Raw genomic sequence first — 283,808 nt, forward strand, 5'->3', positions numbered from 1 at the left:
GACTTTTGTTTTTGGGGAGGGTTTTGACTACTGATTCAGTTTCATTACTTGATAATCAGTGTGTTCAGATTTTCTATTTTTTCCTGATTTAGTTTTGCAAAATTATATGTTTCAAGAAATTTATCCATTTCTTCTAGGTTGTGTAGTTTTTCACATACTAGTTTTTGTAGTAGTTGCTTGTAATCCTTTGTAGTTCTGTGGTGTCACTTGTTGCTTCTATTTCATTTTTGATTTTATTTGAGTCCTCCTTTTTTTTCTTGATGAGTCCGGCTAAGTGTTCATCAATTTTGCTTATCTTTTCAAAGATCCAGCTATTGGTTTCATGGATTTTTTTTTTCAATCTCTAGTTTATTTATTTCCACCTTGATCTTACTATTTCCTTCCTTTTACTAACTCTGGGCTTTATTTGGTTTTGAATGGTAAGTTTTTTGATTGCAGAGTTTAATTCTTATTGCTCTCCATATTCCCTTTGCTATGGATATCCCAGGGCCTTACACAGACAGTATTTGAAATCTGTACTAATCAGTAACTTTTTTTTTTTTTAATAATTTTATTTTAAATTGAGTAGTAATGATAGGCACGCAGTGTGAGAGAGAGAGAGGCAGAGACACAGGCAGAGGGAGAAGCAGGCTCCATGCACCGGGAGCCCGACGTGGGATTCGATCCCGGGTCTCCAGGATCGCGCCCTGGTCCAAAGGCAGGCGCCAAACCGCTGCGCCACCCAGGGATCCCCTAATCAGTAACTTTTATTTATCAGGAGAAATTGGTATTTTTCTCAGGACACATAAGTAGACTGCCCTTACTTTCTTGTATATTTTATACAGCACTTAGTCAGAGGGACCAGAGACTGTGAAGCTTGGTTGACCTGTAATTCATGTAACTACTGATTTAAGTAAACAGAAATAATCACTATTTAAAAAGAGTCAACAGGACTCAAATGGAATCATCTGTGCGGAGCCCGCACTACCAAACTGAAACTTAATACTTAACCTAATTGCAGTTTCATTCTCCCCCAGGAGTGTAATCTTAACCAGTCAGTCTGAAATTTCCTGATGAGCACCAGTGAGGTAATCCGCCTAATAGACCCTTCCTCTAAAGGAAGGTGACCTTGCCTGAAATAATCCTCCCCCCTCCCATGTATGTCTTCTTTATCTCCTCTGCCTTTAAAAATCTTTCCTTCCTATAACTCTTGGAGTTCCTTTCTATTTGCTAGACAGGATGTTGCCTGATTCATGAATCACTGAATGAAGGCAATTACATCTTGAAATTTACTCAATTGAATTTTGTTTTTTAACAACACTAACATGTTTTATTACTCATTTTTCTCATAGAATAAAAAAATCTATAAACTGTTAATGAAACCTACTTCTTTTCTTTCTTTTTTTTTTAAGTTTTTATTTACTTATTCATGAGAGAGAGACCCAGGCAGAGGGAGAAGCAGCAGGCTCCCTGCGGGGAGCCCCATGTGGGACTCGATCCCAGATCCCAGGGTCACATCCTGGGCTGAACGCAGGTGCTCCACTGCTGAGCCACCCGGGCGTCCCCTACTTATTTTCATTTTACCAGAAATCTGTTTCGCTACATGATCTTTGTCATGACCTACTTATTAACCAGAGCTGTATTCGATGCAGGAGAAGTACTTAGGAGACTATGTTTTCAGGGAGTTCATCCCTTAGCTGGGTGGGGTGGAAGTGAAAGACACAGGAAGAATTAACAAGTCCCTCTGTCAAATAATTTAGAATTTACTAAGAATGGGAAAACAAGTAAAAAAAAAAATAGCATACTTCAAGGCAGAATGCTAAGCACCATATTGGTGACAAATATTTGAGATTCTGGTTTTAAGGCTTTGTAAGCCTCGGTGGGGGAGATGGAAAGTAGGAAGTGCCCTAGATCTCTTCTGCTTACTCTAAACACCTTACAGTTCTAAAGTTGAACGCTTCTCCTGAGTGCTTGTATAGGATGGAAGGCGGCTGAGTACCTGCCTTTGGCTCAGAGCCAGATCCCAGGTTCAGGAGGGAGACCTGCATGGGGTCCCCGCGGGGAGCCTGCTTCCCCCTCTGCCTGTGTCCCTGCCTCTCTCTCTGTGTCTCTCATGAATAAATAAATAAATAAATAAATAAATAAATAAATAAATAAATAAATAAAATCTTTTTTAAAAAGAGAAACAGAACAAAACTGAACTTTTGTTTTTAATTCAAGAAGTAATTCTCTAGGGGTGCCAGGGTGGCTCAATCAGTTAAGCATCTGCCTTTGGCTCAGGTCATGATCCAGGATTCTGGGATTGAGCCCCATGCTGGGCTTCCTGCTCAGCAGGGAGCCTGCTTTTTCCTCTCTCTGACCCTCCCCTCTGCTCATGGCCTCTCTCTCTCTTTCTCAAATAAATAAATAAATCTCTTCTTTTTAATGAGATTATACTAGTCAATTGTCATTGCCTCTCTTCCTCTGTATCATCCCATTGTCCAGGGATGTCCTACTGGAGAGTGAAGAGGTGGTCTCTGATGAATCCAGACAAAGCACTTAATTTAATCTTCACAGAGCTCTCTGATTTACCCAACAGTACTTTATAATTCTTTTTTTTTTTTAAGATTTTGTTTATTTATTCATGAGACACACACACACACACACACACACACACACACACACAGGCAGAGAGAGAAGCAGGCTCCTTGCAGGGTGCCCGACGTGGGAGTCCATCCCAGGACCCCGGGATCACGCCCTCAGCCCAAGGCAGACGCTCAACCACTGAGCCACCCAGGCATCCCTTTATGATTTTTTACAGTAATTTTCCAAATGTTTGCAATCTATCTTACTTTTTTTTTTTTTTAAGATTATTTATTTGAGAGAGAGTAGAGAGCGAGAGCTCAAATGCCCACAAGCCAGGGGAGGGGCAGAGGGAGACAGAGAAGCAGACTCCTTGCTGAGCGGGGAGCCCAACTGAGCCCTGGCTCAATCCCAGGCCTCCAGGACCCTGAACTGAGCCCGAGGCCGACGCCTAACTAGTAGAGCCATCCATGCGCCCCGCAGTCTTTCACAGGCAATTTTATTCTGTCTGAAAAACAACATGACAAAGATATTGCACATCATTTTCAAGACCCTTCCTCTTTACTGCATTCTGTTTCTCCCACACTGAGTCTGTCCCCCAAGCTGATTCTGCAAATTACTGCCATGGTAATCATCTGAAAGTATTCACTTTTTTTGTATAACTCCCACACTAAAATCCTATAATAGTTCTCTATTGCAGCCCTGCATTTTCATTGTTTCATTCACAGCTCGTCGGTGACTTGCCTCGCCTTACCTATCAATATTGTCCCCTCCACAAAACCCTGCCTAGGCAAACCTGCCATCCTTGGGCTGCAACAGGCTACATTGCCATTCTCTTTCCCCACAGTCCAACTATTCTTTAAAACCCAACTCAAGTCCCAGTTAATGCTTCTAAAGAATATAGATGATTCATTCAACTGCTTATTCAATCAACCAATACTCCATGTGTTTTTTTTAAGTGTTTTCTAGGGGATCCCTGGGTGGCTCAGTTAGTGCTTGGCTTTGGCCCAGGGTGTGATCCTGGAGGCCCAGGATCGAGCCCCGCATCGGGCTCCCTGCATGGAGCCTGCTTCTCCCTCTCTCTCTCTCTCTCCCCCTCTCAACTCTCTGTGTCTCATGAATAAATAAATAAATAAAATTTTTAAGAAAATGTTTTCTATATTCAAGGTATTGGCCTAAGCACTACAAAACTAGATAAAACATAGTTCCAGTCCGCAAGTGTTGTACCTCTTCTCACTCTCATTTCATAGTTATTATTTACCCTATCATGATATTATTTACCCTATCACGAGGTAACACTGTTTTGTTCTATAATCCTTTTATTTACAGACCTGTTTTGTACTTGATGTATGTGTGTGAAACACAAAATTTAATAGGTTGATAGTTTGACTCACTACCTGACATGGCATTTCGTTATACCTATTTGTGTTTTCATTCCAAAAGACTCTGGCAATGGGTAAAATCATACTAGGGAAATTTGGAATATAGACTTCAGTAAATAGATTATTGATGACCTGACTTCTAGAGTACAGATTCTACAAAAAAGACTTTATACACTGCTAGTAAAATTATTGGTCCCTTTGGTTGGATACATACCTTCTTAAGCTTCCAGTATTTTCCCCCCTCATTATTTTAAAGCTTTCGATATGGAAATAAGCTGACTTCCTTTTTCTAATAATATGTGATTTTTGTAAAAATTTTAAATACAGAGAAAGTGGAAGTTTCTAGGTGTCCTTTAAATCTTTTTAAAAATATTTTATTATTTGAGGGCAGCCTGGGTGGCTCAGCGGTTTAGTGCCGCCTTCAGCCCAGTGCCTGATCCTGGAGACCCGGGATCGAGTCCCACGTGGGGCTTCCTGCATGGAGCCTGCTTCTCCCTCTGCCTGTGTCTCTGCCTCTCTCTCTCTGCGTCTCTCGTGAATAAATAAATAAAATCTTTTAAAAAAATTATTATTTGAGAAAGAGAGAGAGAGCCCACATGAGCGGGTAGAGGGACAAAGGGAGAAGCAGACTCCCCACTGAAGAGAAGCTCCCAGGACCCAGGATCATGACCTGAGCCAAAGGCAGATGCCTAACCACCCCAGCCACCCAGATGCCCCTCATCTCTTTTTCTTGAAAATCAAAACCCCAAGCTTAAAATTTAAAAAATAATCACAATATGTTTATCCATAAAGCTTGAAAAAGTTAGAGATTAAGGAAATTATGACATCTACTTAGTGGTTTTGAAATTGACTAGTATTTTACTTATTAATATTACTGGCCACTTTCAGATTAAAAAAATAAAAATAATAGATAATTTTTGTTGAGCAGTTACCTTGTGCCAAGCACTTTTCTAAGTGTTTTACACAAATTAGTTCATTTGGTGATTTTTATTATCCCCATTTTAAAGATGAGGAAACTAAGCCACAGAGAGCTTAGGTAATTTGCCTAAAGTGACACAAGTTTTCTTGTTTTGTTTTGTTTTTTAGATTTTGTTTATTTATTCATGAAAGATATGGAGAGAGAGAGGCAGAGACACAGGCAGAGGGAGAAGCAGGCTCCATTCAGGAAGCCCCACGTGGGACTCGATCCTGGGTCTCCAGGATCACGCCCTGGGCTGAAAGTAGCCACTTAACCACTGAGCCACCCAGGGGTCCCATTGATGGAGCTAAGATTCTTTTTTATTTTTTTAAGATTGTATTTATTTATTTATTTATTTGAGCGGGAGAGAGAGAGAGAAAGGGCACACAGTGGGAGAGTCAGGGGGAGAAACAGACTCCCTGCTGAGCAGAGAGCCCTATGTGGGGCTCGACCCCAGGGCCCTTAGATCATGACATGAGCCTAAGGCAGATGCTCAACCAGCAGCCACCCAGGCGCCCTCATGGAGCTAAGATTCTGATGCTAGAAAGTGTGATTCTAGAGCATGTGCATATAACCATTGTACAGTTATTAATAGTTTGCCGAGATGGAAGATCTGATCCATTTATTCAACACGTTTATGAATTACATGCTACGTAATAAACACTGTGCCAAGTATTACGTCAGGTCGTAAACACAGGAGTAAACAAATAGTTGTGGTCCCTGACCGTCAGAATAGTCAAGTATTAAATGAATAATTAAGTAGAGTAAATTATATTAAGTGCTACTAAAGATAAGTATGGGATGCTACAGTACCTATATAATATACACCCTTGGGGATCCCTGGGTGGCGCAGCAGTTTGGCGCCTGCCTTGGCCCAGGGCGCGATCCTGGAGACCCAGGATCGAATCCCACGTCGGGCTCCCGGTGCATGGAGCCTGCTTCTCCCTCTGCCTGTGTCTCTGCCTCTCTCTCTCTCTCTCACTGTGTGCCTATCATAAATAAATAAAAATTTAAAAAATAATATACACCCTTAAGCCCCTTCAAGTATATTGTGAAAATAAATGACTTAATTTTTAAGAATTCAGGAAAGAAAGCTTTCTGTTTCTTATTTCTTCAGTTTCTTTTCCCTCTTTCCTACTAAATGTTTCTCCATCTTTTCCTTTGTCTTCTTTGCTCCTCTTCCAATTTTCATCCCATCAATGACCTAAATCTGGTGTCTTCTAGGTTAAGCCTTCTTTAACACACTTGCCATCTGTTCTCCTTCTGGCTCTGAAGCACAAGATTTTATCCTCTGGTAATTTTTCATTAGGCTAATCTTTATACAGCTTACAGAGTGCTTTCAGTTGATAAGGCTTACATTTCATCATTAGTATTTATTTTACTATTATGGTAGAAATTGCCCTTTTTTTTTTTTTTTTTTTTATTTATTTACGATAGTCACACAGAGAGAGAGAGAGAGAGAGAGGCAGAGACACAGGCAGAGGGAGGAGCAGGCTCCATGCACCAAGAGCCCGATGTGGGATTCGATCCCGGGTCTCCAGGATCGCGCCCTGGGCCAAAGACAGGCGCTAAACCGCTGCGCCACCCAGGGATCCCAGAAATTGCCCTTTTAAGCACACATCTAAATGTTATGAAAATACTATGTGAACTGGCCCAGATTGTTTCAAATATGAAATTATGTTTTTTTTTTTTGAAATTATGTTTTTACGTAGTAATTATCTTTCATATGACTGACCACTATAAAGTTTATCCAGGGATTTTTTTTTTTAAGATGTTATTTATTTATTCATGAGAGACACAGAGAGAGGTAGAGACACAGGCAGAGGGAGAAGCAGGCTCCATGTAGGGAGCCGGATGTGGTACTTGATCCCAGGACCCCGGGGTCACACCCTGGGCTGAAGGCAGGTGCTAAACCACTGAGCCACTCAAGCGTCCTTAAGGATTTTTTTAAAAAACACAATTTGAGAGACCTCTCTTCACGTCTGAGGAACATTTCCGATAGAATGATTTTTATCTTTTATTACCACCTATTCTACAACTCCACTCCCAGAATACTGCCTTTTTGTCATTTCAATTTATATCCAGATACTGAAAATTCAGAGCATACTCCCCTGCTCACTTCATTGCTAAAGAACCCTGACTACTGTTCCCTTCTTTTTTTTTTTTTTTAAGATTTTTAAAAAAGTTTATTTATTTATTTGACACAGAGAGCACGTGCAAAAGTAGGGGAAGCAGTCTTCTTGCTGAGCAGGGCGCCTAATGTGGGGGCTCAGTCCTAGGACCCTGGGATTGTGACCTGAGCAGAAGGCAGACACTTAGCCAACTGAGCTACACAGGCACCCCACTACTGTTCCCTTTTAAGTAGTGGTGAAAATAGAATAGGAGGAGTTTAAAAATGGTAGATTTGGGGACTGAAAAGAAATGCTGAATTGGAGATAATATCACAAAGAAAGGTAGCATGCATTTGAATTGGCCAATTTTGAGCAATGGAGGACAGATCATTTAAATTCCTTTCCTTTCCCCCCCCCCCCCCAAAAAAAAATAAAATAAAATAAATTCCTTTCCTTTTTAAAAAGAATTTTATTTATTTTAATTCTAGTGTAGCTAACATACAGTGTTATATTAGTTTCAGATGTGCAACTAGTGATTCAACTGTTCCACATCTTAGTGCTCATCAAGATAAATATACACTTAATCCCCATCACCTATTTCATCCATCCCCTCATCCATCTCCCCTCTGGTAACCATCCATTTGTTCTCTATAGTTAAGAGTCTGTTTTTTTGGTTTGTCTTTTTTCCCCCCTTTGTTTGCTGTTTTGTTTCTTAAATCCCACATATGAGAGAAATCATATGGTATTTGTCTTTCTAAAATACTTTTTTAGCTAGAGAGAGACCCAGAGACACAGGCTCCATGCAGGGAGCCTGACGTAGAACTCGATCCTGGGTCTCCAGGATCACACCCTGGGCTGAAGGCGGCGCTAAGCCGCTAAGCCACCAGGGCTGCCCCGTCTTTCTAAAATAAGAATAAACTTAACCAAAGAGGTGAAATAACCTGTACTCTGAAAGCTATAAAACACTGACGAAAGAAAGCAGGAAGAAGGCAATCAAGACATGGAATAAGGAAAAAAAAAAAAAGACATGGAATAAGGGGGCAGCCCGGGTGGCTCAACGGTTTAGTGCCGCCTTCAGCCCAGGGCATGATCTTGGAGACTGGGATCGAGTCCCACCTGGGGCTCCCTGCATGGAACCTGCTTCTCCCTCTGCCTGTGTCTCTGTCTCTCTTTCTCTCTCTGTCTCTCTCTCTCTCATGAATAAATAAATAAAATATTTTTTAAAAAAAGGACATGGAATAAGGGAATCTGAGAGAGAAGCATGTGTCAAAATCCAAGGCCTGAAAAATCATTTTATAATTAAAGAAAAATAACACTGTGAAAAAAAAAAAAACACAAGCAAAGGAAACAAGCAACAACTCTAAAAGGCAACTGACAGAATGGGAGAAAATATTTGCAAATGACATATCCAGTACAGGGTTAGTATCCAAAATGTAGAAACAACACATACAACTCCACACCAAAAAAACCAATCTTATTTATTTATTTATTTATTTATTTATTTATTTATTTAAATTTATTTATTTATGAGCAACATAGAAAGAGAGAGAGGCAGAGGGAGAAGCAGGCTCCATGTAGGGTGCCTGATGTGAGACCTGATGCTCTTGGCCAATGACACTCAACTGCTGAGCCATCTAGGCCTCCAAGTTTCCAAATTTAAATTTAAAGTTCATTTGTTTGTTAAAGTAATCTCTATAACTAATGTGGGGCTTGAACTCAAGATCCCAAGATCAAGAGTCGCACGCTCTTCTGACTGAGTCAGCTAGACACCCCTCAAATTTAGATTTAAAGTAAATGAACCTAAAACGGATTTATGGTGATGTCTGCATTAGCTAGTGAAGTTACTTAAAAAGAAAAAATTATTTTACACCTGAAATGGCCATGTGTAAAATATACTCAATAAAATTGTTTTTTGAAACTGGAAGGAAAAAAAGGAAATAACATTAAAAATTTAGTCACATTATGGGCAGCCTGCCTCTCTCTGTGTGTGTGTTTCTCATGAATAAATAAATACAATCTTAAAAAAAAATTTTAGTCACATTATCTGCATTTCAGGTACCATAAACACCCGTGGCTAGTGAGTACCATTTTGAACAGCATAGGTCTAGTTCATAAATTTTTTCCATGCTGTTATAAAATAATTTCTTAAATCTGTTTCAAAATACTTACAACAGATATATATATATAACATATATTATATATGTTATATATATATAATATATAATATATATATATATATTAGCCAAAGTAGAAAGCACGCAAAAATTTAGTATCTTAACATATCATAGACTCTTAAAAGAAATATATAATGGAGGAATAGGAGAAATAGGCTTCCAGTTATTTATTTTTTTAATTTTTATTTACTTATGATAGTCACAGAGAGAGAGAGAGAGAGAGGCAGAGACACAGGCAGAGGGAGAAGCAGGCTCCATGCACCGGGAGCCCGACGTGGGATTCGATCCCGGGTCTCCAGGATCGCGCCCTGGGCCAAAGGCAGGCGCTAAACCACTGCGCCACCCAGGGATCCCTGGCTTCCAGTTATGGAATGAATAAGTCACAGGAATAGAAGGTACAGCGTAGGGAATGTAGTCAATGGTAGTGTAATGACCTTGCATGATGACAGATGAGAGCTATAATTGTGAACATAGCATAAGGTATAGAGATGTTAAATCACTATTGTACACATGAAACTAATGTAATATTGTATGTCTCTAGACGCAAAAATATGTTTGAAAAGGAAATATATACAGTGATAATATTTTTTAAAGTTCAAGTTAAAGGGCAGAGAAATGCAGACTAAAAACAGTGAATTCATATTTTCACTTATGAAGCAGATTTTTTTTAAAAAAGATGTTTCTAATATTAAGAGAAGAAATGGGGCAGCCCAGGTGGCTCAGCGGTTTAGTGCCGCCTTCAGCCCAGGGCCTGATCCTGGAGACCCGGAATCAAGTCCCACTTCGGGCTCCCTGCCTGGAGCCTGCTCCTCCCTCTGCCTGTGTCTCTGCCTCTCTCTGTGTCTCTCATGAATAAATAAATAAAATCTTTAAAAAAAAAAAAGAGAGAGAGAAGAAATGGATCCTACTGATAAGCATGTAAACTGGTATGATCTTCCTGAAAGTTGCTGGACAATTTGAAAATAAGTACCAAATACATTAAAAGGGACGCCTGGGTGGCTCAGTGGTTGAGCACCTGCCTTTGGCTCAGGGCGTGATCCTGGGGTCCTGGGATCAAGTCCCACATCGTGCTCCCTGTGGGGAGCCTACTTTTCCCTCTGCCTCTCTCTCTGTGTCTCTGATGAATAAATAAATAAAATCTTTTTTTTAAGACCTTAAAAATAGGCATTCTCTTTAACTTAATTCTAATTTTATCAGTTCATCATAGAAAAATAACTATGGATTATGCAAGGTTTTATCTGTGGGAATTTTTAATGCAATATGGTTATAATGACAAAAAATAAAAATGATTAAATAAGTTATGTATTTATAGAAATATTAAGCAGCCTTTTACAATTATGTAGTAGAATACTTAATACTTATAAAGGTCTATTACTCTTTACATATTGGTATGGAGAAATAATGACTTTTTAAAAATAAAAGATGATAAATTATCTAGAATAGTCAAACCTAAAGAAACAAAGTAGAGGCGTGGTTGCCAAGGACTGGGGGGAGAGGGAAATGGGGAATTGTTTAATGGGTAATGAGGTTCAGTTTTGCAAGATGGAAAAGTTCTGGAGATTGGGTTACAACAGTGTAAATATACTGTTAAAGCAGGCCCATAATGGAGCCACTTATGATTAGCACCATGTCACTAAACTTGAGATTTGACTTAATTACAGTTTTGGCTTTCCCAGAAATGGAATCTTTTTTTTTTTTTTTTAATCCATGAGAGCCACACAAATAGAAGCAGAGACACAGGCAGAGGGAGAAGCAGGTTCTATGCAGGGAGCCCAATGCAGGACTCGATCCCAGGATCCTGGGGTCACACCCTGAGCCAAAGGCAGACACTCAACCACGAAGCCACCCAGGTGCTCCTCAGAAATGGAATCGTAAACCAATCAGGAATCCTCTAATTAGCACTAGTTAGTTAATTGGCCTAGTAGATCCCTGCCGTCCCTGGTAGGAAAGTGACCTTAAAATAACCAACCACCTTTTTTTGTCTAGAATAACTTCCTCATTCCTGCTTTCTCCTGCCTATAATAAGTCTTTCGTTTTGTACAGTTTCTTGGAACTCCTTTCTGTCCTTGAGATGGGATGCAGCTTTGGGTGCCTGGGTGGTTCAGTCAGTTACGTGTCTGACTCCTGATCCCAGCTCAGGTCTTGAACTCAGGGTCATGAATTCAAGCCCCACGTTGGGCTCTATGCTGGGCATGGATGCCACTTAAAACAACAACAACAACAACAAAAACAAGCAAAAAGATTGGATGTGGCCTGATTAGTGACTTGTTGAAAAAAGCCAATCAGGTCTTGATAAGTTACTCAGTTGAGTTTTGTGGTTTTTTTTTGTTTTTTTTTTTTTGAGTTTTGTGTTTTAACAATACTTAATGTTACTGAACTGTATACCTAAAAATGGTTAAGATAATAAATTTTATGTTATGTGTATTTTACTACAATTAGAACTTTTAATATTAAAAAGTGAAATACATGATCCTATTTTTATTTTAAATTTTATTTTATTTTTTTATTTTTATTTTTTTCTTTATTTATGATAGTCACACAGAGAGAGAGAGAGAGAGAGGCAGAGACATAGGCAGAGGGAGAAGCAGGCTCCATGCACCGGGAGCCCGATGTGGGATTCGATCCTGGGTCTCCAGGATCGCGCCCTGGGCCAAAGGCAGGCGCCAAACCGCTGCGCCACCCAGGGATCCCTATTTTAAATTTTATATATACTTCTATGCATACACAAACCAAAATGATAGCATTACAGCTATCTCTGTGTGATAGGATTACTAGTATATTTCATCTTATTTTTCTGTTCATGTCTACCATGAACATGTATTATTCTTGTAATCAGAAAAATGCTATTATATTTCCCAATTCCTTTGTGATCACTGAGATTCCTTTAACATGGAACAAGGCCTTACATTCCACATTTAAAAGTACGTTAAGCCAGGGTGCTTGGGTGGCTCAGCCATTAAGCATCTAACTTTGGCTCAGGTCATGATCTCAGGGTCCTGGGATGGAGCCCAGGGTCAGGCTCCCCACTCAGCAGGGAGTCTGCTTGTCTCTCTGCCCCTCCTCTCTCACCCCCCTCCCAAATAAATAAAATCCTAAAAGAAAAAAAAAAGTACATTAAGCCTAGTGAAAAGAATATTAAATGGTTTAAATTCAACCTAAGATGTAATGAGGATATCAAGGGGCAGGAAGAAATGTTTAAAAAATTAACAAAAATCAGAGATACAGAAAAGAGAGAGCAAGATCACCAAACACAAACTTGATCTACTTCAAAATTTTGCCCAGCACTATCTCCGGTTAGATCCATCCAAAAAAGGAGAGAAGACCTAAGATTTCTTGTGAAATAGCTTGAGCAAGAAGTGATCTTAGGTGCAGAAAAGGCCTCTGTCACTTAAACCTGGGAAAACATTGTGTTGATTTTCTTATACTGGAAAATTTATGTGTTCTAGGTCATTTCTATACTTCCTATTTGTCTCCCTCATTTTAATTTAATTTAATTTTATTAATTATTTCATAGGATATAGGGGAAGTCACATGAAGCCTATTAAACATGTGGTCACCCTCTTGGGAATCCCTGCACTTCATGACAGTAATCAGAATGGAATTTCCCAATGCACACCCTGAGTATGCATTAAAGGGACAATTTCATATGACAGTTGAGACCATCTGCCACTTTATAGATGGCATGAATGCAGTGAACACCCATGCAGAATTTTTAAGAACATCTAATTTTCAAATATCAAGTTCTGCTGTTGCATAATTATAGCCCAGTATTTGGTTTGGAAACTGTGGTCACAGTGAATTGGGAGATATACATTCTTTTACTTTCTGGCATGTGGATTGCCTCCTCAATTCTACCAGTGAAACAGGGTCTGTGTCTTCAAAGAGATCTTATGGCTCAAATCTCCCACTGTTGCCCCTCAAGAAGAGATTTAAGGATCATTCTCCCAATATCAACAAATTTCTATTAATCTCAAATCAAATAAATGTTTTCAGCTTTGATTTTAGTTGAGAAACTGGTATATTAAGGAATCTTTTGCTGCACTTTCTTCAACTGCAACATGCATGGAAGAAAAGCACAGCCTTCAGGGTCTGATCTACAAAGAGTTAATATCTTAAGAGCTAAACAGAACTGTATTAATTCCTCTTTTAACGAGCCAGGAGGACAAGAGGATTCTACAGGACCAGAGGACACCAGAACAGTCAGGAAAGAATTAGAGTGAGCTCTCTGGAGGAAACAAGAACTGTAAGTTTATATGTGACACACATAGTCCCCCACTTCTTTCCCTGTTTTGAGAAGAGTGAAATAAGTTTATTAATTTTGTATTGTGTTGCCTGTCTCCCTGGCATCCAGGCAACACATCCCTAGGTCATCTTTGATACTGTCACTCTCTTGACTCCATTCCATTTTTAACTAGTTGCCAAGGCTTTTCATTCTTCTTCCCCAGTGTCTTTGTGATCCATTCAGCTCTTCCATTTTTCATCCTTCCTCATTCAAGGCCACTTGCCTGAACCACAGCAATATCCTTACATTCCTCCTGTCAGTCTCTCTCACTCACTAACGTCAGATAAATCTTCCTGAAGCTCTTCCTTAGCTCTAACTCTAAAGCTCTTGTGCTCAAAATATGTCATCGCTGCCAATTATCTGCAGAATGAATAAGACTCTTCTGACTTACATGCAAGGTCTTTAAAAATATGCCTCCTTTCACTTAAATTCCTACAACTCTCTTTCTCAAACTCAGCATGCCTGCCTGCTACTGTCCAGGACCACCCTGCCCTTCGCACACCCCTGACTACATCCAACCGGGCCTCTCTGTGGAATACTCTGTCTCCACCTGCCAATATCCCTGCCAGGCTTCAACAGTTGCCCCTCCATTAAGCTTTATCTGGTCTTTCAAGTGAATGTGAATCTCAGTCTTCCTTTACACTCTTATTTTGCTTTGTTTTTCTCTGACTTTTTTTACCTTACAGTTAAGAATGTGTTTTTCTCGTTTCCTTTCTTAATTATTCACCTCCTAAGAGCAATTTTTTTTCATCCTGTAGCAACTGCACAAAATGGGCACACAGTAATACTTGTTAAATTAGGTTCAATCCAAATTCCAGGATTCCTGTCAGCTTTTCTAAACGTTCATACAACTCATGCTACAATTACGGAGCCTGCACTCTTCTCCACAGCCTCTCTTTCTCTCTATTCCAAGTTTCTCAATACTATGTCTCTCATTTGCTTCTATCCTCTTACATAAGGTCAGCTCCTCCTGGTTCTCTTGCTTACTATAAGAATATTTTTTTTTAAATTTTTATTTATTTATGATAGTTACAGAGAGAGAGAGAGGCAGAGACACAGGCAGAGGGAGAAGCAGGCTCCATGCACCGGGAGCCCGATGTGGGATTCGATCCCATGTCTCCAGGATCGCGCCCTGGGCCAAAGGCAGGCGCCAAACCGCTGCGCCACCCAGGGATCCCCTATAAGAATATTTTTTTAAAGGTCTGTTCATAATTTGTCCCTTCCTGCCCCCAGGCCTTCAACTCAAAGTAGCCCACTGTAGCTCCCCTCTCAGGGACTTGACTCTTTTGGGGGCCTTCAAAAAATTTCTTGTACAGTGGGAAGACTTAAATTCCCAATCCATATTCATTTTGAAATAGCTAAAACCCTATTTCTATATTTTGTCATGCAGGCCCACTTAATCCATTAATTTTTAATTGAGGGAAATATTTTTGCAGCATCATTTCCTGTGCACTACTGATATGCTACTGGCATTCCTTTGAACAGATTTTTCACCTGATTTTTGGATTTTTTTAATTCCTCCTCTCTCCTACTCAAATCAGTGACACCCCTATGGCTTTTGTGTTCTTGGATATAGAGGAAAACTAAAAAAAACTTTGTAAAATCATTAAAAGCAATTCCAAAAAATGAAAATACTTTCTGCTACAATCCAACGTCATAATAATGCATCGGCTAAAAATTATTATACATTTGCAGGTACCAGGCACTGTGTTAAGCAGTCTATATACAAAGATATCCTCAAAAGAGCTTATGGACCAAAAAAAAAAAAAAAAAAAAAGAGCTTATGGAGGACTAGTGAGGAGACACGTGATATGTGAGTATTATAGAGAACTGACTCATATATTTTTTCAAAGATTTATTTATTTGTTCATTAGAGACACACACACACACACAGAGGCAGAGACACAGGCAGAGGGAGAAGCAGGCTCCTTGTTGGAGCCTAACGCGGGACTTGATCCCCGATCCAGGGATCTCAACCTGAGCCGAAGGCAGCTGCCCAACCACTGAGCCACCCAGGCATCCCGAGAACTGACTCATATTAACCCAACACACAAGAAAATCATGTATGGCATAATTTAAATCAATAACTTATACAGATAAATACAGTGTAAACTTATCAACCAGCCAGAGACTAGTTCAGTGGACACAACAAAAACAACTTGCATTTACCTAACTTGGAACCTGTACTAAATATCAACCATTATGTTGAACTTTTTATAGGCATTATCTTAATTGATCCTCATCATAACCATATGAGGTTAGTATTTCATCCCTGTTTCATAGATAAAAAAGCTAAGAAAGTGGTTAAGTAACTTGTCTGTGGTCACACATGACAGAAAGATGGGAATCCATGTCTTTCTTATTCTTAGGTTCTTGATTATAGTCACAATTTACAGTTCATTCTCTCTAAATCAGAGGGGAGTATAAAATCAGAGATAGAGGAGCTGGCTGTATAATTATTATTACTGGGGTCATCAAGCTGGCTTTATGCATCCATCACTCTTAAAGGGTTATTCTTTGTTCTCCCTCACTCTACGTTTGCCCCAGTGCCCTAAATTCCAAAGATTACTTCAAGGGAATTCTTTTAGTTTTTCATTCCATTGAGTTAAAAATAATTGATAAACCCTCCTTACTTACATCTACTCTCCAATCCTTTTTCCCTGGGAGATTAAATCTGGCCACTTCTTTGGATTTAGATGTTCCTTTAATCATGCTTTCACTGACTTTCTTTCTTTTTTCTTTTTCTTTTTTTTTTTTTTTAAGATTTTATTTACTTATTCATGAGAGGCACACAGAGACACAGGCAGAGGGAGAAGCAGGCTCCATGCAGGGAGCCTGATGTGGGACTTGATCCTGGGACTCCAGGATCACGCCCTGAACCAAAGGCAGGTGCTAAACCACTGAGCCACCCAGGATCCCCTTTCACTGACTTTCTTTCTGGGGTTTTCTTTTCTGGAATTCTGAGAACCTCCATGTCTTTACTGGAGCTCCTTTGACTTCAGTTTTAGTACTTTTCGGTCACTCCATGATGCTATACAGCTTTAGTGGTGTATTTTGGAATGGTCAAAAATGAGGACAATCTTCTGTGGCCTTAGATAGTAAAAGAACTACAGCATCTCTTCTGCTATAGTTCTGTTTTTGCAAATGGCTTGAGGTCCAGAGGACCGGCCTGTAACACTGTCATCTCTCCTTTTCCTTCATGTTACTTCTCCACAATAGGAGGCTGGGAAGATGGGATAATTTAGCAAACTTGCAAAAGCTACCTTAAATGTGAGATTTACTTTAAAACAAAATGGTCAGGGCACCTGGGTGGCTCAGTCAGTTAAGTGTATGTGTTGTGATCTCAGGGTCCTAGGATGAGCCCCATGTCAGGCTTTCTGCTCCAGGGGGGACCTGCTTCTTCCTCTCTTCCCCACTCATGTTCTCTCTATCTCTGTTGTCATCTTTGTATCTCACAAATAAATAAATAAAATCTTTAAAAAAAATGATTTCCATGATTGCTTCCATTCTGTTCTAATCTTAGGACTATTATCTAACATGAAAAGACATCCACTTCGGGGTGACTGTTTAGTTTCTTTAAAATAGGCATGTGATAGGGATGCCTGGTTGGCTCAGCAGTTGAGTGTCTGCCTTCGGCTCATCCTGGATTCTCAGGATCTAGTCCCACATCAGGCTCCCTGTGGGGAGCCGGCTTCTCCCTCTGCCTGTGTCTCTGCCTCTCTGTGTCTCTCATGAATAAATAAATAAAATCTTTAAAAAAATAGACATGCTATAAATTCTGTATAGATCCACTTAAAATTATATCATTAGAAAGATGTCCTCCACTTATTATGGTTTTAAAAAATGAAACATTACAGAAGGAAATATGAAGGATCTAATTCAAGTTAAATTATCTGGAAAGTAGATCAACAGATATTAATATCCTCTCCCAGTGATAGAATGTCTATTATATTTCTCTATTTGTTCAAAGTAAGCTTGTAAACAAGCCTCTTCAGGAGCTAGCTCCTGCAGAAATGGGATATTTGTTATACAGGACATAGGATTCTCCTATAGAACCCAAGAGCAGGAACAGAGACAGTCCTTGGAAAAGACTAGAATCAAGAACAGAAAGCTTCCAGGACTTTTTAACTCATCTCAGTCATTCAATGTCATTTCTCTCTCTTGATTTGTTTACTTGTTCATCTATTTATTTATTCAACGTATGTTTAGTAGAACCTTCTATGTTCTAAGATCTGGGAAATAGAGGTAAACAAAATTAACCAATTTTCTGCCTTCAAAGTCCTTTTATTTTAGTGAGAGAAGATAATAAACAAATATAATACAAAGTTTTGAGTATGTTAGTAGTGTTACAAGGGAAATAAACAGGGCAACATACAGAGTAAACTGAGGAAGTGCTCACTTTAGTTATGAAGGTCAGAGAAAGTCCTCTTGGCAAGTGAAAAGATGCTGAGAGACTGAAGGATGAGATGGAAACTGCCATGTAAAGAGCAGGGGAAAGAGTATTCCCATAAAGTACCAGGCCTTAGGGCAAGGAACTTGATGGTTGGGGGAGCAAAGAGGAGGCCAGTGTCCAGGAGTGTTGTTTGCTGGGGGAGAGGTGTTCAAGGTATGGATCTGAGAAATACGAAGAAGGTCAGATCATGGAGGGCTTTGTCAGCCATGGTAAGGCGTTTAGATTTGATTTGATTTAACTGATTGATTGATTGATTGATTGATTGATTTAGGGAACACATGAGCAGGGGGGTGGGGCAGAGGGTGAGTGGGAGAGAGAATCTTAGGCAGGCTTCATGCTGGGCATGGAGCCTAACACAGGCCTCTATCTCACGACCCTGAGATCATAATCTGAGCCAAAATAAAGAGTCAGATGTTTTACTGCCTGAGACACCCAGGGTCCCCAGATTTTATTTTATTTTTATTTTTATCTTTATTTTTTAAAAGATTTTATTTATTTATTCATGAGAGACAGAGAGAGAGGCAGAGACGCAGGCAGAGGGAGAAGCAGGCTCCATGCAGGGAGCCCGATGTAGGACTCGATCCCAGGACCCCGGGGTCACGCCCTGAGCTGAAGGCAGAGGCTCATCAGCTGAGTCACCCAGGTGCCCCGTCATTAGAAACTTTGGATACTAATCCTTCATCAGGTATATCATTTACAAATATCTTCTCCCATTCTATAGGCTGACTTTTAGTTTTGTTGATTATTTCCTTTGCTGCACAGAAGCTGTCTATCTTGAAGTCCCAGTAGTTCATTTTTGCTTTTGTTTCCCTTGCCCCGGGCAACTTGTCTAACAAGAAGTTGTTACGGCCAAGGTCAAAGAGGTTGCTGCCTGTGTTCTCTAGGATTTTGATGGTTTCCCGTCTCACGTTAAGGTCTTTCATCCACTTTGAGCTTATTTTTGTGTGTGGTGTAAGAAAGCAGTCCAGTTCCAGTCTTCTGCATGTTGCTGTTCAGTTTTCCCAACACATTTGTTGAGGAGACTGTCTTTTCCTATTGCATATTCTTTCCTGTTTTGTCAAAGATTAGTTGGCCATGAAGCAACAGTATTTCAAGCCAAAGACTGGATACTAAAATCCAGGAAAAGAGTGTTAAGCAAGGTGTGAGGCAACTCTACAGATAGAATATCAGTCTACAGAGCAGATCATGGCCATACCAGAACTTCCAAGTTTATAGAATAGTTCTAGCTCTCCAAAGAGGTTAATTTAACTCTCTCAGTCTCATTTCCAACCATCTGAAAAAGAGAATGTGATTGGCCCAGCTTGGGTCAGTTGTCTATTCCTGGTCTTTTTTTTTTTTTTTTTTTTTTTTAAGATTTTACCCATTTATTCTTGAGAGACACAGAGAGAGAAGCAGACAGGCAGAGAGAGAAGGAGGCTCCCTGCAGGGAGCCCGATGTGGGACTCAATCCTGAAACTCTGGGACCACGCCCTGAGCCAAAGGCAGTGGCTCAAACACTGAGCCACCCAGGCGTCTCCGTCTATTCCTGGTCCAATGAATAATGACTGTGGGTCCTGGATCACAAACTATAAATTGGTTACTGGAGGGTCAGTCTCTGTAAATGGAGTGGGGAGGTAGGGGTCAAAAGCTTCTTTCTTAGAGAAAGGGATGGTCACTGGCTTCCAGGATGAGCAGACACTTAAAAAATGACCCCAAATGATATGCATAAATTCTATAATCAGAAAAATTGATTTTTTAAAATTTTTATTTATTTATGATAGTCACACAGAGAGAGAGAGAGAGAGGCAGAGACACAGGCAGAGGGAGAAGCAGGTTCCATGCACCGGGAACCCGACGTGGGATTCAATCCTGGGTCTCCAGGATTGCGGCCTGGACCAAAGGCAGGCGCCAAACCGCTGCGCCACCCAGGGATCCCAGAAAAATTAATTTCATTTAAAATAAGTAAGGTCCTTATTCCTGAATGCCTAGTCTTTTTTTTTTTTTTTTTTTTTTTTTTAAGTAAGCTCCACAACCAGCATGGGGCTTGAACTCAGAACCCTGAGATCAACAGTCACATGCTCTATGAGCTGAGCCAGCCAAGCACCCCAAAGTATTTCATTTTTCATTTTAAGTAATCCATTCCTCAGTGTGGGGCTTGTACTCACAACTCTGAGATCAAGGGCCACATGCTCTACTGACTGAGCAAGCCAGGCACAATTTAGTCTTTTTTTTTTTTTTTTTTGGCACCTCTTAGTCTTAAAAGAGTGGTCAATACCACCACAAAAAAATGCTGGTGTGTCATGTCCCATCAAGAAAGTGTTGATAAATTCCCCCTACAACTAAGTGCGGCCTGCAGAAGATATCCTAAAGTTGGATATAATTGACTGGATTTTTCCTTTATTTCAGTGCCCTCTGGGATCTCCTATAGCTTGGGAACTGATATGACATCACATCTCCTGCGTACAGCGCATCAAAGGACCTATTAGAGACATAGACTGATACCTGTGATGGTACCAGTGTCGAAAGGTAAATTGTGTCTGGAGGTGGATGTCTTTTAAAATCAAAACAATATTCAGTCTGTCATTGTGGGGCATCTTGCCGGCCTCCACAGTGACTGCTTTGCTCTCAGCTCTCTTCCTCAATCTCCTCAACATTTTATTCCTAAATTCTTATAACACAAGTTTTACTATGTGAATTTAGGAGGTAAAGCTAAACACCACCACGACAAAAGTGGAGAACAAGTGAGTGGTCTCGTTCCTCTATCCATGTGATTAGCCCCTCACTCTCACTAAGTAGGGTGGGCAATCTAAGATGAAAGAGCACAACCCCACAAGACCTTCTTCCACACTTACCTTAAGATATTTTTGTAACTTTGTTCCTAGTCTCCCACCACTCAATCTTAACCATAGCTATTATTGAATCTATGTTCACTTGATTTCACCTTAAATTTTTTCAAGGGTAGGATGCTTTATGCACTGTCCATGGGTGCATAAATGGTGAGATCACTTGGGGAAAAAACTTGGCATTATCTAGTAAAGTTGAACATGCTACTTTACTGCTGGGTAAAAAATTTGCAGAAATTTTTGCGGTGTGTACCAGGAGACATATGCCAGAATGGTCATAGCAGTGTTATTCATAAGACAAAAAATGGAAACAACCATAAATGTGCACAGTTCAGAAAATGAATGCACGTTGATATATATTCATACAGTGAAATTACACATGTATTTTCTTTATAATAAAATAGATCTAATAGTATTTATAAAATTATGAAGAAATATGAGGTAGTTAGTAATAATAGAACATTCAAGATGGTAGTCACCTCTGGGAGAAGAAAGAAATAGTATGGGTAGAAACTTACAGAGGGTTCTTTGTGTACTAGTGATGTTCTGTCTCTTTTTTTTTAGTTTATTTTTGATGTTCTGTTTCTTTTTTTAATTTATGATAGCCACAGAGAGAGAGGGAGAGAGGCAGAGACATAGGCAGAGGGAGAAGCAGGCTCCATGTCGGGAGCCCGATGTGGGATTCGATCCCGGGTCTCCAGGATCGCGCCCTGGGCCAAAGGCAGGCGCTAAACCGCTGCGCCACCCAGGGATCCCCTGATGGTCTGTTTCTTAAGCTAGTATGTGTGTTGGTGTGTACTTTATTCTTCTTCAAACTGTCCATTTATATTTTATTTCCTCATTCATATGTGGGAGATGTATACACTAACATTTTTATAATAATATATATATGTTGTAATAACAGTTTTATTGGGATAGTTTACATGCCATAAAATTTGCTCATTTAAAGTGTACAATTCAGCAATTTTATTTATTTTTATTTTATTTTATTTATTTATTTTTAAGATTTTATTTATTCATTCATGATAGACATAGAGAGAGAGAGAGAGGCAGAGACACAGGCAGAGGGAGAAGCAGGCTCCATGCAGGGAGCGCAACACAGGACTCGATCCTGGGACCCCAGGATCATGCCCTGGGCCAAAGGCAGGAACCAAACCGCTGAGCCACCCAGGGATCCCCCAATTCAGCTATTTTAACTATATTCAGCGTTTTTTGCAAATTCACCCCCACTAATTTCAGAAAATTTATTCATTTATCTATTTATTTTTAAAAGATTATTTATTCATTCATTCATTCATTCATCCATTCATTCATGAGAGACACAGAGAGAAAGGCAGAGACACAGGCAGAGGGAGAAGCAGGCTCCCTGCGGGGAACCCAATGTGGGACTCGATCCCAGGACCCCGGCATCACAACCTGAGCCAAAGGCAGATGCTCAACCACTGAATCACCCAGGTGCCCCAATTTCAGAGTATTTACCCCAAAAACAAACCCTGTAGCAGACATTTCCCGTGTCCCTACATAGGACCCCTAATAATCTCTTATCTGCTTTTAGGCTCTATCACTTTGTCTATTTTGGACATTCTTTGAAATGAAGTCATATAACATGTTTTTTTGTGAGTCTGGCTTCTCTGACTTGGCATAGTGTTTTCAAAGTTCATCCATGTTGTAGCATTTATCAATACTTTCATTCCTTTTATTGCTGAATAATATCTCATTGTATGATCATACCACATTTTGTTCATCTTCATCATTTGGGTTGTTTTCACTTCGGGGCTATGATGAATAATGCTGCTGTGAACATTTATGTATACGTTTTATGTGTGGACATGTTTTCATTTCTCTTAGGTATATACCTAAAAGTGGAAAAGCTAGGTCATATGGTAGCTGTATGTTTGACATTCTGAGGAAATGCCAAACTATTTTTAAAGCAGTTGTGCCCTTTTATGTACCTACCAACAATGTATGAGAGTTCCAATTTTTTCATATCCTCCCTTGTTATTGAAGTGATATCTCATATGGTTTTTAAAAATTTCTTTCTTTCTTTTTTTTTTTTAATTTTGTTTTTTATTCAATCATGAGAGATACAGAGACAGAGAGGCAGCGACACAGGCAGAGGGAGACGCAGGCTCCATGCAGGGACCCCACGTGGAACTCAGTCCCGGGACTCCAGGATCTCGCCCTGGGCCAAAGGCAGCGCTAAACCGCTGAGCCACCCGGGCTACCCTAAAAATTTCTTTCTTTTGTGGTTTTGATTTGCACTTCCCTAATGAATTATCACACTGAACATCTTTCATGTCTTTATCAGCCACTTGTATAGCTTCTTTGCAGAAAAGTCCCTTTAGATCTTTTCTCCATTTTTATTTTTATTTTTTAAAGATTTTATTTATTTATTCATGAGAAACACAGAGAGAGAGAGAGGCAGAGACACAGGCAGAGGGAGAAGCAGGCTCCATGCAGGGAGCCCGATGCAGGACTCGATCCCTGGTCTCCAGGATCACGCCCTGGGCTGAAGGCGGCGCTAAACCGCTCCTTAATAGTGTTCTCTGAATCACAAAAGTTAATTTTGATGAAGTCCAATTTATCTATTTTTTCTTTTGTCACTTGTGCTTTTAGTTTCATGTCTAACTTCATAGTGTCATGTTTAACACTGCCTAATCCAAGATCACAAAGGTTTCCTTCTGTGTTTTCCTCTAATTACATTTTTTTCATTTAAATTCAATTTGCCAACATATAGTATAACACCCAGTGCTCATCCCCAAGTGCCCCACTCAGTGCCTGTCACCCAGTTACCCCAACCCCTTACCCGCCTCTCCTTCCACAACCCTTTGTTCGTTTCCCAGAGTTAGGAGGCTCTCATGGTCTGTCTCTCTCTCTGATTTTTCCCGCTCATTTCCCCTCCTTTCCCTTATAATCCCTTTCACTATTTCTTATATCCCATGTAAGAGTGAAAAATATGATAATTGTCCTTCTCCAACTGATTTATTTCACTCAGCATGTTACCCTCCAGTTCCGTCCACATTGCCTTCTGTGTTTTTTTCTAAGAATTTTTTAGTTTTAGCTTTTACGTTTAGGTCTGTGATCCATTTTGAGTTAATTTTTTTTTTTTATGGCGTGAGATAAGGATCCAACTTCATTCTTTTGCATGTGTCTATCTAGTCACCCAGTGACCATTTGTTGAAAAAACTATTCTTTCCCCTTTGAATTTTCTTGGCATGTTTGTTGTAAAGCATTTAACTGTAAATGTAAGGGTCTACTTCTGGACTCTCAGTTTTATTCCATTTATGGAATATGGATATGTTTCCTGTATCAGTACTCTGCTGTCTTGATTATTATTAGTTTTGAAATCAAGATGTACAAATCCTCCTACTTTGTTATTTTTCAAGGTTATTTTAGCTATTCTGGGTTCCTTGCATTTCCAAATAAACTTTAGGATCAGCTTGTCAATGTGTGGGGAAAAAAAAGCCAACTGGAATTTTGATAGGGACTGTGTTGAATCGTACATGAATCGTGGAAATCTTGGCATCTTATCAATATTAAATCTTGAAATCCATAAACATGGGATGTCTTCCTTTTTTTTTTTTTTTTTTTAAGATTTTACTTAAGGGCACCTGGGTGGCTCCACTGGTTAAGTGTTTGCCTTCGGCTCAGGTCATGATCTCAGGGTTCTGTGATGGAGCCCCCTGCATGGGACATCAATCAAACCTGCTCAGTGAGATATCTGCTTCTCCCTCTCCCTCCGCCCCTTCCCCTGCTTGTGCACATGCACAGGCTCTCTCTCTTCGTCTCTCAAATAAATAAGTAAAGTTTTACTTCTTAATGTGTTAATAAATAAGTAAAAGTAATGTGTTAATAATGTGTTAAAATTTTACTTATTAATGTGTTAACAAATAAGTAAAGTGTTACTTATTTTTTTGACAGAAAGAGAGTGAGTGAGGTGGTGGGGAGGAGCAGAGGGAGAGGGACAAGCCGATTCTGTTGAGCACAGAACCCAATGCAGGGCTTGATCTCATAACCCTGAGATCATAACCTGAGCTAAAATCAAAAGTCAAACACTTAACCATCTAAGCCACTCAGGCACCCCACATTGATTGATTTTCATATGTTAAAACCAGCCTGTATTCCTGGGATAAGTTCCCTTTGGTCATGGTGAAAAGCCTTTTTATGTGCTGTTTGTTTCAGTTTGCTATTATTTTAATGTTAATTTTTTTCAATTTTTTATTTAAATTCTAGTTAACATACAGCGCAATGTTGGTTTCAGGAGTAGAATTGAGGGATCCCTGGGTGGCGCAGCGGTTTGGCGCCTGCCTTTGGCCCAGGGCGCGATCCTGGAGACCCGGGATCGAATCCCACGTCAGGCTCCTGGTGCATGGAGCCTGCTTCTCCCTCTGCCTGTGTCTCTGCCTCTCTCTCTCTCTCTCTCTGTATGTGACTATCATAAATAAATAAAAATTAAAAAAAAAAGGAGTAGAATTGAGTGATTCATCACTTACATACAACACTCAGTGTTCATCATATCAAGTGCCCTCCCTCCTTAATACCCATCACCCATCTAGCCCATCCCCACCAACCTCCCTCCATCAACCTTCAGTGTATTCTCTATCTACAAGAGTCCTTATGCTTTGTTTTCCTCTCTCTCTTTTTTTCTTTTCTTTTTTTCATAGCACATCTTCTTTATCCATTCACCTACCTTGGGTTGCTTCCATATCTAGACTATTCTAAATAGTGCCAAAGTAAACTAGGGGTGCATATATCTTGTCAAATTCATGTTTTGGGGTTTTTCGGGTAAGTACCCTGTAGTTGAATTAATGGATCATATGTTAACTCATTTTTTTTTAATTTTTTTTTTATTTATTTATGATAGTCACAGAGAGAGAGAGAGGCGCAGAGACACAGGCAGAGGGAGAAGCAGGCTCCATGCACCGGGAGCCCGATGTGGGATTCGATCCCGGGTCTCCAGGATCGCGCCCTGGGCCAAAGGCAGGCGCCAAACCGCTGTGCCACCCAGGGATCCCTGTTAACTCATTTTTAATTTTTTAAGGAACCTCCATACCTCCACGTTTTCCACAGTGGCTACACCAATTTATGTTCCTACCAACAGTGCACGAGCGTTCCTTTTTCTCCACATCTGTGCCAACACTTGATATTTTTTGTCTTTTTGATACTAACCATTCTGACAGATGTGAGGTGATATCTCTTTGTGGTTTTGATTTGCATTTTCCTGATTATTAGTGATGTTGAATATCTCTTCAGATCTTAGTTGTTGTTGTTTTTATTTTATTTTATTTTTTTAAAGATTTTATTTATTTATTCATGAGAGATACAGAGAGAGAGAGAGGCAGAGACACAGGCAGAGGGAGAAGCAGGCTCCATGCAGGGAGCCCGACACAGGACTCAATCCCAGGTCTCCGGGATCATGCCCTGGGCTGAAGGCAGCACTAAACCTCTGAGCCACCCGGGCTGCCCCTGTTATTGTTTTTAATTAAGCTCTATACCACATGTGGAACTTGAACTCAAGACCTCGAAATCAAGAGTGGCATGCTCTGCCGACTGAGCCTGCTAGGGGACCCTATAGTTTCTTGGCTTTGTTTCTTTCTTTAAGTAGGCTCCATGTCCAACATTGGGCTTGAACTCATGACCCTGAGATCAACAGCTGTGTGTTTTACCAACTAAGCCCACCAGGCGCCCCACTCATATCTTTGTCTTTTTTTTTTTTTTCCTTTTTTCACATCTTAGTTTTAAATATAATTCTCCACTAGAAGGAACCAGGGGTTTGGGCAAAAAACGTACAAGGTGAGTCTAGAAACATCTTATTATATCCAAAAATGTGGAAATTCTCAAAAACTCATAGAGATATTTCTAAAGGATACCAGAACCAGCTGAAAAGGCTCACACTGGCTGAATCTGGAACAATTTGAGTGTCAACATGAATAATGATATTGTTGGATTATTCACCCATTGAATAAAATAGGAATCCATGAGATTGCATACATATAAATAAATATATTAATAAATAAATGTAGTAAAGAGAAATTTTTACCTTATAGTAGAATTCCAAATAATAAATGTAGAAGGAATAATAGAATTAGAATTATACTGTGGTTATGTCCTTATTTTCAGGAGATATACAATAAAGTGTTTAGAGTAATGGAATATCATGTGTACAATTTACTTCCAAGTGATTCCAAGAAATAATAGAGAATATATGTAATATTACATATTGTGAGATATATATATTTGTAAAACAGTTGGACAGATTTTTTTTTAAAGATTCTATTTATTTATTCATGAGACACACACACACACACAGAGGGAGAGAGAGAAAGGCAGAGGGAGAAGCAGGCTCCATGTGGGGAGCCCGACGTGGGACTTGATCTTGGGTCACCAGGACCAGGCCCTGGGCTGAAGGCAGTGCTAAACCACCAAGCCACCCGGGCTGCCCAGACTTTTAAAAAGTTAAACATACACCTATCTTATGACCCAGCTATTCCACTCCTATGTATTTACCCAAGAAAAATTAAAACATGTCCACACAAAGACTTAAAGATTTTCATAGCTGCTGTATTTGTAACAGCCAAAACCTAGAAGCAATTCAAATATCCATCAACAGTAAATGGATAATAAATTATGGTATATCTGTACAGTGAAATGCTACCAGCAATCAAAAGAAACTACTGATATAAGAAACACCGTGGATGAATCTCAAAAGAATTATACTGAGTGAAAGAAATCAAACCACCCCTCTAAACTAAAAAATAAAACGAGTACATAATGGATGTTTTGATCTATATAAAATTCTAGAAAATCAGAACTATAGCAATAGAAAGCCATCATCAGTGGTTGCCTGGGGACTAAAGTGGAATTGGTGTTAGGGTAGGGTGGAAAGCAATGGATCACAAAGGGGCACAAGGAAATTTGGCAACGATGGATATAGTCATTATCTTATGTGATGGTTTCACAGTTATATACAGATGTCAAAATTAACCAAATTTTTACACTTTAAGTATATTCAGTGTATTACATGCCAATTACACTTCAATAAAGCTGTTTTTTTTTAAAATATATGATTTCCAAAGTCTAAACCAGAGAGGTGGTAGTGGTGGCTGCAGTGGTTCTGAGACTGAAGTTCTGAACTCTTTCCTCCAGGAAAGGAGCTATATTTTGAGCGTTGGAATCTTAAGATCTTTCTCATGAGATCAGACCTGACTGTGGGTCAGTGAACACTCGCACACTGAAAAATGTACTCTACTTTCCTCTGCTTAGACCACGCAAATGCTCTATGTCAAGGAGGCAAATTTGGGGACAGTTTCTCCAAACCACGAAAACAAATGAGATGACTTGGTAATCAAGAAAGGTTTCTATCCTTTTCCTTAGTAAGGGTTTGAAGATAGTTGTGGGCACAACTTTGTCTAGGTCCAAATTATCTAGTAAGGAGAAAAAAACAGAAGAGTAAATTAAAAAGAAAAATTAAGTAGATTAATAGCTTTGTTTGATATTTTTATTTTCTATTTTTTTGTTTGATATTTTTAAAAAGAGAATGTACTTTCTAGACAGGATGTTGAGTCATACCTTATGCTGGAGCAGTATGGAATGATATTCCACATCCAGGAATGATCTGAAATGATAAAGAGATCCATTAGCATGCATTTCATATCCTTCCTGAATTTCCTCTCAAACACTCAAATCAAGATAGACTGTAAAATAATCTCTCTGTACCCTTTCCTGGGACTTTAGGTAAGAATATGAAAGCTCAACCACCCTTGAGCAGAATGAGCCGGGAAGAATTGGAGGACAGCTTGTTTCGTCTTCGTGAAGAGCACATGTTGGTGAAGGAGCTTTCTTGGAAGCAACAGGATGAGATCAAAAGGTACCTTGTGTTCTCCTTAAGTCTTTTTTTTTTTTTTTTAACATTTTATTTAATTATTCACAAGAGATAGAGAGACAGGCAGAGACATAGGCAGAGGGAGAAGCAGGCTCTATGGATCCTGGACTCTGATCACACCCTGAGCCAAAGGCAAACAAAGCTCAACCACTGAGCCACCCAGGCATCCCCTCCTTAATTCTTTAAAAGCTGGAGAACAAAAGGGCAAGTAAGAGAAGGAGGTTTTTTTTTTTCTTTTCTTTTTTTTTTTTTTTTTTTTTTAATTTATGATAGTCATACAGAGAGAGAGAGAGAGGCAGAGACACAGGCAGAGAGAGAAGCAGGCTCCATGCACCGGGAGCCTGACGTGGGATTCGATCCCGGGTCTCCAGGATCACGCCCTGGGCCAAAGGCAGGCGCCAAACCGCTGCGCCACCCAGGGATCCCGAGAAGGAGGTTTTTATTTGCAAAATAAAACCAAAAATCATATTGGTCATTTACTGTATGTAAGGCATGTTGTAAGTTCTTTATATATGTTAACTAACTTACTGTTATAAATGCAATTAACTTAGTTAATACTAGGAGGGGGGATCCCTGGGTGGCTCAGCGGTTTGGCGCCTGCCTTTGGCCCAGGGCATGGTTCTGGAGTCCCAGGATCGAGTCCCACGTCGGGTTCCCTACATGGAGCCTGCTTCTCTCTCTGCCTCTCTCTCTCTGTCTCTCTGTCTCTCATTAATAAATAAATAAAATCTTTAAAAAAAAATACTAGGAGGGAGGTGTTAGTAAGAGGAAAAGGAAACATAAAGAAGTTAAGTAACTTCTCTAAAGTCAAAGCTAATGGGCAAGTGGCAGTGCTGAAAGCTCTTAACTCTGAAATTATACCATGTACAGTGACCTTACAGTATTGGCTTTCAAAAGTGGATCTCTCAGGTGAGAACCCGGAGAGGAATCTGAGATGGAGTGTGTCTAGATAAACAAATGGGAAGAATGGGAGTTCTGAAAGTTCAGACTTTATCTCTAGGACATATTTTGAAGATATTGGTGTCAATGTCTTTTGGCCAAAGACTAGCAGGAACATACCTGTAGTTGAATAAGTTTGGTTTATTACTCGTTGCAGCTAGAGAAATGCACTCCATGGGGAACTATGGTCATCTCAGTAAGAATGTGTTGGAAAAAATCTATTATAGGATTTGAATTTCAGGGGCAGCCCCGGTGGCGCAGCGGTTTGGCGCCGCCTGCAGCCCGGGGCATGATCCTGGAGACCCGGGGTCGAATCCCACATCGGGCTCCCTGCATGGAGCCTGCTTCTCCCTCTGCCTGTGTCTCTGCCTCTCTCTCTGTGTTGCTCATGAATAAATAAATAAAATATTTTTTTAAAAAAAGGATTTGAATTTCATTTGGGTGATTTGTGGGAGGGTCCAAGGAAACGGGAGTTTGCTCCAGATTTGATACCCTTAGAAAGCTGGGACAATCCTGTATTTGGATATCTCAGTAAATTTTTTTAAAGGTTTCGTTTGCTTATTTTTTTATTCACTTTAATTTTTTTAGAGATTTTATTTATTTATTCATGAGAAACACAGAGAGAGAGGCAGAGACATAGGCAGAGGGAGAAGTAAGCTCACCTCGGGGAGCCCAATGTGGAACCTGATTGATCACCAGGACCCCGGGATCACGGCTTGAGCCAAAGGCAGACACTCAACCGCTGAGCCACCCAGGCTCCCAGATTTTGTTTATTTATTTGAGATTGCACGTGCATGCACACAAGGGTTGGGGGAGGGACAGGGGGAGAGGGAGAAGCAGATTCCCTGCTGAGCACAGAGCCAGACACATGGGGGCTTGATCCCAGGACCCCAAGATCATGATCTAAGCTGAAGTCAGACACTTAACCGACTGAGCTGCCCAGGTGCCCTGATACCTCAGTAAATCTTATCCATGGGGAAGGTAGACTAGAATGAGGCTAAGTTAATTGGTTAGAATAGCAGTTACTCATTAACTAGGAAAAGAAACTGTATTTTGTGTGTAGCACAGTGACCTTGTTTTTGTCTGTGTTTAGACAAAGTGATGCGTTGGCCTTGTTCAGTATCACTCCATCATGATTTCAGTGGCCTTGTCTGATGTCGGTGTTCTGTGGGATTATGTTCAACAGGATAATAACATGGTCTAGCTGTGAGCCCCCAGCCCACTTCAAACAACACTGGGAACTAGTCATGTCAGACCAATTCCCCAACATCAAGAGCAACTTTTTGCTTTCTCACTGGTAATCCCCAAGAGTGGTTCAGAGCTTCATTTTGAATCTACGAGATACAGGGGCACCTGGATGGCTCAGTTAGTTAAGCGTCCGACTTTTGACCTTGGCTTGGGTGTTGGTCTCCAGGTTGTGAGTTCAGGCCCTGTATTGGGCTCCACATAGCCTGGAGCCCACTTAAAAAAGAAAAATCTGTAGGATACGGGCTTCCATTGTATGTCAGCACTCTTCAGAGTAGAGATTCTTTTATAATGAGGAGAACTCTAAAATCTGGTTAAAGCAGGAGGTTGCATTGGCCAAAAAATCTTGCTTCTTGGTTGATAACTAAAAAGTACTTGAGAAAAAATAAATAAATAAATAAAAATAAAAATAAAAAGTACTTGAGAGAAAAAAAAGAAGTACTTGAGATTATAGATGTTAAGTAGCTAAATTAGATTCCATGCCCCTGACCTCCCCTTGCTTTGGGCAAATTACCTGGCTATGTTTTATGATTTGTTTTCTCTATCTGGATATAATGATATGTAATAATAGCTAACTCGTACAGTCCTCACAATGCACAGCATTGTTTTAAACACTTAACATATGTTAATTGATTTAATCCTCATAACAATCTACTGAAGTAAATGTTATTTATTTATTTATTTATTTTTAAGATTTATTTATTTATTCATTAGAGACACACACTGAGAGAGAGAGGCAGAGACACAGGCAGAGGGAGAAACAGGCTCTTTGCAGGGAGCCTGATGTGGGACTCGATCCTGGATCCTGGGCTCATGACCTGAGCCAAAGGCAGGTGCTCGATTGCTGAGCCACCCAGGCGTCCCAGTAAGTGTTATTTTTATCTTTATTCATAGATCAGGAAACTGAGCACAAAAGGTTAATGATATGCCCAAACCCACATAAACAGTATGTCAGAACTGACAGGTGTGGAGGACCACAGACTCTGATGGTGAAGGTTGAAAGCATGATTTTAGGTCAAGATGACAAATAGTGAGGGGGGTGCCCAACTGGCTCAGTCTATAGAGCATGCAACTCTTGATCTTGGGGTTGTGAGTTCAAGCCCCACCTTGAGTGTAGAGGTTACTTTAAAAAGATGACGGGAAAAAAAAATAAAAAATAAAAAAAAATAAATAAAAAGATGACAGGGACGCCTGGGTGGCTCAGTGGTTTAGCGCCTGCCTTGGCTCAGGGCGTGATTCCAGGGTCCCTGGATCAAGTCCCACATTGGGCCCCCCTGCAGGGAACCTGCTTCTCCCTCTGCCTGTGTCTCTGCCTCTCTCTCTCTGTGTCTCTCATGAATAAATAAATAAAATATTTAATTCATTCATTCATTCATTCATTCATTCATTCATTTAAAAATAAATAAAAAGATGACAGCGATTGACTATCCTCTATAAGTAAGGCTCGGAGTCTAGTGGGGGCTGTAGAGGAGTACATGTACTTAAAGTTGGGCACATGTACGGGGTGTGCGGACAAATGGGATGGGAGAAGTAAATATTAAACTTTGTGCTTGTATTTAATTATCTCCCCTTTAAAAATTAGTCTTTTTGTTTATGTTGTAACATGACCACAATTTATTGGGACAGAAGTAAATGCATATAATCTAAAAATAAACGTGCAGGTAAACATCTTGAAGAGTGTCCCCCAACAGTCTTTACTAAGACGATTGTGCCATCACTGTGACAGAACGGACACTGCAGTGTCCCTGCCCTCAGAGAGTTAATGGGGGATAGAAAGTCAACTTTTTAAAGTGTGAAGACTAGACCACAGTAGGTAACTGCGTGTCACAGGTCGGTCCACGGCTATGTGCCGCCAAAGCAACTGTAGAATCTGATTCATGAAAGGGGAAGAACTTGCCACCGTCTGTCCCTTTGCTCACAGGGCGAGGACTGCGCTGCTCCGGCTGACGGCTGCGCGCCGGGACCCCAGGGCCCCCGGGGACCCCAGGGACCCCAGCACCCCGGGGGCAGAGGCAGAGAGGCCTGCGAGGCGGCGGCAGGTGCAGCGCCCCGCGGGCCCCCCTGCTCCGCCCGGCCGCCTGCCCCGGGCCCGCGGGGTGCACCGTGGGCTGCACTCTGTACGGGGGCCCGACCGAGGCCGGAGGGGTGAGTTCCCACCCCCAGCAGCACCGCCCTGGGGGAGCATCTGCGGCCGGTCCCTTCCGCCTCTACCCCTCCAGTCCCTGGCCCCCCATGCCTCCTGCCTCCTTGACGTCTTTGTCCCGGGTGCTGGTCCAGGGTCCACGTCCCCAGTTCAGTGTCAAGGGCTGCCCAGGAGAGAATCAGACCAAAGAGGAATGTTCCTGGTCACGGTCTGTAGCGTCCCCAGAAAGAGACTAGAATGCACGGTGTTCCCTCCCGGGGAGCACAGTCCTCAGAACAGGGCCCTCTGCAGACACAGGGGGACCCCGCACCCCGTGGCCCCACCTCTAGGGCCCACTGTCTTTGCTGCTCCGCCAAGGGCACTCCTTTGGAAGCACAGTCAAGGCGAGGCCTCCTCTCAAGAAAAATGCGCGTACACAGAGTGGAAAGTGTGCATGCTGTGCATCCGGGGAGCTGGCGGGTGCCCCAAGCCCACTCCTGAGGTCTAGGCCCAGAGGCCAGGCCGTGCGGACAAGTTGAGCCTCTCTTCCTCAGTATTCCCACTGGCTAGAGTCTCTGGCGGCTGGAAACCCAGCACTGGATTCAATAAAATAAATACGTTTCAGTTCAGTTTGGCTCAGCGTTAGGGAGCACCAGTTACATACCGGCCACCAGATAAAGATGCACTGGAGTCAGAGCCGGGTCCCTTTCTTGTATTCTTCTTCCCGCTTATACCCCCTCACTTGACAGTCCGTAGCCTGCGGCTATAAGCCTGCAGGTGCGCATCTACGCGGGAGGAAAGACTGAGAACCTCTGCTCTGCAATCAGAGACCCTTAGGAGGATTCACACACACCCCCACCCCCCCACCCCCCGCCCCGCGGGTCTCCAGGCTCCCTATTTCTAGCACTTGGTGGTCTGGAGAAATCTGTTGCAGAGTCTACGTCTTCTGCTAAACTTTCAGAGCCCAGGGACCGGCCAAGCTACACAGCCCCTCCTACATTCAGGGACCAGGCAACAAGTGAGAAGACCGGAGGTGAAATACCCAGTGAGCCGTGAGTTATTTTCATTTACCTGTACCATTTGTTACTCTTTCTTTTCTTTTTTAAAGATTTTATTTATTTATTCATGAGAGACCCAGAGAGAGAGGCAGAGACCCAGGCAGAGGGAGAAGCAGGCCCCAAGCAGTGAGCCTGACGTCGGGCTCGATCCAGGACCCCGGGGTCATACCCTGGGCTGAAGGCGGAGCCAAACCGCTGAGCCCCCGAGGCTGCCCAATGATGTATTTCCAATTAAAAGTTGAAAGAGTAACAAACGAGGCAGCCCCGGGGGCTCAACGGTTTGGCGCCACCTTCAGCCCAGGGCCTGATCCTGGAGACCAGGGATCGAGTCCCGCATGGGGCTCCCTGCATGGAGCCTGCTTCTCCCTCTGCCTGGGTCTCTGCCTCTCTCTCTCTCTCTCTCTCTCTCTGTGTGTGTGTGTCTATCATGGATAAATAAATAAAATCTTAAAAAAAAGAAAAAAGGAAATACATCATTTAGGGAACAAGTGAATGGTGCACTTTCAGGTCTTCCCAGCATAATCAGAGAAGATGAAAGCCAGCTTTAGGTCATATTCCAACTTCATTGCTTAAAAATGGGAAATAAACATCTCTCTGTCTTTGAAGGAAAGGCAAAGGCCTTCTCCTTAATTGAGGGTATTACCTCTCTTTCCGTTTCTATTTCCCCCCTTTAGGTTGTAATTCATTTATATTTCTTTCTTTTTCTCATTTATATTTCTGTTTGGCACTTGAAAACTGTATTTGGTAAGATTATCCATCGCACATACCAAAAATTACCTCCTCTAATTTTCCTTCATATATGCGGGCACTCATTTCTAAGCCCCTATAACAGCAGTTTCCATTTTTTCTTTTTGTATAATGTTCCTACTTCTAACAGTGCAATTTCTTTCAGCAAAGTCATAATTATGCCTAAAATCATTGGTCTATGTATGCCTAATGCTGTTCATGTTATGACCAGCAATACTCTGCTAGTGGAAGAGCCACCCAAATCTCTGGAGAAAATGTGGTCGAAAGGTGAAGAGTTTGAGCAGAGAAGCTCTTTGGAGTGTGCGCAGAAGGCCGCAGAGCTGCGGTAAGAGCGCGTGGCGGTCCCCCCCAGACTGTGCGAGCTGAAGAGGTCAGAGCTTCTTATTTGCTTCTTTCCTGTGTCAGAGGAAAGGCGGATGCTCGGGGTTAAAGTCAGCCTGCGAAATAGCCCTGGCTTCCCACCCGGGTTAGGAAATGGATTCAACCTAAGAGAGGGTTTACGTATCTTAGAAGATTTGCCATTTCACGTCACAGAAGGAACACTTTTTCATCCTCATCACCAGATAGGCGTTCTCAGTTGGACAACTTTTTTTTTAAGTAGACTCTTCTTTTTTAGAGAAGTTTTAGATTCATAGTAAAGTTGAGCAGGAAGTACCGAGACTTCCCATATACCACTCACCCCCACCCCAGCCTCCCACTCTAACAACAGCCCATCCCACAGGCATTTTTGTGACAGTGGATGAACCTGCACTGAACATCATTATCAGCCAAAGTCCATAGTTTACCTTAGGGCTCACTGTTGGTGCTGCGCATTCGTGGGCTTGGACAAATGTTGAATGTCGTGTATCTCCCACTGTGTATCACACAGAGCGGGTTCAGCCTCCTAAACATCCTCTGTGCTCTGCCCGTTTATCCCTCCCTACCTCCTTACATCTGGCACCACTGATGTTTTTACTGCCTTTATGGTTTTGCCTTGGCCAGAACGTCATATGGTTGGAGCCATACACGATACAGCCTGTTCAGACTGGCTTCTTGCGCTTGGCTCTATGCACTTCCGTTTCCTCCATGTGTTTCCATGGCTTGATAGCTCATTTCCTTTAGCACGGAGTAGTGTTCCATTGTCTGGATGGACCACAGTTTATTTATCAATTCACCTACAAAAGACGTCTTGGTTGCTTCCAGATTTGGGCAATTTTGAATGAAATGGCTGTAAACATCCATGTTCAAACATAGTTTTAAATCTGGAGACTTATTAAAACCACAGAAGCCTGGGGGGAGGTGTGGGGAGGTAGATTAAATGGGTGATGAGTATTAAGGGGGGCACTTGTGATGAGCACTTGGTGTTGTATGTAAGTGATGAATCACTAAATTCTACACGTGAAACCAGTTTTGCTCTGCATGATAACTAACTGAAATTGAAATTAAAATTTGGAGGAAAAAAGTGTTCTATTTCAAAAAAGACAATATTGATTAAGAAACTAAGAAATGACATATGAGGTAATACAATATGGAACATATCCATACATATGGAACACAAAAATCGATAAATAAGTTAATTAAATAAAATCAAAAGCTTGTACATCTTATATAATTTATTTCATATAAACAGATCCTGAAAATTAAAAACAAACAAATGTAGAGAACCTGGGCCCCACCCCACAGATCCCCTGTCAGTTATTTGGGGGTGGAATTCAGGCAGTATAATTATAAAGATTTCTTCTTCTCTAGATGATTCTAATAAGCAGCTAAGACTGGGAACCACTGAGATAGAGCTAATGAACCCAAATTCACCTCAATACCTTTCAAATAATAAAGAAAATACAATATCCTAGGTTGAGAAATCATCTTCCCTTGGATTTCCCTCCATATCCATACCTTTCTGGTTTCTTTAAGGAAACAGGACTCAGACTCAGCTGGACTTTGCAAAGTTTATGGGAAATTGTGAGCACCATAATTTAAAAAATAGCGATTATGTTTTCTCAGAACACAGAGTTTAAGGTGGGAGGTGTCTCTATCGAATGTCAGGCAATGTGAGGAAAAATGGGAGAATGATTATTTATTGGCGTGTGGATTCGCTTCCTACTTCTGGTGTGTTGTGGCTGAGACAGAGATGCAAGAGGCAAGAGGAAGATATTCTTATTGGGTGCGGTGTTGGGGGGAAAGTTGTTTAATTCTGTCCATTCACAGAATGTTTTAGCAGAGTCTTCTTTTTCCAGAGCTTCCATTAAGGAGAATATAGAGCTGATTCGGCTTAAGAAGCTCTTACGTGAAAGGAATACTTCATTAGTAGCAACAAAAGCACAGTTAACAGAAGTTCAAGAGGTGAGGCACCAGGGCAGGGCAGTGTGGGATGGTCTGGGACACCCTCAAATCACAGATCCCTGGGGTCCTTGGCTGTTTGAGAAGCCCCGGGCCCAATCAGGCCTCTAGTTCCAACGAGAACTCTTTGTCGCCAATTTGGGGTGGGGGAGAGAGCCAGTTAGTAGTATTTCTCCATTATATACACAGAAGACCACAACGGAGGGAAATTAAATTATTTGTTACACAACTTAAAGGGGATATTCAAATCCATGCCTTGCAATTTGGAGTCTGTTCTTTTTCCAGTACTTCACATTATGTATTATGAAGGCTCAAGCCCTGCCCTTCTAAAGTGGAATTAAGTGTGGTTAACCTGGGCCAGAGTTAAGGTCCCAGCCAAGGGTTACAACCAAAATGTAATTAAGTTGGGAAGCCAAGAGCAGTCATAGGAGAAGGGAAGGAGACTATCTTCACTGAGCACTTTGTATGTGCTGCACTCTGGCCCAGTTGCTTACACTCATTATCTCATTTAAGGCTGACGCAACCCTCCATGTAAGTACGTTTAACAGGTGAGGTCACTGACCCTCAAAGAAGCTAAGTAACTTGCTCAAGTCATAAAAAGAGTAAGGGGAAGAGCAGGCTTTGAGTCCACGTTTAACCGGCACCAAGGCCTATGCTCTTTTCTCATTACCACACAAGGGAAACTCCTGTGTGAATGGCGAGAGTAGGGCAACAAGGGTCTAAGTGATTCTTTTACTGAATATTTATTGAATACCAGGAACCGTGTAAAGCACCAGGACTCAAAGATTACAAAGTAAAACAGCTCCTGCCTTCAAATAACTTACCAGAGCAAGAGAACCAGATGTGAACAATCCAGCCATCCACACAGAGGGTATTGACAGGCACACACGAGAGCATAGCTCTCCCAGAGAATGGGATGTGGGGTCCAAAAAGAATTCCTTTTTTTTTTTAAGATTTTATTTTTTTAAAAAAATATTTTATTTATTCATGAGAGACACAGAGAGAGAGGTGAAGAGACACAGGCAGAGGGAGAAGCAGGCTCCATGCAGGGAGCGCGATGTGGGACTTGATCCCAGGTCCCCAGGATCATGCCCTGGGCCGAAGGTGGCACTAAACTGCTGAGCCACCTGGGCTACCCTAAAGATTTTATTTATCTATTCATTAGTCTCTCTCTCTCTCTCTCTCTCTCTCTCTCTCTCTCACACACACACACACACACACACACACACACACAGGCAGAGACACAGGCAGAGGGAGAAGCAAGCTCCAGGCAGGGAGCCCAACTCGGAACTCTACCCTGGGACTCGATCCCAGGACACCAGGGCCGAAGGCGGCACTAAACCGCTGAGCCACCCAGGATGTCCCCAAAAAGGATTCTTTTTTTTTTTTTTAAGATTTTTATTTATTTATTCATGAGAGATAGAGAGAGAGAGAGAGAGAGAGAGAGAGAGAGAGAGAAACCAAAAAAGGATTCTTTTTTTCCCAAAAAGGATTCTTTTTTTTAAACATTTTTAAAAATTTATTTATGATAGTCATATAGAGGGAGAGAGAGAGGCAGAGACATAGGCAGAGGGAGAAGCAGGCTCCATGCACCTGGAGCCCGACGTGGGATTCGATCCCGGGTCTCCAGGATCACGCCCTGGGCCAAAGGCAGGCGCCAAACCGCTGCGCCGCCCAGGGATCCCCCAAAAAGGATTCTTAAAGGAGTATATTCATGAACCAAATATTGGGATTCTGAATGATTAGCAGGTGTTAATGAGTGTGCAGGAGAGGGGAAGGTTTTCCAGAGGAGGAGAGATTGTAGGTCAGGACATGGAGGTGAGAAACATCAGGGAAGCCTACCAGGATTTTAGACTTTATCCCATAGACAATGGAGAGCTGCAGAAAGGTTTTAAGTAAGTTGATAACGTGATCAGTTTTTTCCCCAAAGAGATCGCTTTGTGTTTTTTAATGTTTGAATTTTCTTGAAAGTACATTTTAATAAGGAAATATGCCTTTATTTTTTTTTTAATTTTTATTTATTTATGATAGTCACAGAGAGAGAGAGAGGCGCAGAGACACAGGCAGAGGGAGAAGCAGGCTCCATGCACCGGGAGCCCGACGTGGGACTCGATCCCGGGTCTCCAGGATCACGCCCTGGGCCAAAGGCAGGCGCCAAACCGCTGCGCCACCCAGGGATCCGGAAATATGCCTTTAAAAACTATTACAAAACAATAGTAATGATTAACTCTGGGTAGTAGAATTATAGATGATTGATATTGTAGTCTTTATATTTTTCTGAAATTTTTCAACTTAATAAAAAATCACAAAACTACAAGGAAGGATCATCTGGCAGTGGAGTGAATGGTATAGGTTGGCTGGCAAAATAAAGTGGTCGGTGAAAAATGATTGTAGTTGTCCCCAGGAGACAGGATGAGGGTCCCAACCAAGGCAGTGAGAGAGGCCCTCGAAGAAAGGACTGTATTGGGAACTTCCAGGAAGTAGAAGAATGGACTTCATCGCCAAAAGGGAATGAGTGGAAGAAAGGGGGAAGTGAAAGGCAGGTCCTGAGTGGTTAGCATGGGCGAGCAGATGGTGGTGGTGGTGTCATTCATCCGGATTGGGGATTGGCTATGGTTACCTCTGCCCCGGTACTTCTGTTCTGATGGAGACGAAAGGCATCTTTATCTTTACGAGGTCAACCCCCAGACCTGTGTTTTGGAGAGAACTATGCACATGCTTGTATTTTTTGACTTGGTTAATTTGGGTAGCACTTACTGAATGTGGAAATAGGAGAAGGAAGGTAATTTTAAATTGTACAGGTAAACAACAATATTTATAGGATTACATTTTTTAAAAACCCTATCTATTCCTCCATTGCATTAGAGGAAGAAAAGTAAGCAAGCCGTTCTAAATCCTTAGCCATGGTAGCAACAGTGTAGAGATGACCTGAGATGGTGAGTAATCACCAATAATTGTTTAAAATGTAGGTTTTACCATTTGTTTTCTCCAGCAGTTTGCCTTTCTAGTCATTCTTTCTTACACACGTACTTCAAAAAGTTTGCCTTCTCCTACTCCCTTAGCAGTAAACTCTGTTCATCAGTAGCACCGACTCTGGGGTCAGGAGGGTGAGGTAAGGCCTGTGACTCTGAGCAAGTGACTTAGCTCTCTGAGCTTTGGGTCCCTCGTTTTTTAAGGTTTTGGTAATAATAACTCCCTCTTGGATATACTGTGAGGGTTAAATGAGATGATGTCTGTAAAATAATTACAACAACTATAGTGCAACAGGTAATGAAACACACAGTTCTGTTCAACCAATAACAGCTGTTGTAGTTAGTTTGCTTAGCGTTGCTTTTTCTGTTTCTAAACCGGAAAGAAAACTTTTCCGAAGCATGCTGAGTAAGATCACCTACTCTGAAAATAAATAATTTTCTTGGATATTCCACCAAACGCGATACAAATGTGAATAAGTGACCCTCCTTGCTTTTTAAAGAAATTGTGTTATCTGTTATGTTCACAGACTTCCTGGTAAGCTAGGGGAGGGAAAAGCAATTAGTAAACAAGGAGTCAAATGGACTTGATTTCTCAGAATTTTTAAATCTTCCTTAAACTAACCATTTAAACATTTGTGTTATAGAGATAAATATCAAAATAAATATCAAGTTAATAAATCAGTAGAATAATATGTATTTCTTTCTTTCAGGCATATGAAACTCTGCTCCAGAAGGTACTTGATAAAGATTCTCTTTTTTTAAAATGCATTTATGATAGTCACACACACACACACAGAGGCAGAGACATAGGCAGAGGGAGAAGCAGGCTCCATGCACCAGGAGCCCGACGTGGGATTTGACCCTGGGTCTCCAGGATTGCACCCTGGGCCAAAGGCAGGCGCTAAACCACTGCGCCACCCAGGGATCCTGATAAAGATACTTTGAATCTCCTTTTCTTAGTAGTAAGAATAATAAAACCCAAAGAAATTTGTATTAATCTTCAAGTCACATAACGCCAGAATTTAGCCAAGTAAATTGAAGTTATTATGACCTCGAATTCCTATTAAGACAAACGTCCTATTACTATGATTAGAAGATATTTATTGTGCTTTTTTCATAAAACCAAAATATGAGGTCTGAAATACATGGGATAGTATTTTTCAACCTGTTGCTGGAGAGAATTATATAGCATTTGTTCAGAAATTCCTGAGTATTCCTCTAGTGTGTATAAAGTGACAAAATATAACAAAGTTGTTGCATAGCTTCTGTGATGTTCTGAAATGTTCGGTGCCATTCAGTCCTGCCAGTGGAGTGCAGGTGGAACTGGGTGAATGGCCACGATTAAGACAGTCACTAAGACAGAGTTCCCAGCCTGAAGAGCTGTTCCTCACCAGACATGTCCACGAGAAAGAATGCACACTTCTAAAGTTAACATGTCACTTTGCTAGGTCAAAGGGAAGAGTTATCACCCTAAGAAGCATTCAAATAGCTTAGAAACTAAAGGCAACTGTGACAGGTGTCACTTCACTTAGAGCCAGGGTTTAATTTGAGCCTCGGGAGAAGGAACGCTCCAATTATGGATTACAGTTTCCTGGAGTGGAAAATCCTCACTAATAGGGAAATGATACTTCCTGAGAAAATCTAGGGTGATAAGCAAGGCCAGTTTATAGTACAAAGGTACCTACCATGTTATCAATCAAAGCCATTCTTCTTGGGATCCCTGGGTGGCGCAGCGGTTTGGCGCCTGCCTTTGGCCCAGGGCGCAATCCTGGAGACCCGGGATCGAATCCCACGTCGGGCTCCCAGTGCATGGAGCCTGCTTCTCCCTCTGCCTGTGTCTCTGCCTCTCTCTCTCTCTGTGACTATCATAAATAAAAAAAAAAAAAAAAAAAAGCCATTCTTCTTGACATCCACTGGGGAACGCTAGGGCTGCTGGTATCTTGAGACCAGGTCTGCTGGGTGATACGACAGTTTCCAGAGTAACTTCCCTTTTGCCCCAGAATCAGGGAATCCTGAGTGCTGCCCATGATGCCCTCGTTGGGCAAGTCAGTGAGCTCAGGGCAGAACTGAAGGAAGAGAGCAAGAAGGCTGTGAGCTTGAAGAGCCAACTGGAAGATGTGTCCATCCTGCAGATAACACTGAAGGAGGTAAATAATAATAACCGGAAGGTGGCATCAGTCGTAAGTTACATTTCAACTTCAGAGGTGTTAAAAAGCGTGCCTTAGCAACAATACGGCTATTTTGTTTTTTCAAATGAGAAAAATGAGACTCCAAAGTGATTAAGTAATTTGCTCAAGTTTACACCATTAGGGGGAAAACTGGGATTTACATTTGCGACTGTTCTCCAAAGTTTTTGCTGTATTATAATGTTCTGCTGCTTCCTTAATGGTAGAAACTCAGGCACCATGAAAATTTGCTTCAGTGAATCCTCATTATTTCCAATAAAAGTTTCTATCACACCTTCAGTTGGTTCAAGTCTTTCTAGTTGAGTGGCTCCTTGTAGACATGAGACGTGAACATAGAAAGCCTCCTGCCCAAGCCCCACTCTGCCACAGAAGAGGGGAGACGTGCAAGGCAATAGGTATTATGATACTATCTCAGGCATTCTACTGTCATTCTTAGTTTCAGGAGAGAGTTGAAGATTTGGAAAAAGAACGAAAATTGCTGAATGACAATTATGACAAACTCTTAGAAAAGTGAGTACCAAGTTTGGGTCCTGTTATAAAAGACAATTATGGAAAAGTGCCCTTACATTATAAAACAATGCCTAGTGTGGGTAAGGAGTAGGGAAGCTGTTACTGGACACTGTTAGTGACAATATTAGTCGGCACAGTCTTTTTGGAAGGGGATTTGATGCTGTCTATCAAAATGCTAAATGTGCATATGCATGTATTTGCAAAGATAATGTATAATAAGAATATTAACTACTACATTGTTGCTAATAGAAAAAAAAAGTGGAAACACCCAAATTTCCTTTGATAGGGCTTGATTAAATAAGTAAATCATGTTGCGTCCCCACAATAAAATCCTATGAAGCTATTAAAAATGAGGTAGACTTGGGATGCCTGGTGGCTCAGTGGTTGAGCACCTGCCTTGGGCCCAGGGCATGATCCTGGGGTCCTGGGATCGAGTCCCGCATCGGGCGCCCTGCATGGAGCCTGCCTCTCCCTCTGCCTGTGTCTCTGCCTCTCTGTGTGTGTGTCTATGAATGAATAAATAAAAATTAAAAAAAACTCTCTCCTCCCTCTGTCCTCCCTCCTCATGCTCTCTCTCTCTCTCTCTCTCAAATAGATCTTTAAAAATAAAATACCTAGAAGTTTAAAAAATTTAAATATACCTTCTGACTCAGTTAAAGGGAGCAGGGGATAGTTTGGGGAGGTGGTATTAGGAGCATCCTGGGAATATCTGATGCTCTTCAACTCAGTGAAACAAAGTAGTGTGGGGATTATCACTTTGAAGACTCTGGGTAGCAGACGTTGCTATTAGCCTCTTCCCTCATTACTCAGAATGTTATCTGCTTGGATTATCATGTAACATGCAGCTAGGAAGTACCAGGAACTTTTTTCTTAAAGTAGGCTCCATGCCCAGTGTGCGACCCATTGCCGGGCTTGAATTTACAACATTGAAATCAAGAGCCAGATGCTTAACCAATTGAGCCACGCAGGTGCTCCAATAACTCTTTTTTTAAAAGATTTTATTATTTTTTAAATTTATCTGAGAGAGAGTAAGCACGTGAGAGAGAACACGAGTAGGGAGGGGCAGAGGGAGAAGGAGAAGTGGACTTGCTGCTTCCAGAGCAGGGAACCTGACAGGGGGCTAGATCCTGGGACCCCAGAATCATAATCTGAGCTGAAGGCAGATGCATCCCCAACCGAGCCACCGAGGCGCCACCCCCACCCCTCGCAAGAACTCTTAGTACTAGCTTAAGCAAGTTGTTTTTATTTTTTTATTAAATTTATTTATTTATGTATTTATGTATTTATGTATTTATGTATTTATTTATTTGAGAGAGAGTGAGAGCGGAGAGGAGAGGGAGAAGCAGACTTCCCACCAAACAGGGAGCCCGCAATGGGGCTTGACCCCAGGACTCTGGGACCATGACCTGAGCTGAAGGCAGACACCTAACCGATTGAGCCACGCAGGCGTCCCTAGCATGTTGTTTTTAGACCACATTTATTCAAATGATAAATAGGAAAAAGACATCTACGGAAGTAATAGCTTGATTATTATCAATGTCACTTCACTTAGGTAAATAATCAAAGACAGATTGTATGTGTTTTACACTCAAAATGGGTCTGGCCTGACAGCCAGTTACAATGGTGTGCAGGGTATTGTTATTGAAAAGGTTAGTCCCGGGGATCCCTGGGTGGCTCAGTGGTTTAGTGCCTGCCTTCAGCTCAGGGCGTCATCCTGGAGACCCAGGATCAAGTCCCACATCAGGCTCCCTGCATGGAGCCTGCTTCTCCCTCTGCCTGTGTCTCTGCCTCTCTCTTTCTCTCTGTATCTCTCATGAATAAATAAATAAAATCTTAAAAAAAAAAAAAAGAGAAAAGGTTAGTCCCTGCCCTTCTGTGTAGTAATTTATTAATCTGGCTCGAAGGCGGGATCCCTGGGTGGCGCAGCGGTTTAGCGCTTGTCTTTGGCCCAGGGCGCGATCCTGGAAACCCGGGATCGAATCCCACGTCGGGCTCCCGGTGCATGGAGCCTGCTTCTCCCTCTGCCTGTGTCTCTGCCTCTCTCTCTGTGACTATCATAAATAAATAAATAAATAAATCTGGCTCAAAGGCAAATATTGTCTAAACCAGCCATTGGTGAAGGTAGATAGAGGAAAGGAGTTCCAAAAGAGGAATATTTTGTTCCTCATTTATTTGAAAGTCTGTTTCTATAAGTAACCTCTGCACCCTACATGGGGCTCGAACTTACACCCCCACAATCAAGATTCATGTGCTCTTCCAACTGAGCCAGCCAGCTAGGTGCTCCTGTTCCTCATTTTTATTTTTTTATTTTTTATTTATTTATTTATTTATTTTATTTATTTATGATAGTCACAGAGAGAGAGAGAGAGGCAGAGACACAGGCAGAGGGAGAAGCAGGCTCCATGCACCGGGAGCCCGATGTGGGATTCGATCCCGGGTCTCCAGGATCGTGCCCTGGGCCGAAGGCAGGCGCCAAACCGCTACGCCACCCAGGGATCCCCTGTTCCTCATTTTTAATTCAGCAGGCCTGAGAATGTTCTGGTACACAGTATCATGCCTACAGAAAGCCATCATGCTGGAGAAATTCCTTGGGAACTAGATGTGATTTGGGTGGTTTGCTCAGTGGGGTAGCTGAGACCTGAACAGAAGTGACACTAAGGAACTCCGCCACCGGGCCCAGAAGTTCCGAGGCAGTTGGTAAATGACAGTTACACAGAAAGCAGGGACAGTAAAACCATGTAGGGGAACGAATGATGCACTAGGCCCAAGAGATGCTGAAACTGTGCAATAAAGACGTCACATCACACACCTCTGAGTATTTATCTGACAACTCTCGCCTCACTTCTTACCTGCTCCCCATTCCCAGCATGCTGGCCAGCAGTAATCAGCCTCACTGGAGCAGTGAGCTCGTGGGGGAACAGCTACGGCAGAAAGTCTCCCAGTTGCAGGACCAGCTGGACGCTGAGCTGGAGGAGAAGACAAACATCTTACTTCAACTGTCCAGAGAGAAAGGTAGGTCAGACTGAAGACCTTTCTCAAATGAGGCATCTTCTACATCTTGTGTGGGACAAGGGAACTCAGGCCAGCAGTTCTCCAATCCCCTCACCTGATCCTGTTTTTGTGTAGATCACAGATAACTGCAATAAAACCAGTGGCAATCAGGTCAGATTCACCATCAAGAGAGGTGACACCTACCTCACATGCATACATTTTTACATGTAATGAGTTTTCATTTGAGAGGATGAGAACTCTTAAGTTTATTGGTTTAATTTTATTTATTTATTTGGCGCAGGGCAAAGGGAGAGGGAGAGAGAGAATCTTAAGCAGGCTCCATGCCCAGCGTGGAGCTCCATGTGGGGCTCGATCTCATGACCCCGAGACTATGACCCGTGCCGATATCAAGAGTCAGGCACCCCTTAAATTTATTACTTTTAAACATTCACTTTATTAAAAGTATTGAAAATGAATTTATCTGCCTTTTATTCTTACCAATCATTTTAGAGGTGATCGGGAGTCTTGTTTTTTGCTTTGTTTTGTTTTAGCACCTGCTACCTCAAATTGAGAAGCAGATGCCTGGGCAGCCCTGGTGGCTCAGCGGTTTAGCACCACCTTCGGCCCAGGGCCTGATCCTGGAGACTTGGGATCGAGTCCCACGTCAGGCTCCCTGAGTGGAGCCTGCTTCTCCCTCTGCCTGGGTCTCTGCCTCTCTCTTTGCGTGTCTCTCATGAATAAATAAATAAAACTTAAAAAAAAAGAGAGAGAGAAGCAAATGACTGCTCTTGGTCACCAGTGCCATTTCCCCCTGACTTAACTCTGAGATCACAGGAGATAGTTATTCTCCAGATCTTCAAATACTATCAAAGAGACCTTTGTTCTCACTTTTTCCAGGCTGGACCTTGATATTTAGTCATCACAAAGTTAGATTTCATTAGATTCCAGTATATTTGCATAGGAGAGTGAAGGAAAAGAGGTATGACATCAAGAAAAATATGGACCCAGAACCATAAAAGAATAAAGCTGAGGACCGTGTAGTATGTATGAAGTACAGGACAAGTATTGTGAGGACCTTGGGATAATCTAAACTCCCCCCACTATCCGGGAAGGTTGGTGCAGCTCCTGCTTCTCCAGGTGGGGCTCTCCTGTCCTGGGGACACTCGCCCCAGTCTTAGTCCGGTTCCTCGGGGGCCCCTCCCCCTTGGATGCCTTTTGTTTATTCCTTTTTCCCCCCCATCTTCCTACCTTGATAGAAGCGTGAACTCTTCTCACTGTAGCATTCCAACTGTTCTCTCTTTAAATCTCAGGCCGAATTCGTAGATTTTCAGGATGTTTTGAAGGTTATCTAGGTAATTTGGTGGGGACAGGTGACTTGGGGACCCTACTCTTCCCCCACCTTGCCCCACCTCTAAACTCCCCCCACTAAACACTGATCACCTTCCTTCCCTGAAACGCCCACCCGAACACATGGACACAGAAGTGCCCAAATGCCCAATCTCTCTCCTTTCAGGTCAGGTGGGAGTGGGAGGTGCCACAGGGAGCCAATAGCATAGAAATCAGGATGGAGTGGGGGAGGAGCTGGAGAGATACTGGTTTGGCTGGTGCTATGACAAAGTTTGCACTGTAGGGACACCTGGGTGGCTCAGTCGATTAAACGTCTGTCTTTGGCTCAGGTCATGATCTCTGAGGTCTGGGATTGAGTCCTGTTTCAGGCTCCACACCCAGCAGGGAGTCTGCTTCTCCCTCTCCCTCTGCCCTTTACCCCCAAACTTGTGCTTTCTCTCTCTCAAAAAAAAATAAATACATAAAATCTTTTTCAAAAAAATTATGCAGTAAAGGTACCTGGTTGTCTCGGTTAGTAGAGCACATGCCTCTTGGGATGCCTGGGTGGCTCGGCGGTTGAGCGTCTGCTTTTGACTCAAGTTGTGATGCCTGGGTCCTGGGATCGAGTCCTGCATCGGGCTCCCTTTTGGGAGCCTACTTCTCCCTCCGCCTGTGTCTCTCTACCTTTCTCTGTGTGTCTCATGAATAAATAAATAAAATCTTTTTTTTAATAAATAAAATCTTAAAATAAAAATAGTAGAGCATACAACTCTTAATCTCATGATTGTAAGTTCAAGCCCCACATTGGGTGTGGTGGCTTCTTAAATTAAAAAAATAAAATTTACAGTACCCCAGTCTGTCAAACGGCTTTGTTTGCTGCTGCTGGTGGTGTTTTCTACAGTTCTACGGGTGTTTTTTGTTTTGTTTTTGTTTTTTAAAGATTTTATTTATTCATGAGATACACAGAGAGAGGCAGAGACAGAAGCAGAGGGAGAAGCAGGCTCCATGCAGGGAGGCCGTATGTAGGACTCGAACCCTGGGACGGCGGGATCATGCCCTGAGCCAAAGGCAGACGCTCAACCGCTGAGCCACCCAGGAGGCCCTTTATTTTGTTTTTGGAGTCTAAGTGTCAGCTCAGTTTTAGTGGGTCAATATTTCTCTCTCTCTCTTTTTTTCTAAAGATTTATTTATTTATTTCTTCATGAGAGACACAGACTGAGAGAGAGAGACAGAGACACAGGTAGCAGAGAAGGAGGCTCCTTTCAGGGAGCCTGATGTAGGACTCGATCCTGGATCCTGGGATCTCCCCGTGGGCAGAAGGCAGCGCCCAACCGCTGAGCCATCCAGGGGTCTCAACAATATTTCTCTTTGTACAAATAAGAGGAAATTGCTTCTCTAAAGGCAAATTTATTTATTTATTTATTTATTTATTTATTTATTTATTTATTTATTTATTTATTTATTTATTTTTGAAGACTTTATTTATTCATGAGAGACACAGAGAGAGAGACAGAGACCCAGGCAGAGGGAGAGGCAGGACCCCTGCAGGGAGCCCGAGGCGGGACTCGATCCCGGGACCCGGGGTCACACCCAGAGCCGAAGGCGGCAGCTCAGTGCTGAGCCCCCCAGGGGTCCCCAAAGGCAAATTTATAAAGTGAACTAAGCATTGGTGGGAAAATGTAATTCGCACTGGGTGCAGCTTTAAGCCTGGCTGCCACCAAGCCGGAGCGTGCACTCCCGGGTGACTTGTCCCCAGCCCAGAGCCAGGGCCTGCGGCTCGAGGTTGCCAGCCTGCGCGGGGAGCAGGCGCGGGAAGCAGAGCTCGCGCCCTCGGGGGACAGGCTGTGCCGCGGTCCCCACAGGCCGGCGGGGGTCCAGGACGCGGGCCTGGCCGAGGTAAGAGCTCGTCTACGTGGGCGGGCGGGGCCCCGCATAGAGGCCGCTGCGAGGGGCGGGGGCAGCGGGTCGCAGGGTTCCCCCCCTCCCCCCCCCCCCCCCCCCGGGCACCCCCCTGACCTCGGCCTTCCCGCCGCAGCCCCGGGATCCAGGGGACCAGGGGGACAAGACGCTGGCGCAGGTGGTAAGTGAGCTGCAGGCGTCGCAGGCCGAGACAGCGCTGGAGCTGGAGAAGGCCAGGGACATGCTGGCCCTGCAGCGAGCCATCAACGTGTGTTACCAGGTGTGGGGGGGCGGGGGGCACAGAGGGCACCTGGGCCTGGGAGCCGGAGGGGCCCTGATGACAGCCACCGGGGAATGTCATCCTAAGGCTCGATCAGCACAAGTGCTCCAGGAGGAGCCTGTGATGAGCCCAAGACCTTTCCTAGCTCAACCTGCCTTGTTTTGTTTTTAAAGATTTTGTTTGTTTGTTTGAGAGACGGAGAGTGAGCGAGCGAGAGGAACAGAGAGAGCAAGCGCAAGCGGGGTGAGGGGTGGAGGGGGAAGCAGGCCCCCCACGGAGCAGGGAGCCTGTTGGCTGGGCTGATCCAAGGGCCCGTGGTCGTGACCTGAGCTGAAGGCAGGTGCCCACCCCACCGAGCCCCCCAGGCCAAGTGTCCCTTACGCCCCTAGGGCCCCCTTTCCGTGTGGCTCCTGGGTGCTTGCTCCTGAGGCACAGCTCGGATGTGGTTTTGTCTCAGGAGGAACTGGAAGCAGTGATGACGAAAGCAGACAATGACAGTAAGGATCACACAGAGACACTGCAGAGGCTGACTCGCCTCCTGGACCTCAAGAGCCACCGCATCCGTCAGCTGGAAGGTATTTTGAGAAGCCGCGGCCTGCCACTACCCGGCAAGTGTTAGTCCCTGCTCTCACCTGGACCCGTCACATAGCTGAGGCCCGTGCACCTGGCGGGAGGCGGCCTTTTGTGTCTCGGCATGTGACACGTCCCTCCTGCTCTTTGTCCTGTCGTCCGTGGTGTTGTCATACGTGGTCAGCCGCCGCTTTCCCCCCGCGTGTCCGTGTCCTCCTCCAGTTTCTCGGAAGAATGGCAGAGGCCCCACAAGGCCTGAGGCGGTTTTGAGAATTGAGGGCGGACGGCCGTTGGCCCCCAGAGTGGGGTGACCCCCGCCCCCTCTCGAGCCCAGGCCCATAGAGACGCTTTATCACTTGGCTCTCACCCTCCTTTTCTGTGATCCCCGAATTCTTTGCTGCAGTTCGAGGATGTCGAGGCGACAGGGCAGCTGGCCGGACACTTGTGCAGGGTGCGGCGGGCCATGCTGGCGGTACTTAGCGCGGTGCCTGCTGACCAGGAGTGGGTCTCGGCCTGGCCTGCCCGAACAGGGGCTTTGGTATTAGACCCAGTTGTCAGAGACCTGACCTACACTAGACCAATTCACCAAAGATCTTTTTTTTTTTTTTATTTTTTTTTCAAAGATCATTATTTAAATCAGAATATTCAATAATAAAAAAAGAATATTCATTACATATTTTTTGGTAGTGACCGTTTCGTCGCTGCCATGAGACCTTCTGAAACTGCTGTTCGGGGCAGCGCTCCCCCTGGAAGGCAGAACCAGTGAGCGGGTTACAAAGGAAATCCTCCCTTGGGTTGAAAATTCTCATCAGATTCAGGGTCTTTCTCCTGGGACAGTGCAGGATAAATACTCTTAACTACTTCTGAAGATTCATTCGCTTTAACTTTTTTTTTTTTTAAAGATTTTATTTATTTATTCATGAGACACAGAGAGAGAGAGAGAGAGAGAGAGAGGCAGAGACACAGGCAGAGGGAGAAGCAGGCTCCACGCAGGGAGCCCCATGTGGGACTCGATCCCGGGTCCCCAGGATCACGCCCTGGGCCGAAGGCAGGCGCTAAACCGCTGAGCCACCCAGGGATCCCAATTTTTTTTTTCATTTGCTTTAACTTATAGTTCTTTCATTACTGGTAAGATCAAAGAGTTTTTCATGTGTTTAGCAGTTATTTTTATTGTGTCTTTTGAGAATTACCTATTTCTGTCCTTTACCTGTTTCTTGATAGCATTTTATTCATTTGTAGAATTCCTTTATATGCTGAGATTATTGGCCTTGTGTCACATAATGCAAAACTTTGAATCTGTTTTAGTTATGTTAACCTTATCAATTAAGAAACCATTAGTCTAATCTTTGTATTCCATTTATTTTGGGCAGGAAGACATTCTGATGTGTTCAAAATATTTTTATTTTTTTTTTATTTATTTATTTTTTTAATATTTTTATTCTACAACATTAACTCTTAATATAGGACTTTCACCATTGACACATTGTGACCATTCAAATACTCCCCAATTTGAAGCAAACTATATATCAAAGTTTCTGATTGGTTGGACATGGCAGGTAATGCACAGATTTGGTACATGTCTACATGTCTACATCCCATGTCTACCTCCCTACATGTCTTTTCATCCCATTGCCAATATTTTCAACCTATTTCCAGTAAGTTTCCTCTCCAACTTTTTATTCCATTACTCTTTGGCTTACAGTGGATTGATTGATTGATTAACTGATTGATTTTTGCCTTCTTATGTTAAAACCAAATTCGTAACGGAATGAAGATCCTTGTGACTGATCTGGCTGGGAGGGAAATCACTTCTTGGTGGAGTCTAATGTAATAGGCACTGTGACTATAACTTGGCATTCTCTTGATGGCCCGTATCCCAAATTTTTGGAAATACTCGTATTTTGTGTACCTAGTGCTTCTCTTGGAATTAACAATTAATTCATAGGACCTTGCTATAAAACAATGACATCTGTAGATGAAACTGGGTCTCCAGTGTTTTCCTGAACTTAGGATTTACTTTCCAATCAGTCATTTTGTACCTTATCTCTAAAGCAGGCCTTGGGTTATTTGGCCCTCAGAATTCATGCTCTTGCTTTTTCCTTTTGAGTTACATAGTGTCTCGAAATAATCAACAATTTGGACTTTCATCATGATTTTTATTCTCCTTCTGTCCAACTTATTTTACCCTAAGGAAGAGCTCTCTATGCTTTAATGGATAGGCAGTTTTCTTTTCCCTCTAGAACAGCTCAAAGATGTGGTTTATGGCACTCGACAGTTGTCATTATGTCTGGAAACACAGCCAGCTCATGGAGATGAGGATAACGTGGACATTTCTCTACTGCATAAGAGTGAGAATCTTTTTGAACTGCACATCCACCAGGCCTTCCTGACATCTGCTGCCCTGGCTCAGGCTGCAGACACTCAACCTACCACTTTCTGCACCTATTACTTCTATGACTTTGAAACCCACTGTACCCCACTGGCTGTGGGGCCACAGCCTCTCTATGATTTCACCTCCCAGTATGTAGTGGAAACGGATTCCCTTTTTTTGAACTACCTTCACGGGGCTTCAGCTCGGCTTGATCTACATCAGGCTGTAGCCAGTGAGCACCACACCCTTGCAGCTGGCTGGATTTGCTTTGAGAGGGTGCTGGAGACTGTGGAGAGGGTCCATGGCTCTACCACACTTACTGGTAAGTGCTGTCGGCTTCCCACAGCTCCCGGGATTAATGTGGAGTTTCCCAGAGTCTAGAGTTGCTCTTCTGGTGGTTTCCCATCTTTTTCCTCTGCCTTTATTCTTAATCTTCGCCACACCATCTGTATCCTCCTTGCCTTTCCTACTCTGCTATCCAGGAGCTGGTGGAGAAGATTTCGGGGTGTTAGAATACTGGATGAGGCTGCGCTTCCCCGTAGGATCCAGCCTACAAGCATCCAATAAGCGAAAGAAAGCTCAGGCCTATCTGTCAGCCAATGTGCCTGGAGCTTGGGAGGCCCAGGAGGATAAGGTGAGAAAAAGGATGTGCCCATGCACCTCAAAGGAGCCTCAGCCACGAGCTCATGAGAACAGCACAGTCTTCCATTCTCAATACCTGTTCGTTGAATGTGAATGAAGGAGAAAGCCTGTCATTCCACAACTAATCCAGATTCTTCCCTTGGTCAAGCTTGAGTTTGAAATGAAAGCATACCCTTGCAGCCAGCTGCCCACCCCACTACGAACAACATAGCTTCTCCGTTCCCTTCTCTAACATAAGGCTTGAGGGCCAGCACCTGTCTGGGTGACTATGCCGGAGCCAGTCTGCAGGCAGGGGAAGGTCCTTCCTCTGTGCTCTGTCAGAATTCAGCACTTCCTGGGGTCAGAGCTCGTCCTCCTCGAGGTGCTGGGCTTCACGTGCGGCAGTTCTCTCAGGCTGCCCTTTTCCTTCATCCAAGACCAACATCTTTCCAGTCCAGATTGGAGACTTGGAAGCATCAGAATGAGCTGCGGGTGGAAATCATCAGATGCCACGGCCTCCGGAGTCGACGGCTGGGAACTCAGCCCAGTCCATACGTCATGTACCGCTTCTTCACCTTTTCTGACCACGACACTGCCATCATTCCAGCCAGTAACAATCCCTACTTTGGAGACCAGGCTCGATTCCCAGTGCTTGTGACCTCTGACCTGGATAAATATCTGAGGCGGGAGGCCCTGTCTGTGTATGTTTTTGATGACGAAGACTCAGAGCCTGGCTCGTACCTTGGCCGAGTCCAAGTGCCCTTGCTTCCTCTTGCACAAAATAAATCCATTAAAGGTGGGAGTTCAACGTTATTACATCTTCATGCTCTCCACCCAGTGTTGCCTTCCCGTCCTACTTTTCTTTGATTACTTGCTTGGAACAGTCTCTCTTAAAAAACCTGCTAAGAGGATTTTAGAATATGGTCAAGAGCAATGGAGCAGAAGACTTGGTGCCTCACTAATCCTATGGAAACATTGGCTTCTTCTGCTTTTTTTTTTTTTTAACAAAAAAGCAAGATTCTTAAGTCCATACATCCATCTCTGAACAAAAAAATTTTTTGTGCTTCCCAGTATTTGTATCTACTTAAGGCCTATTGTTTCCTAGCACCTGACTAGATATCAGATTATAAGCTGTGTCCTTAATACTCTCCCATAATTCTCTTGCTTCTTTGAAGCACAAGTTAAATTTCATGCTGCATCATGACAAGGCAAATTTCTTGGATCCTTTTTCCTCTTTTCCTCCGCTATGGAGCTGAGGTGAAGTTAGGAAGGGTCAACTCTCTGGTTCCAGTATTGGGAGTGTGAGGCAGGGGTGTCTGTGCTCTCATTAGTAAGTATGGATGGGTAGAGCCGGTACCAACCATGTTTAACAAGCTTCTGGATGTGTGAGGCCTCTTTCCTTCCAATACCACAAGAGCTAAAAAAAAAAAAAAAAAAAAAAAAAGCCAACACTTTTGCTCACAACTCATTCTTTGCCAAAAAGAAGAGGCAATATGGGCCATCTGTTAAATTAATCAGTGTTACAAATCAGAAATCTGGCATTTAGAAAAAGCCATTTTGCTGAAGTTTTCTTGGCTTTTGTTATTTTAGAAATAGGGACCACTTCAGTATATATATATATCTTTTTTTGTTTTGTTTTGGTTTTGGTACACCTAAGGCCTAGCAAGCATTAGGTAACAGCAATAATCATGTAATCATATTTATTGGCCAGGTGACTGATAACAAGCAAGTTATACCTTTCCATACATCTTTATCTTTTGACTGTCTCTTCTGGAAACCTGGAGATACCCATCTTCCCCTACAAATATTCTAAGTGAATATTAATATTTACTGCTATTTTATGTTATTTCTGAATATATTATCATCATGCTTATGTAATAGATGTTAATGACAAACAAAATATGGGAAAATTCAAAGTGGGGGAATAGATAAGGTGCTGATAAATACTTACCTACTTCATGTGATCAGATCTTATTAATGTCTGTGTGTCTATCAGGTGATTTTAACCTCACTGACCCTGCGGGGAACCCCAATGGATTTGTTGAGGCACAACTGGACTGGAAGTCTTTCTACCAGCCCCCAGAGAGCTTCCTGAAACCAGAAGCTCAGCCTGAGGAGAACAGCACCAAGGATAGTTTAGAGAGCTCATCTAAAGAGGTAAAGGCTTCCTTTTCTCCCCAGGTAGCAGATCTCCACCGATCCTGTGGAGCATATTTGAGGAAAACAGTATTAAAATTGTAGTATAAGAAATGCCTTCTGTGAATGCCATGTGTTCTGCAAACTTATTCTGCATCCCTCGTAATGCCATGAGCCTCCTGAAGAAGCAAAATCCTGGGGTTTTTTTGTGGGGAGAAGAGAGAGATGGCATCTCTCAGCTCTGTGGCAGGAGAGGCACAAAGTCTCATGCTAGCTCATAAATCCCTTCCTTGAGTATCAAGGCTGTTAAACTCTCATCTGGTAAGGTTGTCTCTGATCCTTCTATTTAGGACCAGATGGCATTTGCTGAGATTCCCACCGAAGCTGGCCAGTATCAAGCTAAGCAAAAACCTCCACAGGTGGGAGAAAGAAAGGAAAGGGAACATCAGGTTGCAAGCTACTCAAGAAGAAAACATGGCAAAAGAACAGGCATCCAAGGAAAGAGCAGAATGGAATATCTTAGTCGTAACATCATAACTGGAAATACATTACAAGTAAGGCCTTAGAAACCCTGCAAATTAAAATATGGGTTGTAGTGTCCCCAGATATATTATTCTCACGTAGAAGTAGACATCTAAGATAAGCAGTAATCATGGTTCTTTTGTGGCCAACATGTGTTTCAAACATATGTAGTTTAGGGACGCCTGGGTGGCTCAGTGGCTTAGTGCCTGCCTTCAACCCAGAATGTGATCCTGGAGACCTGGGATCAAGTCCCACGTCGGGCTCCCTGTGTGGAGCCTGCTTCTCTCTCTGCCTGTCTCCCTGCCTCTCTCTTTCTCTCTCTGTGTCTCTCATGAATAAATCATAAAAAAAAATGTAGTTTAATAAAATTCTGAACTGTTCATTTTATTTATTTATTTATTTATTTATTTATATTTATTTTTGTTCACTTCATTTTAGTGTAATTTAGTTCAATAGTTTATGGACTCTGCAATTTATGCTGAGAATTTTACCAGTCCACCTCAACTGTAGTCAAAATAAGTTAAAAACCAAGTATTTATTGAAAACTTATGTGTTTAATACTCTCTTTTCTTCATAGGAAACATAAAGTTACTATGTAGCACCTAAAAATATATATATGAGATTATAAATATATGTAATAATATTATTTAATCATATAATCTTTTATATGGTATTGATTGTATAATAATATTAGCATATAATTATTAATTTTATGAAATTATAATTATACTATATATAGAGTTGACCTTTGAATAACATGGATTTCAGCTACATAGGATCAACTTATACATGAGGGTTTTTAATAATACAGTATTATAAATGTATTTTCTCTTCCTTATGATTTTTTTCAAATTTTTATTTAAATTCCAGTTAGTTAACATATGGTGTAATATTAGTTTTCAGGAGTAGAACTTAGTGATGCATCACTTACATATAACACCTAGTGCTCGTCACTACAAGTGGCCTTCTTAATACCTACCACCTGTTTAGCTCATCCCCCTCCAACCTCCCTCCATCAACCTTCATTGTTTCTCTATTGTTTGTTCTCTCTTGGTAAGAGTCTCTTATGGTTTCCTTCCCTCTTTTTTTTCCTTCCCAAGCGTTCATCTGTTTTGTTTCTAGAATTCAACATATGAGTGAAATCATATGGTATTTGTCTTCCTCTGACTCATTTCATTTAGCATAATACACTCTAGCTCCATCTACATTGTTGCAAAAGGCAAGATTTCATTCTTTTGATGGCTGAGTAATATTCCATGGTGTGTGTGTGTGTGTATATATATATATATATATATATATATATATATATATATATATATATATAATCTTACCTCTTCTTTTTCCATTCATCAGTCAATGGACATTTCAGCTCTTTCCATAGTTTGGCTATTACTGATAATCCTTATGATTTTCTTTTTTTTTTTTAAGATTTTATTTATTTGTTCATGAGAGACAAAGAGAGAGAGAGAGGCAGAGACACAGGCAGAGGGAGAAGCAGGCTCCTTGCAGGGAGCCCAATGTGGGACTTGATCCCAGGACTCCAGGATCATGCCCTTGGCCAAAGGCAGATGTCCAACCATTGAGCCACTCAAGCATCCCCTTATGATTTTCTTAATAATATTTTCTTTTCTCTAGTTTCTTTTATTGCAAGAATATAGTATATAATACATATAACATACAGATGCATTAATCAACTGTTTATATTATTGGTAAGGTTTCTGCTCAACAGTAGGTTATGAGCAGTTCAGTTTGGGGTGGAGGTTAAAAGTCATACACAGATTTTTTTTTTTCATACACAGATTTTTGATGCCCCTAACTCCCATGTTGTGTTGTTCAAGGGCCAGCTGTAATTATATTTGTTGTTCGTATTCTAAAGCAGGTGAACTACACTGAATGGAAGTTCTCAGGACTGAAGAGCTCCATAGATGATGGTTTAAAATATCAGCAAAAGGACAAGGAAATGACGTCATCCCATTCAGTAGTGATGCAGAAAGAAGCCCTAAATCCTGTGAATGGTATTGTCTTTTTAAAATCTCATTTCCTGTTTAATCATTGGATTATTTTATCAAGCCAGTTATTTACATTTTTTTCTTCTTGCATTGCTAAACTTTTCATGGAAAATTAGTACTGAAGATTCTAGGCTTAGTTTTATGTTATAAGTGCCCTGGTTAGACCAACCAAGGCTGGAATTCTCAGAATAGCTTTATTTGTATTTATTTTTTTTAATATTTTATTTATTTATTCATAGAGATGCAGAGAGAGAGAGAGAGAGAGAGAGAGGCAGAGGGAGAAGCAGGCTCCACGCAGAGAGCCTGACGTGGGACTCGATCCTGGGGCTTCAGCATCACGCCCAGGGCTGCAGGCGGCGCTAAACTGCTGCGCCACCGGGGCTGCCCCTTTCTATGTATTTAAAGCTAGTTAGCCTGCCAGTTTGGTTCCCTAGCAAGTATATTCTGTGAATTATGGTTACGAAGAAATAGGAGAAGGAATGTGATTGGCTTATTTGTGATGTCGATTTAATTTTTTTTAAAATTAAGACAAGGCTTTTTTGTGTTACGGTGAAAGGTAGAAATGATTTCAGGTTATGGTATGGGCAAACCAGATAATTCAGACCAACTCTCTCATTGAGGACAACTAAAAAGCTGAAGTTAGGGATCCCTGGGTGGCGCAGCGGTTTGGCGCCTGCCTTTGGCCCAGGGCGGATCCTGGAGACCCGGGATCGAATCCCCCGTCGGGCTTCCGGTGCATGGAGCCTGCTTCTCCCTCTGCCTGTGTCTCTGCCTCTCTCTCTCTCTGTGTGTGTGACTATCATAAATAAATAAAAATTAAAAAAAAAAAGCTGAAGTTAATATATTTTTTAAAGATCTTAACATTTCTTAAAAAGCATTAAATGGTCGATAAGGAAGAATTACTTACCCTCAATCAGGGACATGATTGAAGCTCAGAGAGGTGAGATGGAACTGCGTCAGCCCTGGGACATTGTCAGTCTGGAAAAAGTGGAGGAGAGGCTGAACCATGCTTTTGCTGGACTTTTGAGGTGGAGAAATAGGCTACAGTGTGAATCTGGTGTCTACCCAGCAAAGGAAGAGGTCCGCGCTGGGCGGAAGGGCCCACTGGTCGAGACCCCTGGAGGCAGCACCATTCTGAGTCTCGTAGGTTCTGGGAGGTAGCACTGCGCTTCAGGTACCTGCAGGGCTAGAGAGCCAAGGGCTGACCCAGTGCCCACCAGGACTCGGATATCACAGTTATCAGACACAGCCTGTGTAACAGCTGTGCTCACAAGCTTCACGAAGATAAAAGCTAACCTTTAAAATTTCAATAAAGAATTGGAGCTACGAAAAAATTGAGATCGTAAGTTTTAAAAAACATTTTGTCTTAAGATAATTTCGAACTTACATAAGAGCTGCATGACTAGGACAGAAAAATTTATATACACACAAATTCACACATTCACCAACTTTTAGCATTTTCCCACTTTCTGCTTTATCATTTTTTTTAAGCATTTGAGAATAAGTTGTCCACCTCATGCCCCATTACTGCTATATATTTCAGTAAGGAAAAGGAAATTATATGACCACAGAGTTATCAAGTTTGCAGACTTATCTTGGATACATAGTACCTACTGTACAGTCAGTTTTCAGAATTTGCTGGTTGTCCCAATAACATCCATTATTAGCAGTCTTTTTTTTTTCTCTATCTAATCTAGAATCGTACATTGCATTTGGTCATGTCTCTTTAGTTTCCTTTAACCTGGAACAGTTCCTAATCTTTGTCTTTCCTGATAATTGACATTTTTGAAGACTATAGGTGGGTTGTTCTGTAGAGTGTTCCTCAATTTGGATTTGTCTGAGGTTTCTTTGTGATTAAATTCAGGTTATGAATTTTTTACAGGAATACCACAAAAGTGACATTGTGTCCTTCTCACTGCATCACATTAGGAGATACATGGTGTCAGTTTGTCCCATTATTGGTGATGTTAACTTTTATCACTTATTAAAAAAGCATCTGCCAGGTTTTTTCAGAAGTTATCATTTTGCCTTTGTAATTATTAAATAATCCATGAGAAGATATTTTGAGACTATATAAATATCTTGTTCCTCATCAAATTTCACTTGATAATTTTGGCATTCATATATGGGCTTTTTGCTCAAATCACAAAGTCTTTACAAAATACATTGCAACTTTTGGAAGTGAATCAATAGAAATTATAGCACTGTTCAGTAGAGAAATTTATCAGAGGAATAGATGGTTCAAAAACAGATTAGATACAACTGAAGTGAGAATTATTAAGAATAAAGCAAGGAGAGATGGAAAAGAAAAGAAGAAAGAAGAAAGAAAGAAGAAGACATAAAGAAAGAAGGAGACATAAAGGATAAAATGGAGAGCTCTAGACTACATTTAATTAAACGTAGAAGAGAAGAAGGGGCAGAGGCAGTATTTGAAGTGTTAATGACTTTGAGTTTTCTAGAACTACTAAAGATATTAATATTCAGTGAAATGAAACTCAAGTAGGGTAAGTTTAAAAAAACAAAAAACAAATATAGGAGTGCCCGGCTGGCTTAGTTGGTGGAGCATGTGATTCTAGATCTTGGAATTGTGGGTTCAAGCCCCATGTTGGGTGCAGGGATTAGTTAAAAATTAAAATTAAAATTAAGAAAATTCAAAAAAAATTTTAAAAATTCAGATCTAAACATATCAGAGTCAAAATGCAGAAAGTAAAATCAAATAGAAAATATTAAAAACATCTGTCTAAAAGAAAAAGATAGGGGCGCCTGGGTGGCTCAGTTAGTTTAAGTATCCAACTATTGATCTCCGCTCAGGTGTTGATCTCAGGGTCACTAGTTCAAGCCCTGTTTTGGGCTCCACCTCCATGCTGGGTGTGGAGCCTATTTAAAAAAATTTAAAAAGAAAAAATAAAAGAAAAAGATAGTCATGAGTCCATTGATAAGATGGATAACCGACTTGTCAACAGCTACAATATAGCCAGAAATCAGCGGCAAGATGCCTTCGGGATGCCAAAAGAAAATAGTTAACCGCCAACAAGGAATTCTCCACACAACAAAAATATTCTTCCAGAATGAACACAGAATAGACAAAGACAAACCAAAATGGAGAGTTTGCTTTCAAGCTACATCTTGAGGTTGCTCTGTAGGCTGAAGGAAAATTATCTCAGAAGGAAACACAAGGATGCAACAAGAAATGAAAAGCGAAGAATAGGGTTAAAGTGTATAAAGCAACAATATCAGCTTGTGGGGTTAATGGTGGCCCCCAAAAGCAATATCCATGTTCTTAACTCCAGAATTTGTAAATGTTACCTTATTTGAAAACAGATTTTCTTGCAGATGTAACGAAGCTAAGGATCTTGAGCTTTAGAGATCATCCTGGATTGTCTGAGATGCATCCTGTGTATCTGCACAGACAGAGGCAGAAAAGGAGGCAATGTACACGCAGAGGCAGAGTTTGGAATGACGTGACCACAAGCCAAAGACTGCTGGGAGCCAGGCATTCCAGAAACTGGAAAAGGCAAGGGAAAAAAGGAAAAGGCAGATTATTCCCTAAAGCCTTTGGGGTGAGCATAGACTTCCCAATACTTTGATTTTGGACTTCTAACCTCCAAAACTGTGAGAGAATAAATTTCCAGTTGGTTTTTTTCCCTTTCTGTGTGAATGTTTTCATCTTTACTTCTCTTAGTATTCCGGAGATAGAGATGTTTCATCCAGAACAAGTTTAAGAGACACGTACATGCTGTATGTACCCCAGAGGCAAAAACCAAGGCTAAAATAATATCTGGCCCAGCAACTAACATCACTGAAAAAGCTCACGGAAAGTTCACTATCACCTTATATATCCGTTACTTTACTGTAGAATGAATGGCTCTACAGAAAAGACAAAAGACAGATGAAGGATAAAATGAGGAGGTCTAAGCTACATTTAATTAAATGTAGGAGAAGAGCAAGGACGGAGACAGAGGCAATGTTTAAAGTGATAAATAAGTAATTCACATCTGCATTCAGAAAATGGAATCCTGAGAAGAGGCTGTTTTTTCTGGGCTCTCAGTTGTTAGAACAGCTTGTGAAAGGATGCAGTTGCCTTCAAAATAGCCCTCAATAGTTAGTTGCGGATTGCTTTCTTTGATGACTTTCAGGAGCTTCTAGATTTGAGCCTCAGATTCATCTGTCTTCATCCTGTGTGTCTTGAGGGGGCAATTTTGAAGTTTCAAGGCTTCACACAGCATCTTTACTCTACTAGACCACCAAGGAGTTCTGACCCAGGCCCAGCATGACCAGGTTCTGTTGCTGCTGAGGGCAGAGGAGAGGTCTGCACAGCTGAAAGAAGCGATGGCACATCCACACAACCACACATATCTCAGGTTACACAGCGGTTTCTTCAAAGCCTTACAAAGGACGGTAGTAATTCCCGTGTCCATTAGCCCCAGATGCAAGGGTATTACCTTGATTTTCTTTGAGAAACTTTGGTGATTGCAGCCATCATTGGTTCTGTTGCAGCACCATAGTGCCAGAGTAATGTAGCTTACGGTGGGGGTAACTCAAGCCCTCACACAGAAGTTTGAGGCTGCCATCCATCCCATTGAGACTTCTTTGTGCAGAACAGGTATGTCAGGCCCATTTGACTTTCATTGACATTTGGAAGTCAAAAGTCGTCTCCAACTCCCGGCTCTCTTTTTTTTTTTTTTTTTAATTTTTTTTTTAAAATTTTTTATTTATTTATGATAGTCACAGAGAGAGAGAGAGAGAGAGAGAGAGGCAGAGACACAGGCAGAGGGAGAAGCAGGCTCCATGCACCGGGAGCCTGATGTGGAATTCGATCCCGGGTCTCCAGGATCACGCCCTGGGCCAAAGGCAGGCGCCAAACCGCTGCGCCACCCAGGGATCCCACTCCCGGCTCTCTTTTTGTTTGAATGGTGGGCTAGGAAGTTATCACACTTGGGTCAAGTTGGCGTTGTTTAGTCTTTCTTGGAGAGTGGCCTCTGCACATCCCTAATGTCCCACCTGAGGCTTTCCCTGTCTTCTTCCTCTTTACTCTCCAGAACATAGAACATGGTGGCAAGAAACTGCTGGACACTGAGGTGGGTGAAGAAGTAGCAGCCCTTATGGTGTTTGCCCTCCTGGAAGATATACTTGTTCAGGAAAGGAGGAAGGTTAGACATTTTTGACACAAGTCTGCAAACGTCATCAAACACAGATACCTGTGTCCACGTGCCCTCAGCAGCCGGAAGACATGGAGCCTCCATTGGAGCTTGGTGGTACAAAGTGGAACAGCTGTTAGGTGCCTGCATGAACTGGCTGCAGAGGAAACAGAAACAGCCATGTGGTCGTTTGGCAAGTCTTCCCCCTTCTCCATCTGCAGGTTCAGACAAGTGTAGATGATGATCCAGCACAGAGCAGGAAATGAGCTCATATGGAACAAGGCGGCATTGCTCTCATCAGATCAAAAGCTCACAGCACTTGATCCTTATCTTCAAAGTATTTCAGTGAATGTGCCTTCTTGCCCAGCTCTGAGAACCCTTCCATTTTTATGCAGAAGGATTGATCAACCAAGAGTCCGCACTCTCTCAAGGCCCTGGGTTAGGTGGTGATGAGTAAAGTGGCCTTGGGTAGCATTTTTCTCTTTAGCAAACTACCCAAGAGGAGAACACCAGCTTCTGGTTTTTCCAGTCACCCCATATATCATGGATAAGTGCCCCCGAGGAGACTCTCAGCTCATCAAAATCATTGATAATGGACAGGATTTTCTGCCCTTGGGCTAGAATCTCTGGGACGGCATCCTGCAGTTCAGGGTAGTCCCTGGAGACCAGCTCTGCAAAATTGTACAATCCGTTGTGGTGGAGTTCTTGGCACCTGAGATAGAAGGCAGAACGAAATCTTTGTGAGGTTGACCTGCGTATAATACAGCATCAGCTTCTTTTCCAGTATGGATTTCCCCTGGCCTGCAGGACTGTGCAGCACCACCATGTGTGGAAATGCCCTGCAGACATTTTAGGATTTAGTAATGGGATCGGCATCTCACATATTTGGAAGGATATGGACGTTTTCACTAGCCCCAGGCCAAAAGTTACTCTTAAGCCACTAAGTTTGTGGTGTTTTGTGACAGCAACCATAGAAAACTAATGTAGACAATAACAAATATTTGTTAATTAACCAACATGTTTCTAAGTAACCCTTGCATCCCAGAAGAGCTGCTAAGGAAAATTAGAAAATATATTACACTGAATGAAAACGAAAATACAACATATCACAATTTGTGAGACGCAGCTAAAGCAGTGCTTATAAGAAAATTGTTATAGCTTTAAATGCTTATCACAAGGAAAAAAAAACTATCTAAACTCAATACCCTAAGCTTCTACTTTAAGAAGCTAGTAAAAGAAAGTAAAATCAAACCCAAAGAAAGAAATAGTAAAGATTAGAGCAGAAATCAATGAAACAGAAACAGAAAAGGAATAGAGAAAATCAGTGACCCCAACTTCGTTTGTTTGAAAAGGTCAACATAAAAAAAAAGGTCAACAAACATGATCAGCCCTGAAAACAAAGCAAAACACTTGATAAACCTTTATCTAAAATGGCTACTGATTAGATCCAACCAGAAATTGCCTAATAATTCGAATAGGAGAAGCTTAATATAAAGAGTTATTAACTATAATAGGAGATTGGACTGGGGGGAGGTAGATGAGGATTGACTAGTAAAAAGTAAAAAGAACTCCAAAAAATACAAAAGCAGATTTATTTATTATTTTTTTAAGATTTTATTTATTTATCTGTTCCTGAGAGACCCAGAGAGGCAGAGACCCAGGCAGAGGGAGAAGCAGGCTCCCTGAAGGGAGCCCCATGTGGGACTTGATCCTGGGACCCGGGGTCACGCCCTGGGTCGAGGGCAGAGCTCAACCCTGGAGCTCCCAGGTGCCCCGCAAGGTCAGGTTTAAGGAGCACCCATTGGTCCCCAGAGCGGAAACAGTCCCCACAGGAGACGTAGGCCGCATCCCGGACTCGGAGGAGGCAATGGAGCAGTGCTGCCCGAGGGAGGCCCAGGCATGGCCCGCACACGGGGCTGGGGGGACCGTGAAGCCGACCTCTGGGGCTCGCAGGCAAACCATTCACAGGGGCCACGGGGCCTTTCCCCGCAGAGCTGCCTTGCTGGGGGGTGTACCGGGAACTGCGCCCAGGGAGGGGCCCTGTATGGGCCCGGAACCTGCTAGAAGTGGATGCTGCAGAGGCCATGTGCTACCAGGGATGTGCTCTGCAGGAACCTGTACTGCTGGAGCCAGGCCCTAAGCTGCGGAAGCCTGTGTGGGAGCCTGGTCTGCAAAGTCCCTGTCTTCTGCAGGAGTCCGCCTCAGTAAGCACATTGGAACCAGGGAGAGATCTTTTTCTTCTCCAGTGATCCTCCTGTGCTCTCTACTGACAGGACAACATGGTACCAGCTGGCAAAGAGGAAATATTTACAGGGTCCAACCCCATCATTGCAGAGCAGGCGATGAAGCTTTTATTTTGAGCTGAGAAGCAATTAATTGATGACTGGTCTGCTGATCAAGGAAAAAAAAAAAAAAAGAACGAAGACACAAGATAGCAAAATCAGGAATGAATGTAAGGCCACTACAGACTTTATAATTAGAAGGACTCTAAAAGAATATTATGAACAACTTTATTCAACTTAGATGAAAAGACAAATCCCTAGAAATACTAGAACTGATTTAAGAAGAAATAGAAGAGCTGCATTAACATATAAAAAGTACAGATGAAAAAAAAATAAAAAATTAAAAGTACAGATGAGAATTAGTAATTTTAAGTATTCCCCACTGAAAAAGTCCAGTTCCAGATGACTTCAATGATGAATTCTCTCAATTTTTGAGGAAGAAAAATAATGCTGATCCTTCATAGTCTCTTTCTGAGAATAGTAGAGCAAGGGAAACTTTCTAACTGATTTGATTACAAAGTGGTATTATCTTGATACCAAAGCAAGCCAAAGACATAAAAATAAAGCAGCTATAGACCACTATTCAACATGGACACAGACGCAGTATCCTAAATGAAATATTAGCAAACCAATCCAGCACAATATAAGAATATGAAAAGGGTTGCTCATCATGATCAACTGAGATTTACTCCTGGAATGCAAGTTTAGTTTAATAGCAGAAAACTGTTTAATACACTTTAATAGAATGAAAGCGTTATGATCATCTCAATAGATAAAAAAGCCTCTCACAAAATCCAACTCCCATTCTTTTTGTTTTAGATTTTTAAAAATTTTGTTTATTTAGAGAGAGAAAGAGTATGAACCTGGGGAAGGACAGAAAGAAAGGGAGAGGGACACCTGGTGGCTCAGCAGTTTAGCACCTGCCTTTGGCCCAGGATGTGATCCTGGAGACCCAGGATCGAGTCCCATGTTGGGCTCCCCACAGGGAGCCTGTTCTCCCTGTGCCTGTGTCTCTACCTCTCTCTCTCTGTCTCTGTCTCTCATGAATAAATAAAATCTTAAAAAAAAAAAAAAAGAAGGAAAGGGAGAGACACAATTTCAAGTAAACTCTGTTCTGAGGGCAGAGCATGATATGGGGCTCAATCCCATGATCCCGAGATCATGATCTGAGCTGAAACCAAAAGTTGGTCACTCAACTGACCTAGCCACCCCCGCACCCCCAACTCCCATTCTTTTTTTTTTTTTTTTTAATTTTTATTTATTTATGATAGTCACACAGGGAGAGAGAGAGAGAGAGGCAGAGACACAGGCAGAGGGAGAAGCAGGCTCCATGCACCGGGAGCCCGACGTGGGATTTGATCTCAGGTCTCCAGGATCCCACCCTGGGCCAAAGGCAGGCGCCAAACCGCTGCGCCACCCAGGGATCCCCCAACTCCCATTCTTGATAGAACTCTCACCAAACTAGGTAGAAGGAAATTACTTCAAACTAATAAAGCGTAACAAAACCTGTAGTTAACATCCTACCATGTGGTAAAAGACTGAATGCTTTTCCCTTAAGATTGAGAACAAAGAAAGGATGTCTGCTTTCACCACCATGTTTGAACATTGTAGTAGAGATTTTTTTTTAAGATTTTATTTATTTATTCATAGAGATGCAGAGAGAGAGAGAGAGAGAGAGGCAGAGACACAGGCAGAGGGAGAAGCAGGCTCCATGAAGAGAGCCCGACGTGGGACTCGATCCCGGGACTCCAGGATCATGCCCTGGGCTGCAGGCGGCGCTAAACCGCTGTGCCACCGGGGCTGCCCTGTAGTAGAGATTTTAATCATTGCAATAAGACAAGAAAAAGAAATTAAAGTCCTACTAACTGTAAAGAAAGAAGCAGTGCTGTCTTTATTTGCAAATGACATGACTTTATATTTAGAAAATCATGGGCAGCCCCTGTGGCTCAGTGATTTAGCACTGCCTTCAGTCCAGGGCCTGATCCTGGAGACCTGGGATTGAGTCCCATGTCGGGCTCCCTGCATGGAGCCTGCTTCTCCCTCTGCCTGTGTCCTTGCCTCTCTCTGTGTGTCTTTCATGAATAAAAAAATATTAAAAGAAAGAAATGCAAATACTTTTGAATAACTAAAACAACTTTGTAAAGGAACAAAGTTGAAATTTTTGTACTACCTGATTTCAAACCTTACTATAAAGATAGAATAATTCAGGCAGTGTGGTTTAGCATAAATATAGACTTGCAGATCAGTGGAACAGAATAATGAATCTGGAAATAAACTTTTACATTTATGGTCACTTGATTTTCCACAAATGTCCCAGGACAATTCAATGGGGATATCTAATTCCCATAAATGGTGCTAGGACAATTAGATATCCACATAGAGGAAGAACTTAGACCACTATTTCACACCATACACAAAAATCAACCAAAATACATCACAAATCTAAATATTAGAACCAAAACTATAGCATTTCTAAAAGAAAACATCAGACAATAAACTATTTGACCTTATTCTATTTCTTAGATATGAATCAGCAGCATGATCCATAAAATTAAAAATTGATAAAGTGGACTTTGGCAAAATAAAAATTACATGCTTTTCAAAGGACACAAGAAAATGAAAAGATCAGCTACAGATTAGGAGAAAATATTTGCAAATCACATTTCTGATAAAGGGCTTGTATCCATAATCAGTAAGGAATTCTTACAACTCAGTAAAAAGACAACTCAATTTTTTTTTAATTTAAATTTTTATTTATTTATGATAGTCACACACAGAGAGAGAGAGAGAGAGAGGCAGAGACACAGGCAGAGGGAGAAGCAGGCTCCATGCACCAGGAGCCCGACGTGGGATTCGATCCCGGGTCTCCAGGATCGCGCCCTGGGCCAAAGGCAGGCGCCAAACCGCTGCGCCACCCAGGGTTCCCAACAACTCAATTTAAAAAAGTCAATGGAGGGGCGCCTGATTGTACATTGCTTTTTCTTGGTTTGGTCATTTTCTCCAGCCCATACAAAAGGACCAACCTTCTATTTTCCTTCCTTCCATTCTTTCTTCTTGTCCTTTCTTTTCTTTTCTTTTTCTCCAAAAGGAAGCTCCTTATTTGTCAGGTTTCTGAATAAGTGAATCTTTGAAAAAGAGGGTTTGAATCTCAGTAAATGAAGCCAAAATCTAGGTACTCAGAACTTGTGCCCAGACAGTGGATCGCAGATGTAGGTACTGGGCAAGATAGGGTGCTTGGAAATAGTTCTGTAACTCCAGCCTCTTCTTTTGCAGATAAAGAATCCTGTGAACAAGCTTCTGAAGCCAGTGAAGCACAAACTACAGATAGTGATGACATAGTGACACCAGTATCTCTGAAATGTCCTAAGGCAGTAAGTACACCAGGGTAATCACTTCCTATGAGACAAGGTTATAAATAATGACATTGTGCCTAATGGCCACATGGGTGAAAATAATCCAGGGTTAATGAGCCCAATGGGAAATTTAAGCTATTTAGTTAAATTTCCATTGTGAATGAATGGAAGTCTCTCGATACAGTCTCTGTTGGAAGGATCACTGTCTTGATCGGATATAAATGAGGACTTGCCTCAATCCTTCTGTTCTTTATTGAATCCCTTGCCTGGTTCCTTCATTGTGTGCTGTGATCCATGTCCAGCTTGAGTGATGCCCATTTCCTAAATCCACCTAAGGAAAGCAGGCTTACTTTGGGAGGTGGAGGCTAGAAAAGAGGGAAAGCTCAGAGAGAGCATTCAGCTTCCAAAGTTTTAGGCCTAACATTTAAAACCTGTAATTGTAATTATTTATCAAATATTTCAGCCTCAGATCTCTTGTGGAACTAACTGGAATACATACATACACATAAATATATATGTGACTAAATATCCACAGATATATTTAACAATCATTGTATTAGAGTCTTGTGGGGTTATAAGTGAGGTAGGAAACAGTCACTCTCTTGAGTGCTTTCTGATACATTTGTAGGTGCCCAAAAATATTTGTTGAATGAGAGTGACTGACTGAAAGATTGAAATCTGATTGAGGATTATGAACTTCATTAGAAACAATATGAGTATAGTGTGACCTCAAATCCAGTGGTTGGATTATGTAATAGAAACTCTAGGGTTTGTAAGAATTCAGAAAAGTGAAATTATTGCTGCTTTTTGGAAAGGTCAGAAAGCTCTTCCTTGAAAGTCAGGAAGATTATTGGAGTGGGGAGAAACCACTCAACATCAGTAGACCTGTGACTGAGTCACTCAGTGGTTGAGCGTCTGCTTTTGGCCCAGGGTGTGACCCTGGGGTCCTGGGATCGAGTTCCACATGGGGCTCCCTGTACGGAGCCTGTTTTTCCCTCTGCCTGTGTCTCTACTTCTCTCTCTGTGTCTCTCATGAATAAATAAAATCTTAAAAAAACAAAACAAAACAAAACAACAGTAGACCTAAACAGTTAAGATAGCAAATACTTAAGTGTATTTTCTTCTGAATTTTTACCTTATTTTTCTTTCGCCATTACATAATTAATATCTTGAGAAATGCTTATAAGATAGATCAGAGCCATAAGATGTTGGAACAGAACTATAACACCTTAGAGATCATAAAGGTGAAGAAGATTAACTAATGTGTCCAGGATAGAGAGCTAGCTAGCAGAAGAGCTGATCTGCAAAGTTTCTAAACTAAGCCACCTCTCAGATCACCCTGAAAAGCCGTCAGCTGGTCAGCAAATTTTTTAACTACAAGCCAGACATATTACATTTAAAATATTATTCAAAATTAAGGCTCCTCAATAAGATCTCTTTTTAGAATACTGTTGTGCATCCAAAAATGCTATTGGAGAAATTAAGTATGAAAACTGAGCTTACTGGGGAGCCTGGGTGCCTCAGTTGGTTAAGCATCCGACTTGGTTTCAGATCAGGTCATGATCTCTCAGGATGGTGAGATGAAGCCCTGCACTGGGCTCTGTGTTCAGCACGATGTCTATTTAAGATTCTCCCCCTCTCCCTCTCCCTCTGCTCCTCCCCTGCTTGCACTTGCTTTCTCTTACTCTCTTAAAAATAAAAAGAAAGAAAACTGAGCTTACTTAGCAAACACTTAGTGTTATTATCAAATTAGATTCATAGCACAGACACATAGAGTTGACCTTTGAACAACATGGGGGTTAGGAACATGATCCCTGGCACAGTTGACAACCCACATAAAATTTTTGATTCCCCCCAAAACTTAACTATTGATAACCTACTGTTGACCAGAAGGCTTACCCATTACATAAACCTTTGATTAACTTGTATTTTGTATGTTATATGTATTGTATGCTGTATTCTTACGATAAAGTCAGCTATAGAAAATGTCATTAAGAAAATCATAGGGAGGGGGATCCCTGGGTGGCGCAGCGTTTGGCGCCTGCCTTTGGCCCAGGGCGCGATCCTGGAGAACCGGGATCGAATCCCACGTCGGGCTCCCAGTGCATGGAGCCTGCTTCTCCCTCTGCCTATGTCTCTGCCTATCTCTCTCTCACACTGTGTGCCTATCATAAATAAAATAAAAAATTTAAAAAAAAAGAAAATCATAGGGAGAAGAAAGATTTACAGTACTGTACTGTATTTTTTTCTTTTCTTTTTTTTAATATTTATTTATTCATGAGAGACACACACACACACAGAGGCAAAGACACAGAGAGGCAGAGGGAGAAGCAGGCTCCATACTGGGAGCCCGATGTGGGACTCGATCCTGGAACTCGGGGATCATGACCTGAGCCAAAGGCAGTGGCTCAACCACTGAGCCACCCAGGCATCCCTGTATTTTTTTTTTAATATTTTATTTATTTATTCATGAGAGACACAGAAAGAGAGAGAGAGGCAGAGACACAGGCAGAGGGAGAAGCAGGCTGCATGCAGAGAGCCCGACGCGGGACTCGATCCCGGGTCTCCACGATCACGCCCTAGGCCGAAGGTGGTGCTAAACTGCTGAGCCACCCGGGGCTGCCCTGTACTGTATTTTTTAAAAAATATTTAAGAGAGAGAGAGCATGCCTGCAGGAGCAGGAAGAGGAGAGAGGGAGAGGGACAAGCAGACTTAGAGCTGAGCACAGAGCCCACACAGGACTCAGTCCATGACCCTGAGATCATGACCTGAGCTGAAATCAAGGGACTGAGCCCCTGGGTGCTCCTGTACCGATTTATCCCAAAAAATCCACATATAAGAGGACCCACGTCATTCAAACCTCTGTTGTTCAAGAGTCAACTATACTCAATCATTACTGTATTTCAGAATAGTTACGCATAAAGATCCAGGGGTTGTAGGACCAGAGATGATACTTGAGCTTTTTTTTTTTTCTTTCTTATGAATGATATTAAGCAGTACATGTTTTTCTTTTTAAAACCTTCTTATTTTGGGGCACCTGCTCAGTGGTTGAGCTTCTGCCTTGGACCCAAGGTGTGACCCCGGGGTCCCAGGATTGAGTCCTGGGATTGGCTTCCCCGCAGGGAACCTGCTTCTCCCTCTGCCTGTGTCTCTGCCTCTCTCTTATTTTGAGATGATTAAAGATTTGTAAACAGTTGCACAAAAAATGTACAGGCAGGTGCCATGTACCATTCACATAGTTTTTTGCATGTTTTTTCTTTTTTTTCTTTTCTTTTTTTTTTTTTTTTTTCTTTTTTGGTGTACATTATTCTGAAATGTGCATTTACCATCAGTAACATTTTGGGAGTCCTTGCATGTTGATATATTCAGCTTTTTCTAGTTCATTTCTCTTAGCTGCTGATCAGTATTTTGTTAAAATAATATGTGACTTTTTTTTCTTTAAAGATTTTATTTATTTATTCATTTATTCATGATAGTCACACAGAGAGAGACAGAGAGGCAGAGACACAGGCAGAGGGAGAAGCAGGCTCCATGCAGGGAGCCCAACGTGGGACTCGATCCAGGGTCTGAGGATCTCGCCCTGGGCCAAAGGCAGGCGCCAAACCACTGCACCATCCAAGGATCCCAATATGTGACTTTTTATTTAGACAGACCTCAGTGGGCAACACTGACTGAACTTTAATGCTCCGTACTTGACGTTCATTAACTCACCAAAGCCTCAGGGCAGCGCTGGGGGTTGTTAAGTCCTTAGTGAGTAATTGCGGGGGTGCCTGTCTTAGTATTTGCCAGGCTCTGTGGACACAAGATGACGACTAAGCCAGACTTGGTCCCTTCACTCTTGAATCTTACATTCTACTGAGGGAAAACAGATGTAAATCAGTGAGCAAAGAAATAAGGTATTTGTTGATTTTAAATACAACAAAGAAAATTTGAATAATAATTAGCAATAGAATGGGTTGTGGCACCTGGCTGGCTAGGGGGTTGTAGGTTTGAGCCCCAGGCCGCGGGAAGAGATTACTCAAAAATAAAGTCTATATAAAAAGAGACGCCTGGGTGGCTCAGGGGGTGATCCCCGGGTCCCGGGATAGTCCTGCTTTACCGCCCGCCCCCCTCCCCCCCGCAGGGAGCCTGCTCCTCCCTGGGCCTGTGTCTCCGCCTCTGTGTGTGTGTGTGTGTGTGTGTGTGTCTCCTGAATAAATAAATGAATCTTTAAAAAAAATCGCTAGTGAGACCCACCTAGCTGAGCCGTGTCAAAACCCACACGTGGAGAACACCATAGAGAGCCGGTGTTTGCTGGGCGGGGATGGTAGGAGGGCTGTGCGAGGGTTGCCGAGGGGGCCGCATCATGGTTCTGATGTGAATTTGTTGAGAAACGGCCTCTGAGCTTCCTAGGAGAAGGCCCAAGAGCTCTGCTTGCTTCCCAAGAGAAGAAAAGACGGGGGTGGGGGTAGATCTTTGGAGAAGTGAGGGTACCGGCCCGGCAAGCTGCAGGACCAGAGAGCGCTCCCAGATGACAAGGGCCAACCGCGGCCGTTGGGGCCATCCCGGATGCTCCTCGCGCGAGTCATGACAGGGCCGTACCCCTGCCCTCCGCTTATTTCTTGCAACTGCAAGGATGTCAGCCCTCCCGGTGTTCCTAACACAAAAATGGGCACCGGGCGTGTGGAAAGGGAGGCCGGGGCCGCGGCGGCAACCCCGCAGCGGGGGCGAAGGCCTGGCTCCGTGGCAGGCACCTGTGGGGCGGGAGGCTCTGGGGGCAGCTTGGCCTGCTCGCCCATTCCGAAGCTCCGTTAGACGGAATATGTCTAAGGTTGTTGCGTCCGGGAGGGTAGCGTGCTAATCAGATGGAGCATCGCTAATCTATAGGAAATAAGTAAGAGTTTTCCCTGTCAGGACTCGGAGAAGATGTGCATTGAAGTGATCTCGCTGGCCTTCAACCCAGAGGCTGAAGTGATGGGTGATGAGACTGTGAGGCAGGTGTACGTAGAGTACAAGTTCTGCGATGTGCCCTTGTCAGAGACAGAGACTCCGGTGTCCCTGAGGAAACCGAGGGCAGGAGAAGAGATCCACTTCCACTTCAGCAAAGGTGACGCATCCCTTGTGATTGGCTGGGGGGCGGTTCTGAGGGCTCAGGCCTGCCCGGCCCGGCCAACGGGCTGGAGGCAGCCATTTTCTTTTATTTATCAAAGTGATATATGCATACGGTCTTACTTAATTTTTTGTTTTTAAAATATTTTACTATTTTTTATTTTAATTCCAGTATAGTTCGCATACAGTGTTATAGTAGCTTTAGGTGTACAACATAAGGCGGGGACAAATCTATACCTTATTCAGCGCTCCTCGTGATGAGCGCACCCTTGCAATCCATCACCTGTTTCACCCATCCCCCTACCCTCCTCTTCTCCATACTTAAGAGTCTGAATTTTTGGTTTGTCTCTTTTTTTTCCGGTGTTCATTGTTATTTCACTCAGCCTTCTATCCTCTAGATCAATCCACAGTGGCTGCATCAGTTTGCATTCCCAACAACAGTGCAAGAGGTTTCCTTTTTCTCCACATCCTCGCCAACACTTGCTGTTGCTTGTGTTTTTAGTTTTAGCCATTCTTACAGGTGTAAGGTGGGATCTCATTGTGGTTTTGATTTGCGTTTCCCCGATGGTGAGTGATTTTAATCATCTTTTTATGTGTCTGCTGGACATCTGGTGAAATGTCTGTTCATGTCTTCTGCCCTACTTTTACTTTTTTGGTTTTTTTATTTTTTATTTTTTTTTCCTACTTTTCAATAAGATTATTTGTTTTTTGAGTGTTCAGTTATATCAGTTCTTTATATATTTTGGATACTAACCCTGTAAAGGGTGTGTCATTTGCAAGTATCTTCTTCCATTCACCAGGCTGCCTTTTAATTTTGTTGATTTTTTCCTTTGCTGTGTAGAAGATTTTTATTTTGATGTAGTTCCAGTAGTTTATTTTTCTTTTATTTCACTTGCCTTAGGAGACATGTTTAGAAAGAAGTTGCTGTGGCCGACGTCTGAAAAGTTACTGTCTTTGCTCTCTTCTAGGATTTTTATGGTTTCAGGTCTCAAATTTAAGACTTTAATCTATGTTGAGTTTGTGTGCGTGATGTAAGAAAGTGGTCCAGTTTCATTCTTTTGCTGTAGCTGTTCAGTTTTCCTGACACCATATGTTGAAGAGACTTTTTTCTGTTGCATATTTTTGCTTCCTTTGTCAAAAATCAATTGACCATGTAATTGTGGTTTTGTTTCTGGGCTCTCTATTCTGCTCCATTGATCTATGTGTCTGTTTCTGTACCAGCACCACACTGTTTTGATGACTGCACCTTTGTAGTGTATCTTGAAATCTTGGAGATTGTGATGCCTCCAGCTTTTTCTTTTTCAAGATTATTTGGCCTATTTGGGATCTTTTGTGGTTCCATACAAATTTTAGGAATATTTATTCTAGTAATATTTATTTTACTGTGAAGAATGCTGGTGATATTTTGATAGGGGTTGCAATAAATCTGTAGATTCCTTTGGATAGCATGGACGTTTGAACAATATTTGTTCTTCCAATCATTGCACATGGAATATCTTCCCATTTGTTTGTGTCCTCTTTAATTTCTTTCATCATTGTTTTATAGTTTTTCAGAGTAGGTCTTTCATCTCCTTGGTTAAATTTGTTCCTAAAATAAATATTTTATTATCTTTGGTGCAATTGTAAATGAGATTGCTTTCTTAATTTCTTTTTCTGTTACTTCATTATTGTACATAGAAATGCAATGAGGAGCGCCTGGTGGCTCAGTTGGTTAAGCATCTGACTCTTAATCTAAGTTCAGGTCTTGATCTCAGGGTTGTGAGTTCAAGCCCAGTGTGGAGCCTACTGAAAATAATAATAAGAAGAAGAATAAGAATAAGAAAAGCAGCAGATTTCTGTTTTTCATCTTGTATCCTGCGACCTTACTAAATTCATTTATCAGTTCTAATAGTTTTTTGGTGGAGTCTTTAGGGTTTTCTATATATAGTATCATGTTATCTGCAAATAGTGAAAGTTTTACTTCTTCCTTACCAGTTTGGATGCTTTCTTTTTTCTTTTTAAGATTTTATTTATTTATTCAGGAGAACACACACACAGAGAGAGAGAGAGAGAGAGGCAGAGACCCAGGCAGAGGGAGAAGCAGGCTCCATGCAGGGAGCCCGATACAGGATTCAATCCCGAGTCTCCAGGATCAGGCCCTGGGCTGAAGGTGGCGCTAAACCACTGAGCCATCGGGGCTGCCCTAATTCTTTTTTCTTGTCTGATTCCTGTGGCTACTACTTCCGATACTGTGTTGAATAAAAGTGGTAAGAAAGAACATCCTTGTCTTGTTTCTGGTCTTAGTGGGAAAGCTCTCAGTTTTTCACCATTGAGTATGATGTTCGCTGTGGGTTTTCCATTATGGCCTTTTTTATGTTGAAGAATGTCCCCTCTAAACCTACTTTGTTGAGGGGTTTTTATCATGAATGGATATTGTACTTTGTCAAATGCTTCCTCTCCATTTATTGAAATGATCTTACTGATGCGATGTATCACATTGATTGATTTGCAAATATTGAAATACCCTTGTATCCTGGAAATAAACCCCACTTGATTGTGGTGAATGATTTTTTAAATGTATTGTTGGATTTGGTTTGCTAATATTTTGTTGAGGATTTTTGCATCTGTGTTCATCAGAGATACTGGCCTGTAGTTCTCTTTTTTTGTAGTGTCTTTATCTGGTTTGGTTTCAGGATAATGCTGGCCTCATGGAATGAATTTTGAAGTTTTCTTGCTTCTTGTATTTTTGGGAATATTTGAGATATTACGTATTAACACTTCTTTAAATATTTGGTAGAGGGATCCCTGGGTGGCTCAGCGGTTTAGCGCCTGCCTTTGGCCCAGGGCGCGATTCTGGAGTCCCGGGATCAAGTCCCATCAGGCTCCCGGCATGGAGCCTGCTTCTCCCTCCTCCTGTGTATCTGCCTCTCTCTCTCTCTATGATAAATAAATAAATCTTTAAAAAAAATAATAAATGTTTGGTAGAATTTGGGGATCCCTGGGTGGCTCAGTGGTTTAGTGTTTGCCTTCGGCCCAGGGCATGATCCTGGAATCCCGGATTCTAGTCCCATGTTGGGCTCCCTGCATGGAGCCTGCTTCTCCCTCTGCCTGTGTCTCTGCCTCTCTCTCTTTGTGTGTCTCATGAATGAATAAAATCTTTAAAAAGAGAGAGAGAGAGAGAGAGAGCAGATACATGGTATGACTTTGATCTTTTTAAATTTTTTGAGACTTGTGGCCTTATATGTGATCTATTCAGGAGACTGTTGCATATACACTTGAAAAGAATGTGTATTCTGTTGTTTTGGGATGGAATGTTCTGAATATATCCGTTAAATCCACCTGGTCCAATGTGTCATTCAAAACCACTGTTTCCTTGTTCATTTTCTGTTTGGATGATCTGTCCATTGATGTAAGTGGGATTGTGCATATGGTTTTAAAATATCAAATAAGCCTAGAAAGATTTTTAATTAAAGTTAAACAGTCCTGTAGTGCCTGGGTGGCTCAGTGGTTGATGTCTGCCTTTGGCTCAAGTTGTGGTCCCGGGGTCCTGGGATTGAGTCCTGCATCATCAGGTTCCTTGTGGGAGGCCTGCTTCTTCCTCTGCCTGTGTCTCTGCCTCTCTCTCTTTGTGTCTCTCATGAATAAATAAATAAAATCTTGTAAAAAAAACAAACAGTCCCTTTTTTTCCATTCTTTCTCCACAAATCAATCTGTTGTCATCCCCAGCCTTCTCAGTCCACCAACCCCTTTTTCTGCTGTATCTTGTTATTTAACTCCATATTTCTGAGTAATGTTTCTGTTGCAATTTCCTAACACACCAATTTTAGATATTATGTGCTCACTTCCTGTCATGGCACATAAAATTTGTCTCTTACTCTACATCCTTGTTTCCTTCCTCCTATATAGTTGGATCAAAACTTTCATTTAATCCAACCCTAGTTGTCTCCATTATTATGGATATGTAAATATTCTTTTTTTTTAAAAAAGATTTTAGGGGATCCCTGGGTGCCTCAGTGGTTTGGTGCCTGCCTTTGGCCCAGGGCGTGATCCTAGAGTCCCGGGATCGAGTCCTGTGTCAGGCTCCAGGCATGGAGCCTACTTCTCTCTCTGCCTGTGTCTCTGCCTCTCTCTCTCTCTCTCTCATAAATAAATAAATAAATCTTAAAAAAATAAAAAAGATTTTATTTATTTATTCATGAGAGACACAGAGAGGCAGAGACACAGGCAGAGGGAGAAGCAGGCTCCATGCAGGGAGCCCGACCTGGGACTGGATCCCAGGTCTTTGGGATCAAGCCCTGAGCTGAAGGCAGACGTTTAACCGCTGGGCCACCCAGGCGTCCCTGGATATGTAAGTATTCTTATAGAACCAAGTGGCATGCCATGGTTATATTTCCTTTTTTGTTTATTATTCTGCATGAATTTTTCATTTGCTCCATTTTCATTATGCCTGTTGTAGTTCTTTTCACATCCTCTAACCACTTTCCAAGTTTTCCAATAATCAAACCTGTCAAATGATGCATCAATTGTTTTTCCTTGAAGACCTCTCTTCAGCCCAGCATTCAGCAATTACCGGCTGCTGCCATTTGGAGAATTTGATTTAATTCTCACTATTCTAGATTTCCTGTCTCCTGGGTTCTCTGTCATCCTCTGATTCACTTCTAATGAGAAAGAGAAAGAATATATTGGAAGGAAACATTTTGAGAGCATGATGCATGAAATCTCTGTATTCTACTCCTTTATTCAGTTGATTATTAGGCAAGCATAGAAATCTATTTTTAAAACATTGTTATTCAGAATTTCAAGGCAGTTGGTCAGTGGTCTTTGCCAGGAGTCTAGCCTTTGTATGACAACTACCTCTACGTGTCCAGAAGGCTTTAACATTTTGTTGTTATCTTTAGTGTTCTTAAATTTCAGAATAATGTGTATATTTTCCTCTAATTGTTCTAGCTGTTCAGGGGGCTCTTTCAATCTGGAAGCTTGTGGCTTTTAATTCTGGGAAATTTTGTTGCATTTCCTTGAAAATTTTGTCCTCACGATTTTCTCATTTTCTTAGTAGAGTTTCTGAACTTCCGAATTGATGTTCTGATTTTCTAATTTCCTTCCTATAATCCTACCTCTACCTTTTCTTTGTATTTTGGGTAAATTTCCTTAACTTTTTTTTAAGATTGTATTTTGAAGTATGGCTCGGCCCGTTAAGCCTCTGACTGTTGACTTCAGCCGAGGTCGTGAGGTCCACCCGGCCCGCGGGGTCTTGGAGCCTGCTTAGGGTTCCCTCTCTCTCCCTCTGCTCCGTCTCCCAAAGCAAACAAAAACAACGCACACTGAGGAGCCCTGCGGCCGCGGGGCTCAGTCCCCGCCGGGGTCTTACTCCGTGACCCGCGGGCCCGCACTTCCTCCTTCCTCCGTCACCAAGGTCCTGGGGTCGGTCCTGGATGTGCGCGGGCTGCCGGGGAGGCAGCCTGGCGGCGGGTCTTGCTCTGCCCCCGCCCCCCTGGTCCGCGTGCCCCGCACCCCGGCGGAGGAGGGTCTGGGGCTGCCGCGGCCCCATGCGGACACCGGGGTGGAGGGGGAGCTGGGGGGGTGGAGCTGGGGGTCCCGGAGCTGGGGGGGCGGAGCTGGGGGGGCGGAGCTGGGGGTCCCGGAGCTGGGGGTCCCAGAGCTGGGGGGGCGGAGCTGGGGGTCCCGGAGCTGGGGGTCCCAGAGCTGGGGGGGCGGAGCTGGGGGTCCCGGAGCTGGGGGTCCCAGAGCTGGGGGTCCCAGAGCTGGGGGGGCGGAGCTGGGGGTCCCGGAGCTGCGCGGTGGCGCTGACCCTCGGCTTCCCCTCCCCGAGCCCAGTGATCCACCTGGACCCGCTGACGCACGCGGCCCGAAGGCAGTTCCTGCGCGACGCGCTGAGCGGACGGGGCCGCGAGCAAGGACGGTAAGGGCGCCTGCGAGCGTGCGCGCTTGTGTGTGTGTGTGTGTGTGTGGGGGGGTGCGAGTGTGTGTGGGGGGGTGGGAGTGTGGGTGGTCCCTGGAGCCCGGCCCGCCGCCCCCTGAACGCGTCCACCTCCGGCGGCTCCGACCCGGCCTGGGGCCCGACCGCGAGGCGCCCCCACGCGTGACCGCAGGCACAGGCCGCTCGCCGCCCGCTCTCCCGACGGTTCCACATTTAGGGTCGTCAAGTAGCCTCCACACCCGGCTTGGAGCCCAGCGCGGGGCCTGAACTCACAACCCCGAGATCAAGGCGTGACCTGGGGGCAGCCGGGGGGCGCAGCGGTTGAGCGCCGCCTTCAGCCCGGGGCCTGATCATGGGGCTCTGGGTTCGAGTCCCGTGTCGGGCTCCCTGCGGGGAGCCTGCCTCTCCCTCTCCCTCTGTCTCTCATGAATAAATAAACTAAAAACAAAACAAAACAAAACAAAAAACAAAGGCCGTGCCCCGAGAGCCGCGCAGGCCCCGAGCTAGGTCTTCACAGCCCCGTCTGCAGGGTCGCGTTGACCGTGGTGCGGCTGCGCTGAGCCGTGGGCTGGCCCGGTTTCAGGCCGGTGTCCCTGCTGCTCCCGCGACCCCAGGAGACCCCACCCCGGAGGTCCCCAGCGAAATGCACGGGACGGTTCCCAACAAACGAGCTCACGGTTTCGCTGACATCTGGAACTCAGATGTGAGTGGGCGTCTGCTTGGGGTTTTCGTTTGGGGCCGGATCAGCGACCGGCGTCACCCCCAGGCGTGTGGCGGGAGCTGGCTGGGCGCCGCCTTGGCCCCGCACGTTCCTGGACTTGCCTGGACTCCGTGTGCATCGGACGGGAAGGGCCCCGCGAGCCCCGGGCGCGCAGGGGTCCGGGCGGGGTCCCCCACGCCGCCGGCTTCCAGCCCCCGGCCCCCGGCCCCCGGCCCCCGGCCTCTGGCCATCAGCCCCCAGCCTCCAGCCTCCGCCCCGGCCTGCAGCTGGCCCGCGGCCTCCATGCCCGACTTACAGTCTTTCTTCCGCCCCCGCGTTCCTGGGACACTCCCTCCCTTCCCTCTCTCGCAGTGGTAGGCTTTTTTCTGGGGGGCGGGTTTCCTATTCGGTTTTAGATCCCGATTTCTACCTCCCTTCCTGCCGCCGCCCCCCTGGCCAGGTCGCGGGCCTCTAAGGAGGCCGCGTGGCTCCAAGGCCCGACCCCACTGGGGGCCCTCTCGTCCCAGAGCATCACTGGGCGCGGCCTCTGGGCCACACCTGAGACCACGAAGTGTGTTGGAGGCGCCCGCAGGGCCTGGCGCGCTCAGGGAAGCATCCGACCCTGATCTCAGAGCAGCTCTTGACCTCGGGGCTGTGAGTCGAAAAATAAACACACGCGCACACACACACAGGAGACATTCGAACAGCGGCCTGGACCCAGAAAGGGGCGACCCCGCAGGGCCGCGGCCCCTCAGCGGCTGGCCTTGTCCCTGGAGGTGCGGCTGCCCCCTCATAGACCAGTGTCGCTTGGGGCCCGGCCAGGCCACTCTCAGGATTTCTGCTTTTTGACTTGATCCTGGCCAGCTGCGATTTTAAGAGCCTGAGGTTTTAGCCCCACTCTTGCTTCCTTAGCACTATTAGTGACCAGTATCTGCTTTAAAAAAATTACTAGGGATCCACAGCGTCCAGAATAGGAAACCCGGCAAAGGGCAGGTCGCCTGGGGGCCTCCCAGCAGAGGGGCGCGCAGCAGTGAGCACGGCCTGGGGGCGGCCTGAGTTCACCGAACACACTGAACTGTGCACTTTAAAATGGTTGAGATAGTGAACTTATGTGTGAATTTTATCTCGACAAATCTAGTAGGTGCTAGGTGCTAGGTGCTAGAACTCAGTGCCATTGTTTGCTGGGCCGAATCCAGAGAACAAGGGCGGCGGGCGGTCGCCTGCTCACCGTGGGTCGAGGTGCTGGCGCCCCAGGGCCCTGCCTCCAGGCTTGCGGCTTGGAGGAACCAGCTTTTTAAACGTTTTGCAATTCTGTATTCCTTCTGTCTTTCTCTGCTCCAGTTTGATACCCAAATTTTCTTTTATTTAGTAATCTAAAACTCTTCTCATTCTTCTTTAATCTTGGTTTGTGTGCAGATACCTTCACTGCCTTGGTCAAATCTTTCTCTTTCTTTTTTTCTTCCTTTTTGTTCTTAAGATTTTATTTGACACACACACACACAGAGAGAGAGAGAGAGAGAGAGAGCACAAGCAGAGGGAACAACAGACTCCCCGCTGAGCAGGGAGCCCGACGTGAGGCTTGATCCCTGGACCCTGGGATCATGACCTGAACCCCAGGGCAGAGGCTTAACTGACTGAGCCCACGGGGGCTCCTGACCTTTCTTCAGAGCTGCAGGCTCTCTTGCAAAGCATCCCGTCTAAACAGTTTTGACACAACTTGATCAACTATACCGTCTCGAGTCTTCATTCCTGCCTCCCTGGGCCTGGTGTTGCTTCGCACAGGCTCCTTACTCTGGCTGTTCGTCGTGTAGGATGCAGGCCAGGGAAGAGTGGCTCAGGGGAACATGGTGTAACTCGTGACGGCTCTGACCTTCATGTATGTACTTTAGGCTCTACGGTAGCAGCAGTACCGAGTTACATGGAATTTTCCCCTCTTTAGTTTAAAGTTCACGGTGGTAAGTGATCCTCTGGACGACGAAAAGGAATGTCAAGAGGTGGGATACGCGTTTCTGGAGCTGCGCCAGGTCATGGAATCAGGAGACCTCGTGGAACAAGAGCTAGAGAGTGAGTAATGAGTTCTCCTGCTTCTCGGTCTGACTTCTTTCTCAGGCGGTCAGCCTCATCACGAATCCTTTTCCTGTTTTACCTTCATTTTGTGATGATCACTGTGAAGCTGATTATACAAACTGGGTCCAGATCCCTACGGGCATAGTTAGTTCTGGAGCAAGCGTCAGAGCACTCCGTTGTCTCGGTTGGCCCGTGTGCATGACATGCGGTTCAGGACAACTGGAATACAGTTTTTTTTTTAAAGATGTTATTTATTTTACTCGTGAGATGGAGGGAGGCAGAGGGAGATGCAGGCTCCCATGGAGCAGAGCGCCTGCCGTGGGGCTTGGTCATGGGGCTTGGTCTCGGGGCTCTGGGCGTCCTGCTGGAGTCAGAGGCACAAGCCCAACCGCACGAGGCAGCCGGGCACCCGGGGTGCAGGCTTTTAGGACTCTGCAGTGTCTGAAACGGGGATTTTGGAGAGCCATATATGTAGAGATCAGAATCCCTGACGGCTCTTCAGGATGTGAGGTCTGTAAAGGCGGCCCGTGCGCCTCCTGTAAGGCGCGGCCTTGCCCATCTCTCCCACAGACGCCGACTCTCCTGCCCCCTTGGGATTTGTTGCCAAGTTCGTTTTGGTTCCCAGAGCTTACCGGCCCTGCTCCAGAAGTGGCTGCATCCTCTCACTTCCGCCCCATTTCCACCTGCTACTGTGCTTCTGCACAAAGTCTGACCACCACATTCTTCCGAGGCCCATTTTTAACATTATTTGCTGCAAGATTGGCGGGCTTCGGAAACCTTAGCACTGGAATGCCGGCGGGCGGGCCGTTCTGTGCTCGCTGGGGTCTCCCCCTCACCTCCCCGCGAGGCTCCGTAGGCTGGGGGGCTGCCCCCAGCGGTCCCGGGGCCGCCCTCCTCCGCCTTCCCCAGCTCTGCTCCCTGGACGCCGGCCCTTCGCACTGTGCAGGGATCCCCTCAAGCCTTCTCTAGTCAGGACCTCAACATTTCTAAAGCCAATGAGGCTTCAATTCTTTTGATTTTTTTGATCATCAAAAGAGACACTTGTAGTAACTTCCTGATTGTGGCTGCCCCTTCTCTCCACTCAGGCTTTAAATTTTGTTGGTCTGATTTGAAAACCCAGAGCCTGCTTTCTAGCCCGCAGCTACCTTCTCTCTCAGACTCAGCTCCTTGAACTACTTGCTCAAGTCCGTGCAGTGCTTCAGCTACGATCAAGTGTTTTTTTTTTTAAGATTTTATTTACTTATTCATGAGAGAGAGAGAGGCAGGGAGACAGGCAGAGGGAGAAGCTGGCTCCATGCAGGGAGCCTGGTGTGGGATTTGATCTCGGGACCCCAGGGTCCTGCCCTGAGCCAAATGCAGACGCTCAACTGTTGAGCCCCGAGGCATCCCACTCCCAGGATTTTAATTGTGGTCTAAAAATGATCTCAAATCTAGGTTTCCAGCCCAGATTCTTAATAAAATCTAGACTTACAGTGGACCAACAGTCCCTGTGTTCCCTTAGTACATAAAGCTGGACCCTCTCTGCACCTCGTGTCCCCTGACCCACCCCCGGTTCTCCAAATGACAATGCTCGCCCTGGACTCCAACCTACTCCTAACTGCCAACGGTAATCACGTTTCAGTACTTTTCTTCTTCAAGTGCCGAACCCCGACCTTCCCTCCCGTCCCTCAGCTGCTTCACAGCGCGCTGTAGAGGCTCCTAGTAATGGCTGCTTTTCTGGAACCCAAATATGAATCTCCACTTCTGGGCTTCTGTTAAAACCAGATTCCTTAGAAGACAAACAGGGCCCTTTGTGACCTGGCCCGGGCTTATTTATCTATACAGATCCGCTTTTTATTGTTATTTTTTAAAAAGATTTTATGTAGTTATTCCTGAGAGACCCAGAGAGCAGCAGAGGGAGCAGCAGGCCCCCCGCGGGAGCCCGTCACGCCCGACGGGGAAAGCAGAGCCTGACCGCTGGGCCGCATGAGCCACGCATGAGCCACGCATGAGCCACGCATGAGCCACGCATGAGCCACGGCGTCCCCAGATTCACGTTTTAAAACAAAAAATCGTGTCCTGCGGGCGCGCCCAGCCCAGCCCCGGGAGCCGCCTGAGGAGCCGTGGCCTGACTGACCAGCGCCCCTTTCCTCTCCCGCAGTCTTGAGCCCCGCGGAGCGCGCCCCCATCGGGAGGCTGAAGGTGGGCGTGCGCGCGGCCGCGGCCCTGCGGGCTGTGTGCGCCGAAATGCGGCCGCCGGGAGCCGAGGGAGCCGAGGGAGCCGAGGGAGCCGAGGGAGCCGTCCGGAAGCAGCAGCCCCGCCGCCAGGGTACTCTCCCGCAGCCCAGCGACCCCGCGACCCCGTGACCCCGCGAAGCAGGCCTGCTCTCAGGAGCCGCCCAAGAACGGTCACAAAAGGTGAATTTACAAAAACAAAACACCAACAAAAAAAACCACAGTTTATTTATCTTTTTAGTTCTTCCAAAATTGAAAATATCAAGTCCTACTGCTAAGGAGAAAAAAACAAACGAACAAATAAAATCCGAGACCCCTCCCCCCCTCCTCTCTTAAAGTCACAGAACACGGAAGGGACTGCAGCGGGACAGGTGGGGGCAGAGAACCAGGAGGGGAGGAGGGCGAGAGAAACTCCCCAAATACTTAAAAGCTGTTCAACAGAAACTGTGATAAATACAGGACAAGGCAAGACAAGTAAAAATAAGGAGCAGCAGTGACGAGGGGCTGTGCTGCAGCCCGGCATCCCTTCCTCTTCTCTTCTCTCTCCGGGGCATCCCAGGCCCAGGGCTGGCCTGCCCCTCCCAGAGCTACCCAGGCTTCCTGAGCTCCTGCTAGGGCCCCTAGAAGCGGCGGGAGGCACAACCATTTTTCCTCGGACACACCGGGAAACACACAGTGGTAGTTCTGCTTCTGCCCCTGAACCATGTGTGGGTCCGTGAGGAGGTGGACGCTGGGCAGGCAGGCCGCTGCGTCCCAGGTCTTCCAGGGCAGCAGAGGCACCTCTATCTGCGTGAGGCACAAAAAGCAGGAAAACTCGGGCGGAGGTACCAGCCCGATCTGCCTCACTAGCTCAGGTTGTACGCTTTGTCACGGCTACTAGCCGATCCCAGGAACCTTCTCTTGAGCACTGCAAAGATGGAGCGTAAAGAGAGGTGAGGAAGGTCATGGCAGGTAGGGTGGGATGGAGGGTCGAATCTGCTGGTCCAGAACCATGGTACAGGTGGTCAGGGGTCACCCGGTACCAGTGTCTTGGAAACACAGCTTTGAGACATCAAAGAATAAGATGTCCGAAGCCGTTGATGTCCCGGCAGAAGGTGGCAGGAAGAGAGAGGAATGAACGGTATTTATTAACAGCGGAAGCCTCTGCCCTTCTTCAAGAACACCTCCTCCCTCGCCATCTGGATGGGGCCACTGGCACGTGTCCTGGTGGGCCTGGAATTCCCCGAGTAGATTGGTCCACACAAATGGCCCCCTAAACCCATAGACTCAAATGGCAAAACTTCAAAAGGAAAAAAAAAAAAAAAAAAGGAAAAATACAGTTTCTATGTCATGTAAAATTTGTAGGGGTTGGCTGGATAAAGAATGGAGCTGTGGACCAAAGTTCACAAGTTACTTCCTCTTTTTCTTGGGGGGTGCAGAGCTGTGTCTGGAACCACGGTTAGAGCCACGGCCTGAACTGTGCACAGATGCCTTCCTCTTCCGGCTCATACTTCGACTCTGTTCTTCTTCTTCCTCGTAACGACTTTCTCGGTCCGCTAAGCAGGAGAACGAGGCATTGCTAGTTAGCGACAGGTTAGCTGTGATACTGGTATCACGTGATAGCAGAACTACGACAGGCAGCGCACCCTGGAGTCAAACTTAGGTTTTAATCTTTCAAATCTCCAACGCTTCTTAATTGTATGATCTTGGGCACATACTTAACCTGGCCAAGCCTCGGTTTACGTATTCATACGATGGAAAATTATTTCATGATTCAATGAGGTGATCCCAATGCTTAGGATCCAGTAGGTATTTCCCTTTCATCTTTGATCTGGCGTTTGGTTTCCGTCATTAAACTAATAGTACAAAAACAACCCTAACCCAGAAGAAGCCCAGACAGGACTTAGATTTGGAAACTCACAGCCTAATTCTAGAGCCTTCCCAGACTATGTGGCTATCAGCACAGCCCACATGAAGAAAGCATCAGCTAGTCACGCCACCTGGGAGGCTATGCATGCGTTCCAGAGCTCATCTGCTAAAGTCGGAGCTATAGCTCCACAGGAATTTTTATAGTGTTCATTTGTTATTCTAATTAGGCAAATAACATATCAAAATACTAAAATCTGTTAGAAATCTGTGCCTCAAAACTAACAACACACAATTTACCTTTTCGGGCTTCTTCCTCCAGTTCATCCCAATCCTTTCCACTCTCTTCTTCACTGCCCAAGGATTCCTTGGAATAGTCTAGAATAAAATTAAGTAGGTCATTAGATGGAAGTGCAATGCCAAAATTCTTCCCTTCTTTATGGGTTTCCAGAAATGACATTAGATTAAAAAGTCATGAAAAAAAAAAAAAGTCATGAAAAATTTTCCCTATAAAGACAAACCTGATTCTTCGGCTTCTGATGAATAATCTTCATCACTGTCCTCCTCCTCCTCTTCATAATCATCCTCTGAAGGATTAAAAGTCTCATCTTCAATTTCAGACTCTGAATCCCCTTCCTCAGCATCACTCCCCTGGTGAGTCAGAAAGCATACTATTTACTGGGTTCTTTTTTTGACATTCACTTGATTAACTTAATGAATGAATTCAACCCACTTAGCACACCAGCATTATTTCTATTTTACATGAAAAACATAAAACCCCAAAACCCCAACTGACCACAAAAGGACTAATAGATATTTATCTAGTAATTGCACTTCACTAGTAATTTTCAAATTCATATTTCTTAAAGATTCACTTCATCCTTCCTACCCACGAAAATTAACATTAGAAACACTCTTGGTAATAATGCATTATGCAGAAGTGGAAGAAACATTTCTTAGAAAACAAATTTTGCAAAATGCCCTAAAGTTACACCTGAAACTGGTATTATGCTGTACGCTAATTATACTTAAAAACAACAACAACAACAAAAAGGTAAAGTGCTCTGAAGTATTTTCCCCAAGTGTAAGACAGAACAATTCTGCGATTTCAAAACCGTGTGACTGGCCGCCAGGCCCCAATCAATTCCCTTCTACCCGCGAAACTAACCTGGAGACACAACATGGTAAGTGGCCTGCTCCCTCATGTGTTACTTCCCTGGCATTTCCTAGCTGCCCACATAGTAACGGGCACCACTGTGACCAGAAAAGAAACCCCACACTCACGCACCTCACCCTCAGGCTCTAGGAAAGACCAGCCACCTTGTTCGAAGAAGCCCTCGGGGTCGTCGACAATGGTCTTCATGATTTTAGTCCAGTTGAGGGACTGCACTCCTTCCGTGTACTTTAGGTCACAGGAACTGAGAGAGAGGATATTATTATGAAGTCAAAATCATCCTCTGTGCTTTCTGCGAACGTTACTGTGTCATCTTCTCATAAGCATGTCTGAAGAGGAGATAACCTTTCCCGAAATACAGGAGAGCAGACATACTTTGCATTATGCCACCAGGATAGCCCCCAACAGCTGGTAACCGGTCTCTGGGACAGCAGCCCCCGGGACAGAGCGGCATTCCAACTGAAGCAAGCTTTGGCCCTCAAACAAAGCTCGTCTCCTTGTTGTATCGTTTTCTTTCTTAAGCATCAATTTCCCTGTTCCTCCTTTAAGCCTTTCTCTTTTTCCCCTGCACTTTCCCCTCTCTGACTCCACTCTTATTTGCAAGTAGTTTCAACTTATAAGCACCTCTCTAATTCTTACTTTTCAGCTCTGGATCATTCACACCGCTGCAGTTCAGAATTAGGAACTGGCCCTAGCTTTCTCTCCCCAATCTCCTACTGATTTCTTATGTATTACTTATTTGACGCAAGGTCTATTTGAAAGGAGAGATAAGGTTTTTGTTTGTTTAGTACCTAAAGTGCCCTGTATTAAGATGTTCAAATGACTTTCTGTTATGTACTTCTGTTGAAAAGAGTTCAAATCAATTGAAGTGGGTGGGAAGGAAAAGACAACCAAAGACATGACAATAGTGAGGATCACAAGAAATATGTAACCACTGCTGGAAGTCCAGGACAAGCACTACATCATACACACTGTAACCTCTGCCTCTAGCCCTGGTGGAAAAACAAGAACTAGATACACCTTTTCATTTAAAAAACAAAAACACAAAAAACCAAGTTATGAAACAGCTTTTAAACACTGGATAAAGGGGATCCCTGGGTGGCGCAGCGGTTTGGCGCCTGCCTTTGGCCCAGGGCGCAATCCTGGAGACCCGGGATCGAATCCCACGTCGGGCTTCCGGTGCATGGAGCCTGCTTCTCTCTCTGCCTGTGTCTCTGCCCGCCCCCCTCCTCTCTGTGACTATCATGAATAAATAAAATCTTTAAAAAAAAAAACAAATAAAATAAACACTGGATAAAGGGGGCCCTGTGTAGCTCAGTCAGTTAAGCATCTGCCTTTGGTTCAGGTCATGATCCCGGGGTCCTGGGATCGAACCCCCCGCCATGGGGCTCCCTGTTCAGTGGGGAGTCTGCTTTTCTCTCCAACCCCGCTCGTACTTGCTCTCTCTCAAATAAATATCTTAAACCCACAAAACATTGGATAAAAAGCAGCACAGGATTATAGTCCCCTAAAGAAGGAAACAACCGGGGTTGTTTTATGACTCCTCAAGTTCTCTGCCTGGAGGTGGTTCCCAGGCTGCTATGAAGGGAAGGGAACCCAATCAGAACCTGAGAGAGAAGGATTTGAGGAGGCTGAAATAGCTAGAATTTGTGAAGCAGAGAGTACTAGAGGAGAGACAGTAATAGGAAATGTTCTGGAAATATGCAGAGGGATCCCCGCCAATTGTAGGCCGAGAACGTATCTGCACACGCATGAGAGGAAGCTCAGGAGAGGTGGGCAAAGCAGCATTGGAAAACAGTAGGCCAGACAATTCCCAGACCTCACACTAAGCTGGAAATAGTTCCTGTTCCTACCAGCCTCAGTAGAAAGACCTTGTAACACACAGGGAATCAAGAGTCCTCAAAAGAGTACTGCCTCAGCAGTGGGGTAAATCCTAGACAAGTTTGGAAAATCAAGTGGTATCCAAGTCCCTTAATTATATCTAGAATGAAATCTAGAAAAAAAACTAAAAAAAACCCTAGCATCCAAAAATGTGTAGTTACAATGTTTGGCAGTTGATCACAAATCACCAGACATGCAAAAAGGCAGAAGAAGGGTAGCCCAGGTGGCTCAGCGGTTTAGCGCTGCCTTCAGCCCAGGGCCTGATCCTGAAGACCCGGGATCGAATCCCACGTCAGGCTCCCTGCGTGGAGCCTGCTTCTCCCTCTGCCTGTGTCTCTGCCTCTCTCTACCTCTCTCTCATGAATAAATAAATAAAATCTTAAAAAAAAAAAAAAAAAAAAGGCAGAAGAAAAACCAATAGAAACAGACCCAGAAAATACAAAGATGGTGGATGCAAGTATCAGATAATGTTGTTGAAAGAACTATAATAAATATGCTCCATATGTTCAAGAAGGAAGAAACTGGAAGATGTTGAAAAGTGAAGAAATGAAATACATGGGGATCCCTGGGTGGCGCAGCGGTTTAGCGCCTGCCTTTGGCCCAGGGCGCGATCCTGGAGACCCTGGATCGAATCCCACGTCAGGCTCCCGGTGCATGGATCCTGCTTCTCTCTCTGCCTGTGTCTCTGACTCTCTCTCTCTCTCTCTCTCTCTGTGTGTGTGACTATCATAAATAAATAAAAAAAATAAAATAAAATAAAAAATAAAAAATAAAAATAAATTTGTAAAAAAAAAAAAAAAAAGAAATGAAATACATGTAATTAGTCTCAGGGAAAAAAAGGGGGGAGGGGGAACTAAGCAAAAATATTAGAAGAAAAATGGCCAAAACATTTCTCGATGTGATGAAAACCACATACCCAGCAGATCTGAGGAGCCCAATGCATGCTAAGCAGAATAATTATTAAAAACAAACATACCAAACAAAACACAGCAAAGCATCTAACAAATTGCTAAAAACCAATGATACAAATAGAAAATAAAATATCCTGAGGAGAAAAGACCTGTAAAGAGGTACAAAGAACAAGAGCAGATACCTGAGCAGAAACCCAGTAAGCTGGAAGACGGTGAAGCAGTATCTTATAAATATTAAAAAAGACCGTCAGCTTACAATTCTACATGCAGCAAAAAACATCTTTCTGAAATGAAAGGGAAATCTTTCAAGAAAAAAGCTGAGAGAATGTGTCACCAGAAAACCTGCCCCTCAAATACTAAAGAAGGAGATTTATGAGGCAAAGAAAAAGCAGATAAAAGGTCAGAACCACACAATGGAATGAAGAGCACCAGGAATGGTAAATACATGAGTAAATATCCAAGACACTTTCTGCAATTTTGTCAATTAAGAGATAACTGCCCAGGGGCATGTGGCTGGCTGGCTCAGAGGAGCGCATGCAACTCTTAATCTTGGGGTCATGAGTTTGAGCCCCATACTGGGTGTGGAGACTACTAAAAAAAAAAAAAAAATTCCGGGAATCCCTGGGTGGCTCAGCAGTTTAGCGCCGCCTTCAGCCCAGGGCCTGATCCTGGAGTCCGGGGATTGAGTCCCGCATCAGGCTCCCTGCATGGAGCCTGCTTTTACCCTCTGCCTGTGTCTCTGCCAATCTCTCTCTCTCTCTCTCTGTCTTTCATGAATTAAAAACAACCAACCAAAACCAACGCCCCCCAAAACACCTTCATATACAATCATAAAATTAATCCGAAAGGTGGCATAAACAGAAGAAAAAAGCAACAAAGAACAGGTAAGAAAACGAAGAGCAAGGTGATAGATTTGAACCCAACCATACTGATAGTTAACAATAAATAAATGTAAATGGTCTGTTTTCACCAATCCAATGAAAAGAATAGATTAAAACAAGTGAGACTCAAATAAATGTCTCCAAGGAAGCCATTCTAAACAAAGTTTGAAGGACAGAAAAAAGACATACAAACACTAACCAAAATAAAGCTAGAAGTCCACAGTAATGAAACACATCAAGTAGATTTTGAAACAAGGACTGCTATCAGGGATAAGGAAGGACATTTCATAATGATGAAAAAAAATGAATAAAGTTAAACCTCTAGGCAGACTGACCAAAAAAAAGATAAAACAAATGATCAATATTAGGAGTAAAGGGAACACCATTATATAAATTATACAAATACTAAAATGGTAAATTAAAAAGACCAGTTTGTTGAAAGACACAAGATGATTCTAGAATTTACAGAGAATAGCCAATGCAATATAACCAATTGTGAAAAGGAATGAAATTGGAGTTACACCACCTGATTTCAAGAATTACTATAAAGCTACAGTAATTTTGACAGCAGTACAAGGACACACAGGTGCCAATGCAACAGAACACCATCCAGAAATAGACCCTCTCCTACATGGTTGATTTCTTTTTTAAAAAAATATGCCAAGATTATTCAGTAACTAGGGGATAATCCTGTCACCAATGACACTAGAATAATCAGCTATATGTAGGCAAAGTATGAGCCTTGACCCTATGCTACAGTAAAAAATTAGCTCCAAATGGATCACAGACCTAAATATGAGACCTGAACCTGTAAAACTCTAGGAAAAAACAGAAAATGTTGATGATTTTGGGTTACTCAATTTAATAGATGAGATGTAAAAAGCACAAACTACAAAAGAAAGAGTAGATCTAACAAAGTTCATGAGAATTTTACACATTTAGTCTTTAAAAGACACTCAAGGAAATGAAGAGGCATAGAAACCACTGAAAAGGGCAGTCCGGGTGGCTCAGCGGTTTAGCACCGCCTTCAGCCCAGGGCGTGATCCTGGGGACCCAGGATTGAGTCCCACATCGGGCTCCCTGCATGGAGCCTATTTCTTCCTCTGCCTGGGTCTCTGCCTCTCTCTCTGATGAATAAATAAAATCTAAAAAAAAGAAAAGAAGAAGAAGAAGAAGAAGAAGAAGAAGAAGAAGAAGAAGAAGAAGAAGAAGAAGAAGAAGAAGAAAGAAGAAGAAGAAAGAAGAAGAAGAAGAAGAAGAAGAAGAAGAAGAAGAAGAAGAAGAGAAGAAGAAGAAGAAGAAGAAGAAAGAAGAAGAAAGAAGAAAGAAGAAGAAAGAAGAAGAAAGAAGAAGAAGAAGAAGAAGAAGAAGAAGAAGAAGAAGAAGAAGAAGAAGAAACAACAACCACTGAAAAAACATATACAAGGGGAGCCTCTTGATTTCAGACGAGATCGAGTGCATTCAGGGTGGTATGGCCATAGATGCACCTCTTGATTTCAGCTCAAGTCATGATCTTGAGCCCTGCACTGGGTTCTGTGCTCAGCAGAGTCTGCTTAAGGATTCTCTTTCAGGGCACCTGGGTGGCTCACTCATCTGCCTTTGGCTCAGGTCATGATCCTGGCGTCCTGGGATCGAGTCCCACATCAAGCTCCTTGCTCATCGGGGAGCCTGCTTCTCCCTCCACCTGCTGCAACGCTCCCTGCCTGTGTGTGTGCGAGCGCGGATGATTAAAAAAAAAAAAAAATCCTGTCTCTCTCACTCCTAGGCTCAAGCTCTCTCTAAAAGAAATAATCTTTTTTTTTTTTTAAAGAAGAAAACATACAAGACCTATATTTAAGGATTTACATCTAGTCTAAAGACTTTTTAAAATTTAATTTCTTTTAAAAGATTTTATTTATGCATGAGAGACATAGAGAGGCAGAGACACAGGCAGAGGGAGAAGCAGGCTCCATGCAGGAGCCTGACATGGGACTCGATCCCGGGTCTCCAGGATCACGCCCTGGGCTGAAAGCGGCGCTAAACCGCTGAGCCACTAGGACTGCCTTAAATTTAATTTTTGGAAAGATTTTATTTATTTTAGAGATAGAGTGAGTACACGAGGGGGGAGAGGCAGAGAGAAGATCTCAAGTAGACTACAAGCTGAAACTGGAGCCCGACGCGAGGCTCAATCTCATGACCCTGACATCACGACCAGAGGTGAAATCAAGAGTCAAACACTTAACCACCCACGTGTCCCTAACCAGTCTAAAGAATTCTTACGACTCAGACAAGCAATCTCCTTTTTAACTTAACACGGGCAAAAAATTCAAAGTTACTCCCTCTCAAGACACGGGATGACACATAAGCATATGAAAAGATGTTCAACATCAACATCATGGGTCGTCACGGAAATACAAACTGAAGCCACGACGGGACCAGCACTGCACACCTACTCTAATGGTCAACAGAAGCAAGTGTTGATTCAGATGCACGGCAACAATTCTCACACATTGCAGGTTTTTCCAGGTTTTCTGGAAAGTGATTTGATAGTTTCTTGCAAAGATGAACACAGAGACTTAAAAACAAGTCATATGACCCAGGAGTGCCACACTTAGGTCATCTACCCAAGAAATGAAAACATAGGTTTACACTTTAAAGACCTGTGTGTAATGAAGCGTGGAGTTTCCATGCTCCAGCATGCTCCCCAGAACGAACAGCGGTGATGCACTCAGCAACTTGAACAAATTTCCAAAGCACTGAGTTAAGTGAAGGATGCAAGATACAAAAGATGACATACTGTAGGCTTCCATTTTGTGTGAAATTCTAGAAGCAAGCTGTACAGTGATAGAAACCAGGGATAAGCCTATAGGAAGGAGAATGACTATAAAGGAACTTTTAGGAGTGAAGACATATTATCCTGATTATGATGGTAGATTCCAGACTGTGTTACATTTGTTAGAACTCCTCAAATCAGAACTTAAATTGGCAAATTTTATTACATGTAAGTTTTCCTTCTTACTTACTTAAAAAAACTTGTTTTTTTAAAGTCATATATGCATTTACACATAATGTCTGTGACATTACATCACCTACCTACATGTTTCACAGGAAAATCCTCAGGGAAACCATAAATTTGTATCTTTCTTCTAATTTCTTTTTTTTTTCCTACTACTAATTTATTTCTACATTCTCTCAACCCACTTCATAAGAGGAGGTTTACACTTACAGAACTTCCCTGTCACAGGTAATTGGGGGGTTGGGGGTGGAGGGCAGAGCAAACTATACTCATGACTACCCAAGCTCACCCTTTACACCTAGGAAATAACATCTTCCGGATATGGAGTTCTGCTACTTCCACTGAAAAATCCTTTGAGCTGAAATGTGTATATATGGATGTCAAAGGCCAAAATAAAAAGAATTTCTATCTCATCTTTCAGTAAAAATAAGAGAACTAGTAAGAAATATGCCGAAATATGCCCCCCTTTTTATAACTAAACTATTATACGTGTTTAGATTTTTTATACCCCTCTCAAGTAGAATTGAAAAAAAGATCTTAAGACTGTGTGTGTGTGTAAATATCCATCAACTACTGTTGGAATTTCAGAAAAAAGTTAACTCTTAATCCAATAGATCCCAAATTTTTAAGTCCTGGGCTATAACTCAACCCAAAGGCAGTCTCACTCTTAAGCACACCAGCAGGTTTTAGATACAACACACCACACTTACATTCTGTAAACCAGGGCTCTTGGAGTAAGTGGGAGACTGCTGGCTGATTTACTTACTTCAACCATTCCTTGATGGGGTCTAGGGAGGCTACAGGAATGGCGTTGATCATCGTGACTTTCTTGCTGTAGTCCTTGTACACTATCACCATATCAAAGTTCTTCAGGTGAAACTGAACCCGCTCGAAGTGAATCAGCTCCACTTCATCCAAGGTCACCACAAAAGGTGGCTGTCAGGGAGAAACTGGATCACTACCACATAAATCCCCGAAAGCACTAGCATTTTCAAATTGTGCCAGAATCCAAAAATCACTCCTGTTTTTTGGGAAAGACTAAAAGCAATACAATGTACTGAGAAGCGCCAGTAAAAGGATTTGTGAGATCAAAATCTTTCCTCAGGAGAAAAAATTTAAGGAAACTATAAATTCTTCAAAAAATTATTTAAAGAGACCTTTGAAGAATCATCTATTCAATAAGGTATGCCTAAGAAAAGTAACTATCGAGGTACCTGGGGGGTTCAAATGAGTTAAGCAACCCTCCGACTTGATTTCGGCTCAGGTCAGGACCTCGGGGTTGTGAGATCGAGCCTGGCATCGGGCCTTTGCACTGGGTGTGGAGCCTGCTTAATTCTTGCTCTCCCTCTGACCCTTCCCCAAAAGTAACTATCAAAAATGAAAATCATCAGAAATGATGATAGTTTTCAAAACACCTATCCTTCTGCTTTCTTTTCTCTAACAATTTTCTTCCTAAAAGGAGATTAAAAAAATACTCACCCACTCTGTAGCGTTTACCAGCGCACTACTAGTGGGCTGAAGGAGGCAAGTACTCCTGTAAGGAGCTCCATTAAATCTGAAAAAGAGTAAGAGAAGAGATGCACATAAGGTCGGGACCAGTGCAAGAGAAACTTGCCGCCAACAACACACTTCTTTCCTTTTCCCTTCTAAACCCAGGTCCAGCATACTCACTGGAGCCTCATTTACAGGGAATCCCCCCCAGCCCTAAAAATGTTCAAGGGGAACGGATGTCTCAGAGGTCTTCAAAGAAAGAAAGAAGGGCATAATCTGTTATGTTGTGTTATTACAAAGGAAGAATAACTAACTTTTCTTTTTAAAGATTTTTATTTATTTATTCATGAGAGACACAGAGAGAGAGAGCGAGAGAGGCAGACACACAGGCAGAGGAAGAAGCAGGCTCCATGCACAGAGCCCGACATGGGACTCGATCCTGGGACTCCAGGATCACACCCTGGGCTGAAGGCAGGCGCTTAACCGCTGAGCCACCCAGGGATCCCAACTAACTTTTCTAATAGGGAGACAACACATTAGGCCAAAAAGAGATCTGTTACCCCAAGTCCCTAAAAGGCACTTCAAATTCCAGTTCCTCTTTAGTTAGAGCCTCTACTTTCTCAATGAAATTTTTAAAGGCTGTTTTCAGTTTGTGCCTCATTTCTCGTTCCATCTGTGGAAGAAAAAAATACTAATCAACCATAGCCATTATCTGTACATCCGAATTCTCACACTCATGCTGCCGACACAGATGCTTTCCTAGATACCGCACCATTGATCACACAGCCACACCGCAACAGACATGTAGCCCACGAGCCCCTGCCTGGACCATTCACATACACGCCTGTGGGGTGCTGCAGGAAGATTCAGGGGTTGCTCATAAAATACCATGACCGAACTCCGATCTGAACCACGAGCCACCTCAATACCCTGCAATAAAATATGAAACCTCACAGACCTGCTCTGCATAGAGGTCATCTCGGTCATGCATGTGCTGATGTTTGCCCAAGTCCGTGGTGATCTCCCCCACTTCTGTGTAGAACTGCACGTCCGTGTGCCGCTTCTTCCCAAACATGATGGCATTCTGGGGGTGCAGAGCAGAGAGGAGAGAAGTCAGAAACCCCACAGGGGCAGGTAATGACAATAAACACCATGGAAACAACATCTATGCTGGAAACTGCATCCGTTATGTAAAGATGGTGAAACCATCCCTGGTATCATCACAAATAACATGAGACTGTACGAACTTTAAAAGTACTATTTGTTAGGATGGACTTTAGAGATGATGCTGGCAATAAACTGCATCCAACGCCACATTTTTCTATTTCAGAAACAGGAATTTGGAGGAAACCTTAGGTTTCAGTGGTCATTAGATATCACACCAAAGGAAGATACACGCTTAGCACCTTCTAGATTTTAGACACTGTGGACTTCATAAACATTATCTTATTCGGTCCTCTTAATAATCTTCTGTGACAGGTACATCACGATTTTGTTTTGTTTTTTTATTTTTAAAATATTTTATTTATTCATGAGAGAGAGAGAGAGAGAGAGGCAGAGACACAGGCAGAGGAAGAAGCAGGCCCCATACAGCGAGCCTGACATGGGACTTGATTCCGAGTCTCCAGGATCAGGCCCTGTGCCAAAGGCGGCGCTAAACTGCTGAGCCACCCGGGCTGCCCTCATCAGGATTTTAAAGGAAAGAGGGTGACAGGAAGATCTTGCCCAAGATCCGATAGCTAGTAAGCAGACAGGGCTACCTTGAGGTGAAAGTGCAAGACAATGATCATTTCTCCATCACACGGCTGGAACAAAGCATGCTTGATGTTATTGTACAGGATATCCACTTTGTCTCCTCGAACAGATGTGAAGCGGAAGCCTGAGGACAAAGGATTGACACTGCTAAGCATCAAGCAGCGTCATGAGGGGAGGCCAGAAGACACTGCTTTTCTGGCTGGTTTGAACAGGGTTTAGAGAAAATGCCAAAATCTATACAGCTTTCCTTTCCTTGTGCACATAGAGCAATGTAATAAGCACATTCCTCCCAGCGTTTCTCTAACATACTGTATTATCTGATAGGTCATTCCTACAAATGTGCCCCAGAGACAAAGCCCAGACCCATGAAAGATCATCCGTACCATTGACATGGGCCTCCAGTGAACCCTGCATCCTCTTTTGGGCAATGTTTGGGCGAATGTATAGATCTTTCAGTTTGGGATTACTCCGGTTGAGATTGATGACCAGGGAGTCTTGTTTCACAATGCCCTAAGAAGAATGAGAATGAATGTGAGCCCTCATGCAGCTTTGTGGTATCTCCCAAACCCACACACACCCTGTTGGGTGTCCAGGCTCACCTCCTTCTCCTTCTCTTCTGCTTCCCGGGTCTTATAACGCTTCTGTACTTCTTTTATAATTCTGAAAGCATTCTGGAGGTTCAAGGCTGGTACTGTCTGTTCTCCAGGTGCCTTCATATTTGAAGCTCGGTATGTACTGTTAGAAAGGGGAAGCCACAATTTATGTTACATCATCAGGCCAAGTAACTTGCACTCTTTACTCTATTTTTAACTGACTTAGTAGCTTTCAGGAGAAAAAGGTACCAGTGAATGGCGACACTGTCTGCAAAGCTGAAAAACATCTCTCTTCTCTCTTAAAGAGAGAATCTTATAAATGCCTAATCTATTGGGTGGAAAATCACACTTAGTTTTCACATCTGGCATAGCCAATTATTCCATCCCATCCCATGAAGGGAAGGATTCCAATGAGGCACACATTTCCTTATTTATGATTCTATTGCAAAATACATGTTATCAGTTTAACATATTTTCATGAGGACTCCAAACTGGGTTCCATCCTTAGAACAGTACACGGCTAGCAGGATGATCCTAAACAGGTGCCACTGAGGGAGGACACAGCACATGGATATGTTTCTGAGAGTACCATTCCAACCAGCAGGGATTTGGGGATGGTTGTTTTCCTGGAACTCACATTTCCTTGACAAAAGTGGCTTCTGGGTTAGGAAAGATGTTGCCCTCATTCCTGCCCAGAGCACTGCCTGGGCAATAGAAGTTGATTCGCAAGTAAGTATAATCTCCTTCCACGGACATGCTTATATTCTGCTCAAAGAAAAGAAAAGCATTAACAAAATAAACAGGTTTCTCTCCAAATAAAAGATTGGTAGTTATGGAGACACTAAAGATGAGAGTTAAAAGCTGGCTGATAACCCTAACCTGTAACCCTTGATCTAGATCGAATTGTCTGTAGCTTATTTTTTTTTTATATGACCAGAAGAACCAGACTTCTCAGAGTACCTGGAGCCACAAGTCCAACAACATTTTAAAAAATGCACAATGCAAATGGTGTTTCTAGAATAGATCACTGAACTTTCTAACAAAGTGAAAACTGGAAAGGAAGGAGAGTGAGGGCAGGAGGTAAGGAGAGGGGGACCCTGTAAAGTGAGAGGGGCAGAGTTGGCGAGAGCCGGTGCAGTGGGAGCAAGAATCTGCAGAGAGCACAATTCCCGGCTCGAGCAGTAGTCCAGCCGGAACCCGACGCAGCATTCATACCTTGATTGTGGCAATGTGAAAGGGGGTCGCGATACCAAACACGGGCATTATCACAGTTTCGTATTTCTTGTCAATATAGATCTTCATTTCCCGAATATGCGGCTCCTTAGGCATCAAAGATGGGTTTTTATAGGACACGTTAGATTTGCGAGCTCTGGAGTGGGAATAGAAACATTTTTTTTGAGAAATTTCTACCAATGACACACAAGTCCACAACAAACTTGTGGCCTGATGCCGACCCTTACTTCTGAATCTGTTGTTCTCCTTTCTGTTCGGTCAATCGCCTCTTCGCTTCCTCGTTGAGCTGAGCTGCCAGTTCCTTTTGATGCGCTCTTCGTTTCTCTTCTGCGGTCATCTCATTCTGGAGAAGGGCAAAGCCAAGTCAGCGAACTGCCATCCCTACAAAAGTGCTCCAGACGGACCAAGGACAGGCGGTCGTCACTGGAGACTGAAATAGTAAACTCACTCGTGTTCTTTCCGTAAGTAATGCTGCCCGAGAACCTCTCCCCAACAGGTCCTCGGCTTCATCTTTCTCTTCCTCCTCCTCCTCTTCATCCTCATTCTACAGAGGGAAAAAAGTCAGACTCAGAAATCCTGGTTTTAATCTGCTTAGCCCATATGATTTTAGCCTTTTCACAGTTCCAAACTTCCCACACCATTTATTTTTCTTTTTCCTACCTTCAGGAAAATCCCCACATTCTTCACTTTCTTCTTCACAGAAGTAAGAACAGTAGCTGGGCCATCCTGGAATAAAAACAAGAAGCCAGACATTTATAAGAGTATTTAAATGAGGCACTTTCACTTTCTAGCCTAGTACGTAGGGAGGCAATGCTTTGAAACTTCTAGGTACTAAAATCTTGGACAATGAATACATACAGATTTTATCCTCCCAACCTCATGAGGAACTAAAACTTGGGAGGCAACACTGAGATAATGACTAAGAATACAGGCTGGATTGGAGACCTGGCTTAATCACTTTGTAGTGCTGACATCTGGCTACTTACTGCTACTGTTCTGTGTCCCAGTTTCTTTATCTGAGGGTAGAGTATCTGCTTCGTAGAGTATTATAATTCATTGAATTACTGCATAAATGTCCTTACATAATAAGAATACAGAAGTATTTGCTTTAACATTTAGAATCAGTTCTAAGTGAAAAAAAAAAAAAAACCAGTTACAAAAGGCCACAAAGGCCTAGAACACGCATATCCTTAGAAAGTGGGTTGGTCATTGCCTAGATTTGGGGTGCTTGGGAGAAAAATGGGAAATGACAGCTAGCATATAGGGTTTCTTAAGTGATAAAAATGTTCTAAAATTAGATTGTGATGATGGCTGCAAAACTGTGATTATACTAAAAATCACTAAATTAGACACTTTCACAGTGGGTGAATCGTGTGGTATATACATAACTCCATAAAGCCATTATTAAAAAAAAAAAAGCAAAAAAGAAGAATCAGTTCCCAATATTATCATTATCAAGGTTTAAGCCACAAGGTGGTGAACGGTTTGGTTTATTTCATTCCCCGTGCTTGGACGACCTCTATTCCTGGCTTTATTAGGTCACTGTCACAGACCTCTCCCTTCAGCCAGCATTTAGCAAACAGTTTCAAGATAAAAACCCCACAGCGTACAAAACATACTTCAAATGTCAGTTCACGTGCACTCCAATGCCGAAGCAGCAATACCCACCTCATCCACAAGCACTGTGTCACCAATGAAGAGAGCATAGGTTTTCTCTTCTGGTTTCTTCCCTTCCTTGTTAGTCAGATCTGAGAATCCCAAATTGATGCTGAAAACCATCCCTACAACAGCGAACAGGAATTAGTCTCTGACTGTGGGAGAATGGAGAACGGTAGATTTTACACAGAAAAGGGGGACATAAAGCTACAGAAAATTATTCAAAAAAGGATTAACCTACTGCATGTCTGTAAAACTCACCTTTTTTCAGTTTGTACTGATTTTTACTATTTATTACTAAAGAGCCTTCACGGAATTCAATTCCCATTCCGAACCTAAAAAAGAAATGAAGAGAAACTGCGACAACAGGCTACAATCTCTCTCTCTCTTTTTTTGGCTACAATATCTCTAATGTGGGTCCCGTATGATGAATTCTATTTCAACTTTTGGGATAAGGCCGGCAAGTAAAGGTCTCTGCTCTTTAGTCAGTTAAGGAAAACAGGATTCCGGGATAGTCTCCAGACTAACAAGAAGTTGAAAAGACTCTCCTAAAATTAAGTACCTCGTGTTAACATTTCTTACATCAAGCCCCCATTTCAGCTTACTCACACAGAGTTGAATTTAATATTGTACCATGAAATCAAGTTAAGAGTCTTCCTATAAAAATTGTGGCAGACTGGGGCAGCCTGGGTGGCACAGTGCCTTAGTGCTGCCTTTGGCTCAGGGCCTGGTCCTGGAGTCCCGGGATCGAGTCCCATGTCGGGCTCCCTGCATGGAGCCTGCTTCTCCCTCTGTGTCTCTGCCTCTCTCTCTGTCTCTCGTGAATAAATAAAATCTTAAAAAAAAAAAAAAAAAAAAAACCGTGGCAGACTGTTAATGGGTACACTACCAAGCCTGTAATAAGCGGATCAAGCAGGGTGATTGTTAGCGGAATACTGATAACTAGGATTCATGAAGTCATCTGGGCCAAGACGTGGTACAGGTTGATAGACTTCCTCTTGTCCACTGGAGAAATCCAGAAAGAAACTATCCCAAACTACTTTCCATCTAAGGAAACTGTCCAGAGCCAGAGCCACTGTTCCCAAAATGTCTTTGGTTCTGTAAGATGTTCTTAAGTATTTGTGGGTGTTTAATGGTCAAATATATTTGAGAAATGTTGAATTAAATAAAAATGGAAAAAAAAGGTTAAGTAGTAAGACATTTCCGAGTATTTCGTTTTGTTTACAAAGTGAGCTGCGGTATTCTGGGAGGGGAAACCTAGTCCATAATGTGTCCCAACACAAGTAGTTTAAGCCTAGAACATCTATTAGGATCCACTATATTGGTCTGGAAAATCTACTCCCCATCCCTGGGAGCAGAAATGAAATCTCTCTTACATTCTCTGATAACACTGCATGCCTGGCATGTAAGTTCAGTATTTAGTAGTCCATACACAGGGCCCGGGAGGCTCAGTGGGTTGAGCATCTTTCCCTCAACTCAGGACACAGTCCCGGGGTCCCAAGACCGAGCCCCACATAAGGCTTCTTGCGCAGCAGGGAGCCTGCTTCTCCCCCTCCCTCCACCTGCTGCTCCCCCTGCTTGTGTTCAATAAATACAGAAAACCTTTAACAGAAATAAAAGCCCATACATGTTGGGCGAATCAATCTAGAATCAATCCAATTCAGCTTGACCACGCCAGTCATGAAAATGGTTTGAGTGACAGTACATCATCACATCTTACCCTAGATTTTTGGTAATTTTGTTCAGCAGCTCTGGCTTCTGCTTTTTAACCACGTCCATGACAGCATTATACACGTCACATATCTTCACACCTAATGACAAGACAGGAAGGAAAGAGAGTATCTTTCAGAAAAAATAAAACCAAATCAATTCTTTTTTTTTTTTTAAAGATTTTATTTATTTCTTCATGAGAGACACAGAGAGAGGCAGAGACACAGGCAGAGGGAGAAGCAGGCTCCCTGCAGGGGAAGGACTTGATCCCGGGACCCCAGAATCATGCCCTGGGCCGATGGCAGCCACTCAATCGCTGAGCCACCCAAGCGTCCCAAACTAGCTCTTAGTCAACATTTTCTTACCTGTTCCCTAAAAGCAGAATTTCTCAAAGTGTGAAACAAGAAATTCAGCTGTGGGGCACCTGAGTGGCTCAGTGGAGTGAGCATCTGATTCTTGATTTCGGCTTAGTTCACGATCTTGGGGTCAGAGGATCAGGCCCCAGGTAGTGCTCCAATTCTCCTTGTCCCTCTCCCTCCCCACCTGCCCTTCCCACATGTGCACACATGTGCTCTTTCTAAAAATATATAAGTAAAAACTTTTAAAGATTTACTTGAGACAGAGAGAGAGAGAACACGCGTGCGTACACATGCAAGCAAGAGCACAGGGAGGGGAGAGAGAGGGAAAAGGTTAAGCACACTCCGGGCTGAATGCGGAGCCCAATGCAGGGATTGATCTTATGACCCTGAGATCATGACCTGAGCTGAAACCAAGAGGTGGACGCTTAAATGACTGCACCACCCAGGTGCCCCAAAATAAAAACCTTTAAAAAGAAAAAATACAGCTCCAGCAGTGGTAGGGCTTAGAAATTTGCATTTTTAATTTTTAAAATTTGTGTTTTTAAAAACAATTCACCTAGTCATTACACTGCTTGAGACACACTGACTCAGAACTATAGGACGCTAGGTAGTCTCAGTGAAATAATTTAAAATCTGAGAAGTGGTATGACATATGACAATAAAGTTATCATACATTTTGAGAAAAAGAAAGGTAGGACCTGAATGGGTAAATTACTAGTGAAAGGACTCTGGCCTTAATTTTTCATGATCTAGGATAGGAACAGACATGTCAAGTCAGAATAGTTTAGATATGGTGGCCTCAAAGGTCTATTTTTTTTTTAATTTAGGATTTTACTTATTAATTCATGAGAGAGAGAGAGAGAGAGAGAGAGAGAGGCAGAGACAGGCAGAGGGAGAAGCAGGCTCCCTGCAGGGATCCTGACGTGGCACTCAATCCCGGGGACTCCAGGATCACACCCTGGGCTGAAGGCGGTGCTAAACCGCTGAGCTCCCTGTGGTACCTTCAAAGAGGTCTTTTTTTTTTTTTTTTTTTTTTAATTTTTATTTATTTATGATAGTCACACACAGAGAGAGAGGCAGAGACCCAGGCAGAGGGAGAAGCAGGCTCCATGCACTGGGAGCCCGACGTGGGATTCGATCCCGGGTCTCCAGGACCGCACTCTGGGGCCAAAGGCAGGCGCCAAACCGCTGCGCCACCCAGGGATCTCTCAAAGAGGTCTTAATCCTCACTAAGCTACCTGTGACTATCACTTCCAATAGGATTTCTCAAGATTGACTTGAGATCACGAGGAATGTTTCCCAGAAACAAAGGGAACATGGGTGGGCTTACAGACTGTAGTGGCTTAAAGGTATAACACATAAAGTCCCATTTGGCCAACTGGAAGTGTTGAGTTTCAAGACCAAAGAGGTGTGGTGTCAAGCACTTTGCCGCCTTTTGAGGTAGGTAATTGCCTGCTTGGCAAAATTGCTACCAGTTCTGCTCTTACACTATGTGATTCCTTGTATCCAGTTGATGCAGAATTAACCATACACATTCTATTGCCAGAGATCCCAGTTCTTATAATCTTCTAAAGAAAATTAGGCCATGGTATTTTATGAAGATCTGGACAAAGAGGCCTAACTAGTCACAGAAGTTTTTTGTAAACACCAATGTAAAACCACAGTTAACTATGCATGACTAAAAGATGACTGAAGAATGAAATGCTAGGATGATTCAAGGTTAGTAAAATCTGATTCTATTTTTAGTACAAGAGCCTCAGGGAAAGAAATGCACATAAACACTAGAAACATTTATGTTACATCATTTCCAAACCTTCTTTTCTAGGGCACCTCACCATGTCTTAATTCCTTCAGCAGTTCCTCTTGAAGTTGGAGCAAAAAGTTGTAATTTTCTTGGACTTCCTGAGAAGGGTCAACCATCAAAGTGCGAACAAGGTTGGAGCAGTAAGATTTGAAGCGAATACCCATGGCACAAGTGATGGCCCCAAAATGCATGTGATTTTTGTCACTAAAGACCAAAGGAAGAAAGCATTTCATTACACAAACCAGTAAAGTCCTTAGTATCACGGATATATGACATCTGTAATCACCACCTTTCCCTGCTCCATCCCAAAGCTGAAGCAGAAGGACCTAAACTCTTTTTTTTAAAATATATTTTTTAAAAATTTTTATTTATTTATGATAGTCACAGAGAGAGAGAGAGAGAGAGAGAGAGAGGCAGAGACACAGGCAGAGGGAGAAGCAGGCTCCATGCACCGGGAGCCCGACGTGGGACTCGATCCCGGGTCTCCAGGATCGCGCCCCGGGCCAAAGGCAGGCGCCAAACCGCTGCGCCACCCAGGGATCCCCTAAACTCTTTTTCTAAATAACAAACCAGCTTATAAGGGAGTAAAGTTACGGACCAAATCTCATAGGATAAACATTTAGTGCAAAGCTGCTGTGGTATCTTAAGTAGACAAACAATATACTAAATTCTGTTCATTATGGTTTGGCAGTGCGGGGGTAAGTCATCACTTACCCACCCTACAAACTGTGGCATTCGTTATGCATTAGTCCCTTCAGCCTAACCAAGAAAAACAGCATTCTCTACAATATTTTTTAAAAATCAAAAGAATAAAATTATGGCATATCTAATAATATTTTAATGGGTTTTCTCAACACGTTTTACATTTTTTTCTTGGTATTTTTAATCATCTGGAAAAGCCAAATCAAATAAATGCTAAAGTAAGAAACCAGTACCAATGTGAAATAAAACAGAAATAAGCAGGGGCATCTGGCTGGCTCAGTCAGTAGAGCGGGCAACTCTTGATCTCTCGGTTGTGAGTTTGAGCCCCACACTGGGTGTAGAGATTAAAGACAAAATCTTAAAAAAAAAAAAAAAAAAAAGCATAGAATAATATAAGAAGATAATGGAGAAGGTAAACTAATGGTTATTGTATCTCTTCCCACTTTTCTGAATTACAGAATGAGTCCAAGAAAAAAAATACGCTAACAGTTGAAATGCTCTGGTTGTTGTTACATTTTGAAGTTCTCTCTTTTTTTCCCTAAGATTTTTTTTTTTAATTTTTTTAAAAAATTTTTATTTATTTATGATAGTCACACAGAGAGAGAGAGAGAGAGAGAGGCAGAGACATAGGCAGTCCCTAAGATTTTATTTGAGAGAGAGAGAGTGCAGAAGCATGGGGGGAGGGGCAAAGGGAGAAGCAGACTCCCTGCTGAGTAGGGAGCCTGATGAGGGACTCGATCCCAGGAGCCTGGGATCATGACCTGAGCCAAAGGCAGACACATAATCGACTGAGCCCCCCAGGTGCCCCATATTTTGAAGTTCTCATACTTACCTCACCACACTGAACTTGAGATTATAGTTGCCACCACTCTGAATGATAGGAGGGTAACACATTTCCACAGTAGAAGGGTCTGCCCCGGCCAGGTATTTTTTCTCTTCAATGGCCTTTTCCACAGACTCAGCCAGTTTGCTGTGTCGAACTTTCTGTAAGTATGCCCAGAAATAACACAATATTTATAATATTCATCAGACACTGGCAAAGGGTTTTGGACATTATTGTTTGAAGACAACATATATGGGATTCCTGGGTGGCTCAGGGGTTTAGCACCTGCCTTCAGCCCAGGGTGTGATCCTGGAGACCCGGGATCGAGTCTCACACTGGGCTCCCTGCAGGGAGCCTGCTTCTCCCTCTGCCTGTCTCTGCTTCTTTCTCTGTGTCTCTCATGAATAAATAAATAAAATCTTTAAAACAAACAAACAAAAAAGAAGACAACATATATCCTGATATCAGGATGTTATAAAAGTATTACGAAACAGTTTACATGTCAGATAATACAGTGGTATACCTGCAAAGCAGATTTTGAGCATGTGTGAAATTCACAACTACTCAAGGAATTGTCAAATAAAAATACTGAATAACCTCAAGAAACTACAGTGCAGGTTTATAGTTACTTTGAAAGACAACTGACGGGGCACTGGGTGGCTTAATCAGTTGAGTTTGGTCAACTCTTGGTTTTAGCTCAGGTCATGTCTCAGGTCATGAGATCAAGCCCTGCAACAGGCTCCCTGCTCAGCAGGGAAGTGGCTGGAAATTCTCTCTCTCTCTCTCTCTCTCTCTCTCTCTCTCGCGCGCGCGCGCGCGCGCTCTGCCCCTCCCCCAATGCAAGCAGGTACATGAGGGTGCTCTCTCTCTCTCTCAAATGAATCCAGACATCTAAAAAAACAACAAACAAAAGAAAGAGCTGGCACAATTATACACCACCAATGTATGTGTCAAATGCCTAATTTCAAAGGAAGCTGAACATGCACCAAAAAGCCCTGCATGGCAGGGACTGACTTCTGCTTCATTCCAACAGTGAAGACTTTCCCCTTCCATTTACCTCATCCGCATCAACTATTTCCATGACTCTTTCCTTGAAGAATTTGTTGAAGACCTCAGAGGTGATGCTGGCTGCTTTCTTCATTAGGTTCAGCTCCCCGTCCTCCTTTACAGCAATGGTATAGGCCACAACTGCACTGATATCTATCTGCAGTCAAAGCGGTAAGAGTTGCCAATGTGCCGGTACAGAACTGCTAAAGAATGCCTCTCTCCCAATTTGACTGTCATCAGTGAAGATACCTGGTTATTTAACATACTATTCATCAGTAGTTTATAGAATAGTGAAACATGATTTTCTTGGATTGAATAAACATTTTAAATAGCTCTGCACTGGGTCATGGTGTGTATTCTAACAGATATTAAACTAATGAATCATTGAAATGTAAACCTTCTTCTCTAGAGGATTTTGTATTATGAACAAGGAAGAGAGGCAGGACAGCAGGGAGAAAATATGTATATACACAGACACTTTCTGGATAAGAGATTTTTCTGTTTCCCCCTGAAATAGCAGAACTATCTTCCCAATGCCTCATCCCTGACTGAAAAGTCAAACTGGCTTACTGGCTCAGCCAAGCAGAATGAAAAATGGAAATGTGAAGGAATACACAGTTTCCCCCAAACAAATACTTTACACTATCTGTTATGGAAGCCTGCCACACTTTTGTCTTCTCAACTCTCAATTTGCTGGTTTCCCAGAGTATTCTTACTTTGTCAAAGCCCTCTTTGTTGAGGCAGTCATTCCAGTTCTTCATAAACTCTCCAGGGAATTTGTCTTTGCTGAACACTCCAATCTTCTTGCCATTCTTGCTTTCTTTAATGGCTTCAATCATTTTGTCAAAGCTGCTCTTATTGCTTTCATTCTATTGCCACAAAGAAAAAAAGGGGTTTGTTAATTAGTTTTAGAACTAGATATCTATGTTATACTAGTAACAGGAAGAGATGAATATTTGGAACCATAGAAAGAATAAATTCTCTCCTTATGCCCCATCTACTTCCTTGGAGTAGACTATAACACACTAAAAGTTAACACAAAATTTCTTTGGATATTTTTACATACTGAAGTGCCACATAAGTTGACCTACTATTCTTTTTCTTCAGGAACAGCTAAAACATTCATACAGGTAAACAATATTCTGAGAAAAAATGTCAGACAGAAAGGACGACAGAAAGATCACATGTGGGGTGCCTGGGTGGCACAGTAGGTTAAGCGTCCGTCTCAGCTCAGGCCATGCTTTCTGGGTCATGAGACTGAGCCCCGTGTCAGGCTCTGCACTCAGCCTGGAGTCTGCTTAAGACTCTCCTCCCTCCCTGGTGCCAGCACACCCCCCTCCTCTGAATCTCCCTTACATTGCACATCCACACAACACACTCACATGCACTCTCCCTCAAATACATCTTAAAAAAAAAAAAATCACATGTGATAAAAACTGAAAATGAGGTAAAGCTCAGTTTCCTTAAGGATATTTAAAGTTGGGACTCCTGGGTGGCTCAGCAGTTGAGCGTATGTCTTCAGCTCAGGGCATGATCCTGTAGCTTTGGAATGGAGTCCCACATCGGGCTCCCTTTGGGAAGCCTGCTTCTCCTTCTGCCTACGTCTCTGTGTCTCTCATGAATAAATAAAATCTTAAAACAAAAAAAAAGATATTTCAAGTTATTTACTGTAGGGGCGCCTGGCTGGCTAGGGCAACAGAGCATATGACTCTTAATCTCAGGGGTTTGAGTTCCAGCCATATGTTAGAGGTAGAGACTACTTAAAAAAATTCTAATAAAGTTATTCTGATGAAGGAACTAAGATGAAAACAAGTGGACAGTATTCTCAATAATGCACAGATAAAGTGAATGTTCAACAGACTATCACAGCCTGTATGTTTTGCTGCAGGACAGGGTTATTGAACTTTTTTTCTAACAAACACAACAAAGATGTGACAAATTACAACCACAGTCAGCTAAAATCATCCCCTGTATCCTTTTAAATTCCTAGAGGGCATTTCTGTTCATCACTTTTAAACATTCTTTCACATTTATGATACATTCTTTTTTTTTCTTTTTTGATACATTATTAGTTCTGACCTTTTCCCTTATCAGCAGTGTGATCGCAGGGGCTCCGTTAGCATTCTCATTGCCCTTAGTGTTGGCAATCTGTTTTAAAAACTCCACTTTCTTCTTGCTGGCCATAAAGATGATTTTGTCATCACAGAAGACCATGATAGTATCAGTTAGTTCATAACCAAAGAGCCATGTCTATAGGAGACAATAACGGTAACAGTATTTACAAATTAAAAAAAAAAAGCAATATATACTTATTCAGAAATATTTATAAAATATCTGGAATGAACTTCAAAATAATGTAGATGTGGGGGCACATGGGAGGCTCAGTGGTTGAGCACCTGCCTTTGGCTTAGGGTGTGATCTCGAGGTCCTAGGATCAAGTCCCACATCAGGTTCCCTGCAGGGAGCCTGCTTCTCTCTCTACCTATGTCTCTGTCTGCCTCTCTCTCTCTCTCACTCGTGAATAAATAAATAAAATCTTAGGGGAAAAAATGTATATGTGGATACAAATAAAATGAAACTGGCTAAGAGCTGGCAATGGATAATGGGTACATGGGAGTTCAATATAGTCTTTTATCTACTTTGATGTTTGAAATATTCCATAATAAAGACCATCAATTCATCTGGATGTTTCATGTTTATAGGAACTATATGGTTTAGTAGGACAGAAATGCATAAAACCAGGGACAGTAGCACATCAGGCAATTGCACATTCTACCTACCCCAAAGACTACTAGTTGCCTACCAATTATTCATTTCTGCTTCCTCAGAAAGATGGGATTGTCAGCTGGGCACAGTTACTCAGCATTAAGACTATTTCTCCTCTTTGGTCACAGCTAAGTATGACCATTAAGTTCTGGCCAATATGTTATAAGTAGAAGTGGGACTTTAAGCAAGTTTCCTTATAAAGAGAAGAAAGTCTCCATTTTTTCCCGTTTTCCATTCTTTGTTTAGATTGTAGATGTAATGGCTAGAGCTCTAGCAAATTCTGCACCATGGGCTAGACTCTATTTTTAGCAGAGACCTCAAAAATGCTGCGCCCCTGAAGACTAACTGAGGCGCCTGGGTCACTCGGTTAGGCTAAATCATGATCTTGGGGTCCAGGGATCAGGCCATGCGTCCTGTCCCACACTCGGAGGGAAGTCTGCTTCTTTCTCCCTCTGCCCCTCCCCCCCACTCATGCCCAAGCTCTAATACAATTTTTAAAAATAGGAAACTATACAGACTTCTCTGTCCTTATGTTCTAAATCAGCACTCTCCAGTAAACTTTTATGTTCCTTTTTTTAGTTGAAATATAGTTGTTTCTTTTTATATAAGGATGTGTTTAAGTTTTTAAATCTTCCTTTTTTCTTTTTTTTGGTCCACTGAACTTTTAGTGAGAATGGAATACTCTCTACCTGCTCTAACATGGTAGCCAGTACCAAGTACTCGAGACTTGGGCTTGAGAAATTACATTTTTTTTTTTTGAGGAATTACAGTTTTAATGTGGCTAGTGACTACCACACTGAACAGTGCAGGTGATGATTCAATGACTCTCAGGGCTGAGACTGCCATAAACCTCTTACCTGTAAGGCAGTTGATTTGGCATAAACAATTTCTTCATCAACACCCACTGATACAACAATGGCATCAACGTTGGCATATTCATCTTCTCCTTTCTGAAAAGTAAAGAGTGGGTAATTTGGTCATTTTCTTTTTATCCTAGAAAAACTGGAATGCAGAGTTCAGTATTTACCCAGGGTATATATATATTTTTTTTCCTAATAAAAATTCCAACTTTAAGGTACACGTTTCCTTGGCAGCCTCACAGTCATTAGTTACTCTATTTGTTAAACAGCTTTCCTGAGAGAGAATGCACACACAATTCATCCATTTAAAGTGTACAATTCAATGGTTTTAGTGTATTCAGAGTTATGTAACCACCACAATCTAATTTTAGAACATTTTCATCTCCCAAAATGAAACCCGTGAGCGATCACTCTACATCTCCTCCCAGCCATAGGCAACCATTAATCTAATTTGTCTCTACGGATTTGTCTATCTATTCTGGACATTTCATATAAATGGCCTTTGTCTGGCTTTTACTTAACATGCTTTCAAGGCTCACCCATGCTGTGGCATGTGTCAGTACTTTGTCCTCTCTGTCACTGAATAACAATCCACTGTATGGATCTACCACATTGTATCTATTCATCAACTGCTGGACATTTGGGTTGTTGCCATTTTTTGGCTACTATGAATGGTGCTATAAACACTCATGTAAGTTTTTGTGTAGACATACTTGAGTATATACCTAAGTGAAGAACTGCTAGGTCATATGTTTAATTTAATTCTATGTTTGACTTTTTAAAGATAACAATTTAACCAGACTGTTTTCCAAAGTGACTACATCATTTTATATTCTCAACAGCAAGCTATTAGGGTTCCAAATTCTCCATATTCTGACCAACACTTGACTTTTTTTTATTAGAGCCATCCATTGGGTGTGATGTACTATCTCACTGTAGTTTTGATTTGCATTTCCCTGACCGCTAATGATGCCAAGCACCTTTTCACATGACTATAGGCTATCTGTATACCTTTAAGGGCCTATTCAGATCCTTTGCCCATTCTATAACTGAATTACTGCTTTATTAATTGTAAGAGTTCCTTTTATATTCCAGATACAAGTCTCTTATCAGATAGGACTTGAAAATTTTTCACCTTTCAGTGGATTCTTTCACTTTCATAATGATGTTGTCCTAAGAAATAAAAATTGAGTCCAAATTATTTTCTTGTGCTTTCATCTCATACCTAAGAAGCCTTTGTCTAATCCAGAGACAAAGATTTACCTGTTATTTCTACAGCAGTTTAGTTTTAGCTCTAATATTTAGATCTAATTATTGATTTTGAGTTAGTTTTTGTGAATGGTGTACAGAAAGGTCCTAACTTCCTTTTTTTGAATAAGGATATCCAGTTTGAAAAGACCGTTCTTTCCTTTATTGAACTGTCCTGGGGGGCCTAGGTGGCTCAGCTGGTTTAAGTGTATGACTCTTGGTTTCAGCTTAGATCAGGATCTCAGGGTCATGAGATCAAGACCTGCCTCAGTCTCCGAGTTCAGCGGGGAGTTCTTTCTCTCTCCCTCTTCTCCCCTCACTTGCATGCACTTTCTCTCAAATAAACACATAAATCTAAATAAAACAAAAAACAAATGATACAAATGTAAAGGTTTATTTCTGGATTCTCAATTCTATTACATTATCTATGTGTCTACCTTTACACTAATAGCACGTCATTTTGGTTATTGGAGCTTTGTTATCAGTTTTGAAATTGAGAAGTAGGAGTCCTTCAACCATGAGCTACCCTTGAATAGCTCAATAAGATCACGACTGGTAATTACGGGCTAGAAGGTCACATCTTTAACTTCCCCCACAAAGTCGAGAAAAACACATACATAAGATTCTTCACCTGTCAAGGCTTCTGGTTGCCAGTAAGAATCCAAATATAATACCAATTGAGGTTTCTTTTTCCTTTTTAAGACTTTATTTATTCATGAGAGACACACAGAGAGAGAGATAGAGAGAGAGAGAAGCAGAGACACAGGCAGAGGGAGAAGCAGGGTCCACACAGGGAGCCTGATGCGGGACTCGATCCCTGGACTCCAGGATCACACCCTGGGCCGAAGGCAGGCGCTAAAACGCTGAGCCACCAAGGGATCCCCCCAATTGAGGTTTCTATTGAATTTCTCTACCACAACAAAATATATAACTAAGAAATTGCTAGGTAGAAACCATGCATTCCCTTACTGATTGTCAGTGAGAAAATGTTTTCTTTCAAGTTGGTAAAGTTTTATAATTAGTTCTCAGTGATTATGCAAAAACAATGGTAGTTAAAAATGGCCAGTGCCTTTGCATGAATCAAGGCAGTGGCACCCAAGTAATTCTTTACTACTGCACTCTCATGGAAGGGGGGTGGGGGGGATGGATACGAGCAGCTTCTCTAAGAATGTCCTTGATGCAGCAAAAATGATTATAGTAAGAAATCCCAAACCTTGAGGATGTATTTTCAATATTCTGTGTAAAGAAATGGGAAGTATACACAAAGCACTTCTGTGTGCAAACTGAAGTATGATGGTTGTCTTAAGGAAAACTTTACAATCATTTGAATAACAAGTTGAAGAAGCCATTTAGGCCGACCTGGGTATCTAGCATACATTTACTTGAAAATGAAGTGAGTCTGTTACTTCAAGGAAAATGATGTCTTATGTAGTTGATAAAATTTAAAGTTTTTAAGCAAAAATTAGAATTCTGAAATAACTGATTCACCACTGTGAACTTAGTTTCCCTGTTAGTGGTGATATTAACATACACGATTCTTTGATATCATATAATGGAATGTTTAACATTTAGAATATCTGCACAACTGAGAGAACCAATGCATGATATTACAAACTCATCCACAGGTAAAGGATCAAAGGTACAGTAACTGGAGTATAAAAAGTAGAAGGTTGTGGTTTCAAATTCCACATTACAACTAACTTTTAAAAGATTACCACTCTGGGGCGCCTGGGTGGCTTAGTTGTTGTTGGGCATGTCTTTGGCTCAGGTCATGATCCTGGGATCCTGGGATTGAGCCCCAAGTGTCAGGCTCCTCACTCAGCAGGGGGTTGGCTTGAGGATTCCCTCTCCCTCTGCCTCCCTCCCTCTCCTTGCCTGTGCATGTGCATACTCTCTCTCAAGTAAATAAAATCTTTAAAAAATAAAACATTACCACTTCTCAAGTTTTAATGTATCAAAGAATAGTCATAATTATCTAAAAAGGTTATTAAAATATCCTCCCCGCTTCCAGCTTGATGTATGTGTGAGGCCAGATTTTCTCTGTATACTTGATGCAACCAATACAAAGAAAGGCTCTTTGGGGTCCTGCTATCAGAGCTTGAGAACCACTGTATTATAGGATTCCTATGACACAGCAGTAATAAAGTAATTTTGGCATTCAACATTCTGTCCTCTTCCGATTTTTGCTACATTTGCTTCAGTTTTTCAGTAAACATGGATTTTGTGGCAATACTAGTACCACTACACCTTGAATCTCCCCAAAATTTGCAATAGGCACTTGCCTATATTTAATGCTTACATGTTCTAGATACAAACCAACAGATCAACGGTCCACTGATCCCATTTTTTCCTACATATGCTCCAATTTTTCAGTAAACATGGATTTTGTGGCAATACTAGTACCGCTACCTTGAATCTCCAAAAATTAACAACAGGCACTTGCCTATATTTAATGCTTACACGTTCTAGATACAGATCAATATAATCTCCCCCCCCCCCGCCCCACTGGGATTACAGTATGTGTTTGCAAAAAATGCCACTGAAATTAATTAGAAAGTCCATTTTAGTATTTTTTGATACTTGAAGTCTTACTCCAGTCAAAATTTTTCAACAAGGAAAAAGGTATCAACACGTATAAGAATTCAAAATACATAGTGATACATTTCTTAAAAGTATACAAAGAGTATAATCATGTAACTTAATCACTAGTAACATGGGAAAATCATCCAAAGGGATCTCAGTCAGATTGAAAATATGGAGAGAGGGGGTGCCTGGGTGTCTCAGTTGGTTGAGCATCTGCCTTCAACTCAGGTCAAGATCCTGAGGTCCTGGGAGTGAGCCTAGTGGGGAGTTGGCTTCTCCCTCTGTCCCTCCTCCTGCCTGGGCTCCTGCATGTGCACACAGGTAAACTCATAACTCGCACTCTCTCTCTCTCTCTCTCCTTCCCTCAAATGGATAGAAGGAAGGAAGGAAGGGAGGGAAAAGAAAAGAGAATGAGGAAAAAAAGGCCCACATATTCAGTTTTTTCATGCAGATGCAGAAACAAACTCAACTATCCTATGGATTTTATTGTGTATAAAATGCCTAGTTTTCTAATGCCAATCACAAAGATGCGAGGGTGAATCCTAATTTCTCTTGGAACCCAGCTGCTCTGACCATTTCACAGAAAGTTCTTGATTGATTCTTCACAAGAACCAGTGGGCTCTAACCCAGGAAAGAAATGTATTTTTTTTTATTTTTTTAAAAATTTATTTATGATAGTCACACACACACAGAGAGAGAGGCAGAGGGAGAAGCAGGCTCCATGAACCGGGAGCCCGATGTGGGATTCGATTCCGGGTCTCCAGGATCACACCCTGGGCCAAAGGCAGGCGCCAAACCGCTGCGCCACCCAGGGATCCCCTTTTTTTTTTAATTAAAAAAAAAATTTTTTTTTTAATTTGAGAAATGTATTAACAGGAGAATTTTAGATATTTAAAGACCATGAATTTAGAAAAATATTTTCTTAAAATGTGATTCAGTGAAAAGGATTACAATAAAACCAAATATTTTGGACAGCAAAATCTGAGATGTCATTTTGTATTTTCAAACCACATGAGTACAAACACCTTGTACAGATCACAACTGAAACTATGGAAGATTTTTAGTTATTTGTTTATAAAACTTGCCTAAGTTACCTGAAGTAACGTAATATATAATAATGTAAAATATTTCTATTACGTGTTATATATAAAATATATTTTCAGATTAAATTATGTTGGGCTTTGTTTTTTTTTATTTTTTATTTTTTTAAAGATTTTATTTATTTATTCATAGAGACACACACACACAGAGAGGCAGAGACACAGGCAGAGGGAGAAGCAGGCTCCACGCAGAGAGCACAAAGTGGGACTCATCCAAGGGTCTCCAGGATCACACCCTGGGCTGCAGGCGGCGCTAAACCGCTGCGCCACCGGGGCTGCCGGGGCTTTGTTTTAAAATATAAGAGTGGAGTGAACTGGTTGAATAAAGGAAAAAGAAAAATACTACAAGGCCACCAGCACCTTGTCCCAGGACCAGCCCACCCCCAACGCCCAGCGCCAGCCTGGCTCCTGGAGGGAGCTGGGGCTCACCTCTGTGCTGCTTAAATGGCCCCAAATCCCCACATGCTCTCTTCTGCTTGGGCTGATCTGCAGAACTCAGACGCGAGCCTGTCAAATCTGGACTTGTGAGCTCAGTGCCCCCTTCCTAGATGGGCCATCTGCAGCAGTGGCCCCTGCTGTGCAGATTTTCAACGTTCACCAAACTCTTTCTGTCTCCAAATTCTGCCGCCTTCCAGTCTGTTTGGTCCACCTGACATCCAAGTCTTGCTGAAATGGGTGTTTCAGAGGGAATAACAGTATTTACTGAGCAGCCCCCCTTTTTACGTTCCTTGCGTTTATTATTTGTAATCCTCACGATACAACCTGATGTACACTACGCATCACCACATTCAAAACCCTGGTCCCGACCCAGCACAGTAGAACTCCCACACAAAGGATGGAAGCAGTCCTCACACTCATGATCATTTAGACTTTTTAAAAAGTGCTGAAAGCCTAATTAAAATACAGATATTAAATGTAAAATACATACTTCCCATTAGCATACAGTTCTTACAGAGTATCAGATAAAAGTTTTACTTTTCCTACCATCTCTCTCTTTTTCAGTTAACAAATCAGATGAGGATTTCATTAGGATCCTAAAGATAAAAACGAATCCCTTGGAAGGTTTCTGATTTTTACCTATGAGTCTTTTGACAAACTTTTCAGGTAAGATGTTAGCATTGGTGACTTCTTAAAATTAACAGAAATTTCTTCAGCAACTGCAAGCAATACGTTTCAAGGTCTGTCTTCTGTATTTAGAGAGGCACCAATGTCTCCTGGTAAGGGGTCACTCTGTAAACAGACTGCCTGGGTTTGAATCGTTGATCTCACCACTCACTGTGATTTAACATTGATATGCTCCACTCTCTTCAATCATAAACAATGCTGCAAGAATTAAATGAGCTAATGTATATAAAGGGCTCTGAACAGTGTGTAGCTCACAGTTAATTACTATGTATTTGTCATCATTATTATTACAGACCAAAAGGCTATTTGTTAAAAATTCACTACATACCACAACACTACAGTTACTGGTGTCAAAGATTAGCTGTTGATTGCATTATTGGCACAGAATATGTACAGTACAACAGACTTTCTGAAAGTGTGTGTACAACCCATATAGGAGATGATTTTAGATGATCCAGATGTGGCTCTAAATATTCAATTACAGAGCAAAAAAAGTTAGATTTTTCTTTTTAAATCCACTCGATCATATCAAGACTATCTGTTGAAAAAGATATTTACAAATGACATATCTGATATAGGTAGGGTTAGTATCCAAACTCAACACATAAAAAATAATCTAATTAAAAATGGCAGAAGACATGAACTGACATTTCTCTAAAGGAGACATACAGATGGGCACCAGACATATAAAAAGATGCTCAGGGATCCCTGGGTGGCGCAGCGGTTTAGTGCCTGCCTTTGGCCCAGGGCGCGATCCTGGAGACCCGGGATCGAATCCCACGTCGGGCTTCCGGTGCATGGAGCCTGCTTCTCCCTCTGCCTATGTCTCTGCCTCTCTCTCTCTCTCTGTGACTACCATAAATAAATTAAAAAATAAAAAAATAAAAGGAAGAGAAGTGTTTAAAAAAAAAAAAAAAAGATGCTCAACATCACTGATCATCATGGAAATGCAAACCGAAATCATGAGATACCACCTCACACCTGTCAGAATGACTAAAATAAAAAATACAAGAAACAAGTGTTGGCGGATGTGGAGAAAAAGGAACACTTGTACACTACTGGTGGGGATGCAAACTGGTGCAGCCACTGTGGACAACAGTAGGGAGTTCCTCAAAAAGTTAAAAGCAGAAATATCCTACGATCAGTCATCATGCTACTGGGTTTTTAACCCCCCAAAATATGAAAACACCATTTGAAAGGATATATGTACCCCTATGTTTATTGCAGCATTATTTACAATAACCAAATTAGGGAAGCCACCAAGGGTCCATAAATAGATGAATGAATAAAGAAGATGCAGGAGATATATATACATACACAGCTATGAAAAAGAATGAAATCTTACCATTTGCAATGACATGGACAGAGCTAGATAATATAATGCTAAGTGAAATAAGTCAGAGAAAGACAAATACCACATGATTTCACTCCAATGTGGAATGTAAGAAACAAAACAAACAAGTAAAGGAAAAAAGAGACAAACACAGATACAGATTCTTAACTATAGAGGTCACCAGAAGGGATGTGGGTGGGTGGGTGGGGTTTGGTAAAACAAGTGATGGGATGAAGAGTACACTTATGAAGAAAATGGAGTAACACAGAATTGCTGAATCACTATACTGTACACCTGAAATTAATATAACACTGTATGTTAACTATACTGGAATTAAAATAAAAACATAAATAGAATTTTAAAGAAGATTGTATATGTTTAATGCTAGTCCTTAACACTTGCTACAATTTAATAACGCTGCTATGATTACATTATCTTTTTATTTTTTATTTATTTTTTAAAAGATTTTATTTATTTATTCATGATAGTCACACAGAGAGAGACAGAGAGGCAGAGACACAGGCAGAGGGAGAAGCAGGCTCCATGCAGGGAGCCCGACGTGGGATTCAATCCCGGGTCTCCAGGATCACGCTCCGGGCCAAAGGCAGGCGCCAAACCACTGCGCCACCTAGGGATCCCTATCTTAATTTTTTTTAACAGCTACTTTTTATTTTTGGAGAGTGACACAATTTTCCATTCATAGTGATGTAAAGTATCATTTCTGAATATATTTAGGTTTAAAGAGTTCAACAGTTTTTTGGAAGATGAAGAGGACAAAGAGTGGGAAAATGACTAAGCAGAGCTGTGGTAGTTACACCCCAAGAATGCCTGACAAGCATTCTCACTGGTAAGGTATCAGTAGATATGCATACCTCAAACACTGAACTTAGGAGGCACCAAGTAGCACGGAAAGGGAATGGGGTACACATTGTACTTGAAGGAGTTCAGGACTAAAAACAAGAGGTCTGGTCAGTAAGCTTAAGAGAGGGACCCCCCTACCCCCACCCCACGCAGTTCTTGGAAGCCCTGACACAACACCTAATCTCTATGCATAAAGACTTTATTCTCTGAAAAAAAAAAAAAAGGGCTCAAAAAGGCTGTAGACTCAAATATTAGGCCTAGCAGAAGGCAAGTAATTTTTAGAAAATTAAATGAAAGTCTGTACTTTGAATGACCATAATAGGAAATGACTATCCCAAAGAAAAGAATTGAGAGAGTTTTTCTTTGCACATCCTGAGTTCAGAGAGAACACTTGAGATGCTGACATCTGGGGGTCCGTCACGGAGTGAGTGAGCCTATTCACTCTACAGTTAAACCGAACTAGTTGAGAGGCCCCATTCACGCACAGCTGCCAGTTTCTTATCTTATTATTAATACGGATGGGTAGCCAAGCCTTATTTTGGTTTTTGTGAAGCTGTCAATATTTAAGAAAGAAAGCAAGGAAACCCAGAGGAAACAGACAAGACAGAGGAGAGAAGATAAAAATAAAAACATCTCCTATAAAATAATAAATATAGCACATCAATGAAACAACAAAATAGAGGACAAGAGTGAACTTTAAAATACCTAAAATTTTTTGAAAATTCAATAAAAAGTGGGAAAATAAAGTTAAGAAACAATACTGGAAAAAGAGAAAGAAATAAACCAACAAAGATAATCACCAAACTTAAGCCAAGAGATCTAAACCTCCTGAATAGGAATTTCGGGGGAAAACAAAAGAGACCACTAAGGAAATGGAGGGAAAAAAGTAACCAACGAATGCTTCTATCACCGAGTCCTGAGACTAAATGGGCCCCTGACTTCTCAACTCAATAAAAGGAGGAGAAAAAAAAAAAAAAAAAAGACTCCTACCAAGGCAGTGAAATTTCAAAACCCAAGGGATAAGAGATGATTCTAAATGTTTCTGAGAGAGCAGACCATATATACGCCATCAGGAAAGAGACCCATCCGTCTTCTGAAAAGTAATACTGAAAGTCTCAAGACTGAAAAACAGTAGCTTTGCAATTCTGAGGTGAATTCTGAGAGATTTTTCAACCTTGAATTTTATTCCCACTGAGCTATATTACCAACCAAAAGTGAAGATAGAGTGAGGCACACAACAGCTCTGGAAAATATATTCTCTATAACCTTTCTTAGGAAGCTCTTGGAGGAAATGCTCTAACACAGAAAAAAACAAATCAAGACAAGGGTTGTAGGACACAGAGGACCCAACATTGGAAAGTCCCAAGTTCAAGGGGCTTGGAGAACAACCTGCACAGATAGAACAATATAATGTAATAAGGCTGGGGGTGGTGGTGGATGGTGTTGGTGGTTAAAAAAAAAACAAACAGAATTAATAAAATATCTGACAAGTGTGAGTATTTTAAAAGGAAAGATTGATAAGATTATGACAGAACATGGGCAGCCTAGTGGCTCAACTGTTTAGCGACACCTTCAGCCCAGGGCCTGATCCTGGAGACCCGGGATCGAGTCCTGCATCGGGCTCCCTGCATGGAGCCTGCTGCTCCCTCTGCCTGTGTCTCTGCCTCTCTCTCTTTGTGTCTCTCATGAATAAATAAAATCTTTAAAAAAAAAAAAAAAGATTATGACAGAACTGCAGGAAAAAGTTAGGGTTAGGGATATTTAAAAAAAAAAAAGGAAAATTTAGGCAGTCACTAGAGTTAGGAAAAATGAAAAACTGTGTAGAAAAGGAAAGGTAACTGTATTCTATTACTTCATCTACATGAGCATAAAAATGTAAATGGACGACTGATTTTAACAAAAATTGTGAAAAACATTTATCAAGAGGGATGGATGTGATAAAGCAAGCATAATAACATGTTAACTTAATCGAGGTGGTGGGTACACAAGGTGTTCACTATAAAATTCTTTCTTTTCTGTATGTTGGAAGCTCTTCATAATTATGTGTGAGGAAGAGATTTAGAAAGTATTAGGAGGTAGGGAAGTGAAAACAAGTGTGGTGCTACAGAAAAGTCAAATTTAAATCTAAAACTACCAAAACAACAGTTAATATCTAAAACTGACAACCCAAGAAGTAACAGTATATAGACAGTATTTCAAAACATGAAACAGAAGAACTAAAAGCCATCGCTTCTGGGGCAGGTGACTGGTTTTTAAAAACCTATACTTGTATTACTTTTTTTTTTTTTCTTTAAGTAAGCTCCATGCTGGGAGTGGAGATTGAACTCATGAGCCTGAGATCAAGACCTGAGCCAAAATCAAGAGTAGGATGCTTAACTGACTGAGCTGCCCAGGCGCCCCATTGTGTATGTATTACTTGATTAAAAGCAATTTTTAAAGTACAAGGTACAGCGGCACCTGGGCGGTGCAGTCAGTTAAGCGCCGGCCTTTGGCTCAGGTCATGATCCTGAGATCCTGAGATCCTGGGATGGAGGCGATGGAGGCGACGGAGCCCCAGGTTTAGGCTCCCTGTTCAACGAGTAGTCTGCTTCTGCCTCGGCCCCTCCCCTGCTTGTGCTCTCTCTCTCAAATAAATAAATAAAATCTTAAAAAAAATAAAATAAAGTGCAAGGTACATATAGTTAACGAGGAAAGAGGAAAAATTGTGAAGGTGACATCAGAATGATAAAAGTTGGGGAAATACTGCAGCATAGGAACTAACTTCTTTGAAACATTTCTGAAGTCCCTTGTTATAGCTAGGATATAATTCATCATCCAACCAAGGCAACCTGGAGAATAATTACATAGGAACAACAGGTGAACAGTTCCAGGAAAAGGACTTACAGCCACCTATACGTAGCCTGGACAGAAGTCTCTTGAGACCAAGAAAGGGATACATCAAAGCTCAAAAACTGTCTCCACTGTTCACTGTGTGCCTACTACTTGCCGGGCACCACACTTGGTAACAGGGATAAAAAATAAATCTAAGAAAGTGGGTAAGTAGAGTAGACTATAAAAGTTGAACAGGCAAGAATAAACAAACCCCAACCAGAGGTTTATTTCCATCCAGCTCTCCTCTTTCTTGAAGTCAAGAGACCTATGCACCACTTACGCCTTTTTCTATCTCCCTCAAAATAAAAGAGCCATGAAAAATGGGATGGGTAGAAGGAACCCATTATCTTGCTGAAAGCAGCGTGGGAATTGCCTGTATCTTAACGAACCTTCTTAAGCCATAGAAGGTAACTGCCTGGTTTTGGAGAGCAACCCAGAACAAGAAACTTGTCCGTGATGAAAATCAGCAGAGCCAGCAAGTGGCAACGGAGAGAAGCACAGACAATATGGCATATAGTTTTCTCAACAGGCACAAAATTTCTGTTTAGGGTTAGAGCCACCGACCACTTCAGTCTGGACCGGTGCCATACACAAGTGAACGAATGCATCGGATCAGCATTTCTTTTGAAAATAGCTGCACATTCTGACATTTTACGGACTTCTTTTGGGATAAAAGACAGATGATTGAAGTCAAGGTTCACTTACAGCAGGATGTCCTAAGAGTTAGGTCTCAAATGGGCTACAGGTTTGCCTGGATATCGTTTCCCTTGGTTTTCGAAACGCTGGGACTGCACAACGCTGACTAACCTCCTTCACCTCATACCCCATACATACTAATCATAATATCTGGTTAAAAAGGATCACAATGCTCAAGAGGCTGGGAGCTTTGAATAAGGACCCAGTTAAGAGGCCACAGGAGCAGCCCACAGCCCCGTCTCATGACCCATCACTACCACCTGGAGTTTACTAACACAGAAATAGGGGCTGCAAACTCTTTCTGCCTGCAGCAGTTCTAATGTAAAAAAATAAGAGGCAGATCTGGACCAGACTCAAACATCCAAGCACAGCCATACAACAGTGTAAGTTCTAGTCACTACGTAGATTTCCTTATTTTTGACTCAGCCTTTTTTCTCATCTCTCAAATGACACTGTTTCTCATTGATGTTCTAGAAATTTCCAAACATCAGTATGTGACGCTACAACTATTTTTAGGGTGTAAGTTATAAAAGTTGTAATTAAGAAATAATATCTTACTGGGACCCCTGAGTGGCTCAGTTGGTTAAGCATCTGACTCGATTTCGGCTCAGGTCATGATCTCAGGGTTGTGAGATCAAACTAGGCAGCGGGCTCCACACTAGGCGTGGAGTCTGAGATTCTCTCCCTCTCCCTGTTCCCACATGCACGTGCTCTCTCTCAAATAAATAAAGTCTTAAAAAAAAAAAAACGGAAATATTTTACTCGCAGTAACCTCATAATATGTATCTAACCCAGACTCAATGTGCAGATAAGGGAGATTAGGAGCCACATTAACTCCTGTTCTTAAAAACAAAACAATTTAAAGTTAGTAGTTTTTCAGTTCTCTACTACTCTGTGGCTGAAGAGAGTTGGAGCTACCAACTCTGAAAACTCTACGTTTGAAGGTTCTCTAAACTAAAAAGTTAGTGGCACCAACTAATTTCCTAGTTTGTGAATCTTTGCCATAGTGGCTATTTCTCTGAAGAGGAGTGTTGACCACACAAAGCTTGGGACTCATACAGCAAGTTTGTCTCTTATCTCGATGCTAGTTTCATTAAAAAAGGAAAAAGTGCAAAAAATGAGTATAGTATACACCTATATGTATTTCATTATCTTTCCGCTACAGCCAAGAGAATAAGCAAACAGAATTCACGCCAGACTACCAAGATCTCTGCTTAAGCAGAGGAGAATGGAAGTCCTGTAACCGGGAAAGGCTGCGCAAGCAGAGAGGAATTCTACAGGTGGGTTCGGGGCATAGTTCTTCAAACTGACAGTTACAAGAAAGCAGAAGGTTTATTCAAATAAGATTTTGGTAATAATGAGCCACAAGTTTTGCTAGTGAGTACGTTTTGTATGGACTTGGCTCGTAACTTCATATAACAGCATTAACATCCAATATACCTCTTCAAAGTCTGCCTCCACCCCCCTCTTGGGTCCTGTTTAGCAAAAGATACAGATATTGTGGATGAAGCCATTTATTACTTCAAGGCCAATGTCTTCTTCAAAAACTATGAGATTAAGAATGAAGCCGATAGAACCTTGATATATATAACACTCTACATTTCTGAGTGTCTCAAGAAACTCCAAAAGTGTAATTCCAAAAGCCAAGGTGAAAAAGAAATGTATACACTGGGAATCACTAATTTCCCCATTCCTGGAGAGCCTGGTTTTCCACTTAATGCAATTTATGCCAAACCTGCAAACAAACAGGAAGATGAGGTGATGAGGGCCTACTTACAGCAGCTGAGACAAGAGACTGGACTGAGTCTTTGTGAGAAAGTTTTTGACCCTCAGAATGGTAAGCCAAGCAAGTGGTGGACTTGCTTTGTGAAGAGACAGTTCATGAGCAAGTCTTTCAGGACCTGGACAGTGAAAGGAGCCTGGGCAGACACTTTCCACAGCCGTGGGCAAGCGTTTTACACCAAGATGCACACAGTTCTTTGCCTTTATTTGATAAAGTTTTATACAGAAGAAAAAAGAGTCCGTGTCTTCACTTGAAAAGCTCTTTATCAAGAATTTCGGTGGGGGAAAGGTAGAATGGGTTGTGGAAGGGTGATTTGAAATTTTCTGCAGTATTAAGCTGGTCCTTAATAAATAATAATAAAGAAATTTCTAACATTCTAACATAGTAAGTAGGAGGGCCAGGATAAATTTTAATGATTTTTGAGAAACAGACAAAAAACAAGGGCCAAGATTGACACTTGCTACTAGCTTTTGTCGGCCAGTCTTCAGGCCTGGAGCTCCTCCCAGTCTCCTGCTGTGCATTTCTCTACCGCCTAAGGGAACCGGGCTCCAGGCTCATCTTGGCTTTTGTGAATGGTCTATAGCAGGTGAAGAGTGACTTGATAAACTCTGTACCACCGGGACTACAAACACCCTCCACATCCAAGGTGTGCAATTTCAGAGGCTGGGGGCAGGGGAGGGGGCTTCTGATTTACTACCGTAGCACCCTTGCACTTATTAATCTTCAGAAGACGCTGCAGCCGGGACGCCCGGAGGGCTCCGCAGTTGAGCGTCCGCCTTTGGCCCAGGGCGTGATCCCGGGGTGCCAGGATCGAGTCCCACATCCGGCTCCCTGCATGGAGCCTGCCTCTCCCTCTCAGTCTTAAATAAACAAACAAGTAAAATCTTAAAAAAAAAAAAAAAACAAAAAAAAGACGCTGTAGCCTTTTAGAGTTTTTCTAACGTGGATCACGTTCGAATTTAAAAATGTCAACAGTGAATAGGAGAGGCCAGACACGCGCCGGAAATTAACCAATAACAGAATCTGTAAGTTAAAACTCACGTTCGGCATCTATCTGGCCATAAAGCCCTCATCTTTCTCTTATCTTTCCATGAAAATGCCCACGGGAGAGCCCGTTTTATTTTCGGTGACCTAATGCGATTACCGGCAAAAGATGAAACAGACGGGGCGAGCCCTTAGGATGAATGGCAACGAACCGACCAGCGTGAACGGGCTCGGCTGTCAGCGGAGGATCGCCCTGGAAGGCGACTTGCGGTCGGAACTGGTCATTTCTGCCAGGACGTGTCTCTTTAAGCTTTTAAAGTCTTTCTGAGTTTTGGATGACACAGGTCGGAGGCCAGGCTCTGGCCAGGCGGCTCGGCCTGCGCCACGGGATGCAATCAAACGCACGAACCCATCAATCGCTACGGTAAAAGCAAACGTTAACCGCGGGCGCTTTGCAAGCGGCTCGAGCGCCGACCTTCAAGGCCCCGGGGCCGCAGCGGCGCTTCTCCTCGACACGTGCCCCGGATGCGCTCCCGGGAGGAAAACTAAGGAGGCTCCAGGCATCGCGTCGTTTCTGCGCTACTGGAGCCGCCCGCTTCTCAGCTCCAGGCTTCCGTGCGACCCACGGCAGGGCCTACAACACACGGTTGCTCGTGATTACTATTTTGCTTGCTTTTCCCTTTTTTGAACTCCAGCGAAAGCCCCCCGCAAGCGACACACGCACACACACTCACGCCCTGCGCGCCGTCCCCCCTCCGCGGACGCGGCCGGGTTGGTGGCGGGACGCGGGGCGAGCGCGTGGGTGTGCGGGGGCGCGCCCGCGGGTTGCGGGGCTATGCCCCTTGCAGGGCGGGAAGCGCGAACGGGGCGGCCGCGGGCCCGGGTGGGGGGGGGAGGGGGGCGGCTTGCGGCGACCGGTCCTGTGGCGGCTCCGGGGGCGCGACGCCGAACCCGGGAATTCCCGGCGGAAAGGGGAGAAAAGGGCGCCGAGAAACGGGGCTATTATGGGATGGCACAAGGGGGCTCCCTGGGGAGGGTTCCGGGCGCGCTCTCACCCGCCAGTTGCTGTACAGCCGCTTCACTCGCCGGTAATAAGCGTCTTTGTCCAGAGTCACAGCCATAGCCACGGACGCCGCTCCTGCTCGGGCTCCGAGAATCACGCGAGGTCCCGGATCCGCCACCCGCTCTCGGCCCCGGAATCCCGCACTCTCCCAGTGACCCGGAAGTACCGACCTCAAAGATGCCCTTTCCGCTTCCGGGTCCCGACGGCGCTCGGGGGCTTATTTATTTATTAAAAAAAATTTTTTTTTTTTAAGATCCTGTCTCTCCGGAGGTTAGGGGGGAGGCGAGGAAGAAATACAGTGGGAAATCAACAAAATGTGCAACGCAAAAAAAGAGTCTAGATTTTCGCGGGGTTTTCTGGTCAACTGAGCAACAGCCGCACGCGAGGCGACGTCATCACGTGACGCAGCACCCCGCCCTTACTCTCAGCTCCGCCGCGGTTTCCCGGCGCTCGGGCTTCGGGCCGCGGGGGGAGGGGGAGGGGCCGGCCCGCCCCGCCCCTGCGCGCCGCCGCAACGGCCCCACCCGCCGACGAGCGGAGGCGAAGCGGGAAGCGCGGGAGCCCGCGGTGCTGGGGCAGCAAGACCCGTGCTGCTCCAGGGCTGTAGGGATCCCTGCTGGCGGGGACGGAGCACCGGCGGGGCGAGAGGAGCCCACCCTCCCGGTAACACTTCGCCGTAGGAAGGCAAAGAAAACGCCCAGGCTCCGTCTGCGCGCTGGGACCGCAGGTGGCCCCGGGGGCTTCCCAGAACCCCACCCCGCCCCGCCCCCCCAGGTCGGCACAAGGTTCCTCCTCTCGCGGACGATGACCACTCCCAGGCTTCCCCCAAGCGCCGTTACTTCAGTTGATTCCAAACAGAATGTGCGTGGTTCCCTCAAGAAATTGGGAGTTTGAATCTGGAACATCTGCCTACACTTAAATAATTCCCTTGCTTTTACCTTAGCAAGCTGGACAGACTACACTGACACATACCCTTTAACGGAGTACAGGTGACTCGTCTGCCCTACCCAAGGTAACTGCATGAACCACTTTAGCAAAGTGGTACCGAAATTACCCAAAATGAACATTTATACTGGGTTTGAACAAATATAGAACAAGGGAAGAGTGGAAAAGGATTAACTTAAATTTATTAATGCCAAGGGGAAGGAAGGGAACAGTTCCTGACCCTCCAGCTGTATCCACAGTTCGGCCAGGAACAGGCTCTGCCAGAGGCGAGGGCCAGCGCTACATAGTCTGTGGTTAATGGAGGGGTTTAGGGAGGGGTGAGCACATCAGCTGCTCTAGTCTCCTTTCCTTCCCCAGAAATGAGGAAGTGGTCATGTAGTATTTTAGGAGTTCCCCCTGCCCACCCAATCCTCTCAAATTTGGAAGCAATCAGGTATGAGTTTTCTTTTTCCTTTTCACCTCCTGGAGTCCTGGGTCTCCCCACATCTCCCCCTGCCCCTCCCACTTTTCCATAGTCCAAGGGCCAGAGTAATTGAAAATACAGCAGCCACCCAAGCAATGGGGACCATGCTGGGGCTTCAGTCATCAGCATCGTCACTTGAGTCTGAGTTGGCTGGCATCATAGGATCATCAATGAGTGAGAAGTCCCTTTCTGAGCTATCATAGCCCTGAGATAAATCATCATCATCATCTTCATCCTCATCGTCCTCGTCCTCCTCAGGTTGCAGTGGTGGCAACCTCAAAGCAGTACCAGAGGTGGTAGTGGCTGGTGAAGAAGGGTAGCCAGTGGCTCTCAGGCCTGGATGGTGATGGTGGTGATGGTGGGGGTGGGGGTGGTGGTGGTGGTGATGAAGCATGGTGCTGGAGTCTACATGAGGGGATGATGCTGCACCACCCATCACAAACGGCACAAAAGGCAAAGATGCAGAAGTGGCACTGCTGTGGCCCAGGGAAGACACAGACTGCAGGCCACTACTGCTGTGTTGGAAGGTATTATGCAGAGAGAGGGACCCAGTGCCTCCGCCCTGCATCAGGGCCATCATCTTTGAAAGGTCTGGTCGCATCCTACGGGCCCGCTTCTTGCCGCTGTCTGTTGCAATAGGCCCTGGCAAAACCCGATTGAACACAGTTTCAGCATGGTGACCCTAGGAGGGAGCAGAAGACAGTAAAAACAAAGGAATTTGAGCAAACTAGAAGTCAACAGAATCCTAGTTTACAAGTGCTTTTTCACTATCTTCCGGAGGGGCAAAGGAAGCATAGTCAGACGAGGCCAGATGGTAACAGGAGGAGGAAATGCATGTAGCTGCTTGAAGGTTATTGAAGCTAAAATCAAGGAATTGATACTGATACTTCTATGAAATCAGAGTTTTGCTTCTTTTCCATGACTGTTGTACCTTTACTCCATCTAACCATTTCCCAGACGCTTACCTTTGTTAATAAGGAGCTTAAGTAAGCCAGTGAGTGAATCAGTATTTGCACTGTATACTTTACTGACAGCAGGTTGTTCACGTGATTTTACCATGTGAAGTGCAGCATGACTATACTGACATTTACAAACTATTACTCATTAGCACAGCTGGCTGTGGTAAACTAAGGACAGGTCAAGACTCTCGAATATCTAAAACAACAAAAAGATTGTGGGTAGCTCCTCACGAAATTTAATAAAATGTTTTTCACATTGATAAAAAACCAAATGGTTGAATTTTAAGTTGCTTCTAGATGTTCTGGCTGTAAAATTTTTTATTTTATTTTTATTTTTATTTTTTAGAGAGAGAGAAAGCGCAAGCAAGCTGGGAAGGGCAGAGGGGGAGAGAGAGAGAGAAAATCTCAAGCAGGCTCCATGCCCAGCATGAGCCCAACATCATGACCTGAACTGAAATCAAGAGTTGGACACTTAAGTGACTGAGCCACCCAGGCACCCCCGGATGTTCTGACTGTAAATTTTGATTAAATACACTGAAGCTGGAACTTATTAATTCTAGTGCCTCTGACTGGTACACTGGGATCAAACTCAGTTAATATGTGTGTCTCTGGATTCTATTTACCAATCTAAGCCTAACACCTGACAAGGGAATGTACCTTTATAATTAGGAAAAATAAACATCTCGATACTCTGTATTTGTATGCAAACTTTTAAACTATAATGATAATAGCATTTAAACTCCTGCAGATACCAGTAATAGCACACCATTAATTCTGTCTGCATTAAGAATTCTATACTGAGGTGACTGGGTGGCACAAGTCAGTAAAGCATCTGACTCTTGGTTTTGGCTTAGGTCGAGATCTCAGGATCATGAGATCGAGCCCCATGATGGGCTCTGTGCTCAGCAGGGAGTCTGTTTGAGAGTCTTTCCCCTTTTGCTCTTCCCTCAGCTCACACACTCTCTCTCTCTCAAATAAATTCTATCTATCTATCTATCTATTTATTTATTTATTTATTTATTTGAGATACAGAAAGAGAGGCAGAGAGAGAGAGAAGCAGGCTCCATGCAGGGAGCCTGACGTGGGACTTGATCTCGGGTCTCTAGGATCACACCCTGGGCCGAAGGCAGGCACCAAACCACCGAGCCACCGAGGCATCCCATCAAATAAATAAATCCTTAAAAAAAAAAATTCTGTACTAGTCATGATTTTCTGTGATTCCCAGTGATCTTTTCTTTCTTAGATTTATCAACTGACTCTAAAGAAGTAGCAAAATAGTTGAAGAAAAATAGATAATATGGGAGAAAAACACTGAAGAAGCAGCCTTTTAATAGGCTGTTCTAACATTAAATTCAAGACAGAGAAGGTACCAGCCTCCCATATCAACCACTCTCCTTATTACACTCTTGGTCCCATGGAAGGCTATGAGAAAAAGTTAAAATATTCTTCTATGGGGCACCTGGGTGGCTCAGTGGTTGAGCGTCTGCCTTTGGCTCAGGTGGTGATCCCAGGGTCCTGGGGTAGAGTCCCGCATCGGGCTCCTCACAGGGAGCCTGCTTCTCCCTCTGCCTGTGTGTCTGCCTTTCTGTGTCTCTCATGAATAAAACAAAACAAAACAAAAAAAACTCTTCTATGGTAACAATATTTATATGAAACCACTTTCACCGGGCAGCCCAGGTGGCTCAGCGATTTAGCGCTGCCTTTGGCCCAGGGTGTGATCCTGGAGACCTGGGATCAAGTCCTGCATCAGGCTCCCTGCATGGAGCCTGCTTCTCCCTCTGCCTGTGTCTCTGCCTCTCTCTCTCTCTCATGAATTAAAACAAACAAAAAACCTCACTCTCACCAATATAAAAATAATAAGCCTCATAAATGCACCTCACAAATAACTATATGTGCAAAATAATGATCTCAATTTCTTACATGCAGAAAAACCGTTCATTTGGAAATTTTGTTAAAAGACTACAATGTGGTTTTACATATATATTACATATTATGTATAAAGAGGTCTATAACAGATCCAATGGCGGATGATAAGTGCTAATCATTTTAAACAATTGCTTGCCAAACAAACCATGATTTAATACGTTTAAAAAATACAACTGACTAAAGTAAGGCAAACATGGCAGAAAGAAATTTTCACTCTCCGATTTTGGTAGAAAATCTACCAAATGGCCTATAACAGGGATAAAAGCATAAGTACATTTGAAAATAATGGAATAACTCAAGTTGTTATTATAAACTATAAAACAGGTTTCCCGTCCTTTTTCCATTACTGGCAATATCAGCGAATCTCAACTTCTCCCATGTTGGGAAATGCTGTGACTATTGTCTTTGGTAGCCCCAAGTCACTTCTAAAATATATTGAATCCTAACACTTTTAAGAGCTTATCTGCTCCTATATCCTCAACTTTTCAGGATGTGCAAACTGAAAAGGTTAAAGGATTTGCCCAAAATCCCTTAGTCAGTCAGTGGAAGAGGAGAAAGCCTTATTGTCCCAACACATCTTACACATTCACACTTTTTAGAATTTTATGCTCTTCTATAGATGACAATGCCAAGGACTGTAAAAATACCAATAAAATTATCCTGGTTTCCTGATTGGTGTACCGAAGATACAGTTTTTCATGCATTGGAAAAGGTTAAAACATGAAATAATTTCTCCAGGCACATCCAGCTTGGGAACAGAGCGGGGATGCCTCGGTCTCACTCACCTTCTTCCCATTCCTAGAGTTAGCCGTCTGTGCTGGTTCCATTCCCAAACAGTTCAGTTCCGCCTTATTGTTTTTTTTACATCTCTGCCACTTCTGTTTTCTGCGATCCTCCATATACTGAAATAGAAAACTATGAGTTATCCTGGAAGAATACAAATCTCTGGAGTAATTGTTAAGGTACTAGTGTCTAGTTTGACAAGAAAGGCTGACTGTATTGATAAATAAAGGCTTAGTGCTAGTGGAAAACTGCCAGTTAGCAGATCTCCCCCCCCAAAACTAGATGGTTATACAACAGTTCAATAGTAAATATTTGCCTACTATTTAGGTTAATAAGTGCTTTAATGTTATTTTATTTTGAGCCTCACAACTACTCTGTGAGTTAGGAAGACTGGGTGGTATTATGGTGGTATCGGGCAGATACAGAAAAAAATGACATGATACGGCATGCTTCCTCCCTCTCACACAGCTTACATCCCAAGGGAATGCACTTTAAATCTGCTGGATGGAACTGCCACTCACCGCTAGAAATCGGGGATCGACAGCGAACTCTGGATGACCCTGTAACCACATCTCCAGTTCAGCCCGGCGAGGGGCATCCTCACCCACCAGCAAAGTACCATCCACCTTATTGATGACAGGGATCCGGGTCTCCAGGTCCACGTCAAGGTGATTAGGCTCTTCCATGCACTGCACCTCCAGCTGCAAACCCAGAATCCACCCCCATGAGCACATACTCTTCTTTGGGGCAGGGAGGGAGGGGGAGCAGAGCCAATGGTAGCCATAAAACGATTCTATTATCTTCTAGTCCCTTAATCCCAACTGCCTTCATCAATGAGTGAGAATAAAAAACCTAATCATCACGGTAAAGACTTTCTCTCCCACTCACCTCAACTAGCTTCTTTCTGTTTCCCTTCTTCTTATGAAACAAAGGATGTCCATCTCCCATTACTCCATTAGCCATCAACTTGTGCTTCTGGAATGTTAACTTCAGTCCTTCCTCCTAAAAAGACAACCCATCCACCAAAGATGTCATATGGCACACTTTTTTTTTTTAATTAAAAAAAAAAAAAAAACTTTTTAAAAGACTTTATTTATTTATGAGAGACAGAGAGGTAGAGACACAGGTAGAGGCAGAAGCAGGCTCCATGCAGGGAGCCTGACATGGGACTCGATCCCAGATCCCGGGATCACACCCTGAGCCAAAGGCAGACACCCAACTGCTGAGCCACCCAGGCATCCCTGTTTTTAAAGTAAATCTTAAGCTCTGGGGATCTTAGGGTAAGGGTCATCCTCTGGCTCAATGATGAGAAGGAAGGCCATCTGACTAAAGGGTAGAAATTAGAAATATATCTAAATTTATATACTTCTAACATAGATTTCATCTCTTGACCTAGTGCCCCTCAGGTGAATATAAGAGAAGAATTTATCTCAACAACATCCTGTATCTGATGTCTCAATATTAGCATGGCTACTCATCACAGGGGCAAAATCCTGGTAATTCCGATCACATACCAGTTTAAGAAATTTTTCTTGGAGCACCTGGGGGGCTCTGTCATTTAAACATCCAACTCTTGATCTCAGAGATGTGAAATCAAGTCCTGTGCTGGGCTCCATGCTCAGCATAGAGCCTACTTAAAAGAAAAAAAAACTAATATTTTCTTGTTGAATACTTGAGGATCAGCTAATAGGGTTTCAACAGGGAAGATAACCAGGAAAAATAAAATTTCACATCTATAAAATAAATAACACTGATATAATTTCACTAAGAATGACTTCTTATTTTTAACTTAATAAGGCCCATAACACCTAGGTATCCTTTTAACAACTTTCCCACAATTTGATTTCAATTTTTAAAAACTAGGTTTCTAGGATCTAGAAATAAGCCACCCAAAAGAAGCCTTATAGCAATTAAATTTTCTTCCAAAAATATGGGTTCCTTTAATCTAGTCCTCAGGAGATACACAATCCCTTCCTTTACTGCAATGACTTTTCCTCAATGGAGCTTTATAAACTAATTTCTATCCCCTCTCGTTTTTATTTTTACTTATTATTTATTTTTAAAAGATTTTAAGTCATCCCCACACCCAATGTGGGGCTCAAAACTTACAACCCAAAGATCAAGAGTTGTGTACTCTACTGACTGAACCAGTTAGGAAGCCCAATTCCTCTCTCATTATTAGATTTTATTTATTCATGAAAGACACAGAGAAAGGTAGAGACATAGGCAGAGAGAGAAGCAGGATCCTCAAGGGGAGCCCGATGTAGGATTCGATCCCAGGACTCTGGGATCAGGACCTGAGCTGAAGGCAGACACTCAACCAACCACTGAGCTACCCAGGCGTCCTCTCTCATTTTTAAAGGTAACTAACCAAATGAATTCAGTATCCTTTTAGTGAAGTAGTTAGCAAAACGAAAGCCTCCTTCCCCACTTCCCAGTGTCTAAATGGTGAGCTTACATCTTTGATCTGAACTGTAAACTCCTTTTCATCCATGCCTCTGCGAAGTTTTGTGAACTGAGCTGCTGCTGTGGTGACTGCAGACACTTCCTCCTCTGCCATGGAAGCTGCGCTGCTACTTCGTGGTGTGGGGACTGGAGAGTCACCATATTCTCCTGGAGTCAATGAGGGACTATCTAGCAAGTGGTTGCCTGGCCCCAAAATTCCTCCTGTTACCATTTCCTGGCTTCGGCGGCTAGAAGGCCACTTCCCTGAGAGTACAGCCTGGCAGACGAGGTCAATACGGTTTATAAGGACACGATCCTGAGTGGGGGGAAAAGAAATGAACACTGGTTTTAGGGCCTGAATATACCAGCTATGTGATTCTGTGACAAACAACAGTGCCATCATTAGCAGGATGGGTAAAAAGAGGAGGAGGGAGGTAAAAGTATCAGATCCCTAAGTCAACTGGGAAGAGTTGCATGACAAAAAAGTGTGGCACTAGATACAATTAAAGAAAACCAGAACCATCTGTTCCTTGTTCCCGGTTTTTGTTACACTGTATTTCTAGACCATATTATCCAGGAATGAGGCTGTTACCTTGGGCCACTCAGAAGCTCTTTGTCTTTCTTGTAGCAGCAGAAGCTCAGGGGTCATTTGTTCTCCATCTTCATTTGGGAATCCATCTTGGGACATAGTGAGGGACAGAAGACTCTCTTCGTCATAGAGCTTTGAGCGGGACCGGTCAGCACCTAGAGATCATACAGAATGTGAGCAAAGATGGAAGAGTGGGGTTATATATAAGAGTGGGGTTATATATAAATGGAATTATATGGGCTTTAAATAAAGGCCCAAAGTATAACAGATCTCTTTCGGTGTTCTATCAAATCAAAGTCCAAATCTCTCCCAGAGGATGCATTTGAAAAAGAAGGTAAAGAGCCTGGTGATGGGGGTGGGGAGTGGGAAATAGGGAAAAGGGCCAACAGCCTGTCACATGCACTCACTTAGCTTTTCTTCCTTCTCGTCCTCACTCTCATCAGTGCTGGAGCTGGAGCTGGATGAGGATGAGGAAGAAGAGGATGATGGTGACAGCTTGCTCAAGTCCAGCTCAGAGTCTGAATCATCCTCATCCTCCAGTTTGACTGGTGGAACATTCCGGGAAACCAGAGGGGTAGTATCAGAGGGGGCTACTCGCATCTCATAGTCTTGTGGGGTTGGTCGGCTCCTGGCCACCACCTCATGCTCTAGTTTTAAAGTCAGACTCTCCAGACTGGGGACCTGGGCAGTTGTCTCCTCAGGTGGCTTTTCAACAGGAGCATCTGGGCGCAGGGGCAGTGGTGAGGCAGTGCGCGAGGTATACTGCTGGTGTAGCAGTGGCGTAGAGCAGCGTGACAGGGATGGAGCTGGTGCTCCTGCCTGATGGTTCTGCATGTAATTCATACGGGCAGCCAGAAAAGAGAAGTCTGGGTCCTGCATGATGTTGCAGTCTGTTTGGCTCACCCCGTGGCGGGCTGCCCCTCGTAGAAGCTCCCCATCATGCCGAACGGGCTCCCACCATTTGGGCAATTCAGGACCTGGAGGCTGACATAACGCTAACCGGTCTTCCAGAAGGGGATGGCATAAAACTTGTTCCCGTAAGCGCCGAAGCAATTCAATACGGTAGAGAGTCCGTGAGGCCCGTTCCTCAGTGATGGGCTCAATGAACAGATTAGGGTCTGGGGGCTCTGCAAGAGACAGGAGTGGAATGAGCCAAGTCAGTTCTGTTGCCATCCAATCCCACTCACCTGAGACTCTCCAGTTTTGCTTACCATCTCCAGCTGCTGGGGGAAGGCGGCACACTTGGCGACACATGGCCACAAAGCCATGGAAGTACTTGGTAAGGCTTTCATCCGTTTTTTTGTCCAGTCGGGCAAAAGTACGGAAGCGATCCCAGTGGAACTGCATGGTATCAGGGTCATACTCCACACCAAAGGTAGATACTACGCGATAGAAATCAGTTTGTTCACGCCTTGTCCATCTAAAGGGAAGAAGAATCAGGCAGCAATGATCAGAAAAACACAGGGAAGGGGCACCTGGGTGGCTCAGTTGGTTAGGCATCTTGCCTTCAGCTCAAGTTGTGATCCCAGAGTCTTGGGACCGAGCCCTTCATCGGGCTTCCTGCTCAGCGGGGAACTTGCTTCTCCCTCTATCCCCATACCCCCTTGCTCATGCTTTCTCTCTCTCTCTCAAACAAAATATGTAGGCATATAACTCAGTGAGAATGGCCATAAGAGACCTTCCTAGGAATTGTGGTTATCCACGAAAGGGAGGTTTTTTGTTGCAGAGGACATACAAAAGCAATTAAGATGGTCCCTCTGAAGGGAATTCCAAATAAATCCTTCCTAAGATGCTTTTCAATACAGGACCCAGGGACAGCTGGGTGGCTCAGTGGTTGAGCATCTACCTTCAGCTCAAGGCATGATCCTGGGGTCTTGGGATCAAGTCCCGCATCGGGCTTCCCACAGGGAGCCTGCTTCTCCCTCTGCCTGTCTCATGAATAAAAATCTTAAAAAAAAATATATATATATGTATGTATGTATATATCTACGTATGTATAGGACCTATAGCCAAAGGCAAGCTTACAGTTCAGCTCAAATTCTTTTTTTTTTTATGTTTTTAATTTTTTATTTATTTATGATAGTTACAGAGAGAGAGAGAGGCAGAGACACAGGCAGAGGGAGAAGCAGGCTCCATGCACTGGGAGCCCGACGTGGGATTCGATCCTGGGTCTCCAGGATCGCGCCCTGGGCCAAAGGCAGGCACCAAACCGCTGCGCCACCCAGGGATCCCCAGTTCAGCTCAAATTCTTTTTGTGTGTGTGTCTGTGTGTGTGTGTGTGTGTGTTCAGCTCAAATTCTCAGCCACACTTTACCGTTGCTGTTTCTCCCGCCGTGCAATTTCTTTTAGCTTGAAGGCTGCCTCACAACGCCGCCGTCTCCGGTCCCCTCGTTCTGCAGCCTCTATCTTCATCTGTTCTCTCTTGTAGCTGCGTTGATAAGCTGTTACTAGGCGCCGAAGCCTAGCTGTCAGAGCAGAGCCTGGAGGCCAGAAGAGATGGCCTGGCTGCTGGGTTACCTGGGCTGTGGAAAGAAACACAGAATGAATAAGTACAGGAAAGGTAGTATAGATAATACCAGTATTTCAACCCACCCAAAAGCAAAGCTCTTAGAAACCCCAGGAAAGTACAGAATTTAGTTAATAATTCCCCAACCCACCACCCCACACACAAGATTGTACTAGTTGACCTAGAAGTTTACCTTCATCTCCATCAATCACTGAGATCTCCTCATCCATCATCATCAAGGGATCACCCTAGAGAAGGAGATCCACCCCATAGGATGGAGGGGGGAGGGAAAGGGGGGGAAGTTGGCACTCTGAAGTCACTTTCTTATGTGTGTCCTTCTATGGCACCCAAGGATCAAGAAAAATTTCTAATGAACCCTCACAAAAAAATGGAAGCAACCAAGTAAAGGAATAAGAAAGCAGAACCTGAAAAAATCAGCTGTTCTTAAGGGCTTGAAAATAAAGGGACTCAGGAATTTAGCAAATAATATACTTTAATATCCAGCTTGGTCCCACCACCTCCTCCACAAAGCCATCCGTGGTCTCCCCCAGCTGGTGTTAAAAAATCTTTTTCATTAGTACTTTATATTCTCAAATAGTAATTACTTTCCATTTTGTATTATAAATTAAACAATATACATTAGGATCCAGGGAATGGGAGAAAGCTACATTCAAATGAGAATTCCTCACCTCATCATCTTGGTCCTTTGGAGGACCCTGGAGTGGTTTATATTCAGGATCTTCACAATCCTTATCAAAATCAACCCTAAAATTATCCAGAGACATTGGGGAAAACAAAAACAAAAACAAGAATGTATCTTCTTTCACTAAGGGCAATTTAGGATAAATACCTGGCCAAACATAAAAATCCAGCATGGAACAGTGGTTTTCTTTCATGCTCAAAGAAATGGCAGGCCAGGTGGTAAGCTCCAAGTAAGTTAGGTACAAAATCCAACAGGACGAAGAACAGGAAGAAACTGACAAAGTGCCATTCTAAATTACTTCAATCTGAAATGAAACACTTTGGCCAGCATACTTCTTTTCTCTTGATAGTTCTTTATGTTTACCATTCTTCCCTACCTTCCTATTTACTTTTATTGTCACATTTGAATAGTCCATGTTTGGACTTTGCTTGTTTTACTCTGCTCTGTTAAGCAGAAGGGTGACATAAATCATTTGCAATAAATAACTGACCCAATTTCCTTTGAGGGCCCTACACTAAGCAAACTAAAGTTGTGATCATCAAAGAGAAATCTCTCAACAGCAGAAGACTGCATGGGTATATGAATTAAGTCAACTATTTCACATGCCCCTCAGGTCTCCACGTGAGAAGTTTTGTTAAACTCACTGGCACCCAAACTAGGGCAACACTGCCCTACCTGGTGACTCAGTATTAGCATGGCAACTCATCATTGAGGCATTTATCCAGACAGAGTATATACCTGTATGTGTCAGGCACCACTGGGAGATGATAAACCAGGGCTAAAAATCTCCTGAGGCTCTACCACATAAGTGGCATAGGAGAGCTGCATGGCTATTATCTTTCAAGACAACCAACTGTCCTTTCAGTTACTGTGGCTGTACAGAAAAGCACTGCAGAAAAACCTGAACAGAACATCAAATAAGCCACTTGGGAGTAACACTGATTTTCATCTTTGGTTGCATCTTATGGCAATGTGTGGTTTTAGCTTAGTTTATGGAGTCCTTTCTGCTGATCCTACTCTTCGTTAAGAATTTATCATTAATGAGTATAATCACCATTAAGAATACCAATAGGTTCAAAAAAAAAAAAAAAAAAAAAGAATACCAATAGGTTCAATCAAGGCTAGAGTTATCTCTTTGCACAAACAACTAAGAGCCTTCATGGGGTAGACTCAGAACTTCAGGAGAAACTAAACACCAATCCTTACCCTTCCACTATGTCAGAGAAATTATCCAACACTCGATGTTCTGCTGCAATGGCTTTGTCATCTGGTCGACCGGCCTTTTCCAGGAAGCATAAGGCTGGGTCTGCCCTCATAGTATTGTATTTCTCATAGCCTAGAAATAAAAGGACCAAAAGCTGAAGAAAATAAGAGATTAACTTTGCCCAAAATGTGCTGGAATAATTGAACTATATGGGCTTTTTTACTCATAATGCAAAATATTAACTTGGACAGCTGTTGGGTTCTATTACTGTATTGAGTAGTTCTCTAACAATTACAAAGAGTTTTATCACTAGTTAGGAATGATAGGAATTTGATCAGAATACTTATTACAGAATGCTGACAGATTTACACAGCCATTTAACTGGTAATTTTTCTATTATCATTCTTACTACAGAGATGGGGAAACGAAAAAACTAAAATAATTTAGGGCTAGGTCACATATTTTCAAATGATGGATAAGAAACACCTGCAAACAAATAGGCACTGAATGATGAACAGAGAATGAATGAATGAGGGAATGAACATATTTCAGGATGGTTGAACTGTTCTAAACCTCATTATCTCACAAGTAAATTTGAGACCAGAAAATGTTTTTTTTTTTTTAATCCATTTAACTTACCGAAAACATGTGGATAAGTGCCCTTATTTTTATTTTATAAACAGAAAAGTAGAAATTATATTCTAATCCACTAAATCACTGGGTTGGGAGTTACTCAGCTCTCTCTGCTTTAAATACCTGAGATTTGTTATTAGGCTGGACTGAAAAGGCAGTACTCTGCCTTTTTGTACTCTATTTTTGTTTCCCTGTAGCTCACACCTCCATCAATGACTGCCAAACATTTAGACAAATGGGATGTTATGGAAGTAGAATACTTTCATACAAATTAAGCGTGAGTATTATTAATGAGTGGGCATATATTACCTCCCGTGATTTGTGGAACCTTAATGGAGATGTGTAACATATAGACGATGACACTGATTAGAGAACAGACGGGAGACCCCCCCACCTTAGGATTTACCTATCCATCTAGGCTTTTTGAACATCTATTTGTAGAAACTAATTGCTTGACTCTGGATATTTAAGAACTAGCTTCCTATTCAAATATAATTTTATTGAAGATTAATCAGAAAACTCAGTCACTGGCCATGAGCATTTTGATACGTTCTTTTTTTTAATTTATTTTTTATTTTTTAAAAGATTTTATTTATTTATTCATGAGAGACACACACAGAGAGAGAGAGAGAGAGGCAGAGACACAGGCAGAGGGAGAAGCAGGCTCCATGCACCGAGCCCGATGTGGGAATGGATCCCGGGACTCCAGGATCATGCCGAGCCAAAGGCAGGCGCCAAACTGCTGAACCACCCAGGGATTCCCCCTTGATACATGTTCTATCTGTGAACGAAAGTCTACAATAGGAACGGAGTAAACTAAGAAAAGGTACCTACCATGCTTAAAGACTCCAATGAGCAGGGACTTGTCAGCCTCACTGTCCCACCATGTTGTTGGAACCTCTAGCTGATCCACTACTGGGAACCATATGTCAATCTCACTAAAGGTGTAAGACAGCAGAATCAGTACAGCAATGAAGGGAATTAAAATGATAATCCTTGGAAAGTTTATTATAGGTATCTTCTTTTATCCATTAATTTACATGCTCATGGATCTGCCTATTTCTTTCCACTGGTATTAAGCATAGGATCAAAACCTGATATAACACAGCTCTTAATTACCAGTTATCCCAAAGATAGTATAGAATGAAATAAGTAAACCAATCTTCTGGAATAAGGCAGGGCATACATAGAAATACATAAGAAAAATATAGCATAACCGTACCTGGCAATGGCACCCCCTAACACCTTCTCTGCCTGGTCTCCAATAACCTCCTGCCTTAGATAATATAGCATTCGTACCCGCAAGAGCACCCTAGATGAGAGGGAAGAAGAGCTGGCTCAGTAATAATGCAAAAACTTTGAGATGGAGAATGCTTTAGTCTTTGCTAATTCCCATCCTTACTTGTTACACTGATGTTTTAAATGCTTTTTGTAACTCTCATCTTGAAACAGAGTATCAGGATTATATTTCCGGATCCAATCTGCCTTATGGATATCAAAAGTGCTTTGTGACTTTACTTTTTTCCCCTTGCGTCCACGGGGCACAGGGATAGAAAGACCTGGGAAAGGGGAGACATTGAAGACTTGGATTGAGAAAAAGCCTTGGACCTGAAAAAGACTAGGTAACCTATAGAAATCTGAAAAGCAAAGAGTTGATAATTACCTGAATGATTCTGCAATTCTTTCGTCTTGCCATTTTCAGCGGGGCTAATCAAGTCCCAAATGAAGCCTTTGATATTTTCATCCCCACGATAGTGCAGAAGACAATATACAAGGATGGCCCGGCAAATTGTCTCCACATCTCGTTCAGTCATACGTCGCTTGAAGCGTCCATGAGACAAGATATCTCGCCACCGTCCCCAGCTAAAAAAACAGAAAACTGTATTAATATCTTCCTGGGCACTCCCAAAAGGCAGAAGACAAAAACATCTGGGAACAACATGGTAACAGAACAAATAGAATAAAGTTTTTTCCCCATTATCCCCTCTTTGGTCACAGCCTCCAATTGGAAGGCGGAGTGTCTATCAGGATGGAAATACACTATCTATAGGGGAAAAATGGGATCTTACCCATATACCAAGAGGTGCTTTTCCACCCGAAAACAGTCAGTGCGCCCATATGTATGATGACGGTCATGTCGGCGAGACCGTGGCCGCTCATCATCTTCACTTTCCAAATCAGAGAATTCCACTAGGTCATCATCTTTCAGAGTGCTGAAGTGGCGGGTCTGTTTTCGTACTCTAGGTGTGTCAATCACCAAGTTATTCTATGCAGAGAATAGAAGTAGAAGAGTAACTCTTTTCATGATATGGCAGTGGGAAAGGAATTAAGACAATTATGGATTGAAACAGACTTGGATATAACATTTATAGATACTCAAAGAAAGATTTTTTTTTTAGGACATGCAAAATATAGGGTCTGAGGAAGCAAAGTTCAGTGGTAGATATCTAGGTAGTTTTCTGGGGAAGCAATGTTCAGTGGTAGATATCTAAGTAGTTTTCTGGGGCTTACCATGCAGAAATTTTTACAATGGCTCTTATACACAATACACCACCATACACCAAGATCAGCATCAAAGAATCAAAGTAGCTACAAAGATTCCTGAAAGTAATGTGTCTTCTATAATACTTTCTAAAAGAAAAGTAAGCTTACCTTGCTATTAAGTAGATCCATGTCTAGGTCAGCCTTCTTGGCCCACTTTTGCCAAAAGTTGGGGTCATCCAGAGAAATATCAGTCCTATTTTCAGAAGCAACAAAGCTTGCCTAGTGAGGAACAAAGGGACAAAGTAGGCTATAACACTTTTAAAGCAATGGGAAACCAGTACCTACATTTAAAAAATCTATATAGGGATGCCTGGGTGGCTCAGTGGTTGAGTGTCTGCCTTTGGCTCAGGGTGTGATCCCGGAGTTCCGGGATCGAGTCCCACATCGGGCTCCCTGCATGGAGCCTGCTTCTCCCTCTGCCTGTGTCTCTGCCTTTTGCTTTCTCTCTCTCTCTTCCGTGTGTCTTTCATGAATAAATAAAATCTTAAAAAAAATAATTTAAAAAAAATCTATTTAAATTCTAGAAGATTCCTCTACTGCTGCTTCCTTAGCATTTGGCACAGACAGGACATACCTTGGCGAAAGTTGAACCCTTTCCTTCAGATTCAATGGTGATGGTTGTGGTTCGTCTTAACAAGATCTGGTCAATGTCTTCTTCACAAAACTTGGAGCCCTCATCATCTTCTTCCATTATGGCTGCATATGCACCTTTTCGTAAGAGATCTTCAATCTCCTTCTTGGAGAACTGTTGGATCTGCAAAATCCAGTAGTAAGATGAAAAAACTAACAAGAGAATATTATCGAACCATATCATAATAATTTAGTTCATATTTTAATAATAATTAAGAATCCAAACAAGGTGGTCAGATTCCTGTGCAAAAAAATAGCTTTCTTTCCCTCTAACACTATGACCAGCCAAAAATATATTATAGACTAAGAGGACTCACTCCAGTAATGTTGCCATCCCGACCACTCATGGACTGAAGCACAGCTTTATCCAATCCCAACTTGAGGCTAGCTTTATCAAACATCTCTCTCTCGTAAGAATTACGAGTGATGAGACGATACACCTTCACAGCTTTGCTCTGCCCAATTCGATGACACCGTGCCTGGGCCTAGTTAAAAAGAATTGGAAAGAAAGAGCCAAGTTAACATAAAATTGGGGCGGGGGCAGGGGATTCAAAATACCAATTCACGTCTATAAAGCAGCCATAAGATCAATTCAAAACCAAAAGTTAATTTCAAGATGAAATTATCATCCCACCAAGTATACCAGGGGTCAGCAAGCTATGGTCTGCACAGCTACATGTTTCTATAAATAAAAGTTTTTACTGAAATGCAACCCCACTTACTGATATACATATTGTCTATGGCTGCCTTTGTGCTCCAAGAGCAGAGGTGAGTAGTTACAACAGAGACCGTATGGTCCACAAAGCCTAAAACATTTACTACGTAGCCCTTTACAGAAAAAGTCTGCTGCCCTCTCAATGAAGATTGCCTCCCTTAAACCTCTCAGTGGAGACCGCCACCCTTAAACTAAGTAAACAATTCCATACTCTTTGAAGGACAAATCTTTCTAAGAGATCCTGATCCTGTTGACAAACCTCTTAGGTTAAGGTAGTTAGCCCCTAGGACAATGATTTCCTCTACCTGCAGGTCATTTTGTGGATTCCAGTCTGAATCAAAGATGATGCAGGTATCAGCAGCGGTGAGATTAATACCGAGTCCACCAGCCCGGGTGCACAGCAAGAAGACAAAGCGGTCTGAGTCAGGCTTGCTGAAGCGGTCAATAGCTGCCTGTCGAAGGTTACCTCTGACTCGCCCATCAATTCGCTCATATAGGTACCTGTATAGCAGTTACAGAAAAAAGTTTAATTAGTCAAGCAGAAAGAGAGACCAAAAAAGATTAGGATCATACCAGTATCTCTGTATTTAGTTGACCAAAAACCTTATCAGCAAGTTGAGAGTGAAAACCTTAAATACCTCTTTTATCCCAGTCCTGGCCAACTTTAAATAAACCTGACCCTCCTACTTTTGCAGTTTTATAAAGCTACAGAAAACACAAGGCAAGGGATGGATGTCTTTTTTCTCACCTCCTCTGGATTAGATAATCCTCTAGGATATCTAGGCAGCGTACCATCTGGGAGAAGATCAGAACTTTATGGCCACCAGCTTTAAGTTTCGGGAGTAACTTGTCAATAAGAACCAATTTGCCAGCTGAACGAACCATGGCCTGCAAGTGGAAGTCATGAGGTATAATATGGCAAGCTTCTCGAAATTCTGTTAGGATTTTTTCTTCTGCACCTGCCAAAAGAAAAATCAAACTTGATGGTGAGATCCAGAGAAACATACTAAGCTATAGTTTACTTAGCAGAGATAAGGAAGCAAAGTTACCTAACTTTAGAAAAACATTTTCTCATAGAGAATTTGAGCACCCAAAAAGTCCTACTAAATAATCTTCAACTGTGTTATACAAAATACTGCAAATAAGTCAGACCTAAGATTATAATTGGATAAAACATATGTAACAATGAGAACTAGGCTAATACATGCAAACAACTATTACCATCCTACTGGCATCCCAAACAGAAACTACAAAATAGAGTACCAATGAGGACACTTATCCAAGAACAGAATGACTTGAGATCTTCTGCATGAAATTCTAAACAGCAAATCCCATATAATTTTGAAGACTATGGAGGATCAAGGGGGAAGAAATAGAAAAAGACATTCCACATAAGAATTGTTTTAAAAGAGGGGTGCTTGGGTGGCTTAGTTGGTTAAGTGTCCAACTCTGAATTTCAGCTCGGGGCAGGACCTCAGGGTGGTAAGATTGAGTCTCACATTGGGCTCTACACTCAGCAGGGAGTCTGCTACTCTCCCTCTGCCTATGTCTTGCTTCTGTCTCTCTCATGAATTAATGAATAAAATCTTAAAAAAAGAAAGAAGAAGAACCCCCCCTTCCCTCCCAAAATTAGGCTGGATCAGTCAATGTATCCACTGTTCCTGAGGAATATCATTAGAAAGTAAACACAGGTGATACAGAAATGCAGGTATTGTCCAGGAACTCTCTCACCATTGATGAGGTAAGGGTGGTTGCAGCACTTGCGCAACTCCATCATTGTATTGAGTAGATTAGGCATGTTAGTATGACCTGCTCCTTTGGAAAGGAAGGAGAAATTCTTCTCCAAAATAGCCCGATAATATTTCTTCTGGATGTTGGTCAACTCTACTTCAATGATAGTTTCCTGTTTGGGTGCTAGGTTTTTTTCAACATCCTCTTTAAGTCTTCTTAGCATCATTGGCTTGAGAATGGCCTGTAGCTTTTGAACCTGTGCCCAGGAGAGAGAAAAGAAATAAAAACTATGAAGACAAACATTTTTACATTATGTGGAAACATGAAGAAATACAATGAGAGCTTTCCATTATCTGAAAAATGTGGATTTTGCCACAAATGATGTAGGCACAAGGTTATAAGAAGGAGTTGAGAGTTCCTTGCAGCCTATGGCAATAGATGTGTGCCTAGTACAAACTTTACCTTTTTGTCTAGATGGACTTCCTACCTGTTCCTCTGTCTTGAGATCTCCAAAGTCCTTGAGGAACTCTGACTCCGAAGGAAACTGTGATGGTTCCAAGAAATGAAGCAAGCTGAACAGTTCCTCCACAGTATTTTGCAATGGCGTTCCCGTGAGTAGCACTTTGTGTTCCTAGAAATGGAAAAAACAAAACGAAACAAAAGGTAAAACTCAAAAACACAAAGGACTTCTGGGGTTTTCTATCAAGTATATAACTTTAGCTTTAATTTCTTTATCTATACAAATTATGGGAATGGACCAGATTACTATGTTTTCTTTCACTTGCTCCCTCTTTTGATAAACACAAAACAAAACAAAACAAAAAACCCACCTGATATTTAACAAAAATTTAAATAGTATTACAATTAAATAAATATGCAAAATATATTTTTTTCCAATTACATATGCCTTTCCACACTCAAGTCCCCACAGATATCCTAATATGTCCCCGTCTAGGGAATGTACCTGTGCTGGATTAAATATGGCCATTAATTCTTTGTAGTTCCTCCTATCAAGGTTCACCCCTTGAATCTGGGCTTGCCTTGTGGCTTGCTCTGACAAAGAGAATGTAGCAGAAGTGATATTGTGTGAGTTTCAGAGCCTATACCTCAAAGGCCTTGCAACTTCTGCCTTTGCCCTCTCTGGATACTGCCCTGACTTTATCATGTTAAGAAGCAAAGTCTGGCCTACTGGAGGATGACAGGTCATGTGGAAGATGACCCAGGAGCCCACCAATCGCCAGCTACAGCCACATTACTGACTAGAGACAAGAGTGATGGCCTAGCTGAGCCCAGCCCAAGTTGCTGAACTAGAGAATCATAAAGTAATAGGTGTTGTTTTAAGACATTAAGTTTTTGAAAAAAAAAAAAAAAAAAAAAAAAAAGACATTAAGTTTTTGGAATTTTGTTATGTAGCACCAGGTAACTGAAACAATATCTCACCTCTCCACCTAAGTCAGAATTACTAAATATAATTACCTTTCAATTCTAAAATTTATAGGACTTTAATATGACTTTCAGATGTCCATTCCCATAAGGCCATACCCACCACCCAATACTAAGATTCTGATTTTCTTTCTTCTAAGTTATATAATTCCACAGGGAATTAGGGTTATTTTTAATTCCAGGTGTTTCTGCTCATAAGTCAATGTAAGGTACTCACCAGGTCCATGTGCTTGAGGCTATCAAGCAGCTTGCAATTACGGTTCTTTAGTCGATGGGCCTCATCAATGATGACACACCGCCATTCAATCTCACGAAGCTCAGGACAGTCTGACAAAATCATCTCAAAAGTGGTGATCAGGGCATCAAACTTGTATGCGCCTGGGATGAGGCGCCCCTAAGCATGAAGGCAATAAAGTTAAGAAAAGGCCTAATATGCACCTAAATGGTGACCTCCTCTGCATTACACATTCTCTTTTCTATATTCAGGCAGGCTCAATAAGAAATATAAACAGCACCATCACCCATCTCTGCTGCTGTTTATCTTCCTGATAAGTAGTACCAAATCACTTAATATAAGATACAATGTCTCTTCAAGATACTCAGTTTCTTGGGAAAATGACAGACCTCAATGCATGAAGCTGGACAATTTTGACTCTGCTGTATGCATAGCTCATCATGTATCTCAGACCTAGATTTTTTTGTTAGTTAACAATGAAATCCACAAATTTGGGCACTGTTGAAATATACAAGACAAAACTGAAAGTGAAATAGGTAGTATCTGTTCCTGTCTAAAAATGGACAGAATTAAATCAGTTTAACAAAATTAAAAGCAGCAAAATATGATTAAAAGAATGAATAATTCAAATTTTTATTTTTAAATTTGTATAGAAAAAGGAACTAATCTTGATGTAAATTTTAGTAGATGTAAACAAAAAGAGAGAAAATGGCTTAATTTCATCACCTCAATACTTGATGAAACCTTTATTTAAAACACACGTGTTCATAAATAAAGTCAGAACTTCCACTGGATCAAAATGTCCACTGGATTAAAAGAGCAAAAGTTAAAGAAAAAATTTCCCATGCAACCTAGACAAAATGCCATAAATCACCATAGGAAACCTCAATAAAAGTCTTTTATTCATATAAAAGCCTCTAAAGTATCAAATACCTTGGCCTCTCTAAACCATTACATTCCCATGATCTACAACTCACCCGTGAATCTTTGCAGTACATTTCATATTGCTGAATCATCTGACGGCTTGCCAGACTGCCATGGTATACAATAGTGTTCATTTCTGTCCATGTATTGAATTCTCGCTCCCAGTTAGTAATTGTGGACAGTGGGGCAATGACCAGGAAGGGGCCATGGATGCCCACATTATATACCTCCTGCAAGAAGGCAATGGACTGGATAGTTTTGCCCAGTCCCATCTCATCAGCCAGGATACAGTTCTGCCTGAAGATTCATCATGGAAAAAGAAAAGCATGTCAAAAGATACCATCTTTTAAAAAGTACGTAAAAAGGAAATGTTTCAACAGCGAACAAATAAAGTAATTCCAGACCAAGCCTACATTTCATGGGCCTACTCTTTTCTGTACCTGTTATACCAATTAAAGAGCAGCCAGTTGACCCCTTCCAACTGATATTCCCGTAACTGGTTTCTGTTTTTATACTCATGTGACAGCTCCAACTTCTTCCAGGCACTTGCCTGTGGACGATTCTACAAAACAGAAAATCTGAGTAAGTGGGGTGAAGCCACTAACAAAACGAGGCAAACTTACTAGGTAGTTCTGGTAGTTAAACTTTGATTCAAAACCATGAGTTGAAAACGTCTAAAATATATTCAAATTCATGAGTTCATAATAAAGCTTAAACTAAAATGAAGTTTTAAAAACTAAAAAAAGGGATCCCTGGGTGGCGCAGCGGTTTAGCGCCTGCCTTTGGCCCAGGGCGCGATCCTGGAGACCCGGGATCGAATCCCACATCGGGCTCCCGGTGCATGGAGCCTGCTTCTCCCTCTGCCTGTGTCTCTGCCTCTCTCTCTCTCTGTGTGACTATCATAAATAAAAAAAAAAACAAAAAAAAAAACTTAAAAAAAAAAAAAAAAAAACTAAAAAAAGAGGAAAACCAAGAGAGGAAAAACCCACTGGTCACTTTTGGAGCATGCTAGAGTACTTCATTATTTTGAAAACTGAGAATAAAGAGAGAAAAAAAGCATTTATCCTTCTTTCCTATACCATCTGTACCTCAGAGTAACCAAATAGCAGGGGAATCATATTTCTTTTTTTCTTTTTAATTTTTATTTATTTATGATAGTCACACAGAGAGAGAGAGAGAGAGGCAGAGACACAGGCAGAGGGAGAAGCAGGCTCCATGAACCAGGAGCCCGATATGGGATTCGATCCCGGGTCTCCAGGATCGCGCCCTGGGCCAAAGGCAGGCGCTAAACCGCTGCGCCACCCAGGGATCCCCATATTTCTTTTTTTTTGTTTTTGTTTTTTGTTTTTTTTTCCCCATATTTCTTTTTATAGAAAATTCTGGCTAGTAAATAAAGACACGATACAATTAAAATAACATCTTTGAGATCCTTATAGGAATAAGCTGAGGCAATGGATCATAAATGGCTTATATCACAAAAGAAAACCTGATAGAATCACCCATGAAGTAAATTTAGTGGTCTCCCTTCCCCATTTGATGAAGTCTTTATTTAGGAGAGTGGTAGCTAATGGAACTGTGTCTATGATGATGTTTTAGATCTGCCACTAGCCACACGTGACTACTGAGCATTTGAAATGTAGCTAGTGGCTACTGTATTAGCACAGTGCTAAAAAGTTCCAGTGGACAGCACTGTTCTGTATCTAACCATTTATGTAAAATATAAGGGACAGAGAACATGTTAGAAGGTTCCAATGGGGATGCAATTGGTAAACTTCAGACTATGGAAAACTCTAGAGAACAAACCACCTGATTTCTTCAAGAGAAATTGTAAAGAAGAGAGAGGAGATGGAGGGGAAAACTAAAATTAAGAGTCATTTGAGACACATTAACTGACAGCAATATATAAACCTTTATTCAAAATCCAAGCACTTTAACAAAAATTAGAAGATGATCAGGGAAATATATATAGTATTGGCTATTTCATGATACTTAGAAATGATTAAATTTTCTCAGGTGTAAAAATTGTATTAACCTTTAAACATAGACACTGAAATATTTACAGATGAAATAAAGGAATCTGGGATTTGCTTTAAAATCATCTGGTAAATGGGGCGGGGGGGTGGTGGTGACTACATGGCTCAGTCAGTTAAGCGTCTGCATTCAGCTCAAGTCATGATCCTAGGGTCCCAGGATCGAACCCCATGTCATGCTCCCTGCTCTGGGGAGATGTGGGGAGTCCACTTCTCCTTCTCCCTTTGTCCTCCCGCACCCACTTGTGCTTGCTCTCTCTCTCTCAAATAAATAAAATCTTTTAAAATTACTTTATTAATTAATCTGGTAAATAGGAAAATGAGTAAATAGAGAAATACATGAAAAAAGATTGTGTGTCAATTGTTAAAGTTGGGTGGTTGATACATTATTTCTTTTACTTTTGTATACGCTTGAAAATTTCCATAATAAAAAGCTAAACAACATAAACTTCTACAAATAAAAAATTAAATCATTGCCTACACAGGCTTTATACTCTAAATTCAAATGTACTTACCACTCTTTTGAGTTCTGGGTGCCTTGACTGGATCCGTTTAAATTCTCGAATCTTGCCCTCATCAACATCCTCTTTCAGCTCCCATGTACTATCCTCATAAGGCAGAGAGCACCATTTCACCAGGTAGTAAATCACAGGCTAGGAGAGAAGAAGCTAAAGCCTTAATAAACAGATTCTGTATTCTCTGCTATGTTTAAAGGGTAAGATTTGACTACAGAATCAGATCACAGAGTGTTAATACGTAAAAAATGCTTTAAAAAAAAAAAGGCAGGCTGGAAACACCAACCATAGGCTCATCTGCTGAGACACTGTATACTATTCCTGGCTTTGATCATTTTTCCAGGCAATTTATCAGAATTTGTTCTAAAAGGTAGAGTTCTACCCTATAGTTTCTAGAACACTAAGCACTAAAACATCATGCTCATCAACCAAGCAAATGCAAAAAAATAAAATAAAAATTTTCCTTTATTATGTTGAATTAGGTTGAAACTAAAAGATACGGTTCTGCTCTGTTCTGCCGCCCTTGCACCAAATTTAATACAGTGGAAGAGTAGAAGCCAGGCTATTTTTCTAAGTGAGGAACAGATTAAACCCATAAGCTGAGCTTCTGTAACTGTGAATGCAGATGCTACTTCAAAGAGCAGTCATATGGTAATAAAGAGATTTCCCTGTGAGCTAAGAGATAACTAGGAGAGGTGTCACTGAAGACAGGTAACAAGAGGGAAGAGAGGAAAGTGCTGAAGCTTCAGCTAGAGTACTGCGTTCTATGGAGGTGTTCTGCTCCAAGTGATGGCACAGTGACAAAATGGGTCCTCTTATCACTACTCAAGATGATCACTGCACTGATGGCATTTCTATTTTTCTTTTATATGAAACAAGAAGGATTAGATGGGCCTAGTATAGTCAACAAGAATCTCTATTATCAATTCATAGAATACCCTTAAAACAGCCAAAGAAATCTAAAGATATAAGCACCTTGACAGAATCACAGATCAAGGAATCCCTAGTATTAATCTAGTTGCTCTTTACTTTTTTCTTTATTATAATGACTCAGGTCAGTTTCTACATAAAGCCATTTGTCCAGGACAGGCATTTCCAGCATCATAACTTACTTTTCCAAGGACTTTATTATTTATAATAATGATTACCAGTATTAGGTCATGTAAAAGGATGACAAATTAAACTTATTTGGGGAGGGAAAAAAATGGGTACACAGAATGTTGTTATCCAATATTGGGAGCACAAGTTATAGTACCAAGAAACTAAAACATTCCGTCTGTCTTGTCATTTCCAACAGTCCAAAGATCAATTATTTTTGGAAGAGTAAAAAGTATGCTGGTAGAGAGCGTAAGATTTTTAAGGCTGAAAGGCCGAGATCCTGAAAATGATGAGAAGAATTTAAATAATAGTTAACCTGTCCATTCTAATAACTGGTCCATTCCCCACTCAACTCCCGCTAATGAACAATGAACAGTAACTCCTCCCACTCCAACCCAAAAGAGTAGAATATATGTTATCTGAGGCATGCCTGTCAAGATTTGCAGACACTGAACTGTAATAGGCCCTGGACATCTAAGGTTCTGAGTGACCCTATTGGCTTATAAAATAAACTTGGAATTGCAGATGGAAGACTTTGGATTCTTAGGTCCTGTAAGGATAATGTATGGAAATGTGCCACTTAGCTTGTAAGTAAGCCTAGCTCACCACCTGGCATGACATTTGAATAAGGCTGTTGTGTTCTGTATTGGTTATTGGGTAAGCAGCAACCGTCAGAGGTGACAAACACTTAATGAAATGTGGCTCTACCAAGAACTGCTACTTGAAGTGAAAAAAAAAAAAAAAAGTGAATGATGATGGTTCACAGTCTAAGTAAGTTTGAAATAAATTTAAAAGAGCCATGTTGAATTCACTATGGCTTAGATCTTCACAACTCTTATTTGGAAAATGAAAGTGATTTATGAAGCTGTATCAGTAGGTGTTTTAGCATGTGTAAAATCTGCTAGCAGTGATTCTGAAATCAAGCTATGCCTAAGAATCCCTTGGAGAACCAACTTAAAAATACAGATCTCTGGGTCTTACCCAGAGACCAACTGAATCTGAAACTGTGGGAATAGGATCTCACAATCTGCTTAAAAGTACAGTCAAATGCAATAGGTTGGTTTTAATGATAAAGATGCATTTAACTGATGGTAAGTCCAAAAAATAATTCTCAACAACATGGAGAAAGCTAGGAGTCTGTGCAGGCATTTTATATTTATAAATGCGGAGATTTGTGAAGTATCCCTATGCCTCCCCCCTTCTATCACCCTTAACTGAATGTCGGGGTCTCCTATGTAAAATCTAAAAGAAAACAAGATCAAAGTGAAGAAGTACTTGTTAATACAGCTCCTGGTATTTATAAATGAAGCTCCAGGATGTCTGACTTTATGGGAAGCTTTCCTTTTAGCCTCTCTCCCTATTCCCTTATCTTCCCAATATCATTCTAAGGAGATCTCAGAAAAACTTAAAAATACCTTTTTGTCCAAGGGATTTTTCAGCCATATCTGAAAAATAAAGGATAGGCAAGAAAACCAGTAGAAATCTATGAGACCTTTAGTGTTCTTCCATGCTCCCAACTCACCTCTCCATTGTCCTTGTCAATACTGTGAGACTCATCCAATATCCTATCCACCTCTACATAGTCTGGATTGAAGGGCTCTTCATCCTAGAGGAGTTATGAAACAATCAATAAGATCAAAAGACCACTGTCCAGTAAACCCAATCTTCCACTCCACCTTTACGTGATGATCTTACTTCGAAATTTTTTTTTTCTTTAAAAGACACCTTCACCAGGGAGTTCCCAATTTCTACAATACCAAATGCTAAAAACTTACCTAAGCCTGCACCCATCTTCTCAACTATTACCAGAGCAAGTGTCTCCTAACAGAGGCTAGTCTCTCCATACATGCTCTGGATTCCATCCCTTCTCATCTTCTTAGGAATCCCTCCCTACTGGAAATTTCCATAAACACACCAACGTACTCTACTATTTCACATCTTAAAAAGACCTCTTTTATTCTTATCTGCTTGCAACTACTTTTTCTGTTCTGCTTTCATACCCAAACTGTCCCAACAGTTTTTTGTTTTTTTTTTTAAGATTTTATTTATAAATGACAGACACAGGGAGAGAGAGGCAGAGAGACAGGCAGAGGGAGAAGCAGGCTCCATGCAGGGAGACCAACATGGGACTCGATCCCGGGTCTCCAGGATCACACCCCAGGCTGAAGGCGGTGCTAAACCGCTGGGCCACCAAGGCTGCCCCCAACAGTTTTAAACACAAGGTAGCTCTCCATGTCATCACCTCCACTGTCCATCCATTCCACTCTTCCTTCTACTTCTTTCACACAACTAAACTACTCTTGTCAAGGTCATTAATGATCCCAAATTGCCAAATATAACGAAACATTTCTGTCTTCATCTCACTTTACCTGTATAAAGTATTCCACAATTCCTAATTCTCTCCTTTAAGCACTGTCTTCCCTTGGCTTTTCTGATACACTATACTCTCATCAGTAGCCCTGCGCCCTTTATTTTGGTTTTTGTCAACTCTTGATCACCTTCGCTGGTTATTTTTCTTCTAAGTCACTGGTATCCAACTTTGGGTGGTATCTGAAAATAAATAATCCAGGCTCCAAAGAAAGGTCTCAAAGAAACTTTAAGGAAAACATTCTTCTTTCTTAAGACATCTTTTCCCCTTATTTTTTGTGATTTATCTTTTTCCTAATCTTTCTCCTGACATTCTGGCATACAGTTTCTTCTCCTTCACCTGGACCTCTAAATTTGGAGAATCCTTAAGCCTTGGTTCTGGGCTTATATCCATTCTATTATAGAAAGAATTTTTTTTTTTTTTTTAAAGAACTTTAACAAGAAAATATAGATCAGAATGTATAGAAATTCCTGCCCCCCCCCACTGTGACTTTAGCCATTATTAAGGTTTTAATAACTATTTATATGATAAAATCCAAATTTTAATTGCAGCCTGAAAAATCGAGATTTGTATATGTATCTGCTTGCTAGAGATGTGTTAAGGAATTTTAAAGTTAACACAGTCTAAATTCTTGACTTTCCCCATATTGGCTGCTTTTAACATTTTCCACACTTTAATAAATGATCCCATCTCAACTCATTTGCTCGGACCACAAACCTGTTTATATAAGCCATCACACCAAGTCCTGTCAATTCTAATCCATCCATTCTATCCACTTGAAACCACTCTTCTAAGCCACAATATTTCCTACTTAAAAATCTTCAACTGCTTCCTTACTGCTCATCATACTTTTGTGCTTCCTCTTCTTCAATCCATTCTCCAAAGTCTATGTGATCTTTTAAAAGTGAACACTGGATTATGTTTTTGAACTGTTTTAGGTAATGTAACCATTTTCCTTTGCACCTAGAATAAAAACAAAACTAAAACCCAACTACTTAAAAGGTCTGTATGCACCTGCTTGCCTAAATTTCTGATATCATTTTGGACCATTCACTCTCTTTTGTTCATCAACTGCACTGTCTTTCAGTTCCTCAGCTTGTCTCAGAGCCTTCATATATACTGTCCCCCATGTCAGTGGTATTATTTACATGAGTTCATGGCCTTCCTCCTATTCATAATTCAATTCTCAGAGAAGTCTTCCCTAATTATCCAAAGTACGTGTTTCCTTCCCCTCCCCCTTGTGCTCTTTCTTTTTAGGCACTTATCACAATTTGAATTACTTTTTAATATTTCTCTCTTCAATTAGACAGTGAGCTGCATGAGAACACAGACCATGTCTGGTTTGTTCTCCATAGAGACTAGTACATAATAAAGGATGAATAAATGAATGATTTGGTTAAATGGTCTACCTATATATGGAGATTTAATTGGCACGAGTTAGCAAAGATTGGTTCAACAGTCATGAATTATACATCTAAAATATCAGCTGGAAGGAGATTACAGTTTCATTGTACATTTCACAAATTATGCTTTAAAAGAACATAGATGAAAAAATACAACCCGATTATTTTCATATAAAAAGAAAATTATAAAACTACATAGTCCTACTTGCCCTCTCCAGTTTTTTGCTAAAACTATGCATTTAGTTCCTTCCTTCCCTCAATCTTTCTTACTGTACCTTTTCCCCTTTAGCTCTAACAAACTTTGAAAAACAATCTGTCTTCTCAAGGCACCCAGTTTTATATTATAATAAAGATGAAAAATCCCAGTTTGGCAAAGACATATATGTGCACAAAGCCTTCAAAGCAAAATGGACAGTTAAAATATGGCTCAAGAGACCTTTATGCATGCCCTAGTGTTTAATCAGTAGCAAAAATGGATTTGGGAAATTAACACTCCTTTATCACCATCTCTTGTTATACTAGATTAGAAATTTTTGAAAATAAATGTTTTTTCCTAACAATACGATAGCTTATACCTACAGATACCACCAACTGCTACAGACTATAACATTAGAAGAAAGCCTCAAGTGGATCAGTGGTCAGTTTAAAAATCCATCTTGAAAATATTTCCATGAACACTGAGCAAGTCAATACCAAAATATCCTAATAACTTATAAAAAGACCACATTAAGACCTGCTAAAACGAAAGCATGGGTAATTAAGTAAGGAAAGTCCAGTGATCAAAATTAAGACTTCATACCCATATATGCAAAGCAATTACTAATCTTTTTTTTTTTTAAGATTTATTTATTCGTGAGAGAGACACAGAGAGAGGCAGAGACACAGGCAGAGGTAGAAGCAGGCTCCCTGCAGGGAGCCTGATGTGGGACTCGATCCCGGATTCTGAGATCATGCCCTGAGCCGAAGACAGAGGCTCAACCACTAGCCAGCCACCCAGGTGTCCCAATTACAAATCTTGAATAATCAGTCAAGATGGATAACCCCAGTAAATTTATGCTTCTATGAAATAAATGATAGGCGATACCTATTCCTAATTACCTCGTGGAAGAAGTGTCTCATCTGAGCCATTTTGGTTTTGAAGCGCTTTAGTTTTTGATGGATCCTTTTATCCTTCTCTAGTTGGGAGATGGTGGCCCATTCACAGTGTAGATAGGAGCTGAAGGGGATGGAAATAGCCAGTCATGGTGTGAGAAAAAGAACTGGTAGGCTAGATTTGGGGATAGCCAGAAGTAGGCAAAATGAGTACAACATACTTAAGCGGGGAGACAGACTCCTAGGTTAGTGTTTCTTAAGCTTGATTTTGGATACAAACACCTGATCTGGGGCAGGAATGAAAGTTCACATTTCTAACAAGCACCCAAATGACACTAATTCTGTTGGTTCACTGACCACATTCTGAGTAGCAAAGTCTTAACATTAGACTAAGGTATAGAGAACATCACAAGGGATTTTATCAGGAACCACCCCTTACCCCACCTTCCTGCTGGGAAATAGAAGAGTCATGCCAATTCCTAAACTTTTCTTTGAATAGACATTTTCCTCAATGAAAACAACAATTTGGGCTAGGAGACTATTAAAAGGGGATACATTCCCACCCGGGATAGACTATACAGGAGAACTTTTTACAACCCTGTGGAATTTAGGGTGAAAAGCTTTTTGCACAGATCACATACTAGTTCTTGTACTTGACAAAGAATTCTTCTGCCTCAGTATACTGTCCAGAAGGAAGCTGAGAAGAAAGAAATTATAGTTATTAATAACCTTATCTGTCAAAGGAAGAACCTTTAATTTTCACTATTCATGGCAGAGCTTCATACCAATGTCCCTAGAATATATCACTGAGGGGTTAAAGAACTAATCTAGTACTCCGAAATAAGAGATCTGATGGCTGTAGAAAATAAGCCTTTATCTATTTTAAACCAATAAGCAAAACAAGAGACAGTAAGACAGTTCCTATTTCTAGCTAACTTCCTCCACCATCTCATGATTACACTGTAGTAATCTATCCTAACATCCAAAGATGTTTATTAAATAGAGTGAATGCAGCATTATGGGCTGACATTAAAGGTTATAGCCTCACCTCCTTCTTCACAATCCGCATAGAAAGCACTTTGTCTACTATGGCTGCATCTTCTTCACTGGGATTCTCCTGTAGCAAAAAATGCAGTCAGTCAACACAGACTGCGAGGAGCAGAACAACCACTCATACTGCTTAAGTTCTCAGCTTACCACAAAGAACTGCATGGAAGGCAGAGTCTCGCCATCTGGTTCCTGCACTGGTTCAGGGAGGATAGGCTCAGTTTTTATTGGACCAGTTACATCCACTTCTTCTTCTTCTTCATCATCTGTGATCTTTATATCCAGATCCTCTGTATATTTTTTTCGCTTAACTTGGCGGTTTGAGCGTCTTTTCTGTAGAGGCAAGAATGGTAAAGAACTGTGTAGGTCTCTCAGAGAGAAAACCTTCAAAACTATTTGCCTATAGTCACATACTTAGATTTTACTCCAAAATCTCTATGAAAAATCAAGCCAGAAAGATAAAGAGCTTATTTATCAAATTATGCAATATCAAGCCATATAATTTACTTTATGTACCAAATACATATTAACTTGCTGAATTGTTTTTATCAAGAACCAGAACCCAGCTGAAAGCAACCCGGGTACTACTGTGAAGAAGCTCTGGTAAAATGAAATAGGACTCAACCTGCAGGGTGCAATGTGCTTTCCATAAGTTCAAGGGTGTAGATGTTTTGTTACTAACTTTGGTTTTTTGTTTTAGTTCTAAAGTTTTCTTTGTTTTAATAAATAGAATCATACTATATGATTACAGTATTGTTCTGCTACTTACTTATTTTTATTAACAATACTTCTTAGGTTTTCCGTATCAAGACATTTTAGATTTACATTATTCTTTCAAGTGGTTGAGTAAACATTTTTTTTAAGGTTTTATTTAATTTAGAGAGAGAGAAAGCACGTGAGTGTGTGTACATGTGTGCACACCAGTGGGAGGAGGGGCAGAAGGAGAAGGAGAAAATGTCAAGCATACTCCACAGTGAGCACAGAGCTGGACTTGGGGCTCAATCTCACAACCCCGAGATCATGACCTGAGCCAAAACCAAGAATCAGAAGCTCAACCAACTGAGCCACCCAGGCATCCCAAGTAAAATATTTTTTAACTAAGTAATTTAAGGACTACTTTGCAGCTCATGATACAAAACTGGGAAGGATAGGGAGATAAAATTGTTTTTCAATCATGATTATATCCCTGTGAAACCCAAACAAATTAAATGAATTACTAGACACAGAACTATTGAAATTAAGCACACTTCCCTGGCATAAAATCAATTGTTAAAAATAGCATTCTTAGGTTGCCTGGGTGGCTCAGTTTGTTGAGGGTCTGCCCTCAGTTCAGATCAGGATCCCAGGATCCTGGGAACCAGCCCCTTATCTGGCTCCCTGCTGTACGGGGCATCTGCTTCTACCTCTCCCTCTGCTGCTCCCCCTTCTTGTGCTCTCTCACTCTCTGTCAAATAAATAAAATCTTAAAAAAAAAACTGTTCATATGTAGACTGAGTCATAAAATATAATGAAAGATTCTATATATGAAAACAAAAAGATCACTTATCTAAAGAATTAAATTTAGTAAGAAATATATAAAATCTTTATGAAGAAAACTTTAAAACACTCCAGAAGGACTTAAAGAAGACTTGACTAAATAATAAAATACATTGTTTTGCAATAAGAAGACTTAGTTCTAGGGGCAGCCCGGGTGGCTCAGCGGTTTAGTGCCACCTTCAGCCCAGGGAGTGATCCTGGAGACCTGGGATCGAGTCTCATGTCAGGCTACCTGAACGGGGCCTGCTTCTCTCTCTGCTGGTGTCTCTGCCTCTTTCTTTCTCTCTGTGTCTCTCATGAATAAATAAATAAAAGATTTTTAAAAAAATATCTTTAAAACAACAAAAAAAGAAGACTTAGTTCTAATTATATACCTTACATAAATATGACAAAAGAAAATTAACTTTTTAATTAGATAAGCTAATCCCAAAAATCAAAGAGAGAAATAAACATTTAAGAATAACCAAGAAAGGGATCCCTGGGTGGCTCAGCGGTTTGGCACCTGCCTTTGGCCCAGGGCGTGATCCTGGAGTCTTGGGATCGAGTCCCACATCGGGCTCCCTGCGTGGAGCCTGCTTCTCCCTCTGCCTGTGTCTCTGCCTCTCTTTCTCTCTCTCTGTGTCTATCATAAATAAATAAATAAATCTTTAAAAAAAAACAAAAACAAAAACAAGAAAAATAGGAAAATTGTGCTTGGCCTTACTAGGTATTAGGACCCTAAAGATCTACACTAATTAACAAAGATTGGTACTTCTCCAAGAAAAGATAAACAGGTCAATGAAATAATGTCCAAATATAGACTAAAATACTTATGTGGATATAGAACATGATAAAAATAGCACTTCTAACCAGTGAAGAAAAAGTAGATTATTCTATAAATGGGATTGGAAACAAATGGCTAGGCACATAGAGGCTGACAGAAACTAAATTACATAAAAGATTTCAAAAATCTTAAAAAAGATGTAACATTTTTCCGATAGCAAGCATGGAAGTATTTTTTATAATCTAATAGTAGGAAAGGAAATTGACCAATTTTACCTTGCAAAAAATTTGAGAGACTATATCATAAAAAAGTTGAGACAAATAATAAACTGAGGAGGAAAACACCAAATGATCCATTTCCTAAGCATAGGATTATTTTGAATAACTAAGAAAAAGCTTCATAACATGTCAAAAAGATGGGCAAATAACATGAATAGACACTTAACACTTAGGGAAGAAAACTGGCTTTAAATGTAAAAAGACACTCACATTCATAATACAGTAAATAATTACAACTGCAAATGAAAAATAAACTGAAATAACTCCCCCCCCACACACCTAACAGACTGGTAAAAATCAGAAAGTCTGATCATATATTGAAAGAGGAACTTATACATTGTTGTTCAGAGTACAAACTGGCATAACCTCCATAAAAGAAAATCTGACGATACCCTTTGGGTCCAGAAATTCCACTTCAAAGATATCCTACAGATAAATTTGCACATGTATACAAATCTTTGTAGCATTCATTACCTGTAGTGGCAGAAGACCAGAGAAAACCTAAATGCCCATTAATGGAGGACTGGTTAAAAACAGTATGGTATATATATATAAATAAATAAATAACAGTATAGTCTAAATATGGAATACTACAGAATTATTTTGAAAAAATGGGGTCGTTGATAACCCCAAATACTGAAGATGTGGAACTGGAACTCTCATTACTGGCGAAAACGTAAAATGACACAATCACTTTGGAAGTTGGCAGATTCTTACAGAGTTATAATGTTTATATGTGCAACTACCCTATAGTCTATCAATCCTATTCCTTAGATTTAGCTAGGAGAAATGAAAATCTGTGCCCATGAAGTACTACTAAGACTGTTCACTGCAGCTGTTCATAATAGGGCCAAATTTGAAACAACCCAAATGTCCATCAATAGGAGAACGGATTTGCAGTTATTTATTTTTTTATTATTATTAGTTTGTTTTTAAGTAATTTCTACATCCAATGTGGAGCTTGATCTCACAATCCCAAGATCCAACAGTTGCATCCTCTACTGACTGAGCCAGCTAGGCACCCCTCTACTTTGTTCTTTTTAACTGCCATGCAGTTTTCTATCCTGTGGATTTTCAGAATTTTGCTATTGCAAATATTGCTGCAATACATTTGCATCATATCATACTTTTGAGAGTTCCCTATGTGCAGAATCACTAAGTCCAAGGGTATTGATATTTAAAATTTTATTACATATTGAAATACTGACTTGCCAAAAAGATTGCCTCAATGTTCCCATCAACTGGGTGAAAGATCTGGTTCCTTAACTCCACTGTCAACACTGGCATTACCACTTTTTATGGGCTGACTTATGCCCCCTAAAATTATTATTTTTTAAAGATTTTATTTATTTAAGAGTGAGAGAGAGAGAGAGAGAGAGCATGCACACACTGGGTGGGGGATCCAGGGAGGAGAAGCTGACTCCCCGCTGGGCAGGGAACCTAACAATGGGCTTGGTTGCAGGACCTGGGATCATGACCTGAGCTGAAGGCAGACACTTAACCAACTGAGCCACTCAGGTGCCCCAACCCCCCCCCCCCAAGTTCTTATGTTGAAACCCTAATCCCTAGTACTTCAGAATGTGACTGTATTTGGAGACAGAGCATTAGAGAGGTGATGGAGTTAAAATGAGGCTGGTAGGGTGAGCCCTATTTCAACTTGAATGGTATCCTTATAAGAGGACATTTGGACACATAGAAAGACACTAGGGATGTTTGCACTGAGAAAACACCAATGTAACGCCATAGTAAGAAAGCAGCCATCTACAAGCCAAGGGCAGAGGTCTGAGGTAACCAAATCTGCTGTCCCCCTGATCTTGGACTTCTAGTTTTCAGAATTGTGAGAAGATAAATTTCTGCTGTTTAAGCCACAGTCTGTGGCATTTTATTATGGCAAGCAACCCTAGCAAACTAATACATCACCTTTTAAAATTTGTATTTCTTGTATTACAAAGATTTGCCTTCAGTTTGTCTTTTGATTATTTAACAATTTAACCCTTTATTTCATTTAACATACACATATAAAACTCTTTCTATACTCACTTACCATGAGCTAAGTACTGTTCTATGTGTTTAATAAATGCTTCCATTTAATCGTCCTAATCACTCTACTTGGTAGGCATTATTATCTGCATTTGAGAGATAAGGAAACTGGGGCACCAAGAGGTTAAATAAACTTGCCTGAAGTGACAACATTAGTAAATAGTAGAGTGGAGAACCAAGGAATTCTTGCTTCAGAGTTTAAGCTCTTAACCATTATGTTATTTGTAGATTTTCTGTTATACGTGCAGAATTTTTGTATAGTCAAATGTATCAATTGTTCCATTTATGAATTCCAAATTTTAATACCCTCTTAGAAAGATCTAACCTACCTGATAATTATTTTAAAAATCCATACATGTTTTATAGGAAGTTCATGATTTCAAGATTTACATTTGGATCTTCTATTAAACTAATATTTGTGTAAGGAGTGACACAAGAAATCCAGAGGTTTTTTTTCTAAGTGGGTAGCCAGCTGTCCTAACTTCTTGAATATTCTTTCCATTGATTTAAAATGGCATTTTAATTCACATACTAAATTCTCATAACTATTTGAATCTATTATTGGTACTAACGTTATTTCTTCTCGAATTCCAAACTCCTAGTAATTATTATTTCATACTATAATGTCTGTTAAATCTAATTTTTGCCTCATTTTCAATTGTATCTTGGCTATTCTCACATGCTAATTTCTCCAGAAAAATCCGAGTATCAGTTTGCCAATGTACTGAACGCGTATCAAGAAAGAGGGAATGCATTTCTAAGTATTAACAGCTAGAGAAGCACTTAAGGTTTGTGAAGTACAAGCCTCCATTTACCAAGGAAAAATTCAGACACAGTAGCTAAGTAAATTGGTCAGGCTCATAGTGCTACTTAGAAGTATCATGGGTCTCCTGAATCTTAATACCAGGTTCTTTGTGTGGTTGGAAACCAGAGCCAAAGGTGACGCCTTAAAGCAACAATCAGAGACAGAGGACTAAACTTCTGGTCCAGCTTCTTTTATTCTCTTCCAATGTTTCTCATCTTCAAAAGGTTGGAAAAAACAATGTGCCTAAGCACTCAGTTCACAGAGTCAGAACCCTGAAGTGTAGAAAAGGTAAAGCAAAAGGACAGATGGACAGTTCTAAGAGAAACCAAAGTACTGACACAGCCATAAAAACAACCATGCAGTATAATTTCATACTTGCTTAGTTTTTGAAACACTGGGATTTCAGAAAATGACGATTGCTATTGTATAGCATTAGTATTGTACAGTAATATGCTTTTTGCCTGAAAACCCCCCAAATTTAAAAGACACATGACCAGGTCTCATTGCTTTTACCTTTTATCCCTACCTTTCTTTTAGAAAAAGTCTTGAAATGTGCATAGCCTTATAGTTTCTTGTATCTATTCCTGGTTTGTCTGTCAGAATTAAACTTGATTTTTCTAATTTCTTTCAGGATCCTTTTACCTGAATGCTGCTTTCTTCATCTTCCCGGGGTGACTGGGCAGGCATGACTTCTACATCTGAATTATCAGATGAGGTATTACGCTTTCTCTTCTTACCCACCACAGGGGTGATGGTACTAAGAAGGAAAAACCAAATTCATTTCAGTGAGGGCCAAATTCAGTTAGGAAAAGAAAAATATAATTAATCTAAACTATCATATCTGAAACTTCCTAACAGAAGTGTTTACTTTTTCAGTCAGTAGGACACACAGCTATGGAATAAGGTGTTTGAAAAATAGAAGATATTCAGGTTTCTAAGCCACTGGCTGACCTTTACACTAGATTTGACAAATCTTTGCTACTACTGTAACTCACAAATACCTGAAGGAAGGTGGCATAAGACAGCAGAATAGATACTGGCCCAAGAAATACAAGACCTCACTTCAGTTCCAGTTCTGTCACTAGATGGACATTAGCTTCCTTATTTATAATATAAACACTGATGGTAATACCTGGCCTGAGAGTTGTTGAGGATTAACTATGGCAATATGAATTTTTTTTTAAAAAGCTGAAAAATCCCTTCCAAATATAAAGCATGATTATAATTCCACCACAAAGCCTAAAGAATCCTAGGGAGTAGAAGCTAAGGAGAAAGGAGTAAAGCTACACAACATGGAAGGGAAAGAAAAGACACCCAATTGTGATAAGCCCTGGTTCTGTCAACACTGTTTAAAGCTGACAATGGTTGCTAAAATCTCTAATTCACAGATGAAATATAAGAACAGGGCAGCTACATCTCCAGCAGCTCTTTTACTGATGTGGGTGGTAGGGGGATAGTGAGAAATCTTTTTCACACTTTAGTGATACAAAATCAGGAAGATGTATAAAAACATTCAGCTTTTCAACATAACCCCCAACACAATAATTGGCTATCTTTCCTGTGCCTTGTTGTTTCTCTTTCAAAATATGCTAATTTGCAAATTTCGGTTTAACAGACCATATAAACATTGGGACAGAGAAAAGAAAGCCCTTATTATCTTCTATGATAGACAGATCACCTTGAACCATGTAGTTGCTAAACACAAGTAGCTCCTAGGGACCTGGGTGGCACAGCTGGGTAAGCTTGACTCTTGGTTTTGGCTCAGGTCATGATCTCAGGGTCTTGAGATCAAGCCCCATTTCAGGCTCTACAATGAGCATGGAGTTTGCTTGAGACTCTCTTACTCTGCCTCTCCCTCTGCTCTCTCTCAATCTCTCTCAAATAAATAAATAAATCTTTAAAAGCATACACACAAGTAGTTCTTCTCAAAACTATTTTTTTTTAAAGATTTTATTCTCTTAAGTAATCTCTACACCCAACATGGGGCTGGAACTCACAACCCCGAGATCAAGAGTCATATGCTCTACCAACTGAGCCAGCCAGGCACCCCTCAACACTAATCTAAAAATAAGTACGCTGCCCTCAAATGTCCCAACAAAACAGCAAAGGGTTGTACTCACTTCAGCTTACTTTTGCCTTTAGTTTTGGAGGTACCAGATGTTTTGCTCTTCTTTGGCTTTTCTTCCTTGAGCCTCTCCCCACTGCTCTTCTTCCTGCGTTTCTTCTCACCTTCTTCCTCAGGCCGAACACTAGGCAGTTCATCCTCATTTAGGACTCGAGGTATGTTCTGCTCACCCCGGGCACGGGCCCTAGCAATAGCTTCTGCTACAATCCGATTGGCTTTCTCTTGCTTCTTCTGGTGCTCTAGCCTGCGGTTCTCCTCCATTCCTATCTTGCCCCCCGTGTGAGGAGCAGAGCTTGCTGGTGAAGACAAAGCTGCCACTTCACTGGCACTTAGAACTTTCACTACGGAGAGCCCAGAAGAGGCCCCTTGGGAAGAGCCAGCCTACAGAAATAAAGACGCTAAAATTTCAACATGCTTGTGACTAAATGGCCTAAATAAAACCCAGCTCTAAGGCAGATAGGCTAGAAACTTTCCATCTCTAATTCCTCAAGAATGAGATTCAGATCAAGTCTTACTGAACTTGGACACATTAGCAGAAAAAAAGTGTTTAGTGGGAAAGGGATGAGAAAAGGCAAGAATTGCGCCAAATTAAACTTCAGTATCCTTTAGCCATGCTCCTCATGTCAATACACATCTCCATTATTCTAGAAAATTTTCAAACAATACAGTCAACCTTAAACTCCAGGCCAAAAGTAGGGGAAAAAAAAAAAAAAAAAAACGTTCATCTCCATTATTCTAGAAAATTTTCAAACAATACAGTCAACCTTAAACTCCAGGCCAAAAGTAGGGGAAAAAAAAAAAAAAAAAACTATTTAGTTTCTTGGTGGGGGTAGGGGTGGGAAGAGTGATAATCACTTGATCTCTTTAAGACAACTTTATCTTTCAAATGAAAGAATAGTGCCAATCATTTTTACTCCACAACAATATTAGGAACAGAATGTAAATGAAACAGCCCAAAGACAAACCAGATAAATCATCAATCATCTCTTATCCTAAAGCTAACAATAACCCTCAAAACTTTTCATATACTTAATACAAAGTTTCCATGGGTAAAAGAAGTAAAAGCCTGTATTTCAGTTCAGAGGCATGACTCCAGTGACCCCACATTCAACAATGAGTGGTTGCTAAGGGTGATAGCAAAGGGCCCAGGGGTCTATCCTCCTTGCTACCTGTAGAAGTCTCACCTGTGGCTGCAGCACCACCTTGAGTGGTACCGAAAGTCTTTGTCCTGGGCTTTGTCCTGGTCCCATTATCTGAGCTTGCTGCACAGAGGAGAGAGTCACTGGTTGGGTTGAGGGTGGTGGTGGCGGCTGCGGTTGCGATGCTGGCGGCTGTGGTACAATCTGGATTTTCTGCTGTGGCTGTTGCACCTGCAGCTGGATAGTTACTACTTTGGCAGGCTGCCCCTGAGCATTCTTGGCTTGAGTCAGGGCTGCCAGCTGGTTGCCCTGTAACACTATCTTGCCTGGTAGACTCCCTAGTACAACATGCCGGTGTCCTTGGGGACCTCCAGACTGTGGCTGCTGGAGGACCAGGGTGATGCGTTTCGATTCACCCTAGAGTGAAGAAAGGAAATTGCAAGAGAGGTACAACATTAAAGAATGGTATACTCTTAAATATTTGTGCCAGTTTTCCTCATCCTAGAACCATAAAAATTGAGGGTCAAAAGACATAGCACAATTTATTTTGTTCATCCTCCTATCTGTCCTGATTGAGTCTTCTCTGGAACACCTCTGCCCAGTGGGTATCAGGCCTATTTTGACAAACTCCTGATGCAAGGCTATCTTCTAAGGTAGTCATTCCATTTCCTGGCAGTCTATTAGAACAAAAGTCTTTATAATCCACCTCCTCATAGCTTCTTTCCACTGGTCCTACTTACTTTTAATACCACCCAAGGCCTTGCAAACTCTTTTGGCCCTTTAATCAGAGGCTAGGACCTCCATTTTCTTACAATAGAAACTAGACTTTTCAGTGGATAGAGGAGGACAGTCTCAGTAATAAGAACAGGAAAACATACACATAGCTTCTGTAAGTCTTGCAAATATAAATAAATAATGACTCTTTGTTCCCATAGCATCCAGTATTTCTCATAAAACTTTGTATCATACAGTATTGTGAATTCGTTTAATGTCTGCCTTCTTGGCAGACCATGAGCTCTGTAAGGACAGGGACTGTGTCTGTCTTGTTCACCACCAGCTAGGCACAGTGTAAACATACAATAAGAGCTCAAAAAATATGTCAACATTAACTGCTTCCACCTAGTAAGTAGTAAGCATGTGGCTGTCAACACTAACTGATTTTTTAAAGCAAAGGTAGAATTTAAACAGGATTCCTAGAGATAGGTCTTGTGCTCTCTTCTCACAGTTGCTGGGCCCTCTACTAAACCAAAATTCACCTCCCCCTTTCACTCAAGTCACCTGGGTAGGTGTAGAGGTCAGTGTAACTGCAGGCTTCAGTGGGGGCCCTGTGGCCCCAGGGTTTCCAGCAGGAGCTGAACCCTTAACTGGCTGTAGGACCAGCTGCTTTACTGGTCGGCTGGGCTGGACAATGCGCTGAACAGTAGCCTGGTTCCCAGGGACCTTGGCGGCCAACACTGTATTACCAGAGACAATGGAAACACCTGGTCGAAGGGGAGTGCCGGTTAGCACTTTGGTAAAAGTAACTTTTCCACCATTGGCTGTGCCAGCCACTAGGGGCTGAGCTGTGCTGGTGATACCTTGGGCCTGAATTTGTGCCACATGGGCACCAGTGACTGAGGAGCTTGGTGGGGCCTTAAGGATAACGATCTTAGGGGCTGACTGAGGTGGTTGCCCTCCAGCACTACTGGAGGAGACAGCTGTGGCAGAGACACCCATGAAAGGATTCCCTTGGCTCAGGATCTCCTGGCTCTTGGAGACCTGCAAAAGTCCTGATGTTGGCGTCGGTGTCTGTAAGACAGGTTGGGCTGGCTGCTCCTGGCTGACGGGCTGAGTGGTATAATCATGCAAAGTTAAAGATTCTGGAGCTGGAGCTGCTGATTCTTTGGGAAGTTCTGTGGGGGCTGTCTCGTCTGGTGGGGGGACCAGGTCACTTGCTGATGAATTCCCCACATCACCACCTCCACCATCCTGGTTCATCTGATCCAAGGAGTCCAGAGAGCTTGGCAGTCCAAGGGCTTCCTCAATGGGGTCTTGTGTGACCTGGTTGAAGCTGTCATCAGTCAGAGAGTCCAGGCCAAATAAATTTGGGTCATCAAACAGATCCATGATGGGGTCTGCCATCTTGGGAAAGCAATGGAGGGTACTTCCCCAAGGTCTAAGGAGGGAAGGGGAGGGGGGGTACTGGCTCTCCCCTCCCCTCCCCTATTAAGAAAAAAATGTACACAATGGAAGAGGACTACTCTTCAGGTAAAGAGGCAAGAAACAAGTGCATGTCAGATTGTCCTGACCTTCATGGAGCAAGATGGCTAGGTCTTCAGAGGAAGATGGTGAAACTCCTGTTGTGAGAAGACAAATGAAAAATAAGCAAAGTTGGTGACCTCAAGGAAAACTTCTCCTTAGGTACTACCCTTAATATCAACTGGCATCAAAATAACAAGAAGACGGAAATGTGAGGTAATCCGAGGACAGAGACAGAGCAGAAAGCACACCCACATTTTTGCTTCAAACTAAAACTATAAAAGAAATAAACCAAACCCCTTTTTGGACTCTTACACCTACACACTCTGAAGTTTCTGTCTGTCAAGATCTCTCAGTCATCCCTGTCCGTTTCTTTTTACCATTATCATTCTTAGGCAGAGATCAGGGAGTTTAACATTCACTCACCTTCTACTTCAGGTTAAGCTCACAGAACTTAACAACATTCCAGTAGCATTTCAATGACTGGAGGTAATGCTTTCTGAACATACTGCAGTCCATACATTTCCCTTGTATTTTAGATGCTTTTACTCACTACTGGCAAAAATAACCACTTTTCACTGCAGTACAATCTCGCTACACTTACTGTGTACCTTCATCCAGGAAGTTTCCTAAATGTTATTCTAGCTAACATATCACTCTATACATACTATTTCTGTGACGTCCCCTCCCCCTTTCTCGTATTTAAGATAAAAAACTTCCTTTGCAAGAAGTTCAAACAACTGTACATTTTAGTTCCACTTATATTCCCAACTTTCTCTGTCACCGCTTCCTATATATACCCTACATTCCAGGCCAGCCAGACCACACGGTGCCCCTAATGTGATTCCTATCTGCATGACTTTGCCTATTATGCTGTAGCTTCAGCCTAGAACACACCCTCCCCCCTTCCAAGCAGCTCTCCCAGCTGAAATGTTTCCCACCCTTTCAAAGGTCTTCCTTCTGTTCCAAAAGGTGAGCCCTGAACCTCTGCCCCTTTAACAGCAAAGCAATTTGTGATGACTGGTCCTATCACCCTCCTTAAGTACTCAGTGTTGTCTCTGCCTTATTTAAAGCACTTAGACCATACTTAATATTTTACTAAAATGACCAGTCTCTTGTCCATATTCTCTGAAGGCCCAAATGGTTCCTTTGTGCAAATCATACAATGCCGCCTGCTCCTTAAGATGCTTGTCTGCCATCTGCTGGAAAATTGTCATACTAAACATATTATTGACAATGATAATAATGAGTATGGGCAATGCACACCCTGCACAACCCTGCACGGTGGGCCAGCTGCTCTTACCCTAAGAGACAAAAAGTTCCTGGATGGTAGGAACCATCTCTTGTTTATCTGTGAATCCCTAAAGAACCAAGAGGATATTACGTACACAGCAGCTACTCAAAAAAATACTTAATGAGTTAATATATTTGCTTGCAGTATATGGGATGAACCATTCAGTCCTCATAAAAACTAAATGCAGGCTCCTGGGTGGCTCAGTTGGTTAAGCGTCTGCCTTTGGCTCGGGTAGTGATCCCAGGGTCCTGGGATTGAGTCCTACATGGGGCTCCCTGCTCAGCGGGAGCCTGCTTCTCCCTCTCTTCCCCACTCATGCTCTCTCTTGCTGTCTCTCTCTCTCTCAAATAAATAAATAAATAAATAAATAAATAAATAAAATCTTAAAAAAAGAAAAAAACCAAATGGCATTCCCCCATTTTAAGATGAGACAGTAGTTTCCCATCTTGAAAAATTATCCTACAGATAACGGAAAGCATGTTTATTAAAATCCACATTTGAGGATTTAAGTTATGAAAATGTTGGAAAAAGAAAAAACTAAAGCAAGGAATTATAAGTACACCACCATACAACTAAACTATATGAAAATATGAATAGTGCCTGTTCTTTGTAGATGATGTCAGCACTTGACAATTCAGGAAAGCCTTGCTTGACAAGACCTTTTCTCTTAACTTTTAGAAGACATCAGAGAAGAAATCTGCCGGTGACAGAGTACATACAGACTTCACTGAAGACTTTTACATACAACCCACCAAGTACTTTTTCCCTTCTTCAACTTATTCCAGTTATCCTTATGAAACAATTAAATGTGGGTAAATAGCCCAGAAACTCAGATATAAAGAGAACAGACTGATCAGTAGTTGGCACAACAAAATTACAAAGTACACATAGCATCTCTACCAATGTTAAACAAGACCTTCCTTGCTTCAGAAATTGTATACCCTTCACACCTCCCCCAGGATCCATATTGCTTCCCATTTCTGGCTAAACTATCCCACCAGTTCATTCCAGCCTCTCCAATCTAATACTTGCCCCAAAGCTGCTCCAAATGACAATGAGAAAAGTTATATGTACTTCTTGATTTAACAAAAATCTACTCAATAATTTTATGAATTTCTTCAACACTACCATCAGCTTTTTCTAGCTATGCCCTATTTGGCTACCTATTATATCTTTCAGCTATTCACTGCCACATAAGTTATACTAAATATCTAATTAGGTGTCATAGAAAAACCACAATAAGGGCACCTGGGTGGCTCGGTTGGTTAAGTGGCTGTCTTCAGCTCAGGTCATGATCTCAGGGTCCTGGGATAGAGCCCCTGCATCAGGCTCCCTGCTCACTGGAGAGCCTGCTTCTCCCTCTTCCTCTACACTCCCCCCACTGCTGGTGTGCACATTCTCTCTCTCTCTCTCTCTCTCTCTCGTGTGTGTGTGCTTTCTCAAACAAGTAAATAAAATCTTAAAAATAAAAAAACTACAATAAAAGTTTCCACTAACTAGAAATTTATGCTGATAATAGTTTATAACCTGCTTCTTCTTCTATGGGAGATTTTGTCCTTTCTACTTATTCCTTCCTCCAGAGCAGCCCGGTATCAGAGAGAAATCTCACCTCACATTTTTCATGGGAAAAACAATGTTAACAGTTTCTGAAATATTCACTTACTCCTATACACTCCAGTATTAGTTTTCAAAAGTAAATCAATCATTTAACTCCCTTCCCAATTTTTGGGCCAAATTTCTACTTCCTCGGTTCAGTCTGGATTTGTTTGTTTGTTTATTTCACAGAGAGAGGCAGAGACACAGGCAGAGGGAAAAGCAGGTTCCCTGCGGGGAGCCCTATGCGGGACTCGATCCCAGGACCTCGGGGTCACAACCCAAGCCAAAGGCAGACATTCAACCACTGAGCCACCCCAGTGCCGCTGGGCCTGCCTGATAATTTAAAAACATCACCAGTGACTTAATGCCACACCACCAAGTTTCACCACTTCTCAGTCCCCTCGCATCAACTCACCTCTACTGACCTAATTCATCCCGTACATATTCATTAATCCTAGTTGCCTGATTCTTCTCTAACTCCCATGTTTAAGTTGCCCTTGACTCTCAAAAGATGAAACCTTCTCCCATCATACACCTCTTTCTTTACCCCTACTTCTATTCTTACTTTGTGGGTCATCCTGGCTATATCAACAACTGGCCTATTCTACCAACTTCATCTATCCCATGAATTATCTTTCTATGGTTCAAATCCTGGTAGCAACACTAAATAGATGTTGAAGGGATGCCTGGTGGCTCAGTTACGTGTCTGCCTTCCGCTCAGGTCATGGGATAAAGGTCCTCAGGTCCTGGGATAAAGCCCCGTGTCCTGTCTGGCTCCCTGCTCAGAGGGAAATCTGTTTTTCTCTATCCCTCTGTCCCTCCCTCCCACTCTCCCTACCTCAACCCTAACCCCAACCCCATAATGCTCTCTTTCAAGTAAATAAAATGTTAATAAATGAATAAACGTTAAGCTTTCAAATACATGAAGCACCTAGAGATCCCTCAGTAAAACTGCTTAAAGAAGTCATACCAGACTTTTCATATTGAGAATGAAAAGCCAGTCATAGTCCACCAGTGCCCCAAAGAGAAACACAAGTATATGCTCAAAAGGAAAGACAGTTTGATGACTGCACTTAATCATTCTCTATAATTTAAAACTAATGACAGAAACCTGGAGGGTTGGGAGCTGCAGAGAGATGAACCATACAAGCCAGTTAAGGTTGGAATCCAAGGCCACCAATCCATAATGTCCATGTAACAAACCAGTTAATGCTAAACAAATACTTTATATAACAGCCTTTCATCTCACCTTCTTTTAAAGAGGAAACTACTCCGTATTCTTCTGCAGATTTACCACCTTTGATATACTTCCTTTTTTTAAAAAAAGCAATCTATAGAATCCCAACTCTGTTTTTATTTTACCAGTCTCCTTTATCTTGCCCATTTCAACAACTTGTATGATCATAAAGGACTTTGTTTTCATGCTACTCTATACTTTTCATTGCAATGTTCCCATACCTTTCAACAGAATAGTGATTCTCAACTGAGAGATGAAAGGTATGTGTAGTTTGAAAGTACATACTCAGTGTCAAAATTCCACATATATCAAATGGAAAAGGAAGACACACCTCATTGTTTAGGTTATTTATATTCAATAAAACTAAACAAAATCTTCCTGCCAGTGAGGATCTGCAAAATACAAGTGGGGGCGGGGAGTGGAGAAGCATGCCTAGATTGGAAGGAAGGGTTATCAACACCTCGTATGATAAGATTTCTTATGGCTTCTCTAAAGGGAGTTTATTATAGTTTATTGTTTATGATGGACAAGAAACACTGCAACAGAGATTAGTCCAGCTGTCCAAAAGATGCAATTATATAAACTGAACTATAGACATCAATTTTCCAGACTTCTCTGTACTGCTCATCCTCTTAAAAGACAATGAACTAATGCCATATTGACAAATACTGACTCATTTGGTAATATGCACTTCTGAAAAGTACTACCCATGCCCACTTAACCTCTAACTGCTCAAAGATTCAGAAAAGAACTATTGTACTTCAAAGTATAAATCTTGTTATTGGAAACTGTATCCTTTCAAGAGGATCAGCTGAGACAGACATAAACACATGTTATTGAAACACAAGATGGGTAGAAGCTGTTTAATCTAAATGAGAAATCCCTTGAAAATAAAATAACAGAAGGCCTAAAATGAAAATCACCAACATAATTTTTAAAAAGAAGAATTTAAACACTGTGCCATGGAGAGACATTCCTAAGACCCAAAGAGTCCCAAATCTTATAAAGAAATGGGAAGCAGCCAAGGTGAATATAATCACAATTTAGGGTCAGCAAAAGATCAGGATGGAAAGACACAGACCTAAGAAATAGAGCTATTAACTAGGAGCCCCTCAAGAGATTTCCTCAAGATCAAGATCCTAGGCCATTTTCTCTATCTTCACCATTCTCACTGCCAAGTGTATGGCCACTGTTTCTGTTTCCCCAGTTACTGAAGGAGAAAGCACTCACGCCTCCATCAGGGGTACGGACATCTGGGGGCAAACATGGCTGGTAAAGTGAGCCTTTCTGAATAAACAGGGAAAGTAAAATAAGCAACTAACAAAGCTATGTTTAGGGGGCAGACGGAAAACTACAGAAATTATGTCCTCACATGAAAGACCAGAAGGGGCAAGGTAAGGAAGTGAGGGGTTGACTGAGAGGGAGACGCTACTGGGGGTGGGGGTGGGAGTGGGGGTGGGGGCGGGGACCCGGGTCCATTACCTGCTCACACTGCCGGGGTTGGTGCCAGGAAGGCCCATACAGCAGAGGGGCGGCGCTTCAGGCAACTGGCGCCCCCCAAACGGTAATGAGGTACATGCACTTGACGGAGGGAGCAAGTGGGGTGCCCTCCGGGGTGGGGATGGCCAAGACGGGAAGATGCGGGGGGAGGGGGGGTGTGGATGCCCGGGTGGGAGCAGTGTGAGGGCGGAAGCCACAGGCCGGAAGGCCCGACGAAAACCCGAAGGAGAAAAGGGGCAGTGCCTCGCCCCGGCGAGCCAAGAGAGGTGCCTTTACCTGCAGCGGCCGTGGGGGGCCGGTTCGCCCCTCTCGCTGTCTCTCCAGCACCAGTTCCCCCCTCCTCCTGCGCAGCCTAACTTGATGCTCCCGCCCGCCCCGCACTCCCATTGGCAGCAATCCGCTGCCACTCAGCACAGGCGCAGGAACGCGGCACAGCGCAGAAGGCGGGACCACGGAAGGCCTCCCCTCCCCCGCCGCCGCGGGCTAGGTTGAGAGCGCACGGAGAGGCCTATCCGGTTTCTAGGGCCCAGGCGAAGCCTGCAGCTTGCTTGGAAAAAAGGGGCCTGGCCAGAGGCACAGCCTCCTGCTGCGGCAAAGTAGTCCTGGGGATTAAATTCCCCACCACCTACACTGTACTCTGCACACCGGAGCGTGTAAACCGGGAGGGACGGTTCCACACTGCCAACTCCGCCTCCAGTGGACCCCTACCTTCTACAGCCCGGTCTATCCCTCTCCTGTAGTAACTATACCGGATCCCACTCCTTATTAAGAGGGGACAAATCCTCCCTCCCTCATGGGAGTGGATCAACTTAGTTGCTGTTACATGGTTTACTCTAAACAGATAAGCACTTTCTGCCACAACCATAATGCTGGTTTGTAGTCTCAATATTCCAACCTCTGGGCAGCAGTATCACTTTCTAGAAAGTAATTCCAGGTGCCCTCTGGCAATTCCCAGACCCCTCCCCTCCAAAACACACATCCACTCCTCACCGGTAAACCTGATCTCTGACCCTCATCACATCACTTCTCTTGAAACTCAGCTTGTCTGACATATTAGCCAGTATCCACCTTGCAGTGCCACTTGAGACCACTCTAATTCCCAATGAAACCAGTCAACCCCCAAATGATTGTACCCAATCTTAAATCCATCAAAGTAAACGACTGCTAAAATCAGCTGCTTACCACTAGTTTCCCCTGAAATGTAACTAGCTTCAACACTGAAACCCTGTTTTCTATACTCTAGGACACAACTGAGGAAGGTCAACTTGGCCTTAGCTTTCCTATTTCTTAAGATTCTAGCTAGCATTATCACTATTGTTAGGAACACCAATACCACTCCTTTAAATTCCCATTCACTCAGACTCAAAAATTCAAAGGCATCTCCAAAACCTCCTCCTGAATCCACCATCCAATCATTTGCCAAATCCCATGGACTATCCCGAGATGTCACAGACAGATCCTGGAGTTGGCAAGGACTTTGACAATTATATCAAGTCAACCCTCTTGTACAGATGAGAAAAAACCGAGGCTTAAAGAGATGAATAATTCAACTATGAAATTAAAAAGAAAGTTAGGATTTGTATTTCTGACTCTGTTATTTCTGCTGCCACCTCTTTATTTATGCAGTTGCTTGTGAAAAAAAACAAACCCCAAAACTGATTCCTTCCCCTACAAATCCATTTGCTACCAGATTAACTTCCTAAAACACAGTGAGGTCAAATCAGTTTCCTCCTTAAAAACTTTCAAAAGTTCCCTGTTACTTAAGATACAAATCTTAAGACTACACCTTGCCTTTCCAGACTTATTTACCATTATCCTTCTACATACACACTTCTATGCTAGCCAAAAAACAAAGAAAAACCACCCCAACTTCCTATTGTCATATATTTTTCTCATAGCCTAGCTAATGCTACTGTCTTCAAATTACACTCCATCCTTACTTACTTCATTTCTTTGCCTCATGAAAATCTTATCTACTAAGATCAACATCAACTGCCTCTTCATTTTGCTGAGCATATAATACACTAACTAATGTGGAAATATTCAAGAACCAAAAGTGAATAAGACATAATCTCTACCATATATATATACATATATATATATATATATATATATATATATATATATATATATGATGAGTTTGGAAAATACGGACTATGAAAATAATAACAATTGTAAACAATTATAATACAAGGTGGTAAGTGTGATGTAATAGGCAGGGGGCTATTACAGGAATACAGATAAAAGGGACTTACTTAGAAGGAAAAGGTTATAAAGGAAGTCACTTTTTAAAAGATGAGAGGAGTTAACTAAGGAAGGTAAAGTGGCCTACAAGAAAGGAGTCTTCAGGCAGCAGGAATAAGAAGAAAGTCAAAGCACAGCAATGGCAAGAAGCATGAGACACGAAGAGGAAACTCTAAGGAACTCTGCTGTTGAGTCTTGCCAAAGTGTAAATCACAAGAAGAAATTAGATAAGATTGAAAGGATAAGTGAAGGGCCAGGTCATTCAAGGAAGGCCTTGAGTACCATGCTAAAGCATTTTCTGATAGGTGGATTAGGAGCCACTGAAACGTAGAATGACATGATTAGAACTGTGTTTTGGTTAGCTAAGTCTGGCTATTGAGTGGAGAATACTTCTGGGAAATGAAGGGTCAGAGGACATAGAAGCAGATAGGAGGCTACTGTGGTAATCCAGAAAAGAGCTATATAGTAGAAATTTGATTGGTTTTTTTTTTTTTTTTTTTTTTTGCTCAGGAACCATAGCCCCTTTCCTATAGTGGGGAAACAGCTTAAGGGAGAAATCTCAATGGAAGGCTGGATCTCACCTCCCACTATAGGAGATGGAGATGTAGGAGATGGGAAATCAAGAGCACGGCCTGGAGGGAGCAGTTCCACCTCCTCTTCCTGGCAAAGACAGAGTACACACATGATCTAAAGTAGTTAAAGTGGACAGTCCTTCAAAGAAATGTGACTTTGCACAGGTAATGCAAACACCCAGAACCAACCAACAATACTCAGCAGTGGCAGACATTAGAGTTCTACTACAGCATCCTAAGTAGACTACTCAGTAGTATGACCTGGGACATGTTCTCTGTCTCTAAACTCATTGTTTCAGATCATTTTCTATACCAGATTGTCTAGCATTTGTATTGATTTTGTGAGCCACAGTATCTTTCCAATAAATCCCCTTTCTGCTTAAGTTAGCCAAAAGATGATTTCTGTTGTTTGTAACCAAGAACCCTAACAAGGTGATTAGTGCCTGAATCATGGCAATGTGGGTCAAAAGGTAATGATAAGGAAGGGACAGGGACACCTGGGTGGCTCAGCGGTTGAGCATCTGCCTTCAGTTCAGGCAGCGATCCCATGGTCCCCAGATCGAGTCCCACATCAGGCTCCCTGCATGGAACCTGCTTCTCCCTCTGCCTATGTCTCTGCCTGCCTCTCTCTGTCTCTCATGAATAAATGGATAAAATCTTAAAAAAAAAAAAAAAAAAAAAAAAAAAAAACAAAAGGAGGGACACAGCAAAGTAACACTTAGGGGATAAAAATGCCTAAAACCCAGAGTTTAGAGAGAAAGATGAGTTCAGCTATGCTGGGTCTGAGTTGCCCAAAGCAAGTTAAGTAGTGATATTTGATAGTTGACTGGATGTATTAATCTAAAAATTGGCTTGATGATACATATAGAATTCTCAGTTTTAACAACAGAGATTACCCTGGGAGTTCACAGAACAGATCAAGTACACAAAAAGCTGCACCAATACTGTTGGGGAGTCAACTGAAAATGTTGGGGTCTGTGAAGGATTGAAGAATCCATGACCATTCCAAAGAGAGTAGCTGCTAGTCAGCTCTAGTTTAGTGTTGCCATATGGAAATGCACATCCAAGGTTGAGCAAGAACTTCAGATTTTTCAAATGCCAGAAATAGAGTTTTATGTAAATCTAGGTTTTAAATGTAGACAACTAATTAAAAAAAATTTTTTTTGAACACTCTGCAGGCTAAACAAAACACTTAGCTGGAAACCCAAGTGTTGAGATTTCTGATGTAGAGTGAGAAAGTTAAGGAGGAACTCAGGAGAACATCAGGATTTAAGAATCAGGGATACCTGGCTGATTCAGTTGGGAGAGTGTGCAGCTCTTTGAGGGGTGGATGGAGAGAAAGAATCAAGCAGGCCCCACACCCACCGCAGGGCCTGAGGTGGGGCTCAATCTCAAGACCCTGAGATCATGACCTGAACGGAAATCAAGAGTCTGATGCTTAACTGAATGAACCACCCCAGGCACCCCAGAGCAAGCAATTCTTGATCTCGGGGTCATGAGTTCAAGCCCCACATTGGGAGTAGAGATTACTTTGATAAAACAAACAAAAAGGATTGAAGAATCAGAATAAGAGGGGCACCAGGCTGGCTCAGTTGGTAGAGCAAGCAACTCTTGATCTCGGGGTTGTGAGTTCAAGCCCCAAGTTGGGCATGGAGCCTATCTAAAGGCGGGGGTGGGGAGGGTGGGGGGGGAAGCAGAGGGTGTAAAATAGATGATGGGGATTAAGAAGTATACTTGCAGCGATAAGCACCAGGTATCGTATAGAAGTGTTGAATCACTATATTGTACACTTGAGACTAATATTACACTGTATGCTAGCTAACTAAAAAACTTTAACAAGTCAAAAAAACCCAAAACCTACCTACATAAGTAGGTAGAGAAGGAAAAGCTAGAGAAGCAAGCAGTGCAATGTCACAGAGGAGAGAATTGCAGGGGGAAAGACTGACTGATTATATTGAAAAGCAAAAGTGTCTAACAGTATAATATATACTATATTATATATATACTAATATATATTATAGTATAATATAATTTAAAATGTCCACTGGATGTAGTAATTGAAAGCTTTCTAATCTCTACTTTTTTTTTTTTTAAGATTTTTATTTATTTATTCATGAGAGACACAGAGAGAGGGACAGAGACACAGGCAGAGGGAGAGGCAGGTTCCCTGCAGGGGGCCGGATGCAGGCAGGACCTAACCCCAGGACCCGGGGATCACGCCCTGAGCCAAAGGCTCAACCACTGAGCCACCCAGGCGCCCCTAATCTCTACTTCATCGTCAAGCCCAAAGTAGTTTCTTTTGAGCTTTCATGGCATTTTGTTAAGTACTCTTTTAGGGGAAGTATCTTTTACTTTATATTTTAGTTATACTTGTACATGAAGGTATACTGAACTTTGAAGTCAGAGGGGGTTCAAATTTCTGTCCCACCAAGTAAATTAACCTTTCTGAGTCTAGTGCATTCTTCTCTACAAAGGGGAATCAAGTTACAGGGCCATTAATGAAGATTAATGAAACAACACAGTATTTGGCATATAAACACTACGTCCTAGAAGATACGCAACAAATGTTGCTGGATAGATTGTTGGGAAAACAATTTGGTTTCGCCAGTGTCTCCATCTACCTACAAGATGCTAGTCAGCTTGAGAAGGGATCACCACTCAGATTAATGGCCTCTAAAATAATTTGTTAATTTCAGCAGGCTAATATCTATGTACTTGAGTGTGCACTCAGGCTCTCTTCCTCTATATTAAATCTAAGGCAAACAAGAATAACTACACTTTAGATTCTGAAGTTTGAACATTATGTTCAACTAACTGGGTTCAGTCAGCCTAAACCTACTATATGACTTAGATGTTCTAGGTCCCTAGTATGCAACCTTGAGTGATAAGAGACCCAAAGAAGGGTCACAAAGATTTTAGAAAAACCACTCCCACTCACTTTTTTTGGACTGCTTTCAGGACATCAGGATGACTTTTCTGGTTTTCCTTCTCCATCTCTGGCCACTTCTGCTTTGCTACCCCCTTCTCCTCTACCTACCAGCCTTTAATTGTTGAAGTTCACGAAGGTTTGATCCTAGGCCCTCTTTAATTCACATTCTACACTTTTTTTCAAGAATGTCTAATTTACATACATGGCCTCAACTATTACTATTTCTTTCAACAAATTATCTACATATTTATATCTCACAGCAAGAAGTCAGCCCTGAACTCCAGACCTTTACCTCTATTTGCTTACTCAATGGCTTTTCTTGGTAGTGAGTGTCTCTAGTCTCCGTGGCTGACCCACTTGTCCAACTCTCCCTATAACAGGCTTATTAAAAAAAAAGAAAAAGAAAAAAGAAGATGTATTTATTTGAGAAGAGAAAGAGAACAAACGTTTTCTTGCAAGTTGGGGGAGGAGCCAAGAGAGAAGAAGAGTGAGAATCTCAAGGGGACTCAGCACTGAGCACAGAGCCTGACTCAGGGCTCAGGCTCAGGGCTTGATCTCATGACCTTGAGACCATGACCTGCAGTGGAATCAAGAGTCTGATGCTTAACTGACTGAGCCACCTGGGCACCCCTCTGTACAACGGACTTATTACCTCATGGAGGCTGATTCCTTGGTAGTCTTTCTGGTCTCCTTCATCACCACCACGCACACAAGGAGGGTAATCATTCTCCAGCATCTCCTATTCAGTCACAGCTGCAGAGACTAGAAAACCTCTTCCTCTCAACCCATATCCATTATCTTAAAATCCTACCTTTACCTTCTAAATATCTCTCAGAAGCATCCACTGCTGAGACGCCTGGGCGGAGGCGGGGGGGGGGGGGGGGGGGGGGGGGGCTCTGCAGTTGAGCCTCTGCCTTGGGCTCAGGTGATGATCCCAGGGTTCTAGGACTGAGTCCTGCATTGGGCTCCCTGCAGGGAGCCTGCTTCTCCCTCTGCCTGTGTCTCTCATGAATAAATAAAATATTTTGAAAAAATGCATCCACTTCTGTTTCTACTGCTATTCTGGATCAATTTACCATCTTCACTGTCCTGAAGTATTTCAAGTGCCTTGTAACTGGTTCCCCTCCATTTTGCCTATTTAACTTTCATATCTTGCCACATCATAATTTCAAAGAAAAGCATTCCCTGATGTTGCAGACAAAAAAAAAAAAAAAAAAAACCAGCCAAATTTCCTGAGTATACGTTACATGCTAAACACTCTTCTAAACAATGAAAATGCAGTAACATATTTAGTTCTATTAAGCCTGAAATAATTATTTTTTTTTACAGATAAGGAAACTGAGGCACCTAGAGATTAAGTTATTTGCCAAATATCCCACAGCTAGAGAAAAGTGGTGCCAGATTCAAATGTAAGCAGTGTGGCTTCAGAAGTCACTTTTTTTTTTTTTTTTTTTAAGATTTCACTTATTTATTTGACAGAGAGAGCGTGCACAAGCAGGGGGAACAGCAGGAGGAGAGGGAGAAGCAGACTCCTGTTGAGCAGGGAGCCTAATTTGGGGCTTGATCCCTCGGATTCTGACCTGAGTCGAAGGCAGATGTTTAACCATCTGAGCCACCCAGGCGCCCCCAGAAGTCACACTCTTAATCACCTTACTACACTATTATAAATTCCCCTGTAAAACCCGTAACTTCATTTTTGTAGTAGAGATTAAATAACTGCTTATATACTTAACTGTTTGATGTCCCCCCACCCTTAGAATGTATGTTCCACAAAGGCAAAAACTGTGTATGATTTCACTGCAAATTCCCTTTGCTTATCAGGTGGTAATGGGCATTTAATGTACTTTTCTTGGAGGAGCGTATTTTCGACATCCGGCCAAAGGTGTGTGGGAGTGAGGCTGTGGAGAGGTAATGGGGAGGTTTCTGAGCAACAGCAAGGGCTTCTCTCAGACTGCAGAGATAGTAAACGGGCAGAGGCATGTTTCCTACTAGAAACATTCTTAAAAGGCATTATAAAATCATAAGGATTTTCACTTTTTAGAACCTGGGCTATCTGCAATATACATAAAAGACTATTTTCTATAGTGTGACTAATTACTTTTGAAAGTAATGAAATTTTAGTTATCTCTTTTAGGCTTAGAACCACAAAAAAACCTCAGTGGCGGTCAATTTAAAGCTGTGGCAAGAAACAAACAGATGGGGATCCTTGGGTGGCTCAGTGGTTTAGTGTCACCTTCAGCCCAGGGCCTGATCCCAGGGTCCTGGGATCGAGTCCCATGTCAGGCTCCCTGCATGGAGCCTGCTTCTCGCTCTGCCTCTGTCTCTGCCTCTCTCTCTCTCTCTCTCTCTCATGAATAAATAAATAAAATCTTAAAAAAAAAAAAAAAAAGAAACAGATGACCTATACCTATATGACCCAAAAATAGGGCCTGGATTCATTTTCAAGTCAGCCTCATTGTAGACTTTTTTCCAGTAAAACTCTAGAGTTTTGGCCTAAGTATGAAGACATAAAATAAGAGCCTAATCTTTAAGGATCACTGCCCTCAGGCCAAGTTAGCTAGAAAAATTCTTTGCTGGCACATGGTCACCAAGGTAAAAATATTATTTTGGGTTCCAGCTGAGGAATATCTAACTGGATCACTACATGCACCTTGTATGATGCCACTTGTGGGCATCAGGCATAAGTAACAATATATATATACAAATTTCAGTAACAAAGTCCTCATGTCCTCCTTATGCTCCCCTGCCACAACACATTTTAAGTGGGCCAGGTATGCATACATTTGTTCAGCCTAAAAGAAAAACATAAAGACTTAATTATTTACGAGGTATTGTTTCATTGCAACATTTATGTTAAAAAAAAAAGTGTATGGGGCAGCCCGGGTGGCTCGGCGCTTTAGCGCTGCCTTCAGCCTTCAGCCCAGGATCTTGGGAGTCTCGGGATCGAGTCCCATATGAGGCTCCCTGCATGGAGCCTGCTTCTCCCTTTGCCTGTGTCTCTGCCTTTCTCTCTCTCTGTGTCTCTCATGAATAAATAAATAAAATCTTAAAAAAAAGTATGTGTTGAAGGGAGGAGAAACATTATAAGGCACTGTTACTATCACAGGTGGTTCCAGGCACAAAAAATGACCCCAGTGAAATGGGACTGATGAAAATTTAAATTTAGTGGACTAGTCTGACTTGCACTGGCTAAAAAATAGTTATTTGCAAGACTGACCAAGTGAATTCCCTCTGTAGAACTTAAAGTGTTTCACATAATCTTATCTTCAAAATAAGTTAAATAAAGGAAACAAACGATTATTCTTTTTTTTTTCCTTTTAACAGAGATACAAAGACAAAAATAAATCTTACATTCCCAAGGTTCTTCAGCTGCTAAAGGTACAGCTTTAACAGGCTACCGAATGCCTACTTGTACAGTGTGGTCAGAGACAGTTGTTCCACAGGGGTCAGCACTGAACTTTTCAATGGGGGGAGGCTGGGTCATGAATGTGGTTTTGAAGTTGGACAGACCAGAATCCCACTCCTGGCTAAGTTATGTAACCTCACTAAGTCTTATTTTTTTCGCTTCTGAAAAATGAAGCTAACATCACACGCATTTCAGGGTTACTCTGCGATTAAAAGATAATGTACAATGTTTGGCACATAGTAGGCAAATGAAAAGGAGTTTATTATTCCCTATCCAATAATTTCAAAGAGTACCATTAAAGGTTTCTCTCGGGGATCCCTGGATAGCTCAGCAGTTGGGCGCCTGCCTACGGCCCAGGGCATGATCCTGGAAACCGGAGATCGAGTCCCACATCGGGCTCCCTGCATGGAGCCTGCTTCTCCCTCTGCCTGTGTCTCTGCCTCTCTCCCTCTCTCTCTCTCTCTCTGTGTCTCTCATGAATAAATAAATAAAATCTTAAAAAAAAAAAAAAAGGTTTCTCTCAAAGCAAAATCACTCCTTAGAGACTTGGCTGTACTGGGTCTACTAAGCAGAATGGTGGGATACTGAAATAGATGTAAAAGTTTCACAATTAGAATAGCAGGACTGCTGGGCAAGATGAAAAGACTCTGAGAAAGCAGTACAGCCCTTTAACCTTAAAACCATGGAACAGACTTCAACCAGCCCTGGTGTCTAAGGCAACATCCAGGTAATTCAATTAATCATTTTTTTTTTGGGTTTGTAGGAATGAAGCCAGTGTCTATCTCATAGTACTCCATTTACTTCACGATGCCTGCTGTGGGAACATATAGGTCTCCAACTGACTAGCCTGCCCCTTGAGAGTTCACAGGTCCAGATCCAACTGCCCAGACTTTTGACAACCATGACTTCCAGATCTGTAGATAGAAGTGACCATTACCTATACACATTTAGAGCCTCATGAAGAAGGTACCCTCCCTTCCACAGGAGGCATACCTGAAAAACAGGCAAAAGCATTACATTTTATAGGAGAACTGATGTGTAAATAAACAAAGAGCTGACTAATGTTCTCCACTCCCCAGACAAGGCGGAAAAAAAAAAAAAAAAAGAATAACTACTGACTGGAAGCAATGAAGAAAAAAACACTGAGTGAAAGGTCCACACTCATGAAACATGGTAGCCCTTGTTTAAAAATCCAAAAAAATCTTCTCTTTCAGTTTACTTAGGTCGATATTTGCTGTGTATCTGATTTCTGTAATAGAAAATGAAAACTGTATTCTATTAAGAAATTGTTATGATATGGGCTCTAAATAGGCAGCTAAATTACTGAAATCACTGGTTTCTTCTAGAACCAACCAAAATGAAATTCCCATGTTACTAATGGGACAATGTACCTCTGAATATGTCCCAAAGGAATAGTTCCTAAGGACATAGTGTATTCCCAAAGTAGGTAGGCAGTGGAAAAAAAATGAAAACAGGATATTCCAAAGGTTTCTATAATGACCATGAGAGACAATCTGAGAAACCTATAAAATTTTACAGCTCCTGAATGTCCTTCCTCTTGGATGAAATTAAGAATTCAGTTAATACATATCCTTTCTCAGAAAGATACTGACATAATTTTAGGAGAATTACAGACTCTCAAAACAAAAAGGTGTTATTACAGAATTACAAATTACTAGATAATATTGGGACATTACCAAAAGGATTATAACTATTACATTTAAGTTGCTGACATACAGGAGAGAAAAAAAACACAGTCCTATTACCACCTAGTAATTTCAGTAGTATGTCATTTAATTACTTTTTAACAATGAAATAAACACTAAGATACCAAATGAAATGAAGGCATACACAATAAATTTCTCTGGAAATGTACAGAGGGGATAATTCAGGGATGTCTCATTCTTTGTTTGTTTTTTTTAATTAATTAATTTCAGAGAGAGAGTGCACCCAAGCCAGTGGGGAAAGGGGTAGAAGGAGAGAATCCTCAAGCAAACTCCCTGCTGAGCACAGAGTCTGACTCTGGGCTCAATCTCACTACCCACGATCATGACCTGTGCTGAAACCAAGGTGCCCCAGGGATGTTCTATTCTTTCAATGATAAAGCCGATCTTTTCCTAATAATTATGCATAAGCATAAGTAATCTTTAAAATTTGGGGTTGTTTTTGGGACACCTGGGTGGCTCAGCAGTTGAGCGTCTGTCTTTGGCCTAGGGCATGATCCTGGGGTCCTGGAGTCTCCACACTGGGCTCCCTATAGGGAGCCTGCTTCTCCCTCTGCCTGTGTCTCTGCCTCTCTCTCTCTCTGTCTCTCATGAATAAATAAAATCTTAAAAAAAAAAAAAAGATTATGAGTGAGTCTGATGTTCTGGAAACTCCTATCAAACAAACTAATGAGAATATACTTAGTCTGAATTTGTAGGGGTTAGATCGTCTAGATTCTCTACACCACTCTACTGCTTGGAATGTATTCCAATATATCCGTCCCTGCTGAAGACCAACATAAAGTAATTATCTATGCCAGTCTTTCTGTTTATGCCTGCTGGACTTTTTTTTATTATTATTATATCGTAATGACATACATTGGTGAGTAGAAATGAATTGCTTTATTTTTAAAAGTCTCCCGCTGCATTCTGAAGAATTAAGATATTTTAAAATTAGTCGAGGGACACCTGGGTGGCTCAGTGGTTGAGCGTTTGCCTTGGGCTCAGGGTGTGATCCTGGGGTCCGGGATCAAGTCCCGCATCGGGTTCCCTGCATAGAGCCTGCTTCTCCCTCTGCCTATGTGTCTGCCTCTCTCTCTCTCTGTCTCTCATGAATAAATAAATCTTTAAAAATAAATAAATAAATAAAATAAAATAAAATTAGTCGAAAAGAAACTGAATAAAAGGTACTGAATTATCAGTCTAAAAAAAAATTTTAAAGTTGACCATTTTGCTTCATGTGACAAACAACCGAGAGTCTAGTGAAGGATAGAAAGCAATGGATAATAAAAAGGGCAAGAGAAATGTTACCTACAGAACAGCTTCATGAGAAATCTCAGAGACTAACACACTTTGTAGTTTAAATTGAAAACATCCAGTAACTACAAAGAGACAGACTTATTTTGCCACACGAATACAATGAAAATCTTAAAGGCTATGTGAAATAGAGTGAGAAAACACACACAAAAAAGCTTAATTACAACTTGATTGTACAGTTGTACACACAAAACAAAACAGAACTTAAGGTAGGGAAAGGTCATCCAGGATAAAATTTAGAACGTAATAAATGATGAAATAAACCTTCAGGCAAAAGTAAATGGTTGATGCACCAGCTTTGTTACATAAAAATACAACTGTCACTTGAGTACCAGATACCAAAAGAACATATCATTAAAATTAGGGTCTCTTTGCATCTCTTAAACAGCCTCAACAGGGGATTCCTGGGTAGCGCAGCAGTTTAGCGCCTGCCTTTGGCCCAGGGCGCGATCCTGGAGACCTGGGATCGAATCCCATGTCGGGCTCCCGGTGCATGGAGCCTGCTTCTCCCTCTGCCTATGTCTCTGCCTCTCTCTCTCTCTGTGTGACTATCATGAATAAATAAATAAAATCTTAAAAAAAAAAAAAAAAAAAAAGCCTCAACAGGGGATCCCTGGGTGGCGCAGTGGTTTAGCACCTGCCTTTGGCCCGGGGCGTGATCCTGGAGACCCGGAATCAAATCCCACGTCGGGCTCCCGGTGCATGGAGCCTGCTTCTCCCTCTGCCTGTGTTTCTGCCTCTCTCTCTCTCTGTGACTATCATAAATAAATAAAAAATTAAAAAAAAAAAAAAAAAAAAGCCTCAACAGGGATGCCTGGGTGGCTCAGCAGGTTGAGCATCTGCCTTTGGCTCAGGGGGTGATCCTGGACTCCCCAGATCAAGTCCCACTTTGGGCTCCCTGCACGGAGGCTGCTTCTCCCTCTGCCTGTATCTCTGCCTCATTCTCTGTGTCTCTCATGAGTAAATAAATAAAATCTTAAAAAAAAAGAAAAGAAAAAAAGAAGAAGCTTCAGTTAGAAGCAAAAAAAAGCCCCAATAGTAGTGAATTAAAAACAAAAAGTAAAGGGCACAAAATTGTAACAGGAGGATGAAAGGAAGACCACCAACTTTGTGAGGAAAAAGAATAAAAAATTAATTGAAAAAAATATATATAAAGTTAAGCCAAGAAAAATGAGAAATGATGCTATATTATTGAATCGACTGCTAATGGTAAAACAGTAAATACTAGGTCCGTCACAGTCGTGCAAGGCAGGTCATGCAAAGACCTGCAGATCCGGGACTTGCCCAAATGCAGGTTCAGAAGTGGCGTGACCCTTAGGGTTAAGGATGCGGGGCCAGAAAATATCTGAGTTGTTTATCCTCCAGGTATCAGGTCAATGCAGGCTCAGAAGACAGCTGGACTCTTGCAGGGCGGTGGACAAACAGTATCTTGGAAGCATTAACGATCATCTCTGTGTTCTACAAACGTTACGGTCCTTCCACAGATGATAATATCAAATCTCATTCTTTCAGTAAACAAGTGTAGTTCTCCGCACCCACACAGTAATCTTAAGTGGTAGTTTAGCTTAAAACAAAACAAAACAAAACAAAAAAAACTCCCCCTCGTCAAAAGAGATGGGTACAACAGTCTCTTTTAAAGACTGACTCGCCTCACCATCCTACCTTGACTACGGGGCAACTATCCTACCTGTCAGACCCCTCATATTAAGTGTCAAAGCTCTTTCCTCTTCTAACCAAACCCCTGCAATGGTGGTGACCACAAAGCCGAGATTTCCCCACCCAGTCATCTGCTGGCGCTGCAGAGGCTATCCCAGAAAATACATCTACGTTTCCTGGCGATTCACAGCAACTCAAATTGCTTTCCATTTCTAGCCTTTTCTATCCACGTCTAAATAAGTGGATTCTGTCAATTTGGGAACGGACAAAATCAAAAGGCCAGATGCACAGGTCGGACCACACCTGCGGGAGGTGTGAGTTGTGCAAGTACCCACATGCTATTCCATCGAATCCCTGCTCCGGTGTTACACCTTCCCCGGGGCCTGATGCACCGCACACGCCTACCCTCTCTTTGGCCCGCGGCCTTCCTCATGCCTTGCCCCTCTTGGTCTCCTTATACAGAATAATGTTTTCTTTAGGAACCCGTTTTAAAGGAGGTGGGATGAGTCCAAAACACCACGATTTTCTTGGAAGCCTGTTTGGTGAGCCCTACCAACGAAATTCCCGGGCAGAAGACGGTAGCTCATTAACTGACAGAGCCCTCCGGCGTCTCGAGGGTCCCGAACCGGACAGGCCAGGGAATCCCTACCTGAGCTGACAGGCCCGGAGCAACAGAGGAGAGCGATCGTGTGTGGATGCCGGTTGTGAGGGGAGGATGCAGGAGAGCCTGGCCGCGCTGGGGTCTGGAGCCCTGCGCCAGGACGCCTCATGGAGCTCCAGGTCTCCGACTCCCAGCTCCCTACGCTCAGTCGCTGGGAGAAACGGCCGACCCGCTGGACATGCATGCACCTGCCTTGCACTCCTCGGAAGACCTTCCTCCCTTCGCGACCGCCGCTTAAAGGCAAGAGCTGCTGCTGCTGCTGCTGCTGAGGCTGCAATGGCTGGAAAATTCTCTGTGACACTAGACACAGGTAAACGAAGGGCCGGCATCCGCTCCGAGGCAGGGGGAGGGGTCTCCGGCCCGGGAAGAGTTTACATAACGCCAGGCCGGGCCCCGCGGGCTCTGCGGACCTGTCAACGGAGACGCGAGGCCTGAGCGGCCCTGTCGCCGCCGCCTCTCCACACGCACCCCCGCGGTGCTCGCACCCGGTAACCGGCAACGAAGGCGCCGGCCCGCCCCGAGCTTTCCGACCCACCTCCATCGTCGGAACAAAACCAACAAACAAGAGAGAGAGAGAAAAAAAAAAAAAGAAAAAGAAAGAAACGAAAAAAAAAAAAAAAAAAGCCACCACAACCACCCTGACCTCCCACTTCTGGGTCCAAAGCGCGGTGACCCGGGAGCCGGGGGGTCTCGTCGCGCCGCCAGCGCGCACCACGCCCGGGACGCGCTGACAGGCCCCGGCGCCCCCCGGCCCCTCACAAAGAGAAGGGGGCGGCCCGGAGCAGCCCCCTGCGCCTGACCCCTCACGCCCCGGCGGCGCGGGGAGCGGGGAGCGCGGCGCGGGCGGGCCGGGGGCTCCCAGGGGCCCGCCCCGGGCGCCGCGGCCGCGCAGGGGCCCCCGGCGCAGCGCTGACGAGCCGGCGCGAGCAGGAGCCCTACCTGAGCCAGTCCTGCAGCGTCCCTGCCAGCCAGCGCTTCCCCTCACCGCGTCGGAGAACAAGGCGCCTTCCGGCGGAGCATGGCCAGCCCTCGCCTCAACCTAGCTTGCTGGCAGTCCGTACGCCGCAGGCCTCGCCCACCTCCGGGCCGCCTGCCAATGGCAGGGCCGGCCCCGCCCCCCAGCAAGGTAGTGTGAGCGCCATCCCGGAAGTCCCCGGAGGCGGGGAGGTCCTGCAGGGCCTAGAGGGGTACGTAGGCAACCACGGATGTGCCTGAGTGGAAATAAGATCTGGCGGCCGCGGGCCCTGCTGCTCGGCTCGCGGGCGTGCGGGCCCCCGCCAGCTGCGCCCCCGCCCGCCACCGCTGGGGGCGCTGCGGGCCGCGCGGCCTGGCCCCGAGCGGGGGCGGCCATCTTGGGTCGGGCCGCGGGGACGCGGAAGCCGGGGCGGGCCGAGCCGACGTGCTTTGTGCGGTCCGGCCGGGCGGTCGGGAGCGGGGCCCGGTGCGGTCGGCGGCGGCCCCCCCACCGTGGGAGGGAGGAGACCCACGCGTCACGGCAGCACTAAAAACAGTATTTATTTATTTATTTATTTATTTATTTTGGAATGCGAACGGGTTCCCGCGCAGCCACAGGGTGACCCTCCGTGCCCCCGCCGCCCCGGGGCCCGCTGGGGGCACTTCCGGCCCGCGGAGCCCCAGGTCACGTGGGGGATGGCGCGGGCGGGGCCGCGGTCGAGGCAGCGCGCCCCGCGGCCCGGGAGCCCCGGCCACCAGCTTGGGTGGAGGGAGCACCGACCGTGTCTAGTTTGCGTCTTCGGCCCGAACGAGGCCCGCCGCAGGAAGCCGCGGTGGGCGATAGGGGAGGGGACGGCCTGCCCAGGAGGCCTCCGCCCGCGGAGACCTGTAAGTACCGGGCTGCACGGCTCGCCCCGAGCGGGACCCCAGCGGCCCCACCTCCTCCTTTTCCAAGTTTTCCCAAGGTGGGGCCTGAACTCAGGACCCCGAGATCAACAGTCCGTTTCCCGGGACCCCGGGGTCCCGAGATCGAGTCCCGCGTCGGGCCCCCTGCGTGGAGCCTGCTTCTCCTTCCGCCTTTGTCTCTGCCTTTCTCTGTGTGTCTCTCATGAACAAATAAATAAATAAAATATATTCTTAAAAAAAGAGTACCTTTCTCTATCACCTGAGCCGGACGTGTGCCCCGGTGCTGGCCTTTGACAGCCAAGCATGCCCTCATCAGACCTCCCCTTCTTCACACGGGCTGGGGAATCTACTTCCTATCATGTTTCATGACCATGACCGTGTCTCTGATCACCAGCAACGATCAATAGAGGTCATGAATTTGCCCAAGTAACTTTCCTCATGCTTCCCTTACATGGATGAAATACCCAAGTATAGAAGGTTAGGAGTGTTCTGGGGTTCTTTTAAGTTTAAATTTTTTTTTTTTTTTTAAGTAATCTCGGCACCCAACATGGAGTTTGAACTCACAACCCTGAGATCGAGTCCCACCCTCTTCTGAGTCAGCCAGGTACCCCTCACTTCCTGAAATTTTAAACTAATGACAGAAACCTTGGAGGTTGGGAGATTATGTACAGAAACTAGGCAGTTACAGTTTTGCTCCTGGCAGGAGGGGACAGGCTAACCCCAAATTCAACAGCCTCAGATCCTTTTTGGAATGAGGTAGGATTTTTTTTTTTTAAAGTATAGTCAAAGCACTACCCTAAATGTCCTCCAACTTTATGTGGTGTAATAACTATTATTACTAATACAAGGAGGTAAATCTAGTATAAAATGAATGTATCTGCATTTGTTGTGATGAACACGAGGTGACGTACATAAGTACTGAATCTATTACTATATGTTAACTGGAATTTAAATAAAAACTTAAAAAAAAAAGTGTATATCAAGGACGCTTCTTCCAATACCTTTAATTTCCTAGAAGGAGAACATCTATATATGTTTGGGATAAAATCAGAAAGAACACATGAAATATGAGCAGCTTGGATACATGCATATATTTAATAGTGAAACAATTCATCAATAACAAAAAAAATTAGAAAAATTCATGAGACCTCAATGCTGTGGAAGAGAACAGGACATCAAGGCAAAAGATACAAAAAACTGACCCAGAAGGCTGCCTGATGAGTTAAGCAAAGGCAAATTTGCTTAGGATAGTATTATATGCCATTGAAAAGAAAAATGGTTGGAAAGGTACCCACTTATTTGCGTGGAAGCTGACAGCCTTACTGTATGCTGCACGGAATGGAGGCGAAGAGCCAGGGAAGGGAGAGGGGTGACAGAGGAAAAGCAATACAGAATCCAGGGTAAGCAGATGTAAGAGACAAAGAGTTACAAAGAGATGACTCTAAGGCCTTTTGTTTGCAGTCTACAATAAACCTGTTACAAGTCTTTATGTCAGTCAAGTCCAATGATCACATAACGAGTAGCACTAGGCAAGTAGCACTAGGTGCAGTGAAGAGCAATGGAGTGGTTTACAAAAGTAAAGGGATAACATGGTTCCTGCTCTCAAGGAGCTTACAACCTATATGGGAAACAGATTCCACACACAAAACAAATTTACAAAGTAACATAAATATAAATAAATACACATCTGAATAAACAACATATGAAAGCCTAAGGGGTACTGGGTCAATACTTATCTAGAAGTCTGTAGGTCAAAGAAGGCTTTCTGAAGGAAAAACTTGGGGACTGAGTATAATGTTAGCAGAGAGTAGGGCATGTGCAAAAGCATAGAAGTGTAAGTAAATATGTCCAGAAAGCAGATTAGCTTGATTAAAGTAGAAAGTCTAAATAGGTGTTGTTGAGAAGTATGGTGAAACAGTAGGGGGTTAATTTGGTGAAAGACACTGCAGTGTTCGGTCTGGTCCCTAAAGCAAACAGGGAAAGAGGTTTTCTTTAAGTAATGATGCTAAGTGGCACATGTCCAGGAGTAACTCCACTGCTCTCAAAAGTTTTAGTTACTCGGAGACAGAGAAACTAGCAATGAAATGGTAGAGAAGTATTCAGCATCCTTGAACAGTTTTAGAGAAGAAACTGCCTTCTGCAAGAACACTTGCAAAGTGGCAAGTGAAAACAATCCATGAAACTCCTAGATTCAGGATCCACCATCCCAAAGGCCAGCCAGATCCCAGTAAAATCAAGTGCTCAAGTAGAATGTCCTAGGCCCTCATTACCAATTCTTAGTGGGGAGCGAATTGTATATACTTATAAAAGAATTTATTTTTGAGCTACCATGACAATCAAGTTTGATCCTAACATTCTAGAAATTAAAATAGGAGGATGAGAAGAGCCCTAATCTATAGGGAATGCTCACGTCCCTGAAGGAGGACAGGTCAGTAGGGCCCAAATTCTTCCCTGGTCTTTATGTGGAAAGGCAAAACATCACACCGTGAAAAGAGGCTTTTCTCAGCCAAAGCAAGTTAAGACCTCTTTCTTTAAGCCTATTGATCTGACGTTGTTCCAGGAAGGAAAAAAAGAGTCCAGGCCAGATACTCAGCAGCAGCCAGAGTTGGACCCTATTTCATTAGAGCTCCGCTGGGAGGCACTGGGTCCTACTGATGCTGAAATACACTGCTGAGGACCAATCTTGATGCCATTCGCCTGTAAGAGAAAAGAGGCAAGAGTTCCACCTCAGTGCTAAAGTAAATGGGAGAAAAGAGAGGGATAAAAAAAGAAATCATGAGTTACATCTTCTAGAAGCAGATACGGCTTTGGCAGTTAACCATGTGCCCTAGGCAAACTGCTGTGGGACAGTAGTCTTCAACCATAAAGATGAGATGACAAGCTCAGACATAAGTGTTATAGATGAGATCCTGACCTGGGCCGAAACCAAGAGTCAGACACTTGACCAACTGCGCCACCCAGCTGCCCCTCTATGGCTCAATTTTAAGGTGACTATTGTATTTAGGTTTCATGGCTATGTGTACAATCAGGATGAGATTAGATAAGAGCAGGAGAAGGTGAAAGACTAGATGTTAGCACAGAATTCTTTTTTGTTTTGTCCCAGAATTTGCTTTATAGAAATGGCCCTGTTGAGCAATTAGGAATTACCTCACCCCTAAACACTGGGATAGTAAAAACTCTTCCCAAAGATAATCTCCTATACTGTGTAAACATCTTAGATCACCAACTAATGACCTCTTTAAGCATTCTGGGCCTCGGACTTGAGAAAAAAACAGAAAATGATGACAGATTTGTAAAACATCAAGTATGGATTAGCATAGCTTCAAAAAGCACAGTGTTAGAAAGGAAATGCTCACATTCTAGGGGGTTTCTTGTCCTATTTAACACAAAGCAGCAAAGTTACTTGTCAGCCTCCCCCCACCCTTTCTCACCTCATTGTGGACATCAAATAAACCCTGCTGGATCTTCCTATATATTTCTTTGGCTGTGTTAATGAAGGCCTAAAGGAGACAGAAATCATATTATTAGGCTCAAGTTTAGATAAAGAAATTAGAAAACGGGAATACAAATATTATTCCTACTTGGATTTCTAAGGTAAATTAGGAACCATTAAGAGACCAGAGTAAAAATACAAAAGATCCCCCAAAGTCTCTATTTCAAAAAGAAAAGGACTATATGGTATTTTGATACTAACCCAAGATGATCCTTGACTGGCCCCTTCTCCAAATAAAACAAACATGCTCTGTTCTCAATTAATTACTAAAGATACAGTCAACAGCAGGCTTCAGAATGACTACCTGTAGAACCCATGAGACCCTCCAACTGAAATATAAAGTAACAATAGTGTCTAATCCATAATACTTGCCAATTAATGTTACACAAGGCAAAAGTAAAACCCTACTGTAGGAACAAAGACAAAAAAAAAAAAAAAAAAGGGACAACTCCCTTAAAGGGAGACATACGGACATACAATGTAACCACAGACACCCTTTCCTTACCAACAGTCTTATAGAAGAGAATCCTGAATAAAAGAATAAAGATATGTTGTCATCTCTCAAAAGCTTTCCCTACTTTTTCGCAAGTAGTACCTCTTCAACATTGCAGGCTGTTTTGGCTGAAGTTTCCATGAAGATAAGTCCATGCTCCCGGGCAAAGGCCTCTCCTTCTTCTCTCTTCACATCCCTACGGGATTCTAAGTCACTGCAAGAGATGATTGGGGAGAAAACTAAAAAAAGATCCAAGTGAAAGAAGAAACTCATATTCTAAAAGAATCCCAGGGCTGTTTCAACCACCAGTTAATACATAAAGCATGTAGATCCCACATGACATTCTCTCATATAGGATTACTAATTTCTGTAGCTTCTTGGAAAATGATTCTTCAAATTCACGACAGGTGTTGCATGGCTGAGGACAATAACTTACTCTTACAGAGAAAAAGGTTATTTGACAAAGAGAGGAAAGACAGGGGGAGTGGCAGGTAAAGGGGGAGGGAGAACCAGACTCCCTACTGAGCAAGGAGCCCAATGTGGGGCCTGAATCCCAGAAACCTGGGATCATGACCTGAGCCAAAGGCAGACGCTTAACTGACTGAACCACCAAAGTGCCCTGAGAGAAAGGTTTATAAAAGGTTAGGCAAGCCCCATAGTTAGTCCAGGCTTATTGTGTTCCATGCTTCTTTTTGGAATGAGATCTAGGGAGAACCAAGGAAAGAAAATGAAAGAGAAATTCCAGTTGTTAGAAAGTAGAAAAGTCCTAGATGGCCCAAGTCGTAATGAGAAGTGTCGTCCTCTTTTACTGGCATCAACCCATAAGAATAGAGGGTGGGGGCAGCCCCAGTGATGCAGTGGTTTGGCACCGCCTGCAGCCCGGGGTGTGATCCTGGGGACCCAGGATCGAGTCCCACATCGGGCTCCCTGCATGGAGCCTGCTTCTCACTTTGCCTGTATCTCTGCCTCTCTCTCTCTCTCTCTCTGTGTCTCTATGAATAAATAAATAAAATCTAAAAAAAAAAAAAAAAAAAAGGAAGAATAGAGGGTGCCAGGAATAAGGAGAACACAGTTGCCTTAACTCTCACTAGTCTTACTATTAACATATATAATTGCAGCTTGCCACCAGGGAAATAAAAGACTCAGAGAAAAATAAGATATATAATGTTAGGTGATATGAGGCGGGGAAAGGAGCCACAGACTGAGAAAAGAGAATCCGGTGGCATGGAAAGGCTTCACAACAAGACAGGATAAAAGGCTGTGGACAACGGTAAGGATGGACTGTCTGATTTTCATTTTTCTAACTGGAAATTTGCATTTCAGAGGTTTCCAGTTTCCCAACATGAAATCAAGGAGCAAGCCCACTGCAACAAATCTATAAAATGTGCATTTATCACTCACCAGCTGTGTGAAGACCAGGGAAGAGCTATCCATCTAAATGTCTACCTCTAGCCCAGCCTCTCCTCTAAGCTCCAGACCTCCTGTCCGTTTGTCTGTTCTTTACTCCCAATCTGATGCATAAAAGGTATTTCGAACATACATCAAAATAGAACTTGATCTTTCTGCCCAAACTGCTTCTGACCCAGGCTTCTACATCTCCATAAAGGACAACAAACTAAATCCAAGACACTATTATTTTCACAGCTTTCCCTTCCCTTCCCCCTTCCCTTTCCCCTTTCCTTTCCTTTCCCCTTTCCTTTTCTATCCTTTCCCCTTTCCTATCCTCCTTTCCTTTCCCCTTTCCTTTCCTTTCCTTTCCCCTTTCCTTTCCCTTCCCTTCTCTTTCTCTTTCTCTTTTCTTTCTTTTCTTTCTTTCTGTCTCTCTCTCTCTTTCTTTCTTTTCAGCTTTTCTTTCTTTACTCCAAATACCTGATCCACCCCAAGGTACTTCCAAAATGCACCTTACCACCATCATTTTCCCCTCTCTCTGGTATCATCACCCAAGCCCACGCCACCATTCTCATTTAGACTACTGAAACAGACATCCCACTTCAACCCCTGCCCCCCTCCAGAGTGATCTTTTAAAATTGAATCAAGCCACATCTCTGCTTAAAACTCTTAAAAGCTGGGACGCCTGGATGGCTCAGTGGTTGAGTGTCCGCCTTTGGCTCAGGTCATGATCTTTGTGTTTTAGGATCGAGTCCTGTGTTGGGCCCCTGGTAAGGAGCCTCTGCCTGTGTCTCTCTCTGTGTGTCTCTCATGAACAAATAAATAAAATCTTAAAAACAAACAAAAACAAAACTCTTAAAAGCTTCCTACTGTGTTTAGAGTAAAATCCACACTTCTTCCTAAGGCCTGAAAGTGCTAAGAGATCTAGACCCTGCCTACCTTCCCAACCTCATTCCTCCTTGATTTAGCCCAACCATACTGATTTCTTTCAATACTATGACCTTGCCAAGGTTCTTCCCAGTTCAAAGCTTTCAGTTTGTTCCCCTTATCTGATACTTTTCTGAACTTTTTTCTTTTTAAGATTTTATTTACTTATTCATGAGAGACATGGAGAGAGAGGCAGAGATACAGACAGATGGAGAAGCAGGCTCCATGCAGGGAGCCCCAGGTGGGACTGGATTCCTGGACCCCTGGGTCACACCCTGGGCCAAAGGCAGACGCTCAACTGCTGAGCCACCCAGGCGTCCCACTTTTCTTAACTCTTACTTAAATCCTTCAGATTCCAGTTTAACCATCACCCTTAATTAAAAATAAGTATCTTGTTATGCTCTTGTATAGCACCCTTTTTTCCTTCATTGCATTTATCGCAATTTGTAATTAGATACAGATCCTTTTATATTTAACACTTACGTCTCCAATAAACTATAAACTCCATGGGAACAGGGGTATGACTCTTTTTTTATTATTTTATTCATTTAAGATTTTTATTTATTCATAGAGACACAGAGAGAGAGAGAGGCAGAGACACAGGCAGAGGGAGAAGCAGGCTCCCTGCGGGGAGCCCGATGGGGAGAGGCTCAACCACTGAGCTCCCCAGGCATCCCAGGGGCAGGACTCTCCTTTTCTCACCCTGTACACTCAGGATCTGGCACACAGACATCTAGAAACACAGTTCAAACAAATGAGTGCAATAAGTCTGTGATCACAGTTCTCAAATGGCGCACTCTAGGCACTACTACAAATGCACAAGGGTGCCACAGGATTATTTTTTTTTTTTGCCATAGGATAAATTTTAAGGGAAACACAGTTAACAACACCAGAATACCACGTGAATTATAAGCTTAAGACAGTTCACAGTGTCACTGTCAGATCAAAATAGATCCTGTTCAATATTTGCATATATTTGTGTAATCTGAGTTTTTGGCAGTTGTGATAAAAAGGAAGTACAAAACTGGGAGGGAAAAAGGGATGCGTGGGTGGCTCAGTGGTTGAGCATCTAGACGCCTTTGGCCCAGGGCGTGATCTCAGGATCCGGGATCAAGTCTTACATCAGGGTCCCTGCAGGGAGCCTGCTTCTCCCTCTGCCTGTGTCTCTGCCTCTCTCTCTCTCTGTGTCTCTATGAATAAATAAAAATCTTAAATGAATAAAATAATAAAAATCACTCAGGGGCACCTGAATGGTTAATAAAAATCACTCAGGGGCGCTGAGTGGCTCAGCTGGTTAAACATCTGACTCTTGATTTTTTTTTTTTTTTTTTTTTTTTTTTATGATAGTCACACACAGAGAGAGAGAGAGGCAGAGACATAGGCAGAGGGAGAAGCAGGCTCCATGCACCGGGAGCCCAACGTGGGATTCGATCCCGGGTCTACAGGATAGCGCCCTGGGCCAAAGGCAGGAGCCAAACTGCTGCGCCACCCAGGGATCCCCTGACTCTTGATTTTGACTCCGAGATGGAACCCCACATTGGGCACCATGCCGGGTGTGGACCCTGCTTAAGAGTCTCACACTCTCTAGTGCTAGTGATGCTCAGCACCAGAGGACAGTGGCTGGGTATCCCCTTTGTTTTCCTGGGTGCAGGGATTGCCCATGGAGCCTGCGCTGCTGCAAGAAGAAACTATTAGTTCAGTGTGTTCCTAAAGGGAGGAAAGACGTGCAGAGAGAGGGGCAGATGAATGCATTTTTTAGACCGGGGAAAGAGCTCAGCCTTGCATTTACTCTTTACTCTATAAAGGAGTGAAACTGTGTAAGATGTTAACAGATAATTTTTCCACCCTGTTTTTTTTTTTTTTAATGCTTCTTGTAGCAATTGGTACAAGATTTAGTGTTTACCTATTTTATTTCACTCTTTAATTGTAGGCTGGAGTAGAGTGAGCTGCCCTCTCAGGCAGAACTGACATTGGGGGCAGAAGAGAACAACTAATTACAAAGCTTATGCCTTAACATTTTGAATCTGGTTTTTTGATATATTACCTCAGTAAATTTCAGAGTTCTAAAAACACCAATAAAAAATAAATCTTTATAAAAAAATAATAAATAAAAAAATAAAAAAATAAAAAATAAAAGAGTTTTAAAAATGTAAATCTAAAGCAATTAAAAATTTCTGTTTGGGGCGCCTGGGTGCTCAGTTGGCTAAGGTCTGACTTAGGCTTGGGTCATGTTCTCGGGGTCCTGGGACTGAGCCCCACATTGGGCTGCTCGTGGGGACTCTGCTCATCCCTTTCTCTCTGCCCTTCCCCTTGCTTGTGCTCTGTCTCTCTCTCTCTCTCAAATAAATAAAGTCTTTTAAAAAAAAAGTTTCTTTTTAAACTTTGTTTTCAACTCTTTGAATGAGAAGATGGAATTTATACTGTACTACCGAGATTTTTTTTTAATGTGTGAGACAAATCTTTCTAGACAAATCTTTTGTACAGAAAAGATTCCCTCTCTCCTTCTCCTCCCATTCCACTTGCTCTTTTTCTTAAAAAAAAAAAAAAAAAAAAAAAAAGTATAACATCAATTTGGAACAGAAAATGAGAGTGGCAGTATTCAATCTTGATTCCAACTTTGAGAAGCTGTACAGCACCTAACAAGCACACTCAGGGTATTAGTAAGTAATTATGGACATTTAAAGATGAAAATCAAATTTCTTTATGTTTTTCATTTTTCAAAGTTTATTAAGTTGTTATGACAAGAACACTTATGTTGCTTATATCTATTTAATAACAAACTGTTAGGTATTTCTTTTGGCCTAGAGTGCCATAGAAAATTTACTGAGAATAACAAGTGTTGCTGAGAATGTAAAGAAATTGAAAAAAAAAAAAAAAAGAGAGAGAGAGAATGTAAAGAAATTGGAACTACTGTGTGTTGCTGGTAGGAATATAAAATTATGCAGTTGCAAGGAAAAACAGTATGGTGATGCCTCAAAAAAGAAAACATTTAATTACTATAAGATCCAGCAATTTCAGTTCTGGAATTCAAAGAAATGAATTCCCAAACAGATATTTGGATATTGACGCTGACAGCATTCTTCACAACAACCAAAGAAGGATAGAAGCAATCTGTCTACCAAAAGATGAATAAACAAAATGTGGCAAATACATACAAAGGAATACTATTCATCCTTAAAAAGGAAGGAAATTCTGACATGATCTACATTATGGATGAAACTTGAGGTCATCATGGTAAATGAAATATGCCAGTCACAAAAGGACAAATATTAAGATTCCACTGAAATTGGGTGCCTAGAGTAGTCATATTCATACAGACAGAAAAGAGAATGGTGATTGCCAGGGGCTGCGGAAATGGAGAATGTGGAGTTAGCATTTAATGCATATAGAGTTTCAGTTTGGGAAAATGAAAAAGTTCTGGAATTGGGATGGTGGTGACGGCTACAGAACGTCAATAAACTTAATGCCACAGAACTGTACACTTAAAAATGGTTAAAATGGGGACAGGATGTCTGGGTGGCTCAGTCATTTGAGTTTCTGATTCCTGACTTTGACTCATGTCATAATCTCACAGTTATGGAGATCAAGCTCTCCATCAGGCTCTGTGCTCAGTATGGAGTCCGCTTAAGATTCTTTCTCTCCCTCTGCCTCTGCCCCTTCCCCCTGTGGACATGTGCGCATTCTCTCTCTCTCAAAATAATAAAACCTTATAGAAATGGTTAAAATGGTAAATTCTACATTATGCTTATTTTACCAATCAATTTTTTCTTTTTTTACTAAGAGCACCCTAAACTAAAAAAAGTTTAAGGACCAAGTGATTCAATGTCCATAGAGCACTTAGATGACTTCTTATTTATACAAATAAAATTTTACCTCTTATTCCCAATCAGCATGATAACCATGTTGGAGCTGGAGTGTTGCCGGGCATCCTCTAACCAGGAGGTCAGGTGGTTGAAGGTTTCACGCCTACAGTAGAAAGTTTACAAAGTGGGTCAGAGGCCCATTTCAAAATGTCAAAAGTAATTCCAAATGCATGGGAAAAGGGGGAAAGCTACATATGTAAAGGAAAATATTAGAGACGCCATTCCTCTTTAGCATTCTTACCAAAACCAGAAGACAGCAAAAAAAAAAAAAAAAAAAAAAAGATTTTGAGAACATGGGGAAAAGACTCCCTCCTGCCCACCTGATCTAACTCACCTTGTGATGTCATATACTAGCAGTGCTCCAGCTGCTCCCCTGTAGTAGGAACGGGTGATAGAACGGAAGGATTCTTGCCCAGCCTTTCCCACCAACATGGCAACAAAAAATCCCAACAAAACAAGGTTATTTCCACAGAAATGACTTGATCACATGCTACTCTAACACAGACAACTTACTTTAAAAAAGAACTTCTATTAAGAAAAGGGAATTCGAGAAAGGAAACTCGACTGCCCAGAGAGATGTCCAGGTGGGAAATAAACATTTTTCAATGGAAGCACAGTTGACAGTGGGAGTGGGACAACTGTTCCTGTGGGACTGTCCATCAAACAGCTGAATGTTTAGCATCCCTGGCTCCCAGACACTAAATGCCAGTAGCACCCCACTGTCATTGTGACAAAGACATTCTTATACATTTCCAATATTCCCTAGGAGAGAACTGGAAATAGGACTACAAACTCAAGAGCATTTTCAATCCCCTCATGATGCTGAACACATTACATTAACCTGTTTGTATTCTTCTATCTGTAAAAAGGAAACTTCTCTTAGAAGGCCAATACCCTGTCTAAGGAAGTTTCATTCCAATGGGTCAATGTAGAAAAGTAGACAAATACAAAGTACTTAAATTGAACATATGCTAATTGACATTTAGTGTTCCACTACTAACAGCAGGACTACCAAGGGATGTTGTCATAGCAAATAAGAATAAGAAAGGGAGAAAAACGCTCAGGGCCCAGGACAGAGTTTTCCTTAAAAAACCCAATATTCACACTCTATAATCTCATTTCCAAATGGGGCCAAGATATTTATAACTGAGCAATTTATTAATGCCACCATATACTGGGTACCTTTGCTTTTTTTATGCAATAGTGTGGTTTTGTCCTCTTTAGGGGAAGTAAAAACATTTTTTAGTATATGTGCTGCCGAAGTGAGCACAAACAAAAGCATTTTAAAAATAATAATGATATATTAATAATATCCTGAACACTGAATCTGTCCTATTAGAAAAGTTTTCATATTCTTTGACTGGCTCAGTAGGTGGGACATCTGACTCTTGATCTCGGGGTCATGAGTGCGAGCCCTGCATTGGGTCTGATTACTCAAATAAATAAATAAATCTTTAAAAAAAAAAAGAAAAAATATTTTTCACACTTTTTAAAAGATTTTATTTATTTATTTATTTATTTATTTATTTATTTATTTATTTATTTATTTATTTATTTATGAGAGACAGAGAGAGAGAGAGGCAGAGACACAGGCAGAGGGAGAAGCAGGCTCCATGCAGGGAGCCCGATGTGGGACTCGATCCTGGGACTCCAGGATCACGCGTTGGGCTTCTGAAGGTGGCACTAAACCGCTGAGCCACCCGGGCTGCCCTATTTTTCACATTCTTGAAATCATTTATCCTCATATTCCTACATAAAGATTAGGAAGCAAAACTACTATTCTTATTTTAAAGACAGAAAAACTAAAATGTGGAGATGGGAAGAAAACAGCCTTCTCATAGTATAACAACAGAAAGTGAATACTAATAGTAACACAAATGAGAAAATTGAAGCTCAAAGGATTAACTGGCCAAAAGTTTGAAATCTATAAATGCTTGGGATGCCTGGGTGGCTCAGCAGTTGAGCGCCTGCCTTCAGCCCAGGGTGTGATCCTGGAGTCACAGAATCGAGTCCCATGTCGGGCTCCCTGCAGGGAGCCTGCTTCTCCCTCCCTCGGCCTGTGTGTCTGCCTCTCTCTCTCATGAATAAATAAAGTCTTAAAAAAATTTTTTTTCACCTCCAAAAGCTCACTTAATGTTTTACTTAGTCCCGAACAGACTTAAAAAATTATTTGATTCCCATTTTGCTTTTACCTTACTTTTTCTCCATTTCTGCTACTACTGAAAGGCCCTTTCCTCTCTATGGCCTTCTAGGAACTAAAGGGAAAGTTTGAGGGAAGGCTATGTAATAGCTGAAGCACACAGTCACATTTAACTTTAGCAGCTAAAAATATTTCCCTCAGGGGCTCATCAGAAAATGCCTTTTAAAACCAAATCTATGGGCAGCCTGGGTGGCTCAGCGGTTTAGCACTGCCTTCAGCCCAGGGTGTGATCCTGGAGTCCCAAGTCCCACGTCCGGCTCCCTGCAGGGAGCCTGCTTCTCCCTCTGCCTGTGTCTCTGCCTCTCTCTGTGTGTCTCTCTCATGAATAAATAAATAAAATCTTAAAAAAATAAATAAATAAAACCAAATCTATAAATGCTTGGGGTGCCTGGGTGCCTAAGTCAATTAAGTGACAGCCTTAGGCTCAAGTCATGCTCTGTGTCAGGATCCCTGCTCGGTGGGAAGTCTGCTTCTCCTTCTCCCTCTGCTTCCCCCTACTTGTTTTCTCTTTCTCTCTCTAAAAATAAATAAATAAAATATTTTTTTAAAAGTCAAAAAAACAAATCCCTTTATATCATCATCTCAGTCCAGTTCGTGAACCTCTGTTGAATCAATAACCTAGGAAGAGTGATTGGTTCAATTTGGGCTGGTCTGCATTGGTTTGAGGCATCTTTGTCCAACCCCATTAAACAAATCTGAAGCAGCAAAGAATTAAGATGGAGATATGATAAAGAGAATTAAAACCTTTTGAATTCCTCCCAAGTGGAAGCATCGTATTATGGTTTCAAGATATATACAATTAACCCTCATGCAACATGGGCTTGAACAGCTCTGGTCCACTTAACATAGATTTTTTTTACAGCACAGCACTGTAAATGTATTTTCTCTCCCTTATGGTTTTCTTTTTTTTTTTTCTACTTTATTTTTTAAATTTATTTTTAAACAAAAAAAAATTTAAACACCAACACAGGGCTTGAACTCACAACCCTGAGATCAAGACTTGTGCCACGATCAAGAGCCAAATAGTTAACCAACTGCGCCACTCAGGCACCCCTTTCTCTTATGGTTTTAATAACATTTTCTTTTTTCCAGCTCGCTTTGTTATAAGAATACAGTATATAATACAGATAACATACAAAATATGTGCTAATCAATTTTTTGTTATGGGTCAGCCCTTCTGGCCAAATAGTAGGTTATTAGTAGTTAAGTTTTTGGGGGTGTCTAGCTAGCTTAGTCAGAAGAGCAGACGACTCTTGATCTTCAGGTCATAAGTTCAAGCCCAAGCCATGGGGTAAAGATTACATAAAATAAATAAAAGTTTTTTAAAAAGTAGTCGAGTTTTTGGGAAGCCAAAAGTCATATGCAAATTTTTGACTGTGCAAGGGTTGATACCCCTAAGGCTCACATTAAGGATCCACTGTAGCTTGAAGTATAAATTCCTACAAAGTCAGATGGGCTTATTTCCTCAAAAATCAGAATGCATTTTGAAGTAAAATACAAATGCTTTTGCGATTGACCAGTATTTTATATTCACTACAGTATAACACCTCTTCATTTAGCATGGATTATTTGGGCAATTATATATAAAAAATGACAAAAGATTAAAAAAAATGACATGGCTCCCTGGGGCACCTGGTTGGCTCACTTGATAGAATATGCAACTCTTGACCTCAAAGTCATGAGTTCAAGCCCCACACTGGGCACAGAGACTGCTAAAATAAATAAATAATAAAAATAAAATTTAAGAAAAGGTAACATGGCTCTCTAAATTCTCATCAATAGTGACAACAGTGACAACAAAGAACTTTGGATAACTTGATCTCTTTAAAAATTCCCTTCGTGGTAATCCCTAAATATTTTCACACAAGATGACTTTGGGAGTATATGAGAGGATGAGGTCAATAAAATGGGAAAGCAAGATGAGTAAGCAATGTGTAGATCAGGACTGACAAGGGAAAACGATCAGCTTACCCAGAGGGTGGCAGACAAGAAATGCACTACATTAGAGGCAGCAATCTCTTAAAAATTTTCAAATAGAAAACCCCAGTATTCTGAAACCTGATATCTTTTTTATGATTCAACAAAGATTAGCCTAATCTAAAAACAATTATTAAAAAGGAACAGAAAAGAACTAGGTCAGTTGCATCACAAGTGACTATCAGGCCATATGGCCCTTGAAGATCTGGTCAACAGAGCAGTGGCTCTCAACTTTCTTATTTTATGATCCACTGTCTCATGGTACCATGTAAGGGGGAAAAAACCCACAAAAGCCAGCAAACCAACATTTTAACACAATCATAACTGTGACTATACCACTAACTGGCAGCTATTGGGTCTCCTGACATGAAAACCTCTGTTTTTGGAAATAGTAGAGATTTAAGTTAAAAAGACAGAATTAGCTACTACTAGTCTTGACATCTATAGGCTTCACTCTGTCACCTACTCACAATTGGTCCCGCAGCCTCTTTAGTTAGCAGGGCAAATCTTTGTGGGAAATATAAAAATCAGGAGATAATAAAAGGAGAATTACAACATACCTATTTGGGTTAATAGTGACAAAGAACTGCTGAACAATGAAAGGAGAAGGAGACAAGACAGTCGTTTTAAAAAACATATGAACTTGACGTTGGCAGCAGAGTATTCTCTCTTAGGCCTAGTTTGGAGAAAAAGACTAGAGACAAAACTAGTCAAAAGAGCAAGTTGGGAAGATTTAGAGGAATGTCACTAGTGCTTCCACTATTAGAAATGTGAAGTCTGTTCAGAAGGGCAAAAGGTTATTAAAATACTTGCAAATAACAACTAAATAATGTATAGGAGACTGTCATCCTAGTTAAAAGCACTCAATAAATCAGTGCACCCAAAAGTGGTAACCACCTTGGAGGCCACCAGAAAAGGACTCTGCAAAAAGGGCTTAGAGCAGAAAGTTAACTTACAGTTGACTCCGGAACAAGAGAGGAGTTGGGGAGGCTGGCCCCCTCGCAGAGGAAATTCCTCGTGTCACTCTGACTCCTCCAAACCATAACTACCAATAACCTACAGTTGACCAGAAGCCTTACCCATAACACATCATGTCAACAGCATTTGTTATGTTATTTATATTAAATATTGTATTTTTACAGTAAAAAAGCCAAAGGATAAAAATGTTAAGAAAAAATATATTTACAGTACTGTAGTACGTTCATTGACAAGAAATTCACATATGAGCAGACTTGTGCAATTCAAACACATTATTCAAGGATCAACTGTACTTTTCAGACAGATAACTACACGTGTTGGGAGACGGAGGATGGAAGGAGGGGAGAGGGAGGAAAAAAAGGAAAAATCACTGTGTACTGCTTATAACTATAAGGGCTTCAGCTCTGAGTTTTGAAAAAAAAGAAAACAGAATTAAATAGTAAGTAAACAAAGATAGAGATTTTAGCTGAGTATTAAGAACTCTGTGCTTGCTTCCTTTCACTTACATAAAGACAGGGATATTATTTCCCTTAGAGAAAAAAAAAGATATAAATCAAATGAAATAATACACATAAAAGCAATTTATCTGAATAAAACAAAATTATACTAAATCAAGCTAAATTTTGGCAAGTCTACCTTTGCCAAATTTTAAAATGTGCATAACCTTTGACCCAGAATTTCCATTTCTGGGAAGGCATTCCACAGAAATTCTCAGACATTTGCATAAAGATGTGGTAATCGAGGACATTCAATGAAACTTTGTAAAAGTGAAAACTGGAAACCTGGATTTCCATCATTGGAGGATAGTTAAATGACGGGAAGACTTTTTATAAGTCTATACAGTGGTTAAAAGGAATGCAGTAGAGATATATGTACGTATCAACATAGAAGTGTCCAAATCAGAAGTTATTAAATAAAAAAATTTAGTTCACATAGCTAGGTGTACTCTATCATGATTCTATACTAACAAGAACAAGACAAGAACAAACACTAGAACTAACAAGAACAAAACCACTACCCTGTATTTGTACATGTGTACCTATCTGAACACAAAGAAAAAGTCTGAAAGTATAAGCACTGAAACACTCATACCAGTTAGGCAGAAACCAGGAATGGAAAGAAGAAGAGGTTTATGTGTGTAAAAGGAGACATTCACATTTTACTCTATACACTTATATAGTTTGCTTTTATTTTTACTAGAACAAACTCATACATTACTTGGGTAATTTAAAAGAAAACTACAAAGATAGGGTGTTCAGAATTTTAACAGTAACAGATAAAAGTGAAATCTCTTCCCCTACTCTCACTTCCACCAACAACCTCACCCTCATAGCCCTTTGCCCCCACATCAGTCTTTACTGAACTATTTAGATCTCGGTCAGGGACTAAGTCATCCTGTTTTCTCTCACCGTGTCCCAGATTTGCAGTTTGATTTGTTTTCCATCAATGTTGACCATACGGGCCCCAAACTCCACACCTGTCAAGTGAAAAGCAAAAGAAATGTTGACCATCACCACACGTTCAGAGGTTCATATTCTCCCCCAATGCAGCAACTGACTCCTTCCCTGTCTGCACTTAGTACCAAACTATTTGCTACAATTAATCTTGTGTTCCTTAAATTTTCATTTTCCTTCTAGAATTAAAAACTGTGATCTAGGTGATAATGACTTTAGGAATGTAACCAAAAGGGATGCCTGGGTGGCTCAGCGGTTGGGTGTCTGCCTTTGGCTCAGGGTGTGATCCTGGAGTCCTGGGATCAAGTCCCGCATCGGGCTCCCTGCATGGAGCCTACTTCTCCCTCTGCCTGTGTCTCTGCCTCTCTCTCTCTCTCTCTCATGAATAAATAAATAAATCTTTAAAAAAAAAAAAAAAAAGGAATGTAACGAAAAAGCAGATATGGAGATGAAACTAATTAAAACATAAAAAAAGGGGGCAGCCAGGGTGGCTCAACGGTTTAGCGCCACCCTCAGCCGGGAGCATGATCCTGGAGACCCAGGATCGAGTCTCACGTTGGGCTCCCTGCATGGAGCCTGCTTTTCCCTCTGCCTGTGTCTCTGCCTCTCTCTCTGTGTGTGTCTCTCTCATGAATAAACAAAGTCTTTAAAAAAAAAAAAAAAAAGGAAAGGGGGGAAAACCTCCAGATTCATTCTATGCAGCCAGCATTATCTTGATATCACCTGGATAAAGACACCAATAAATAAAGAACCACAGTCCAATGTCCCTAATGAACAGAAATGCAAAAATCCTCAATTAAAAGCTAGCAAACTGGGATCCCCGGGTGGCTCAGTGGTTTAGCATCAGCCTTCAGTACAGGGCGTGACCCCGGGATCCTAGGATCGAGTCCCGCATCGGGCTGCCTGCATGGAGCCTGCTTCTCCCTCTGCCTGTGTCTCTGCCTCTCTCCCGCTCTGTTTCTCTCATGAATAAATAAATAAAAATCTTTTTTAAAATGATAAATAAAACGTAAAAAAGGTCAGCACATTTCTAGCAATATTAACGCTCAAATCGCATTAGATGGCACAAGCTGTGCCTTAACACAAACGTGCCAGGAAAGCTCCGGGACAATGCCACACTCTTTCCTCTAAAACCATCAGTTTCATCTTTTAACTCTAACTCGAGGAGGGCCCTTCAGATTCATTCCTTCCTCTCCAACGTACACAAAAACCTGTGTTGTTGGATGACCACTCTGAAAAACATACGTGAAAACGGTCTGCAATAATTTAAGCGCAAAAGCAAGGCGAGTTCTTGCACGAACAGTGAAGCTTTTCCGTGGGGCTTCCCGTCAAGGTACAAATCCTAGTCCGGGGGCGGTTGGGTGCGAGGCCTCGGGCCGGTCTTCCGCTGCGTCTCCATCACTTACTCGGTAGCTTTGGGCCACTCGCTCCTCGCCGAGCGTGAGGCCGAACTAAACCCGGCAGCGGGCGGGGGGCGCTTCGGGCAGCGACTTCGGCCGCCGGCGGCCTGTGCGCGGCGGCGCCCGCTCCCGCGCCGCGTCCTCCGACAGGTGCGCCGACTTACCTATGGTGAGGTCGTGCACCGGCTGGAACCGCTTGTCCGTGAACTGCAGGAGGAGACATGACTTGCCCACGCCTGAAAGAGGAGCGCGGACGTCCTTGCGGCGCGGCCCGGGCCGCCGGCGGCCGCGGGAGGGGAGCCCCGAGCCCGAGCCCGAGCCCCGCCCCCGGCCGCCCCGCCCCCGCCCGCTCCCGCGCCCCGCTCCGTCGCCCAGCCCACTGCACGAGCCCCGCCCCACGCCCCACGCCCCGAGGTGTGAGCGGCGGCTGCCCGCCCCCGCCGTGCGGGCCGTCGCCCACGGGCTACCTGTGTCCCCGATGATGATGTACTTGAACAGATAAGCATAAGTCATGGTCCCGTTTCCTCCGATTCCGGGTCCGCCCGACTTCCGCAGCCACTTCCCTCCGGCCTCTCTAGCCGCGCAGGCGGCCGCCCTCCGGCCGCTCTAGCCCGCACCGCGTTTCTATGGCTCTCCCTGGTGTCGGCGCTCGGCGGGGGCGGCCGTCCTCCCTCGCGGCGCCGGCGGCTGCCATCGCCCCGCCGGGCTCCAGGGGGCGGTAGCCGCCCCTCCCGTCCGCTCGGCCTTCCCGGCAGCCGCCGCACGGCGCTCCCGCCAATCAGCGGACAGCGACGCGCCGCCTGGCGGAAGTGACGCAAGGCAGGAGGCGGGGGCGGGGGGTCGATGAGGGGGCTGAGACGGAGGTAGCCGTTGTGTGAAGATGGAGGTAGGGGCCTGGGTGGCGGAGCGCGGCCGGCCGGGTGGGAGCGAAGGCGGGGAGGGGCGCGGGGGCGGGGGCAGAAGCCTCGCTCCCCGCTGACCGCCCGCCCCGCCTAACCTAGCCCCGCGGCTGTCTTTTGGTTTCCAGTTTCCCGGAGGAAATGACAATTACCTGACGATCACTGGGCCCTCGCACCCCTTCCTGTCGGGGGCCGAGGTGAGCACGGGCTGCCGACGCTGCGGGGGGGGGGCGGGGGAGGGCGACCCCGACCTGGGGTCATGGCCGGGAGCATTTCCGCCCGCGCGCGGGGCCAGCGCGGTGCCGCGGGAGCCGTCGGCCGGACCCGCTCCCGGTTGCGGTCCAGGGTCGGGGGTCGCGACGTCTGTCCGCAGGGCTTGTTCTGCCGGTGGCGGGAGGGGAGGCGGCAGCTGCCCACAGCCGCGCGGGGCGTGGGGGCGCGCGTGGGGCTCGGCGTCCCGGCAGGGCCTCGCCTTGGGCGGCGGCCAGGCGGCGCTGGAAGGGGAGGTGGCGGTGGTGGCGGGCGCTCTACGAGGCGCGCGGAAGCCTCGCCTCGGACCCCGCGACGGGGACGCCCGCCGGGGCGGGGCAACGCAGAGATGGGGAGCAGGCAGAAGTCAGTCCCTTGGTCTTGAGCTTTTTGGGGTTTTAGGGTTTTGGGGGGGTTGTTGCTTTTTTTTTTTTGAGATCCTCCGTACTTTTTCCCCCCAAAGTAATGTGAACCACTTGCATCGGGTTTTGTTGTTGTTGTTGTTTGTTTTTGTTTTGTTTTGTTTTGTTGTCCTAAGAATTTTAGTTGCTGTTGAATCGGGCTTACCCTGTGTGACCCCTTAATATTTTCAGGGATGAGAATTAGACTGAAAAGGGGACAGGTGCCAGTCTGATCCTTTGCTGCCTGCCATTCACCGGTTACTGTTGTCCTCTTACGGAGGGCAAAGTGTAAACTCCAGTGAACAAGGGATTTAGAAATGACACAAAACGAAACCTCTGTGATGCTTTCCAGTCGCGTTTTGCCAGTTTCTTGTAAAGTGACATCTCCATGGTTTTAGTTTCGTTATTTGGAGGGTTGTTAAGTCTTCTGTGGGCCCCATTCCCCGTGAAAGTGCATCGTTGCCAATTTCTTCTGAATCAGGTTTAAATCTAGAGTGTGGTGAATTTCGCACAGGCCTCTATCCTTTGGTTTTGTTTTTGTGACTTAAATTAAGAAAACAAAATTATTTTGCCAAAAAGCTCACGACTAAATTTCAGTGTCTTCTTTTTTTTTTTTTTTTTTTTTTTTTTAGCTTAGGTCTTTGTCATTGCTAACAGTTCTTCTCATTACAGCTTCACTTTCCCTTCCCCCCCCTTTTTTTTTTTTTTGGACTTTTATTTCAGTTGGCTTGTGGTTTTTGTTGTATCTGGTCTTATTGTGAACCACCCCTAATATAACTTAGAACTAAGTTAAAGGTGATGTTTTTACATTTTTCTTTTAGAAACAGTGATATTTAGAGTTTTTTTGCAAGAAAAAAGATATTTTTTTGTATTATATTTTGCCCCAAAAATACTAACCATAAAAATTTTTTGAAAAATTGGACTTCATTGAAGTTAGGAACTCTTTTTCATCAAAAGACATCATTAAGAAGTTAACTAGGTATATCACAGACTGGGAGAAGATATTTTAATACACATATCTGACACATTCAGGATATATCAAATACTTACATAGAGTAAAAGAATCTAATTCAAAAATGGGCAAAAATATTTGACCACACACTTCACAAAAGAGGGTTTCCAAATTGATATTAGCCATATGAAAGAGTGTCATCATTCATCAGGGAAGTGGCACTTAAAATTATAACAAGCACGACTGTATACCCACTAGAATGGTTAGAATTAAAAACACTGACAATTACAAGATTTTGCAAGGCTATACATAACTTTTTTTTTTTTAAGATTTCTTATTTATTCATCAAAGAGAGAGTGAGAGCATGGGGGCAGGGGCAGGGCTTGAGGGAGGGGAAGAAGTAGACTCCTGGCTGAGCAGGGAGCCAGATGTGGGGCTTGATCCCAGGGCCCCAGAATCATGACCTGAACCAAAGGCAGATGCTTAACCAACTGAGCCACCCAGGGTGCCCAGGATGTAGATAACTCTTAATCATTGCTGATGAAAGTGTAAACTGATTCAGTCACTTTGGATAACTGGCAATTTCTGCTAAAGATGAACATATACCTACCCTATGACCCCTCAGTTACACTCCTTGATGAAAGAAATGAGAAATTCACCAGAAACTGTACATAGCAACTTTACACGTAATAGCTAAGTACTGGAAACAACCTAGATGTGTATAAACTGGTACATTTCTAGAAAGGGACACTACACAGCAATAAAAAAGGACATCAACTACTAAATGTACCTCAAGTGATCTCAAAAATATATGGTGTTTAGTAAAAAGCCTGAAATAAAAGAATAGCCACTATAATAAGTTCATGTTTTTAATGAATATTAGGAACGGACAATGTGAAACTATGGTAATTGAAATCAGAATAATAGTGCCTGTTGTGAAAAGGAGAGAGTATTGATTGGGGAAGAGTATGAAAAAATCTTTTACAGTGATAGAAATGTTCCATATCTTTGATCTGGATGATGATTAATTGGATATTTACATATATAAAGATTCTTTGAGTTACATACCTTACATCTGCATACTTAATTTTACCTAAATAAAATAAATGATACTAAAGATTTCTAAGGAATAAGTATCCAGAGAGGAAGGTGTAGCATCTATTATATTATAGCATTGCTAGAGACAGGAAAGTTCTGCTATCTGAAGAGAGTTTATTAATCTTTCTGTTTCCCTCATTCAGGTTGCCTCTTCTACAATGATACTGTGCTTTGAGCACTTTTTGGGAAATAATGCAAAGATACCTTTTTTTTTTTTTTTTAAGATTTTATTTATTCACAAGAGACACACACAGAAGCAGAGACACAGGCAGAGGGAGAAGCAGGCTTCATGCAGGGAGCCTGATGTGGGACTTGAACCTGGGACTCCAGGATCACACCCTGGGCTGAAGGCAGATGCTCAACCACTGAGCCACCCAGGGATCCCCCAAAGATACCTATTTTTAATTAGGAAAAGTACTTACGATATTAGAACCATTTATTTATTTCAGGCTGTATAGTTAAAATTTTCACTACTATAGCATTTTTTAAGAACCATGAATCATCTCAATGATCCATCGTACCGATGTACTATGAGTAAATACGTATTGGATTAAGGTAAATTTCTTTTTTTTTTTTTTTTTTGATTTTATTTATGTATTCATGATAGTCACAGAGAGAGAGAGAGAGGGGCAGAGACACAGAGAGAGAAGCAGGCTCCATGCATCGGAAGCCCGATGTGGGATTCGATCCCGGGTCTCCAGGATCGCGCCCTGGGCCAAAGGCAGGCGCCAAACCGCTGCGCCACCCAGGGATCCCGGTAAATTTCTTAAAAATGAGTAATCTAGGGATCCCTGGGTGGCGCAGCGGTTTGGCGCCTGCCTTTGGCCCAGGGCGCGATCCTGGAGACCCGGGATCGAATCCCACATCGGGCTCCCGGTGCATGGAGCCTGCTTCTCCCTCTGCCTGTGTCTCTGCCTCTCTCTCTCTCTCTCTCTGTGACCATCATAAATAATAAAAAAAAAAATAAATAAATAAATAATAAATAAATTTAAATAAATGAATAAAAATGAGTAATCTACACTATTTAAAGAAATACTGGGTTGTATGTTTTGGCATGGGGAAATAGGAAAAGAGAGGAAAATCATATTTTTTATTTTTTGGTTCTCTGAACATCCAGAGCTGAATATTTTTGTTTATAACTGTAATTCCCAAATCGTTTCCTCCCTCAAAAAAGCCCATAAATTTAAGAGAGAAGGAAAAGAAAGCTGAGACGGTAGCTCCATCATGTTCCTGTTTTCTCCTTCTGGGTTGAAATCATTTATTTTTACCTGAATATTTCCTACAATTTTATCTATGTTTTATATGTGATAGAGTATGCCCTAGTAATGTAGTAGATCCACTAAAATAAAATAACTAGCTTTTCATTATTGGTTTTTCCCCATAATGTTATAGATCATTTATGGTAGTAAAAGAGATTTAGAGTGAATCTCTGGTGTTATTCTAGCCCGTGGTTTTACGCCTCTGTATTCTTGATAATTTCTATTTACTTTTTTTATTTTTTATTTTTTATTTTTTAATTTTTACTTATTTATGATAGTCACAGAGAGAGAGAGAGAGAGAGAGAGAGAGGCAGAGACACAGGCAGAGGGAGAAGCAGGCTCCATGCACCGGGAGCCCGACGTGGGATTCGATCCCAGGTCTCCAGGATCGCGCCCTGGGCCAAAGGCAGGCGCCAAACCGCTGCGCCACCCAGGGATCCCCACTATTTACTTTTTTTACTTCAGGAAGAAACAAATAAGCAAATCAACCCCCCCACCAAAAAAAAAAAAAAAACAACAACAACATTAAAGCTGTGGATACTGAATGACAAAGCTGTTTCCACATTCCAGGGGGTGGTGCATACAAAGAATGCCTTGTTTATTTGATACAATGGGATCTCCGCTTGTCTGTTCTTTTAGTGTAGTCCATGAGAGCCCTCCAGATGGTTTATGAGGGGTAGTCCTTTTCAGAACACTGGTCTCTTGTTTCAGATATGAAATTTTACTTTTTCAAGTTCTCTTTAACGAATAGTATCATTTTCATACCTTGGCAGAGTTGCCTTTTTATTTGTTCTGTTAAGCAGAAAAGGATAGACATCTTTTGCTTTCTCAGATCAATCTGTATCTTGTTAAAAAAAAAAAAAAAATTGAAAACTAGTGGGACGCCTGGGTGGCTCAGCAGTTGAGCATCTGCCTTCAGCTCAGGGCGTGATCCTGGAAACCCGGGATCATGTCCCACGTCGGGCTCCCCGCAGGGAGCCTGCTTCTCCCTCTGCCTGTGTCTCTGCCTCTCTCTGTGTCTCTCAGGAATAAATACTACTACTGTCATACAGCTATTAATCTCAGTACAGTAAATGTTTCCCCTGATCCTTTTTCCCATAACTTTGCTCGTATGACAATTTGGTAGAAATCTTTGGGATCCCTGGGTGGCGCAGCGGTTTAGCGCCTGCCTTTGGCCCAGGGCGCGATCCTGGAGACCTGGGATCGAATCCCACGTTGGGCTCCGGGTGCATGGAGCCTGCTTCTCCCTCTGCCTGTGTCTCTGCCTCTCTCTTTCTCTCTGTGTGACTATCATAAATAAATAAAAATTAAAAAAAAAAAAAAAAAAGAAATCTTTGTACTCTCTTCTTGAAAAATCTCACATAAACCTAAACTGAAATTTCAGAGAGAGTCATGGACCTGAAGTTCAGAACTTTTTCACACAATAACAAGAATTATAAACTGTGTACTGAGAAAAAGTTCAGTTCTTGGGGAGATTTTTATTTTCCCATCAAGAACTGCTTGCTATGTTCCTTGTGCCACTCTCATCTTACATCTCAGACAACTACCAAATTTTTATTATATTAAGTAAAATAGTAAGGATCTTGGAGGAAGAAAATGTAGAAATGAAGCTGTATCCATCTTTTTGTCTTCTAGGAAACATTTTTCAGTTTGCTAATGTGATAAAGAGAGATTAGGCATTTCACAGACATACTTTTTTCACCCTAGTTTCTACTAGATGGAAATATTCTTTCCAGCAATGTCTTTTCTTTTTTTTTTTTTTTTTTTAAGATTTTGTTGATTTACTCATGAGAGACACAGAGAGAGGCAGAGAGACACAAGCAGAGGGAGAAGGGGGCTCCATGCTGGGAGCTGGATGCGGGATTTATCCAGGGACTCCAGGATCACACCCTGGGCTGAAGGCAGGCGCTAAACCGCTGAGCCACCCGGGGATCCCTCCTGCAATGTCTTCATTAAAATAAAAATTGTGGGGCACCTGGCTGGCTCAATCGGAAGAGCAGAAGAGCGAGCGAGTCTTGACTTAGGGTCTTGAGTTCAAGCCCCACATTGAGTGTAGAGATTACTTAAATAAATAAAACTTAAGAAATAAAATTAAAACGGTGATATTAATGAGGCCCTTTCTGAGGAACTCTTTAAAATGCATCGTTTAGGGCAGCCTGGGTGGCTCAGCAGTTTAGCGCCGCTTTCAGCCCAGGGCGCCATCCTGGAGACCCAGAATCTAGTCCCACATCAGGCTCCCTGCATGGAGCCTGCTTCTCCCTGTGCGTGTGCCTGTGGCCCCCCCCCCACCCCGGTCTGTCTCTCATGAATAAATAAATAAAATCTTTAAAAATAATAAAATGCATCATTTAATCATGGGAAAGAAGCATGGATACCTATTCAATTTGATCTGAATGAGTTGATATTTACTATTCCATGTGATAGGTTAATTGCATTTAAAGTTTCCAAAATTCCAATTCTCTATAACTAATTAGCAGATTGGGGCACCTGGGTGGTTCAGTCAGTTGGGTGTCTGCCTTCAGCTTGGGTTGTGATCCCTGGGTCCTGGGATCAAGCCTGGCATTGGGCTCCCTGCTGAGCAGAGAGCCTGCTTCTCCTTCTCCTCTGCTTGGTCTCTCTCTCTCTCTCTCTCTCTCTCTCTCTCTGAGCCGAATTAATAAATAGATAAAATCATAGAATAAAAAAAAAAAGCAGGTCACAAGTTAATAATTACAATATCATCATTAATAGCAGTGGTTTATAGTTCTTAAACAACTATAGATATGAAATAATGTGATGAGGTTTTGTTACTGAATTTCATTAATTATAATAATATAAGTAGATTGCCATTACAGCTCTTATTTTATAGATGAGGAAAACCCCTTCCGAGTCATATAGTAAGTGGCAAAGCTGGAACCTGAACCCAGACCTCTCTGACACCAAAGTCTCTTGCAAGTATTTATAATGTTGGCATTTCAGTTTTTTAGTGTCAAGAAGGAACTGTAGCATTTAATGTATCTTAGTTCAGACATTGGTCTGTTCTGGGTCTCTGAAGAGTAGACCCACTCAGTATAGAAAGACTATGTATTACTATAGTTGAGTTCAGAGGAAGGAATTGAGGTTTATAGCCAGCTGGAGTAGCCCTTTTCTCCTCCTCTTGCAGAAAGGCTCTGTCAGAGCAAGACTAGGAATGTTAGAGAACCAGTTTGCCTGTTGGCTCTAGGTTTTTCTCCTCAGTATTAGACTTACCTTGGCATTGTTGGGTTTTCCAAGAATGCTGTACGAATGAGAATAGTACTTGTTATGATTTCTTTTTTTTTTTCTTTTTGAGAATATTACTTGTTATGATTTCTAAGATGGAACTCTTAAGTGTAGATATTTTAGAGGAGGATATCATTCTCATGACAGTACCTTTTAGGATTTGCTTCAAAGGAACCTAAAAACAAAGTATAATTATCTGGTTGACAATGAATTTCTGTGGTCTAATAGTTCGAGTAACTGCTATTAGAATCTTTTGGGAGTTTTTGATCACCATAGGCAAAACAATTTACATTAAGACGTGGGTCCTTACCAACAGTGCTGAAAGAGTCACTCATTAGAACAGTAAGCATGATAGGACAACTGAGATAAAGGCAGATTTTAAAAACTGGAAACTGTGATTGATTTTGGCAGCCTTGTATTTGCCTTATGACCAAGGCTGTGAGGAAGAAGAGAGGTTTATTTGTAAAATTAAATAGGTCCTAAGAAATTGATAACAAAAATAGGACGCAGGCTGGAAAAAGGTGCACTAAGAAAGCAGTGCCCAGCTGTTCTTGACTTGGCGGTATGCCGGTCCTCTTTCCACTAATTGTCTTTCCTTTTCTCCCCCTACAGACATTCCATACTCCGAGCTTGGGAGATGAGGAATTTGAAATCCCACCTATCTCCTTGGATTCTGACCCCTCGCTGGCTGTTTCGGATGTGGTCGGCCACTTTGATGACCTAGCAGACCCCTCCTCCTCCCAGGATGGCAGCTTTTCAGCCCAGTATGGGGTCCAGACATTGGACATGCCTGTGGGCATGACCCATGGCTTGATGGAGCAGGGCGGGGGGCTCCTGAGTGGGGGCTTGACCATGGTAAGGGCAAGACGTTATCAGGCCTCCCAGGCTGTGGGCACGGTGCTGGGCAGACACGGGCAACTCTCCCTGCTACCACACTTGGATATTACTTGGTTCTCATCCTGTGGTTAAAGGCTCACCAGCAAAGATTTAATTTCCCCTGAAGGAAAATTGAGTCAAAACTTGAAAATGATTTAAAAATCAGTGTTGACCCTGATATAAAAATGATTGTGATGGGCGGGGGGGAGGTTGGTGTGTTTTTTTCCCTTCTGCTATTGGCTTCACATCCTAGGATTAAAATGTGAGTGTGATAGCTGGCATATTCTTTATTCAAAACCATCCGAACCAAATGTATTGATTGTGGAGTAGTCTGTGTTACACATCAGTGTATTGGGTTTCCAGCACACCTTATCAACACATCTTCACACTATATTTGATGCCAAACATCTCTAACATTGGCTTTATCCACTCTTGATCGTGTTGCAACTTTTAAAACCATTATTATAGAGAGTACAGGGAGGAAGTTTTTCTTTACCCTATGTGTAATCACTACCTCCAGATTACGGAATAACTTATTTGTTCTTTAACTTGTCCAAAATTAAGACTTCTCCGGTTATTTTTCATGATTTTGGAACAGGCTTTTAGTACAAAGAAGTGATTTTAATTAAATTTCTGTACTTTATTAAAAAGTTTAATATATTTTATATATAATTATTTGATGTTTAGTCTTTTAAAAGATGATACAGTCTGGGTAAGCAAAGGTTTATAAACTGTCCTGAATTCAGTGGGGGGAAAGAGTGGTGTTTTTTATATTTAGTGTTTAATTAGTCCTTCTGCTTCTCTCAGGACTTGGACCATTCTATAGGAACTCAGTATAGTGCCAACCCACCTGTTACAATTGATGTACCAATGGCAGACATGACATCTGGCTTGATGGGGCATAGCCAGTTGACCACCATTGATCAGTCAGAACTGAGTTCTCAACTTGGTTTGAGCTTAGGGGGTGGCACCATCCTGCCACCTGCCCAGTCACCTGAGGATCGTCTTTCAACCACCCCTTCACCTACTAGTTCACTTCATGAGGATGGTGTTGAGGATTTCCGGAGGGTGAGGCATTCCCTGCCAAAATAAATCTGCCATGATATTCTGGGATAAAACTCTTGGCATACAGAGCCTACTCAGTAGTATTTGCTCCTGCCCTGCCATCTCCTCTGCTCTTTTCTGGGTATGGGGTCCTGCCTCTCAGTCTCCAGTTTATAATGCTTTTCCCAATCCCCACTCTAATTGGTCCTCACATACTTTACTAATGTCTTAATCCTATTGCCTCTTTTTAGCATTTCTGAAAATTCCATCCATGTGCCTAGTTAGTTCCCCCCATATAAAAGTCCTTTTTTTACAGTTCTACAGACATGATACTTCCCTCTTCCCTTTTGTAATTCTCTCTTTTCTCCCTTGCAGCAAGTTCCCAGCCAGAAGACCGTTGTGGTGGAAGCAGGAAAAAAGCAGAAGGCCCCAAAGAAGAGAAAAAAGAAAGATCCTAATGAACCCCAGAAGCCAGTTTCAGCATATGCTTTATTCTTTCGTGATACACAGGCTGCCATCAAGGGACAGAATCCCAATGCCACTTTTGGGGAGGTTTCAAAAATTGTGGCCTCCATGTGGGATAGTCTTGGAGAGGAGCAAAAACAGGTGAACAAAACATGGAGAGACTAGTGGGTAGTGAATGTCCTAGAAATTCTTAAGTAGGGGGATAAACTAAGTTTTCTTTTAACTTTTTAAGTTATTTAATATCAACTCTTTGTTAGTAGCATTCACAGATCATTCTGTCTTAGAAGTTGCAGCCATCCACTGAATCCAGAATGCAAATCTAAAATTACTAATTTTTATAAAAACACTGAATCTAATTTAACTAAACTCCATTTTTTCCCCATCTGTAAAATTAGGCCATTCCTTGGTAAATTGCATCTCTAAAATCCACTAGCCTAAACTTGAACTTAGAGTTTTATTTAGTTCATGGTTTTCTCATTGGCCTAATATAAATTTAAAAACTATAGTTAATTTCTCTAAATTTAATATAGATTTTAAAAAGTAGAGGCCCCTGAATGGCTTTGTTGGCTAAGCATCCGAATCTTGGTTTCAGCTCAGGTTGTGCATGATCTTAGGGTTGTGAGATTCAGCCCCACATTGGGCTCTGCACTGGGTGTGGAGCCTAAGATTCTCTTTCTCTCTGCATCCCCTCCCCGCTCCATTCCCCTCTCGCTCTCAAAATACGTGAAAATTATGATGTAAATATGTGTACAATTATATGTGTAAATATATGATACAGTTAATATTGAAGATGGCTAGAATTATCATTGTCCTGTCATTTGCCCCAGATCTTGTGTCAAAGTGAGTCTGCTACTTAATACTTCTTTTTAAAGATTTTATTTATTTGAGAGGGAGTGCACACAAGTGGGGTGAGAGGCAAAGGGAAAAGCAGATTCCCTGCTGAACGGAAAGCCTGATGCAGGGGCTTGATCACAGGATCACAACCTGAGCCTAAGGCAGACGCCCAAGAGACTGAGCCACCCACATGCCCCATGCTATTTAATATTTGAAACAAAGGCTGAAATTTATTAACTTCTAGGAATTACTATTGCTGCTCAACAAACCACAAATTTAATAGCTTTAAATAGTGGCAGTTTATTATTTCTCATGATAATGTAAATTGGTTAGATGGTTTTCTTCATGTTGCCTGGGCTCATTCTTGTGGTGGTAGTCAGGTGACTGCTGGTATGGCTGACGGAGGTGATCTTGCTCTCCTGTCTGACATTTGGTTTAGATTCCTGCTCATTCACTTGGCTTCTCCTTCAAAAGGCTAGACTGATTTCTTTATAGTATGGCAGACTTAGAGCAAGGTCTCTCTGTCACTTTCTTAGGGTCAAAGCAATTTGTAGAGCTATCCCAGATTCTGAGTAAGGGGAAATAGGTTTCAGCCCTTGATGGGAAAAGTATGCAAGATGGGAGTTCTTGTGGCCATCATATGTTGCAAATAATTTGCCAAATTCCTTAAGGGGGAGTATACCCATTAGACACAATCCCAGGCTGAGCAGACTGTTGATCTTATACAATGTTTGGATCCAAAATTTTTTTAGTTACAAAAAGTGGGCATGAGTTTGTGTTAGCTTTAGAAGTGTTGTTGTTGGGGGTCTAGGTGGCTCAGTAATGGAGCGCCTGCCTTCGGCCCAGGGCGTGACCCCAGGGTCCTAGGATCAAATCCCACATCAGGCTCCCTGCAGGGGAGCCTGCTTCTCCCTCTGCCTGTGTCTCTGCCTCTTTCTGTGTCTCTCATGAATAAATAAGATCTTAAAAGAAAACTTGACTTTTTTTTTTTTAAGATTTTATCCATTTATTCCTGAGAGACACAGGCAGAGGGAGAAGCAGGCTACCCAGGACTCCAGGATCATGCCCCGAGCTCAAGGCAGACGCCCAACCGCTGAGCCACCCAGGCGTTCTGAAACTTTGACTTTAGGGGGGAAAAAAGTGTAGTTGTTCTGGCAAGATTTCTTGATTGACTTTTAGATGCATGGTCACTTGCAAAGTCTGCCATAGAGGTTGTCTTGGTTATCAGCTTCCAGAACTGTTTGTATGTATGTATGTATTTATTTATTTATGATAATCACACAGAGAGAGAGAGAGAGGCAGAGACATAGGCAGAGGGAGAAGCAGGCTCCATGCACTGGGAGCGCGACGTGGGATTCGATCCCAGGTCTCCAGGATTGCGCCCTGGGCCAAAGGCAGGCGCTAAACCGCTGCGCCACCCAGGGATCCCTCCAGAACGGTTTTTGCTAAAAAGAGTTGGCAATATTTAACTGAATTGTCATTCGTTGATAAATAACATAGAATTTGTCTTTTCTAGGGACATGGGGACTTTTTAAACAGTCTCTCCTTTTCCGATAGGTGTATAAGAGGAAAACTGAAGCTGCCAAGAAAGAGTATCTGAAGGCTCTGGCTGCATATAAAGACAATCAAGAGTGTCAGGTAAGAGGGTTGTTTAAGCCAATAAAAAGAGGTGCCTGGGTGGCTGTTAGTTAAGCACCTGCCTTCAGCCCAGGTCATGATTGCATGTTCCTGGGATCGAGCCCTACATGGGGCTCCCTGCTCAGTGGGGAGCCTGCTTCTCCCACTCCCCCAGCTCATGCTCACACACGCGTGCTCTTTCTCTTTGTCAACTAATCTTTAAAAAAAATAAACCAGTAAAAATATTTTTGGAGCTGATTATTAGCAGTTATAAGAAGTAAATACCACCCCAAATTTGTGGGACTTATTAATACTATGTAATATTAAAAGCTTAAAAGTATAATACGTTTCCTGTTGTTTCCATCATAAATTTTGCCACAATCTGAGTTTATCTCCATTATTTACAGTTACTCCATTATTTACTCCCACAGCTCTTAGATCTTTTCTTGGGAGGTGATTAGTGTAGTGAATGTGTTCTGGGGAGGAGAGTAAATTTCCCAATGACTTGGTGGGTGTTTTGTTTTTTGTTTTTTGTTTTTTTTTTGTTTTTTTGGTCTCTTAGGCCACTGTGGAAACAGTAGAATTGGATCCAGTGCCACCGTCACAGACGCCTTCTCCACCTCCTATGGCTACTGTTGACCCAGCATCTCCAGCACCAGCCACAACAGAGCCCCCTGCCCTGTCCCCTTCCATTGTTGTTAACTCCACTCTTTCCTCGTATGTGGCAAACCAGGCATCTTCTGGGGCCGGAGGTCAGCCCAATATCACCAAGTTGATTATTACCAAACAGATGTTACCCTCTTCTATTACTATGTCTCAAGGAGGGATGGTTACTGTTATCCCAGCCACAGTGGTGACCTCCCGGGGGATCCAACTAGGCCAAACCAGTACAGCCACCATCCAGCCCAGTCAGCAAGCCCAAATTGTCACTCGCTCAGTGTTGCAGGCAGCGGCAGCGGCAGCTGCTTCTATGCAACTGCCTCCACCTCGACTACAACCCCCTCCACTGCAACAGATGCCTCAGCCCCCCACTCAGCAGCAAGTGACCATCCTTCAGCAGCCTCCCCCACTTCAGGCCATGCAACAGCCTCCACCTCAGAAAGTCCGAATCAATTTACAGCAACAGCCACCTCCTCTGCAGATCAAAATTGTACCTCCACCCACTCTGAAAATGCAGACAACCTTAGTCCCACCAACTGTGGAAAGTAGTCCTGAGCGGCCTGTGAACAACAGCCCTGAGGCCCACACAGTAGAGGAAACCTCTCCTGAGACGATCTGTGAGATGATCACAGATGTAGTTCCTGAGGTGAGCCTGTTTTTCAAGTCTTTCTCCAGATCAGGAGAAAGAATTATTTTGGTTGCCCCAATAAAAGTGGAGGTTGCTACTAGCATTTAATGTCTGGCAATCAGGAATTCTCCTAGGACTTCCCTGCGACTGTGACTTGTACGCATGATAGTATGTAGTGTTTTTGGTGAGAAACATTAAGGAGGATATTCTGTGCCAGACCTTAACTAAGCAGAAGTCATACTGCAGTTCTCTGAGAGAGAATATCGTCTAAGCATAGTGTTATTTTTCAGAGGTGTCTATCCAGTGGAAGAACTTAAATCTCCAAAACTGTGGATTTAAGATCTTGCATTTCTATGTTTCCGCTGCTTGGCTTAATGTTTTAAGCAGAGGATGGATGGCTAGAAAAAAATTGGTTTATATCATTGAATCTTTTCAAAGAGACATAAACAGATGCCAGTTACCCTAGTTTTAATTTGTACATCACCGGTAGTCATTAAAAAAAAATACATCTATGGGTCTGTTTGGAGACTCTAGGTCCACAATTAAAAATTAAAGAGTACTGGCATGTGGCCAGCATTCCGCCAGTTGGAAGACTTGATGTCAGTCTGCTTGGCAAAATTTTAAAGCTGCATATAGAAAGGGAGACCAAGCACTCCTCTTTTATAACTCTACCCCCATATGTGAAGGATTGTAATACCTGGTGCTCCGTTGACTCCGAGTTAATTTGATCAGCCGGCTAGTTAAGTAAGTAGCAATCTGATTCATTTTTGGTGCTCTCTCCCTCTCATAGGTTGAATCTCCTTCTCAAATGGATGTTGAATTGGTGAGTGGGTCTCCTGTGACCCTCTCACCCCAGCCTCGATGTGTGAGGTCCGGCTGTGAGAACCCTCCGGTTGTGAGTAAGGACTGGGACAATGAGTACTGCAGCAATGAATGTGTGGTGAAGCACTGCAGGTGAGTTTACAGTTTGCCTTCTTATAATTCAGGTATTGCTAAGTTAACTGTTGGAAAACATGGCAAACCTGAGCATATAATCAGCATCACCCGACCTTAGGTAGACTAGATTTTTATATATATGTCTGATTATGGAGGCTACTAGAAAAGGTCCCCTGCTTAAGAAGAGCTTACATTTGCCACATAGACAGGTGATATAATTAGCAGTTTCTGCTTTTTGGTTACATTATATTCAGTTACATATGCTCTTGTAAAAAATTATAACACTTTAAGTTGTTAGATTACAGATATTAGCTTAGCTTCTTTCCTTAGCAGAAATCCAACCACTCGGAATTAGAATTTGAGGAGGGGGACACCTGGGTGGCTCAGTGATGGAGCATCTGCCTTTGGCTCAGGGCATGATCCCAGAGTCCCACATCGGGCATGGAGCCTGCTTTTCCTCCCTCTGCCTGTGTCTCTGATTTTCTGTGTTTCTCATGAATTAATAAAAAAAATAAAAATAAAAAACTTGAGGAGGACCATTATGCCAAGTGCTAAGTAGCACAATAAGGTGCCAGGTATGGCAGGAGTAGGGGTGGATGGTAGGGGCAAGAGAAGTTCTGAAGATTTTGCCCATCTCCCCAGTTTTCCTGGGATTTACCTTTATCTATGAAACAAGTATTGGTACTTAGTCAAATCGTCTTCAGTAAATTAGGACAGCCTAAACTTTCTAGGCTCACTGTCCTTATATTCCTATTGGGTGATATCATTTTATCTTAATGAAGCTATTTGAGAGAGTTTAAAAGACTATATCTAGGCTGTAATTCTAAATTTATATGTATCTCTCTTCTCTCTTAGGGATGTCTTCTTGGCCTGGGTGGCTTCTAGAAATTCAAACACAGTGGTGTTTGTGAAGTAGTCCTTCCTGTTCTCCAAGCCAGTGAAGATTTATCTGCTGGGAATGTCTAAGAGCCTCTTTTTAAAACAAGCTGAGCTTCTGGTAGTCCCTGATCTCAACCCATGACAGTCTTTGTGCTTCTCCTCTTTCAGTCTCTTCATCAGGGGCCAGTGTGGAGCAAGGCCGGGGAGTTTGCTGTAACCTGGAACTGCTTTTTACTTTCAAGTACAAGCAGAGATACCAATGAGCATAGCAGAGGAAAGGTGAAGGGAATATGGACAAGCAGAACATAGGGGTGGTACTGGTGGGGGCTGAGGAAATGCAATATAATTGTCCTAGGACATGCCTCAACAGTTATTAAAATGATGGGAGAAGACTCAGCTTTGAGCCTAGGATAAAACACTGTGCATCCATTTTAAAGGGTATAAAAGGTTGCATTAAAGGTTACCTCTTAAACAGGAATGATTGCTATCACACCTCTACATTGCTTTGAGAACTAAAGTTTTCAACAGAGTAGGCACACTGGACTATAGGGAAAATACCATCACCTAGGAGTTTATTTATTTCTCTTTACAAATAATGTTATTTCTGTAGTCCATGACCATCCTCCTTGCAGTTACCACATTTTATGAGTGTAAGGGGCAGAAGTCTATATCCTTAATATAAGAAGTTTTACCAAAGTCTAAAGAAGTTGTGTTCACTTGTGTTTAATGAAATCTCTCTTAAAAAAATAGGCTAGAGGTGTTTTCACTTACATAATATGTAGGCTTTCTGTACAGTGTAGGAATTCATTTAAATTTAATGTAAGATAGGCTTATTTTTCTTAGAAGTATGTAAAGGAAAAAAAAGACCAGCAAAGCCACAGTTGTAACACAATAAACTATTTAGAGCATGTTAGCCCTAATAACCTTAAGTGAAATCAGATCTTACCTTGAGAAAAAGCTGTCCTAGAGAACCCCCTTCTTGATTACGATGTTCATGTAGTACTAACTGCTAATCACTTAGATCCTATACAGTATAATCAACATTTTAATGCTTTGTGTCCACTCATTTAGTTAGAACCCTTACAACCCAATGAGGTAGATAGTATTCTCAGCTTACATATAAGAAATCCTACTGAGAGATAAGTTACACAAGATCACACACTGTTAAGTGGCAGAGCCAGATTTTGACCTTGAAATCCCAACTATGATACAAACTTTTATTTAAATAAGGGGAAAAAAACTATTGTACAAATAGTACTCTTCAGATGCAGCCCGCAGAGCCATGTAAGGAAGTGCTTCTATAGATTTTTAGGTTTAGAGATGATACCATCTGGATACCTTTGCTTGAACCGAGCAACCACATCTGGGTCTAGTAGGTGGATCCCATCCAGTTGATTTCCAAGGGTGATCCTGAAGCAAGAATAAAGAAGGGGTGAACCAAAAAATCCTATAATTAAAAGGCTTAATATTGTTAAAAGATACATACCTTTTATTAAGGCTGCCTATCCTCTCATCAAATATTCATGCCAATTTTTTTAAGACCTTAATATTAGAATAGTATTTGGTCGTATGACTGGTTAGGAATTGGGCACAGATTTTGGTGTTAAAACAGGCTGGATCTGTATTACTCAAGAGTTAGTAACAGACAACTAACGAGGCGTACTTCACAAAGTTGCTGCCAGTCAGTCTATTTTTGGATAAATAAAATGCTAGCAGCAGGTCTTTCAAAGCTCTATTAACAGGATGTGAAAGATACTAAAACTGTTGACAGGATAAGTGGATTCTTAACCACCAGGGGGCAGATTCAGTACATCCCATAGAATAACTGACGACCCTTAGTAGAGACCCTAGAGAGCAGAGGTTTGAATCTTAAAACCTGTTGGGTCTCCAGTGTTACGTTGCAGAACCCCATAGAACAGTTTAAATACAAGCTTGGATGGCTTATGAATCCTCTGAAGCCTGTTTTTAGACTATAATGAGTCTAATATCCGTTCTCAACCATAAACGAGGGCTAGTGTGTCTTCTGGTTGCCTACCAGTTGGGCTGCACATTGTGTGGTCGTCCAAATAACTCAATCTTGCGAGTGCCAGGAGATAGTCTCTCAATCATGCCATAGATTTCATCTGGTTTATGACTGGTAGAACGAACCTAGGAGAGCGAGGCTTTAGTTAACTTTTAAGTTACCAAAGACTGCAATTCTAGCCCTTTCCATTTATGTTTATGATCAAATGAGAGAACCCGAAACACACCTGACTTAATGCGGAAGGTTTGGATGCCCGGGGAAGCACATACCTCAGCTACGATCACATCGCAGTCCAGACCCTGGTTGAAGCCTTGGGGATTTCCTTTGACACCAACCTGCTCACCACAGAGAACAGATTACCTTATGGAACCCCAGCATTTGAACTTTTTCTCAATAAGAAGTCCAACAATTCCTCTTTCTGCTCAACCTATTGAACCAGGCCCCATTGCTGCTCACCAAGCAGTGTTCCTTCCCATGGTTCAACCAGTGACCTGTACGGCCTGTCCGAATGATGCGCTGCAGTTGATTTGTCTTCACCCAAATAATTTCATCTACCCGTTCATAACTGTGGAACATAAGAAAGAGAGCTAGAGCTTTAATCAGGCTTTCACAGTTTAGGGGTAGTACCATTTACTCTACGAGGCAAGGACTCAAAGGGAATACTCTGGGAGAAGAGAACACATCTCAACTACAGCTATTATCTTTTTATTTCCATCAAAAGAAAGCAACACAACAATCACTACTTACTTACCCCCAGAGATTCAGACATTCTCTGCCCAACTCCATGGCCCTAAAAAGAAAAGGGTTAAACAGCTACTTGCATATCCATATTTTTTAATCCCTTCAAAATACTGAAGTGTTTTCAGTAGACATTCCATGAACATTTACATGCAAGACACCATTAGGGCAACAGGATGAATCTAAGAATGGAAACATAAGATCTATCTATTCTCAATGGCCTTACCTTTCACAAGGAAAAAAACGGTAAATAGAATTTAGGTATCATTTGTGTTATAAACAGGCATTAGGTCTCAGTAGCAAAAAAGATTGACTTAGTCATATAATAGCAGGGCTAGGAAAACCCAGGATTTTATCCCCACCCAGTACTCACTCTGTACTATATCTGCCCATACCTCCATATCTTTGAACTGCATTACCTGCCTGTGACCCAGAGGAAGAGAAAGCCATCATCCTGCAGTACTGGTATGTTGAGCCTGCGCATCTCATCATCTGTCAGGGTCCCATAGGGCAGCTCCATGTGAATATCCCAGGGTGGGTCAGCCATCACAACTGCAAACTTGCCCAAGATACTGACGTCCAGGTAGCGGATATCACAACAGATCCACTGCATAAGGTGGTATTTGGTCATCTTTCCTTCCTTGACTCTCAGATTCATGGCCCCAGTCCCTCTTTTCTGTTTGATTTTCCTGTTCCCTTGTAAATATGTATATCCCACACCATTCCCAATCAGCAAAGGTGATTATGCCTGCTTTCCTACATGTATGGCTGCCCTACTCAGAAGTCCCTAAGCTGAAGTAAGTTTTCTGAGCAGACAGTTACCTGAGGAGGGAAGAGTCGATCTGCATTGGAGTCCCCTCCAACACTCTGTGTAAGGGCAAGCTCCTGGCTAGGTGTATGGTCTTTGCTCCCAGGAGCCTCAGAATCCATGCAAGCATCAATTTCATAGTGAACATATTTGCAGGTATCCATGTGGAAACACGTGTTAAGGAATGAACAGTCACCTAATGACTCATCAGTGTGTTTATTGATGATTCGTCTGGGAATTTAAGGGAGAATGAAAATCAAGACGGTGTTCCAGAGTTAGATCCCACAGTTCAAGTTCTAAATTGTTTAAAATTTTTCTTTTTTTTTTTTATCCTCTCCTAATTTTATCTTTAGAGCTTCCTCCAAGAGTTTTCACAGAAAGGAGGCAAGTGACATGGAAATCCATAAATTACACTAACTAAAGAAGAATTTAATTCCTCTGTAAGCAAAGACAACTTTCTTAGAACAGGAAAGAAGGGCTTTCTGGTTAGAGCTGATCTAAGAGCCCAGGTTCTTATTTCTTCTAAGATCATCCTCCTTCCATAGAACCTTAAGTTGTACTGGGCTTCAGAGACAAAGATGCCTTGCTACTGCAAGAAAGGGACATTAAAAAAACAAAAAATCATCTGTTTGGGAGTGCAGTCTATTTCCTCCCATAGAACACTACTTCTGAAAGTACACCTTCTAAGATAAATCATTAAAACTGTTTAATAACAGGATCAAAGACAGAACCCCAGTGACTGGAAGCAATGTGCTAAAAAGGAATGACTGCTTCCAGGAGCCCTGCCCCACCCCACTTCTCTCCCTCCCAAGACACCTGAAGTGCAGCTTGCGGCAGGGCCGGTCAGCATCGCTGGCTTTCATGCACTCCTCCTTGGTTCCATAGTCACAGAATTCTTGTACTTGGGCCCGACCTCGTGAGCGAAACTTCTCAACAATGGACTGTTCCTTGGCTGTTGTTGTATTTAATAACTCTAGGATCTCCTGACTGACCTGTGACATAAGAAGTCTTAGGCTTAAAAGGGTTTGCAGATAAAATGAGCCCTAAACCACCTCCCTAAATTCTACATGACAATGTCATGTTATAAGTGGTCAATGAGCTAACTTGTATGGAAAAACTGGGAAGGAAGAAAAAAGGAAAACGAACCCTAAGAGAAGAGATTTGTCACGGGTTCAGTCCTTTCTCACAAATCTGTATTTGGGATGGTATTAAAATATAAGCAGCCTGGCTCCTACTACTAAGCATTAAGCTAACCTTCCCTCCCCAGGAAAGCAATCCTTTCTACCAAAACCACTTCTATTTACATAACCAAGACACAGTAAGTACTATACTGTTTAGCTGAGTCTGTGCAACAGTTCTGTAAGGAAGGGTACTCTGGTTATCCTCACGTTACAGATGAGAAGACTCAGGCTCAAGAGAAGTTAAATTAACTTCTTCATATTTACACAGCTAAAAGTAGCAAATGGATAAGAATTCACATAGGTCCAATATTTATATTCAGAACCACAGTGAACTGCCAATTCACCTTGTTTAATCATCAGTTTCCATAATTAATGGTCCATGTAACTCCCTTCCAGTATCCATCTCCATTCATCTCCTATTTCTATATTTGTGTCCCCCTTCTGTTGACCTAATGATTCTTCCAATGATAAACATTCTCTAAATCAGTTTCTCAACACTGGCATTATTGACATTTGGGGTGAAGTAATTCTTTGTTGTATAGGGATTATGCTATGATTGTAGGACGCTTGGCAGCATCACTTGCTTCTACCCACTAAATGCCTGTAGCACTCCTGTGTTATGACAACCGCAGTATCTCCAGACATTGACAAACGTTCTCTGGGGGTAGGAAAGGGAGCAAAATTATCCCCAGTGGAGGGATACCTGGGTGGCCCAGTGGTTGAGCAACTGCCTTTGGCTCAGGTCACGATCCCAGGCTAACCAGGATTGAGTCCCGCATCAGGCTACCCATGAGGAGCCTGCTTCTTCCTCTATGTCTCTCTGTCTCTCATGAACAAATAATTAAATCTTAAAAAAAAAAAAAAAAAATATATATATATATATATGTTATCCCCAGTTGAGAACCACTATTCTAAACCCTCAACCCTACAGCAAGAACTCCTCCTTGTCCTTAGGGGTAAATCCCTCTCAAAGCTGTAATTAAAAGTATATATGTGGGATCCCTGGGTGGCGCAGTGGTTTAGTGCCTGCCTTTTGGCCCAGGGCGTGATCCTGGAGACCCGGGATCGAATCCCACATTGGGCTCCCGGTGCATGGAGCCGCCTCCTCCCTCTGCCTATGTCTCTGCCTCTCTCTCTCTCTCTGTGACTATCATAAAAAAAAAAAAAAAAAAGTATATATGTAAGGATTGCCTGGTTGGCTCAGTTGGTAGAGCATGCAACTCTTGCACTTGGGGCTGTGAAAGTCTGAGCCCCACAATGGGTGTAGAGATTACTTAGAGATCTTAACAAACACACACACAAAACAAAAAAACAAAAACAAAGCATATGTATACAAGCATTTCCATCTACCCCTACCTTCTTACTCTGTTGTTCCTTAGTAGACTGTTGGTTCAGAAGGCTCTCTATCTCCAGATCAACATCTGAGGCAGCATGTTTCCTTGATTTCTTGGTTGGCTCCTTGGCTGCTTCTGATGCTGAAGAGGCCAGACCAGAGGCCAAAGAGCTCGCAAAGGCAGCTACTGTGGTTGAGTCCTGCTCTGCACGCCGCTTCTGCCCTGTGATAGTCCCTGCTACCTCCCCAGGGCCCTTCTTTTCTGCCACCGCGCCCATCATGGCAGAAAGCTTGGAATGATCAGCATAGGTCACAAGAGTGGGATGCGCATCATCTTGTAAGAGACCTCGTTTTACCTCAATCAACTCCTGAGCTGCAAACTTCTGTAGGAGGCTTTCCACACCATCTTGAGTGGCAGGGGCATCTGGCTAGGGAAGGAGGGGAGGGGAAGGCAATAAGACACTGACCATGAACTCAAAGGAGTGGTATCTCCCAACCCTGTCTTTTCAGGTTATTACCGTGGAGATGGCAAGACGGATGGACACAGCATCAGTGGGCAATGTTAAGGCCAGATCAGAGAGGTGGTGTAGCAATTTCTTCTCTAACTCGGGGTCTGTAGCTAGTTCAGGAACTGCGGAAGCTGTGCTGGGCTTAGGGCCCCCAGACGTGGGCACAGTAGGCACTGGACTATCACTGCGAAAGTTGGGTGACAGCGCTGCCTCTGGATTTCGTAGATCTAGAAGTGAAGAGAAGTGAATAAAATGACAAAGGGCAACCACCATAGGTCTATATGCTCCTTAGGAGTCAGTTCTCCAGCTCGTACTTTCATTTCATGTAGAGAATATCTGGCCAAATTTAGCACTAGATCACCTTTCCTCAATCATACAAGCATTCACTGCTTTGCCGAGATAATCCTGGATTTTCTGTCAACCACTTACCTTTTCTCTATTGAGTATGAGGTATTTTCCTAATTCCTGTGCCTACTGTGTTTCAAAGGAAATTAGCAGCATGGTAGATTTATTTTTTTTTATTTTTTTTTTAATTTTTATTTATTTATGATAGTCACAGAGAGAGAGAGAGAGAGAGAGGGGCAGAGACACAGGCAGAGGGAGAAGCAGGCTCCATGCACCAGAAGCCCGACGTGGGATTCGATCCCGGGTCTCCAGGATCGCGCCCTGGGCCAAAGGCAGGCGCCAAACCACTGCACCACCCAGGGATCCCAGCATGGTAGATTTAAATGTCCATGGGGATCCCTGGGTGGCTCAGCGGTTTGGCGCCTGCCTTTGGCCCAGGGCGCGATCCTGGAGTCCCGGGATCGAGTCCCACGTCAGGCTCCTGGCATGGAGCCTGCTTCTCCTTCCTCCTGTGTCTCTGCCTCTCTCTCTCTCTCTCTCTATCATAAATAAATAAATAAATAAATAAATAAATAAATAAATAAATCTTTAAAAAAATAAATAAATGTCCATACCATCTCCCTTCAGTCACTCTAAATGACAACTGAAATAACCCAAATTTAGGGGCACTTGGTGGCAAAGTATGTGAAGCACCTGCCTTTGGCTCACACGTCCGAGTCCTGGGATTAAGCCTTGAATCTGGCTCTCTGCTCAACTGCAGTCTGCTTCTCTCCCTTTGCCTGCTGCTCTGCCTACTTGTGCTGTCAAATACATAAAATCTTTAAAAATAAAGGTTTTACTTTTAAGTAATCTCTACACCCAACATAGGTTTCAAACTTACAAGCCTGAGATCAAGAGGCTCACACACTACCGACTGAGCCAGCCAGGTGCCCCTAGACTGCATCCTTTAATACTCAAACACAAAAATCTTAAAAAACATTGTGGAAACCCTGGTCACCAAATGAGATTTCCTGACCATTTTTCTCACTTACCCTACTACTTTATAAACCAGGTAGTCATCACAACCTTAACAAGACTTAAGAATTCAAATTAGGATAAAATATTCCCTTTTAGGAAGCTTAGTATCTATGATCGTTTACTTAAAATACAGATGGGGGCATCTGGTTGGCTCAGTCGGGAGAGCATGCGATTCTTGATCTTGGGGTTGTGAATATAAGCCCCATGCTGGGTGCAGAGATTACTAAAAATCTTTAGGAGCGCCTCAGTGGTTCAGTCGGTTAAGCGTCTGCCTTCAGCTCAGGTCATGATCCCGGGGTCCTGGGACTGAGCCCCACATGGGTCCCCCTCCTCAGCGGGAGCCTGCTTCTCCTTCTCCCTCTGACACTTCCCTGCTTGTGCCCTCTTTCTCTCTCACATAAATAAAATCTTTAAAAATCAGGATTTCAGGGACGCCTGGGGGGCTCAGCAGTTGGGCATCTGTCTGCCTTCAGCTCGGCATGATCCTGGTGTCCTGGGATCAAGTCCAGCATCAGGCTCCCTGCGGGGAGCCTGCTTCTCCCTCTGCCTGTGTCTCTCCTTCTCTGTCTCTCTCAAGAATAAATAAATAAAATCTTTAAAATCTTTAAAATATATATATATAATGGGGCTAAAGGAAGATGTAGAAAAGTTTTAAGTCAATACTTAGGATATGGTCATTTGTTAGGCAGCTATGAAATCTTTAATATTTTAGGTAAGCCATAAATTATTATCCATTACCCTTCCCACTTATTTCATATTCAAACTTTGTGCCAAGTATCTTACATATGTTGCTGCCATTAGTATGAGTTTTATTTTGTTTTTTAAAAAAGGCTTAAGGTACCTGGGTGGCTCAGTTGGTTAAGTATCCAACTCTTGGTTTTGGCTCAGGTCCAGATCTCATGGGTCCTGAAATTGAGCCCCCTCATCAGGCTACTTGCTCAGCAGGGAGTCTGCTAAAAGATTCTCTCCCTCTGCCCCTCCCTCCACTCCCAATGCACCCTCTCTAAATAAATCTTTAAAAAAAAATGAACACCTGGGGATCCCTGGGTGGCTCAGCGGTTTAGCGCCTGCCTTTGGCCCAGGATGTGGTCCTGGAGTCCCGGGATCGAGTCCCACATCGTGCTCCCTGCGTGGGGCCTGCTTCTCCCTCTGCGTCTCATGAGTAAATAAATAAATAAAATCTTTAAAAAAAATGAACACCTAAAGGGACGCCTGGGTGGCTCAGCGGTTGAGCGTGAGCCTTTGGCTCAGGGCGTGATCCCGCCCAGAGTTTCCTTCCACAGTCTTTATTATTATTTTTGTGTGTGTTAAGATCATTTAATGTAAGATCTATGTAAGATTTTTTCATCTTAGAAAATTGTTAGCTTTTTAATTATTTTTTAATTTTAAAAATTAATCTCTACACCTAACACTGGGCTGGAACCAACAACCCCCACCAAGACCAAGAGTAACATGCTCTGAGGCTGAGCCAGCCAGGTCCCTTACCATCTTATAAAATTTAAAGTATACAATATAGTATAAGTAGATCTCTACAACTTATTTAACTTGCATAAATGAAGCTTTGTACCCTATGACCCTCACCTCCCCATTTCCCCTCACTCCAGTCCCTAGCAATCAGCATTCTACTATGACTTTACTATTTTAGATTCTGTCTCAAATATGATCTAGTGAGATCATGTAATATTTGTCTTTTTGTATCTGACTTATTTCACTTAGCATAATGTTCTCTTGGTCCACCCATATTGTCACAAGCAGCAGGACTTCCTTTGTTTTAGGGCTGAATAATATTCCACAGTATGCATATTCCATTTTCTTTATCCAATCATCCAATGATAAACAAGTCGTTTCCATACCTTGCCTATTGTAACACCATGAACACTGGTGTACAGGTACCTCTTAGAGATCCGGATTTCAATTTCTTTGGATACCTAGAAGTGAGATTGCTGGAAAATATGTATGGTAGCTCTTCTTCTTCTTTTTGTTTTTGTTTGTTTGTTTTTTTTGAGGAACCACCATACTATTTTCCATAATGTCTATACCAATTTAAGTTCCCACCAACAGTGAATCAGGGTTCTCTTTTCTCCTTGCCAACAAGTATCTTTTGATTTTTTTATTTAATAACAGCTATCCTAACAATTATGAGGTGATATCTCATTATGGTTTTTATTTGCATTTCCTTGATTAGTGATGCTAAAAAACTTTTCATATACCTGTTGGCCATCTGTATGTCTTCCTTGGAGATCTTTTATATCTTGATTTTGCATATTTTGCTTTTTGCCACGTGACTTAAAAGAAAATGAGAGCACGTTCACTGATTAAAATGTCAAAGAGGGGGATGCTTGGGTGGCTCAGTGGTTGAATGTCTGCCTTCGGCTCAGGTCATGATCCCAGGGGCCAGGGATGAGTCCCGCCTCGGGCTCCCTGCAGGGAGCCTGCTTCTCCCTCTGCCTGTGTCTCTGCCTCTCTCTGTGTGTCTCTCATGAATAAATAAAATCTAAGAAAGAAAAGAAAAGAAAAGAAAAGAAAAGCAAAGCAAAGAAAAGAAAAGAAAAGAAAAAAGAAAAGAAAGGAAATGTCAAGGGGCCTGGGTGGCTCAGTCGGTTAAGCATCCAACTCAGTTATCAGGTCAGGTCTTGTTCTCAGAGTCATGAGTTCAAGCCCCACATTGGGCTCCACACCCAGTGTGGAGCCTACATGAAAATAAGTAAATAAAATAAAAGCATTTTCCATGATTTCAAAATTTCAGTCAGTGCTTCAGAAGTGCTCTTGTAAATGTAACTGAACCTAAATTCTGTTTGGGAACCTAACTTATTCATTGCCACGTTACTTTTCATTACTGCCACAAATAATGGTTCTTAAGGTATTGAGCTTAAATATGTAATAATATCACATTACTTTTTTTTTTTAATTTTTATTTATTTATGATAGTCACACAGAGAGAGAGAGAGAGAGGCAGAGACACAGGCAGAGGGAGAAGCAGGCTCCATGCACCAGAAGCCCGACGTGGGATTCGATCCCGGGTCTCCAGGATCGCACCCTGGGCCAAAGGCAGGCGCCAAACCGCTGCGCCACCCAGGGATCCCCACATTACTTTTTTGATAAATATTTTCTCTATTAAGTTTATTTGAAATGAAACCCAGAATCTAACAGTTCAAAGAAAAAAAAGGAATCTACTTATTATTGTTACATTCTGCTTTTACATTTAAAATAATAATATGTAGGGCACCTGAGTGGTTGAGCATCAGCAGCCTCCGGTCCAGGGCATGACCCCGGGGTCCCGGGATCGAGTCCCACACTGGGCTCCCTGCATGGAGCCTGCCTCTCCCTCTGCCTGTGTCTCTGCCTGTGTGTCTCATGAATGAATAAATAAAATCTTTAAAAAATAAAAATAATATCTAATTTTGGTTAAATGTTAAAACTCTGGTTTTCCTTCCTACCATCTGAATTATCTACCCAACTTTTCATGCAAATGTTACTTACTATTTCTAAACTAAATATATATTTTAAAGATTTTATTAATTCATTTAAGAGAGACAGAGAGAGAGCACAAGGAGGAAGAGCACCCAAGGGAGAAGAAGGAAGGTCCCTACTGAGCAAGGAGCCTGACATGGGGCTCCATCCCAGGACCCTGGGATCCTGACCTGAGATGAAGGCAAACACCTAACTGACTGAGCCATCCAATCATCCAGGCACCTGCAAAATAGACATTTTTTTCATCTAGATTTTGAACACTCTATCGCACATTATCTCAGTGAGAAAAAGTAGTGATTTTGCTCCAATTTTATTGTCAATGAATGAACTAAAATTGTGCTTTATAATTAACCTACTGCTACTCTCAAGAATATAATCATATAAACATTTCTTCTTCATATACAGTTTCCACTTTCTCCACTTAGTAAATGAATTTAGCTTTTTTAAAAAGATTTTAAGTAATCTCTACACCCAATGTGGGGCTCGAACTTAAAACCCCGTGATCAATTGAGCCATCTAGGTACCCATAGATATGTTTTGACTTATGTGTAATTTTTCTTTAAGATTTTATTTTATTTATTCATGAGAGACACAGAGAGAGAAAGAGAGGCAGAGACACAGGCAGAGGGAGAAGCAGGCTCCATGCAGGGAGCCTGATGTGGGACTCGATTCCAGGACCCCGGGGTCAAGCCCTGGGCCGGAGGCTGCTGATGCTCAACCACTGAGCCACCCATGTGTTCCTAGAGCTTATTCTTTGGTTAAAAGCTCCACTGAAGAGAAACAAAATATTAGCTCAAGAACATAAAAATATGGACAGTCAATTAATATAACACTATATGTTAATTATACTGTAAGTGTATACACACACACATATATAGCCAGTCTACTAATGTGCTTATTCCTAAAATATCAACATCTATGTGCACATCTTCAGTCCCACTGATGAAACATACTGAGCAGTTCACATATTTACCATGTTCTAAGCCTGGCCAACTCTATTTGTTTCAATTAAAATGAAATAAAAATTTATTCACAGTAATCATCTTCATCTGAAAAAGCTGTACTTTGGGCACCTGGGTGGTTCAGTCGGTTAACCATCTGACTTTGGCCCAGGTCATGATCTCAGGGTCCTGGGATCGAGCCCCATGTTGGGCTTCCTGCTCAGCGAGTAGTCTGTCCCTCTCCCTGCTTATGCTCTCTCTCTCTCTCTCTCTCTCAAATAAATAATCTTTAAAAAAAAAAAAGCTGTATTTATTTATCTCTATGGAAAAGTTTGGTGAGGGCACCTAGATGGCACAGTGGGTTAAGCATCTGATTCTTGGTTTCAGCTCACATCTCAGTCTTAGGCATGAGACGGAGCCTCACAAAGGGCTCTGTGCTTAGTGTGGAGTCTGCTTCAGGCTCTCTCCACCACTCCCCCATCCCCACGTGCACTCACATCCTCTAAAATAAATAAATCCTTTAAAAAAAATATGGTGGGATCCCTGCGTGGCGCAGCGGTTTGGCGCCTGCCTTTGGCCCAGGGCGCAATCCTGGAGACCCAGGATCGAATCCCACATCGGGCTCCTGGTGCATGGAGCCTGCCTCTCTCTCTGCCTGTGTCTCTGCCTCTCTCTCTCTCTGTGACTATCATAAATAAATAAAAAATTAAAAAAATAAAAATAAAAATAAAAAAAATATGGTGATTCTTCAAAAAACTGAAAATAGGGGGCACCTGAGTGGCTCAGTTGGTTAAACGACAACTCTTGGTTTCAGATCAGGTCATGATCCCAGGGTTGTGACATCGAGCCCCGTGTTGGGCTCTGTGAGCATGGAGTCTGCTGGAGATTCTGCAGCACCACCTCCCCGTGCCCACCCCCAGCTTCCCCTCCATACCCACTCATACACATTCTAAAATTAATCAATTAAATCTTTTTAAAAATCAAAAGTAGAATTACCATATGATCCAGCAATTTCACTTCTGGATATACATCCAAAAAATTTGAAGCTGGATTTTTTTTTTAAGATTTTATTTATTTACTCATGAGAGACGCAAAGAGAGGCAGAGACACAGGCAGAGGGAAAAGCAGGCTCCCTCCGGGAGCCTGATGCAGAACTCGATCCCAGGACCCCAGGATCACGCCCTGAGCCAAACACTCAGCTAAGGATGGACACTCAACCACTGAGCCACCCAGGCACCCCAAAGCTGGATCTTTGAGATAAAGAGATTTGTACACTGATGCTTATAGCTGCATTATTTACAATAGCCAAAAGCTGGAGTGAACCCAAGTGTCCACCGCAAGATAAATGGATAAACAAAATTTAGTATAAACAGAGGCATGGGGGGGGGCTCAGTTGGTTAAATTGCTACCTTGGCTCAGGTCCTGATCCCAGGGTCCTGAAATCAAGCCCTGCATCAGTGTCCCTGCTCAGCAGGGAGTCTGCTTCCCCCTTTCCCTCTGCCCCTCCTCCTGCTAGTGCTTTCTTTTGCTATTTCTCTCAAATAAATAAATAAAATCTTTTTTTAAATGTGGTAGAAGCATAAAATGGAATCTTCTTTGGCCTTAAAAAGTGAAGAAACTCTGACACATGATACAACAGGATGAATCTTGAAGACATTGTGCTAAGTGAAATAAGCAAGCCACAAAAAGACAAACACATTAGGATTCTGTTTATATGAGGTATGCATAGAGTAGACAAACTCATTGAAACAAAAAGTGGGACGATGGTTGCCAGGGACTATGCAGGAAGGGAAAATAGGGAGTTATTGTTTAATGTGTACAGAATTTCAGTTTTGCATGAAAAAGTTCTGGAGACTGGTCGCACAACAATGTGAATATACTTCAAGCTACTGAACTAGACACTTAAAAATGGTTAAGATGGCAAATTTTTTGTGTATTTTGCCACAATTGAAAAAAAAAGCTGTACTTTATTTTTTTTAAATTTTTATTTATTTATGATAGTCACACAGAGAGAGAGAGAGAGAGAGAGGCAGAGATACAGGCAGAGGGAGAAGCAGGCTCCATGCACCAGGAGCCCGACGTGGGATTCGATCCTGGGTCTCCAGGATCGCGCCCTGGGCCAAAGGCAGGCCCCAAACCGCTGCGCCACCCAGGGATCTCAAGCTGTACTTTAAAAATGTCAAACTAGGGCATCTGAGTAGCTCAGTGATTGAATGTCTGCCTTTGGCTCAGGTCATGATCCTGGGTCCTGGGAAGAGAGTCCCGCATCATGCTCCTCGCAGGGAACCTGCTTCTCCCTCTGCTTATGTCTCTGTGTCTCTCAAGAATAAATAAAATCAGGATGCCTGAGTGGCTCAGTGGTTGAGCCTCTGCCTTCAGCTCAGGGCATGATTCCAGGGTCCAGGATCAGGTTCCCCGCAGGGAGCCTGCTTCTCCCTCTGCCTGTGTCTCTGCCTCTCTCTCTGTGTCTCTCATGAATAAATAAATAAAATCTTTTTTTCTTTTTTTTTTTAATTTTTATTTATTTATGATAGTCACAGAGAGAGAGAGAGAGGCAGAGACACAGGCAGAGGGAGAAGCAGGCCCCATGCACCGAGAGCCCGACGTGGGATCCGATCCCGGGTCTCCAGGATCGCACCCTGGGCCAAAGGCAGGCGCCAAACCGCTGCGCCACCCAGGGATCCCTAAATAAATAAAATCTTAAAAAAAAAAAAAAAAAAAAAAAAGAATAAATAGAATCTTAAAAAGAGGGCAGCCTGGGTGGCTCAGTGGTTTAGCGCCGCCTTCAGCCCAGGGCGTGATCCTGGAGACCCAGGATCAAGTCCCACGTCGGGCTCCCTGCATAGAGCCTGCTTCTGTCTCTGCCTCTCTCTGTGTGTCTCTCATGAATAAATAAATAAATCTTTAAAAAAAAAAAAGTTGAGAAAGGGCAAGTAGAGGAAGAGGTACAAGTCCCATATGATAAGGGATTAATTAGTAGTCACTTTTTTAAATAAAGATTTTTATTTATTTGATAGAATATGCCCAAGACAGAACAAGCAGAGGGAGAGAGAAAAGCAGACTCTCCACTGAGCAGGGAGCCTGATATGGGGCTTGAGCCGAGGACCCTGAGATTATGACATGAGCTGAATTCAGGCAGCTGCTTAACCAACTGAGCCACGCAAGGTGCCCCTAATTACTAGTCAATTTTAAGGTCCATTTCACTTTTCTAAGATAATAATCACACTTTGGTATTTGGGGCCATTTGCAAACCTAATTACTAGAGTGTCAATACTTCATATAGGTTCTTGCTAAGCATGTTTAATAATTTTAACAAGATTGTATTCTCCCTTGAATGTAAATATATAGTTTTTTGGTTATAAATCTCTCGGCTTGTACACCCACTTCATAATATAAAGTTAAGATTCCTAGTACATCTGCCTAAATAACATGGTTAAGACTTCTACAAAATATTTTTTAGGTTGTGCTTAAACATACATTGTCTTCTGGCCCAGAGCTTTGCTGGCCTGTTTGGTACTGTGGGAATAGGGATAAAACACACGATATAAACTAGCCTATCACTGTTCGTTCTTTCTTTTCCTTTCTTTCTTTCTTTCTTTTTCTTTCTTTCTTTCTTTCTTTCTTTCTTTCTTTCTTTCTTTCTTTCTTTCTTTCTTTTTCTTTCTTTCTTTCTTTCTTTCTTTCTTTCTTTCTCTTCTTTCTTTCTCTCTTTCTTTCTTTTTCTTCTTTCTTTCTTCTTCCTTTTCTTTCTCCTTCCTTCCTTCCTTCCTTCCTTCCTTTCTTTTTAAAGACTTTATTTATTTATTCATGAGAGACACACGGAGAGAGGCAGAGGCACAGGCAGACGGAGAAGGAGGCTCCATGCGGGGACCTGATGCGGAACTTGATCCCAGGACCCTGGGATCATGACCTGAGCCAAAAGGAGATGCTAAATCACTGAGCCACCCGGGCGGCCCCTGTTCTTCCTTCTAATCAATTTGGTTATTCCCAAGAATCTATTTCTTTGAGTCACAGAGAGAAAGAGCATGAGCTGGGGTTGGGCAGAGGAAGAAGTTGACTCCTTGCTAAGCAGGGAGCCTGATGTGTGGCTCAGGTCCTGGGATCCTGAGCCACACAGGCACCCTCCAAAGAATCTGTATCTTTGAGCATTAGGATTCTTAGGAAAACATGAGACACACTCTGCTGGTTTATTAATCAAGATTTCATGTAAGATATAACCAAAGGTGGGGATCCCTGGGTGGCTCAGCGGTTTGGTGCCTGCCTTTGGCCCAGGACATGATCTTGGAGTCCCAGGATCAAGTCCTGCATCGGGCTCCCTGCATGGAGCCTGCTTCTCCCTCCTCCTGTGTCTCTGCCTCTCTCTCTATGTCTATCATAAATAAGTAAATAAATAAGTCTTTAAAAAAATAAATAAAATAGAATGTATTCAGATCATTAATGACTACAAATACCATGGACAAAAAAAATCATTGGGAGACCTTCCTTAGTTTGGCTTTTTTTTTGTTTTGTTTTTTGGAGATTTATTTATTCATGAAAGACACACTTTTCCCTTCCCTGTCTGCAGTTCGTGGATTCATCCAGTCATTTTACATATTATCATAGCGTCATTCTGAATTTTTATAAGCATCAATCCTTGATCCCCAACTAAATTCTGATTCCGAGAGCAGGAAGGATGTGTCTAACTTTGTCTATCTACACATATGCCCACAGTGCAAATACTCAAGACATGTTTGTCTATTATGATGTCAGAGTCCTGACAAGACACCTATTTTCAGCGGCCATAACGCAAGCACACGCACCGAGAGGGAGCAAGGCCCGATGTAGTGGGGGGACTGCATCCTACTGCAGCCTGGGACACATTGCCACAGGGTGGCAGGGATTCGCTCTCCTTGCTCAGCCTCCTGGCTGATTTGCCTTAAATGATCCAGAGCTTGTGCTGGGGAGAGAGGCGGCTGCAACTGCACAATCTTTTGAGGCTCCTTCAAGTTTTAGGATGACAAGTGGCAAGAGGAGGGCAGGAAAAGTTTAAAAACAGGAGAAACACTGTGGCGCTGGGGTGGCTCAGCGGTAGAGCACCTGCCTTGGGCTCAGGGCCTGACCCGGGGTCCTGGGATGGAGTCCCGCGTTGGGCTGCCTGCGTGGAGCCTGCTTCTCCCTCTGCCTGTGTCTCTGCCTGTGTATGTGTCTCTCAGGAATAAATAAATAGAATCTTTTAAAAATCATAATAATAATAAATAAAAACATAAAACATAGGGCAGCCCTGGTGGCCCAATGGTTGGGCATCTGCCTTCAGCCCAGGTCGTGACCCAGGGTCCTGGGATGGAGTCCCGCGTCCGGCTCCGTGCGGCTCCCTGCGTGAAGCCTGCTTCTCCCTCTGCCTGTGTGTGTCTCTCAGGAATAAATAAATAAAATCTTTTAAAAAATCACAATAATAATAAATAAAAACATAAAACATAGGGCAGCCCTGGTGGCCCAGCGGTTGGGCATCTGCCTTCAGCCCAGGTCGTGACCCCGGGTCGCGGGATCGAGTCCCCCGTCGGGCTCCCCACAGGGAGCCTGCTTCTCCCTCTGCCCGCATCTCCGCCTCTCTCTCTGTGTCTCTCGTAGATAAACGAATAAAATCTTTAAAAACAAAACCCATAAACATCCATTTTCAGGTTTCTGCTCGAGATGCAAACGGCCGGGGCAGCGCGGGGACCCCAGGCCCCGGCAGGTCTGCGGCCCGAGCCGTCCTCACCTCACGGCGCCCACAGGGGCCAGGCGGCGGCCGCCGCAAGCCGTCGCCCTCCCGGGGGAGAACGAGGCGCCACAGCAGAAGACAACGGGGGCCTTCCTGCTCCGGGGGGCGGGCGCGAGAGGCGCGGCACAGGCGACGCACGGCGGCCTGGGGGCCCGGGGGCCGAGTACCGCCCCCGCGCAGCGACCCCGCGCAGCGACCCCGCGGGCGTGAAGGCCGCGGGGAGCGCCGCGGCCGAGGGCTCTCTCGCTCCGGGCCCCTGCCCCCGCCCTCGCCCCCGCCCCCGCCCCGCGCCGGCCCACGCCCCGCGCCTCACCCAGGTGCCCCGAGTCCTGCTTCCGCCTCCGCTGCAGCCTCTCTCGCAGCGAGTCCAGCTGCTTCTTGTGGGCCTGGATCGAGCTCCACGTGTCCGACATCCTCGTCTTTCGGCCGAAGGCGCCTCGAATCCGGCGCGCGGGCTAGCGCCTCCCGGGGCGGCCGCGGGAATCGTGGCGGCCGCGCGCCGACGCCCCCGGGCTCGCCGGAAACGGCCGGGGCCACGCGCTCGCCCGGCACTCACCTTCCGTTTCCCGCCCGCTGGGGAGGAGAATGCAGAGACACCTGAGGTATTGGCAGCAGGGCGGAAATACTTTCTAGGGGCGCTCTCTGCGTCTTCCGGGCGCCGCGAAGCTGTGGTTGCCATGTCCGTGCCTGGCAGCGCCGCCATGTTGCTTATACAGGCGCGCGGCCATGTTGCATCTGAGGGGCTGAGGCATTCAGGCAGCTCCGGTAGAGCAGCCCGGGCAGCACACATCTGCATTATTTTTTCTCAGATTTTATTTTATTTTTTTAAGATTTTACTTATTTATTCATGAGAGACACACAGAGAGAGGCAGAGACACAGGCAGAGGAAGAAGCAGGCTCCATGCAGGGAGCCCGACGCGGGACTCGACCCCGGGTCTCTGGGGTCATGCCCTGGGCCCAAGGCAGACACGCCACCGCTGAGCCCCCCGGGCTGCCCAAAGATTTTATTTTATTTTTATTTTTTAATTTTTTCCAAAGATTTTATTTTAAGCAATCTCTACACCCAGAGTGGGGCTCAAACCTCCAACTCCGAGGTCAAGAGTCACATGCTCCACTCACTGAGCCAGCGGGTGCCCTGGTTGTTTTTAATGGAGCCTTGTGAATGCAAGCTTTGGGAGCCCCTGATTTGTCAAATGTCTACAGTTGGCCCTTGAATGACATGCGTTATTAAAAAAAAAAAAAAAAAAAAAAAAAAAAAAAAAAAAGGATCCCTAGGTGGCGCAGCGGTTTGGTGCCTGCCTTTGGCCCAGGGCGCGATCCTGGAGACCTGGGATCGAATCCCACATCGGGCTCCCGGTGCATGGAGCCTGCTTCTCCCTCTGCCTGTGTCTCTGCCTCTCTCTCTCTCTCCCTCTGTGACTATCATAAATAAATAAAAATTAAAAAAAGAAAAAAAAAAGGCAGCCCCCGTGGCTCAGCGGTTTAGCACCTGCCTTCGGCCCAGGACGTGACCCCGGGGTCCCGGGATCGAGTCCCGCGTCGGGCTCCCTGCAGGGAGCCTGCTTCTCCCTCTGCCTGTGTCTCTGCCTCTCTCTTTGTGTGGGTCTCTCATTAATAAACTTAAAAAAAAAAAAAAAAAAAGAATGACGTGTTTGAACTGCAGGGGCCCACTTATATGTGGAATTTTTTTCTCAATAAATACAATTTTTTTTGAAGATTTATTTATTTATTCATTTAGAGAGAGCGAGAGGCAGAGACACAGGCAGAGGGAGAAGCAGGCTCCATGCAGGAAGCCCGACGTGGGACTCCATCCCGGGTCTCCAGGATCACACCCCAGGCTGCAGGCGGCGCCAAACCGCTGCGCCACCGGGGCTGCCCAATAAATACAATTCTGTAATTGTATTTTCTTTATGATTTTTTAAAAGGTTTTATTTATTTATTCATGAGAGACACAGAGGCCCAGGCAGAGGTAGAAGCAGGCTCTATGCAGGGAGCCCTACGCGGGACTCCATCCTGGGACCCCGGGGTCACGCCCTGGGCCAATGGCAGGCGCTAAATCGCTGAGCCACTCAGGCGTCCCGTCTCCTTTATGATTTTAATAACATTTTCTTTCCTTTAGCTTTATTGTAAGAGTACAGTATATAATACATACACAAAATATGTGTTAACTATTTGTGTTATCAGTAAGTCTTCTGGTCAACAGCATGCAATTAGTAGGTAATTTTGGGGGAAGTCAAAAGTTACACACAAATTATGACTGCACAGAGCAGAGGAAGGATTGGCTCCCTTAACCCCTGCATTGTTCCGGGGTCAAATGTATGTGATGCCAAACAGCGTGTCAGAAAGAATAGCTTGAAAAGGCCTGGTTCCTGTTTTCTTTCTTTCTTCTTTTTTTTTTTTTTTTTAATTTATTTATTTACTCATGAGAGGCAGAGACACAGGCAGAGGGAGAAGCAGGCTCCATGCAGGGAGCCCGACGTCGGACTCAGTCCCGGGACTCCAGGACCACGCCCTGAGCCAAAGGCAGGCACTAAACCGCTAAGCCACCCAGGGATCCCCTGGTTCCTGTTTTCAAAGAGTTTTTGGTCTGGTGAAGAAGCTATGATCCAGCTTATTAATACTGAACCATCTTTACAGCACACGGCAGCATGAGCATGAACTCTAAAAAATAAATGTGATTGCAAAGAAGAGGAGGGATCCAAGGCCAGCTGACGCAGGAAGCCATCAGAAGGTCTTGAGGGGCACCTGGCTGGTTCATTTGGTAGAGCATGTGATTCTTGATCTTGGGGTCATGAGTTCAAGCCCCATATTGGGCATGGTGCCTACTTTAAAAAAAAAAGGTTCAGGCTTGAAATGACAGATAGGGCTTCAATAGCTGAAGCTTTGGAGAGAATTCCAGGCTGAGGACATGATAAAAAGCAAAAATCTATAGAGTTAGGAAAACATGATGTGGGCACCTAGGTGGCTCAGGGGTTGAGCATCTGTCTTTGGCTCAGGGTGTGATCCTAGGGTCCCAGGATGGAGTCCCATATCTGGGTCCCAGCAGGGAGCCTGCTTCTCCCTCTGCCTCTGTCTCTGCCTTTCTCTCTGGGTCTCTCATGAATAAATAAGTAAATCTTAAAAAAAAAAACAAAAAAAAAAAACCAACAAAAAGGAAAGCGTGATGTATGTCCTGCCAATCCAGATTGGTTTGCTAGAACAAAGAGAAGTATATTAGAAAATTTGGGAAGATATTCATGTTTCCATATTCAAAGCCAGATGGCAAAGGGTACATGTTACCTTAGTACCTTCTTTACCTTTTTAGTAAAGAAGTTGCAATTTATTCAGAATACAGCAGGGAATACTTTAAGGTTTGTGAGTCGGCAGCTCTTTAAAGATTAATCTAGTGTTCTAGTTGGATTGAGATGAGGAAGGAGAGTTTAGAGACAGGGAAAATAATAGCCTTTCTTTTTTTAAGTGGGCTCTATGCCCAGTGTGGGATTTGAACCCACAACCCTATGTAAAGGGTCACATGCTTTACCAACAGAGCCTACAGCACACCAATTAGTAGCTTATTTTACCTAGTGTTTGGTTATAGGGCCTTTAACTCAGAAGCTGATTATGGATAATAATGGTAAGGAAGGGGTGAATATGGGGGGCGCTATTGAGAAGAAGGATGTATATATATTGGAATGTGGCAGTTTCATCCATTTACTCAGCAAATATTTGTTTAGTGACTACTATGTGCTAGGAACTGTGCAGATTTAATAGTGATCAAAATATTCGTTTCTATCTTGTTTTCTCAAGAAAACTTACCAAATTACACCGTCCTTTGGGATGTGTAACTTTGTTGTTTGCTTGAGATGCATGACTTTATTTTATTAAAGATTTTTATATTTGGGGGCAGCCCGGGTGGCTCAGTGGTTTAGCACTGCCTTCAGCCCAGGATGTAATCCTGGAGACCCGTGATCGAGTCCCACATCAGGCTCCCTGCATGGAACCTGCTTCTCCCTCTGCCTGTGTCTCTGCCTCTCTCTTTCTCTGTGTCTCTCATGAATAAATAAATAAAATCCCGGAGTGGGCCCCAGGATCACGCCCTAAGCCAAAGGCAGACACTTAACCACTAAACCACCCAGGTGCCCCTGGATGTGTGACTTTATATGTGAGACTTGAAGCCGAGGACATAGAAATGTACATGGGTTCACATGAGTATCTCTAGGTATTTCATTCTCAGGATTAATTACACTTAATTCAAAGCAAAATACTACCTTCCTCAGCTGAAATACTCTTGGAAAAGTTGGCTGATGTGAGATCATGGAAGAGTATTCAAGAGGACTGCTCTACCTAAGGGTTTTCGCTTCCTTTAATGACCTGGGTCTAGCAACCGCACTTAAGAAAGAGGACGAGAGGGCAGCCCTGGTGGCGCAGCGGTTTGGCGCTGCCTGCAGCCTGGGGTGTGATCAAGTCCCACATCGGGCTCCCTGCATGGAGCCTGCTTCTCCCTCTCCCTGTGTCTCTGCCTCTCTCTGTGTGTGTCTATGAATAAAATTTTAAAAAAAAAAATCTAAAAAAAAAAAAAAAAAAGAGGACAAGAGGGACGCCTGGGTGGCTCAGTGGTTGAGTATCTGCCTTCCGCTCAGGGCATGATCCTGGAGTGCCTGGATGAGTCCCACATCGGGCTCCCCGCAGAGAGCCTGCTTCTCCCTCTGCCTGTGTCTCTACCCCTCTCTGTGTGTCTCTCATGAATAAATAAATAAAATTTAAAAAAGAAAGAGAACAAGGGATGCTTTTGTACTTTCATTTGGGAATGTATCCTGTATCCTATGTTTAAACATATGTATCATTCCTGAAGTATGATAATACCATTAATGCCATATTATAGAATTGTTGAGACTTCATTGTTCACAAATCTGAATCCCTCACTTACTATAAAATCACTTTCTTCCGAGATCCTTAACACATAGAAATAAAATACATAGAAATTATATAGCAGTGAAGTCAAATAGTCTTGGGGGAATAAAAGAGTATTGGACATAACCTCGTAGAAGAAAGGACTTGACTCATCTTGAAGATGGAATTCTACAAGTTAACTCTTAAACACTATAAGCATTTTTGTCTAGGAAAGGAAGGATTTTCTAGTGGAAGAGATTCAGTCTCTGGCAGAATTTAAGGTATTAAGCCTGTATTACCTCCTCTTACCTACAAAGGAAGCCAGAGAAATAGCACAGGTATTCCTAAAAGTCAACCAAATCAAGGGCAGCCTCCAGATGTCTTTGTTTTCATATTCACTTTGGGTAAATTATTTTTTTTTAAATATTTTATTTATTTATTCATGATAGTTACACAGAGAGAGACAGAGAGGCAGATACACAGGCAGAGGGAGAAGCAGGCTCCATGCAGGGAGCCCGACGTGGGATTCGATCCCAGGCCTCCAGGATCGTGCCCCAAGCCAAAGGCAGGCGCCAAACCGCTGCGCCACCCAGGGATCCCGGTAAATTATTACAGTAGCAAATCAGACAAATTTTAGGAGCACAGGAGGACCACTCAGCATGATCTGCTTACACAGGGATTCTTCTAGACTCCTCATGAGCAGTTTCCTACCCACTGTTAGCCAGTCTGCCTACCATCCTGGGCAGTGCACAGGGAAAGGAACCACGCAGACCTCTTATAGTCAAGACAGAGCATAAGCCTAGTTGTGAGCCGATGAGTGCTGCATGCACTGCACTTCTTGACTTTTCTTCATATCTGCTGTAGTAGACTGTTTCTAGAGTTAGCTGCAATGCCTCCCATCCCATATGCCCTTATGCAGGGTGACTTGACCACTCTTCCTTTTAAGAGGTAAAGCTTGGGACGCCTGTGTGGCTCAGTGGTTGAGCATCTCCCCGCAGGGAGCTTGCTTCTCCCTCTGCCTGTGTCTCTGCCTCTCTCTCTCTGTCTCTCATGAATAAATAAATAAAATCTTATTTATTTTTTTTAAAGAATTTTATTTATTTATTTGAGAGAGAGTGCAAGCAGGGAACAGAGCAGAGAGGGAAAGGGAGAAGCAAGCTCCCCACGGAGCAGGGAGCCCAACATGGGGGCTCGATCCCAGGACCCTGGGATCATGACCTGAGCTGAAGGCAGACACTCAACCGACTGAGCACCCAGGAGCCCCCCCCCTTTTTAAATAATTTTCTTTCTTTATTTATTTGAGAGAGAGAGCACAAGCAGGAGGTGGAGCAGAGAGGGAAAGGGAGAATAAAATCTTTTAAAAAAATTTAAAAACAAGGTAAAGCTTGTTTCCTCTCCTCTTGAATCTAAGCAGGCCTTCTGACTAACTTTGGCCAACAACATGTGGCATAAGTAATATTCTTTGAATTTCAGAGCCTAGGTCTTCAGAGGCCTTGCAGACTGAAGCTTCTGCTTCTACCTTCTTGGAGATCTGGGCCATCATAGAAGTCCATTTATCCTGAGAGAAAGAGAGAGCCTAGAGATTGAAACACTTTAAAGGGAAAGGGGCTCAGAGGATGCAAGACAATAAGGAAAGAGGCTTCAACATTGCAGCCACTCGGCTTTAGGGCCAGAAGTGAATGAAGCCACCTTGGATCCTCCAGCCCAAATCAAAGCTGCCCACGTGAGCTCACCCCTCACTACATGGAACACCGACAAGACATCTGATCTGAGGCCTGCCGAAACAGTCCATGGAATCACAGGCAAATACATTATTGTTTAAGATACTAGGTTTTGGGATGGTTTGCTTCATAGCAATGGGTTACACAATGGGAAACATCCACAATCCTGACCAACTACTATACTTCTTACTTGTCCTTTAGTCAAATTTTTTTTTTTTTTAAGATTTTATTTACTTATTCATGAGACACACAGAGAGGCAGAGACACAGGCAGAGGGGAAAGCAGGCTCCATGCAGGGAGCCCGATGGGAACTCAATCCTGGGACTCCAGGATCACGCCCTGAGCCGAGGACAGGCGCCAAATTGCTGAGCTACCCAGGGGTCCCCAGTCAAATGGTTTTTAAAGTTTTTTTCTGGGATCCCTGGGTGGCGCAGCGGTTTGGCGCCTGCCTTTGACCCAGGGCGCGATCCTGGAGACCCAGGATCGAATCCCACATCGGGCTCCCGGTGCATGGAGCCTACTTCTCCCTCTGCCTGTGTCTCTGCCTCTCTCTCTCTCTCTCTGTGACTATCATAAATAAATAAATAAATAAATAAATAAATAAATAAATAAATATTAAAAAAAAAAGGTTTAAAGTTTTTTTCTTACTCAATTTTTATTATATGATCAAAAGCAAAATGTCCAGTGAGGTTAGTCAATCTGTTATTAAACATTAGTGGAGTGCCTGGCTAGCTCAGTTGAAAGATCATGTGACTCTTGATTTCAGGGTTATGAGTTCAAGCCTCACATTGGGTATAGAGATGAATTTTTAAAATCTTAACAAAAAAAAAAAAAGAAAGAAAGAAAGAAAGAAAGAAAGAAAGAAAGAAAGAAAGAAAGAAAGAGGCACCTGGGTGGCTCAGTCAATTGAGCATCTGGCTCTTGATTACATCATGATCTCAGGATCCTGGGATTAAGCCCAGCTTTGGGTTCCCTGCTCAGCGGGGGATGGGGGGAGTTGGCTTGTCTCCCTCACCCTCTGTTTCTCTTCCCACTTGTGCTCACGCGCTCTCGCTCTCTCCTCTCTCTCTCTCAAATAAAGTGTTTTTTTTTTAATTTTTATTTATTTATGATAGTCACACAGAGAGAGAGAGAGAGAGAGAGAGGCAGAGACACAGGCAGAGGGAGAAGCAGGCTCCATGCACCGGGAGCCCGATGTGGGATTTGATCCCGGGTCTCCAGGAACGCGCCCTGGGCCAAAGGCAGGCGCCAAACCGCTGCGCCACCCAGGGATCCCTCAAATAAAGTGTTAAACAGTAGAAAAAAGGAAGGTCAGAGTTGGTCTAATTGAAGAGTAATACTAGTAAAGTCTGTCTTGTGGGTCAGGAGACAGACACTCCTTGGTTTACTGACAGGTCCCAGGGATGACAACCAGAGCCTCAGGAGTAGAGCTTGTGAAAGATGAAAATGTGCCGATAGAAGCAGGGCCTTTTGCATGAGTAATACAGGTTGAAAACCCTGAGAAGCAGGTGCTGAGGTAGGATTAGGATTCCAAACGTTTTAATGAGGAGTAACACATACGAAAGGGAAAAGGAATGAAAGCAGTTTGGGGCAGGAAGAACTGTCAGACTCCGAGGCAGCCCTGACAATCCCGACAGCCCGAGTTCCAGAGCAAAAACGCTCATGGGAGCCCCACGTTCCGTGGAAATGGTTAAGCTCCAATACCACTCACCATCTTGCTTAGTCTTTGGCCAGAGGGGTGAAGAGTGGAATGGCTGAAGGGTGCCAGTGAACCAGGCTGCTTGCAGCTAGGTAGCCAGTTCTTCCTTAAAGGGGAACCTCTGGGAGGCGCCTAGGGGGCTCAGCGGTTGAGGGCCTGCCTTCGGCATGATCCCTGAGTCCCTGGACCGAGCCCCACATCAGGCTCCCTGCATGGAGCCTGCCTCTCTCTCTGTCTCATGAATAAATAAAATCTTAAAAAAAAAGGGGGGGGGACCTCTAGAGCAGCACATCTCTGTATCTGCCAAAGAGAACTTAGCCTATCTTATGTAGGTTCTTAAAGGATAACTGCGTTGGTCCTTAGGTTGTATGGGTTGTTAATATATTTGAGGGTGGTTATTATGAAAGCTGAATTTGGGACGCCTGGATGGCTCAGTGGTTGAGCGTCTGTCTGCCTGTGACTCAGGCTGTGACCCTGGAGTCCCAGGATCAAGTCCCGCATCGGGCTCCCCACAGGGAGCTTGCTTCTCCCTCTGCCTATGTCTCTGCCTCTGTCTCTCATGAATGAATAAATAAAATCTTAAAAACAAAAAAAAAGCTGAATTCAAGAGAATTGTACACCCCTCCCCTCTTCTCCATCTTTGCATTGTGAGTTATTTCCCTCTGGGAACCTGCAGGCCATCGTTTGCATCTATCATACTGTTTACTGCCACCATATCAAAATGTTTATTTTTTTTTTTTTTTTTCAAAATGTTTACATTTTTCTTCATTCTAGGCTGAGCTCCCATAGAGGCAGAAGTATCTTACTTTTGGACCCACCCAACACTTGGTGTCTGAAACAAAATAAATCCTCAGAAATCAACTCAATGAATGAGCAAAGCTGCCTTATGATAGTGATGCTCTGCACCCATCTGATTTGAATTGGATCCACTGTATCTATTTAATGTAAAGTGTTTTGAAAACTGGATTTATTTAGATTCTCATTCCAGCAAATTAGAGTTAAATCGCCTTCCAAAAAGATGATCAACTGAAAAGTGATTGGAGAGTTAGAAATGGGGAAGCGGAGGGTAGGGATTGGAGGAGCTACAAGAAGAAACCAAAGGCTCCAAGAAGACACAGAATAAATTAAAGGTGAAGAGAAAAAAGAAAAAAAAATAAATAAATAAAGCTGCCGGATAAGAGAGGTCAACGAAGGGAGCCCTGGGTGGCTCAGTGGTTGAGCATCTGCCTTGGGCTCACCACATGACCTTAGGGTCCAGGGATCGAGTCCTGCATCAGACTCCTTGCAGGGAGCCTACCTCTCCCGCCGCCTATGTCTCTGCCTCTCTGTGTGTCTCTCATGAATAAATAAAATCTTTAAAGAGAGAGAGATCAACGCAGAAAAGGAGACAAAAAGGAAAATAGAGCAATGAAGGAGGGATGCGGGAAGTGAGGCGCAATGCTGACCTGCCCAAATAGTATCCACAAGTTGAAGCCTTAAGACAACTGTTACTAATGGGAACTGGCATGTAAAGAGAGAGCAAGTCTAGTTTAATTAGTTAAATGGCATTACCCATGTCCAATGGGGTAGGGGAGGTAAATGGAATAGGATTGGTGACCTACCTCCTTCCACAGGCTGAAAGGAGAAAAAGATTTACAAAGCTTTACTAGGAATTAAAGAGGCAGAAGCTGTTTCTTCCCCAGTTGACTTCACAAGATTCCCATGTATTCCTGTTCACCAGGACCTTTTAATTAGCAATAATTGCACCTCATTGGCTAGGATACTGCCCCTGTGCAAAGCTCACCAGAGCCTTTTTATAAAGGGGACCTGTCACTACTCTGGTGGGGGCAGCTAGAATCAAACGTTGGTTATTTACCTTGAATGGAGCCAAGTATGGGCTTCCTCACCTCCTCCTGTCTTCCAGCCAGCCTCACATCAGGAGTCTCACAGGATGTAGCAGGAAGCAAGCACCACCCCTGATCACTGGTGGTAATACTAAACTGGGATTCTTTTTTTTTTTTTTTTTTCTTTTAAATTTTATTTATGATAGTCACAGAGAGAGAGAGAGAGAGAGAGGCAGAGACACAGGCAGAGGGAGAAGCAGGCTCCATGCACCGGGAGCCCGATGTGGGATTCGATCCTGGGTCTCCAGGATCGCGCCCTAGCCAAAGGCAGGCGCCAAACCGCTGCGCCACCCAGGGATCCCCTAAACTGGGATTCTTAATCCAAGTCTGCCAGTAATTGGCTGAGTGGCTTGGGCAAATCATTTTACCAGCCCCATCCTTTCAGCACTAAGATTCGGTGATACGATGATCTTACAAATGCAGATCAATCAATCAATCAGGGGAATGTTCTCTAAAAAACCAAGATCTTAGAGTCAAATCTAAACCTCACTGTGTTGTGGAGACAAGGTAAAAAAAAATGTATATGTTTCGTTTGACACCCCACGTACTTCCACTGTTAAGACTTTTCCCTTAAATGATCCCATTGGTAGAAATTATTAGTGTTGAGTTACTTTTTTTTTCCTGTTTATAACCTCAGATCTCAAGGATCATAGAGATTTATTCATCTTGGTTCTGCAGGTTAACTGATGTCAGGTAGGCTAGCCTGGGATTCAGGAAATAGGGAAACAGGTTCCAACCTCCAAACAAAGCAAAAAGCAACCCACAAAAGCCTGGTGGTGGAAAGTTCTAGGGATAGAAAAAAATCCAGACAACGACTGCACACAACGGACAAATCCTTTACTTTTTGAGAACATAAACTCCATTTTCAAGGGGAACTCACATTCACTGGAGTTTGTTTTAGGACAAGGTTGAATAAATATTTCAACACCATATGTTCAGCTTTGGCAGGAGATGTAGGTGGGAAGGGAATCTCAATGTTAGGGGAGGCCCATATCACACCCCAGCTGGCTAGTTAGTCATGAAATAAGGAAAAACACACAAATATTTGGTTAAAACACTTTTAATGAACATGGAAAGACACTACTATCTCCCTTGTCTGCTCTTCACATTTTACTATGTTAGGAAGCTCTGGAGCCTATACCTTTGGAGGAGAAACCATCATTCAAGTCAGTCAGTAGCAGAATTCTCGCTCTCTCCCCCTCAGAACTCCTGTTCCAAATGATCCTATGTTAAGAGTAAATACTACATCTCATTACAAGACGGAGAGGCAGGGAGAACACCACCTAGAGCTCATCTCCCAAAGTCTGGGATTCTAAGAACCAGACAGTGGCAAAGACGTAAGCCCCGGTCCATAGACAGGCAAAATGGGGAGGAAATAGGCCTTGAGAAAGGAAGACGAGGAAAATCCAAGGGGCCAGGGAATTAAAGGAGGGAGTTATCTAAAACTAGAAGCACACTAGTGCTAGGAAATTCCCTATGACCTGTGGCGCACTGTTGCACACTAAGTCACTAATAGTCCAAAAGAACATTCATGAGACTCGTCCAGTCAAGAATTCGAGATCCCCTCCCTCACATCATGCCCCTTTCTTAGTCTCATAGGTTCCCAGCAAGCCCTCTGCTTTAGCAACACTCTTCAGCTCTCCATGACTACTCCTTCAACGACCCTCACCAATAATGCTTCTTAAAGGTATGAACTTCACATTTCCCTAAATACCCCGGGGGAGATCTGTTGGCAAGACACCTGCTTGTTTCCTAACTTTGAGAGGCCATGATGAAGGGATAGGAGAAGCTGGAGGTGTCTTGGCGTATTAACCAGCCAACACCTTGGCCTGAACGAGAGTTTACTGGGAAGACTCTCCCATATGCCCCTCACTTCTCCCTCTCCCTTAGGGCCGAAACACCAGATGCAGATACTGTCGCGTCTTCATTGCTGGCACCTTTTGGAGCAGGGAAAAGGAGGAAGTGTACAGTCTGCTACTTCTCTTCTATGATGGGCTTCCCAGGCACTGCCTTGGATGCAGGAGACCGAAATAGGAAGAAGGGGGCTCTCTTCTCCTTGGCCTCTCTGGATGCCATTGCTGGAGGCACGTTCCCAGCCACAGTTCCCGGGCCAAAGAGCACGGGTGGTGCCAGGCCTAAAGTGGTAGTGGAGGTGGAGCTGGAACTCCGGGGCTTGGTGGGCAGGTCACTTGACAGGAAAGCTGTGTACTGGTTCCAGAAAGACAGGGGACCTACCCTCACCAGTTGGGCAGGAACGTCCTGGGACAGGAAGTCCTGCAGGTTGACCTGGTCACCAGAGAGGAGTGGCACTGGGCCCTCCAGAGACAGCTGCCGGCCCCTTCGGGCTGGGCTGCAATTCCAAATGTGGGTGCTCAGGTGCACCTGCCAAAGGGAAAGGGAGAGGAAGAAAGGAGAGGGGAGGAGGGTCACCCCAGGGAAGGTGGAGGGGGGTTCCCCTTGGTAAGCTGAAAGCTGTAGAGAGTCTATTTTCCTCAGGTACAACGAGTGAAGAGGGAAGAAAAGTTCACAAGGCGGCCATCCCCCGAGAGCACAACTATTTCCAAGCTCGGGGACTAGAGAAGAGTCACTAGGGATGTATCACGGAAGGACTCAGAGAAAAAGACAAACGGGGGGGGGGGGGGGGCGCATCCGTCTCGGAGGTCCTCCTACAGAGCTCTCGGCTTCTGCTCCCTGCATCCAGGGGCAGCAGGTGCGGAAAAGCAGGCTCACGGGATCGTGGGGTCATCTTTTCGGGGAAAGGGGGAGAGCCCCGGGGAAGTGATGGAAGGTGAGCAGCCTGGGACCAGGGAAAGAGCAGCAATATTCTGAGGGCCGTGGGGGGCAAAGGGTTGTACCTGGTGGTGAGCCAGCAGCATGTGCTTCTTGAGGATGGCCCGCTCGAGAAAGCTCTGCCTGCAGAAAACACAAGTGAAGAGCGGCCCTTCCCCGGGGTGGGCCTTCTGCGGCTCCTCCAGGGAGGTCTGCGCGCACAGCTCGCATGCCTTCCGGCCACTGCCATCGCCCGCCTCCTTCCTCCGCGCCTCCGGGGCGCCCAGCTCCTCCCCAGGGTCGCCGCCGCCGCCTTCCCCCTCCCGGGGCCCCTCCCGGGCCGCCGCTGCCTCCGCCTCCGCCTCGCCCCGCTCCTGCTCCTGCGCGCCCAGGGCCGCGGCCGCGCCTCCCTGCTCCGGGGGCTGCGTCTCCTCGGGGCGCTCGGGCGGCGGCGGGGCGGCCAGGCAAGGCTGCTGCGCCCCCTGCTCGTCGCCCTCCGGCCGCGGCCCGGCCTGCCCGGCCTGCCCCGCCACCGCCGCCGCGGCCCCCACGTCCTCCTCGGCCCCGGAGGCCTCCTCCGAGTCCCCGCGCACCGAGATGGCCTTCTCGCCGCCGCTCTCCGAGCCTCTCCCCGCCAGGGAGTCTTCGTCAGTCCCGTCCTCGTCGTCGTCCTCGTCGTCGTCCTCGTCCTCCGACAGCTCCTCCTCGGGGGACGGCTGCTGGGACGGCGGCTGCGGGCCGGGCCCGGGAACGGCGGGGAGCTCGGCGCCCTGGTCCGGGGCGGCGGCCCCGTTGGGGATCTGGCCCCCCAGGTGCATGCGGACGTGCTGCTGCAGGCTCACGGCGTTGGTGAACTTCTTCTGGCAGATGGGGCAGGAGTTCTGGGCGCGGGCGGCCGGGCTGGCCTTGTGGCCCACGAAGTGCGCGCGCAGGTTGCCCCGCGTGGAGAAGGCCCGGCCGCACACCTTGCACTTGAAGGGCCGCTCGCCCCCGTGCTGCCCGTAGTGCAGGCGCAGTGCGCGCGGGCAGCTCAGCACCCGCAGGCAGATGACGCACTGGTTGGGGCCCGAGGCGGCGGCCGAGGCCGTGGGCCCCGAGGCGGGGGGCGCCCCAGAGGTCGCGGACGACGGGGCGCCGGCCCCCTGCCGGTCGATCTTCTCCACCAGCTGCTGCAGCTTGGACGTCTCAGACGGCGAGGCCCCTAGAGGCTCCAGCACGTAGGGGAAGGGAAAGCCGCCTGCGGACTTGAAGTGGCTGGTCAGCAGCGCCCAGCTGGGCAGCGAGGTCACCAGCTTGCTCAGCTGCAGGCGGGCCGCCGGGCCCCCCTCCGCCACCCCGGCCGTGCCTGAGCCCTCGGCGCCGGGGGGCGTGTTTTCGTCGGCCTTGCTCTTCGGCTCGACGGCCTTCATGAGCACGAACTTGTTGAAGGCAGGGAGCGCGGGGGTGGCGGCTGCGCCCGCCCCGGTGGACAGCAGCGTGAGGCTCTCGGTGGCGCTGAGCGCCGCGCTGGAGGCCGCCAGGGGCTTGCGCTCCCCGCCGCCGGCCGCCGCGGCCACCTCCTCCTCGGCCTTCTCCGGCGGCACCGACATACCGTAGGGCAGGCCGCTGCTGGTCAGGACGTAGTCCAGGTGCTCGGGCACCGGATGCGGATTCATCTGCACGTGCGGGTACTTCTCGCGATGTCGGTGGAAGTGCACCTTGAGGTTGCCGCGCGTGGTAAAGCGGTTGCCACAGACATTACACTTATAGGGCCGCTCACCTGTGTGGGAACGCAGATGGATCTGCAGTGCACTGTCACTACCGAACACTTTAGCACAGAAGCGGCATTTGTGCCGGCCGCCGGGCTTCTCCAGGGGGCCCATCACTTCCCCGTAGCCCAGCTCACCGCTTCCGTTCTTTGGCTTCAGCAGCCCCGGGGAGGCGGCGGCCTCGAGGCCCCGAGCCGCGCCCAGGCACTGCGCCGCCAGCAGCCCCGTGGCGCCCGGGAACGCCAGGTGCGGCGAGGCCATCAGCGGCTCCGCGCTGCCGGACAGGGCTGCGGAGGCGGCGGCGGCCGGCTTGTGGCTCCGCCCGGCGCCCCCGGTGGGGAAAGCGGGCTGCGCCCCCAGCGGGTGGTACAGATGGAAGAACGCCTGCTTGGGCGCTTCGGCCCCTGAGGACGACGACGACGACGACGAGGAGGACGGCGCCAGCGTCTTGCCGCTTTGCACAGGCTTGATGGGGCTGAAGAGGGGCAGCAGGGGCTTCGCGGAGGCGGCGGGCCCCGTCCCGGGCAGCTCGGAAGGGCTGGCGGGCGTGCCCGCGGCCTGGCCCAGGGAGCCGAGTAGCAGCACCTGGCGGCAGATCTGCTCCGTCATCTGCATCTGGTGGATCTGGCGCTGCTGCAGCACCCGCAGCTCCTCCAGGATCAGCGGGATGTTCAGGTGGCCGCTGCCCACCCCCGGGGGCGGCGGCGGCGGCGGGGGCGGCGGGGGCGGCGCGGGGGCGGATTCGGGAGGCAGCGGGGTCGCTCCCAGCTTGGGACTGGCCAAGATCAGGCCCCCGCCGCCCCCCGCGCCCGTGCCGGTGGCGGCGACCAGGAAGTGGCCCGCGGGCTCCTCCACTCTCCGCTCCGGGGCCCAGCTGGGGTCCGCGGGCGCGGCGCCCCCGGGGGCCGGCGGGGTGCTGTGCTCGGCCTCCATGACCTGGGGGCTCCTCCGACCCTCCGCCCGGGGCTCGGAAGACGTCGCGGAGCTGCTGGGGTTCTCCTGGCCCCCGATTATCACCATGACAGGGGGCTCGGTAGAACACGCATTCTGGTGCGCGAGGAATTCGGCTGGGTCGGTGAACTGCGCGCAGCACTTGGCGCAGACCTGGGGGTGGTCGTCCTCGCTGGCGTCGCCTGGGGGGGAGACAAGAGAGCGTGGGTGGCGCGGGCGCGGCGGGCGTGCGGGGGTTCCGACTGGCCCCGGGCCCGGGGGGGGGCTCGCCATCAGGCCGCACGGGACGCCGGCTCGCGCTCCACCGGGTGCACGCGGAACAGCACGGCGTGGGGCGGGTGGGGGAGGGGCGGGCGCGCTGCGGCTCCTGCCTGGCTCCTGCCTGGCTCCTGCCTGGCTCCTGCCGCCCCGGCCGCCCCAGCCCCCGCCCCCAACCCGGGCACCGCGGGCGCGCGGACGGGGGTCTGGACACAGAATCCAGCATTCCCCCTCCCCGCCGCGAAAGCCCCCCCCCGCGCGCGCCCTCCGCCCCCCCCCCCCCCGGGCAGGGCCCTACCGCACCTCCGGGCTCCGCCGGCTCCCCGCAGGGCCCCCCGAGGCGAGAGCTCCTCCCGGTTTCGTGCGCCATGGCTGCGGGGGGGGGGGTGGGGGCCGGGTGGAGGGGGAGACAATGGGTATCGGGGTTGCGGGAGGCGGCACTGGCCGCCGGGGCTGCGGCAGCCTCCGCACCCGGGGCCCAGACTGCGGAGACGGAGAGCGGCGGCAGCGGCGGCGGCGGCGGGGCGGGGAGCGCGGAGGAGGGGAGGGGAGCGCAGGGGAGGGAGGGGGAGGGGAGCGCCGAGGGGCGGAGCCGGAGCGAGGGCGCCGCGGAGGGGAGAGGGGGGCGGAGCTGCCGGGGCAGCGCGAGCGCGAGCGCGGGGAGGGCGCGGGGCCGCGGCCGCGAGCCTGCGGCTTCCCGGGGGCTCCGTGACAGGTGCCTGCCAGGGGCGTGGTGGGGGTCCGCCCCCCCGCGGGCCCCTCCCCCAGAGGCCTCTGCCCAGACCTGCCCCCGCCCCCTCCGGCTCAGGGGGGGCACAGGGGGGGCACACGGCGCTGCTCGGTGGAGCAGAGCGCCGGGCTTCTTAGTTCCCTCCGGATAAAGGATCCGCTGAGCCTGGGAAACGTGGACCCAGAGAGGGGGGTCTGAGGGCCCTCGCGGGCCGGGCAGCACGGCCCCTCCATCGCTTAGCGCAGCGCGCACCCCCAAGCACCCCGACTTCTGTCCAGGCCTCGCCACCTTCATCCCCACCCTCCCCCGCATCCCTCTCCACGAAGGACGCTTCCCAGAGTGGGGAGCTGCAAGGAGGAATTTCCGAGGAGGTCCTTCCAGGGCCCCTCTCTGCGGAACGCGGAGCCCCCCTATCCCCGCCCCTGCTGCCCCAGAAGAGCCGGACGCAAGTTACCCCCCGGCACCCCCCCCTCGCCCACACCTGATTTATGGGCTGCGTGCCCACTCGGGGAGCCGGCTCCTCCCTTCCCTGCCCGCCCGCCCGCCTCCTCCACCGCCCCTCCGCGGCCACCCGCCGCACGCTGTCCCTACCGCGGGCTCTAGCGGTTGGGAAGACGCCGGCCTGCAGGGGCCTACGGAGGCCCACCTAGCTCTAACCTGGGGGGAGGGGAATTCCTGAAACAATGGGGAAAATGCAGGGGGAGCTACCGGCTGGCCTCGGGTCTGCTTGGAAGGCTTGGAAAGGCCTGAGCCGCGGCTCCCCTGCAGAGAGGGCAGTAGGAGTGAGGGGTCTCCTAGACCAGAGACTCTGCATTCCCTTTCTACCTTGAAATGTGTCTTCATAGGGTTTTCCATTTCCTGCAGGAGTTTATCTCACTTGCAGGAAGCGATCCCAAGTCACTTAGTTTTGTGGACTGCCTGAGCCTCAGCAAACCTACCTTGTGCTAACCCTATCCTGGCCTGGCTGGTAAACGGAGGTCCAGGGGTCAGTGATGCAACCATTTCCGTTTTTGCAAAGTAGCAGTGTTGCAGCTGCGTTATCTTTCTCAGACGAATATTGTGGTGACAAAAACTTGAAAAAGTCTTGACAAGTCACGTGAATATGAACATATTATGGGTGAGAGAATTTACACTGTCAATGGCAAAACGGCCCAAGTAACCTGAAATACAAGTATACTAAAATCAGACCAGTTTTTCATGCTGCTTGTTGGCCTTACTAATTTCTGAGGGTATCATTGCCATTTGCCAACAGTAAGGAGCCTTTTTTTGGATGGAGATGCAACAACCTAATGTTGGCAGCACCCACTTCATGGTTCCATGCGAATTTCTCCATCTTTAAAGAAATGAAAACCTTTTATGGAATTAGGGTTGGAAACCTCAGATAATCGCAAGGATCTTCACGGTATGAATGATGGCTCTCAAACAGGTGAGCTCTGTGCTCTCAGGTCTGACCCTTACAGGGACGGAGAGGGGAGTGCATTTCGTTTATGGAGAGTCACGGGTTACTGCAGTGCTGTTTATTTTCACACATGTGGAAATTGAAGCTTGGAGAGGTGAAGTGACTTTTCCAAATTCACACCGTATCTCAGTGAAGCGCACATTCGGAATTTTGACTCCTGTCCAGGGCTTTCTCAAGCACATCAACACTGTAGGGCTTCTCTATGGCTGGAGAAAGGGCCCTGTGTAGCTCCTACCTGCCATTTGCTCTCTGGCTTCAGTAAGGGAGAGGGAATCAGATGGAGGCTCTCTACCCAGCATTTGTTAATTAGCATTGAACATTTGATATCAAGTTGCTGTTTTGTCAAGTCTTCCGACAAGAAAAGAAATCCTTTTCTTTTCATCTTCTCCTGGGAAACACTGTCCCCTTTCTTGCTCTCTAATGAAACTTGCTTTCTGCTGTGTAATTCGATCTGTGCTCTTCTTTAAGGTAAATTTAGTTCCTGCTGAAAGGTGCCGGATCAACAGCCACCTGTAAGAGGAACCCTCTCTTTCTCAGCACTTTGCACTCACTGCCCATCCTGAAAAGGGGGGCAGGATTCTTAGGCAGACACAAGTGAAGTCATAAACACAGGAATAAACTAAGCTGGGAATGGTGTCCCTAGATAGCAGATAAAGCGAGGTAAGCTCTCCCGAGTCACACACAAAGTCTGGGATGGATGTGGGGACTAGGACCTTCACATGCTTGTGTGGGTTTATAAAGAGCCCGGCGCCTGGGTGGCTCAGTAGGCTAGGCGTCTGCCTTTGGCTCAGGTCATGATCCTAAGAGCCTGGGATCCAGTCCCGCATCGGGCTCCCTGCTCGGTGGGCAGCCTGCTTCTGCCTCTGCCTCTAAGGAAAAAATAAATAAAATCTTTAAAAAAATATTTATAAAGAGCTGACATGACAAGGAAAAAGGAAACCAGGTAGCTCTCTAAACTGCTGCTCTAGGCTTGGGAGAGAATCACTAGGGAGAACAAAGGGAAAAATAGCTGAAGAGCGCACAGCGGGTAGGGTAGAGTTGAACAAGCGCTTCTCAAACCCGGCTACCCATTAAATTTACTGGCAGAGCTTTTAAAAGTCCCCGACCATGCCCCAGATCAATGATGTTAGAATCCCTGAGGGGGGCATCCAGGTATCATGCTTATAAAATTCCTTAGGTGATCCCAATATCCGGCCCAGGATGAGACCCACAGTACCTTTCAGCCACCTGCTCTTCCCAGCAAACCTTCCACCCTGCTACTTGCAAATCCTACCTGCCCTCAACCTGGCCAAAACTAGGACGGTGGCAAAACCAGCTGCTCAATGCCAGATCTTCCTGTCAGCTCCCTCTCTCCACTGCCCACGGCCATAGGTCAGCTCTCTCATATCCAGCTTCCATGTATGGAATTTTCTTTTTTTTTTTTAAGATTTTTTTTTTAATGATAGTCACAGAGAGAGAGAGAGAGGCAGAGACATAGGCAGAGGGAGAAGCAGGCTCCATGCACCAGGAGCCTGATGTGGGATTCGATCCCAGGTCTCCAGGATCGTGCCCTGGGCCAAAGGCAGGCGCCAAACTGCTGCGCCACCCAGGGATCACTTTAAGATTTTATTTAGTTATTTGAGAGAGGAAGTGAGCGAGAAAGAGCACTCACAAGTAGGGGGCAGAGGGAGAAGGAGAAGCAGACTCCCCTGCTGAGCTCGAGCCGAATGCAGGGCTTGATCCCGGGTCTCTAGGATCATGATCCAGCAGAAGGCAAACGCTTAACTGACTGAGCCACCCAGGTACCCCAGAAATATCTCTTAGGAGATAGTTTATTGAATACATTGCAAGGGAGCGGAAGGCAGGACAGGAAAAGAGAGATGGTTGGCCAGACTATGATATGACTTAGACCTGACTGTTAATTTAAGCGACTATATTGCCTTCCCCAGGGTACGTGCATTTTTAAAAAAAAGATTTTATTTAATTGTTCATGAGAGACATACAGAGAGAGGCGGAGACACAGGCAGAGGGAGAAGCAGGCTCCTCAGAGGACTCGATCCAGGGACCCTGGGGTCACGCCCTGAGCCAAAGGCAGATGCTCAACTGCTGAGCCACCCAGGTGCCCCATGGATATGTACATACATCTTGAGCCATATTTCTAATTTTAAGATAAAGGCTTTGTTCTACTCAGAGCTTGAGCATTGTCCAGCCATTAAAGAAACAAAGCACACTAAGTAAGCACCTGCCTAAACTTACTGTTAGAGTTGGCCCAACACTAATGGTTGCCATAATTATCGATTCCGTAATCTCTGCTACTGTTGCTACAGACTAGTTCTAGGGGAGAATGTCTCTTTTCTTCGTTGCTCCTCCTAAAGACATACAGACTCCTTTGCCACCCACACCTAGTGACACACCCATGGCCTATGCAACATCGCAGGCAAACAGGCAGGTGCATGTGTACAGGGGGTGCTAAGAGAGAAAAATACATTTGTTTCCAGAACAGGAATATCTTCGATCAAACACCAAAAGGGTTTTTTAAGAGACATTTTTCTGACATCAAAGGTGGTCGAGCGTCTGCCTTTGGCCCAGGGCATGACCCCGGGGTCCTGGAATGGAGTCCCACATGGGGCTCCCTGCAGGAAACCTGCTTCTCCCTCTGCCTGGGTCTCTGCCTCTTTCTCTGTGTGTGTCTCATGAATAAATAAATTTTAAAAACTTTAAAAAAATAAAAAATAAAATAGGGGCATAGCTTCAAAAGAGAATGAAATTATGAAATTATTTTTTCTTTTTTTTTTTTTTTTTTTTTTAGAGAGAGAGAGAGAGAGAGGGGCAGACGGAGAAACAGGCTCCATGCAGGGAGCCCAACATGGGACTCGATCCCGGTTCTCCAGGATCACACCCTGGCCTGAAGGCAGCGCTAAACCGCTGAGCCACCCGGGCTGCCCCAAGAATGAAATTCTTATATATGTTACCACACGGAGGAGCCTTGAAAACATGCTAAGTGAAACAAGCCAGACACAAAAGGGCAAATCATGTATGATTCCTTTATATGAGGTCCCTAGAGTTGGGGAATTCATAGTGACAGAAGACAGAATGGTGACTGCTGGGGGCTGCAGAGACAAGGGTACGCGGTGTTGCTGTGTAATGGGCATGGGTTTCAGTTTCACAGGATGAGAGAATTCTGGAGATGGATGGTGGTAATGGTTGCATAACACTGAATATACTTCATGTCACTGAGTTATATGCTTAAAGATGCTTAAAATGGTAAATTTCGTTATGTACATTTTACCACACACTCAAAAAAAATTTTGATGGAGGTAATAATAGCAGAGTTGGGAGGAATAAATAAGAGGAAACATATACAGGCCTAGCATAGTAAATGCTTCCCCCAAATTAGCGAGGAGGGCTATTATTTAAAAGCCAAAAGCTGGGGCACCTGGGTGGCTCAGTCGGTTGAGTGTCTGACTTTGGCTCAGGTCATGATCTCAGGCTCCTGGGATGGAGCCCCACATGGGCTCCCCGTTCGGCAAGGAGCCTGCTTCTCTTTCTCCCTCTGCCTCTCCCCTGACTCATGCGTATTCAAGCTCGCTCTCTCTGTGTCTCTCAAATAAATAGATAAAATCATGAAAAATAAAAAATAAAGGCCAACAATGAAGGCTTGGGAGAAGAATGGGCTCACTCAAGGTCACATAGCTTCAAGGTACAAGCTGGGTTAAAAATCAAGCTTTCTGCTTCCTGATGCAGTGCTGGATACTGCACCCCACCCGAGTTACTTTCTATCTACCCAGAGATATTTTCTTTTTCATCCAGGGGTACCTAGGGCTGCAAGGCTTGGGCTCGATACCCTGAGGGATTATGTTCTCTCCTTCTATATAAAGAGAACAGAGCCCTTAAAACTCTTTTTTGCCTTCCTTCTCCTTTTGCTGCTCTTGATGTCTGCCAACTTCCATTTCTCCCTCTAGATCTGTTTGGCTGTTGTCCTGGTTTCTCCTTCTCACTAAATATCTGGGTTTCTGATCATTTCCTTTATTTCCCAGATGTACTAGTTTACATTTTCCCTGTTCACATCCCTTATGTTCTCTAATCCAGATTTCTAGACTCTGTAGGGGAGATAGAAATTTTTTTTCTCTCTCCAGAGTTTTTAAGTAAATAGACTATCTCCTTCTCATCACTATTCTGTTAGGTTTTTGGTGTTCTGGTCAGGGAAGCTGAACAAAGGGCTAGAAAACAGGTTTTTCAGACTGTTTCTTGGTGACGTCTTAGGTCACTGCAGAGATGAGGCTTTTACAATGTGCAACAAAGGCTCAGCATTTGCTTGTCACATATAGTAAACATTGCTTAAAAGAAAGCAAAGACTCCTGAAAACCTTGGTGGCACCCTGGCCTGCTAAATACACGGCTGCTGATGTTCATAAGGATGCCCATGGTTTCACAGGGACACCAGAGGATGGACATACAGTCCCCCTGCCTAATTTGGACCCATGGAGAACAAGAAAATGTCTTCTGGAAAAGTCAGGAGTCTGGAGATCACAGAAGCACCTAGGAACTCTACCAAGAGAAAAGCAAAGGGACACCTGGGTGGCTCAGGGGTTGAGTGTCTGACTTTGGCTCAGAGTGTGACCCTGGGGTCCAGGAATGGAGTCCCGCATCAGGCATGGAACCTGCTTCTCCCTCTGCCTGTGTCTCTGCCTCTCTCTGCCTCTCCTATGAATAAATAAAATTTTAAAAAAAGGAGAGAATAGGAAATCTATCTTGTGAGAGCAGGAAGGAATTTTCGATTTGATCGAATACAGCCACCTCATCTTCCAGGTGTGACCCAGTGACACTCCAGTTCATGCAAGTAACCCAGGATCATTCACTCGAAGAACTCTGATCAGAAAACCCTTCAGAGGGGCAGCCCTGGTGGCTCAGCGGTTTAGCGTCGGCCTTCAGCCCAGGGCTTAATCCTGGAGACCCAGGATCAAGTCCCGCATCCGGCTCCCTGCATGGAGTCCGCTTCTCCCTCTGCCTGTGTTTTTGCCTCTCTCTCTCTCAGTGTCTCTCATGAATACATAAATAAAATCTTAAAAAAGAAAAAAAAAGAAAAAAAGAAAACCCTCCAGCTTGAAGGGAGGCCTTAAGAGGTTACTACTGCCTTCTTGCTCCTTACATTTATTTTTCTGACTTTTATGCCTCAAAGGCAAAGTCCCAGCTGAAATTTGTGGCTGCCATTGGATTGGAGCCTGCACTGTTTCTGTGGGGATGACTTGGTAGCAGCATCCCCATGCCCTGGAGCATTCAAGGCCCCAAGAAGGAGCTATAGCTCAAGGGGCCTACGAATCCACTCAGGGCAGTTGTGACTCCCTCACAGGTTCTTCATCAACAGTGGTATGGGAGCAGGTGAGCAGACTCGGGAGGTGTGGGGAGAGGAGAGATTGTCTTTTGGGGGGCAGGGAGGCGAGGGGGGGCATTGTTCCACAATCCAGCCAGCAGGGGAGCAGGACTGCCAGGCAACTCTGAGGCTCTAAGGGAAGTCTCCTGTAGAGCCGGAGGAAGAAACATCCGGCCTGCAGCAGCATTAAGGAGGGCGAATGTGTCCCAGGAGGGAAGGATGCCACCACCACGAACCTCTAAATATGAGCACAGTGGGATCCCAGCAAGGCAGTGACTTGAGGAGAATGTGTTCTAACCAAAACACAGTATATCTGTTAAGGCTGTTCCATAGCAAATGAAGCACTGATTTTTTTTTTTTTTTTTTTAACAACAGGTGGAGAGGTAAATGTAATCCATAACTTAGTTTTAGTCCCTAGAAATACATTATCTTAGAGCTTTCCACGGCACGGATCTCCTGGAGAAATACTAAAGTTCGCCAAGAGGTTCCTGAACTTTGGTCATATTTCAGCCCTTGCAGGAAGTGCCACTGTCCTCACATATAAGAATAATAGTCACGCAGTATTAGGTACTTATTTCTGCCAGGGACAACTATATCACCTATACTGAGCACTTACTTGTGCTATTTATTTTTCCAAGTTTCCAAGTGCTTTCCACGTATTAACTCATTCCGATTTTCATGATAACCCAGTGAGGTAGCTAGTGTTTTGCAGATGAGGAAACAGGTGCGGAGGCCAAGGAAACCAAGGCCGCGCAGCTAACCAAGTGCTGGAGCCGGGGTTGGAGTCCTGAAAGTCTGGCTTCAGAACCTTTGTTCTTAGTTCTGCACCGCGCCGTCCAGTAAATTGACTGCTAAATAGTCCATCCCTGAGGCAGCGCTTCCAGACTTTCACAGCATAAGGGTAGAGAGTCCGATCCTAAGAATTACCTGCACACTCGCAAAGTCACAGACACCAGACTCTGGCCCAGATCCACAATCAAGCAAGGTCGGAAACTCCCAATATAGTAGAGTGAGCACCACCAGTCCTGAGCATCAGGACACGTAGGTTTGGGTCAGACAATGCCTCTGTTCCTGAGACTTTGGGCAATGTCACTTTTCCACACCCTAGTTGCTCCACTACCTGCCTCTTACTGGACTGTTAGAAGAATACATCAAACTTTCCCCCTATAAAGAAAATCTGTTAATTTATTTGAAGTTTAATTGTCTTTTTGTAATGTCTACACCCAACGTGGGACTCGAACCCATGACCTCAAGAGCAAGAGTTGCATGCTCTTCAGACTGAGCCAGCCAGGGACTCCGGGAAATCTGTTACTTTGAATACTTTGAAAACAGATGCAAGTATGTTAACTCCTACTTTTTTTTTTTTTTTTTTTTTTTTTTTTTTAGCTTGGCTTCCCTTGAAGCACAAACCTAAACCCTTCATCCAGCCCGGCTCCCGAGTCTCTACCCTAGGTGACCCGGACCCACACCCCAACCGGCGGCCTCTGACCGACATTAGCTCTGTCCCTCTGGGAGCTCCGTCCCTTCCCAGCGGAGCCCAACAATGAGAAAGTTTTTTCTCTTCTCCCTCAGGGGAACCTCCACGTTTATCCAATTCATTCTCCTGCAACCCAACTCTCCAGAAAGAAGAGGGGGGCAATCCCACCCCGGAGAGCCGGCCTCCAGGTCTGAGCAGGTTACTTAGCAACCGCACAAAGGCTGGCGAGCCCGGGGGGACCGGGGAGAGCGCTCCTGGGTGGGGAGGCGCAGCCAGTTTGAAAACTCATTTCACCCGGAGAAAAACAAGGAAAACACACAGAATCAGCCCTGAGAAAAGCCAAGCGGGGCTTCTCCCCGGCACAGGTCCGCGCCTTCCGACGCCCGGCGTCTGACACCTGCCCGCCCGCGCCCCCCGCGCCCCCCCCCCCGGCCGGACACCCGCGTCCCCGTGCCCCCTGCGCTCCCGCCCTGACCCGCGTCCCCGCGCCCTCCGGCCGGACCCGCGGCTCCCCGCGTCCCCTGGGTCCCCCGTGCCCCCTGGGTCCTCCGTGCCGCATGGGTCCCCCGCGCCCCCCCGGCTCCCCCTGGATCCCCCGCGCCCCCTGCGCCCTCGCCCTGACCTGCGCCCCCCGTGCCCCCGCCCTGACCCCCGCCCCCCCGCGCCCCTGGGCCCCCCGCGCCCCGCCCTGACCCGCGCGGGCTGGGCCCCGGGGCTCCCGCACCCCAGGCACCCACCGCTCTCCGGCGCGCTGGGACCTTCGCGGTCCGAGATTAACTGTTGGGGCTTCCGCTGCTTTCGGCGCGACATCCCGGGCGGCGTGGGGGGCCCCGAGTCCTGCCCGCGGCCGCCCGCCCCGCCTGTCTGGGCCGCGGCCGCCCGCGCGGTGCCGGTGCTGGTCCCGGGCCGAGCGCTCCTCCCGCCCGCGGACCGACGGCCGACGGCCCGCGCTCGCCGCACTCGCGCCCGACTCGCGCTCTCCCTTTCTCTCTCAACCTCCGCAAGTCTTTAAAGGGGAGACGCCCCCTTTTTTTTCTCCAGCTTCTTCCCTACGCTTCTGCGGCTCCCATTGTAAAAGCAAAAATCCTAATCTTTCCGCACACTCTTTTCTTTTGTACGGCGGAGGGGAGGACTTAACCCTCTCGTCGCTGCGGGCCGGGCCTCCCCGCCGGCCGGGCCTCGCCCCCCCCCGCCCCCGCCCCCGCGGGGCCGTGGGTCCCCCCCCCGCCGAGGGGCCGTGCGCTGGCCCGGAGCCCCCCGCCGCCCCCGGGAGGCCGAGACGCCCGCGCCGTGGGAGGTGCGCACGCGGGAGGCCGGCGGGACACGGAGACCTCGCCCACGGACGCGGCGCCCGGCGCTCGGAGGATGCCTCCGCGTCCAGGACGTGCTGCGCATCGCGACCCCGGAGCTCGCTCCTGCCGGTGGGGATCCTCTGGACGGAGAAGCTGATGGCTCGCGGGGGCCAAGTGACCTCTGCGGGGATGCGCGGCCGGCGGCGGGGGCGGGCCCCGAAGCCCCCGCAGGCGCCCCCGCAGGTGCCCCCGCAGGTGCCCCCCCCCCCGGCAGGTGCCCTCCCCTGGCAGGTGCCCTCCCAGCAGGTCCCCCCCTCCCGCAGGTGCCCTCCCCTGGCAGGTGCCCTCCCCCGGCAGGTGCCCCCCCAGCAGGCTGCTAACTTCGCCCCCTGGGCCCTCGCGCGGGGTCACCTGGCTGCTGGCGCGAAGCCAAAGTGACTGCGCCTAAGGAGCCTCCGTGAACACAGCCGGAGCCGGGGGCTGCCCGCTCCCCACGCCCGCGCGGCTCCCTGGGCAGAGGGGGGCGGCCCGGGGCAGGACCGAGAAGCCTCGCGGATGCTTCCGGCTGGAGGCCTGGGAGGCCCTCCCGGCCTCAGACTCTCGCAAAGCCCCCTCGGAACTTTCTGGTGCAAGGCCGCCCCGGGGCACTGGTGGCTCTGGCAGCAAGTCCCCGCCGGGCTGAGGACACTGTGGGGGACCCGTGGGAAGAGTTCCCCTGTGCGGGTCACATGCAGCCCTCCAACAGGCCCCGGCCCCCAGATGGCCGCTGGGCCCCCAGCCCGGCCTGCAGGGTCATTCACGCACTGCTCCGACTTCTGGCCGCGTTCCCCCATGCCCAGGGGCTCCCAGCGCCCGCAGGGCGGCCAAGTGTCCCGGAGCCCCCGCCTGATGGGAGCCCTGGGCCCCCGACTGAGGGGCCTCCCACCCTCCGGGCTCAGGGGAGCCACAGCCGGGACCCAGCAGCTAGGGAAGTGGGCCCCCTTCTCCCTCCCGGGGTTCTGGGCAGGGAGAGTTAAGGCAAAGCCCACTCACAGCGCTCGGTGCAAAGTGGAAGCTCCTTGGGTCCCTGCAGGACCCAGGTCCTGGCTGGTGTGACAGTACTAAGGAGAGCTGACAACCAATGGCCCCGGTGACAGACAAGGCAGGTGCCCACATCTGCAGGGCTTTGGGAAGCACTCTGACCTCCACCCTGCAGCTCACCGAATCCCCAGTATGTGCCCCGCGGGCTCCCTGGGGTCCCACCCCTGGAGCAACTGGGACATTGTCCAGCTCATCCCGTGGACTTCCCGGTGCTGGACAGGTGCAGCTCCCTGGGGCCGGCCGTTGGGGGGGAAATGGGGACCCTGGGGCCAGGGGCTCCTAATTTCTCAGTGGAGTAGACTGTCTCAGGCCACTGTTCCCATCATTTACTCCCTTTTTGAGGCAAAGAAATGAGAGAGAGAGAATACAGCTTTCCACTTTTCTCAGGGGTCCACTTGCGAGGGCAGGCTGGGGAGTCCAAAATCCCCGTCCTTCCTGCGTCCTGTCTTGTCTTTTCCTATTTTCCCCCCTCCCTCCTTCTTGCCAGCCTTATTGTGAAAGGAAGGGCTCTTTCCCCTCCTCTCTTTTCTTCCGCCCTCCCCCATTTACCATTTTTTTTTCCTTTTACCTCTCCACTGTGGCCTCTTGACCTCCCCACAGAGTTACAAAAGTAAAATCCTTGAAGAGATGCTGCTGTGGGAATGTTAATGAGCCTTCCCCACAAAGGGGCAAAGACTTTACTTCACTGAGTTGGAAAAAAGCCCCTTTGAAAAGGGGTTTCTGTGTGTGGTGAAGTGGAGAGGGGAGGGGAAGGAGAGAGAGGGAGGGAAAGAAAGAGCGAGAAAATGAAAGGAGGAGAGAGAGATGAGAGAGAGAGAGAGACACGGACTTCATAGCAGATGAGAATATTAAAACAACACTTCTCATTCTTCAACTGATGGTTTAATTTTTGGAAAATGTTCCCTGGTCTTTGACCTTGTAAACTAAGCGCTTACATTCCCGAGAAATGGAAGAGGCACTCGAGGGCACTGAAGATAATAAGGGACAGGAAAAAGGGACTTCTCCTGGCACCCTACCCTGTTCCTTCCCCTGTGTGGGAGCCTGGGAGGCTCTGGGGCCCTACTCTGGGCAGGGCAAGCTGGAGGTGAAGATAGGCTCTCTCTTCTGGCTTTGTGGTTCCTTCTTATGCTATTTTCTAATTTTAGCAACATTTTCTATGTTGGCTTTTCTGTTGGCAATCAGCCCGATAACTTTCTCTCCCTTCAGGAAGAACTTCAAGTACTGTCGAGGTGTGCACATCATTGAGCCAATTTTCAAGCCAGACCACCTGAGTGTGATCTCCGTGACCTTCATCTGTGAGCACAGGTTGCCTCTGAATTGGTTAAAATGGACGTGGAGGTATTTTTAGTGTCAAAATTAAGTTCTCAAAAAGAAAAGAAGTGTTGTTGCTGCTCTTTAGAGAAAGCCATTCATTCTGTTGGACTCTCAGAGTTTTCCTACACATTGTTTTGTGATATCAGCGCCACACTCCAGTTAAAGAAGCCCTAGTTCTAGAAGCAAATAAATCCTTCTCTTGTAAAGGGGTGGGGGTGGGGTAGGGATGGGGGGGAGAAGCAGCGGCCCCGAACTGTGAGGAACAAAGGAAAGGTGATTGGAATGAGGTCCCTGGAAGAGACCGGAGGGGCTAGTCGGGGCGGCTAATTCCTAGAGCCACACATGTCCCGGACTCACTGTCCTCCATGGCCAGTTACAGAGACTTCGCATTCTTGGTCTCTATCCCCATCTTCTCAACCCAAATCTCTGAGTTTTAAATGAATTCTTAAATGATTCTTTTGCAGAGTCAAGCTTGCGACATTTGTGCTTGACTGGTGGTTTCTAAAGCCTGGGCTCTAGATTCCTGGGGAACTGCGGTATTGTTGCAGGAAACCCACGTCCATGCGAAGGGAGCCCAGCCTGCGGCGGGATGGGTAACATGCCTCTCAGACGAATAGACTCCTGTCGGCCAAATGTTTGCTGATGTTGTTGGGATTAATACACTTTTTTTTTTAATTTTTTTTTTCATTTATTTATGATAGTCACACACAGAGAGAGAGAGGCAGAGACACAGGCAGAGGGAGAAGCAGGCTCCATGCACCGGGAGCCTGATGTGGGATTCGATCCTGGGTCTCCAGGATCGCGCCCTGGGCCAAAGGCAGGCGCTAAACCGCTGCGCCACCCAGGGATCCCGATTAATACACTTTTAAGTAATTTGAAAGTGTTTCTAAACTTATAGTGGCTTTTGTCATAAAAATACAACTATAGTCATGTGGGGGTCTAGCAAATTTTTTGGCATTTTATTCAAGGCCTCTTTTCTCAGGACAATATACTGCTCTTAGCAGTCCTCTTTTTTTCTAGTTTGTAGAAGAGCAGGTGTTGTGGAGGCAGATCCTCTACCTTCCAAAGAATTAGAATCCTATGAAGAATTTGATTTTTAATTGCAAGAGAACTAAACTCAGAATCTGGAAAGGAACTTTTTTTTTCTTTTTTAAAAGATTTATTTAGGGACCCCTGGCTCAGCGGTTGAGCATCTGCCTTCAGCTCAGGGTGTGATCCCGGGGTCCCAGGATCAAGTTCCACATTGGGCTCCCTGCATGGAGCCTGCTTCTCCCTCTGCCTGGGTCTCTGCCTCTCTTTGTGTGTCTCTCATGAATAAATAAATAAAATCTTTAAACAAAAACAATACAAAATAAAATATTTATTTGTTTTAGAGGCAGGGAGGGGCAGAGGGAGAGGGAGAGAGAATCTTAAGCAGACTCCATGCTGAGCGTGGAGCCCAATGCAGGGCTCCATCCTACAACCCTGAGATCAGGATGTGAGCAGAAACCAAGAGTCGGCTACTTAATTGACTGCACCACCCCGGTGCCCCTATTTTTTTCTTTAAGTAGGCTCCATGCCCAGCCTGGAGCCCAATCTGGGGCTTGAACTCATTACCCAGACATCAAGACCTGAGCTGAGATCAAGAGGTGGACACTTAACCAACTGAACCACCCAGGCGCCCTGAACGGCACATAACATTTCTGTTGATAGCAAGGATCATGGTTTAGGTGCATTCTGTGTGCCACGCCTTTTGAATACATAATCTCATTTAACTCTTAAAATAACTTAAAAAAATAGAGAGAGAGTGCACATGTGCAGCCTATGGGGAGGGGAGGAGGGAGAGAGAAGCCTACTGAGCAAGGAGCCCGAGGTGAGCGGGTGGAAACTGGGGGGCGGGTGAGTGGGTGCAGTTTGAACCTATGACCCTGATATAACAACCTGAGCTGAAACCAAGAATCTGCTGCTTAACCGACTGCGCCACCTAGGCGCCCCAACCCTTGAAATAACTTGGTAAAGAAAGCATTATATAATTATCACCTTAGACATGCAGAACACAGCATTTTGCAAATGAGGAAACTGAGGCCTAGTTCATAAATAGCTGATAAATGGTAGGTTGAACCTTCCTCCACCAATGCCTCATTGGCATCACCTATTTTTTTGGTCACAGTGACACTTGTTGCCATCCACTGATTTCTGCCTCTGTTACAGACCTCTCTTTCTGGCTACAGACCTGGGGAATGACTTAAAAGTAAACAAAATGTCAAGACCTATAAGTAAATATCTATAACAAATCATAGTTCCCATAACTATATATGTACTTGGTCCTGCTAGCTTTCGGGAAGTAACACAATAAAGAGCAAGAGAAAAGTACCCTTTGCAAAAATTGACTAACTAAGAAAGCCTCGGCAAACAATCTCTGGTCTTATTAGATGATTTCAGCCCGGCCTCTTTCAGGTGGCAGTTGCCATGGTGTCTCGGGGGCAAAGGGGGGAGTGAAGATCAAGGAGCGTCTCTGGTGTTCCTTTTCAGAGTCCATTCTGCAATGGATGGGAGGAACTTAAACATTCATACGAGGAAGTATAGAACTTATTGTTGCTTTCCTTCATTTCTCCATGTTACTCACATTAAATAGAGGGGAAATGGAGTTTGTGAAGAGGACAAGTAGTGGAACAGGAAAGGAAGGTTGTGGGGGAAGGGCCAAGAGCCTCACCGGTAGAGGAAGAAGGCTAGGATGGGGGCGGGGAAGACTGTGTGAATGTGTGCGTTTTCCAGGGAGAGATTATAGGAACAATTTTCTAAAGTTCTGAAGATCCTGAGGTTGGTCATTTGAAAGAAAATCAACAAAGAGTAGAGATCAAGTAGAAACAGTAGGGCGAGAGGGGAGCATGATGAGAAAGGGGGGAAAATATATATATAATCCCAGGCCATAAAAAGGAAAACAAATCAGTGATGGGAAAGAAAGAGTTAAGTTGTAGAGGCAAGTCTTCGGAGGAATAGGCACACAGGGATTGGAGTACCTCAGACAATAGAGGGACTTGACGACCTGTGGTAGAAACGTGGTCAGAGTCCACAGGAAGAACCTGGAAGAAGGGAAGCAAGTTGACTCCCAAGGACTTTGGAGCTGGAAGGGGCCAGAGGCACCATCTTCAAATCTCTCCCTTTTCAGATAAGGAAACTAAGACCAAGGGAAGGGAAGTGACTTTTCAAGAGGTTCTCCAGACCGGATCTTAGCTCAGGGAAGTGCCCTTTCCCCAGCACATGGAGCCAGAGAAGAAAAGAGGCAAGAATGTGTGGGAAGCCAAGCACAAGTGAAATTTGTAAAAGATAGGTTTTAATTTCTCCATCCTCTTTAGAAATTATGTACTTTTTTTTTTCTTATGGGGACTTGTGTAATTTTAGGACCTAATTCCATTTTGATAACTTCATACTTTAAGTTATTTCAGTCAGATAATAACCCCTTCCTCACTTAGGAGGCTATTCCCAGGGAAGGGATCCTTCAGTGACTAAGCACTGAGAAAATTTTTGATGATGTTTTATTGATTTATAATTGTATCTTTTAAAAAAGATTTTATTTATTTATTCATGAGAGACAGAGACAGAGGCAGAGGGAGCTGGAGAAGCAGGCTCCCTGCAGGGGGCCCACCCAGGACTGTGGGGGGGGGGGATCACGGGGATCACGCCCTGAGCTGAAGGCAGAAGCTCAACTGCTGAGTCACCCAGGTGCCCCTGTAATTATATCTTAAATGCAAATCCTTTAAACTTGCCCTTAGTGGAGTTTATTTATTCACATTTAACAAACACTTTTTAAAGTGCCTACTACAGGGCAGCCCCAGGTGGCTCAGCGGTTTAACACCCCAGGGTGTGATCCTGGAGACCTGGGATCGAGTCCCATGAGTCCCACGTCAGGCTCCCTGCATGGAGTCTGCTTCTGCCTGTGTCTCTGTGTCTGTCATGGGTGGATAAATAAGTAAAATCTAAAAAAAATAAAGCACCTACTATGTGCTAAGTACCTAGGAAATGAAACAAACACAATCCAGTTTATTGTTATGCATCTGTTTTATAATTGTTTGGATTTAAATTGTTTGGGAATGTCTGTTATTTTTTATGTTATTTCCATTTCTAGATTATGCCACTGTTTTATTTCTCATCTATAATTGGGGCAATTGATGCCAGGATTCTTAGGGATTTTCTGACGTGTCTCCTCATCTGTTGTGGAACTACTTACTCTTATGGCCTCAGAATAAGCCAGGACAAATGGTTCACATGGAGTTGATTAGAGCAAGTTTACCACAGAAGATTGTTCAAAGTAAGGAGAGCTGCAAGGCAAATCAAAGCCAGAATCCTTGAGGAGCTACGAGTAGCTGACTATTTCACAAACAACCTGCGAGTCCAAAGGGGCTGGAATAGAAGAGCAAATGAGTTAAAGGAGAGAGGAATTAAGAGGTGGAAGGGGATCCCTGGGTGGCGCAGCGGTTTGGCGCCTGCCTTTGGCCCAGGGCGCGATCCTGGAGACCCGGGATCGAATCCCATGTCGGGCTCCCGGTGCATGGAGCCTGCTTCTCCCTCTGCCTGTGTCTCTGCGCCTCTCTCTCTCTCTGTGACTATCATAAATAAATAAAAAAATTTAAAAAAAAAAAAAAAAAAAAAGAGGTGGAAGGATTGGGACACCTGGCTGATTCAGTCTGTAGGGCATGTGATGCTTGATCTCGGGGCCATGAGCTCAAGTCCCATGTTGGGTGTGAAGCCTATGTTAAAAAAAATTAAAAAAAAAAAAAAGACTTTGGAGGATTGCTGTGAATATTGACTTTACTGAATTTGGAGATTTGAGGTGAATGGCAACTGGCTTATCTTTGGTATGGAGATTAAAGATGCAGAATTAAGGGCTCTGGTATATATTGCAGAGAATTCTGTAACTTACTGTAATTGAGCATCTCTATGAGATGCAATGTTGTACTTATATTATTTAATAATCACTATTTTTTGTCAATTTTAAAGTGCATTGTAGAAGTGTCTGGGTGGCTTAGTTGGTTGAGCGTTGGACTCTTGGTTTTGGCTCAGGTCACAACCTCACGGTTGTGAGATCAAGCCTTGGAGTCAGGCTCTGTGCTTAGCAGAGAGTCTGCTTCAGATTCTCTCTCCCACTCCCTCCTACTCTCTCTCTCTCTCTCTCTCTCTCAATAAATAAATAAATAAATAAAACAAAATCTTAAAACAATTTTAATTATTTTTTATTTATTTATTCATGACAGAGAGAGAGAGAGAAAAAGAGAGAGGCAGAGACCCAGGCAGAGGGAGAAGCAGGCTCCATGCAGGGAACCTGAGGTGGGATTCGATCCCAGGTCTCCAGGATCACACCCCGGACTGAAGTGGCGCTAAACCGCTGAGCCATCGGGGCTGCCCCTATTTTTTATTAAAAAAAATATTTTGGGGATCCCTGGGTGGCTCAGCTGTTTAGCACCTGCCCTCGGCCCAGGGCATGATCCTAGAGTCCCGGGATCGAGTCCCACATCGGGCTTCCTGCATGGAGCCTGCTTCTCCCTCTGCCTGTCTCTCTCTCTCTCTCTCTCTCTGTCTCTCATGAATAAATAAATAAAATCCTTAAAAAATTAAAAAAATATTTTATTTACTCATGAGAGATGCACAGAGAAAGAGGCAGACACATAGTTAGAGGGAGAAGCAGGGACTCGATCCCAGGACCCCTGGGATCACGACCTGAGCCAAAGGCAGATGCTCAACCACTGAGCCACCCAGGTGCCCAATAAACAAAATCTTAAAAAATGGTTAAAGTGCATTGTACATTTCTTCATTCCACTTCATCCCATGGAATCCATTTGTGTGTATGTGTATCTATATCTCTATCTCCACATTCTACTCCATGAGGTTAAGATTTTTTCTTTGCCCTATTGGGTTCAATGAATCTTTTGATTAAGAGATAAATGTTGCCTGGGTGTACGTGTGTGTTTCCAAAAAACTGGATGGAAGGAAGTCTGAAAGAAAAAAGAGTAGGCGTGATGCAGTCGGTTAAGGGTCTGACTCTTGATGCGGCTCAGGTCATGATCTCAGGGTTGTGAGATGGAGGCCCACTCTGCAGCCTCTGCAGAGTCTGCTTGATTCTCTGTCTCCCTCTCCTTCTCCTTCTGCCCCTCCTCCCTCCTCTCTCTAAAATAAATAAATAAATCTTAAAAAAAGAGGGTGAAGTGGGAAACTGGGAGAAATAGGTCTGTTACTCAAGGGGTTACTTCTTCCCTCACCTATCCCCATCTTTACACTACAAACCTCGCCATCCTTTCACACACACACACACACACACACACACACACACATACTTCCAAGCTGTCCATTTTTACTCAGTCAGCTTGAAATCCCAGTATTGACTTTTCTTTCTTGAAATGCAATAAGAAACACAAGATTCCTCTCTCCACCAAGATACCTGAAAATAGACTTAGGAAATAAACACAATAAACTCACATTACACAATTAAAAATCTTGGAAAACAAACAAGAAACTGTCATTACCATTATGGTGGTATGAGATCCCTTTTAAATTTAAGATATGTTTAAAAGCCATTTAAAATACATAGTACAGGGGATCCCTGGGTGGCACAGTGGTTTAGCGCCTGCCTTTGGCCCAAGGCGTGATCCTGGAGACCCAGGATCAAATCCCACGTCGGGGTCCCGGTGCATGGGGCCTGCTTCTCCCTCTGCCTATGTCTCTGTCTCTCACTGTGTGTCTATCATAAATAAAATGAAAATTAAAAAAAATAAAATATATAGTACAATTTTCACAATAAGCACACATGAATTTAAAAAAAAAGATTTCATTTGTTTATTTGAGAGAGAAAGAGAGCACAAGTAGGGGAAGCGAGAGTTAGAGGGAGAGGGAGAAGCAGACTCCCCGCTGAGCAGGGAGCCCAGTGCTGGGCTCAGTCCCAGGACCTTGGCATCATGACCTGAGCTGAAGGCAGATGCTTAAGTGACTGAGCCACACAGGCACCTCTGAATTTTTTTAATTTTTTTTTAAATTTTTATTTATTTATGATAGTCACACAGAGAGAGAGAGAGAGGCAGAGACACAGGCAGAGGGAGAAGCAGGCTCCATGCACCGGGAGCCCGATGTGGGATTCGATCCCGGGTCTCCAGGATCGCGCCCTGGGCCAAAGGCAGGCGCTAAACCGCTGCGCCACCCAGGGATCCCACACCTCTGAATTTTTAAAAATATTTTATTTATTTATTTTCAAAGATTTTATTTATTTATTCATGAGACACACACACACACACACACACACACACACACACACACACACAGAGAGAGGCAGAGACCCAGGCAGAAGGAGAAGCAGGCTCCACATAGGGAGCCCGAGGTGGGACTCGATCCGCGGTCTCCAGGATCACGCCCTGGGCTGAAGGTGGCGCTAAACCACTGAGCCACCCGGGCTGCCCCAAAATATTTTATTTTTAAGTAATCTCTACAACCAACATGGGGCTTGAACTTGCAAACCTGAGATGGAGAGCTGCACACTACTGACTGGACCAGCCAGGTACTCCTCCATGAACTGCCTGCCTTTGGCCCAAGGCGTGATCCTGGGGTCCCAGGATCAAGTCCCACGTCGGGCTCCCTGCGTGGAGCCTGCTTCTCCCTCTGCCTATGTCTCTGCCTCTCTCTCTCTCTCTGTGTCTCTCATGAATAAATAAATAAATAAATAAATAAATAAATAAATAAATAAATAAATAAATTTTTTTTAAAAGGAAAACCAGAGTTTGAATAATTGCATTCTTTACACAGTTGTTTTTCCTCCCTTTCTCTTGCAGACCTTAATACATTTGTAATTGAATTTACATATTGAAATTTAATTTGGATTAAGTTAATTTAAAATATTAGAGTCTATCAGCAACCCTCCGACCTGCTGATCTACGCGACCTCCAGGATTTAAGTCCAGTCAAAAACCGGGATCCCTGGGTGGCGCAGCGGGGGATCCCTGGGTGGTGCAGTGGTTTAGCGCCTGCCTTTGGTCCAGGGCGCGATCCTGGAGACCTGGGATCAAATCCCACGTCGGGCTCCCGGTGCATGGAGCCTGCTTCTCCCTCTGCCTAGGTCTCTGCCTCTCTCTCTCTCTCTCTCTCTCTCTCTTTGTGTGACTATCATAAATAAATAAAATTAAAAAAAAAAAAGTCCAGTCAAAAACCAAAGCAGCTTCCGGGGTTGTGATTGCATTAGAACCACCTCAGGGTTTATATCCAAGCCCAGACCAGAGAGATCCTTTCCTTCTTTTGGGACGTAGGACCAAGCTAGGTCTTTTAACTAATTATATTCTCAACAAACATTTATTAAATGCACTTCATATTTCACTCACTGGGCCTGCATGTAGGGGGCAAGAAGAATTTAAAAAAATATGGTTTTTTTCCACACGGAATCACTCATGACCATGTTAACAGAGGTGCTGGGGTTACAGAGATAATGAAGACCCAGATCCTGCTTCTCCTTGAAAAGGGAAGCAATATTAAGCAAAAAAATATAATATAATGTGAGAAAATTTTGTAGAAGCCTGCATAAAGTTCCATGGGAAGGAAAAGGGAGGCCTGACTTGGAACGATTGTCCACAGGCCACAAGTTATCCCTTCACCCCCTCCTCCGTCTGTCTCTCCATCCATCCATCCATCCATCCATCCATCCATCCACTGAGCAAACGCCTATGGTTAGTTACTGTATCTAAAGCACCATGCTGGAGGTTACAAATGCAAAGAAAATAAAAACAGATTCTGAAGGAGTGTCCACTTGGCATAGGAGATGATACAGGTAAGCACGTAATAATAGGCTCCTCATGGGCCACTTCTTTATGCTAAGGCTGCGTGAGGCTCTCCACCTTGGACTCCCTCTAATAGTAAAATCCTGTGAGGTAGACGTTGGTAGACTCTTTTTAGCAGTTAGGAAACTGAGGTTTAGAGAGGTCAGTAATTTGCTGAGGGTCATGCAGTTGTGGATTATGGAACCAAAGCTCTCACACATTTATCTTATTTTTTCTTCTCATTAAACTTTTGTTTTAATGGGTCTCAAAAATCCGTGACAGATTTTTGGTCAAGTTGTTTCCATTAAAAAGGACTGATTTTAAAAACTAGTAACTTAAAACTGCCATACACGCAAAAAACAAAACAAAAAAAAAACATTCCAAAAACCCCCAAATGGTCCACAAAACATTTGCCTTCCTTTCTGAAGGTTTTACGATGCATTGTTCTCATTAACCAGTCTTTTACTATTAAACATAAATGGCCAAGGGGATCCCCGGGTGGCTCAGTGGTTTAGCGCCTGCCTTTGGCCCAGGGCGTGATCCTGGAGTCCCAGGATCGAGTCCCACGTCGGGCCCCTGCAGAAGCCTGCTTCTCCTTCTGCCTGTGTCTCCACCTCTCTCTCTTTCTCATGAATAAATAAATAAAATCTTAAAAAAAAAAAAAAGACCAATTGACACAAACAGCTCTGAGATGTGCTCACACCCTGATTAAGCCTGGGGTGCCAGGTGTTGGGGATAATATTCATTTAGCCTCTGAGCTTCCTGGGCAGACTAGGTGACCTTGCCGGCTCCAGCCGCCTCTGTCCACTGCTAGGGTGACCCCCACAGCCACCGTCTGTCTCCTGTCACAACAGCAGAGGGTCCAGAGGAGGATGGTCGGAGAAGCCCTCAACACACACAGGTTTGACGTAGGTTTGCTGGGAACCATTTCCACGATGGCAGCATCACCAGCTTTCAAGAACTTGGGACCATCCGCCAGCTTTCTTCCAGAACGACGATCTGTCTTCTCCTTCAGCTCAGCAAACCCGTGAGCACTGGGGCCGTGTGACAATCCCCACGTGCGTGTGCAGTACCGGTTTGGCCTGGAGGGTCAGCGTAATCACCTGAGCCCTGAGGCCAGCCGCTTCCACGGGTGGGTCATTGTTGCTGTCACCTGCCACGTTGCCACCACGAACATCCTTGACAGGTACGTTCTAGATACTGAAGCCCATGTTGTCCCCAGGAAGAGCCTCACTCCGAGCTTCGTGGCGCCTTCCGACAGACTTGACTTCAGCTGTCGCAGTGGCCGGAGCGGAGGCCACCAGCAGGCCGGGCTTGCCACCAGTGTCCCTCGGCCCACGGGGACGGTACCCGTAGCACCAATATCGGGGCGTCTAGGAGGGGCAGACGCAGGGCTCATGAGCTGGTGAGCTGGCGGCGGGGTGCAACCCCGAGCTCCAAGCATGTGCTTCCACGGGCACCCCCATCGTCGCGGGGGTCCTCCATCCCTGAACCAAGGCAGTTAGCACTTGGCTCCAGCGTGTTGCCGCCACTCTGGCCAGGAGTTGGCCCACGTGCTACGGCGTTGGGGTCGAGCCGATTTCCCCTAATGCAGGCGCCGACTTCCTCGGCGATTCCCTCGCATCTCCCCTGGCTGCTCTGTTTACACCAACAGTCCGCTCTTTGACCCGGTGTGTAGCCGAGGGCACGCTCCCGGGTCGGCGCATCCTTGGGGGCACCTGCTTCCCGCTCAGCGAGGCCAGCAGCGCAGTCAGGGCGGCCTGGTCAGCCCCCATGCGCCTCTAACCACGTTTTCGGGGAAGGCTCTGTGTCCCGGGGCATCAGTGAGGGTCCCTAACACTGCTCGGCTCGCATTTCCACAGGGGAACAGCAATGGAGATGCCACGTTCTCGTGCAGCCTTCGGTTCCCCCAAGACCCAGGCCTACCTGAAGGAGCCCTTGCGCATCCCAGCAGCCTCCTTCTCCAATTTTTCGATAGTTGTTTTGTCGATCCCACCGCGTTGGTAGGTCAGATGGCCAGTGGCGGAGACTTGCCCGAATCTATGTGTCCAGCGACGACGATTGTTGACGTGAGTCTTTTCCTTTCCCATTTGGGTTTAGGTTTAACGGTGGTTTTTACGACACCTGTGTTCTGGCGACAAACCCGTCGCGAAAAAGTCGCACACATTTATCTTATGACAAAGTCTGTGCTCCAAAGACTGGATTTTCTGGGTGACTTTTTGGGTTTAAATTGTCTTCACCACCTACCAGCTGCATGGCTTTGGGGGATGTTAACTTCTCTGAGCCTCAGTATCCTCATGAACATGAGGTTGACAGCATCGCGTTCAGAGGACTGGGGTAGGGGAGCCAACACCACTCCGATCCGGCGTGCGTGTGGCCCAGGGCCTGGGCCAGCTGCCAGGCCCACCACATCTGGTGGCTAGCGGTGTCATGCTGTCCTGCATGGGTGGGGAGGTGCAGATCCACGGCGAGCACAGTCCAAGGAAGGAAAGGTCACTTCCAGTGGGACAGTGGGAGGGTGAGTAGACCAGGGCTGGAAGAGGAGGGGCTCGTTTACGTTGGGGTCAAGACAACAGATAAGACTTGAACATTTAGACTCTAAAATTTAAAGCAAAAGTCTCAAAAAAAAAAAAAGCAAAAGTCTCTCTGAGGAAGGACCTTCCTGTGACCTGTGGGAGGTGACAAAGCAATAGAAATGCAAGCAAATAATAAATAAATAAATCTAAATAAATTAGATCATTACAGAAAGTGGTAATTGCATAGGATAATGGGAGCGAAAGTGAGGAGCCCAGGGGACGAGGAGGGAAGACCCGGTTCCACCTGCAGGTAGAGGCTCTTCACATGTAGATTTACTGCGGCGGCCCAGGGGCACTGCGGAGCCGCACCAAGGATGGAAATGCAAATACCGCCGGAGCCCGTTAGTAGTGATGCAAATGTGGGAAACCTCTGAGTCAAGCAGAACAACAACAAAACACCCTAATCAATCTTTGAGTCAATCAATCCGTGAATGAAGACAATTACATCCTCGTGATTTTGATGAGAGAAAGACAATATATGTTTCTTGTCCTTAATTTGTCCACTAGCTAGCCAGTACTACGAAAGATTAGTCAAGGTCATCCTATTCTTATTGTCTGTTTATTTTTTGAATTTACTTTTTATTTATTATTTTTTAAGATTTTATTTATTTATGAGAGACACAGAGAGAGGCAGAGACACAGGCAGAGGGAGAAGCAGGCTCCATGCAGGGAGCCCGATGAGGGACTCGATTCCCGGATGCAGGATCACGCTCTGGGCGGGAGGCAGATGCTAAACCGCTGAGCGCCCCCCCCCCGCCCCCCGCCCTTATTGTCTGTTTAGTCATCCATTCAACAAACATATTCCTGGGAGCTTACTATGTGTCATCACCCCCAGGGGGGATGGGGGGTGGGGAGGGACGGTGGGGGGATGATGGGATGGTGAGGGGACAGGGGGCACGGTGGGGGCACGGTGGGGGGACAGTGGGGGGAATGGTGGGGGGACCCTGGGGGGACGGGGGAATGGTGTGGGGACGGGGGAGATGGTGGGGGACGTTGTGGGGAATGGTGGGGGGACGGGGGGGGGAGATGGTGGGGGGAATGGCAAGGGGACGCGGGGGGAGATGGTGGGGGGAATGGCAAGGGGACGGGGGAGATGGTGGGAGGACTGGGGGAGATGGTGCAGGGACGGGGGGGGGAGATGGTGCGGGGATGGGGGAGATGGTGGGGGGATGGGGGGAGATGGTGGGGGGTCGGGGGGAGATGGTGGGGGACGTTGGGGGGAATGGTGGGGGGACGGGGAGAGATGGTCGGAGGACGGGGAGATGGTGGGGAACGGTGGGAGGGAATGGTGGGGGGACAGGGGGAGATGGTGGGGGGAGATGGTGCGGGGACGGGGGGAGATGGTGGGGGGACGGGGGGAGATGGTAGGGGACGGTGGGGGACTGGGGGAGATGGTGGGGGG

The 283,808-nt window shown here is 43.8% G+C and overlaps 8 protein-coding genes, 3 long non-coding RNA genes, 2 other non-coding genes and 1 pseudogene across 46 annotated transcripts; 5 read left to right on the plus strand and 9 right to left on the minus strand.

The window, feature by feature from the left end:
- Positions 1–26,980: 26,980 nt before the first annotated feature.
- Positions 26,981–28,569, minus strand: LOC140602757 (uncharacterized). Its single transcript, XR_012005652.1, has 3 exons — positions 28,440–28,569; positions 28,293–28,338; positions 26,981–28,147 (listed from the first exon to the last, which is right to left on the minus strand). It is a non-coding gene; the product is annotated as an uncharacterized lncRNA (long non-coding RNA).
- Positions 28,570–36,496: 7,927 nt separating this feature from the next.
- Positions 36,497–42,698, plus strand: LOC140602758 (uncharacterized). The gene is made up of 4 exons (XR_012005653.1): positions 36,497–37,038; positions 40,718–40,741; positions 42,008–42,154; positions 42,630–42,698. It is a non-coding gene; the product is annotated as an uncharacterized lncRNA (long non-coding RNA).
- Positions 42,699–45,389: 2,691 nt separating this feature from the next.
- LOC140602754 (X-linked retinitis pigmentosa GTPase regulator-interacting protein 1-like) lies at positions 45,390–107,382 on the plus strand. 11 transcript variants are annotated; one of them, XR_012005643.1, is made up of 16 exons: positions 45,391–45,715; positions 48,720–48,916; positions 49,056–49,199; positions 49,657–49,774; positions 52,010–52,462; positions 54,758–54,918; positions 55,248–55,451; positions 57,296–57,434; positions 68,122–68,219; positions 73,095–73,287; positions 79,104–79,188; positions 81,846–81,970; positions 84,114–84,370; positions 99,299–99,407; positions 104,218–104,390; positions 104,497–107,382. XR_012005643.1 is itself a non-coding variant. In XM_072772788.1 (13 exons), the coding sequence occupies exons 1-13, from the start codon at positions 45,475–45,477 to the stop codon at positions 84,317–84,319; spliced, it is 2,361 nt and encodes a 786-aa protein (XP_072628889.1). In that variant the 5' UTR covers positions 45,390–45,474; the 3' UTR covers positions 84,320–85,501. The 11 variants fall into 11 exon arrangements, 9 of the variants coding, with proteins under 9 accessions (XP_072628889.1, XP_072628888.1, XP_072628890.1 ...); XR_012005644.1 differs by lacking the exon at positions 104,218–104,390; XM_072772788.1 differs by lacking the exons at positions 99,299–99,407; positions 104,218–104,390; positions 104,497–107,382 and having other exon boundaries at positions 45,390–45,715; positions 57,299–57,434; positions 84,114–85,501.
- Positions 52,469–54,751, plus strand: LOC140602755 (X-linked retinitis pigmentosa GTPase regulator-interacting protein 1-like). The gene is made up of 2 exons (XM_072772797.1): positions 52,469–52,774; positions 53,215–54,751. Exons 1-2 carry the CDS (start codon positions 52,499–52,501, stop codon positions 53,626–53,628), a joined length of 690 nt encoding a protein of 229 aa, XP_072628898.1. The 5' UTR covers positions 52,469–52,498; the 3' UTR covers positions 53,629–54,751.
- SUPT16H (SPT16 homolog, facilitates chromatin remodeling subunit) lies at positions 84,395–126,653 on the minus strand. The gene is made up of 26 exons (XM_072772786.1): positions 126,313–126,653; positions 110,671–110,763; positions 109,127–109,297; positions 107,764–107,916; positions 107,058–107,204; positions 106,010–106,161; positions 104,507–104,679; positions 102,323–102,413; positions 100,864–100,937; positions 100,615–100,727; positions 99,607–99,672; positions 99,395–99,490; positions 99,174–99,289; positions 98,929–99,082; positions 98,351–98,478; positions 97,720–97,855; positions 97,504–97,630; positions 97,126–97,244; positions 96,324–96,449; positions 95,926–96,038; positions 95,354–95,429; positions 94,641–94,810; positions 87,321–87,450; positions 86,554–86,683; positions 86,333–86,410; positions 84,395–85,722 (listed from the first exon to the last, which is right to left on the minus strand). Exons 1-26 carry the CDS (start codon positions 126,376–126,378, stop codon positions 85,577–85,579), a joined length of 3,144 nt encoding a protein of 1,047 aa, XP_072628887.1. The 5' UTR covers positions 126,379–126,653; the 3' UTR covers positions 84,395–85,576.
- A 428-nt stretch (positions 126,654–127,081) lies between these two features.
- Positions 127,082–173,653, plus strand: LOC140602756 (uncharacterized). 7 transcript variants are annotated; one of them, XR_012005651.1, is made up of 4 exons: positions 127,082–127,332; positions 131,865–132,064; positions 163,305–163,388; positions 173,639–173,653. It is a non-coding gene; the product is annotated as an uncharacterized lncRNA (long non-coding RNA). The 7 variants fall into 7 exon arrangements; XR_012005649.1 differs by lacking the exon at positions 173,639–173,653 and adding an exon at positions 165,042–165,056; XR_012005648.1 differs by lacking the exon at positions 173,639–173,653 and adding an exon at positions 170,148–170,162 and having other exon boundaries at positions 127,083–127,332.
- CHD8 (chromodomain helicase DNA binding protein 8) lies at positions 127,430–189,349 on the minus strand. Of its 12 annotated transcripts, XM_072772781.1 has the most exons (41): positions 189,230–189,338; positions 188,279–188,700; positions 168,226–168,273; positions 167,216–167,418; positions 165,983–166,354; positions 164,794–165,179; positions 163,316–163,430; positions 157,402–157,584; positions 157,253–157,321; positions 156,846–156,901; positions 156,211–156,328; positions 152,864–152,947; positions 152,757–152,786; positions 150,244–150,381; positions 148,139–148,260; positions 147,752–147,995; positions 146,757–146,933; positions 145,584–145,727; positions 145,097–145,352; positions 144,114–144,324; positions 143,671–143,866; positions 142,968–143,135; positions 142,595–142,774; positions 142,129–142,239; positions 141,546–141,742; positions 141,140–141,339; positions 140,879–141,059; positions 140,699–140,788; positions 140,311–140,414; positions 138,846–138,975; positions 137,626–137,701; positions 137,130–137,184; positions 136,745–136,952; positions 135,642–135,850; positions 134,838–135,557; positions 134,434–134,585; positions 133,855–134,157; positions 132,285–132,398; positions 131,918–132,097; positions 131,399–131,515; positions 127,430–128,410 (listed from the first exon to the last, which is right to left on the minus strand). In XM_072772781.1, the coding sequence occupies exons 2-41, from the start codon at positions 188,472–188,474 to the stop codon at positions 127,844–127,846; spliced, it is 7,410 nt and encodes a 2,469-aa protein (XP_072628882.1). In that variant the 5' UTR covers positions 188,475–188,700; positions 189,230–189,338; the 3' UTR covers positions 127,430–127,843. The 12 variants fall into 12 exon arrangements, with proteins under 12 accessions (XP_072628882.1, XP_072628877.1, XP_072628874.1 ...); XM_072772776.1 differs by lacking the exon at positions 188,279–188,700 and having other exon boundaries at positions 140,879–141,035; positions 167,216–168,273; positions 189,230–189,349; XM_072772773.1 differs by lacking the exon at positions 188,279–188,700 and having other exon boundaries at positions 167,216–168,273; positions 189,230–189,349.
- LOC140603265 (small nucleolar RNA U6-53/MBII-28) lies at positions 132,794–132,882 on the minus strand. Its single transcript, XR_012006277.1, has one exon. It is a non-coding gene; the product is annotated as a small nucleolar RNA U6-53/MBII-28 (small nucleolar RNA).
- LOC140603264 (small nucleolar RNA U6-53/MBII-28) lies at positions 138,244–138,353 on the minus strand. Its single transcript, XR_012006276.1, has one exon. It is a non-coding gene; the product is annotated as a small nucleolar RNA U6-53/MBII-28 (small nucleolar RNA).
- A 1,877-nt stretch (positions 189,350–191,226) lies between the features above and the next one.
- Positions 191,227–209,039, minus strand: RAB2B (RAB2B, member RAS oncogene family). Of its 2 annotated transcripts, none has more exons than XM_072772801.1 (8): positions 208,792–209,039; positions 208,489–208,560; positions 206,880–206,947; positions 200,650–200,732; positions 200,326–200,418; positions 194,239–194,350; positions 193,582–193,650; positions 191,227–192,847 (listed from the first exon to the last, which is right to left on the minus strand). In XM_072772801.1, exons 1-8 carry the CDS (start codon positions 208,835–208,837, stop codon positions 192,740–192,742), a joined length of 651 nt encoding a protein of 216 aa, XP_072628902.1. In that variant the 5' UTR covers positions 208,838–209,039; the 3' UTR covers positions 191,227–192,739. The 2 variants fall into 2 exon arrangements, with proteins under 2 accessions (XP_072628902.1, XP_072628903.1); XM_072772802.1 differs by having other exon boundaries at positions 208,170–208,560; positions 208,792–208,868.
- Positions 209,040–209,119: 80 nt separating this feature from the next.
- Positions 209,120–225,067, plus strand: TOX4 (TOX high mobility group box family member 4). Its single transcript, XM_072772799.1, has 9 exons — positions 209,120–209,210; positions 209,352–209,420; positions 217,035–217,277; positions 218,106–218,366; positions 218,718–218,948; positions 221,199–221,279; positions 221,821–222,564; positions 223,337–223,500; positions 224,338–225,067. The coding sequence occupies exons 1-9, from the start codon at positions 209,205–209,207 to the stop codon at positions 224,396–224,398; spliced, it is 1,860 nt and encodes a 619-aa protein (XP_072628900.1). The 5' UTR covers positions 209,120–209,204; the 3' UTR covers positions 224,399–225,067.
- A 497-nt stretch (positions 225,068–225,564) lies between these two features.
- METTL3 (methyltransferase 3, N6-adenosine-methyltransferase complex catalytic subunit) lies at positions 225,565–243,006 on the minus strand. The gene is made up of 11 exons (XM_072772800.1): positions 242,781–243,006; positions 230,963–231,180; positions 230,468–230,872; positions 228,747–228,922; positions 227,945–228,161; positions 227,542–227,729; positions 227,136–227,174; positions 226,841–226,949; positions 226,654–226,719; positions 226,397–226,509; positions 225,565–225,771 (listed from the first exon to the last, which is right to left on the minus strand). Exons 1-11 carry the CDS (start codon positions 242,878–242,880, stop codon positions 225,660–225,662), a joined length of 1,743 nt encoding a protein of 580 aa, XP_072628901.1. The 5' UTR covers positions 242,881–243,006; the 3' UTR covers positions 225,565–225,659.
- A 10,677-nt stretch (positions 243,007–253,683) lies between these two features.
- SALL2 (spalt like transcription factor 2) lies at positions 253,684–268,278 on the minus strand. Of its 6 annotated transcripts, XM_072772808.1 has the most exons (4): positions 268,118–268,278; positions 256,002–258,289; positions 255,495–255,552; positions 254,788–255,021 (listed from the first exon to the last, which is right to left on the minus strand). In XM_072772808.1, the coding sequence occupies exons 1-4, from the start codon at positions 268,188–268,190 to the stop codon at positions 254,930–254,932; spliced, it is 2,511 nt and encodes an 836-aa protein (XP_072628909.1). In that variant the 5' UTR covers positions 268,191–268,278; the 3' UTR covers positions 254,788–254,929. The 6 variants fall into 6 exon arrangements, with proteins under 6 accessions (XP_072628910.1, XP_072628911.1, XP_072628909.1 ...); XM_072772809.1 differs by having other exon boundaries at positions 253,684–254,854; positions 255,496–258,289; positions 268,118–268,277; XM_072772810.1 differs by lacking the exon at positions 268,118–268,278 and adding an exon at positions 258,669–258,840 and having other exon boundaries at positions 253,684–254,854; positions 255,496–258,289.
- A 12,260-nt stretch (positions 268,279–280,538) lies between these two features.
- LOC140602281 (elongation factor 1-alpha 1-like) lies at positions 280,539–281,605 on the minus strand (annotated as a pseudogene).
- Positions 281,606–283,808: the final 2,203 nt, after the last annotated feature.

Source organism: Canis lupus, chromosome 13 (assembly GCF_048164855.1).
Source record: "Canis lupus baileyi chromosome 13, mCanLup2.hap1, whole genome shotgun sequence".
NCBI lineage: Eukaryota > Metazoa > Chordata > Mammalia > Carnivora > Canidae > Canis > Canis lupus.

Bases quoted from the DNA above. Each gene is read 5' to 3' on its own strand.
- LOC140602754 (XM_072772787.1), top strand. From the start codon at position 45,475: ATGCTGAAACTGTGCAATAAAGACGTCACATCACACACCTCTGAGTAT. The intron at 48,917-49,055 runs GTAAGAGCTCGT...TTCCCGCCGCAG, and splicing joins AGGACGCGGGCCTGGCCGAG to CCCCGGGATCCAGGGGACCA. The intron at 57,435-68,121 runs GTATTGTCTTTT...CTTCTTTTGCAG, and splicing joins AGCCCTAAATCCTGTGAATG to ATAAAGAATCCTGTGAACAA.
- LOC140602755 (XM_072772797.1), top strand. From the start codon at position 52,499: ATGTGGAGTTTCCCAGAGTCTAGAGTTGCTCTTCTGGTGGTTTCCCAT. The intron at 52,775-53,214 runs GTGAGAAAAAGG...ACATCTTTCCAG, and splicing joins GGGAGGCCCAGGAGGATAAG to TCCAGATTGGAGACTTGGAA.
- SUPT16H (XM_072772786.1), bottom strand. From the start codon at position 126,378: ATGGCTGTGACTCTGGACAAAGACGCTTATTACCGGCGAGTGAAGCGG. The intron at 109,298-110,670 runs GTAAGAGGTTTA...TGTCTCCTATAG, and splicing joins CCAAATCAACTGCCTTACAG to ACATGGCTCTTTGGTTATGA. The intron at 98,479-98,928 runs GTATGAATGCTG...TTCTTTGAGCAG, and splicing joins TTCACATTGCCACAATCAAG to AATATAAGCATGTCCGTGGA.
- CHD8 (XM_072772773.1), bottom strand. From the start codon at position 168,058: ATGGCAGACCCCATCATGGATCTGTTTGATGACCCAAATTTATTTGGC. The intron at 157,585-163,315 runs GTAAAAGGATCC...TTGCCTCTACAG, and splicing joins ATGAAGAAAGCAGCATTCAG to AAAAGACGCTCAAACCGCCA. The intron at 134,586-134,837 runs GTGAGTGCATGT...TATGATCTCTAG, and splicing joins CGAGAAGGAAGAAAAGCTAA to GTGCTGACCGGTCCCGCTCA.
- RAB2B (XM_072772801.1), bottom strand. From the start codon at position 208,837: ATGACTTATGCTTATCTGTTCAAGTACATCATCATCGGGGACACAG. The intron at 208,561-208,791 runs GTAGCCCGTGGG...CTCCTCTTTCAG, and splicing joins CATCATCATCGGGGACACAG to GCGTGGGCAAGTCATGTCTC. The intron at 193,651-194,238 runs GTACTACTTGCG...TGTCTCCTTTAG, and splicing joins CAGCCTGCAATGTTGAAGAG to GCCTTCATTAACACAGCCAA.
- TOX4 (XM_072772799.1), top strand. The intron at 218,367-218,717 runs GTGAGGCATTCC...TCTCCCTTGCAG, and splicing joins GTGTTGAGGATTTCCGGAGG to CAAGTTCCCAGCCAGAAGAC. The intron at 223,501-224,337 runs GTGAGTTTACAG...CTTCTCTCTTAG, and splicing joins TGTGTGGTGAAGCACTGCAG to GGATGTCTTCTTGGCCTGGG.
- METTL3 (XM_072772800.1), bottom strand. From the start codon at position 242,880: ATGTCGGACACGTGGAGCTCGATCCAGGCCCACAAGAAGCAGCTGGAC. The intron at 226,950-227,135 runs GTAAGTAAGTAG...TATGTTCCACAG, and splicing joins GAATGTCTGAATCTCTGGGG to TTATGAACGGGTAGATGAAA. The intron at 226,720-226,840 runs GTGAGCAGCAAT...TGTGGTGAGCAG, and splicing joins ATGGGAAGGAACACTGCTTG to GTTGGTGTCAAAGGAAATCC.
- SALL2 (XM_072772809.1), bottom strand. From the start codon at position 268,190: ATGTCGCGCCGAAAGCAGCGGAAGCCCCAACAGTTAATCTCGGACCGC. The intron at 258,290-268,117 runs GTGGGTGCCTGG...TCTCCCCCCCAG, and splicing joins TCCCAGCGCGCCGGAGAGCG to GCGACGCCAGCGAGGACGAC. The intron at 254,855-255,495 runs GGTACAACCCTT...CCTGTCTTTCTG, and splicing joins ATGCTGCTGGCTCACCACCA to GAACCAGTACACAGCTTTCC.